This window comes from Bos taurus, chromosome 9, assembly GCF_002263795.3.
Source record: "Bos taurus isolate L1 Dominette 01449 registration number 42190680 breed Hereford chromosome 9, ARS-UCD2.0, whole genome shotgun sequence".
NCBI lineage: Eukaryota > Metazoa > Chordata > Mammalia > Artiodactyla > Bovidae > Bos > Bos taurus.
Genome location: NC_037336.1, coordinates 29786162 through 30074519, shown reverse-complemented (window position 1 = coordinate 30074519; position 288358 = coordinate 29786162). Strand labels below are relative to the sequence as shown.

At 37.3% G+C, this 288358-nt stretch overlaps 1 protein-coding gene, 2 non-coding genes and 1 pseudogene across 4 annotated transcripts; 1 reads left to right on the top strand and 3 right to left on the bottom strand.

The window, feature by feature from the left end:
* Positions 1-51023: 51023 nt before the first annotated feature.
* TBC1D32 (TBC1 domain family member 32) lies at positions 51024-258515 on the bottom strand. Of its 2 annotated transcripts, XM_024996951.2 has the most exons (35): positions 258360-258515; positions 258030-258187; positions 247786-247947; positions 243489-243666; positions 232776-232844; positions 230108-230233; positions 225657-225735; positions 225426-225529; positions 225269-225330; positions 224355-224499; positions 218427-218486; positions 210002-210092; positions 206264-206404; positions 205666-205758; positions 204574-204716; positions 198786-198913; positions 194640-194841; positions 191648-191730; positions 185933-185965; positions 181346-181484; positions 178613-178700; positions 176320-176438; positions 170997-171113; positions 163297-163385; positions 132280-132402; positions 130411-130519; positions 129453-129549; positions 112082-112207; positions 98442-98525; positions 87199-87268; positions 85396-85511; positions 84095-84249; positions 73885-74025; positions 62390-62578; positions 51024-53065 (listed from the first exon to the last, which is right to left on the bottom strand). In XM_024996951.2, exons 2-35 carry the CDS (start codon positions 258182-258184, stop codon positions 52946-52948), a joined length of 3936 nt encoding a protein of 1311 aa, XP_024852719.1. In that variant the 5' UTR covers positions 258185-258187; positions 258360-258515; the 3' UTR covers positions 51024-52945. The 2 variants fall into 2 exon arrangements, with proteins under 2 accessions (XP_024852719.1, XP_024852720.1); XM_024996952.2 differs by lacking the exon at positions 185933-185965.
* LOC100295149 (nucleophosmin) lies at positions 228472-229793 on the bottom strand (annotated as a pseudogene).
* On the bottom strand, positions 238144-238225 carry MIR12063 (microRNA mir-12063). The gene has a single exon (NR_162439.1). It is a non-coding gene; the product is annotated as a microRNA mir-12063 (primary transcript).
* A 7850-nt stretch (positions 258516-266365) lies between the features above and the next one.
* LOC112448188 (U6 spliceosomal RNA) lies at positions 266366-266472 on the top strand. The gene has a single exon (XR_003036575.1). It is a non-coding gene; the product is annotated as a U6 spliceosomal RNA (small nuclear RNA).
* Positions 266473-288358: the final 21886 nt, after the last annotated feature.

Below are 288358 nucleotides of genomic sequence, written 5' to 3'. Positions count from 1 at the left end.
AATACATTTACAGAACTTGTAGTGACCAGATATAAATTATTGTACAAAGCATTATGGTACATTAAGTGTTTGAAGAAGCACAGGATAGAAGATTCAATTGTTAAGGTAATTCATTAAGGTAGATTTCTCAGAGGAGCTATGTGTTGAAGCTGAGGAAAATGACTTCTCTCTCTCATGTACTTAACTTGGAAAAGATGATCATTCATTTTCCCACATCCTCAAAGAGAGCCAAAGAAAACAAGTCAGCAAGCTGCTTTAGTAATCAATCCTGTGTGCTTAATGATCCTTCAGCTATTTAAATTCAGTCATCCATGAATTCATGAAAAAAAATGTCTGGTTAAATTCAAATTCATAGACTTTACCATCACTTTGTACATGATCCACATCATGACTAATTAAGTAAAACTGTCTCTGCTTTTATCAAATGCTGGAATGGATAAATTTGAAGATGCTGAATGTTCTTTTCATAAACGACTTATTAATATGCTCAAAGTCACTCTATGGATTCCATTGCCCCCCTCCTCCAGACCCCACAGCCACTGCGTTATTACCATCCAGCGTTGGTGTCACACAGGGTTAGTTCAATGCCTTCCATGACCTTTTATTAGCAATGCAACCTTCTGCTTAATACTTGAGTCTTTGTTTGTTCATATATATGGTAAAGATAGTGATATACACATAAAATAATTAGAAGAGATTGTTGTAAGAATCAGTGAGATAATTTGTGTGAAAGATCTTGACCTAAAGAGAGTATTCCAAGAAGAGGCCCCCTTCTGCTTCTTCCATTTTCATCACAAACCAGGACTATCTTTTTTTGCCTGTTTTATGCTTCATTTATAGTGAATAAGGCATTAGTTTTGAAAAAAATTCGTCATCAAGTTTTCCGTTTGTTGGTATTATGAATGTGCAGCAATACACTCTGCACCTCTAACATACTGTGTTTGGCATTCCCAAGAAGACTTAAATACATATATCTTCTGCTGAAGTCACTGTGTGCTATCACTGTAAGAGTTATGATAGAAATAATTATAAAGATATTGCCCATCTATCACCTTGATGGCTCTGCATACTTTCCTGTTGCTTATTCTCTCCTTTCCATTCTATTTAAAGAAATATTATATGGTTCTTTTTACTATAAGAAGGTAGTGAAAATTAGAAATCCAAGTAGGAAAATATGCAAGGGAAATTATGTGAATGAGAATTCAAAGGACATTAAAATTTGAAAAAAAAATGTTGGAGTCCCTAGATGGGAAAGCATCTGCCTGCAACCCAGGAGACCCAGGTTCAATCCCTGAGTTGGGAAGATCACCTGGAGAAGGAAATGGCAACCCACTCCAGTATTCTTGCCTGGGAAGTTCCATGGACGGAGGAGCCTGGTGGCCTACAGTCCATGGGGTCGCAAAAAGTCAGACACGACTGAGCAACTTCACATAGTAAAGTTAATGTCTCTAACATGCAGTAAGAATAAGATCTTATGGAGAAGGCTTAAAATCTTGGTAGCCACTGAGACTTTAAGGTAGGCCAAGGTTAATTTAATGATAATGTATAGTGCTTCTTGGGAAAAAAAAAAAATGTACTTTTCTCCTTGTCCACTAAAAATGACTATATAGGATACACTGAAGAAATGGAGATGTCTATTTTTCTAGAAGATAAAGAAATGGATTTGAAGGAGATCAATAATGCTTGAAGAGCAGAGGAAATATGTAAAATTATAAAATCAAGTCCATTTGGGGTTCATCCTAAAGGTGAATAAATAGCAAATATTAGGAAAAATCTTTGTTAGCTATATTTCATGTCTCCTTATAAACTGGTAGTGCTGCTGCTGCTGCTAAGTCGCTTCAGTCGTGTCCGACTCTGTGCAACCCCATGGACTGCAGCCTACCAGGCTTCTCCGTCCATGGGATTCTCCAGGCAAGAACACGAGTGGATTGCCATTTCCTTCTCCAATGCATGAAAGTGGAAAGTGAAAGTGAAGTCGCTCAGTCGTGTCTGACTCTTAGCAACCCCATGGACTGCAGCCCACCAGGCTCCTCCATCCATGGGATTTTCCGGGCAACAGTACTAAAGTGGGGTGCCATTGCCTTCTCCCATAAATTGGTGAGGGAGCTACAATAAATAAGCATAGCTCTATATGAAAAACATCTTTAAAAACAATAATGAAAGTCTTATTTTCAGACAGCAGCAGTGTTAAAGAATGTGCTAGAATCTTTTTCTGACCCATTTTGTGTCATAGTTTTCATTTACTGCCTCTAAATGGTATGTCTGCTTCAGCAATTTCTAAATTTTTAAAGTTAAGATTGCTTTGCATTTAAGATGCTTTGGCAAGGACTCTAATGAGAATTTTAAATCTGAGCAAAATCTCTTGAAGTTCTAAATGAGACCATCAAAGAGAACATTCACCAGATGGAACCAGTGACTGATCTAAAGCCTGGAGTCTTACTTTTAATCTCTTGTTTCCCAGCAAAGAGAAATTTTACAGAATCTTCTCTCTTCTTAAAGACTTAAACTAAAATACATAGTTAAAATAGAGGCAGTATACTTTAGGTATATTTACAGAATAGAAAGTAAAAAAATCTGGCACCACATCCCAATCAAGAGACAGGATGTTCTCAAGAGAATGTGGATACTTCCAGTTGGGGTCCCTGATCTGTTCCTACTCCTGGGTTCATTTGTCATCGCTGGATAGAGGGCAGTCTCCAGAGCTCCCATGCTCTGAGGTGATGGCCTGTGTCTGAACTTAAAATTGCTCACCAAGATCTAGAATTACCTTGATTCCTTGTGACAGCACTAGATGGCATTTCTTAGCTCCTTCCCACCCAGGCAGGGTTTATCTTCACTCTCTCCTTTCCCCATGTACTTGGAGAAGGCAATGGCACCCCACTCCAGTACTCTTGCCTGGAAAATCCTATGGATGGAGGAGCCTGGTAGGCTGCAGTCCATGGGGTTGCTAAGAGTCAGGCACGACTGAGGGACTTCACTTTCACTTTTCACTTTCATGCATTGGAGAAGGAAATGGCAACCCACTCCAGTATTCTTGCCTGGAGAATCCCAGGGACAGAGAAGCCTAGTGGGCTGCCGTCTATTGGATCGCACAGAGTTGGACACAACTGAAGCAACTTAGCAGCAGCAGCAGAGAGGATGTTGAGAATTAAAAAATGCACAAAATAGTCCAATGACGAGGAAATTGTGAAATACAGACAGTAGCTGTCTGAGATAATTTCACAAGTAAAATTGGTTCATAGGTTTTTAGCAGTCCTAGCGAGAACAATGATACCTCCATCATTAATATCTGTGATGGTTAATTTTATGTTATCTTTGCTATGCCATAGTACTCAGATATTTGGTCAAATACATATCAGCACATTTCTGTGAAGGCATATTTTTAGATGAGATTAACATTTAAATCAGTAGAATGAGCAAAGTAAATTACCATCCATAATGTGGAAAGTCAAATCAGTTGAAGGCCTTAAGAAAAAGAACAGCCTACCCTGAAGAAAAGGGAGTTCTGCTATCAGACTGCCTTTCAGTTCAGTTTGCATCAACTTTTCCCTGGGTCTCTAGCCTGCTGGCCAACCTTACAAATTTTGAACTTTCCAGCACCTACAATCACAGAAACCAGTTCCTTAAAACTCTTCTTTCTGCCTTCCTCATCCCTATGTGTGTGTTAATTAGCCAATGTCAATCAAATGGCATCTTTCATTTTGGAATTAATATACTTGTCACAGAAATATGTTTAGACATTCTTCATGAGTCTTGCTAGTGCTTTTTGTACCACAAGAGTATCTCATCTTTTCAATTACAAGTTAAAAAAAGAAGTTAAAATTTTAAAAAGCCTGCCCCTAACAGGTGCAAATGGGGAAATACATACACACACACAAACTTGATAGTAATCACTCTATTTGAAAGTTGCTTATTAGACATCTGTTCATTTTGATCACTGTTAGGCATAAGGAATATAAAACGCAAAGGAAACACAGTTCCTGCCTATGGAAAGTCATGTTTTCCAAAAATAGCAGTACCAGCACCTTCTAACTTTCATTCTCTTTTTACTGTGATTTTGATATTTCTCCCATTGGGAGGCAGAGTCTGTGTCTCCTTCCCCTGAACCTGTGTCAGCTTTTGCTTCAACAAATATAATATGTCAGAAGTGATATAAGTTTCAAGGTAGGGCCGTAACAATGCCATCATGTTCTTCTGCCTTGCTCTCAAGACCTGTGCTCTGGGGAAAGCCAGATGCCATGTTAGTAGTCCAACAACTCTCACATTTCTTTGCTGAGGCCAAAATAGTTCTTATAGAGAGACCACAGAGAAACATCCTAAGAAAATATGAGGAGATAGAGAAACTCAAACAGTTCCCATCTGCTGCAGCCCCCCTGTGTTTCAGCTCCACCCACTGACTGACTAATCTCCATGACAGATTATTATGAACTGAATTGTGTAACCCTTACCCAACCTTCATATGTTGATGCCCTAAACCCCAAAGTGACTTTTAAGGAGAAAGGGCCCTTAAGAAGGTAATTAAGGCCAAATGAAGTCACAAGGGTGGAGCTATAATCCAACAGAACCAGTGCCCTTAGAAGAGGAGGAAAAGGCACCAGAGATCTCTCTCTCCATGTGTATACAGACCATGTGAGGACACAGTGAGAAGCCAATCTTATGTAAGCCAGGAAAAGAGGCCTGACAAGAAACCAACTCTGCAAGCACCCTGATCTTAAACTTGTTATAGCAGCCTGAGCAGAGTCCATCAGAAACTTTGGGCCAGAACCATACAGTCAAGCCCTCCCCAAATTCCTGACCCACAAAAACCATGCAAGGCAATAAAATGACGATCCTTATTTTAAGTCACTAAGCTTTGGTATGATTTGTTATGCAGTTACAGATAATTGGGACGCTGTCCTTGAGGCACTCAGGGAGATAAAACATAACTAATTATACATCAAAATGTAATACCGGTTATATATGAAATTCTAAGAGCTAGGAAGTAAGCAAAGGGAGAGCAGAAGATATTTTTGAGCTGGAAGTTTTTAAATAGTACATCATTAATCAGAGGTACACTTAGGATGATAAAAGCTTAAACAAGTTTGAACTAGAAGATAGTAGGTTTTGCTGAAGGAGATATCACTCAGATATACTATGAACTGAATTATGTCCTCCAAATTTCATATGTTGAAGCTTTAACCCCCATGACATGTATTACAGATAGGGATTGTTAAGGAGGTGATTAAGGTTAAGTGAGACCATGAGCACGGAGTCCTGATCCAGTAGAACTAGTACCCTTATAAGAAGAGGAAGCCACCTAAGCTCTCCAAGCCAAGAAAAGGGAGCTCATGAGAACCTGATCATTCTGGCACCCTGATCTTAGGCTTCCAGCTTCCAGAACCATGAGAAAACAAATTTCTTTGGTTTAAGCCAACCAGTCTATGGAATTTTGTTATGGCAACTTAGCTTACTAGTACAGGTACTTTATATTTTTTCAGGACTTAATTAGATTAGGCATCAAGCCCTTTGTATATGTGGAGAAAAATAAAAGCATGTGTATCATTTATCTGATCCACACATTAGTCTATGAACAACTTCAAAGTAGGAGTTGTGTTCCCTGAAGTATCGCCAGCACCCAGATCATGATGATGGCCTGTATCTGAGCCGCACCAATTGCTAAAGGAAAGGAGATAAAGGGGACAAAGGAGGATTTAGAAAGCTGAAGGTTTTTTTTATTTGAAAGCCATAGAACTGCAGTACAAAGAGTTACTTGTCAAACATGACACAAATCTCTAAAATATTGGCTTCTGTAGCCTGGCACATCTGAAGTAGTTTTCAACTTTGTTTTAGTTGGATCCTTTATGATGTCCAGGAAGAATTAGCACACACAGTACCTGAAATTGTCATTTCCACATGAGCTACAATAGGAAAGACAAATGTGGCTGTTCCTCCAGCAAAGCCAAGTTTGGCAATCTACGTATACTTCCCTTCAATCTAAATAATTACACCTTTTAATCACATTGACAATAATATGGTATTATCACTCAAAAAGAACTTAACAGACCATGGAATTATAATAACATAAACCCTCCTTCTATCAAATGTGAAGCAAGGACATGGTAGATTGGAAGCATGAGGGGGTATCATTAACTTATAAGTAGTAACTTACAACTATGATTTTTATTCAAAAGACTTCTAACCCACTAGAAAAATGTTAATATTTTCACATACTCTAAAGGAGGGAAACAAGTTCCTCACTCAGAATTTTCTGAGAAGCCAAGTAAGTGTTATAGTGTCAATATCCTATGTTATACATATGTCATGAACTGTCAGGAAGTATGTATAGTGTGCAGGATGCTGGACCCTGAGTGGCAATGACTGCCAGTAAAAGCCCCCTGGTTGTGGGAATGACCACAGCACGGCTCTCAACTGGGTTGCCTAGGTTTCAGTTTGAAGCTATTTGCTCTGCTACAGTGAGGTGCTGCTGCTGCTAAGTCACTTCAGTTGTGTCCGGCAATGTGTGACCCCAGAGACGGCAGCCCACCGGGCTCCCTTGTCCCTGGGATTCTCCAGGCAAGAACACTGGAGTGGGTTGCCATTTCCTTCTCCAATGCATGAAAGTGAAAAGTGAAAGTGAAGTCGCTCAGTTGTGTCCGACTCCTAGCGACCCCACGGACTGCAGCCCACCAGGCTCCTCTGTCCACCGGGTTTGCCAGGCAAGAGTACTGGAGTCCCTTAATTATTCTAACACTGAGCTAAAGTCGGCTGTACACATAAAAACTAGATGACAGGTAGATGGAGAGAATGAACGGGAAAACAAAATGAAAGCAATGTTTTGTTCTGCTTTGAAGCAGGATTTAGGATATGATATTGGTGAGATTCCTAAAAACCATATAAATTTCTTCCTCATTCCTTTCCAGGTTCTGAATAAAGTCCTACATTTAAGAGACAAAAACTTAAATTCAAAGGCAATCTTTGACTTCCATGATATCAACCTGTGATTTTCTAAACACAGAAAAATCTTAACTTAGCCTTTCATTACAAAAAGCAATAGATGCTAGATTATAAAACTAATGCCCCAACTGATATAGATCCAAACACACATACACACACACACACCATACACCCCACATTCATATACAATATAGTGCTGTGATTCAATAATTACACCAACTTCACCACACTACCGAATGTAGCTTTAAGTAGCTCAAAACTGAATTCTAAAATGTAGTATATTCCTGGAGAGTAATAACTCCCAAAGAAAAACAAGAGCTCATACCTAAAGCAACAAGCTCCTCAGGAACTGCTAAGTCTGGCCTTGGACCGTATCTTCTATCAGATTCAGTCAAGATGAATTCATCTCATAAGGTCCACACAGCTCATCAAGAAATGGCTAGAAAAAGGTGAAACTGTTTTCATCTTCCCATCACCAGAAAGTTCTGTAACATAATAAGCTCTGTATTCTTTACTCAAGTGTTTTGACTTGGTCACAGACTAATACACAATTTTGACGAAGTGTAAAATTAATTTGGAATGGAATAATTGATCCAATTCTTTTTATTCTAAGAAAAATTAAAAGAAAAAATGACTACTTTTACTTTATTAAGCAGGTGCGTGCTGATTTGCTTCAGTCCTGTCCATCTCGTACTTTGGCAGGTGGGCTCTATACCACTAGTGCCACCTGGAAGCCCCTTATTAAGCAGGCACTTTGAGCTAATGAGTCTTCCCAGGTGGCGGGAGTGATAAAGAATTCACCTCACGATGCAGGAGACACAAGAGTAGGGAACCCTGGTTCGACCCCTGGGTGGGGAAGATCACCTGGAGAAAAATTAAAACCCACTCCAGTATTTCTGCCTGGGAAATTTCATGGACAGAGAAGCCTGGTGGGCTATAGTCCATGTGGTTGAAAGAGAGTCCAACATGCTAACGAGCATGCTTAACTACTAAGGCCCAAGGGAAAAAACAGATACGCCTAATGTGTAAACACAAAAAGTTACACATTGCCCCTTAGAACTAAATGCAAGAAACAGCATCAGGACAGTAGGTGAACCGTGAACTTCCTGATGTTCAAGCTGGTTTTAGAAAAGGCAGAGGAACCAGAGATCAAATTGTCAACATCCACTGGATCATGGAAAAAGCAAGAGAGTTCCAGAAAAACATCTATTTCTGCTTTATTGACTATGCCAAAGCCTTTGACTGTGTGGATCACAATAAACTGTGGGAAATTCTGAAAGAGATGGGAATACCAGACCACCTGACCTGCCTCTTGAGAAATCTGTATGCAGGTCAGGAAGCAACACTTAGAACTGGACATGGAACAACAGACTGGTTCCAAATAGGAAAAGGAGTACGTCAAGGCTATATGTTGTCACCCTGCTTATTTAACTTCTATGCAGAGTACATCATGAGAAACGCTGGGCTGGAAGAGGCACAAGCCGGAATCAAGATTGCAGGGAGAAATATCAATAACCTCAGATATGCAGATGACACCACCCTTAGGGCAGAAAGTGAAGAGGAACTAAAAAGCCTCTTGATGAAAGTGAAAGAGGAGAGTGAAAAAGTTGGCTTAAAGCTCAACATTCAGAAAACGAAGATCATGGCATCCGGTCCCATCACTTCATGGGAAATAGATGGGGAAACAGTGGAAACAGTGGCAGACTTTATTTTGGGGGGCTCCAAAATCACTGCAGATGGTGACTGCAACCATGAAATTAAAAGACGCTTACTCCTTAGAAGGAAAGTTATGACCAACCTAGATAGTATATTCAAAAGCAGAGACATTACTTTGCCAACAAAGGTCTATCTAGTCAAGGCTATGGTTTTTCCAGTGGTCATGTATGGATGTGAGAGTTGGACTGTGAAGAAAGCTGAGTGCCAAAGAATTGATGCTTTTGAACTGTGGTGTTGGAGAAGACTCTTGAGAGTCCCTTGGACTGCAAGGAGATCCAACCAGTCCATTCTGAAGGAGATCAGCCCTGGGATCTCTTTGAAAGGAATGATGCTAAAGCTGAAACTCCAGTACTTTGGCTACCTCATGCGAAGAGTTGACTCATTGGAAAAGACTCTGATGCTGGGAGGGATTGTGGGCAGGAGGAGAAGGGGACGACAGAGGATGAGATGGCTGGATGGCATCACTGACTCAATGGACGTGAGTCTGAGTGAACTCCAGGAGTTGGTGATGGGCTGGGAGGCCTGGCGTGCTGCAGTTCATGGGGTCACAAAGAGTCGGACACGACTGAGCGACTGAACTGAACTGAGGGCTTCCCTGGTGGCTCAGTGGTAAAGAATCTATCTCACAATCCAGGAGATTCAGGTTTGAGCCCTGATCTGAAAAGATCCCACATGTCTCAGAGTAAGTAAGCCTATGCACCATGACATTGAGTCTGTGCTCTAGAGCCACAACTACTGAAGCCTTCAAACCCTAGAGACTGTGCTCTACAAGAAGAAGCCCACCGCAACCAGATGCCTGAGCTCCACAGCTAGCAAGTAGCCCCTGCTCACCACTACAGAAAAGCTCACACAGCAACAAAGACCCAGCACAGTCAGAAATAAATAAACTTTTAAAAGCTCAGGAAATGAAATGCTAAAAAAAAGAGCGTTAATTTACTTTTACCTCAGGCTAACAGGGCTGTGTCCGGTGCTTCTTGGTCTGCACTTGGCCACCCACAGTGAGTCTTCTAATTAAACCAATGCAGAACAAGCAAATACATTGCCTCCTATCTGTGTAAAACTCTTCAGGATACATTTCCCTTGGTCAGAAGGTGGAAATTCTTGGCAGAAGTGATTTTCTCTGCCTCTTCACAAGAAGAACACTTGGCTGGATGCAACTCCATGAAGTGTAACTCTGTGCACCTCTCAAGTTCTGTTGCAGGAAGGGGGACCCTTTCCAGGGCCTGACAGTAGGCTCTTGTCTATCACTCAGCAATGAACTGCCCAGGGAGACACATGTGCTAATAAAGTAAGAGAATGTTATGGAGAAGGGGCACCCAGGCAGAGAGTAGCAAGGTAAGGCAACCCAGGAGAAGTGCTCTGCAACGGGGCTCACAGTCCCAGCTTTAATGGTGATGGGAGCAGTTTCCGGGTTGTTTCTGGCCAATCGGGGACCTTCCTGGCGGTTCATGCAATGCTCAATCAAGATGGATTCCAGCAAACTCTTTCTAGCTGGTGGTGACTTATGAGTTCCGTGTTTCCCACTAAGACCTCCAGTCATAAAATACCTCAGGCAAATGGTTACTATTGTGCCTGGCCAGGGTGGGCAGTTTCAGTGAGTGTGTTTCCCCTAACAACCAGGAAAGTTCGGGAAAGGTCAAAAGGAGATGCCACATGTCCTACCACCTCCCAGAATTCTTCTCGTTGAAATCAATCTTGGTTGAGCGATGCACGAGCCAGCAGGAAGGACCCTGAGCAAGAATGATTGGCCAGAGACAACCCAGAAACTAATTCCATCACTGTAAAACCAGGGGCTTTGAACCCCGTGGCTGAGAAGTCCTCCTAAATTCCACTAATCTGCTCATCTCTGTCTGGACACCCCTTCCCCAAAAAATCTCTTACTTTGTCAGAACACGTGTCTCCTTGGACAAGTCATTTCCAAGTGTTAGACAAGAGCCCACTCTTGGGCCCTGGAGAGGGTCCCGCTTCCTGCAACAGTTCCACCAGGGCTGCAGTCACTGCATTTGTCCCAAGAGCACCAGCCTGTAGCTTTTCAGTTGTCTTTTGACAAGTCCATTTGCATACCCGTTTATACTCTGAGCTTTGTATTCAGAATGATAACCTGCACCCGCATGCAACAAGACAAAGCCCCCTGGCTTCTCTTTATGGGACTCCTTTGCTTCCAACTCGTCAGCTATTATTTTAACAGCCAAAACCTGAGAATATCTGGAAGGCAGCCCTTCTCCAGAACCCATCTCCTTCTTCATGGTCAATCTACCATCTTCTATTTGGAAAAGAGTATATTCTCATCCAAAAGTAACCTGTGGCGGATTCATTTTGATATTTGGCAAAACTAATACAATTACGTCAAGTTTAAAAATAAAATAAAATTAAAAAAAAAGAAAAAAAGGAAAAAAAAAAAAAAAGTAACTGCAGGAAAGGAACTTCCCCACGTCAGCCCCAAGCCCTCACAGCACCGGAAGCAGAAAACCTGAAATCTTTCAATGATAGAAAACCTAATACCATCTGGTGGAATCTCTAAGATAACTGAGAGAAAGTAACCTTCCAGAGATAAAAAGTGGAACAGATCACTTAATGGAGTGGGACCTGCCAAAATGGAGAAAACCTCTATGAATCACTGGGTTTACCAGTGTTGGCAGTATGCAGAAGGCTGATTTGATTTTTTTGCCTGTACTTTAGGCCACACATTCTTAAAACTTTATTCCTACTTATTATTCCCTAATAATTATTCAGTGCTGGTAGAATAATTTGTTGTGACCAAACTAGGGTACATGGCCTCCTGCTAGTCTATGTCTTGCTTTCCAGTCTCCAACAGCTCTTTCTCGGCTGACTCCAGTGTTACTCCATAGGCCTCCTTGCACTCACTGGTCAAATCCTAACTGTTAATATGCATCTAGATTGGAACACTTTTAAATACAAAGAGTGTAAATAAATGCAAGTCATTTTACAAGAATTTAAAATGTTTTAAAGGCTGAATGCATGCGAAATAATCATCAGGAAGGAAAAGACCATTAATTGCATACTTAAGAATTCAAGAGGGAGTGTAAGCAGAAAGTGAAAGATATGCAGAAAGGGAAATTCAAGTCCAAGATCTCTTAGTACAGCATTTCTCTTTGTCTTTGTGATTGTGAGCACTCATTTATAATAAGTGGAATTTTTAGTGAACTTATTCTAGACTCAATTTTCACCTAGCCTTTTTACTGTAATCAAATATGAATATAGGAAGATAGATCAGGCCAACGCTTAATGCCTGTGAGTTCTGCTTTTTGATTCCATAACTCTAGGGCAGACTTGGATTTACCTGTTTGATAATGTATGGGGGAAATTTTTTGAACTGGAACTTCAATTTCTGTTAGACTGAATATTAATTTATAATGCTTTGCTGCCTAATCCTAGGTGTAAATTGACCAGTTATACTCCAGTTTCCCTCAAGGGAGCTACTTTTTATTGAGATGGGACTAGATGTCCAAATTTACTTTTTATTTAGATGCATATATCCTACTGGATCTCTTATTGGGTAGGTTTCTGCAGCAGTGGAACCTATTGGGATGTGGATTACGTACAAAAGATACATATTTCTGAAAATGACCCAACAGTAAATGTGTGATAAGAGTTGAGCACTGCACTGCAAAATAAGCTAGCATATTATTATTCATTTTATTATGCCTTTATTATGCATTTATTTTTATTTTATTATTCCTTAACTATAAGCCACACAAACAACTCTATGGTACAGACAAACCCTGAGAGAAAATAGGATTGAATCATGGATGACAAGCATTACTTTCTAGCTAGAAGGCAAAACCTCTGTGTTTCAGTAAAAATAGGTGACATCTATCTTATATACAGCAACTTGCAGAACCATTCTGATTACAGCCCATCTTCAAAAACAGCTTCAGATAAAACTGGACCACCTTGGCCATAAATATTGACTGGTCTGAATTAAAGATATGCAATTGGTTCAAGAGGGAAAAAACTTTTCTTGCACAATTTTAATAGATTTATGTAATAGATATAACTTTATTTTCTTAAATTTCCACAAACTACACACTGAAATCAATATATTACTTAGCAAGTGAAATGTTGCATCATATAATTCATATGTAACATTTAAGATTTTCTAATGTTTACAAAGTACAGAATAATCCATAGTATAATATCATAGATGGAATTATGATCATTTCAAAGTTTGTCTCTGACAGAAATATTTTAACATGCCACTTAGCACTGCTTCAGGTTTATAATTATTTTCATCCTTGAGAATTTTGCAAATAAGTTGGCATGAATTTTTATTTACATCCTTAATGTAAGTAGATTTTAACTTCTGGAAAACAAAAGAGTTTCTGGGCTCTGACAACTTCTCATGGATTTAATCTCTGTAGCACTGATATATGCTAATTTGACAGTGACTTCTTTGCAAGTTTGTAGCCCCAGACTTCCTGTTAACCCTGCTTCAACTAGAATTCTTACTGCACTTGGTTTCTGGGCATGGGGCTCACTCATTCCACGTCCTCACTCCTTATCCGCTGTTCCTTGACAATCTCTGAATAATGAGTGAGTCTTTACTGGGTGATTGCTTTGTGAAGAGAAATGAATAATTTACCTGATAATCATGGTCATCTATCAGACTATGCATTTTTTTCTAATAAGTGATTTTGCTATGTTTGCTTAAAACTTAACGCTGAATTTTTCATGAATTGGATGAGTGCTTTCCAGCATCTGTTTATAATGTCAACCAACATTTTTTATGAGATGAAACCTTGGGAGATGAGAACAGGAAAACTGGGTGTTTAAAAAGATATATTACCTTTCAGAATGGGGGCTCTTTGTACCTGAATTATAAGGTCTCCAAAGGATTCAGAGTGATTTTGCAGTTTTCAGATCTTTTGTTCATGATGTTCAGCATACTGTGCATCATTTACACACTTCTTGAAAGATCAGCTTGTACTTAATGCTTTGGAAAGGGGGAATCATGGGAACTAGGTACTTATATTCAAGTATTCTTGTTGAGTAACATCTGAAGGTCTGAACACTAAAATCTTCTATTTAAAAACCTAGCTTAAAGCTTAACAAAGAAGCTAATGTATCAGTTTGAGAGTATTAAAGGCATAAAAGCATATTTTATTTGCTGTGATTACTCCTTAGGAAATGAAAAATTAAATAGAATACACAGTAAAGAAACTTTAATTATCTTATAAAATAAGATACAATTTATACATCTCTAAGGAAGAATTAATATTGTACAAAAAATCTGCATAGTAATTTGTAGTTTCAAAAGTACTTTTAAAGTGTTTATCATGTTTAATATATTTTAAAAAATTAGAAATTCAGAATTTTACCTTATTAAAAAACATATTCAACTTAAATATTATTAATTTTAGAAGATGAGTAGGAACAAAATGTATTTAATTCTTTAATTAATATGTACATGTGAATTATATTTGGTAAATGTGTTTGTTTTTGTTGTATAATAATCATTTTAGCTTCTTTTATTTAAAGAAAAGTAGGACACTAAAGTAATTGTATCATAATTGAGTTACTGACTAAAATATCAATATAAGGGAAGAGATAACATCTTTATTTAAATTTGTATCACCAATGCTTAGGAAAGTGTTTGGCATATATTAGGCATGTAACTAACTATTTCATGAATGTTTGACAATAGCAAATCAATAGAAACATACAATTTTTTCCACTACCAATGGAACATTGCTATTGATATTTTAAGATACTTTATGATTGTAGTAAGGCTAGTCCAAAATGGACAGGATTTATGGAAAATGTACGTCAAACTGTGTAAATAATAATGATCAAACTTAAAATATACTCTTGCTTTTAGAAAAATTTTTAGAATTTAACTTAGAAAATGATAATATTTGAAGTTTGTATAATTTTATAATTAAGTGAAGAATTTCACATTAGTTTATTTGCTCATCCCTCCTGAGATTTGGATGTTAATACCTTATTTATTTTATTTAATTGAAGGATAAGATACAAGAAAATGCATAAAGAACTCTCATCATAAGTATATAGCATGATATTTTTAAGGTATTTATAGATCTGATTATGGAGAAGGCAATGGCACCCCACTCCAGTACTCCTGCCTGGAAAATCCCATGGACGGAGGAGCCTGGAAGGCTGCAGTCCATGGAGGCGCTGAGGGTTGGACAAGACTGAGCGACTTCACTTTCGCTTTTCACTTTCATGCATTGGAGAAGGAAATGGCAACCCACTCCAGTGTTCTTGCCTGGAGAATCCCAGGGACGGGGGAGCCTGGTGGGCTGCGGTCTGTGGGGTCACACAGAGTCAGACACGACTGAAGTGACTTAGCAGCAGCAGCAGATCTGATTAACTAAGCTTCCCAGGTGGCTGGCTCAGTAGTAAAAGAATGCCTGCCAATGCAGGAGCCACAGAAGACATGAGTTCAATCCCTGGGTCAGGAAGATCCTCTGGAGGAAGAAATGACAACCCACTCCAGTATTCTGGCTGGGATAATTCCATGGACAGAGGAGCCTGGCAGGCTCCAGGTTGAAAAGAGTTGGACATGGCTGAGTGACTGAGCAAGAGCAAAAACAAGAGAACTGATTAACTATACCAACATCAAGATAGAAAACATTTTCAGAATCCTATATGCTTTTCACTGTTCTTCATCTATTGTCATTGACTAGTTTTGCCTGTTGTTTTGCTTCATACAGATAACCACAGAATAAATATGTCTCTGTGCTTAACTATTTTCTGTCAACATAACATCTATTGTAGCATGTAGCAGAATTCATTCATTTTTATTGCTGTATAGCATTTTTTGCATGAGTATACAATATTCATTTAACTACTCTCCTATTGAGGTTGTTGTCATTATTAATAAAACTAAATATTATATATATATTTTTTTGCTGACATATGCACTCATACATCTTTTGTATGTAACTAGGAGTGGAATTGCTTGCCCTCAGATTACATGCATGTGCAGAAGATGCTAACAGTTTTCCAAAGGTTTTATACAATTTTATATTCCTACCAGTAATCTATGTTCCATTTGCTCCACATGCTTGCCAATACTTCACACTGCCAGCCATTTTTAATTATCAGGTGGACATGTAGTAAAATTTCATTGTAGATTATGCCTGTTTTAAAAATGAGGATACTAAATTCAGAGCAATTACATGGCTTATCCATAACTGCACATATAATAGAAGCTATGATCTTAATATTCGTTTCCTGGTTCTATAGTCATTGCTTTTTTCTGTTACACAGTTCTAGTGTTTTTACTTCTGTCTTCCCTTTCTGTCTTTTCTTGTCACTGTAATTTTCATTATGAAAAATTTCAAACATGCAAAAAACTAGAGAGGAGTATAAAAAACAGCCATATGCCATTGTTAGATAGAACAATTGTTTACCCTCTGCCATATTTAATTCATGTATTTTTTTGCTAAAAACTTAAAAGTAAATTGTATACATCATAACATTTTCAGCCCTATATATTTCATTATGAATTTTTACAATATAAGGATATCCTCTTACATGAAGTAAAAAAGTTTCATCTCAAGCAAAATAATTAACAGTAAGTTCCTAATAATAACGAACACCTACTCCTTAATCAAATTTATCCAATTATAATAAGTACTTTCAGCAGCTGTTTTGTTCAAAGTAAGATTCAATCAAGACCACATATTTACTTGCTAAAACTCTGTGATACTTTTAAGAATTCAAAGGTAAGTTTCATACTTTGAAAATAAAATTTTATTATTATTATTAGACAAAGTATATTAAGCCATATAAGGGTTTTTATCTTCATAAACCCCTTTTTATTCTAAGTATTATATGGAACATAGCATAAACATTCTCTTATTTAACATTTATTAAAACTCTGATATATGGAGACACTGAATACAGTGAAAGACAATGTATATTACTTGAGATACCAAATACTTTATCTTAAAAAAATACCCCAAAGATGTTCAAGTAAAAATATGAAAAATGTAAGTGATAACTGAGCAAAAGAATTAGTAAATTAAAGAACTAATTTGGTCTTGCTCTTTAAAATGATTACTATTAATAATTACTATCAGTCTTTTTCTCACATATAATTTCCATTCTCAGTAGGAATTGATTAACCTTTTTTTGCTACTGTTGTTCCTAATGGGTAGAACACCAGATGAAAGGACTCTACATTCATTCTGAATATAAAATCAAACAAAGAATATACACCATTCTCAGTGCAAAATTGCATCAGATTTTTCTTGTTGCTTCAATTAAAATCTGAGTGTGTTTAAATACTCATGACATATCTAGAGCAAATATGTGCAACAGAAGTACTGTATTTTGAGGTATCTATTCCTTATAAGTGACACCCCACTCCAGTACTCCTGCCTGGAAAATCCCATGGATGGAGGAGCCTGGTGGGCTGCAGTCCATGGGGTTGCTAAGAGTCGGACACAACTGAGCGACTTCACTTTCACTTTTCACTTTCATGCATTGGAGAAGAAAATGGCAACCCACTCCAGTGTTCTTGCCTGGAGAATCCCAGGGCCGGGGGAGCCTGGTGGGCTGCCATCTATGGGGTCGCACAGAGTAGGACACGACTGATGCGACTTAGCAGCAGCAGCATTCCCTGTAAGATCTCAAGCCAATTAGTGTGCCAGAAAGACCAGCCCCCATGCTCATAAAATAACATGCGGCTGACCAACTGTTTTGATGTGGCTACTATTTTTTTTATCCCTACTACTTTTGAAACTACTGTCTACCACATCAGTTCAGTTCAGTTACTCAGTCATGTCTGGCTCTTTGAGACCCCCTAGACTGCAGCATGCCAGGCTTCCATGTCCATCACCAACTCCTGGAGCTTGTTCAAACCCATGTCCTTCAAGTCGGTGATGCCATCCAACCATCTCTACCATATGTGGTAGTAATATGTCTACCACATATTACTACTCAGTTACTTTTGGATTATTTAGATTTGCATCACCCCGATCTTAAAAAGGAAGACAAAAAAATCAAGGATTACTAGCTGCTGGATAGAGTTCCTTTAAACAGAAGAGAAAGATAAAAATGATTTCTTCTTAAGAAGGAATTCTTCATGCCCCCTTTGACATCAGTTACACATCTACCAGCCATCTCAAAGTATTGCCGATCCCAGTCTCCTCAACATTTGCCCTTTACTAGAGGTTGTACTACAGCCAACTTGCCAACCTGAGGAAGTGAGTGCCCAGCTACCGACAAGGAAGAGAGTGGACCTCAACTTTCAAACAGCTGGTTCAGTATCTGATAGGCATATAGTCCATCCCGGTCAGACTCAAGATAGAAATTATTCCAAGAGCTGAAGAGAGGTCCAGAAAGCACATGTTTTGTTTATAAGAGTCACTGACTCTCCCCAGGTGTTCAACATGTTGAGAATTGTGGTTGACTGCTCAGTCCCTGGTTGGTTGGCTGTTTGGCTGGTTTTGAGAAGGGAGGTTGTCAGAATATGACCTTCAGGGGAAATGAAGTCTCTACAAAACCAAATGTTTGTTACTAAAACTTCTGCACCATGACTAACATTCAAACTGCATTTTAAAAAGAAATCATTCAAAACACACTGCTTCAGAATCAATAGCTTCTTTGAAGCCACAGTAAGTAGCATGAACTAAATGCCCATTTTTGGTTGGCTGGAAAGCAAATTACTTCCAACTTGCTCAAACAGAATTTCAAAAAACATGAAGAGTCCACAGAAATCAGCATTGGACAGTTGTTAATATTTAGTCTTGCATTAACAAGGAACACACCCATCGTCCCACAGTCTTCTACCTGCCCTTTCTGCTTAGTTCCATAGTGTTGGACATATACCAGCAATAGCAACTGTTGCCTAGATGATAACCCAATTCTTCCTCACCACGAACTGCCAGGTGCAAGTGAGGAGGGGATAGCATCTCGACGTACAGTTTTTTACTGCTTTGTGGTCTGCACACATGCCTCTGCTGTGAGGGTCTCTAGGACGATGCCCAGTACATGGGCAGTCGCGGCTGCACACGTCCTGTCATAACTGGTAGTCCCACATTTCCTGTGCCCGGGACTGTGGCCCTCAGAGGACTGTACACTGGAGGGCTCCCATGGGGACACCACCCAGCTTGGCTTTCAGGAGTCTGTTCCAGTCTTGCTGTCGTTTCCATTTCTGCTGAAACTTACACGAGTGAGGGAGGCAGAGAAAGCCCTCGTGGAACACCCACTGCCTCTTCCTCTGCTCTACGATTCATGCCTGCACTCTTCTGCCTTCCAGCCCGCTTCTTCCAGAATTGAGGTTTGGGAGAAAAAGATAGCAAACTCTCCCCAAACCTTATGAATAGGTGAATCTGACATATGATCCGTTTATATAGAGGATCTAATATTTTCATTTCTCCATAGCAATAATATTTTAACTTATGAATTAATATTATGCTCCCTTTAAATTATGGAATGTGTGCCAAACATGATGCAGGGCTTTTAGTTCTTGCCAAAATTTAGAAAAGGAGCACCAGGTGCTGGAGCCTTCTGTAAAGTCAAATACAGAGAAACCATAAAGGGAAAAAGTGTTAGTCGCTCAGTCATGTCCTACTCTTTTCGACACCATGGACTCCAGACTCCAGCCCACCACACTCCTCTGTCCATGGGAATTTTCCAGGGAAGAATACTGGAGGGGTTGCCATTCCCTTGTCCAGGGGATCTTCCCCACCCGGGGATGGAACCTGGGCCTCCTGCATCACAGGCAGATTCTTCACTGTCTGAGCCACCAGGGAAACCCAAAGGGAAAAAAAGGTATGTAGAAATGAGGACAGGGAATCCATGAAAAATCTTTAGAGAGATCGAAGGTGGATTTAACTACCAAGTGTCAAAATAACCTCAGGTTGAGTTTGGTTTGTGACATGACAAAATAAATTAATGTATTTTAAGCTTTATTTGGACCATTCCCTGCTATTAGTTTGGAATCATGCCTACATTTTCACTACAGAAATAAGAGAAATTGATCATATTGATGAAGTTGTCCATCAGAATAATATGAAGGGGAGCTGTCCATTAAAATTACTATTAGAATTGACAATCTGGATACTCTCTTCTTTCCCTCCCTCTGTAAAGTACTAGACTCTCAGATTACAAACTGCAGGGTCTACCTCCTTCCAAAATCATTTATTTAAAACAAAAAAGCATTCATCTAGGAGAGACTTTTTGAAAAGTTAAATGGCAAACATTACCCATTGTCTAGGGGAACCTGGGCTTCCCACATGGTGCAGTGGTAAAAGAATCTGCCTGCCAATGCAGGAGCCGTGGGTTCAATCCTTGGGTCAGGAATATCTCATGGAGTAGAAAATAGCAACCCACTCTAGTACCTGGAAAATCCCATGGATGGAGGAGCCCAGCAGGCTATAGTCTATGAGGTCACAAAGCATTGGACACAACTGAGCATGCATACACACACACACATACACACAGGGGAGCCAAGTGTGCTTCTGTCTTAAGGCTTGTGGCCTCCTTTATTCTCCAGTTTAACTGAAGGGGAAGCACATTAGGGTCTACATTAGGAAGCACATTTGTGCTTCCCTAACACATTTCACCATATACAGACATGCAGTGTCTCCAGGTGGTACAAACACACAGGCCCCAAACTGTAGGGAACACAATCATCCCAAATATTACAACCTGAAAAACATATACTATCTGAAATAGAACTAATAGAACACATGGACTAAGTGTCTTAAGTTAACTTCTTCAGAAGCAGAACATGACATAAAAAATCTTGTGCAAATGACTCTCAGGAAAAAAAAAAAAGACTGATGAAAGTGTTAGGAACATAATAAGAATGTAGTAATATGTGAGTGCTCAGTCATGTCTGACTCATTGCAACCCCATGGACTGTAGCCTGCCAGGCTCCTCTGTCCGAGATTTCCCAGGCAAGAATACTGGAGTGGGTTGCCATTTTCTATGCCAGGGGATCATCCCCACCCAGGGATCCAGCCCGAGTCTCTTGCGTGTCCTGCACTGGCAGGCAGATTCTTTACCACTGGGTCACCTGGGAAGCCAATAAGCCAATCAGGCAAAGCAGGACAGAGAAGCCTGGTGTGCTGCAGTCCACGGGGTAACACAGAGTCAGACATGACTGAGCAACTGAACAACATCAGGCAAAACACTCTAAACTGTAGGTTCAGTCTGATCCTTTGAAAGTCACCACTCTTCAGAGTCCTCCTGGCTCAAGGCAAGATAGGACCTTTAATAGTCACATGGTTTATGGGGAAGAAAGGAGAGGCAAAAAGCAATTGCACCTTTTCTGGATCTCCATAGGCAATGGACTCTGGTATCTAATGACAGTTCTCTGAAAAAGAACTGTGGGTGCTGCCTGTTAGAAAAGAAGACTGGCCAAATACTAGAGGATCTAAGTGGAGCTCTAACATCATCTACTTAATCCTCCTCTTGTCTTGAATACCATTCATGCTATGTTTACTCCATCCTGTTATGAACTGAATTATTTAATTTTTACCTTATATTGAAGTATACTTGATTAATAATGTTTTGTTAGTTTCATGAGTATAGCAAAGGGATTCAGTTATACATATATATGTATCTATTCTTTTTCAAATCCTTTTCTCATTTAGATTGTTATAGAATATTGAGCAGAGTTCCCTGTTTTATACAGTAGGTCCTTGATGGTTATCTATTTTAAATATCATAGTATGTATATGTCAATCCCAAACTCCCAAGCTATTCCTTCCCTCCAACCTTTTCCCTTGGTAACCATAAGTTTGTTTCCTAAGTCTGCGAGTTTCTGTTTTGTAAATAAGTTACTTGTATCATTTTTAAAGATTTTGAATGTAAGCAATATCATATGATATTTGTCTTTCTCTGTCTGACTTACTTCACTTAGTTTGATAATCTCCAGCTCCCTCATTGTTGCTACAAATGGCATTGTTCCATTCTTTTTCATGGCCGTGTAATAGTCTATTGTGTATATGTACCACATCTTCTTTATCCATTCATCTGTCAATAGACATTTACTGCTATACTTTAGCCATTGTAAAGAGCACTTGCAATAATCATTGGGGTGCATGTTTTCTTTCGAACCATGATTTTCTCTGGATATATACCCAGGAGTGGGATTGCTGGATGATACAGTAACTCTGTTTTTAGTGTTTTAAGGAACCTCCATACTGTTCTCTGTAGTGGCTGTACCAATTTACATTCCCATCAACAGTGTAAGAGGGTTCTGTTATCTGCACACCACTCCAGCTTTTATTTTTTGTAGATATTTTGATGATGGCCATTCTGACTGGTGTGAGGTGATATCTCATTGTAGTTGTGATGTGCATTTCTCTAATAATTAGCTATGTTGAGCATCTTTTCATGTGCCTCTTGGCCATCTGTTCATCTTCTTTGGAGAAATATCTATTTGGGTCTTCTGCCCATTTTTTGATTGGTTTTTTTTTTTTTTGGGGGGGGGGGGGTTGCATGAACTGTCCAGGATTCAACCACACAGTAATTCAAGTTGGGTGAGATAAAGAATTATTCATTATAATAGGGGATTGAGATAACAAAGGATTGGCTAGTGAAAGCAAAGAGAATGCTAAATAATATAGGAATGCCCCAAATAAGGAATAATTACTACTATCAAGGCTGAGATAGAATCCCAAAGAAAATCCAACTTAATATAAATTCATGAGCATTTGGAAGAAGATAAGGAAGAATAGACATATTTAGAAAATGTTAAACTGCTTTTTTTGTTAAAAGAAATATAAATATTAATTTTCAAATAGGCAAGAAAGTAGAAAAAACAAAGGAAGAAAGGGATAAATTAAAATAAAAATATAAGATTACAAATAAGGAAATACATAATCATTGTCAACTTACATTGATTTAGTTAAAAACACGTGCTCTCAGATTGTAACTTTTAAAAATATGGCTACATGCTCTTTATAAAAGATATATCTAAAACATAGATTATGCAAAGGTTGAAAGTTAAACAATGGAAAATTATGTAACAGGAACAAATGAACAAATTATATTGCCCAACTAACATGAGAGAAGGCAATTTTGGATCAAATAAGTTGAATCTCGAAATAATACTAAAATATTTAATTCACCAAGAAGATATAAACTATTCTAAATATGCAGGCATAAAGTGAAATACCCTCAAAATATGGAAAGCAAAACTTGAATTCTAGGAAGAAATTAACAAATCCACCATCATGGCAAGTAGATGATTTCAGCATAGCCCTAAATCACTGCTGTGTCATAGAAGATATATAAGGAAATTAAAAATTCATTTATAAACTGCTAACAAGCATAATTTTATATACACACATTCAACAAGTACAAATCACATTCTTTAATGACAACAATTAAAGTAGAAGTTGATAATAAGATTAATTTTTTAAAATCTTATGCATATTTAAAATTATAAAGACTTTAAAACTCTAATCAAGCTATTATAATTTTTAAATCCATAGAAGTGAATGATAATGAAATACTAACATACCAAATCTTTAAAGGTGCAGCAATTGCAGACCTACAGGGGGAAATTTTAACCTTAAATGTATATTATACACAAGAAATATTGAAAATTAACAAATTAAGTGTTTCACATATAACTTAAAAATAGAATAAGTCTGGATAAAAAGAGAAGGAAATAATGCAGTTTAGAGCAGAATTTTTAAAAAAATTAAACACAAAACACATTGCAGATAATCAACAAAGTCAAAAGTTGGGTCTTTGAAAAGAATAATATACTAGACAAACATCTAGTTAAAAACATGAAAAAAAAAAGAAGAGACAAGGCACAGATAAAAAGAATTTTAATGCAAATGGGAACATAACTATAGAAACAAAAGAGTCTTTTCTTAATAAGAAAAAGCTCCTGACTGTGTCAATATAGTTAGTGCTTAACAAAATGGATATATCTGTTTAAAATGTAACTTAATAACTTACAAAAGAAATAATAGAAAGCAATCATTACAAATTCTCCCAAAAAAAAAAAAAAAACCACCTAACAATTTCAGAGGCAGATTTCACCAAATTTTCAGGGAAAGAGCATTTCAATTTTGTGCACTTCCAAAATACAGTGTTAATTGTTTAATACAAGCAATCGCTGGTCATAACAAACACCCTCTTCCAACAACACAAGAGAAGACTCAACACATGGACATCACCAGATGGTCAACACCAAAATCAGATTGATTATATTCTTTGCAGCCAAAGATGGAGAAGCTCTATACAGTCAGCAAAAACAAGACTGGGAGCTGACTGTGGCTCAGATCATGAACTCCATATTGCCAAATTCAGACTTAAATTGAAGAAAGTGGGGAAAACCACTAGACCATTCAGGTATGACCTAAATCAAATCCCTTATTGTCGGGAGCCGCGTTAGGCATTACTGACAAAATGGAGGCATGGCCCCAACTCCTTCTCTTTGTCCTGCAGGCACGGACCCAGGATGAAGGAGTTAGGCCTTGTGATTCTGACTTGTGTTTTCCTTTCCTCAGCTGAGTTGACTGAAAAGAATATTAAGGTGCTTATTGTTTTTGAAAGGAGCACGAGAAGGCACAAAGCCTTCTGCAGTTGTGCTCAGAGAATAATTCATAAAGTTAATCATTGACATTTGTTCAAGGATATTTGCAAAGAGTGTTCCAGGATGAGCACGTAGGCCACAGCTTGAGGCCATGGGAAAGATTGTTATCTGAAACTTATTTGTGAGGGAAATGTTTATGGCAAAGGAGTTTGCTGAATTTAGGGCTTAGGAATAATTAAAATTAGTTAGAAGCTAAAGATTTAAGGAATGTTGTAATGTTAGCATATTTTACTATAGCTTATAGAGATTAGGAATTTTAGAGATATTAATGGCTAGAACCCTTTTTAAGAGATAGTGAGATCAGGATACTAGGGGCAAACAGGATTTAGAAAGATAAATAAACTGAGGTTTGTGGTATGCAGCCCAGATATAAGCACGAGTTACAGTGTAATCACGAGTTAAAGTAAACACAATTCTGAGAGAACCGTTGAAGCAGAAACTCTGCTTGAAGGACAACAATGATTTATGGAGACAATAAATCTGGGTGAGGGGAAGTTAAAAATGTCAAACCTCTGACCCAATGCTTTTTTTTTTTCCTTTTTTTCTTTCCAGTTAATTTTTTTTAATTTTTTTAATTTTATTTTATTTTTAAACTTTACATAATTGTATTAGTTTTGCCAAATATCAAAATGAATCCACCACAGGTATACATGTGCTCCCCATCCTGAACCCTCCTCCCTCCTCCCTCCCCATACCATCCCTCTGGGTCGTCCCAGTGCACTAGCCCCAAGCATCCAGTATCGTGCATTGAACCTGGACTGGCATCTCATTTCATACATGATATTTTACATGTTTCAATGCCATCCTCCCAAATCTTCCCACCCTCTCCCTCTCCCACAGAGTCCATAAGACTGTTCCATACATCAGTGTCTCTTTTGCTGTCTCAAACACAGGGTTATTGTTATCATCTTTATAAATTCCATATATATGCATTAGTATACTGTATTGGTGCTTTTCCTTCTGGCTTACTTCACTCTGTATAATAGGCTCCAGTTTCATCCACCTCATTAGAACTGATTCAAATGAATTCTTTTTAATGGATGAGTAATACTCCATTGTGTATATGTACCAAAGCTTTCTTATCCATTCATCTGCTGATGGACATCTAGGTTGCTTCCATGTCCTGGCTATTATAAACAGTGCTGCAATGAACATTGGGGTACACATGTCTCTTTCCCTTCTGGTTTCCTCAGTGTGTATGCCCAACAGTGGGATTGCTGGATCATAAGGCAGTTCTATTTCCAGTTTTTTAAGGAATCTCCACACTGTTCTCCATAGTGGCTGTACTAGTTTGCATTCCCACCAACAGTGTAAGAGGGTTCCCTTTTCTCCACACCCTCTCCAACATTTATTATTTGTAGACTTTTGGATCGCAGCCATTCTGACCGGTGTGAAATGGTACCTCATAGTGGTCTTGATTTGCATTTCTCTGATAATGAGTGATGTTGAGCATCTTTTCATGTGTTTGTTAGCCATCTGTATGTCTTCTTTGGAGAAATGTCTATTTAGTTCTTTGGCCCATTTTTTGATTGGGTCATTTATTTTTCTGGAGTTGAGCTGTAGGAGTTGCTTGTATATTTTTGAGATTAGTTGTTTGTCAGTTGCTTCATTTGCTATTATTTTCTCCCATCCTGAAGGCTGTCTTTTCACCTTGCTGATAGTTTCCTTTGATGTGCAGAAGCTTTTAAGGTTAATTAGGTCCCATTTGTTTATTTTTGCTTTTATTTCCGATATTCTGGGAGGTGGGTCATAGAGGATCCTGCTGTGATGTATGTCAGAGAGTGTTTTGCCTATGTTCTCCTCTAGGAGTTTTATAGTTTCTGGTCTTATGTTTAGATCTTTAATCCATTTTGAGTTTATTTTTGTGTATGGTGTTAGAAAGTGTTCTAGTTTCATTCTTTTACCCAATGCTTTTGTCAAAGTATAAAAGAAAACCTAAAGCTTGAAATAAACATGCAGTCCAAGAAAACTAAATGAGAGGCTGCATCGTCACTCGCCGACACTGCCCATCCCTTCAGGCTGATTCCCTGGCTGCTGGAGCTGGACTCTGGCACCTTATGATTATACAGTGGAAGTGAGAAATAGATTTAAGGGACTAGATCTGATAGATAGAGTGCCTGATGAACTATGGATGGAGGTTTGCGACAGTGTACAGGAGACAGGATCAAGACCATTCCCATGGAAAAGAAATGCAAAAAGGAAAATGGCTGTCTGGGGAGGCCTTACAAATAGCTGTGAAAAGAAGCAAAAAAGCAAAGGAGAAAAGGAAAGATAAAAGCATCTGAATGCAGAGTTCCAAAGAATAGCAAGAAGAGATAAGAAAGCCTTCCTCAGAGGTCAGTGCAAAGAAATAGAGGAAAACAATAGAATGGGAAAGACTAGAGATCTCTTCAAGAAAATTAGAGATAACAAGGGAACATTTCATGCAAAGATGGGCTCGATAAAGGATAGAAATGGTATGGACCTAACAGATATTAGGAAGAGGTGGCAAGAATACCCAGAAGAACTATACAAAAAAAGGTCTTCATGATCCAGATAATCACGATGGTGTGATCACTGACCTAGAGCCAGACATCCTGGAATGTGAAGTCAAGTGGGCCTTAGAAAGCATCACTACGAACAAAGCTAGTGGAGGTGATGGAATTCCAGTTGAGCTCTTTCAAATCCTAAAAGATGATGCTGTGAAAGTGGTGTACTCAGTATGCCAGCAAATTTGGAAAACTCAGCAGTGGCCACAGGACTGGAAAAGATCAGTTTTCATTCCAATCCCAAAGAAAGGCAATGCCAAAGAATGCTCAAACTACTGCACAATTGCACTCATCTCACATGCTAGTAAAGTAATGTTCAAAATTCTCCAAGCCAGGCTTCAAGAATATGTGAGCCGTGAAGTCCCAGATGTTCAAGCTGGTTTTAGAAAAGGCAGAATAACCAGAGATCAAATTGCCAACATCCACTGGATCATGGAAAACGCAAGAGAGTTCCAGAAAAACATCTATTTCTACTTTATTGACTATGCCAAAGCCTTTGACTGTGTGGATAACAATAAACTGTGGAAAATTCTGAAAGAGATGGGAATACCAGACCACCTGACCTGCCTTTTGAGAAATTTGTATGCAGGTCAGGAAGCAACACTTAGAACTGGACATGGAACAACAGACTTGTTCCAAACAGGAAAAGGAGTATGTCAAGGCTGTATATAGTCACCCTGCTTATTTAACTTCTATGCAGAGTACATCATGAGAAATGCTGGGCTGGAAGAAGCACAAGCTGGAATCAAGATTGCCGGGAGAAATATCAATAACCTCAAATATGCAGATATCACCACCCTTACTGCAGAAAGTGAAGAGGAACTAAGGAGCCTCTTGATGAAAGTGAAAGAGGAGACTGAAAAAGTTGGCTTAAAGCTCAAGATTCAGAAAACGAAGATCATGGCATCTGGTCCCATCTGGTCCCATGGGATATAGATGGGGAAACAGTGGAAACAGTGTCAGACTTTAAAACTTTAAAAAATAAAACTTTAAAAAGAGTTTAGTTAGCATGATAATATTAAATACCTAGAAATAAATAGACCAAAAGTTATGTGAAACCTTGATACAGATTTTTATAAAAAGCTATTGAGATTAAAAGAAGAAAAAAAAATAAAATAAAGAAATGAAGGGATTAGAAGATTCAATATTATTCTCCCTAAACTGATCTATCCATTCTGTTCAATGCCAAACACAACCTTATCAAGATTTCCATGTTGGAACTGGGATAAAACTGATAAGCTGATCCTGACATTTGTTTGTAATACAGAGAACTAAAAATATCCAAGAAACTCTTGAAGTAGAAAGTCAGATAAAATTACTTGCTCTACTCCGTATCAAGTTTATATTAAAATATAATAACTAAGGCACTGTGATATTGCTGCAAAAATGGGCAAATACACAATAAAAAGCAAAAAGGGAGCCCAGGAACAGAACTTAAACATACAGAGCCCTTGATAATTTACAAAAATGTCACTTTAAAGCAAAATAATTTCTATAAATCAATAATAAGATAGGCAACCCAATTATAAACAACAACAACAGAAAAGGCAACAGGCTTTGACACACAATTTTCAGACAGCCAGTGAATATATGAAAAGTTTCTAACCTGAATAGTAAACATAGAAATACAAACTAAAACCATAATATACAATTCCAGTTTGAAAGAAAAGAACCATACTCCATTCTGTATTGTTCAATGAATACAACCATAAAATGTTGAAAGACTGTGTGAAACAGCAAGACACATAAAATTAAATATCAGAGGAAGATTGCAGAAGACCAAATTAAAAGTGCTACTAAATTGTCAGTGACTTTGACATTTTCTTTCAGTATTCTCTGAAAGTAAAGGTGAAAGTCGTTCAGTCCTGTCCATGCGACCCCATGGACTAAAGTCCATGGAATTCTCCAGGCCAGAATACTGGAGTGGGTAACCATTCCCTTCTCCAGGGGATCTTTCCAACCCAGGGATCGAACCCGGTCTCCCACACTGCAGGTAGATTCTTTACCAGCTGAGCCTCTCTGACTTGAACTCAAATCGCCAACCACCCCCAAAATGGGCACCTGCCACAGAATCCATCTGGTTCTGGCTCAAGGAGCTGGAAAGGAAACACCTAATGCTCAGAGAGAGAGCACAGCATTCTATTTTCTTTCTGTTTTATCTCAACTATTGTCTGGTATTCCAGCCCCCAAGCACTTCCCTGGTGATGCTGTTGGTAGCAATGACTGGTAAAGAGAATCCACAGAAAACAAAATTTGGTAATAGGTAGCTTCCTGTCCAGTTGCTAAAACTGGGGTTCCAAGAAGATGGAGCCAACCTACATTTTTTTTTCTCCCTCTCTCTGCCCTCCCTCCCATCTATCACTTGACTCTAGGTGTGAATACAGTTGTGAAGTTATACAGTGTAGTAGAGGGGGATTGTTAGTTAAACCCCAGACTTCTAATCAGAAGATCAAAAACAGTATTCGACTACCATAGCGAAAGTAGTAGCAATAGAGTAAAATGTGTGGTAACATTGCAGGAAGGATGGGAGGAGCTGGGAATACATGCTCACAAAATTCTTATATGTGAAAGCAGTATATTATTGGGAAGTAGGTGGTGATTAAAGATAAAAGGTACCTATAACTGTCATGTAAGTTATAATAGATATATAGTATATATACTATGCATACTGTATAAATATTGTATATATACTATATACGTACATATTATATACAGTTATGACAGCTTTATCTGTTATCACTAAAGTATTTTATCTTTTATCACTACCTACATTCCAATAATATACTGCTTCACTATAGTATAAGAATTTTATGACCTTCTAATTCCTAATTCTTCCTATCCTTGCAATGTTGCCACACATTTTACTATATTGCTACTCACTTTGCTATTGGTAGTCAAATACTGTTTTTGACCTTCTGGTTAGAAGTGTGGGGTTTAACTAACAATCCCCCTCTACTGTGTAATTTCACAGCTGTGATATATATCTAATAATATGACAATATTTATATATGTATCTATAACTATGTATGTGTGTGTGTGTGCTGTGGCCTCAGTCTTGTCCAACTCTTTGAGACGCTATGGACTGTAGCCCACCAGGCTCCCCTGTCCATGGGATTTTCCAGGCAAGAATACTGGAGTGGGTTGCCATGCCCTTCTGCAGGGCATCTTTCCAGCCCAGGGGTCCAACCTGCATCTCCTGCATTGCAGGTGGAGTCTTTACTGCTGAGCCACCGGGGAAGATCCAATGCTATGTATGTAACTAATAATGTGATGATAATGGAGATAAAATGAAACATGAAAAATATTCAATTAACCATAAATAGGCAGAAAAAGAGGTAAGTTAAAGAATAGAAGAAATAGAAAAAATAGCAAGATAGTAGGTTTCTATCTAATTATATCAATCATTACATTACATGTAAAAGATCTGGGGCTTCCCAGGTGGTGTTAGTGATAAAGAATCCACCTGCCAATGCAGGGGATATAATGAGTCATGGGTTCAATCCCTGGGCTGAGAAGATCCCCTGAAGTAGGACATGGAAACCCACTCCAGTATTCTTGCCTGGAGAATACCATGGACAGAGCAGCCTGGAAGGCTACAGTCCATGGGATTGCAAAGAGTCAGACACAACTGAAGTGACTTAGCACACACGTACATAAAATATCTGACCAGCAACTGAAAGACTGGATCAAATGCAAGACTCATCTGCATGCTGTCTAAAAAAAACTCACATTAAATACAAAGATACAGGTTTTAAGTAAAAACAGAGAATAAGATAATACCTTACAAAACTAATTAAAAGGGAACTGGTATTTCTTGATTAATAAAAGGCAAGGTAGACTGAGAACAAAGAATTATTATCAAGAATAAAGTGGGTTATTTCATAATGGGGCTAGTTCATCAAAAAATCCTAAATCCAAAAAATCTTAAAAATCCTAAATGTGTATGCATTTAACAACAGAGCTTCAAAACACATGAAGCAGAAACTGATAGAATTAAAAGTAGAAATAGGCAATGTGCAAGTATAGTCATAGATTTTCTCATTCTAGCTCAGTAATTCATAAAACAGGTAGACAGAAAATCAGTTAGAATATAAAGTCCTAAATAAGACTATGAACCAACTTGACCTAATTAATATTTATAGCATACTTCATCAATAACATCAGAGTACACAGTCTTAAAAACTGTCATGAACCAATCACCAAATAGTCCATACACTAGGCCTTTAAAAAGGCTTAACAGATTTTAAATGATTAATATAAAACATGTTCTCTGATCATAATGGAATTAAGTTAGAAACTAATAACTGTAAAATATCTGGAAAATCCTCAAATATTTGGAAATTAAATCAGATCAGATCAGTCGCTCAGTCGTGTCCAACTCTTTGCGACCCCATGAATCGCAGCACGCCAGTAGCAGAGTTCTAATTACCTCAGGGGTCAGAGAGGAAGATATGGAAATTAGAGAATACTAATTCTGTATCTTGAGCTGAGTTGTGGTTACGTAAGGTTTCACTTTGTGAAAACTCATAAGGTGTACATTTGGTTTTGTGCACTTTTCTGTATATATGTTATATTCTCAACAAAATGAAACAAAAATGGACGAATTCCTAGAAAAATATAATTTAGCAAAACAAAATCAAGAAGAAATAAACAGGGAAGTAAGGCAAGACTGCAAGGAGTAGTGGGCAGCCTAGTTGGGTAAATACCAAAACCCCACACAATCCAAGTAAGTAAGATAGCCCACAAAAAACCCATCAGTTCAGTTCAGTCTCTCAGTCATGTCCGACTCTTTGTGACCACATGAATCACAGCATGCCAGGCCTCCCAGTCCATCACCAACTCCCAGAGTTCACCAAAACTCATGTGCATCGAGTCGATAATGCCATCCAGCCATCTCATCCTCTGTCGTCCCCTTCTCTTCCTGCCCCCAATCCCTCCCAGCATCAGGGGCTTTTCCAATGAGTCAACTCTTCGCATGAGGTGGCCAAAGTATTGGAGTTTCAGCCTCAGCATAAGTCCTCCCAATGAACACCCAGGACTGGTCTGCTTTAGGATGGACTGGTTGGATCTCCTTGCAGTCCAAGGGACTCTCAAGAGTCTTCTCCAACACCACAGTTCAAAAGCATCAACTCTTCGGTGCTCAGCTTTCTTCACAGTCCAACTCTCACATCCATACATGACCACAAAACCATACAAAACCATAGCCTTGACTAGACAGACCTTTGTTGGCAAAGTAATGTCTCTGCTTTTCAATATGCCAGCTAGGTTGGTCATAACTTTCCTTCCAAGGAGTAAGCGTCTTTTAATTTCATGGCTGCGGTCACCATCTGCAGTGACTTTGGAGCCCCAAAAAATAAAGTCTTATACTGTTTCCCCATCTATTTCCCATGAAGTGATGGGACCAGATGCCATGATCTTCGTTTTCTGAATCTTGACTATAAGCCAACTTTTTCACTCTCCTCTTTCACTTTCATCAAGAGGCTTTTTAGTTCCTCTTCACTTTCTGCCATAAGGGTGGTGTCATCTGCATGTTTGAGGCGATTGATATTTCTCCCGGAAATCTTGAGTCCAACTTGTGCTTCTTCCATCCCAGCGTTTCTCATGATGTACTCTGCATATAAGTTAAATAAGCAGGGTGACAATATACAGCCTTGACGTACTCCTTTTCCTGTTTGGAACCAGTCTGTTGTTTCATGTCCACTTCTAACTGTTGCTTCCTGACCTGCATACAGATTTCTCAAGAGGCAGGTCAGGTGGTCTGGTATTCTCATCCCTTTCAGAATTTTCCACAGTTTATTGTGATCCACACAGTCAAAGGCTTTGGCATAGTCAATAAAGCAAAATAGATGTTTCTCTGGAACTCTCTTGCTTTTTCCATGATCCAGTGGATGTTGGCAATTTGATCTCTGGTTATTCTGCCTTTTCTAAAACCAGCTTGAACATCTGAAAGTTCACGGTTCATGTATTGCTGAAGTCTGGCTTGGAGAATTTTGAGCATTACTTTACTAGCGTGTGCTGCTGCTGCTGCTGCTGCTAAGTTGCTTCAGTCGTGTCGGACTCTGTGCGACCCCATGGACTGCAGCCTACCAGGCTCCTCCGTCCATGGGATTTGCCAGGCAAGAGTACTGGAGTGGGTTGCCATTGCTTTCTAAGACTAGCGTGTGAGATGAGTGCAATTATAAAACCCATAGAGAAAAGCTAAAATAAACAAAATGACTTTTTTTCATCAAATACAGTAGGTGCATCAGAATACAAGCAGGTGCAGCCAAATGGCTGCAGGAAGAAGACAAGTGTGGTATTAGTGAAATCCCCCCCCCAAAAAAACAAAGGTAAGGCAAAAAGACTTCTAAGAATCCCAGAAATGGAATTGTCAGCATGTATTCACTTCTAAAGCAGAGTTCCTACTCCTCATAGAATGCTCAGCTGATATGAGCAGACAGATCTACAGCAGAGCTCGTAAGTGAGAAGGGAACACCAAATTAAATTCAGGTGGTGGTGGGTTGATGTAGGTAGTAGGCATTTTTGAAGTTAGCCAGGTGAAGCTCTCTTCCAGGACAGAGCCTGACAAAGAGGAGAGTTTACTTGGAGAATTAAATCGAGAAAGAGAAGGATGAAATGGTTAAGAAAAGGGATGTTACAGATAAAATTGGGGAAGGAAAGGAGGAGACACATCTCAACAAGGTCAGACTTTTGAACAGCTCAGAATAACTACAGGGGAGAAAGGGGGAGTCGTGAAGCTAGGTATGTCTCCTTGCCCACACTTCCCTGCTGAGTTCAGGGAAATCATCTTGCTTTATACTTGAGCAACAGAAAAAGATGTCTAATCCTGAACAGAGTTATGTAACAAAGTTATGGAAAAGCCTCCTTTTTAAGAAGACTAGAAAATTATTGAACCAAGTCCTTTATTAAGTGGTAACAATTGATTGTGTTATAAGATCATATGGTAGATGAGAGAAAGATGATGTTTTCTGTGGGGCTTATTTGCATTAGTTGTTCTCAAGTTTTGGCAAAAAAAAAAAAAAAGCTATATTAATATAACTACCACAACATACATAAAACTTCGAGAGGTGGAATTTTTTGCTTGGTGGTTTCTCATAGTTAAAATGCATCACTGGGTCAGTAAAATATCTTCAAACTTCAAGAAACTTTCCATGATATTCGAGAAGATAGAAGATGTGTGCACAGTGATGGATGACAACATGAACGTAGATCTATTAAATTCAGGAGCTAGCATCATTAATGCCAGTAATTATTTCAAGCAGTGACTGCCCAGAGGAAAAGTGGTCTGAGCCACCACAGAAAACAACTTAGCAATAGCTTTGGGGCATTATACAGATTTACAAGTCTATACACACTCATTACTTGGGCTTTTCTTTTCTTTGTTCAAACACCTATGGTGAGTATAGTGAGACTGGACTAAACGGCTAAAAGAAATAGGCACGCACTTGTAGTGGCACTTACAGATAGAGTACAGGTTTTGATTAAATGTGAAGCCTTTGCCTCTTTTTCCAGCTGGGCCCTAACTGAACTTCCATTTTTCTAGGCTCAGCTTCTGAAATTTTCAGCTTACTTTTTTCTTTCCTCTTACATTTTATTGATTGGTACATCTTTAATGAAAAAAAAATGTATTTTGTTTTGTTAATTGCATAAATATGCGTCCATTTGGCATGATTGCAGCCCTTATGTAACTGCCAAAGACAAGCTTGTCAAAACTGATGTTTGAGATAATTGTATAAACTCAGATATCAAGTATATATTTAAAATATTTAATATATTAATAAGTCATAGCATCAACAGCAACATTTTTAACTGAGGAAGACAGGTGCCATTTTTACAAATAAATCCAGTGATAAAAATTCTGAAATAATGCCTCACTGTTAAGGTTTGAGTAAGGTACTAAATTACTCTTTGCAACTTTGTTTTTTTACTGTTTAACTTTTTCCAATTCCAATTTTCCATTGATTCATTAAAATAAAAACTTCTCAGTTCAAATAAAAAAGAAAAGCAACAAAACAAAAGAAACAGAAAAGCAAACTCTTTTGGCTTGGACTGCTGATGTAGCCTATTTAATCTCTTCACCTCCACTTCTGCCTCTGCTCTACACTTGACCACCATTTATTCTGTTACCAAAATATCTTCCTGTCACATTTATCATCCTTCCTTCCAAAGTCCTATCAAAATATTATAGCAAATGGGTGGAAAAAATTAGCCTGTAACAGCTTTGTGCATTGGATTTGGGAATATCAGAAAACCAAAGGATCAAGATGATTTCTGCAAGATGGAAAGAAGGGACTATTGAGAGATAAGCCAGGGTTGGAAGTAAATCTTGAATAGATACAGAGAAAGGGGCCCATCAAAAATAGCTATTCCTGGTATAGTTATCATGTATGGAGGGCAGCTTAGGCAATGGGGGCAGAAGTCAAAGTTGGGTACTTTCTGAGAACATGGAACATTATACTCAGGAAGAGCTAGGGCTCAGACTGGAGTTCCAGGGGTTAATACATAGTCAATCTACCTGCTTAGTTCATACTTGCACAAAGTAAAATCTACCAGTGGACAATATTAACACATATTTGTTAGACAGATTAATAAACAAATGTGGAATGATTACTTCTGTTATAATCAGAAGTAACCATAAGGAAAATCATTGACTGAACTGCATTCCTGAAAGCCCTAAGTTCCAGACCCACAGTTATAGAAATTTCAACTCCACTCATTCCTCAGATGAGACTGGAAAAATCAGGAGAAAATCCTCATCAACAACCCTTTTCAAAAGTTCACACTTTCTCAGCCCCCAATATCAATTCATGATTGCTCCTGAGCTTCTTTCTACTCTCCAGCCTCAACCATTATTGCAATAGTAGGTTTTATCTCCTCTCCAGTTGTTCGTAATTGTGCAGTGTTGTAAGTGCCTACCATCCTTCTCCAGATCATTCCATGGGAGCTTTAGCTCCTTCCACTGCAACAGAGAAATTTCTCTGTGACATTCATTTCAGTCACCTTAGACCATTGGATTTCTAAATGATGAAACTCTTGTTCCACCCTAAATAGCTATATTCTTTTAGGAAGTTATGTCACCTGCCTCAAGAACTAGGCTTGAACTCTGTTCTGGTCTTGGCCAAATTTTTTTTACTCAAGACACTTCATCCTGATATTCGCAAACATGATCATCTATCTCTTTGAACTGCCTAGTGCATCTCATGCGCAGAGAATTCTAGTGGCCTACTAAGATGATTCAGATTTCCTGAAATGAATGGACCCTCTAAAGTGAATAGTCATCATTGTCTACTTAAGGTGTTTGGATGTTTTCTATTTGAGTAGCACACTAACTATTGAATATATTATTTGTTAATGATGAAGTATTTTAGTGTCTGATAGAAGAAATTTTCACATATAGAGGTATAGGGAAATTATTCTGGCTTATATATGATTTAACTTGAACTTTATTTTTATTGGAAGACTCTGTTTGTGACCTATTAAACATGCATGGTACATCTGCTTTAACCATTAAATAAAACAATATATTTAAAAATCAAAATGGATTAACTGTGGTTCAGACATTCAAAATGGATGTGAGTGGCCATTGTGGATATGGTTTTAGACACATTCCTGCATCACTGAGATTTTAATTTTCTGAACCCTATCAGACTCAAGGACATTACCAGCCATTCTTAAAATAGTATCTGCTAGTAGCTGCCAGCTCCAGTACTCTTGCCTGGATAATCCCATGGATGGAGGAGCCTGGTAGGCTTCAGTCCATGGGGTCGCTAAGAGTCAGACACGACTGAGCGTCTTCATTTTCACTTTTCACTTTCATGCATTGGAGAAAGAAATGGCAACCCACTCCCGTGTTCTTGCCTGGAGAATCCCAGGGATGGAGGGAGCCTGGTGGGCTGCCGTCTATGAGGTTGCACAGAGTCGAACATGACTGAAGCAACTTAGCAGCAGCAGCAGTAGCTGCCAGATGCAATCTTATGATCTCAAGGTCTCCCCTTGTAACTACACAACTATTTCAGACCCCAACCAATCCTTGCTTAATGTGCACCCTTAGTTCTTGCCAGATCAAATCTTACTGACAATTTATGTAATATTGTGGGTCTTGCCTTTATAAGGTTCCCATTTTGTAGTCTGTTGTTGTTGTTTAGTCACTAAGTCATGTCTGACTTTTTGTGACCCCATGGACTGCAGCATGCCAGGCTTTCCTGTTCTTCACCATCTTCTGGAGTTGCTCAAACTCATGTCCATTGAGTCAATGATTCCATCCAATCATTGCATCCTCTGTTGCACCCTTCTCCTCTTGCTCTCAATCTTTCCTAGCATCAAGGTTAATGAGTTGGCTCTTCTCATCAGGTGGCCAAAGTACTGAGGCTCAGCTTCAGCATTAGTCCTTCTAGTGAATATTCGGGGTTGATTTCCTTTAGGATTGACTGGTTCGATTTACTTCTGTCCAAGGGACTCTCAAGAGTCTTCTCCAGCACAATTCAAAAGCATCAGTTCTTCGGTTCTCAGCCTACATTATGGTCCAACTATCACGTTGGTACATGACTACCAGAAAAACCACAGCTTTCATGAGATGGACCTTTGTTGGCAGAGTGATGTCTCTACTTCTTTATATACTGCATAGGTTGTCTTTGCTTTTCTTCCAAGGAGCAAGTGTCTTTTAATTTCATGGCTGCAGTCACCATCTGTAGTGATTTTGGAGGACCCCAAAATAAAATTTGTCACTGGTACTACTTTTTCCCTATCTATTTTCCATGAAGTGATGGGACAGGATGTCATGATCTTAGTTTTTTAAATGTTGAGTTGTAAGCTTTTTCACTCTCCTGTTTCACCCTCATCAAGAGGCTCCTTAGTTCCTCTTTGCTTTCTGCCATAAGGGTGCTATCATCTGCATATCTGAGATTGTTGATATTTCTCACAGCGATCTATGCCAGCTTGAGCTCCATCCAGCCTGGCATTTTGCATGATGTACTCGGCATAGTACATCACTGAGGATGGTGACTGCAGCTGTAAAATCAGAAGATGATTGCTTCTTGGCAGGAAAGCTATGACAAACCTAGACAGTTTGTTGAAAAGCAGAGACATTACTCTGTTGACAAAGCTCCACATATTCAAGGCTATGGTCTTCCCAGTGGTCACGTATGGTTGTGAGAGCTGGACTATAAAGAAGGCAGAGGCCAAATAGTTGATGCCTTTGAACTGTGGTACTGGAGAAGACTCCTGAAAGTCCCTTGGACAGCCAGATCAAAACCAGTAAATCTTAAGAAAAATAAACCCTGAATACTCATTGAAAGGACTGATGCTGAAGTTCAAGTATTTTGGTCATATGATGTGAACAGCTGACTTATAGATTGCTGGGATAGATTGAGGGCAGAAAGAGGAGAGAATGTCAGAGAATGAGATGGCTTGATGGCATCAACAATTCAATGGATCTGAACTTGGGCAAACTTCAGGAGATGGTGAGTGACAGGGTGGCCTAGAGTGCTGCAGTTCATGGGGTAGCAAACAGTTGGACATGACTGAGTGACTGAACAACAACACTCTTCATAGAAGTTAAATAAGCAGGGTGACAACATAAAGCCTTGATGTACTCCTTTCCCAATTTGGAACCAGTCAGTTGTTCCACATCTAGTTCTAACTTTTGCTTCTTGACCTGCATACAGGTTTCTCGGGAGGCAGGTAAGATGGTCTGGTATCCCCATGTCTTTAAGAATTTTCCACAGTTTGTTGTGATCCACACAAAGGCTTTAGCCAAGTCAGTGAAACAGAAGTAGATGTTTTTCTAGAATTCTCTTGCTCTATAATCCAGTGGATGTTGGCAATTTGATCTCTGGTTCCTCTGCCTTTACTAAATCCAACTTGTACATCTGGAAGTTCTTGGTTCATGTACTGATGAAGCCTAGCTTGAAGGATTTTGAGCATTACCTTGCTGACATATGAAGAGTGCCATTGAACTTTGAACATTCTTTGGCATTGCCCTTAGGGATTGGAATGAAAACTTGACATTTTCTAGTCCTGTGACCACTGCTGGGTTTTCCAAATTTGCGGGCATATTGAGTGCAGCACTTTCACAGCATCATCTTATAGGTTTTGAAAGAGCTCAGCTGGAATTCCATCACCTCCACTAGCTTTGTTTGTAGTAATACTTCCTAAAGCCCCTTGACATCACACTGTAGGATGTCTGGCTCTAGGTGAGTGACCACACCATTGTGGTTATCTGGGGCATTAAGACTCTTTTTGTATAGTTCTTCTGTATATTCTTGCCACCTCTTCTTACCTCTTCAGCTTCTGTCAGGTCCTTGCTATTACTGTCCTTTATTGTGCCCATCTTTGTATGAAATATTTCTTTGGTATCTCCAATTTTCTTAAAGAGATCTCGTTTTGCCATTCTACTATTTTCCTCTATTTCTCTGCATTGTTCACATAAGAAGACTTTCATCTCTCTCCTCGCTAGTCTCTGAAACTCTGCATTCAATTGTGTATTTCTTTCCCTTTCTCCTGTGCCTTTCACGTCTCTTTTTTCAGCTCTTTGTAAGATCTCTCAGACAACCGCTTTGCCCTGTTTCATCTCTCTGTCTTTGGGATGGTTTTGGTCACTGTTGCCTGTACAATGTTATGAACCTCTGTCCGTCATTCTTCAGGCACTCTATCTACAAGATTTTGTAGTCTGGTGGAACACAATTCAAGTGCTTCTTGAATCTCTCTTCCAGGCTACAGTCCTCAGTGGTTCAAATTCTATTCTTTTCTATTCCTTTTCTATTTTTTTCTATTCCTATTACAGATTGGTTTGCTGATTATTTTAACATATCAATTATTTTTTACTCTTGAAAAGCAATTATATATTATGAATTTATTCACTTGAAGGTATCAGTTCACTTGGTTTTTGGTTTTTTTTTTTCAGTTCACTTGGTTTACCTAGTCATACCATGTTATTTTGACCTCAGATCCCTCATTGCCTTTTCCTCACTTATCTAAGTTTTTTTTCACCATGTCCCAAAGGTTAAGATTGGTCTAGCCATACTGATTGTGGCTAATTCTCAGTGGTTTAACACTGGGCAGTCAAAACAGGAACTTTTACAACTTAAAAAGTTGAAAGAATACCTGTGTGAGAAATTTGAGCCAAAAAAATTAACTTGATGCTGTGTATTTTGTTTCTTGATCTTTTGTTCCACCACGACAGACTTTTTCTTCATCTCTTTTATCCCCCTTCCATTCCTATGAGAACCCTTGCACCCTCCACCACATTGATGCTAACAACCTAATTTGTATTTTTCTGTATTTTTGTGTTCATATAACAATTCACACACACACACGTGTACACATACATACTTTGTTTAACAATGGAATAGGTTCATAGACTTATTTTGTGTGTTTTTTTTTTTTTTTTTTTTGCATTCAAGAATACTTCTTGAGAATCTTTCGGGTTAGCTGATGGATCTCTAAGTCACTCATTTCAGTGGTACAGTGTGTGGATGCACTTTTTAGTTAGTCCTTCTGTTGATGGACATCCACTGTTTCCAGTTTTTCATCATTAGAAACAATGCTGCCATAAATACCCTTGTACTAATGTCTTTCATATGGGTACCTTTATTCCTGTGAGAATCAGCTCCTAGGAGAGGAATTGCTGGGTCTGTAGGTATATGTATTTCTAATTTTACTAGGTGTGGCTGAATTCCTTTCCAGGACTTTTCTTCTCTGCCAACTATACACAAAAAGTATTTCTCTAGAGGTTTTCCTTCTTACCAACTACAAAATTTTAAAGGTCTATCTCACTAAACTTCAAATGCTCAATATTTTAAAGGATGAATTGTTACCAACAATATTGCTTTTCATTAAACATGGCTCAATATAAATTTTATGAACCCAAGCACTATAGTTTCTCTTAATTTTCCAACCTTATCTGCACTAGCAATTTAACCATCAGATTTAGAAAACAAAGGAGACTAAACAGATGTTTTTTCCTACTATTTTCCTGGGTACTCAATATCCTTAAAATGCAATTTACTGCCAAATTTACTTTAATGCTTTAAAATCTTGCCTTGCAGGATTCAAATAAAGAATTCGCTCCCCTTCCCACCTCTGTGCTTAACACGGTTTTCCTGTTGGCTAGGGATTTTGTTTAAACTGAAATTAAGGAGGATGGGAATAAGATGAGGCCACATAATAACATCTCAGTCATACTGAATTCTCAATAAGGGATTCTAATAAGCAGAAGTTTTTCTGCTGTTGTTTCTACTGTTTTAAGACAATCTTTCTTGCTTAATACCTGGGTATCATTTCTGAGGTGTCAGATGCCCATCAAGTACTGGTTAATTATAGACCAGATTCAAAAAGTATTCACTTATTTCACTGATACATCTATAAAAGAGTAGCTCAGGATTATAATATTCTCACAACTAATCTTAAAATAATGTTTTATTTAAACTAAAAATATGTATATTCATAAAATAGGTCAAGTTTCCATGACTGACTGCACAACAAAGGTATCATCTCTGTCACTATTCTACATTATTTATAACTCCTGAGTATTTTTTTAAATGAGAAATAACAAGGACATTTGCATTTTAGTACTTGGTATGTCCATAACCCTCATTGTTTTGTAATCTCATTTAACAAGTTTACTTTGAAAATGCCAGAGGAATCTGGGAATGATCACTTGAAACTTTTGGTCGGCAATCTGTGCCTCACTATGAATTAAGCTGCAGTAAAATGGCACATAGTATTATAGGAAAAGTCAGACTAGGATGACCCCAAGAAGTCATGTACCCTTGACTACACCAGAAGAAATGAGGTCTACAAACATTCAGGTGCTGAGAGGACCTGGTTAGTTGTTTATGGTACCAAGGCCAGAGTACATGGTTATTGACATTCTATCCTAGTGTTCTTCACTGCACAATGTAACATGATTATACGTGAAGAAATTAAAGTTAGGTAAAGTTCTAGACTGTGAAATACAGAACAGAGGTGACTCAGGAGGAGAACTGATAGGATTAAATTAGTTGGTTCCCTTAGGAAAACTGATGGCAAATAAAGAGGTGGAAGGGTGATGGAGAAGAGATATTGATATCAGGTTTCCTAAGTGACAACTTTGTCCAGGGCCTATGCTGTAGACATACAGCATTTTAAATCAGTAGTAAACCTATTGTTTGGAGAAGGCAATGGCACCCCACTCCAGTACTCTTGCCTGCAAAATCCCATGGACGGAGAAGCCTGGAAGGCTGCAGTCCATGGGGTTGCTGAGGGTCGGACACGACCTCACTTTCATTTTTCACTTTCATGCATTGGAGAAGGAAATGGCAACCCACTCCAGTGTTCTTGCCTGGAGAATCCCAGGAACGGGGGAGCCTGGTGGACTGCCATCTATGGGATCGCACAGAGTCGGACACGACTGAAGTGACTTAGCAGCAAACCTATTGTCAAGACCCTCTCACAAAGTAAAAGTAGTATGGATAGTTGCTTTCAAGGTTACATCCTTTCATCTACTCTCCAGGGCTGTTTTACAATAGTCAAGAGGATTCTCTATAGGCTTTATTTTAGTTTTTGCTCTCATTAAAGACTCATAAACGTAATTACTTAATATTCTTTAAGAAACACAGCTTGAAATAATTACTTCTTAGAAAAATTTAGCAGTGCTCATTCGGACTCTCTTGAACAGATTCTTGTTCTAGAACTGCTAAAGGTTTTATTTATCCTTTTGTTCTGAATGTAAACCTCTTAACCTTCACATGGCTTGTAGAATTGCATTTCAAAAACCACTTAAGGAGAAATTTTTTAAAAACCTACATGAGGTCACTTTGAAGGATGTTCCTTATTAGCATAACTGTGTGTGTGTGTGTGCTCAGCTGCTTTGCAATCCCATGGACTGTAGCCCACCATGCTCCTCTCTCCATGGAACTCTCCAGGCAAGAATACTGGAGAGAGTTATCATTTGCTCCTTCAGGGGAATCTTCCTGACCCAGGGATTGAATTCCCCTCTCTTACCTCTCCTGTGTTGGCAGGCAGATTCTTAACTATTGGGCCAGGTGGGAAGCCCTATTAGCATAAATCACGGCTTAAAATTTCTAGAGATGTGAACTATTGGTAACTACTTTAAGGTATATGCTATATGGTAAAAGAAAAAAGAAAAAAATGGTCTTAAATAAATGGTTTTAAGCATAGCATTTCATTCATAATGGATCAATAAAATTTGTTGAATAAACAAAATACAGTATGTTACTCTACTGCTGAAAAACTTTCAGTGTTATAAAATACAGGAGAAAGTCTGAATTATTTGGCCAATCGAGCTTATCTTCCAGTACTTTTTCCCTTAAGCAAAACCTTCATTCTAACCAGAGCTCTCTACTGGAGTTCCACTGCTCCTGCAGTCTCACTCTGTCCAGGCTGTTCCCTCTGCAGCTCCATCCCCTGTGCTCCCGGGTGCTGTGCTTTACTCCAGTCCCTTCAGATGAAAATCCTGCCCCTCCCACAATCAGCTGAAGGTATTTACTCCTCCCTCTGAATTTTCCTATCACCAATTGCTCCGGATATTGCTCAAGATTTTAAAAATAGGAACGTGTACATTTGTCTTTTCTGTTGTATGAGTTTTATCCCTCTCAGTCATATAAGCATCTTGAAGGTAGAGATTAATTGTCTTATATTTGATGTTGTAGACTTTCAAGTACTCATCAGTTTGAAATGTATTTCGTTATCAATCCTATAATATGGAAGTCTGAGTTTAAATATTCATCACTGCTTATATTAATAAACATAAACAAGAATTTTCAAATGATGACACAATATGACCACAATTTTGTCCATACGTAAAAATTGTATTTCACTTCATGACAAATATTGGAGATATATATATACACACACACATATGAATATAATGTTAAAAGAGATTATATTTGGGTGGTAGAGTTGTAAAGATGAAATATGAGTACAGGTACATTGAAAACAATCAATTACTATACAAAACTAGTTTTGACACTTCTTGCATTTATTCTGTCTTTTCAGTGATGTTATTAGATGTATTTTGCTTATTCTTCTAGATCTGTCACTTCTATTTCCTGTTTTCTCTCTCTCTCTCTCTTTTTTTTTTTTTTTTTTTTTGCATTTAACTCTTTGGGTAAAATCAGGCTTTCTGAAATCCCAGTGAGCCTAAGGATGTGATGATGTTCAAGTATGCCTGAGACCTGTTTCAGCTTTTTTCCCTAGGATGGACATGGAGTTTGGGTCAAGAACCAGCAAAACCAAATGCTGTAAATATTTCTTTAACCAGAAGAACATGAATAGTTCGAGCAAGCTCTTCCTGAATAATGATATGAGCTCCAAGAATAAAATAATGGTAATAAAAGAAATTGAGTTTTTTGGAATCTTAGAACACATTTTGCTGATTCGATGGCAGATAAGCTTCCCTTGTTATTGACTTAGGGGCCAAGAAAGGAGAAATAGGTAATAAACGCTTTAAAAAATATCAAGAGAGTAATATTCAAAATACCTAACTCTGGTCAAATTTGAGTTCAAGGATGAGATTGATACCCTAAATGTCTGTATCTTTAGATGTCCCAGCCTTCATCTATAGAAACAAGACTTCCTTGATAGTACACTTACCTGCTAGTCAGATGGTAACTATTATATCTAGAAAATTGTTTGCTAATTGCTAAAATATCAATGAAGGGTATGATGGAACATTCTTAATTGTATTTGTGCTAGACAATACATTCAGATTTTCAATATGAAATCTTATAAAAACTATGAAACTAAGATTTTGCCTATCTAGGGACATCAAAAATTATTCTGAAAGAGGAGCAGAAATGGGGAAACTCAAAGAAGCTGACAGGATATATAACGCTAGATATATATATATATATATATATATATATATATATATATGATTTCAGTCACTTAACACAAGGTTCATTTCTTCCTCAGGTCACTGTCCAATGTGGGCTGATAGGGAGGATTTTGCTCTTCAAAAATTTAAGCATTTAGGCTTCAGGGGCACCAGAAAAGAGAAAAGAAAGCACACCTGCTCCTTAGGCTTTGGTCTGCTCACTTAACACTAGTTAGCTGACTCATTATTGCCAAATTTAGACTTAAATGGAAGAAAGTAGGGAAAACCACTAGACCATTCAGGTAAGATCCAAATCAAACTCCTTATGATTATACAGTGGAAGTGAGAAATAGATTTAAGGGACTAGATCTGATAGAGTGCCTGATGAACTATGGACAGAGGTTTGTGACATTGTACAGGAGATGGATCAAGACCATCCCCATGGAAAAGAAATGCAACAAAGCAAAATGGCTGTCTGAGGAGGCCTTACAAATAGCTGTGAAAAGAAGAGAAGCGAAAAGCAAAGGAGAAAAGGAAAGATATGAACATCTGAATGTAGAGTTCCAAACAATAGCAAGAAGAGATAAGAAAGCCTTCCTCAGCGATCAGTGCAAAGAAATAGAGGAAAACAACAGAATGGGAAAGACTAGAGATCTCTTCAAGAAAATTAGAGATACCAAGGGAACATTTCATGCAAAGATGGGCTTGATAAAGGACAGAAATGGTATGGACCTAACGGAATCAGAAGACATTAAGAAGAGGTGGCAAGAATACACAGAAGAATTGTACAAAAAGATCTTCACGTCCCAGATAATCACGATGGTGTGATCACTGACCTAGAGCCAGACATCCTGGAATGTGAAGTCAAGTGGGCCTTAGAAAGCATCACTGTGAACAAAGCTAGTGGAGGTGATGGAATTCCAGTTGAGCTATTTCAAATCCTGAAAGATGATGCTGTCCAAGTGCTGCACTCAATATGCCAGCAAATTTGGAAAACTCAGCAGTGGCCACAGGACTGGAAAAGGGAAGTTTTCATTCCAATCCCAAAGAATGGCAATGCCAAAGAATGCTCAAACTACCACACAATTGCACTCATCTCACACGCTAGTAAAGTAATGCTCAAAATTCTCCAAACCAGACTTCAGCAATACGTGAACTGTCAACTTCCAGATGTGCAAGCTGGTTTTAGAAAAGGCAGAGGAATGAGAGATCAAATTGCCAACATCCGCTGGATCATGGAAAAAGTAAGAAAGTTCCAGAAAAACATGTATTTCTGCTTTATTGACTATGCCAAAGCCTTTGACTGTATGGATCACAATCAACTGTGGAAAATTCTGAAAGAAATGGGAATACCAGACCACCTGACTGTCCTCTTGAGAAACCTATATGCAGGTCAGGAAGCAACAGTTAGAAGTGGACATGGAACAACAGACTGGTTCCAAATAGGAAAAGGAGTACGTCAAGGCTGTATATTGTCACCCTGCTTATTTAACTTCTATGCAGAGTACATCATGAGAAGCGCTGGGCTGGAAGAAGCACAAGCTGGAATCAAGATTGCCGGGAGAAATATCAATAACTTCAGATATGCAGATGACACCACCCTTATGGCAGAAAGTGAAGAGGAACTAAAAAGCCTCTTGATGAAAGTGAAAGAGGAGAGTGAAAAAGTTGGCTTAAAGCTCAACATTCAGAAAACGAAGATCATGGCATCTGGTCCCATCACTTCAAGGAAGATAGATGTGGAAACAGTGGAAACAGTGTGAGAGTTTATTTTGGGGGGCTCCAAAATCACTGCAGGTAGTAACTGCAGCCATGAAATTAAAAGATGCTTACTCCTTGGAAGAAAAGTTATGACCGACCTAGATAGCATATTGAAAAGCAGAGACATTACTTTGCCAACAAAGGTCCATCTAGTCAAGGCTGTGGTTTTTCCAGTGGTCATGTATGGATGTGAGAGTTGGACTGTGAAGAAAGCTGAGTGCCCAAGAATTGATGCTTTTGAACTGTGGTGTTGGAGAAGACTCTTGCGAGACCCTTGGACTGCAAGGAGATCCAACCAGTCCATTCTGAAGGAGATCAGCCCTGGGATTTCTTTGGAAGGAATGATGCTGAAGCTGAAGATCCAGTACTTTGGCCACCTCATGCGAAGAGTTGACTCATTGGAAAAGACTCTGATGCTGGGAGGGATTGCGGGCAGGAGAAGGGGACGACAGAGGATGAGATGGCTGAATGGCATCACTGACTGGATGGCTGTGAGTCTGAGTGAACTCCGGGAGTTGGTGATGGACACGGAGGCCTGGTGTGCTGCGATTCATAGGGTTTCAAAGAGTTGGACAATACTGAGCGACTGAACTGAACTGAATATACTTAACCCAGGAAGAAGTAACTGATTGGTGAACTAGTTTCTGCTATATCCATCATCCATTCTAATGAATACTTTTCAAATCTAAGTAATTTGATAGTAAAATACTAATTTGAAAACTTTTCTTTGAAAAACGTAAGAAAAACATAGTTATGGATATCATTTTGGTTTGGAGCATTTAGGTTTCCATTTTTTTATGATTTCCAGTGAAACTGCAGTTAATTACATTTGATGTTGTAAGAGGAATGACTATATTTTAGAAATGCCTAAGAAAGACCAACTTTAACATTTTTAAGAAAAGGCTAAATATTAAATGTGCTATTCAACAGAGAATAGCTGACGCGTATTATGGTAGCAGATAAATGCTTAAATCCAGGATTAGATGATCAAACAGCCAACATTTTAATAACTGTCTCCCCCAGTGTGTCTCAAAAGCCCTCTATTAGCAAACATGACAGTCCAATTATTTCTATGGTGCTTAGTGTTTCATGGTGGCCCATTGCCAGTGGTAGAATATGGGGTGGGAAATGTTCCAGTGATGGTAACTGATTTTAAAAGCTAAAATATTGCTAGCACTGAAAATGCATGGTTTATGTGAGGCTAACTGCCCTGACCCTGATTTAAACTCATCAGATAAGTAAATATATCAACACCTACTTTAATAACTTTCTCTTAATATTCTGCTGGAAAAAAATGTAGGTAGGTTAATTTTTCTACAAAGAACATGTGAATAAAAGTTTATGTCACAAAAAAGGAAACATTTATCTATCATTGGAGACTCTAAAACAATTCAGAAAATATATCAATAATTCCATATACATTGATCTGGTCTGCACTAATAATCTACAGTATAAAAAGTTACCTTTAAAAATAGGAAAGGAACATGGGAAAATTGAATAAACTACAATAAATGTCTTGCCTTGGACTGCACAGAACTATTTTTTTTTCTGCCATTTTTAAACTAGTAAGGAGAACATAAATAAGAAAATATAAAAGTACTCCATGGAAAGTCTGAATGAGGGAAAACGTTAGAACTGTACCTAACAGTGCCTGATCAACAGGAGGAAGTTAATAAAGGTACACTGAATGACTGTGGAATATTCTGAAAGAGATGGGAATACCAGACCACCTAACCTGCCTCTTGAGAAATCTGTATGCAGGTCAGAAAGCAACAGTTAGAACTGGACATGGAACAACAGACTGGTTCCAAATAGGAAAAGGAGTATGTGAAGGCTGTATATTGTCACCCTGCTTATTTAACTTCTATGCAGAGTACATCATGAGAAACGCTGGACTGGAAGAAACACAAGCTGGAATCAAGATTGCTGGGAGAAATATCACCTCAGATATGTAGATGACACCACCCTTATGGCAGAAAGTGAAGAGGAAATAAAAAGCCTCTTGATGAAAGTGAAAGTGGAGAGTGAAAAGTTGGCTTAAAGCTCAACATTCAGAAAACGAAGACCATGGCATCTGGTCCCATCACTTCATGGGAAACAGATGGGGAAAGAGTGGAAACAGTGTCAGACTTTATTTTTTTTAGGGCTCCAAAATCACTGCAGATAGTGACTGCAGCCATGAAATTAAAAGACGTTTACTCCTTGTAAGGAAAGTTATCACCAACCTAGATAACATATTCAAAAGCAGAGATATTACTTTGCCTACACAGGTTCGTCTAGTCAAGGCTATGGTTTTTCCTCTGGTCATGTATGGATGTGAGAGTTGGACTGTGAAGAAGGCTGAGCACGGAAAAATTTATTCTTTTGAACTGTGGTATTGGAGAAGACTCTTATGAGTCCCTTGGACTGCAAGGAGATCCAACCAGTCCATTCTGAAGGAGATCAGCCCTGCGATTTCTTTGGAAGGAATGATGCTAAAGCTGAAGATCCAGTACTTTGGCCACCTCATGGAAGAGTTGACTCATTGGAAAAGACTCTGATGCTGGGAGGGATTGTGGGCAGGAAGAGAAGGGGAGGACAGAGGATGAGATGGCTGGATAGCCTTGAGTCTGAGTGAACTCCGGGAATTGGTGATGGACAGGGAGGCCTGGCGTGCTGCGATTCATGGGATTGCAAAGAGTCGGACACGACTGAACGACTGAACTGAACTGAATGACTAAATGAATGATTAAACAATAGAGCTGAAAGAGGATTGAACTCTGAAGGACAAGGCTCAGACTATGCTATCACTAGCTAGCCACATAGTAGCAAGTAATCAGTTCAGTTCAGTCGTTCAGTCATGTCCAACTCTTTGTGACCCCATGGACTGCAGCACGCCAGGCTTCCCTGTCCATTACCAACTCTGAGAGCGTGCTCAAACTCATATCGAATTGAATCAGTGATACCATCCAACATCTCATCCTGTCATCCCCGTCTCCTCCTGCCTTAATTTTTCCCCAGTATCAGGGTCTTTTCCAGTGAGTCAGTTCTTCACATTAGCTGGCCAAAGTTTCAGCTTCAGCATCAGTCCTTCCAATGAATATTTAGGACTGATTTCCTTTAGGATTGACTGGTTGGACCTCCTTGCAGTCCAAGGGACTCTCAAGAGTCCTCTCCAATACCACAGTTCAAAAGCATCAATTCTTCTGCACTCAGCTTTCTTTACAGTCCAACTCGCATAACCCTACATGACTACTGGAAAAAGCATAGCTTTGGCCATATGGACCATGTTGGCAGAGTAATGTCTCTCCTTTTTAATATGCTGTCTAGGTTGGTCATAGCTTTTCTTCCAAGGAGCAAGCGTCTTTTAATTTCATGGCTTCAGTCAACACCCACAGTGATTTTGGAGCCCAAGAAAATACAGTCTCTTACTGTTTCCATTGTTTCCCCATCTATTTGCCATGAAGTCATGGGACTGGATGCCATGATCTTAGTTTTCTGAATGTTGAGTTTTAAGCCAACTTTTTCACTCTTCTCTTTCACTTTCATCAAGAGGCTCTTTAGTTTTTCTTTGCTTTCTGCCATAAGGGTGGTGTCATCTGCATATCTGAGGTTGTTGTTATTTCTCCTGGCAATCTTGATTCCAGCTTGTGTTTCATCCAGCCCAGCATTTCACATGATGCATTTTGCATATAACTTAAATAAGCAGGGTGACAATATACAGCCTTGACATACTCTTTTCCTGATTTGGAACCAGTCTGTTGTTGCATGTCCAGTTCTAACTGTCATTTCTTGGCCTGCATACAGATTTCTCAAGAGGCAGGTAAGGTTGAGAGGTATTCCCATCTCTTGAAGAATTTTCCAGTTTGTTGTGATACACACAGTCAAAGGCTTTGGAGTAGTCAATAAAGCAGAAGTAGGTATTTTTCTGGAACTCTCTTGCTTTTTCAAAGATCCAACAGATGTTGGCAATTTGATCTCTGGTTCCTCTGCCTTTTCTAAGTCCAGCTTGATCATCTGGAATTTTGAGCATTACTTTTCCAGTTTTTGAGATGAATGCAGTTGTGTGGTAGTTTGAGCATTCTTTGGCATTGCCCTTCTTTGGGACTGACAAAGATAGGCAGTCCCTTGGCCACTGCTGAGTTTTCCAAATTTGCTGGTATATTGAGTGCAGCACTTTCACAGCATTGTCTTTCAGGATTTGAAATAGCTCAACTGAAATTCCATCACCTCCACTAGCTTTGTTCGTAGTGATGCTTCCTAAGGCCCACTTGATTTCACATTCCAGTATGTCTGGCTCTAGGTGAGTGATCACACCATCATGGTTATCTGGGTCATGAAGATATTTTTTGGATAGTTCTTCTGTGGATTCTTTCCACTTCTTAATATCTTCTGCTTCTGTTATGTCCATACCATTTCTGTCCTTTACTGTGCCCATCTTTGTGTGAAATATTCCCTTGGTATCTGTAACTTTCTGGAAAAGATCTCTAGTCTTTCCCATTCTATTCTTTTCCCCTATTTCTTTGCACTAAGGAAGGCTTTCTTATCTCTCCTTGCTAGTCTTTGGAACAGATATTTGAAGATGGATATAAGAACATTTGAATTTTTCACAAATTTGTTTACATTGTAACAAAATATAATTATAATAAATCCTGTAAAATATATAAGGTCCTCCTTCACAAATAAGTTCTAGGAACTTACTTTAATTAAAAATAAAATTGAGAGGCAATACAGGGCTATATTTATTTCTACTTTAAAGAGTAATTTTAAAGTAAAATAGGTACAAAGATAATTCACAATGGTAGTTACAAAAAACACTGTTATTTTATATGTTATGTCACCAACCTGCTGAGTCATTGTTCATAAGATATTTATCAGATAAAAACAAAAGCCTTCTGGCTCTAGCTGAAGTCGCCTGTGCAAAATATAATTATAATCTAGATCTTAAGTTTCTGATCAAAATCACCAATGAATATTATAAAATTAAGTTATAGTTCCTTCTCCATTTGTATTTCCAATTACCATGTTAGAGTTTTTAAAAAGAAATAAAGCTGCAAGTTTCTCAAGACCAGTAACAGTATCTCAGGAACAGAATGGGAAGAAACATAAACATAATCATGTATTACAGGTTCTGTGGAACAGCTTTTCAAAATTAAGTTTAAAAGTAGACAAAACTTGGTGTTTTGAGTAACCTGGGGCTTTCTTCCTTAATTCATTTCGGCCAGAGCTAAAGTGAGCAATATGTCAAATTAACTTGCTCAGTTTTCTTTTTTCAACTTTTTCAATGCCCTTTAGGAACATCATTACTGAGAAGCTATTGTTGGCATTTACTGCACAAAACCTGATTCTAGAAGGTTGATACTGCAATAGCTTAAATATCACAAAACTGGGGAAAATTGTATGGTACCAGTTATTTCACTATACTAAAATGAAAAATAGTCTGGAGATAAACCATTTTTGGTTGAAAAGAAAAAAGGCTTTAGAATGGTTTTAATGGTTGATTTACATTTAAATATAAGCAAGGAATACAAAATGACCTTTACTTATAATTTTAAAAACCTGTTGAAATTGCCAACTGAAAAATTAGTATTTTTGTGTCTTATCTTTCACCTATTAGATGTGATGGTTATAAGAAAAGAGACCCTAGCATATTGTATTAATCTCAATGGAGCAAAGCCTTCTATTTAAATAAAACAAAACACTATGTTGGTCATTTAAAATAATTTACAAATATATTCTCTTTAATGTTCTTAAGTTCATTACAAATCAAATCAAATCTATCACTAAGGAAACCACATAAAAAATGAGTGTTAAATGCATATCAGTATGAAATAATCAATCTATCTTTTAAATGAACCATGTTGAGACTACATTTCACGTGAAAAATTATAAATTGATACAGGTGTCAAAAGCAATTCCTAGAAAAACAATTATGCCTGACGAAAATAATTTTCCTACCACTTGCCATGATAAATATGATTTGTTCCTCTATATGTAAAATAAGCAGTTATGGTTTTGCCTATTTTCTTTTATATGTACAGACAAAAACGAAGAAAGCAACTGTCTTGTCTCCATGGACTCTCTTTGGATGGTAGCTATTTACAGTAATGCTGCTATTTCCAAGCTCATTGAAAAAAATATATTAATCATCCTGGGAAGAAGGAAATGTAGGTTAAGGTTAACTCTTAAACATAAAGAACTATAAGTAAGCTGGATTTGATTATAAAACAACCTTGTGTTAGTTGCTCAGTCATGTCCAACTCTTTGCAATCTGAAGGACTGTAGCCTGCCAGGCTCGTCTGCCCATGGAATTCTCCAGGCAAGAGTACTGTAATGGGTTGCCATTCCCGTCTCTAGGGGATCTTCCCAACCCAGGGACCAAACCTAGGTCTTCTGCATTGCAGCCAGATTTTTTACTGTTTGAGCCACCAGGGAAAGCCAAAACAACCTTACACAACAACAAACTTACAAAAATGAATTCACTTCAATTGAGCTAATACCTACTTGAATATATTATTATATTCAAAAACTCTCAGTACTGATCTATAATAGTGTGTTTTCACAAAGCATATGTTGTTCTGGACACAGAAAATAATCAAATCCTTGTTTCCTTTAAAAATAAACATAAAAATCAATTGTGTTTTCCATGATCTATGTGCTTTGCACTCTCATGTTCCGCATGTCTCTCAGCAACACTGGTCGGTAGTTTTGTTCCAAAACTTCCATGTATTCAAAGTAATCACTCACTCGAAACCCATGCAGTGCTTCTTCCTGTCAAAAGATATATAGAGATGTTCATTTGCTTGGGTAAAGACACACAGTTCTAAGTTAATGGGTTTAAAACAGTTGATATATCATTTTTCTCAGCTATAGATGGGGGTTTTATGTTGATAGTAAATGCTTTTTATTTAGTAAGCTATATATATATATATAAAATAGCAAAAAATCATGTCCCTGTGATAACTAGGTTGTCTGTTTTCACAACCAAAACTGCTTTATAGCTAACAACAACAACAACAAAAAACAAACACTTAGATAATGAAACCTTCCTAATGTTTTAGATATAATACTTCCAATTATAGAATGATTGCTTACATCTGTAATCAGTAAAGACTTTAAAGCTTATCAAAGAACACTTACAATATTACAAGGAATATCTATTCTACAGCTACATTCATAAAACTTCCAGCAGTCTGCAATTCATAATGTTGGTATTATGCATATCTATACTAATTTGTAATTTAATGGCTAGTGTCCCAAATGTGGCACTCAAGAATGAAAAATAACAAAGCATCCATTTAGAATCGTATACACTTTTAGGAAATTTTAGGACTATTTATTTTAGTATCTCCAAATACTAGCTGTGGAATGCCAACCTTTCAAAGTAACAACAACATTCTGCAAAAGAAACTTGATCCTTGATTCACTGTAACATGTTAGAAATTTTGGATGTTATAAAAAATTTTGACAATTCATGCCTTTCTGGAGATAACAGCTTAAAGGTAAAATCTACTAATAAATACAAAATTCAAAAAAATTCAAAAGAATCAAAGATAATATATTATCATATACCAAATACAGTGTTTAGAGACAAATCAGCTTGTAGATGAGAGACATAAATGTAGGGTACTAGGAAAACATCACAAATTCTCAGTAAGAATGGACGTTTTTTGGGACTTCCCTGGTGGTCCAGTTATTAAGACTCCATGCTTCCAATGCAAGGGTTAAGGGTTTGATCCCTGGTTGGGGAACTATGATCCCAAAAGCCACATGATATAGCCAAAAAAAGAATGCACGTTTTTAAAGGCCTCAGATGTCACTAGTGATGACTAGATTAGTAATAGTTCACAGATAACTTGGGAGAAGAGTATATTACTTGTCATATATCACCGAAAATCTGGGTAATCTGAGAGAAGAGTTCATTGGTACCTTAAAAACAAGTATTCTTAGTGATCTATAAAATTGATATCATAACTAAGAAAATTAAATGATGTTAAGTTAGATGAATAAGATTATACCTTTAAGACTAAGAGTTAATACCTCCAAACGTAAAAATTTGAACTACTCTTAATTTTAAAATATTTGTGACATTATCCATTTCTTCATTCATTAACCTCATTCATTCCCTTATGGTATGTAAGGTTCTTGGTTATACAATGAAGACCCAAAGATGAATGAGACAGGTCTCTGTTCTAAAACATTAACAGCTAAGGTATATATCATATCTCCAGTTTTATGTATAAGCAACTGAATCAAAAGGAAGATGTTCATCTTAAGAAGAGCAGAAATACTACATCTTTGTAAATTTCTCTATCAAACATAGTTCACTTTTTTCTTTGGCGTAAAAGTAGGACTGAAGTAAGACTACTCTTGCTATTCAAGAATTCACTTTAACTGTTGTAGTCATTGAACTATTTAAATTACGTGTGATTTAACATTAATCACCCCTTCACTAAAACTATACCTAAGTTGGAAAAGAATTACAGTAATGTGTTATTCTAACCAGAAGAAAAAAAAACTTAATGCCAGAAAAATTGTCTTTGTGCATATTCATGATTTTTAAAAGAATGCTTATTGTTCATTATATGTGAATTACAATAGGGAATGACTGCATTTGAAAAATAGCGCTAATAATTCTTCCTGGGCAAAAGTAAGCAAAACCTACTTTAACATCTTTTGATTATTGCTCCACTTTAGTTTAAAAATAAAAACTACCTGTGGAGAACCATAGCTATTACTTGGTTTAAAAATACCTTTTTCTTAAAACATGTTTTTTGAATTGTGGTTCCCATTTTAGACATTAATATTAAAATAAAGAGAAAATACTCTGATAACTATACTGAAGACACACCCATAAAAATGGCAAATAAGGTTATTAAGGCCTTATTTCATAAGAGAAATATAAAATATTCATTTTAAAAGAAATGTTTTTAAATTATATAGATTTAAAATTCACAGGCAATTTTAACTCTGAATAAAATTTCAGAACTTCTGAATTCCATTTTGTCTTCAAAGTGGAATATTTTCCATTTTATCCTACTGCTGCTGCTGCTGCTGCTAAGTTGCTTCAGTCACGTCTGACTCTGTGCAACGCCATAGACGGCAGCCCACCAGGCTCCCTCGTCCCTGGGATTCTCCAAGCAAGAACACTGGAGTGGGTTTCCATTTCCTTCTCCAATGCATGACATTAAAGTGAAAAGTGAAAGTGAAGTCGCTCAGTCGTATTCAACTCTTCACGACCCCATCGACTGCAGCCCACCAGGCTCCTCCATCCATGGGATTTTCCAGGCAAGAGTACTGGAGTGGGGTGTTATTGTCTTCTCCGATTTTATCCTAAATATTCTCTCATTGCCTTTTAGTGAATTACTTTTCTTTGTAATTATGACCACTTAGACTGCCAGCTAATCATTCAAGTTATAAAGGGGCCATTCCCTCAGAATACTGTTTTATTATCACTTTATTTATAGACCTAAGTATATTGGACTGTGGATAAAAATAAGAATTACCTTATTCTTTAAATAGGCAGACATATATAATTATATAAGGTAACATTATCACATTTTATACAGATAGTACTCTATTCAAGTTTTTTCTTTTTAATAAATTACTTCTGGAACAGTTTATATCTTGGTTGGGGAGTTTATTTTGAGCATATTACGTTCTCTTTTTCTATGCAGTGGATTTTCAACCAAAGTACCTTAAATGAATTGCTCTTTTCATTAATGTTGAGTTTCAAACATTGAATCATGAAAAAAGTAGTAAAAATTACCATCCTAAACCACAATGTTGTGTGTGTATTCAATGTTATACAATATGGCATATACACAGCTTCCCTCTCTCCTTTGTACACAGAATCTAGTTTCAAGTATGTATCCACTGGTTTCCTTTTACTAGTGAGAGCATTTAGTTAGAAAGTCCACTGAATTCAGGATTTTTTTTTTTTTTTTAAGTAAACAGACTAGTCAGGGATACACTAGAAAGGGCATAGGATTTGGATTCAGACCAAAATGGGTTCAAACTCACCTGTGTTAGTTACTAGACAAATTAACCTGGGAAAGTTTACAGATTCTCTAAGCCTCATTTTTTTGTGTGTAAATATAGACAATAACAACATAAACTGTGTTTTCTGAACTCTTTACCGTGAACTAGAAAGCCTTATGTGATTTGATTCCTGCCTCATCCCTGACCGTTCTTAGTCCCTCACCTTGTTTTGGCCACAGTGGTCATCTCAACACTTTATAAGTGGGCCAAGCCCATTCTTACCTCTGAGCCCTTACATTTGCCGTCTCATTTAGAAGGATTTTGCACAGAAGTCCTTGCATTGCTTTTCTTTTTCCTTTGCTTCATTCAGTCTCTGATTACCCACTCACAGCAGTCTTTACTAGACTCTATCTAAATAGCACTTATGAATCTGTCTGACTCCCTTACCATGTTTGATTTCTTTATATTTAAGATCTATCAGTACCTGAGATATTATATATTCATTCACATATTGTTTATCTATTAGTAGAACTAGATGGGGGAAAAATGGCAACAGTGGCAGATTTTATTTTCTTAGTCTCCAAAATTACTGCAGACAGTGACTGCAGCCATGATTAAAAGATGCTTGATCCTAGGAAGAAAAGCTATTACAAACCTGGACAGCATATTAAAAAGCAGAGGCATCACTTTGCCAACAAAGGTCCATATAGTCAAAGGTATAGTTTTTCCAGTAGTCCTGTATGGATGTGAGAGTTGGACCATAAAGAAGGCTGAGTGCCAAAGAACTGATGCTCCTGAACTGTAGTGTTGGAGAAGACTCGAGAGTTCCTTGGACAGCAAGGAGATCAAACCAGTCCATCCTAAAGGAAATCAACCCTGAATATTCATTGGAAGGACTGATGCTGAAGCTGAAGCTCCAATACTTTGAACACCTGATGTGAAGAGCTGACTCACTGGAAAAGACCCTGATGCTGGGAAAGATTGAAGGCAGGAAGGGAAGGGAATGACAGAGGATGAGATGGTTGGATGACATCAGTGACTCAATGGACAGGAGTTTGAGCAAACTTTGGGAGAGTGAAGGAGAGGGAAGCCTGATGTGCTGCAGTCCATGTGGTCACAAAGACTCAGACATGACTTCATGACTGAACAACAGTAATAAGTAAAACATTAAAGTCAATGTGGTAGGCCATTGCCTATCTTGTAACCACCACAATGCTTGGAACACAGAAGCTGGGCAAGGGTCATTGAGTGAATGAGCAATCCTTTTGCCCAGTGCCTGTCATTCAATAAGCATTCACAGTATCAATGGTGGTCATGATATTTTTGTTAAGCTACATTCTCTGAAATGATTGAGTTAGATTTTCTTGATCGCACTACAAATTTATAATGTTAAGCATGGATGGGCTCGCTAAAAGGAGGATGAACAGAGATGGAGAAACAAGTCACTACTAACTTTTTTTAAAGCACTTGCTATGTATCAGATAATGTTGTAGAAGTATTTCACAGATATCATCTCATTTCTTTCCTCCACAACTCTAAGTGATAGGTATTATTTCATGCTCAATTAACATATGAGAAAAATTAGGCATATGGAGGTAAGCAACATGCCCAAACTTACACAGAGTGGCAGAATTTAACTTGAGGTGGGCTCAAATGATGTAAGGTGAAGGCAAAAAACATAACCACAGTTGAATAACACACTGAACATGTTGCATCTGTTCCTTCAGATGGTGAATTATTTTTAACACTATAAACACTTCTGCCTTTTAAGAGCTTACTATACAATTAGTTTGTTTTTTTTTTTTCTTCAGTCTGATCTCTATTTCTTATGCCAACATGTTCGAGTAACCACAGCTGCAAGTAGAAACAACAAAAAAACCCACTTGACAATTTACTGATGGGATGAAATTAATCTGATTTTTACATAATTATAAATTGATTTCTCCATAATATGCAGGATTTACTTGAAGCATTTTAATTAAGTATTTTGAGTCTTCACAGCCTAATTTCACTGGAAGGCAATCTTTTCCCAGCCTGGCATTTCAGTGATGTTTTTCCCCAGGTTGAATTCATAAACTAAAACCAAGATCACTGCCAGCCTATTAACATGCAGAAAGCAATGAAATACAGCTAGTCTGCTAAAACAGTGGGTCTTCTTAAAATACCATCAAAGTAAATCAACCTAAACTTGCTTTTGTGTGTGTCTGTATGTGTGTGTGTGTGGCGGGGGCGGGGGGGGGGGGTGGCGGTAGGGGAATGCATGTGAGAGAGAGAAAAAAAGAGATTCATTAAAAAACAAACCAACCCAACTTTAGATTTTCAAGTCTGAGATATTGAAAAAATTAATTTTGTCAGATGATGTTTTCGTTTCTGAAAGTTTGATGCCTACAGATTTTCTGAACTATCATCTGTCACAGAAAAATTTTAGTTTCAAGACTAAGATTTTCAGCACATCTTTAGAAGTTGTCTTCTAGCTCAGCCGTAATTTATCCAATGCCATAGTGTGGGAATAATGCACTTAGCTGCTCTATTATCCAACCCACATATTTGTTGTGTTTAAAAAGATGCTGCAAAAAACTCAGACGATACCTTGCTGATAAACTTACACCCATGGCATTCATCTAATCTTTTAGTGGTTTAATCAAATGAGGAAATATAAACAAGTTATTCTGCTTGTTTTTTTTTTTAATTAGGTGAAACTTAGTTAAGAAATCCCAAGTCATCTTTTTTTAATATACGGATCATGAAGAATTATTCAGGGGGTTACCATAAATTCAAGCACTGAGTCTAGACTCAATTACTTAATTTCAAATCTTGAGCCCAAACCAAAGCGAATACAGAATGAGTTGGTATTTTCTCTATACTATATGCTTCAGAGAGATTTTTATTCCTAAAGCAATGCTTCTATCTTATCTCTTTCTGTAAATACATGAAATTAAACAGGGAAAAGAATTTTATATTTTCAATTTTCTGGAATCATCTCATTTTCTCAAGTTTCTCAGGATAACTGATAATACTGTAATTGAAAACATGTTTGTGGTTTTTCAATATTTTGCAAACTATTTCAACTGGGTCTAATTATTTGAACTCATTTAGCACAGTTGATGCTTGTTCTATCTATTTTTATATAATGATTAATACCCTTTTTAAAAATAGCTTTATTACAAAAGTAGGGGCTCATTCTTCAAAAATTTAAAAAAAAAAGAGCCCTCATAAATGCATACAATAAACAGTAAAAGTCCCCTGAACTACTCTACGTCCTGTTCCTATCAGAAACAGTCATTACTAAATATGTAGAGTCAGGGCATAACGTAACCTACGTAAGAATATCATTATGGCTGTGGTATGTAGTTATATGGAAAATTATTGACAAGTTTTTTCTCCCTTTGTACAAGTCTGAGATTTTGGATCAGAAAGTATAAAACCTAATTTCAAAGGTTTAATCCACATAACAACAGTTTAATGAGGACTTTAAAAATCCTATGTCTCTCTGACTTGGTGGATTTTCCTTTCCTGAGGAAAGGAAGAATAAAATCACTTCCTTAATTGAAATTTCATTATTGGTTAATATATGAATAAGTGAAAAATAGTGTACATATGTTTACATACTTTTCAAAGAAGACATTTTAACTGGGCTTAATGGAGTAGTTAAAGGGGTATGTAAATGCATACTTAATAGAGTATACTGGAATTTATCTCACAAGAAAAATAACTGCTCATCAAAAGAGATCAGTGACCCCAGATCTACTTGCTGGAAACAAAAAATAACATGAAGTCATGGTATTAGAAAGGCATTTTTCCTAATACCTCAGATGAATGCAAACAGCAGGAGTAAGAAGTAAGGTTAGCTCCAGGACAACTGCTAAAATTAATTCTTTGCCAACATGCCCTTACTTTGGATTTAAGCCAATTCAATTAAAATTTTAGTAATTTAAGTAGGACTTAGTAAAGATAATCTTTTATCTTTAAAAAACCCTCATTTTAAAATTCTTTAGTTTTAAACTGATAGCATTATGCCTAGAGCATAACAGAGTTTGGGAAATATTTAAAGAGGTCACCATTTGTAAACTCTATTATTTTTCCTGGCAGCAATCAGGAAGAGGTGAGATTGCAATAATCACCAGCATCTATCAGGTTAAACATGATGAAATATATGGACACCCCTCTGGTGGAAAGGAAGGTGTTAGTAATTTTTGTTATTCAATGTGAATACAATTAAGCCCATTAATCTCTCCCTTTATATTTATTTACATTCATTGTTTACTCTAGCAAGTGTTTATTGAGCACCTACCATGTACCAGGTGCTGTTCAAAGCACTGAAAAATACACTAGTAACTGAGATAGACAAAATCACAATCCTTGTGGAGCTTATACAGTATACTGGGGAAGACTGACAAAAGTATATCTAAGATAATTTCAGTCAGTGACACACACTATAAAAGAAACTAAAGTAGGATAAGAGAATAGATAATTATAGGTAAGAAGGCATTCAAATGTAAGTATTTGGGGAAATTTTAGGCCCTGAAATCCCTTTAACTGACCACTGCAACTAATGAAAATGCCCCTTACTGAAAAGGAACCCACATTTTGTCCTCAATATAATTCTCACTTACTTAACCATCCCTGTTCTCCAAATCACCTTTTACAGATAATTTTTTTCTTTTTCTACCTAAATTTTCCTTCTGCTTGTATGACCATTGTTGTGTTATACCTTATTTCATTACGAATGTTTCTAAGATCATAATTCTATGATACATGTAGGAAGTATGAGACCTTTTGGATTTAGTATTTATGAAATAAAAATGCTTGACAGTTTATCAATCTTAAATGATCAATGACATTTACTTACAAAAGACATCATCAAATGACAAGTGAATCAGAAAGAGAAAGATAAATACCATATTCTAACGTATATATATAGAATCTAGAAAAATGGTACTGAAGATTTATTTACAGGGCAACAATGGAGAAACAGGCAAAGAGAATAGACTTATGGATATGGGGAGAGGGGAGGAGAGGGTGAGATGTACGGAAAGAGTAACAAGGAAACTTGCACTACGATACGTAAAATAGATAGCCAATAGGAATTTGCTGTATGTCTCAGGAAACTGAAACAGGGCTCTGTGTCAGCCTGGAGGGGTGGGATGGGGGGAGATGGGAGTGAGGCTCAAAAGCGAGGGGATATATATATTTCTATGGCTGATTCATGTTGAGGTTTGACAGAAAACAACAAAAATCTGTAAAGCAATTATGCTTTAATAAAAAATAAATGAGAAACAAAAAAAGAAAAATAACTGAAAAATATCTAACAATAAATAATAAAAATAAAATTAATTCACATGGAAATTATTTGTCCACCTAGAAAAAAGCTACATATGACGAATGTTGGTTCTAGGGTAAGTGTGTCTATGCATGCGTATGTATCTGAGGGTAGCAGGGGGAGGGAAATATACTTAAATTCAAGGAAATATTTAAACTTAAAACAAATCTGCATTTTCAGCAAGAATCACATATAGGGAGGTATTTATATATCTTATATTTTCTAAAGTCCAGAGTTTCAAAAGTCACATTATTGTGAAAAAGAAAGCTATTTGATCTTGCTTTAAAATATTAACTTCTGTACTTCTATATAATAATGACTTTTAAAAACAGTGTTAAGATAGATTCTTTCATGGAAACCTTTCAAAAAATATTTCAAAATTTAGAAAAATAGAGTATGAAGGTATAATAAATTACATTTTTAAAAAAGTTTCAAAGCTGTGTATTAACACATAGTAACTTGAACTTTTATTAGCTAAATAAGATACAGGAGTATAAAAAAAAAAAAAAAAGTCCTTTAGGCACAGCATACTGGTTAAAAGCAAAATTTGTAGCCAGACAGCTTACCTTCATATCCCAGCCCCATCACAGTTTAGCAGCATTCACCAGCTGTAAAATCTTGGGCAATGTACTTAATACCTGTTTCCTCATCTCTAAAATAAAGATTATAATACCTACCTCTCAAGGTTGTTTTTAGGATTGCATGAGCATATAGAAAAATACCCGGCACTAGGTACCCCATCAAAGTTGACAACTTTCAACCAAAATTTTTCCTCTAGAAATAAAGTTACTCACTTTTAGGAAAACCTGCAGATCTTGAGTCTGAGTGTGCTGTAGAATGTCTTGTTGAAGATGTTTGAATATAGCTATACAGATATACACTTGATAATCTGGACCAAGGAAAACACAGGTAGCAATGTAATGGCAGATTTCTATCCAATCTAAATAATTCCAAAAACACTGAGTTATCCATTGCATACAAATCTAGGAAAAAAAAATAAAAGTTAGGTCATTAGAAAGCTGATATAGCCATTTTGACTTTTTAAAAGCAGTACTCAATATAATAACTCACATAAAACCATTCAATCAAAATAGACAGTCTGACTACAAGAAGCCTAATAAGGATATAAGGATGCCTCACCTACTTGCCTAATGTGTGAGAAAACTCTAATGGCCTCCCAAGGCCATTACTCAAGTCCCAACTCAGGACTTAGGGGTTAACTGATGGTGTTCATACTGTTCCTATGCTATTGCTAAATGCCTTCTTGATTCATATTGTCCTTCTCTTACCTATAACACTAGTCTGCTCTCTTCAGATAACAAATGCTGAGACTATTTTAATTCAGAAATGGGAGCATCTTCTATCCTACCTAGAATCACAGATGTATAATTATGCAGATGACAGATTGCTAAATGTTACATTAATGCAAATGGACTCTTGCTGAATAATAAAACAATTTAAATCAACCAGAATTATATAACATAGAAACTGAGAGCTAATGTACAGAACTCAAAAATGAGACTTTTTACAAAAATCATTTACTTTCTGAAAAACATTTTTCAGATTATAAAAGCAATACATGCCTACTAAAAAATAATAATACAGTGATTAACATTGGTAATGTTTTGGTACAGCAATGTTATGGGTGGAATTGTGCCTCTCCCCCCCAAAATAAGTCAAAGTCCTAACTCCCAGGACCTATGAATGTGACATTATTTGAAAACAGTGTCTTTACAGAGGTAATCAAGTGAAAATGAGGTTAGGCTGAGCCTTATTCCAACATGACTTATATCAAATAAACTGAAAATGTGAACACACAGTGGGAAGGCCCTGAAAAGACACACGTGGAGACTGTCTCGTGAAGACAGAAGATTGGAGTGATGTATCTATAAGCTGAGACATACCAATGGCTACCAGAAGAGAGGAAAGAGGCAACAAACAGTTCTTTCTCAGTGCTGTCTAAGTGAACACAGCCCTGCCAACACTTTTATCCTCTCAAACTGTGAGATGATAAATTGCTGTTGTTTTAAGCTACTGAGTTCGTGGTACTTTGATATGACATTCCTAGGAAACTGAGACAATTACTTTCAAATATTTTAATTTTCATTTATGACTTAAAAATTACCACTGAGGAGAATTTTCTTTTATTTAACCTCTCTTCACTATAGTTTTGATTTTTAGGGGTGAGGAAGAAGGAATGGGAACAGATATAAAGATAAAGCATATCTCAATCTGTCATACAAAGATAAAGACACACACAAATTTTTCTTTTTTGTTCTATTGTGTTGACCTTTAAAAAAATACATTCTCCAGTAGTTTCTAAACTTTGCTTTTATATCCTTGACTCAATTTGGGGGGAATGTTGATTCTGCTTTTAACTGCCTTTAACATGGGTATTAGTTTGATAAGATTGTCGTAACAAGGTAACACACTGGGTGACTTAACAGAAATTGATCTCATAATTCTGGAAAAGTCCAGGATCAAGGTACTGGCAGGGTTGGTTTCTTCTGAGGCCTCTCTTCTTGGCTTGTAAATGGCCATCTTCTCCCTACATTTTCACATTTCATTTCACAGAGGTCTTCCTTCTGTACATGTCTGGTATCCAAATTACTTCCTGTAAGGTAATGGTAATATTGGATTCAGACCCACCCTAATGACCTCTGTGCTGTGCTTAGTCACTCAGTAGTGTCTGACTCTGTAACCCCATGGATGTAGCCTGCCAGGATCCTCCGTCCATGGGGATTCTCCAGGCAAAAATACTGGAGTGGGTTGCCATGCCCTTGTTCAGGGGATCTTCCTAACCCAGGGACTGAACCAGGCCTCCCTCAATCTTTACTGTCTGAGCAACCAGGGAAGCCCATTTTAATGACCTCATAATTAAGTTTAATGACCTCATTGTAACTTAATAACCCCTTTAAAGCTTCCCAGGTGGCATTAGTGGTAAAGTTACACCTGCCAATGCAGGAGACATAAGAGACATGGGTTCAATCCCTGGGTTGGGAAGATCCACTGGAGAAGGGCATGGCAACCCACTCCAGTATTTTTGCCTGGAGAATCCCATGGATAGAAGTGCCTGGCAGTCTACAGCTCTTGGGATCACAAAGAGTTGGACACGACTGAAGTGACTTAGCACACACACACTGCTTTAAAGACTCTATATCCAAATATAGCCTCATTCTGAGATACTGAGGCTTAGAATTTCAACATATGATTTTTTTTTTTTTGCAGGGAGGATACTATGCTTTTTTCAGTAGTCATGTACAAGTGTGAGAGTTGGACCATAAGGAAAGCCAAGTACCTCAGAACTGATGCTTTTGAATTGTGGTTTGGAGAAGACACTTGCAAGTCCTTTGGACTACAAGGAGATCTAACCTGTCAGGAAATCAATCCTGAATATTCACTGGAAGGATTGATGCTGAAGCAGAAGCTCCAATACTTTGGCCACCTGATGCAAAAAGCTGATTCACTGGAAAAGACCCTGATGCTGAGAAAGTCTGAAGGCAAAAGGAGAAAGGGCAACAGAGGATGAGATGGTTATGGACAGACCGTGGGAGACAGTGGAGGACAGAGGAGCCTGGCATGCTGCAGTCCATGGGGTCATGAAGAGTCAGACATGGCTTAGTGACTGAACAACAAATCGGCCCATATCAGATGATATTACATTTTTGTTTTCCATACATCATTACTCAAGTCAACCATTAACATTTTAATTTTAGCTATTATAGGCATATCTTTTTTCCCCTCATCTTCTGGTCATATTTCTTATTATTGATAATGCCAACTATATATAACCAAGTATTTTTTTAACTGTAATTCTGTTCTCAGGATCAGATTTTTCTTTACAAATATGTTCCCTTCTGTTATGTTCCAAAATATTTTTATAGAGCCATAGGTTAACTCAATATTGAATTTGAATATACACATGAACATTCCGTATTTGTCAATGGAAAGGATATATTTAATTTATTTTGGTCCTAACTTTAAATTTCATTTGGCAGCAATAGGATTCTTCTAGATCTCGACCTGAAGGGCAGGTTGTCATGCAAAGTTAATTACCAAACTTCCACTGCCCAATCAAGTATCTACAGCTCTGCTGCATTGGGGAGGAAGCAATTCTTGTTCCTACTTGACTAGATGGGTTGAAGCAGTCAGTGGCTCTTAATTCCCTAATGCACTGCTGCCAGGGTTCTGACCATGCTTTGTCACAGCTATAAATACTAGTCAAGCAAGGGCCATGCTTCGTTAATGAAAATGAAAGATTCTAGATGAATGAATAAATAGAAACAATTGAAGAATGAAAATTAATGCAAATGATCTGGGCAGCCAGAGAAATCAGTTCCCATTCAGCTGTCAGCTTCATGGGTGACTAGCAAGTGGATAATGATGAAGGGATCACAGTTCCCATCTTCTTTTTAGTTGGTCTGACTATTCTACAGGTTGAAAGGTGTGAAACTGTTGACCACTGACTCATTTTGACCTTTAAACCTACCACTTTTATGATTCAAACAAAGACATCTGAAGTCAAAATATTTACTTATTCCTAAAGCTTTATCCGTACTGGTTAAAAGAAAGTTGTCCTCAGATCTGTAATTACTTATTTATTATACATGGTTTCTAAAGCAACTGCAATTTTCTGGGATTTACAGAACATTCAAGCACTATTTTCTATGTTTTGTTTTTTTCATTAAATGTAGAATGTGTGTGTGTGCTGAGTCACTTCAGTCACAGCCAACTCTTTGCAACCCTATGGACAATATAACACATCAGGGTCCTCTGTCCATGGGGTTTTTCAGGCAAGAATACTGAAGTGGGTTGCCATGCTCTCCTCAGGGGGATCTTCCTGACCCAGGGATTGAACAAGCAGCTCTTACATCTCCTGCACTGGTAGGCAGTTTCTTTACGTGTGCCATTTGGAAAGCCCCAGATGGAGAATAATACCAGCCTTTTCAACATGTGGGAAATTTCAGAGAGGAAAAATGAATCATTATAATTGAAAGCATTTTGAAAATATATCAAGTGCTATATAAATGTTATTCTATAACAGAGGTACAGATGTTTATCATTCATTTAACAAACACTTATGTACCTAATATACAACAAGCATTATTATAATTCTTAAGTGAACAAAATACATTCAGTCCCTGTCCTCACAGAACTTGCACTTAAAGAGGAGACATACACCTTTTAAATATATGAGCTTCTTCATTTGGCAGAAACTATACCAGCTACTGCTATTACATGAGCAAAATATCCCAGAATTATTCAATTGTGATAGAATTCAGAACACTATATCCCTGGAAGAATGCTAAACTATGAGTTATGTCTTTTAAACCTTAAGCAAATAGCTTCTCTATTTTTATAAGATGAAGTGATCTATATATTAGCTGATAGTCTAGGGCTCTAACAGGACAAAAGAAATAATATGTATCCAAACAGACATGATGAACTCTTTTCTTTAACATTTTTATTATGTAATTATTCCAAATACACATAATAGGAAGAAAGCATTATATATACCAGAGCCATCACAGTTTCAAAATTTGGATTGATTGACATGTCTCTGAAGTCCATTTTCCTCTACAGGTTTCCCTTCTTAAAGCTTTTAAGATAAAACACATCATAAATTGCTATATATTATATCTGTGCTTGCATTAAAACAAACTGAAAATCTGAGTTATCAATGGTATCAATTTTTTGTTTCATTTACTGAACAAGACAAAAATAAGAATCCATAATAATAATACCAGCACTACCATAAGCAACATGAATACTTAAAACAGTAATATTTCTGTTGTTTTCTTTGTCATTTAGACAACATATCACTTGGGATGTACAGTCAAATGCCTATGTTTTAAAGTGCCTTAAAAAAAATTAAGTGCCTTTCAGGGTGTGGAGAAAAAGAAACCCTCCAAAATGTTGGTGGGAATGTAAATTGGTGCAGACACTCTGGAGAACGGTATGGAAGTTCTGTAAAAACTAAAAACAGAGTTACCATATGATCCAGCAATCCTACTCTTGTGCATTTATGTGAGAAAACTCTAATTCAAAAAGACACATGCACCTCAATGGTCACTGCAGCAGTATTTACAATAGCCAAGACATGGAAGCATCCTAAGTGTCTATCTAGAGATGACTGGATAAAGAAGATGTGGTATATATATATATACACAATGGAATATCAGTAATAAAAAAAGAATGAAATAATGCTATTTGCAGCACATGGTTGGACCTAGAGATTATCATACTAAGGGAAGTCAGAGAAAGACAACCATCATATGATATCACTTATATGTGGAATCTAAAATAATGATATAAATGAAATTATTTACATAACAGAGAATCAGACATAGAAAACAAACTTTCTCTGGTTACCAGAGGACACAATAAGGGTGTGTGGGAGATAAATTAGGAGTGTGGGATTAGCATATAAACACCACTATATATAAAATAGATAAATAACAAGGACCTACTAGAGAGCACAGGGAACTATATTCAATACCTTGTAATAACCTATAATGGAAAAGATTCCGAAAATAACATATATATGTACATATATATGTATAACTGAATCACTTTGACATACATATGAAATTAATACATTGAAAATTTACTATACTTTAAAAACGGTTAAAAAGTCAAAGTGCTTCTTACAAGGTTATACTGTCAAGTAGGTACTGTTAGGTTCACTTAATTATATGTATTTATAGTATGATATGAACTATTTAAATGACTCCAAAGTAAGGTATATTTCCTGACTCTTGAGCTCATTCCTTACTTATCCCTATAAGCAATCACTTAACAAAATATGATACATTCTTTCATTTTTTAATACAAACACATTTGAACTTGTATTTATATTCCCACGCTTTCCCATATAAATAGTAAAATACTAAACATTTTTTTGTTTTTGTTCTCCACCTTTATCTCTCTTAACAAAAGATCCTGACTATCACTCCATGGCAATATACAGAGGTATCTCTTATTCAGTTTTATAACTGCATAGTACTACCCTGTGGAGAAGGCAATGGCACCCCACTCCAATACTCTTGCCTGGAAAATCCCATGGACGGAGGAGCCTGGAAGGCTGCAGTCCATGGGATGGCTGAGGGTCGGACACGACTGAGCGACTTCACTTTCACTTTTCACTTGCATGTCTTGGAGAAGGAAATGGCAACCCACTCCAGGGTTCTTGCCTGGAGAATCCCAGGGACGGGGGAGCCTGGTGGGCTGCTGTCTATGGGGTCGCACAGAGTCGGACACGACTGAAGCGACTTAGCAGCAGCAGCAGCAGGAGCAGTACTACCCTGTAGATAAACCATAACTAACTCAACAAGTCCCTATTTATAGACACGTGTATTATTCCTAGTCTTTTGATAGTTACTGTTGTTGTTTAGCTGTTAAGTCATGGCCAACTCTTTTGCAACTCCATACACTGTAGCCCGCCAAGCTCCTCTGTCCATGGGATTTCCCAGGTAAGAACACTGGAGTGGATTGCCATTTCTTCCTCCAGGGAATCCTCCTGATCCAGGTACTGAACACGTGTCTCCTGCATTGACAGGCGGATTCTTTACCACTGAGCCACCAGGGAAGCCCCAGTCTTTATACTATATGGTCTTATATGCTATAAAACATATCTATACACAGGCATTTTCAAAATTTTTGTCAGTGTATTTCTGGGATAGATTTCTATAAATGAGATGGCTGGATGAAAGGGTAAATGCATGTGTGCTTTTGCTAGAAACTGCAAAATTCCCTCACATAAATCTCAAAAATATACTATTAATAAAATTGCTATTAGCAATTAATGGAATAGATGACAAAGAAAGTAAAATAAACTAATTATGTTTTTATGGTAAACCAATATTCCTTACATTTAATTATATTTGAAACATTTAAATGACTTTTTGAGCCACTAACACATTCACTTTAGGATAAAAAGGGAGGAAAATCCCTTACACAATATGTATCAAAATGTACCATAACCTTCCTAGAAAAGTTTGCTCCTTATACTTAAGCTTATGCCAAACACCACAGGCTTCCCTGATAGCTCAGTTGGTAAAGAACCCACCTGCAATGCAGGAGACCCCAGTTTGATTCCTGGGTTGGGAAGATCCGCTGGAGAAGGGATAGGCTACCCACTTCAGCATTCTTGGGCTTCCCTTGTGGCTCAGCTGGTAAAGAATCCACCTGAGGGAGACTTGGGTTTGATCCCTGGGTTGAGAAGATCCCCTGGAGAAGGGAAAGGCTACCCACTCCAGTATTCTGGCCTAGAGAATTCCATGGACTGTATAGTCCATGGGGTTGCAAAGAGCTGGAAACAACTGAGTGACTTTCACTTTCATGACAAAGGACATTTTATGATGAAATACTGATAAAAACATCATTATTATATCTAAGGTAAATTATTCTCAGTTGTATCTAGATATAAAACAATCTTCAAAAAATGTACTTAATTCTTTAGTAAAAACATTAGTTAGAACAATTACTTAAGAATACCTGATTAAGTCAAAAGAGGTATGCCCTAAATGATTAAGTTTTATGATACAAAGACCCTATTTTTAAAAATTCTTCTGACATTATTTTATTTATTCATCATAGAAAGAATGTTAGTAAAGTAAGATGTGGTTTCAAGTGAAGTCCTTGCTATCAGGGTTATATCAATAAGTCAATTCACTCATTTCACTGATCCTGAATGTCCCTGAATTTCTCCATCTGTCAAATGAAGTTAAAATTTTAAATGAAATAAGATCTGAAAACACACTTTTATACTGTGAAGCACTGATATAAATAAAAAAGTATATTTATTGCACTTCTAGACAAGACACTGTGTCAAGATACTTAAAAGACTTGAAGATATATCAGGCATACATATCTTTAACAAACTTCAACTAGTAAGAAAGAGGTAAACACACCAATAATGATTCCACAAAGCAAAGAGTACTGTGTTACTAGAAGAGTAACACAGAAACTGCATACAATTCAAAGCAGAATCATCTACTTGTAAGTGATCCTAAAAGTTTCCATTTGGACAGATATCAAAGATAAGTATGACAAGTAAAGATGGGGCACAAGGAGGGAGAAGGTACCATTTCAAATAGCAACATCAACAACATAAAGAAAGGGAAAGCTTGGGGACATGCACATACAAGGGGCATTCCCAGTCTTGAAACCTTGCTTTACATTTGTATACTGTGCATTTTCAAAATGCACTGTCACAAAATATGAAACAATAAAATAGTTTTCTTTAATCCTGCTTTCATGGAGGGGGGAAAAGCAGCAATGAGAAAAATCAAGAGATTTTTCTTGAGTGTATTTGGAGGATTATACATGTTAGCTCACTTGCTGACACAATATAGTACAATAATCAATGATATGCAAAATGATGACCCCAAGGAATTACAAAAGTGAAGTCATTAAAGATATGGGGTACTTCTTAGGATAGGAAAATTACTAAAATACAATAAAGTTTTTTCTTTTAAAGAATAAAATTCTACATTTTCATTAGAATATGTGATTTTCTGTTTATTTTAAAAGTATATTTTCATTTTGATTTTCCTTCCCATCTCAAATGCTAATCAACAAATATGTATTTCTAGCTAATTGAGCTTGTATTCTAGTTGAGCTTATTATTTTTAGTCTAGAGATCTGTATATTTTATTTAGCAATCTGCTCACAAATTCTTTCATTAATCAACCAATCCCTTAATGTCTATAAGTATGCAACTTTAAAAAGCATGGCTCCTAATTAGATCAGAACGAGTAAACTTTGAAATACAAAATTTGTATATAAATAATTACTTAACTACATACACCAAGTTATTTAAATGTTGTTTTCATATTTCATAATTAGCAATAAAATGGTTAATAATAACAAAGCAATGATACATACTTCTTAAGACACAAAATGATTAGCTCACATAAGGAGCCATAGACAGGCATTTTTACATTAGATAATTTAAGAAATATAATAACATTACTACTCAGAAATAATGCAGTAGTTTTTTATTAGGTAAATCTACATATATGTAGCTTCAAATTGATAATAACATATCAAATTGTTAAAGAGAAGCCAAAACGATAAAGAGGTACACCAAATTGATATCGTAGGGCCTTGGGTACTGAAAGTTTTCCCCACAGTTTTTGGTCATCCATTCTTAAATGTTTGGTGTAGATGGTAAAGAATCTGTCTGCAATGCAGGAGACCCAGGTTCAATCCCTGGGTTGGGAAGATCCCCTGTAGAGGGGAAAGGCAACCCACTCCAGTATTCTCATCTGGAAAATCCCATGGACAGAGGAGCCTGGCAGGCTACAGTCCATGGGGTCCAAAGAGTCAGACACAACTGACTGACTGAGTACAGCACATAATCTAGAATGACAAAAGGAACTCTCCTTGGCTTGAATTATTTTATATATATATATATATATATATATATATATATATATATATATGAATAGAAAGGATTGTTGAACTTATTGTAACTAATTCCAAGCAGAATTAAACATTTTGTGATTCAAAATTCTCAGAAGAGTTTAGGTAAAAACATAGTAAGAGTCAGAATTGGCTAAGAAAGAATTGGCGTTTCCACTACATGCAATTCCTTTGTTATATTTGAACTTCTTATTAAATTTCAGGAAATTTAAAATTCAACAGGCAGAGTAACCTGATACAAGTAAATGTAATAAGTGATATAAGGTCTCTTCAAAGTAAGTATAAAAGCATATATCATAATGTGAAGAATAATGTGATGTGAACATAATTTTTTTCAAAGTATCTATATTTTAACAGAATAAAAATCTAAATTTCAAATTCAAATGTCCACTTTGACCTGAGAAAAATCTCCTTAAAGTGCACATAAGAGGAACCAATAGGTATAAATAGTAAATTGACTTTTTTAGGAGAGCATTAGGAAGTAAATAATAGGTTTATTTACTCTTACCCCATGTTAAGATGCAATAATAAAGTTCAATAAGCAAAACAGAATAATAAATACAAATATAATAATAAATAAGTAGATAGGTCAAATTATAAAATAAGTAAAAAATTATTACTCAAGAACTGAAGGGATTTGGATAGTGGAGGTTACTTTTAAAGGATATTTACAAGTCAATAAGAAGTCCACTAAGACAGATGGGCAATGAATAAAAAGATACAACTAGTTAACAAAACTGTGGAATTATAATCAACCTTATTAATGTTCAAAAAAGCCTCAAACCCTGCAAATTTTAAAAATTTAGCAATTAGTTTTGAAAAACCCAAGTACCCAGTCCTGGAGAACAGACACTCTTCATTTCTATTAGAAGAATACAAAATCAAAGCAACTTGGTATGCATCAAGAACCTTAAAAGTGTTCGTATCTTTTGATAAGTATCTACCTTCTGGGACTCTGACCTAGAGATTCAATTCTAAAAACAGAAGAAAGATTTAAGTTTTAAAATATTAAATTTTAGCCTGATAACATAGTAAAGAAGCAATCCACACTCTACCACTGAAAGACTGACTAAGCACAGGAGGCAGACATCTTTGGCTACTGCAAATAACCACACGCCCAATACCAGGCCCTCAAGACATCATTAAACCTTCCCAGACTCCAAAAGAGAGCTTACTGTTAGATAAGATACAATATCTCACATACCAGATACTCAGTGGTGATAAGAATTCTTGCCCTCAGTTAGTCTACCTAATCCTTGCAGAAGCCTTATGAAGGAGATACTATCACTTGCAGAATGAGATACTATCATCCTATTTGCAGTAGGAGATACTATCCTTGCAGAAGCCTTATGAAGGAGATACTCCATTAAAAAGTCTACATGTCATAGATTTCCAGAATGTCTATGTCTTGAGTAGCTGAAACAGAACTCAAAATCTGTGAATGCCAGAGATCTAATGTAATGGTAATGTGCAAGACCTAGGGGAAGCCAGCTTAAAGATTTAAACACATATAGAACCTGATAGGCTGCAGTCTGTGGGGTCGCTAAGAGTCAGACACGACTAAGTGACTTCCCTTTCACTTTTCACTTTCATGCATTGGAGAAGTAAATGGCAACCCTCTCCAGTGTTCTTGCCTGGAGAATCCCAGGGACGGGGGAGCCTGGTGGGCTTCCGTCTATGGGGTCATACAGAGTTGGACACAACTGAAGTGACTTAGCAGCAGCAGCAGCAGCAGACATATAACTATTTACAAAATGATTGATTAATTTTAATGTGTTTCCTGTATTTGATGAGAATATAATTTTCTTTGCAAAGACACTGAGCTCTGGGAGTTGAAGAAATACTATTTTCCATGAATTACCTGTGATGGTGCAAAACCAGACATGTGAAAAGCTGAAAATACAAGTGGCACCTCCGCTTTCAGTAGCATTTCAATATAGTGAGTGCTGCAAAAATACACTGGATGAATGCCAGATTCTATAGTGTCAATAGGTAGGTACCTCTGCATGAAAGAGAAAAATCGAGAATTAATGAATTTAAAAACAAACTTATCTAAATCCTATGCTTTAAATTAGTACTTCAAAATTAACATGGTGGCATAACAACCTACTGCAAATTTTATGTAAATTAAAATGTTAGAACGTTAAACACCAAAGAAAGATTAAACCTCAATAAAGGCAGTATGATACTTTCCTTCTGAGATAATGAATACAATTAACACTTTGTAATTTTGACAAATTCAATCTCTATGGAATAATGGAGATGGGTATTACATGAAAGAATAAATATATAAATAAGTACATTAGTAATAAGTGCTTTACATTTTAATTCTAAGCATATTTCAATATTTTTATATTATCCTTGACTTTAGTTAATGACTCTAAAATATCAAAAGAGTTTATACAGTTTGTCAGCTCTTAAGATATTTGCCTAATCGGCTTTTTCTAAGCTAATGTTAAATAACCCAAATCTAAACCTGAGTTACTAATAATTGAACTGAGAAATCCATAAGAAATTCATCTCTAAAATTGTGGTGCATCCTCATTAATGAATTCAGGCTATCTATCTATCTATCTATAATTTATTTCATATATTTTGTATTTATTTATATTTCTATGTATATATATCATATATGTATAGATACATATATACATATACTTACAAATGCATTTTTCAGCAATTTCTTCATAAAGTAGGTTATTTCAATTTAGTTCTTGAGTACAATTTATCATCATGAATGCTGTATGCTTTAATGTTACTGTAAACTCAACATCTAGTAAACTCAACATCTAACCACAATACATTTTTTAAACAAAGAACAAACTTGAAGATGTAATTTTGAGTTAAGAAAAATTATTAGACTAGCAATTATATCCTACAGACTGATAAAAAATTGGATACTCAAATTGGATCTGCTATCATAATAAAACATGAAAACTATTGATAGATCACTGATTTCAGAAATTTTCATATATAACTCAAATTTAAATTTACCTTTTTATCTTTATTGGGCAGCTCAAACTTTTTTAATAAAGGAAAGTTAATACTTGAAAATCAAAACAAATCAAACACACATATAACAATTACATGAGTTAAAATGAGAATTTTTTCAAATTTCATTGCTAAACTGTTTTTAAGAATTTATGTTTGAGTTACATAAGAAATTCAGTGATTTACCAGTAGTTTTCATGTTTTATCATTCATTATGATAAATAATGATTTACCATTTCATATTGGAGAAATATGTATTTGTGGAAACATAGAGCTATAAATTTATGTTTTATAATAGGTTCTTAGGGATTTATCTCACAGCACACACAAAAATTAATATTACATATTAATGACTGAAGATATATGCATTATATTAAATGAACATCTTGTAGTCAACTTCAGATGGATGTTCAGACAAAGAAAATTAGTTTTTTATTAAATAGCTAAGAATAAATATATGAACTGAATGAGAATTAGCATCCTTTGATTTATCTTCATTTGTTGAGTACACAATGTGTTTTCACTGATTACTAGTTGCAGAGTAGAATTAATGAGTCTAATAAATACACATAAGAGCAAAAAAATCAACTCATACATATACAATACTTTAATTTTCAATGCAAATTAGATAACAATTTTCTGAATATACATATAATAAGAGTGTAAAAATAATATATTTTAGAAATATTCTTACACTGGTCTCTAAGTTGCTTAATACAAAATATTTAGGTTTGTATAGACATGGGGACAATAGATTAATTAATTATCTCAAAGAAAAAAAACATTATTATGTAATGGATTCCCAAAGATAAGGCAAGAATTCTTCTACTCTTATGAATTATACTCTGTTGGAAGAAATTATGCCACAAATTTTGGTAACCAACAAAACTCCTAGCACCAAGACTTACACAGAATAGCTACTCAACAAACTGACTGAAAGACAATAAGATACTAATGATTATACCCTGTAATTACAGTAAACTCTCTTATAACAACAGAAGTTTTGTTAACTGGTCTATTATCATTTCATAATTCTCAGTTCAGTTTAGTTCAGTTCAGTCGCTCAGTCGTGTCCGACTCTTTGCCACCCCATGAATCGCAGCACATCAGGCCTCCCTGTCCATCACCATCTCCCGGAGTTCACTCAGACTCATGTCCATCGAGTTGGTGATGCCATCCAGCCATCTCATCCTCTATCGTCCCCTTCTCCTTCTGCCCCCAATTCCTCCCAGCATCAAAGGCTTTTCCAATGAGTCGACTCTTCGCATGAGGTGGCCAAAGTACTGCAGTTTCAGCTTTAGCATCATTCCTTCCAATGAACACCCAGGGCTGATTTCCTTTAGAATGGACTGGTTGGATCTCCTTGTAGTCTAAGGAACTCTCAACAGTCTTCTCCAACACCACAGTTCAAAAGCATCAGTTCTTCGGTGCTCAGCTTTCGTCACAGTCCAACTCTTGCATACATACATGACCACTGGAAAAATCATAGCCTTGACTAGATGGACCTTTGTTGGCAAAGTAATGTCTCTGCTTTTCAATATGCTATCTAGGTTGGTCATAACTTTCCTTCCAAGGAGTAAGCGTCTTTTAATTTCATGGCTGCAGTCACCATCTGCAGTGATTTTGGAGCCCAAAAAGATAAAGTCCGCCACTGTTTTCACTGTTTCCCCATCTATTTCCCATGAAGTGATGGGACCAGATGCCATGATCTTATTTTTCTGAATGTTGAGCTTTAAGCCAACTTTTTCACTCTCCTCTTTCACTTTCATCAAGAGGCTTTTTAGTTCCTCTTCACTTTCTGTCATAAGGGTAGTGTCATCTGCATATCTGAGGTGATTGATATTTCTCCCGGCAACTTGATTCCAGCTTGTGCTTCTTCCAGCCCAGCATTTCTCATGATGTACTCTGCACAGAAGTTAAATAAGCAGGGTGACAATATACAGCAGACAATATACAGACAATATACAGGGTGACAATGTACAGTATGATGTACTCCTTTTCCTATTTGGAACCAGTCTGTTTTTCCATGTCCAGTTCTAACTGTTGCTTCCTGACCTGCGTACAGGTTTCTCAAGAGGCAGGTCAGGTGGTCTGGTATTCCTATCTCTTGCAGAATTTTCCACAGTTTACTGTGATCCACATAGTCAAAACCTTTGGCATAGTCAATAAAGCAGAAATAGGTGTTTTTCTGGAACTCTCTTGCTTTTTCGATAATTCAGCCGATGTTGGCAATTTGATCTCTGGTTCCTCTGACTTTTCTAAAACCAGCTTGAACATCTGGAAGTTCACGGTTCACATATTGCTGAAGCCTGGCTTGGAGAATTTTGAGCATTATTTTACTAGCGTGTGAGATAAGTGTAACTGTATGGTAGTTTGAGCATTCTTTGGCATTGCCTTTCTTTGAAATTGCAATGAAAACTGACTTTTTCCAGTCCTGTGGCCACTGCTGCGTTTTCCAAATTTGCTGGCATATTGAGTGCAGCACTTTCACAGCATCATCTTTCAGGATTTGGAATAGCTCAAGTGGAAATCCATCACCTCCACTAGCTTAGTTTGTAGTGATGCTTTCTAAGGCCCACTTGACTTCACATTCCAGGATGTCTGGCTCTAGGTCAGTGATCACACCATCGTGATTATCTGGGTCGTGAAGATCTTTTTGTATAGTTCTGTGTATCCTTGCCACCTCTTCTTAATATCTTCTGCTTCTGTTAGGTCCATATCATTTCTGTCCTTTATCGAGCCTATCTTTGCATGAAATGTTCCCTTGGTATCTCTAATTTTCTGGAAGAGATCTTGAGTCTTTCCCATTCTGTTGTTTTCCTCTATTTCTTTGCATTGATTGCTGAGGAAGGCTTTCTTATCTCTTCTTGCTATTCTTTGGAACTCTGCATTCAGATGCTTATATCTTTCCTTTTCTCCTTTGCTTTTCGCTTCTCTTCTTTTCACAGTTATTTGTAAGGCCTCCCCAGACAGCCATATTGCTTTTTTGCATTTCTTTTCCATGGGGATGGTCTTGATCCCTGTCTCCTGTATAAAACTCTAATTTACAGCTAATGATATTCATAAACCAGATGAATGACCGCTCTGAGCGACATGAATATAACAGAGAATCTTATGAATCATCAAATTATAAATTATATTTGTTATACTTCTAGTGTTCTGATATATTTTGGTTAGTCACAACTCTTGGAAAGGATGGTAACTCAATAAAAGGTAACTCTAAAGAAAATTCGGAACATAGAATTAAGCAGAACACATACAGGATCACATCATTTAACAGATCACCTAAGTAACATATAAACTAGCCTGATATCATGGAAAAAGTTATCAGTAAAACTTTTGGTTTGGGGTATACTAAAACTGGCATGATACGAATCCATATGTTCATGTTATGCCGTTTCTTAGAGTATTTGGCTTTAATGATTAAAAATGAAAGATATGTGCTTAAAGAAAAACACAGTATGCAGTCTTAGTTTTTTTTCTTTCACTACAGGCGGTTTTGATGACTCATTTTATTCCTAACACTAAGGAAAACTTATGGATATTAAATAGAAAGACGCTAGTAGAAAGAAACTTTCCAAACCCATCCAAACTGATCCAATTCAATCCAGTCCAATCCTGTCCTCCACGCTAGGGATCTGTAGGCAGAGAACAGGCTGTATTTTATTGGCATTGCTGCAGTTACTCTGTGAAGCATGTGCATCATGCACACCATGCAGAGGCCTGAAGAGAAAACTCGGAGATACCTTTTTGATTCAATTAATTCTAAAAAACAGTATTTCTCCTCTCAGAAAAAAAAGAACCACACATAGGAAAAAGGAATCTTCTAAGATTCGAAGTCACATATATGAAGGGGAAAGGACTTTACCGCTTATCCTCTTCCCAGTAAGTGATTGGTTACATGACTTACTACTGTTAATCCCTTGCAGATAGGTTACAAAGTGTGCCATGACATGCTGATAATTATAACATTTAAATCTAAATGAACATTTCAATGCTATTAGAATTTTTAACTTTAAACCTCCTGTGTTGGATTATTATTAATTTATTTTATGAAAAGGATGATACAGATATTCACACATTTAACTATATAAAATAATTAAATGAATATAAAGTGACTATCCTATTCCATGACACTTCCTTGTAGAACTACACTAGTTAATCAGAATGCAACTTTATCCTGATTTATCATCAAGGAAGTTTTGTTTCTAAGTGAATTAAAATACTTCAGTTTTTATTTCAATTTAATTTGTTATCCTTTCTCATCTTTCAACTAACAGAGACGGCATACATGATTGTTATTTTTACTATAACTATTATTTGAGATTAGGTATTCCTCCATGGAAATAACTGATTTCTTGATCTGTCTTAATCTATATTTATTAACAGCTTTGATGTTAACAATTAGTCAAACTGATTCTTGATGAAATTCCATAAAGAATGATTATTTAATCACTCATGAAGAATTTTCTTAAAGACAAAATTGGAAGATAATTTAACTATATCAGTACATTAAAGGGTTCTTCTTGTCTAAATGGCTTAAGGACACATTTTTTTCAAATGATTTTTATCTCACAGTAATAGAGTTTATAAATTTTTGAAAACTTTAATATTTCATTATTTCCTATATTGTTTCTCCTAAGCCAAATTTTAAAATCTTTTTGATGCAATTTGTTTATAAGACTTTTAAGAATGTAGGGGAGCTCTCTTAAATACATTTTCTAAGGTAATGAAAGCCTACTGTCTTTTACATTTGTTGCTATTGTTCAGTCACTCAGTCCTGCCTTATTCTTTGCAACCCCATGGACTGCAAAGAGTTGGACACAACTCTTTGTGACCTACTGCACATGCACACACATGGACTGCAGCACACCAGGCTTTCCTGTCCATCACCAACTCCCAGAGCATGCTCAAATTCATGTCCATTGAGTCAGTGATGCCATCCATCCAACCATCTCATCCTCTCCTGTCCCCTTCTCCTCTTGCCCTCAGTCTTTCCCAGTATGAGGGCCTTTTCCAATCAGTCAGCTCATCAGGTGGCCAAAGTATTGAAGCTTCAGCATCAGTCCTTCCAATGAATATTCAGGGTTGATTTCCTTCAGGACTGATTTGATCTTCTTTCAGTCCAAGGGACTCTCAAAAGTCCTCTAGCACCAGTTCAAAAACATCAATTTTCAGCACTCAGCCTTCTTTATGGGTCAACCCTCACATTCGTACAAGACTACTGGAAAAACCAGTTTTGACTAGGCAGACCTTTGTTGGCAAAATGATGTCTCTGCTTTATAATATGCTGTATAGGTTGATTATAGCTTTTTTTCCAAGGAGCAAGAGTCTTTTAATTTCATGGCTGCAGTCACCATCTGCAGTGATTTTCGAGCACAAGGAAATAAAGTCTGTCACTATTTCCACATTTTACCCATATATTTGCTATGAAGTGATGGGACTGGATGCCATGATCTTAGTTTTTTGAATGCTGAGTTTTAAGCCAGCTTTTTCACTCTCCTCTTTCACTTTCATCTAGAGGCTCTTTAGTTCCTCTTTGCTTTCTGCAATTAGTGTGGTATACCTGAGGTTATTGATATTTCTCCCAGCAATCTTGATTCCAGCTTGTGCTTCATTCAGCCCGGAATTTCGCATGATGTACTCTGCATATAGGTTAAATAAGCAGGGTGACAATATACAGCCTTGACATATCCCTTTTCCAATTTTGAACCAGTTCATTATTCCATTGCTTTTTGACTTGCATACAGGTTTCTCAAGACAGGTAAAGTGGTCTGGTATTCCCATCTCTTTAAGAATTTTCCACAGTTTGTTGTGATTCACAAAGTCAAAGGCTTTAGCGTCATCAATGAAGCAGAGGAGATGTTTTTCTGGAATTCCCTTATTTTTTCTATAATCCAACGGATGTTGACAATTTGATCTCTGGTTCCTCTGCCTTTTCTAAATCCAGCTTTACATCTGCAATTTATCAGTTCACATATTGATGAAGCCTAGCTTGAAGGATTTTGAGCATTACCCTGCTAGCATGTGAAATGAGCATAACTGTACGGCCGTTTGAACATTCTTTGGCATTGCCCTCCTTTGGGATTGGAATGAAAACTGACCTTTTCCAGTCCTGTGGCCATTGCTGATTTTTTTAAATTTGCCGGCATATTGAATGCAGCGCTTTAACAGCATCATCTTTTAGGGTTTAAAATAGCTCAGATGGAATTCCATCACCTCTACTAGCTTTGTATGCAGTAATGCTTCTAAAGGCTCACTTGACTTCACACTCCAAATGTCTGGCTCTAGGTGAGTGATCACACCATGTTTATCCAGGTCAATAAGATCTTTTTTGTACAGTTCTTCTGTGTATTCTTGCCACCTCTTAATATCTTCTGCTTCTGTTAGGTCCACACCATTTGTGCCATTTACTGGGCTCATCTTGGCATGAAATGTTCCCTTGGTATCTCTCATTTTCTTAACGAGATCTCTAGTCTTTCCCATTCTATTGTTTTCCTCTATTTCTTTGCACTGATCGCTGAGGAAGGCTTTCTTCTCTCTCCTTGCTATTCTTTGGAGCTCTGCATTCAGATGGGTATATCTTTCCTTTTCTCCTTCGCCTTTTACTTCTTTTCTTAGTGATTTTTAAGGCTTCTTCAGACAACCATTTTGCCTTATTGCATTTCTTTTTCTTGGGGATGGTTTGGCCACCATTTCCTGTACAATATTATGAATCTCTGTCCATAGTTCTTCAGGCACTCTATTATATATAATCCCTTGAATCTATTTGTCACTTCAACTGTATAATCATAAGGGACTTGAATGACCTAGTAGTTTTCCCTACTTTCTTCAATTAAAGTATGAATTTTACACATATCTATCTAAATATTAATTCATACATTCAGCATATTTACTGAATAATTATGGTGGGGCATGTCAGTGGATAAAACCTTGCCCCAGAGAGATTACATTTAAGTGTGTAAGTAATAAATAAATACATAAATTAAGGAGCATATTTGGAATCAATATAGACCATGGAACAAAAGGAAAAGAAAAAATAGAACATGGGAATGGGGTTCAGGGCAAACAGGCTGAAGCTTTTTGAGGTTAATTACATTAACATGGTATTGTGCTAAAGATGGTGGAAAAGTCTGTGCTATTAATGGCTAAAGCTAGTGTCTTTAACATGTCTTTTGGCAAATGCAGATTTGCATATTTTGTCAACCTGCATAGAAAGTGTCAGTGTAATGCTTAGAACCAATGGAACAAATATAGTAGAAAAGGGCCACTTTTAAAGTAATATATTAAGTCTTCTACCGTAGGCACTAACAAGTAAAGTGACACAGCAAAAAAAAAAAAAATCCAAAAGATTAAATGAAAAGTTTAAATAAAAAAACATTTAAACTATGGAGTGGTGATTATACAGACATTAGTAACTGCACTTAGCTAAGAGTTCTAGACAGAATCCTGGAAGAGCAATGTTAGCAGAATGTTATTTGCTTTACAAAGACAGGAAAACAAACTACTGGTAATAAAATATTCAACTTGGTATATCTATAGTTGAAAAGAAAAAAATGATACTAAAGAAGGCATTACATGAGTCTTCACTGACGATATAGCTGCACTAACAGAAAAGTATAAAGCTTTACATTGAGTTCATTCTAAAACCCCTGAGTAATGTCACTCCATTCCATTATCAAATGATGCTATCAAAATGGTTAATCTAATAAACTCAAAGCAATTAGAGTACTGCCTGATTTCAGTTTTAGGGGAAGAAATGCTATTAGACAACATCACTCGTGTTAAAAGTAAAATAATATGTCAGAAAAAAGGTTTAAAGAGTCAAAGCAGAAATGCAACTTTATAAAATTATAGTTAACAGCAGTTCACTGGTGATGTCTGGCAGGGTCACAATCTGAACCCTAAAGTAGAATACTTAAAACTAGTGGCATGTCAGTATCTTTTCAAAAGACTTGACATGAAAGTGTGTGATGGACTTAAAAATTTTTCTCTCATTTACAAATGTAAGGTAAAAACTCTTTTGATAAGCATTCTTATCAAATTCTTATCAAAGCAGATATTCTAAATCTTCATGTACAATTTAAAGAATTGTCCAAATTCTGGTTAACAGAAGGAAAATTGTTCCACTGATTGAAGAAAAGCTAGTACATACTCTTTTGTCTTTGGTTCCTCCTTTTATGTGAGCAAATTTCTAGACACAGTTAAGTACAAGCAGGAGAATGTCTTATTCAGGAATTGCATATAGCTATTTCAGACATAAATTATAAAATTTTAACATTTAATGTATTCCTTGGTGCTTTGTGTTTATTTTCTTTATCACAAATACTTATTTTAAGAACATGTAATAAATGCTTTCATTTAACTTGACATAGATACTCTCTAGTCCCCTTAACTCTCTAGTACCCTTATTCTTGGGTACTGTGTGACTCCGCTGTCCAAGTTCAGTCTGTCATGAAAAGCACTAGCATGGCTTATAATGGACACTTTCCCCAAGTTGGAGGTCTTAAATGCAGTAAGTAAGTAAAACAAAATGCAGAATCATGAATAAATTAGGGATATACTTACCTCTAAACTAAACTTGGATCCCAGAGAACTAGTAAAATCTTTAAATAAAAAAATACACTATAATATCTTAATCAAAACTCATCATAGATTGCCAAAATGTATATAAAATTAGTATGCTTTTCCTCTATACAATATGGATACAATTTCAACTAACATATTATTTTCTTATACTATAATTTAACCAGAGATTATAACAAAGCAACAATAAAAATAGTCATTCAAAGGTTTTCTATTTATATATGGAATTTTCCAATTAAATGACAAGTTTAAAATTTAATAATGCACCTATTATTATTAATCCTTCATTCAGTTATCATTAGGTAACACAGCAAGTATTTGAGAAAATACCAAATGTGTATCTTCAAAATGAATCACTCAAAACTGCATTCAGACAGAAAATGAATAGAGTATATAACACACTCTACAAATAAAATAATAAGATCCTATTGAATCTAAAGAGGATTTTCCTTAAAATTTAAAACATTCCTATAAAACAGACTGAAAGGTCTTACAGAAATATGTAGTCTTGGCAACCAAAGGAAAGCTGAAGTCAGAAGCCTGGAGAATTGCTGAAGAAATTGGAATGTTTTGTCTTTGTCACCCAACATTATTATGAACAAAGAAGATACAAACCAGTCATGGCTAGTGTAATTCCTCTGCAAGCAGACTGAAAAGCACAGTTAAGGAACTTCTATAATATTTTATCTTACATGGTGAAATACTAGAACTCCATAAATACTCATTTCCAGAATCTCTATCAAGAAAGATATTAACGATAGTTAGCCCTCATTTTGTCTTCAACCAGCTTATAAGCTATTGATGTAAACGCCTGTGTGCATGCTCAGTTGTGTTTGACTCTTTGCCAGTCCGATGGACTGTAGAATGCCAGGCTCCTCTTTTGCCATTTCCTTTTCCAGTAGATCTTCCCAACCCAGGGATCAAACCTGCATTTCTTGTGCCTCCTATATTGGTAGGCAGATTCTAAAATTAAACTTTATTAATAAAAAAACTACTTGCACAGTAACTATTTTAATATACTATTTGTTGACATGTCCAGGGGAGGCCAAAATCACCAGCAACAAGAGGAAGAAACTATACGCTTTGTGGAAACACACTGTTCAAGTCATTAACACAACAGTACCACCCTTTCTCTAGATTAGGTTATCTGTCAAATTATTAGCATAATCAAGTATTTAAAAAGCCCACATATTTTTAGAATTCAGTAATGCAAATGACTTGTATAAACTTTTTTCTTGAAGTCAAACTCTATTTCTGAAAGATAACCAATACAAATAAAATAAATGGATATTTTATTCTCATTCTGTGTCTGTGTGAAGTTGCTCAGTCGTGTCCGATTCTTTGCGACCCTGTGGACTGTAGCCCGCCAGGCTCCTCTGTCCATGGGATTCTCCAGGCAAGAATACTGGAGTGGGTTGCCATTTCCTTCTCCAGGGGATCTTCCCAACCCAGGGATCGAACCAGGGTCCCCTGCATTGCAGGCAGACGCTTTATCCTCTGAGTCAATTATTTTGATTTACTAAACCTATTTTAAAGTTTCTCTATATATACCCGAAAATATGTTCTAATAACTAATTACTCAAGATTTAACTAATACGGTTGAATTTAATAATTACTACTCAATCTAATAAAGTACCTATTTAAAATAATAGAATCAAATACTATAAAGATATAGCAAATCACTAATATAGGTTTAAGTATTATTTTCCTACAAAAGTTTTAAAGTATTCCGTCCAAGAATTCTGAAAAGCATATGAAGAGAGTTAAAGTACTGTCAGTCATTTACAAAGGATATGAAGAGAAGATTTTATAGAAGCTTGCTGCTGTTTCAGGAATCTCTCACAATGCTTTAAAACCAAGGTAAGATCATTTTCTGCACCATCTTTTAACAGGTTGAGGAACTTGCCATACCTAAATTAAATGTCCAGAAAACATACAAAATGAAAAATGTCAAGCCTTGCACAGTAAATTCATTTTTTAAAATTCATCAAACTGTAGTTCTCTTGAGATCTCATAGTTTTAAGTTTTCAAATTTCTACCTTTGGCATAACTATTATACAGAGCACTCATGAAAGAATAACACCCATATACGTACCTGATAATCATGATATATCAGAATTTGCAGTATTCATCTGGTAAATACAATAACTTTAAAGGAAAAGGAAGTAGTAATGAAAGAATAAAACACAGATACTATAGATGAGTAGTAGAATATAAGCACTTTTCCTTGAATTTAATCTACAACATGGAATGCTGACAGGCTAGCTTGACAGAATGCTAAGTCTAGAAGCAATTTGAGGGTTCATTTAGTCCAGTGATTCTACATGAGCATGGCACTGTTTTGGAAGTTTATGGGAGTGTTTTCATTTGCCACAGTGACTGGAGGACCACTGATACTTGATGAGTGAGCATCAGGAGGTTAGACATGGGACAGTCAGCCCTGCACAGTAACAACTTATAAATGCCCTACCTATTATTTGTATAGATGAAAATTTTATCTATAATTATCTGAAATTAATTGAGCTTCATATAAAATCATAATATATTAGTCTTATTTATTATACACTGAACTAAACCAAGTGTAAGTTAGGGAAAGATAGTTCCTATGCTTTGCCTGAAGCCTTCCTAAGACTGTTCATCATTTTGCAAAGTCACTTTGCTAGTGGCAACCCTCTTGTAATATTTGAAACACCAAAATAAAATCCATCTCCATTTGTAGCTGCCCCACAGCTACAATGATTCATAGGTGCCAGCTACGTCTCATACTGTAGCTGTATACAAACAACTTATTATAAGTCACTTTCCATTTATGTCTTAACAATAAGACATCAAGCTGAATTAAAAAAAATATGTGACTAGCTTGCTCATATTATCTATGGATTCCATTTTAGAATGGAAATAGGTCATTACAGTATAAAAGGCAGGTATAGGGTCACAAAACATAATCAGTGGGTTATATACCCTATGTGATATAGGTGGATGTGCTAGAATCACTATCATAGATTTTATTATAATGCTATGGATTTACAGTCTTTTTAAAAAACTTTCACATGCATCTTCTTTATACTTAATTCTGAAGATGATCCAACAGAACAGATAGAATGGGCCTGTCAAGATCCCCATTTAATAATGAAGGGCTCATACCTTAACACCCAGTCTGTTTAGCTTGTCCATTTCTTTTGAAAATTATAATTTGAGTATGAAAAATTCAAACTACTATAATTTATTTATTCTGCTTTCACTTATGCATCTATCATTAAGATACTTTTATACTCATTAACTATAGTTATAGCCTGAAAATAAAAATTAATCATATTTTAGCAAATGGTATGACTGTGCTACCAATGTGCTGATACTTAAAATGTTTTTTTGGAAAAAAATCTGATCATCATAGAGACTTAAATATGCTGTAATTAGCCTCTGAAATAATAACAAAGTGCCAATATTCTCAAAACAAAGTTATCATTTTCTGAATGATAAACTCTGTATTTAAACTACACAAAATAGTTGATTGTTAACTTAAATAATATTAAGCACATATTAGCTAGACAAAAACAAATTCTAGAAATGCACAGGAAGATATTTCCCTATAATATACCTGACAGTCATTTTAATGCCAAGCTGTTGCACAGATGAAAGATTTTCATTCTTCACATTTGCATCAGTAGCTAAAAACAATAGAATACTGGGTTGTAAAAACGTATAAAAGTCTGCATAATAATCACATTTTAATTGAAAATTGATGAAAGCAATATTTTTACATATTTTAATGTGAATCTTCAAAACACACTGATAAATCCTGTTCTTGTAAGAGCTGTCAGTTACATTTTTCAAAAAAATTAACAGGAAACCTTTTATGAAACAGTTTTTTTCTCCTACAAAAAAGCATTTAAAAATATATTAAATACAAAACAAATAATCATAATTTTCAAGCAATCTACTTTTACTTGGTTCTCCAAATACAAAAGTCATAACACAAAAATGGTCTAGAATATTGTATTTTCATCAAGCAATGCATATATAAGATTCTGAATTACAAACATAGGTAAGTATGGCTGTTTACATCTGAAATATTTAAATGGTCAGTGTCAGAAAGGAATAATTGGTATTATTCTACTTAAAATGTACAGCAGTTTACAAAGGTGGACTGAACAAGTTTATTCCTGCATGTAGATATCGTGATAGAGTACAAATTGTGGTCATCTTCCAAAAGTGAAAAAGGGGGTGTACAGTAGAGAGGACTGACCACAGGACAGGCTGAAGGTTTGGACTGGTCTTTGACAACACTGGATGACTGAAGAGTCAATAGCATCACTAGACAGCAAGGAGGGTCTAGCTGAAACTTTCAGTTTTGGGCTGACAAAACTGTAGTGTGTACACACATGGGTGTGCGCACATGCACACGCACACACACACACACACACACATATAAATAAGGGAACTGCCAAGAATCACCAATTTACCTAGTGACAGATCTAGGTTTTCTGAATTCTGTATTGGCAGTTTTTTTTTTTCCTATTACACACTGGTATATCTCATATTAACAATACACCTATTTCACTCATGAATTCATTCCTTACGTTTAATAAATCTCTTCTTATAAAGTAGGTGTGGAGCACCATGCTAGAATCTATAAGGGATAAAAGATAAATCATACATCATGACCTAACAGAACTTTCCATGTAGTGTCAGAGATAAAATTTGTATATAGAAAATTCAGATAAAGATGTTTTAAAGTGCAAAGTGGAGCAAAAATGATACAGGTGAAGAATTATGTGAATTCATAAGAGGAAGAGATTAGGTAGAAGTGGCATTCAAACTGAATTTTCAAATATGGGTAGACAAGAGGTAGAGAGATAGGTACGAATAAATTAAATATCACTGTTATTGAATATCTACTCTTTAAAGCAATAATAATTCATCTTTCTGCACTCCTGGTAAGGGTAACCTACTTCTAGTTTGCCAAGGACTTGCATGGATTTAGTACTTAAAGTCTCAAGCCCTTAGGAACTTCCCACTGCTGCTGCTAAGTCGCTTTAGTCGTGTCCGACTCTGTGCGAGCCCATAGATGGCAGCCCACCAGGCTCTCCCATCCCTGGGATTCTCCAGGCCAGAACACTGGATTGGGTTGCCATTTCCTTCTCCAATGCATGAAAGGGAAAAGTGAAAGTGAAGTCCCTCAGTCGTGTCCGACTCTTCGCGACCCCATGGACTGCAGCCTACCAGGCACCTCTGTCCATGGGATTTTCCAGGCAAGAGTACTGGAGTGGGGTGCCATTGCCTTCTCCAAGGAACCTCTCACACTCCTGGGCAAACCAGACTGGTTGGTCAACTACCTAGTCTAGAGGGGTAATTTCTTAAACAAAAATAAATAACAATTTTAAAAAATAAGTGTCTGTTAATTTCTTGATAAGCTACATCTGACTTACACTTATTTTGATCAGAATACAGTCTTAGCAATATTGCTAAATTTCATAATGATAGCAATTAAGCTACAGTTTATATAGCTAAGAATCCCTTGCTACTTATAACCGTTATGGTGCTGGAAGATGAACCTCTGCATCTAGGGAAGAAGGATACCACTTCTGCACTTCTTCTAGCAAGAGGCTGAGCAAGGAAGACTACTCAATGTTTTCTACAGGTTTTTGAAACAAGAGTGAAGATCGTATTCACCGACAATGCTCTGCATTAATTACAGGGCTATGCCCCAAGCCAGGCTTCAGCAATATGTGAACCGTGAACTTACAGATGTTCAAGTTGGTTTTAGAAAAAGCAGAGGAACCAGAGATCAAATTGCCAACATCTGCTGAATCATCGAAAAAGCAAGAGTTTCAGAAAAATGTCTATTTCTGCTTTATTGACTATGCGAAAGTCTTTGACTGTGTGGATCACAATAAACTGTGGAAAATTCTGCAAGAGATGAGAATACCAGACCACCTGATCTGCCTCTTGAGAAACCTACATGCAGGTCAGGAAGCAACAGTTAGAACTGGACATGGAACAACAGACTGGTTCCAAATAGGAAAGGGAGTACGTTAAGGCTGTATATTGTCACCCTGCTTATTTAACTTATATGCAGAGTACATCATGAGAAATGCTGGGCTGCAGGAAGCACAAGCTGGAATCAAGATTGCCAGAAGAAATATCAATCACCTCAGATATGCAGATGACACCACCCTTATGGCAGAAAGTGAAGAGGAACTAAAAAGCTTCTTGATGAAAGTGAAAGAGGAGAGTGAAAAAGTTGGCTTAAAGCTCAACATTCAGAAAAATAAGATCATGGCATCTGGTCCCATCACTTCATGGCAAATAGATGGGGAAACAGTGGAAACAGTGTCAGACTTTATTTTTTGGGCTCCAAAATCACTGCAGATGGTGATTGCAGCCATGAAATTAAAAGATGCTTACTCCTTGGAAGGAAAGTTATGACCAACCTAGATAGCATATTCAGAAAAGCAGAGACATTACTTTGCCAACAAAGGTCCATCTAGTCAAGGCTATGGTTTTACCAACGGTCATGTATGGATGTAAGAGTTGGACTGTGAAGAAAGCTGAGCGTGAAGAATTGATGCTTTTGAACTGTGGCGTTGGAGAAGACTCTTGAGAGTCCCTTGGACAAAAATAACAATTTTTAAAAATAAGTGCCAATTTCTTGATAAGCTACATCTGACTTATACTTATTTTGATCACAATACAGTCTTAGCAATATTGCTAAATTTCATAATGATAGCAATTAAGCTACAGTTTATATAGCTAAGAATCCCTTGCTACTTATAACCATCATGGTGCTGGTAGATGGACCTCTACAGCTTACTTCTATGCACTGAGTTGAAATACACACTTAAAGAAGTAAAACAGAACTTTAGAGATAGTTTCAATTGGACAGTCATAGGTTGCTACACAAATTTTATTTTAAGGAAGGTACTGGTTAAATCTCCAAAAAGATTTTTAAAGGAGAATATATGAGTTATTAAGTATACCAAAACAAAAATCACATATCCACTCAAAAAATTACTAGGATGATAAAGATTTAGGTGACTTCAGAGTGAATAAAATTCCACTGAATGTTTCCTTTAGTAGGATGTCAGTCAGAAAATGGTTTATGGGTATATATCTAAAAAGAAGCTTCAATTTTAATTTGTATTTGACATACAGTATGACAACCTGACAAGCAGAAATGGATCTTGGGCCACAAAAGTTGAGTGAAATAATCTTTTGTTACACTTAACTTGGACTAAATACGATTTATGAAGCAGGAATTAAAATCTTCAGAAATAAAATGGAGCAAAATGATTAACTGAAATTCAATGATAAAATACATGTATTCAGGGGACCCTGAAACACTGCTGGCAACCAGTGCTTTACTGAAATGTGGATAAAAGTGTGCGATACATAGCAATAAGTGATATGCTGCTTAATAAACACCAAGAGGATGAATGAGGAGTTGAATGAATAAACAAACATCCAATGTACAACAAAAACTGTGCTTTACATATCAAACAAGACGCAAGGTGGAGATGCAAATAGAATTTAACATATTTTTTTCTGTATATTGAAATCAAGAAACAAAAGGATAATATAACTCCCATTCCCAGAGTCACTGCGAAGCATAACAAAGTTATTGAATAAAGGTCAATCAACCAATGACACCTATAGCATCAGATTTGCCCTACTTACTCATCAATGCCTAATTCATTCTCAGCATTAACTATTTACAATAACCAATCATTTTAATTATAAATATAATAATCTCAGAACAAAATGAGTTGAAAAAATTAACTTAATGTTGACTGAAATTACTCACTGTGGTAATACGTACTGTTCTACTTTTAATATAGAAAGCTAGCACAGAGCAGGAGTAGAAGAAATTAAATCTATTTTACTGGCACTTGGCTAATAGTGAGAAACTAAACAAATTTTCTGGAGAAGGAAATGGCAACCCACTGCAATATTCTTGCCTAGAGAATCCCGTGGACATAGGAGCCTGATGGGCTGCTGTCCATAGGGTCGCACAGAGTTGGATACAAGAGAAGCAACTTAACATGCATGCATGCGCTGGAGAAGGAAATGGCAACCCACTCCAGTATTCTTGCCTGGAGAATCCCAAGGACAGAGGAGCCTGGTGGGCTCCCGTCTATGGGGTCACACAGAGTTGGACATGACTGAAGCGACTTAGCAGCAACAGCAGCAAATGAATTTTCAGCAGAGTAAAGCATATCTCCACTGGATGACAAATACAGTATTAGAAGAGCTGTTACAGTGTGACTGTTTACTGACTCTCCTGAAAGTCCTGTTATATCAGTAGCAGAGCCAGAAAACTTTTACTTCTAAAGAAACCAACCAGTCCATTTCCTCCTGCCTTCTTCCTTACCCAAAATAAGCCTGAAGGTTCTGTACCTTCTTTTTAAATATGGGGTTGCTATCTATCCATTTTATTCAGTTTTTACTGCCATAAAATTTAATTCCTTATGACCAGTAAGCTAGTGTAAGTATCTAAGTCTCCTAACTTATGTGTGATCACTTCAGTCATGTCCGACTCTTGCAACCCCATGGACTGTAGATGACCAGGCCCTGTCCATGGTGATTCTCCAGGCGAGATACTGGAGTGGATTGCCATGCCCTTGTCCAGGGGATCTTCCCCATCCAGGGACTGAACCCGTGTCTCCTGTGGCTCCTGCACTGCAGGCGGATTCTTTACTACTGAGCTACCAGGAAAGCCCGACTTATATAGTCAGCATTATTTGGAAAAAAGTATTATTTTTTTCCATGCCATTGATTACACAATTGCCCTTGCCTGCAAGATTCTTCCCCTTTCCTATTTCTTTCAGCTGTCATAGCCCAGGAGGCAGTTCTATCATTGTTTTTTCCTTTAATCTTCCACTATGATATTAGTCAACACTGATCACTCTCCACTGAATACCTATGGCATTACCACACAATCCCTCATTTGAAAATATCTCAATTCAAAAAGCTAACTTAACCGTTCTAGCACATTGCCTGAAACAAAGTAGCCAGCTGAGAAATGTCAGTTTTCCATTTCTTTACTTTCTATTTACCATGTGCTGCAAATTAATTTAATTCATCATTTTAGATACATGCTCTATTTCCCCCCTCCTTGTGGACAGGGTCATTCATATTATATACCTCCTTGCGACTATCTAGCATACTCACAAATATCCTCCATAAAAGTAAGACAGAAAAGAGCATATTTGCTGAATATCAAAAGAAAGTATAATGGACATTTAACTGTATATAATAAATGTAAAAATATTTTAATAATGGAAAGGTGAAACAATGCAAAGTTCCCTGATATTTTTCCAAAATTTTGTTTAACATAAAGAGAAAAAGGATAAAATTGAAATATTTACCACCCTGAAAGGATTACTTAATTTATCATTTTAAAGAAGCAATTATAGAGGAAAAATCTCCAACACGTTCTAGAAAATGAGCTGACAAACAGTTAACGTCTGTTAGGACTCGGAGAGGCACCTGCGTGGAGTAACAAACTGCGAGTGTGCAGAACTTTATCTGTTTGTTCTCTCCTCTTTCTTTAAGGGGATAAACAGCCAAACTAATCTGGTTTTTCCAGATTTGCAAATTTTATAATGGATTGAAATCCTGAGGGAGCTAACAACAGATGGATGACTGTGTTATTCTAATTTCAGCTACCTTAGGGTTTAGCAAGCTGTCATTTTTAAAAAGCCAATCAATTTCTCATTTCAAGAAACATGAAAAAACACTAAATAGATCTATCCAGCGTCTGCTTTGAAACATCTTTTATATCAAAACATGGTTTTTGTTTACTTAAAGTAAATAGAATAAAATTTTGTAATTGCAAACCATTGTTTCACTAGCCAAAAAATTAATGATAAAGGACGAGGATATCTAAAGCCATGAGAAGAAAACAATACTAGCAACAAACTTAGCCCATATCATAATAATAAACAGTAATCAATCAACAGGAAGCCACTTTATTTTCATTCATTCTCTAAAACACTATTGGATAGTTGTTTACCTGGAGCCTTTTAAGAATTTAAATTCACATTCAGGGTTTATCTGCCTAGATGATAGGCTTCCCCAGTAGCTCAGTGGTAAAGAATCTGCCTGCAATGCAGGAGACACAGGTTCCATCCCTGGGTCAGGAAGATCCCCTGGAGCAGGAAATGGCAACTCACTCCAGTATTCTTGCCTGGGAAATCTCATGGACAGAGGAGCCTGGTGGGCTACAGTCCATGGGGTCACAGAGAGTTGGACATAACTTAGTGACTAAACAACAACGGCCTAGATAATACATTCAGTAAAGCCAACATCTGAGATCTCCTCATCATAATTCAGAAATGTAACACAGGGTAGTAAATGCACACACACTGAGCAATCAGCCTTGTTGAATATTTAGATAACACACACGACATAATGTTAATTTTAGATTATCTACAGAACATATAACCCAACAGAACAATGTACCAAAGAGAGCTGTAGAATTTGAAGATTATATTACTGAAGATAGCCCCTCTGGCATTCAAATTTCCATGATTACCACTTCTTACTTATTTCCTCTCTTACAAACTTGATCATTAATCTCTGTATGTTTTTTCACATACTTTTTCAGGTTTGTTCATAAAGTTATAATTTCTTCACAGATACTTTTCTTCAAAATTTTCTTCATTAGCCCTAATTTCTTCCCTCTGAATCTCAGTTTCCCGATTTTTAAATGTGATGATTATACACCTGCTCTCAGAGAGTACAGCTGACCCTTGAACAATGCAAGGGTTAGGGAGCCAACCCCATGCAGCAGGTAAAAAATTCAAGTATAACTTTACAACTGGCCTTCCATATCCTCAGCTCTACATCCATGGATTCAGCAAACCATGGATTTGGTGGTACTGTAGTAGGTATTTATTGGGGAAAAAAAATCTGCATGCTGAACCTCCACAGTTCAAAATCATGTTGTTCAAGGGTAGTTACAGGGTTGAACAATATAATGCACATCAGATGCCTCAGTGCATTATTCTACTCACAAGCAGAACTCAAGTTATCAATTCTCTTCATCTACCTTAATTTCTGTTTTATTCTACCTTGTGTTTTCCTCTCATTTCTTTGCTTTCATTTTCTTATGATCACTTTTATCCCTTTCCCAAATCTGCATTAGATGTCACTATGATTTAATTACATATATGTGTACTTGTAAATCCCAACAGATTTAGAATTGTTATACAGATGTACTGTGTGAACATTGATGTTATTTAATGGTATGAATAATTAATCTAACAAAATATCTCAAAAGCTATATTAAAGAGAAAGAGGCATTTGAGACTAATGAAATAATTTAAATTAGCCATATGTGTTCAGTTGTTTAGTCGTGTCCGACTTTTTGCTACTCCATGGACTGTAGCCCACCAGGCTCCTCTGTCCATGGGATTCTCCAGGCGAGAATACTGGAGTGGGTTGCCATTCCCTTCTCCAGGGGATCTCTCCAACTCAGGGAGCAAATCCGGGTCTCCTGCATTGCAGGTGGCTTCTTTACCAACTGAGCCACCAGGGAAGCACAATGTGATAAATATCAAATTGGTAGTTTAAGATGAATGCAATAGGAGCACAGAGGAGGGACTTATGATTGAGAGTAAGAGGGAAGGTGACATTCTAGCTGTGACTTTACAGTAGTTGGCCATTACCACATGGATGTCATGAGGAAGAAAGAAGTTTATCCAGAATGAACACTAGGAGCACAACAGGTTCAATGATACGAATGCACAGGGTGTGTTTGGGCAGTGATGAATAACACAATTAAAAAAAAATAAGTAACCCAGACTGAGAATATATCTTTAAAATTTTCTTTCTTTCTATGGAGATTTGAAACATTATGTCTAACTTGAATAAATGCATATTTGAAGGATGGTTTCTTCAGCAAACAGAAAAGTCATGTTACTCTTATGAGGAAGAGGCGCAATATCCCCTGATGATCTATTACTGTGAATCTAGGCTATCTCTCTGCTTTCTTCACAGTGTCTTCACTTACTGGATATTCACCTTTGGGAAATTTCAGTTCTTCTCTCTACCTCATCCTTTACATAGTTACTAAATTAATCATTCTAAACTACAGATGAATCAAGTAAAGCTTCTGGTCTGAAATCTTAAACGTTTTCATTTTTAATAAGCAACAGAGTAAATCAAATGCATTGACACAGTATATAAAGCTCTTATCCTTCATTCCATTCTTTCCTTTATTTGTCAAACAATTACTGACACTGTTACTCTAGGTGCAGAGGACAAGACCAGTAAGACACAGAAACTACCCTACAGGAGTGTGCTGCCACATGAAGGATTAGACATTAAGTCAGAATATGAGAAAAACAGGACAAAGAGATGTGTATTAGCTTTATACAGTAAGCTGAAGATTTAGTAATTGGTATTTTCAACCCATACCTTCCCCTTAAATTCCAGATTCAAACAGCCAACATGTACAGAGTATGTCTACTTAAATGTGTAACAAGTATTCAAAATATAACATAAAAGCAAACTCCTAATCTCCTCTCTGAACCTTATTCTTCACGCATTCTTCTCTATCTGTGTTTGATAATCCACCCTTCCAGTGGCTCAGATCAATAACTTAGGTCTTTGACTCCCCTCTTTCTCACTCCATCTTCAGTCTGTTAGCCTATTCTGTTGGTCCTATTTTTAAAATATACCTAGAATATGTGTGTGTGTGTGTGTGTGTATGTGTTAGTCACTCAGTCGTGTCTGACTTTTTGCGACCCCATGGACTGTAGCCCACTAGGCTCCTCTGTCCACGGGATTCTCCAGGCAAGAATACTGGAGTGGGTTGCCATTTCCTTCTCCAAGGGATCTTCCTGATTCAGGGATTGAACCTGGGTCTCCTGCATTGCAGGTGTGTGCTTTACTGTCTGAGCTAGAATCCAAGTACTTTTGACCAGCTCCACTGACATCCTCATCCAAGCCATTGCCAATTTTCATCATTATCTTTTCAATAGCCTCCTAACTCATCTTCCTTGTTCTTCAGTCTTTTCCCAATACAGCAGCCACAGTAATATTTTAAAAATGTAAATCTGAGGATGTCACTCCTATGTTCAAGATTCTGCAATAACTTTAAAATCCCTCTATCAGGGATTTCCCCAGAAGTCCAGTGGTCAGGACTGTGCTTTCATTGCTGAAGGCACAGATTCAGTGCCTGGTCAGGACTAAGATCCCACAAGGTATGCAGTGTGCCCCCATCTGCCCCCCATCCACATATCATCCTCTCTAACTTCAACACCAAAAATTCTCCCCCTTACTCTTTTTGAGCTATACCAGTCTCCTTCCTAGTCAGTTGCTGGAATTTTCTTCCCCTGAAAACATTCATATATCTTGCTGCCAACTTCTGCTGGTCCAAACACTATTTAACATTGAACCTCCCTTCCCTGCTGTGTATTTCTCACTTACCACCATACCACTTGACATACTGGATGTTTTACTTATCTACTGTCTATCTTCCAACAGAAAGGTAAACTCTATCAAGGGAAGACTTTTTTCTCTCTTTTGTTCACTGATGTGCCCAAGTGCTTTGAGCAATTTTATTATATTGTAGAGGAAAATATCAATTTGCTGAATAAATGAATGTGTATCTGGAGAAGAGAAGGTGAGGCTGGCAATGCTGCTAATAGTTTAGTGTTTCTGAAAAACAAATGAGGCATGGAGAAAAGGGGATGATGCTAGAGAAGAAAGAAGAGTAACCTAAGGCCTTGGGCGTCATGATAAGAATCTTAAACTGTACGCAGTAGTCAATGGTAAACTTCTAAAAGGTAGAGGAATGAACAGGTCAGATTTACACTTCATACGTCACTCTGAAAGCAACATAAAGAATACTTCTGGAAAAAAAATGAGACTCCAATTAGAAAAATGAGGTAAAGACAATAACCTAGACAATAACCTGTTGCAATAACCTAGGCAAAAAGTAACGGTGGCTTAAACTAACATAAAGAGGAGGAGGGACGGAAGTAAGGGCTTAAGTTTGAAATATATTAGGAACACAGAATATGGTTTGCTGACTAGGCGGGAACCTGGTTTAGATGGACAGATGATTGCACTGCCCACCAAAATAGTATAGATGGAGGAAGTCTCTCAATGAGGTATGATAAAGTAACGCTCTTGTTGGACATTTTGAGCCTGAGGGTTCTTTAGCACATTCAGGTGATGTTTACCTATCAAGCATCTGGAAATATGAGAATGAAGCTTATAGATATTTGAGTAGAAGAGATAAACTTAGAAGTCATCAATGTATGCAAAATAAAACAGTACAAACAGATGAGATCACTACGAGATAGTGGATAAAACTGAAGAATGGAAGATACCACCATAAGGAAAAATAAATTTCAATGGGTAGGCAGAAAAAAAAAAAAAGAGTTAACAACAACAACAACAAAAAAGCTAGAAAGTAACAAGGAAACCCAGACATTTGCACAGAAGAGACCAGAAGATATCTGGAATGTATATAACACAAAGTGAGAGATTTTAAGGATGGAAAACCTTGTGTATATTTGCATCTAATTACACTTTTCTATGAGCTGACTCATTGGAAAAGACTCTGATGCTGGGAGGGATTGGGGGCAGGAGGAGAAGGGGACGACAGAGGATGAGATGGCTGGATGGCATCACCGACTCGATGGATGTGAGTTTGAGTGAACTCCGGGAGTTGGTGATGGACAGGGAGGCCTGGCATGCTGCGATTCATGGGGTCACAAAGAGTTGGACAGGACTGAGCGACTGAACTGAACTGAACTGAACTGATGAAACATTATCTATTTGCATACCAAGCACTTTCCAAAATTCAAAATGTTTAAATTGTACCTGTATATTCCACTGAAGGGAAGTAGCATTCAGATGGGCTTTCAGAAAGATGAAGTACAAATTTTTCAAGTAATTCTACTAAAGCTGTAATAAACAAGAGAATAATTAGGATATTAAAGGTCAAGAATCATACATGATACTGTATCTCTAAATCACAGACCAGTAGGTAAAAGTCATTAGAACTTCTTCATAGTTATGCTCTTGAGGGGGGCCAATTCAAAACATATCGTTTTAATATTCACAACAATCTTTCCAATGTAAATTAAATTTTAAATAGCTTCACTGCAAACCTATTCAATGTGAAACTGGAAAAGAACCATCTGTTATCCTTAGATCCTCTAAGGATTACTTCAGAATTTTCTAAATGATTTCAATTCAGAAAAAAAATTATCACAAATTAGGCTATAATATCTTACCATCATTATTCACACATGCAGAAAAAACATCACATGAACTTCAAGACCAGAATCAATGCATAGCTCACATCCCTTTCAAAAGCACATTTTATATGTTTTATATACTTGACAACAGATGTTATCTGTTCAGGGTAAACAGATCAAAGGTAAGACAGGCAGGGGTTGGAAAGAGGGAGGGATGAATAGGCAGAGCAGAGAATTTCTAGGGCAGTGAAACTCTTTTGTAAGGCACTACATTGGTGGATACATGTCATCATTATGACATTTGTCAAAATTCATAGAATGTGAAACATCAAGAGTGAACCCTAATGTAAACTATGGACTCTTGATGATAATGACATGTCAATGTAGTCTCATCAGTTGTAACAAGCATACCACTCTGGTATGAGATGTTGTTAGTTGGGGAGGTTTCAAGGAGAGAATATGTGAGAACTTTCTGTATTTCCTGCTTGATTTTGCTGTGAATCTAAAACTGCTCTAAAAGTTTATTAATTCAAAGAAAAGTTGAAAAAAAGATGCCTGTCAATGTAACAGTACAGAAATATTTGCATATATTACCACCAAAGTGGATACAACCAAGTGAATTATAATCACTATGCAATTTAGAATTATTTTTGCTGGAAATAAATGTATCTGAAGAGTAACTGATATGCTTGTAATTAAGGCAAGTAAGTTTTAGTCACTTTTGAAATTTGTGCCCTGGTTATTATATTCAGGATATTGACTGTGACACATATTAACTGAATGCACCCTTTTTCACATCCAAGAGCACTGAGGAAAAGTTAGTCTTCAACATGCCAGAAATGTAAAGTCAAAGAGGGATAACATATGCTTTCCAACAACTACAGGTCTAACAAGCTACATCTCATGATACAGCTTAAGCAACATCTCTAGATAAAAACAAATTTTTTTTATTTGTGGAACTCTATTCATATTGATTTCAAGTTGAAATATTTAAATATTTAAACATAAGAAATGCAATAGTTAAGGATCAGAAAGAACACTGCTGCTGCTGCTAAGTCGCTTCAGTCGTGTCCAACTCTGTGCGACCCCATAGACGGCAGCCCACTAGGCTCCGCCGTCCCTGGGATTCTCTAGGCAAGAACACTGGAGTGGGTTGCCATTTCCTTCTCCAATGCATGAAAGTGAAAAGTGATTGTAGATTATTTATAGATTGGTTCTATCTTCACACACATAAGCACAAATACTCCCACTTTTGGAGAAATCTTTCAAGTGGTTTCTTTTCTATGAATCTCTAAGTAAATAATAGCCCTTCAGTGAAACCTTTCAACTTCTATGTTTGTTCACAAGTTACAAAATGCTGTCTCTTGAGATTATAATTTTTCAGAAATCAGGTGAAGAAAAGAAGTGTGTGACTGCTAGCATGAGGAAAGCAATGAACAGGATCAGGTTCAGCCATTAGACAGACAGTTAGAAACATGTCAGAAGACAAAACACACATCTGTGAAGGTGCTAAAACACTAAAATATTCGAAACTTGAGTCACCAGACTAACTTCAGACTTTACAACGCATACTACTTTCCAGCAAGTAGTGATCCTGAAATATGAAATTATGCTATTAGATCATAATATATTAGAGGCTTATAAAGTAATTTATGCATCCTATATAAAGGTGACATCACTGAATCAACCAGAGAAAGTTCATGATTTCTATGGATTCCAATATATTTGCTTTGCCCAGCAACCCAAACAGCACTATGTACTTCCAAATATTTTGAGAGATAAACTACAGTCATGGAACAATGTTAAAAACTAATTCACATGTGGTAGTTGAACCCACAGTTACAATTTATTGGTACCATCTCTCTAACAACAATGACAACAAAACTGCATAATTACTAACATGGCTATCTCAGTACAACTCACTGTCAGTTCACTAAAAATTCCATTATCTGCGACTCCAGGAAATTAATTCACATAAAACATTTCTTAACTTTAAGAGTAAATTAACTCCAGGATATTGCTATCTAGAAAGTAAACTGTTGAATATTGTTTTAGGTGGATTTTTATTTTGAATGGCAGACTTAGAATCTCTATAAAGGATTTTAAATTAGAAACCGTCTCCTTTTAATTATACTCAGTCCCTAGGGTTGGACTATGACATCAGTAGACTATAAAACCAAAGTTTATGATATTTATATGATAAAAGAGGACCTGGGTTTTACTGCTGAGGAAAAACCAAAGGCAGATTGTTCAGGGATAAGTGTTTTTTCCCTTGGCATTGCCATCACAACAGCAGCCGGTTCCAAAAAATTCAGTGTTTGTAAATATGCATGGTTTCTCCAGGATTCACTCTTTAATTCTTTAACCTTTTATCACTGCTGGCACATCCTCAGATCACAAGGAACTCACACTATGTGCTCAGTTTTTTCCTGATCGTTATCCTGCATACAAGCACCAGATGTTTGCTCCTTGAACACTTGCTTATTCAGAATATACCACACCTTTCACGTGTGGAACAGACACATGAATGGAGGGAAAGTAGAGTTTGTGGCCTCCTTACCACTGGCTGATGGTGAAAGTCCTGACTCCCTACTTAGGCCTCCCTGACACCACCCTATCAGGGAGAGGCAGGGTGTCTCACTGTCAGGTGAGAACAGAAGTCCAGGCTGCAGCCCAAGTCTTGTTTGCAAGACTTCTACAGTTTGGCTGGATTAAAGTGCTCACTTTCTACAAGTTTTGTCTTGGTAGACTGCCATTATCCTGGTCCTTTGGTTAGAGGGAGCAGGCTCTTATTGCCCAGCCCTCATTTTTTCCCTTGCATCCATTGATATTCTTCATCACTCAGCCTAGGATATATGAGGCAAAAACAAAACCCAAGAAATGTCATCTTTGTTCCTTGGATCCCAAGGTTCCTAGTCAGTTTGTCTTTTCAATCAAGGGTCACATATAAAACATAAGATCATGTCTACAAATCTCAGATGTACATAGTAGGAGAGAAAAGGGAAAGATCATCTACTCCATCTCTCAACAGTAGATATCATCTCTTTTCTTTTTCATTATGAATATTTAGACCCCGTACAGACTAGATATAAGTTCTGCCATATAAATTAGATGACCACACACAATTTTTTAAAAATCCTCAGCTTATTTCAAATCATTCTTTATTCTTATGTTATTCACCATTAATACTGAATCTTAGAGAATTATCTGATGTATCAAGTACAGCTGGTTTATAGCCATAAATAGATATAAGACAGGTCAATTTGAAGTCCATGTAAGTAAGTAAGTAAGTAAGTGAAGTCACTCAGTCGTGTTTAATTCTTTGCAACCCCATGTACTGTAGCCTACCAGGCTCCTCCATCCGTGGAATTTTCCAGGCAAGAGTACTAGAGTGGGTTGCCATTTCCTTCTCCAGGGGATCTTCCTAACCCAGGGATTGAACCCAGGTCTCCCACATTGCAAGCAGACATTTTACCATCTGAGCCACAAGGGAGCCCTAAAATCCATAGGTACATAGCAATTATGAGTATTCTTTGAGTATACCAGTACAGCTGAAGTTCAGGATTCAGAAGGTGATAGATTAGAAATTGTGCTCAATTCCTCTTCCCTTTGATTAATTATGCCAAGAAGAGGGTCTAAGAAAAAAAGGAGCGTTGGTAACAGAATCACATGATGGGTAGATACCACTAGAAGCATACCACTAAGGATAGCCCAATAACGATATATGATGGTACTCACAGTGTAAAGTGAGTGGAAAAAAAAAGAATTGATGCTTTTGTCCCTTTAGGGGCCATTAGTGATCCTCCTTTCAGGTCTCATATAACCTCTTATGTTTTCTTTGGTGCCTTAATATCTCTCTTTCTACTTAGAGCAGTCTTTACTTAACCTGTGTGTTTCTCATTTTTTTAAGCTGATTTACTAGCACTTTGATATTATCAGATAACCTAAATTATTAAAGATTTGTGTCTCCTTAATGTATATTTGAAATCATAACTGGCTGGGATAAAGGAAAGTGTTATAGGAATCAGATCCAGAGATAGATGAGCAAACTTTAAGATTACTTTGTGTAAGTACATTTATTAACATGGAAAATTCTATACAATATGGTATTCAGTGAACTGACAAAATAATATAGCGTGCTAGGTATTAACTCTTTGGGCTAAGAATAATTTAGTGATAATTTTATTCTGCAGAGATTATAAGGCAAATTTCAGTCTCTTCATTTTGTTTATAATTTCTAATCTTTCTAGAATGATCATATATTTCAGACAATAATTTAGTTGCCAAAAGGTTAATACTAGAATCAAAGTAGTAACAGAAGAAATGAATGAGAAAGAACAGATTTTAAAAATTTAAGAATAAACTCTATAAGACATGGTAAACAAATATATGAAAGTCAGAAGATGAAAGAAAGAGATAAGTCAAGAAGAACTAGGTTGTTACCTTCAGTTATTGTACTACATACAGGCTAGTGACTACACACAGAAAAAATGCAAGAAGAAGAACATATTTTAACACTTCCCATGGCATCTCATACAGATAAAATCTAAGTGGCAGGACAAAATGAGAATACTAGATTAAATGCTCAGAGGAAAATTTTTTAAAAGTATATCATTTCAGTTCAGATCAGTTGCTTAGTTGTGTACGACTCTTTGTGACCCCATGAATCGCAGCATGCCAGGCCTCCCTGTCCATCACCAACTCCCGGAGTTCACTCAGACTCATGTCCTTCGAGTTGGTGATGCCATCCAGCCGTCTCATCCTCTGTAGTCCCCTTCTCCTCCTGCCCTCAAACCCTCCAAGAATCAAAGTCTTTTCCAATGAGTCAACTCTTCGCATGAGGTGGCCAAAGTATTGGAGTTTCAGCTTTAGCAACGTTCCTTCCAAAGAACACCCAGGGCTGACCTACTTTAGAATGCACTGGTTGGATCTCCTTGCAGTCCAAGGGATTCTCAAGAGTCTTCCCCAACACCACAGTTCAAAAGCATCAATTCTTTGGTGCTCAGATTTTTTCACAGTCCAACTCTCACATCCATACATGACTACTGGAAAAACCATAGCCTTGACTAGACGAACCTTTGTTGGCAAAGTAATGTCTCTGCTTTTGAATATGCCATCTAGGTTGGTCATAACTTTCCTTCCAAGAAGTAAGTGTCTTTTAATTTCATGGCTGCAATCACCATCTGCAGTGATTTTGGAGCCCCCAAAAATAAAGTCTGACACTGTTTCCACTGTTTCCCCATCTATTTTCCATGAACTGATAGGACCAGATGCTATGATCTTAGTTTTCTGAACGTTGAGCTTTAAGCCAACTTTTTCACTCTCCTCTTTCACTTTCATCAAGAGGCTTTTTAGTTCCTCTTCACTTTCTGCAATCAGGGTGGTGTCATCTGCATATCTGAGGTGATTGATATTTCTCCCGGCAATCTTGATTCCAGCTTGTGCTTCTTCCAGCCCAGTGTTTCTCATGATGTATTATGCATAGAAGTTAAATAAGCAGGGTGACAATATACAGCCTTGACGTACTCCTTTTCCTATTTGGACCAGTCTGTTGTTAGATGTCCAGTTCTAACTGTTGCTTCCTGACCTGCATGCAGGTTTCCAAAAAGGCAGGTCAGGCGGTCTGGTATTCCTATCTCTTGCAGAATTTTCCACAGTTGATTGTGATCCACACAGTCAAAGGCTTTGGCATAGTCAATAAAGCAGAAATAGATGTTTTTCTGGAACTCTCTTGCTTTTTCCATGATCCAGCGGATGTTGGCAATTTGATCTCTGGTTCCTCTGCCTTTTCTAAAACCAGCTTGAATATCTGGAAGTTCACGGTTCACGTATTGCTGAAGCCTGGCTTGGAGAATTTTGAGCATTACTTTACTAGCACATGCTGCTGCTAAGTCGCTTCAGTCGTGTCCGACTCTGTGTGACCCCACTGACGGCAGCCCACCAGGCTCCGCCATCCCTGGGATTCTCTAGGCAAGAACATTGGAATGGGTTGCCATTTCCTTCTCCAATGCATGAAAGTGAAAAGTGAAAGTGAAGTTGCTCAGTAAGTGTCTGACTCTTCATGACCCTGTGGACTGCAGCCTATCAGGCTCCGCCATCCATGGGATTTTCCAGGCAAGAGTACTGGAGTGGGTTGCCATTGCCTTCTCTGTACTAGCGTGTGAGATGAGGGCAATTTTGCATAGTTTGAGCTTTCTTTGGCATTGCCTTTCTTTGGGATTGAAATGAAAACTGACCTTTTCCAGTCCTGTGGCCACTGCTGAGTTTTCCAAATTTGCTGGCATATTGAGTGCAGCACTTTCACAGCATCATCTTTCAGGATTTGAAAGAGCTCAACTGGAATTCCATCACCTCCACTAGCTTTGTTCATAGTGATGCTTTCTAAGGCCCACTTGACTTCACATTCCAGGATGTCTGGCTTTAGGTGAGTGATCACACCATCGTGATTATCTTGGTTGTACAAGATCTTCTTTGTACAGTTCTTCTGTGTATTGTCACCTCTTCTTAATATCTTCTATTCTGTTAGGTCCATACCATTTCTGTCCTTTATCGAGCCCATCTTTGCATGAAATGTTCCCTTGGTATCTCTAATTTTCTTGAAGTGATCTCTAGTCTTTCCCGTTCTGTTGTTTTCCTCTATGTCTTTGCATTGATCGCTGAGGAAGGCTTTCTTATCTCTCTGTGCTATTCTTTGGAACTCTGCATTCAGATGCTTATATCTTTCTTTTTCTCCTTTGCTTTTCTCTTCTCTTCTTTTCACAGCTATTTGTAAGGCCAATGTAGCCAGAAGTAAATTTGAAACAACAAAAATACATTCTGCCCCTTTTTTAAGAGGACTCTTGTTTCGTGTCACCTTATTATCATAAGTGATTATGTGGCAGATCTAAGGCACAGTTCAGTTCAGTTCAGTCGCTCAGTCATGTCTGACTCTTTGCGACCCCATGGACTGCGGCATGCCAGGCCTCCCTGTCTATCACCAATTCCCACAGTTTACTCAAATTCATGTCCATTGAGTGATGCCATCCAACCATCTCATCCTCTTCTCTTTCGTCCCTTTCTCCTCCCGCCTTCAATCTTTCCCAGCATCAGGGTCTTTTCCAATGAGTCAGTTCTTTGCATCAGGTGGCCAAAGTATTGGAGTTTCAGCTTCAGCATCAGTCCTTCCAATGAATATTCGGGACTGATTTCCTTTAGGATGGACTGGTTGGATCTCCTTACAGTCCAAGGGACTCTCAAGAGTCTTCTCCAACACCATGGTTCAAAAGGGTCAATTCTTCAGCACTCAGCTTTCTTTATAGTCCAACTCTCACATCCATACATGACTACTGGAAAAACCATAGCTTTGCTTAGATGGATCTTTGTTGGCAAAGTAATGTCTCTGCTTTTTAATATACTGTCTAGGTTGGTCACAGCTTTTCTTCCAAGGAGCAAACGTCTTTTAATTTCATGGCTGCAGTCACCATCTGCAGTGATTTTGGAGCCCCCAGAAATAAAGTTGGTCACTGTTTCCATTGTTTCCCCATCTATTTGCCATGAAGTGATGGGACCAGATGCCATGACCTTAGTTTTCTGAATGTTGAGTTTTAAGCCAGATTTTTCACTCTTCTCTTTCACTTTCATCAAGAGGCTCTTTTGTTCTTCTTCACTTTCTGCCATAAGGATGGTGTCATCTGCATATCTGAGGTGACTGATATTTCTCCTGGCAATCTTGATTCCAGCTTGTACTTCTTCCAGCCCATCGTTTCTTATGATGTACTCTGCATGTAAGTTAAACAAGCAGAGTGACAATATACAGCCTTGACGTACTCCTTTCCTGTTTTGGAACCAGTCTATTGTTCCATGTCCAGTTCTAACTGTTGCTTTCTGACCTGCATACCGATTTCTCAGCTTCCCTCTCAGTCAGTCTCTCCCATCAGGAAGCTTCCATAGCCTCTTATCCTTCTCCATCTGAGGGCTAACAAACTGAAAACCACAATCACAGAAAAGTAACCAATCTAATGATATGGACCACGGCTCTGTCTAACTCAATCAAACTATGAGACATGCCATATAGGGCCATCCAAGATGGGCAGGTCATGGTGGAGCGTTTTGACAAAACATACCCCATTGGAGAAGGGAATGGCAAACCACTTCAGTATTCTTGCCTTGAGAAGCCCATGAACAGCATGAAAAGGCAAAAAGATAGGACACTGAAAGTGTCCCCAGGTCCGTAGATGCCCAATATGCTACTGGAGATCAGTGGAGAACTAACTCCAGAAAGAATGAAGAGACAGAGTCAGAGCAACAACAACACCCAGCTGTGGATGACTGGTGATAGAAGTAAAGTCTGATGCTGTAAAGAGCAATATTGCACAGGAACCTGGAATGTTAAGGCATTCCAGGTTAACAAGTTAACATTAACATGTTAGTGTTAATCTAAGGCACATTTTTGCTCAAATTCTGCCCCCAGTGCTATTCTCCCCACTAAAAGGAACCAGAATTCCTTGAACTATATTTAGGAGCCAGAAACATGAGTCCAGAGGACCTCATTGCTGTTATACCAGGATTCTTTCAGAGAAAAACAGAAACAAATAAAACAAAATTTAAAGGACAAAGAAGGCATCTAAAACAAAAACTCTTAAAAGTCCAAGTAGTAATAATTTAGGCATTTGAAGTATAGAGTTAGAAAAAATATAGTATAGTTACAAAGCATATCAGTTTCCAATATTGTCTATAAGACATGTTATATATGTTACTTAGTGGCCAACTCAAATTAAATGAATTCTACACTGTATGCGTGTGCGTGCTTCAGTCATCTTTGACTCTGTGCAACCCAATGGACTGCAGCTGGCCAGGCTCCTCTGTCCTGGGATTCTCTGGGCAAGAATACTGGAGTGGGTTGCCATGCTCTTCTCCAGGCAATCTCCCCAGCCTAGGGATTGAACTCATGACTCTTAGGTTTCTTACAATGGCAGGCAGGTTCTTTACCACTAGCGCCATCTGGGAATCCATATTATCAACACTGGAGAACAAAAACAGGAAGAATATACCTGGAACATACTTAACTGTATAATTATTAGGTCTCAAAAGACTAGTGGGAAATAAGGATTAGAAGATAAGGTGAAAAACAGAAACTTATTTTTATAGGGAAATTACTCTAGGAAGATATAAGAGTAGAAAAAAATTAAACAAGCAATTGATGATGGAATCTAATGTTTAGAGTGAACAGACAACAAGCAGCTGGTGTAGTATACTCAGCAGAACCTAGAAGTCAATCAGACCTACAGGAACCTTCCTGACAAGAAGAAGAAGAAAAAAGAACTGTGGAATGATTTATATTTTAAGAAAGAAAAAGAGGCAGTCCATGAATACATTTGAAATTCAGCCTAATGGAATAGAGTGTCTACCTATGTTCTCTCCTGAAGTTGAATGAAATAAACACATGAAAATGAATGAAATTTAAAGAAGTTCAGGGAACATGTTGTAATTAGTTCTATGTTAGGAAAAAGGTCTCTGATATAGCTAGGGGTGGGGTAGAAGGTACACACAGAACAAAAATAAGGTTATGAAAAAGAAAAAATGTGACTTATGTTTTAAAAAATTAACTTCAGCCTATGGGTCTTAGGTTTTATAATGTATTGCTTCTCCCAATGACTCATTACAAGTGCAGGAATATCATGCAATTGCACATCCACATGGTCTCATTTATTCTTATAAGCTGAAAACCTGGAAAGAAAACTCTGGAAACAGCAGGAGCCCAAGCTGGAGAAAGCTGGAATATCTCTCTTCTGATAGCTGTCTAGATGGCCTGGGTTTAAATCAGTTTGGAAAGACTACTGATAGTTTGCTCTCTCCTTCCTTATTTTTACCAACAAAAGGAGAGTAGCTGCCCATAGCAGGGAGCAGGACAGGGAGTCAACAAGTAGGTTCTCACTAAGTTCTTGTTAACTGAATTTCTTTTGTCTATCTCCTTTTGGATTCGGAGTATAGAATTTAAGACATTCATTCACTCATTATCATAATTATGAAAAATATTAATGGAGGTACATGGTATTCATTGAGTACTGCAAGGTTTTATATAGAGATTTTGGGGAGAAACTGCAGCATAAGTAATGATAATTCAAAAATCTTTGGTTCTTGATAACTGTAGATTGCTTATATTTAAAACCCAAATTGAATCACATTATAGAGTCAGTCTGTACACGTGCATGAACACAGACAAATAAATAAGCATGCTTGCCTTACAAAAGCATGTATTTATTTAGTGTTTCTCCCTTGAGCTTACCCTCCCAACTAGTCCAAGTTTTAGCTTATAAAAAGAAAACTATGCTATGAGATTGGAGATATTAAAAATATTTTTCATCTTCCATCTCATTAGTATTATGCTCACCTGGGTTTATTTAATAAACGTTTGCCTCCCATGTGCAAAACATTAGGTGTTAAAGAGAACGTGCAGTGGACTACTGTACACTGATACTGAGCGTGGTTTCAGTGTCAGATTGTTGGGTTAACTTCTTCATCTAAGATGTGGACTGAGCTCATTACCTAAAATTTCCAGGCCTTTGTTTCCTTATCCATAAAATGCAGACTATCTTATAAAGTTGCTGTGAAGCGTAACTGAATTTTATGTAACGAACTAGACCTTGCTGGGCAGAGAGGTTAAGATCTATTTTTAAAAGTAGCTCAAAATCTAATGATGGACACAGTATCAGAGTAATGTATAATTAAGACCAAGACTTGTGGGAGGTGTCCCAAGATTCCAAACAGAACACAGTTTTAATGATAATGTTCTGCTCCTTTATCCTGTTTCTTCAGAGTTGTGAATAGAACTGAAGAGGTGATTTCTCTTTTGTCTTGTCACTATCCCTGTAAGAAAGGAATTTAGAAAACTATACCTTTCAGTTCAGTTCAGTTCAGTCGCTCAGTCATACCTGACTCTGTAACCCCATGGAGCGCAGCATGCCATGCCTCCCTGTCCATCACCAACTCCCGGAGTCCACCCAAACCCATGTCCATCGAATCGGTGATGCCATCCAGCCATCTCATCCTCTGTCGTCCCCTTCTCCTCCTGCCCCCAATCCCTCCAAGCATCAGAGTCTTTTCCAGTGAGTCAACCCTTCGCATGAGGTGGCCAAAGTACTGGAGTTTCAGCTTCAGCATCATTCCTTCCAATGAACACCCAGGACTGATCTCCTTTAGGATGGACTGGTTGGAACCCCTTGCAGTCCAAGGGACTCTCAAGAGTCTTCTCTAACACCACAGTTCAAAAGCATCAATTTTTGGCGGTCAGCTTTCTTTATAGTCCAACTCTCAAATTCATACATGACTACTGGAAAAACCATAGCCTTGACTAGATGGACCTTTGTTGGCAAAGTGATATCTCTGCTTTTTAATATGCTGTCTAGGTTGGTCTAGGTTTCCTTCCAAGGAGCAAGCATCTTTTAACTTCATGGCTGTAGTCACCATCTGCAGTGATTTGGGAGCCCCCAAAAATAAAGTCGGTCACCGTTTCCACTGTTTCCCCATCTATTTGCCATGAAGTGATGGGACCAGATGCCATGACCTTGGTTTTCTGAATGTTGAGCTTTAAGCCAACTTTTTCACTCTCCACTTTCACTTTCATCAAGAGGCTCTTTCACTTTCTGCCATAAGGATGGTGTCATCTGCATCTCCTGGCAATCTTGATTATAGCTTGTGCTTCTTCCAACCCAGCATTTCTCATGATGTACTCTGCATATAAGTTAAATAAGCAGGGTGACAATACACAGCCTTGACGTACTCCTTTTCCTATTTGGAACCAGTCTGTTGTTCCATGTCCAGTTCTAACTGTTGCTTCCTAACCTGCGTATAGGTTTCTCAAGAGGCAGGTCAGGTGGTGTGGTATTCCCATCTCTTTCAGAATTTTCCACAGTTTATTGTGATCCACACAGTCAAAGGCTTTGGCACAGTCAATAAAGCAGAAATAGATGTTTTTCTGGAACTCTTGCTTTTTCGATGATCCAGCGGATGTTGGCAATTTGATCTCTGGTTCCTCTGCCTTTTCTAAAACCAGCTTGAACATCTGGAAGTTCACGGTTCACGTATTGCTGAAGCCTGGCTTGGAGAATTTTGAGCATTACTTTACTAGCGTGTGAGACGAGTGCAATTATTCTCCAGAATTTTACTGTAAAATGAGCAGTTCAACTGTTTTAGACCCTCCCAAAGACCTTAAAAATGGCTATTAGATATATATATATATATATATATATATATATGTTTATCTCTGGTTGCATAACAGAAAATACTTAAAATAGGTTTTGCAAATGCCAAAAGGTACAGAACAAAATGAGAAAACAGTAGCTTTAGTTACTGTGTTTAAATAATATACCAAGCTGCTGTTTTCTCATTTTGTTCTGTACCTTTTGGCATTTGCAAAACCTATTTTAAGTATTTTCTGTTATGCAACCAGAGATAAACATATATATATATATACACACACACATTTCTAATAGCAATTTTTAAGGTATTTGGGAGGGTCTAAAACAGTTGAACTGCTCATTTTACACTACAATTTTGGAGAATAATGTTTGATTTTCTTGCCCTAAAAATATAATTTCTCCAACAAAATATAAACTTATTTTTATTTCCCATTTTTAATTTTATAGCATCTAATACAAACATAAGAACCATAAAGCATGACTGATAAATAGGACAATTATTTTTAAATTACAGCTTTCAAGAAATCTAGCTTATATTGACATTAAAACTTATTTGTTGCAGTATCTTTATTCAAGATAATGTTAATTAAAACAAGGTGAGTTTACAAAACCAAGCACACATATAAAATCTGAGTATAAAACAAGTTGCTTACTCATCTAGAAAACATACCTATCCCCTCACCCCATGCCCCTCAACCCTACACCATCCACCAAATCTCCTTAGGAGTCACTAAATTTATTTGGATAGATGTGGCAGAGTTTCAAAATATGTCAAAACATTCAATAAAGTTCCAAAACAGTATAGTATAGTCAGGTGAAAGCTGCTGAAATCAAGCAAACTATTATCTAGGCAAGGTAGATTTAGCTTAACAAGACCTCTGAGATAGTATTTTTAAAAAAATCACATAGTTTCTCAAATTTTAATTTCTGTTCTCTAGGATCACAGATTTCCCAGAAGCCAATGGACTTCTGGAACTAATGTTATGTATTCTAGATATGCCAGTATTAGTCTTCAGGAAACCACAGTTTCTGTTAATAAACTTTTCAAGCCAAAAAAAGCCCACAAAAATTAAAAAATACTCACCACCTCCACTGATTATATCGGGTTTGGCCTTCATTATTTTGCAGAATTGTCTTCGGCAGTTTTCTATCCATGCAGTTTGTTTATCAGACATTTTGAAGCGCAATAAAAGTTTGCCAAGATCATTGTCTAATAAGAAAGATGTTATATTATTTTAACAAAACATGTTAGATACACTTAAAAACAAGTATTAATGCTAATAATGTAAACAGTTATAAGTTCCAGAAAAAGTATTTTATATGGGTTTCAAAAGGAAACAGACATTTTTCTGTAATTATATCTTACACCATCAAACTACTATCACCATGTTTATCAAAAACTCATAAAATGGACTGATTTATAACTATTACTCTTTCTTACACAAATATTATTCATTACTGAGTATTTGATTTAATACACAGTGCAAAGCTTGAAAGATTTCACTACAGAGACTGATATAAACATTATACTAATTCTTCATGTACATTCAGGTGCAGTTTTATTCATTTCTTTAAAGCAAAAAGAAAGCATAAATGTAGACAATCTTTACTCAGTTATTTATTTCCTCTTTTTGGTAAAAGAAAAAAAACTATGCTGAAAATGAATCATGCTGAAAAAGCATGCATGCACGTGCTTAGTTCAACTCTTTGCAACCCTTTGGACTGCGGCCCACCAGGCTCCTCTGTCCATGGGATTCTCCACGCAAGAATACTGGGACAAGTTGCCACTGCCTCCTCCAGGGTTTTCCTGACCCAGGCATGGAACTAATGTCTCCTATGTCTCTTGCACTGGCAGGTGGATTCTTTTACCACTGAGTTACCTGGTAAGTCTCGGTAAAAGAGCACCTATTGCTAAAATATAACTTTTCTTCTTTCTTAGCAATTTTATGAATATGGCAATATTAATTTTCTTTTCCTTTTATTCTCATGAGATTTTTCCATCTTCCATTTTAATTGTATTCCCATCAGATTTTTCATTAGAAAACATCTATAAATATATTGAAGATTTAGGTGTCATTTAAAAAGGATATATAAGTATGTATACATATAAGCATATATACTATTTACTCACACATATATGTAAAAATTCAAAGGGGAGGAAAAAAATAATTTCTTTGTAGAAGAGCAGAGGGTTGGGGGATAGACAGTCACATGAACTCATACACTTTACCACTTTCCTTGAAGGAGATTTTGAGGAAAGAGGAACAAGAACATTTTCCACATATAAAGTCAAAGTCCTGATTGCTTCTGCCCAAAGACATGGTTTGGAACACTACAAAATATAGCCACCTAAGGGGCTAATGGAAAATCCCATGGACGGAGGAGCCTGGTGGGCTGCAGTCCATGGGATCGCTAGAGTTGGACACGACTGAGTGACTTCACTTTCACTTTTCACTTTCATGCACTGGAGAAGGAAATGGCAACCCACTCCAGTGTTCTTGCCTGGAGAATCCCAGGGATGGCAGAGCCTGGTGGGCTGCCATCTCTGGGGTCGCACAGAGTCGGACACGACTGAAGCAACTTAGCAGCAGCAGCAAAGGGCTAATGAATTCCACCAAGAAAATATCAGTATTCAACTTAATATTAAAGAGGATTTCAACCAACTCCTGGTCCTTTGAAATGAATACAATTATAATAAAGAAAGTAAGTCCTTATTCTTAAGAATTTTTAAAAAATTAAACTTTTTACCATACTAAGCTATTTTATTTTTCCATCTAATTTTTGTAAAAACACATTCAATAAACATGCATGGAATTCCTATATGGCTATAACAATCTAGACAGACAAGGTCACTGGCCCTCATAAAACTTACATGTGTGTGTATTTGTGCATAAACAGACAGGAGTATAACTGAGTATAATCAATATATATTAATACATATCATTCCAATGATCTAAGCTGGTTTTATTTAGCCCTAAAAAAGCAGCTACATATCCTCACTCAATCCTCATGGTTATCATATACAAAATTATATGATTGATTGTACAAATCATAATTCACGTAAGTATTTTCACATTTGACACTTAGGTCACCAGAAAAGCCTTCTCATATCAAAACTACAGAAATATTCTTTTGTACAAACATTATGAATATACAAGGGGCTTCCCAGGGGGCACTGGTGGTAAAGAATCCACCTGCAAATGCAGGAGACATAACAGATGTGGGTTCAATCCCTCGGTTGAGAAGACCTCCTGGAGAAGGAAATGGCAACCCACTCCAGTGTTCTTTCATGGAGAATCCCATGGACAGAGGAGCTTGGTGGGCTATAGCACATGGGGTTGCAAAGAGTTGGACATGAATGAAGTGATTTAGCATGCATGCACATGAGTATACAAATGTATCAAATATATGCACACTCATAAATATACATATAAACCAGAAAGAACTGTTCTGTTGGAAGAATGTATAATTCTGATACTTAGTAGTAATCTAACATATTCTCTTTAAATATCAAGAACAAAATGATCCTATAATATTCCATAAGTGGCCTCAATCAGAGGCGATATCTAGAGAAAAATGAAACTGATTTAGTCAAAGGAGAAAATTATTATTTTTAATAAAAACTCAAAACCTTTAAACAAGAAATATCATAGCTGATAATTTTGTTGGAAATTATTTTAACAGCAGAGTATTAATGTTAAATGCATCTTGATATGTTAGGTAAAAGACAACTGAACAGCATTAAATGGAATTTTTATACTTTCCATTTAGAATATCTACATTATTTATTCCCCAAGAACAAACTATCCAGAATCTACTAAGATTCACTAATTATTTGTACCTCTTAATCCCCTTTACCTATCTAGCCCCACTCCATAAGTATAAAGTAAGATACAAGGATATAATTATAGCACACAGAATGCAGTCTTGATCTTATAAAAAAAACTTTATATGTCTCCAGGGATCTTCCCTACCCAGGGATCGAACCTGGGTTTCAAGCACTGTAGACAGACGCTTTACCATCTGAGCCACCAAGGAGGTCCTATATGGAGTATCAGTTCAGTTCAGTTAGTTCAGTCGCTCAATCGTGTCCAACTCTTTGCGAACCCATGAATTGCAGGACGCCAGGCCTCCCTGTCCATCACCAGCTCCCGGAGTTCACTCGAACTCATGTCCATCGAGTCGGTGACGCCATCCAGCCATCTCATCCTCTGTCGTCCCCTTCTCCTCCTGCTCCCAATCCCTCCCAGCATCAGAGTCTTTTCCAATGAGTCAACTCTTTACATGAGGTGGCCAAAGTATTGGAATTTCAGCTTTAGCATCAGTCCTTCCAATGAACACCCAAGATCATCTCCTTTAGAATGGACTGGTTGGATGTCCTTGCAGTCCAAGGGACTCGCAAGAGTCTTCTCCAACATCACAATTGAAAAGCATCAATTCTTCGGCACTTAGCTGTCTTCACAGTCCAACTCTCACATCCATACATGACCAATAGAAAAACAACAGCCTTGACTAGACAAACCTTTGTTGGCAAAGTAATGTCTCTGCTTTTTAATATGCTACCTAGGTTGGTCATAACTTTCCTTCCAAGGAGTAAGCGTCTTTTAATTTCATGGCTGCAATCACCATCTACAGTGATTTTGGAACAAAGTCTGACACTGTTTCCACTGTTTCCCCATCTATTTCCCATGAAGTGATGGGACCAGATGCCATGACCTTAGTTTTCAAAATGTTGAGCTTTAGGCGAACTTTTTCACTCTCCTCTTTCACTTTCATCAAGAGGCTTTTTAGTTCCTCTTCACTTTCTGCCATAAGGGTGGTGTCATCTGCATGTCTGAGGTTATTGATATTTCTCCCAGCAATCTTGATTCCAGCTTGTGCTTCTTCCAGCCCAGCATTTTTCATGATGTACTCTGCATATAAGTTAAATAAGGAGGGTGACAATATACAGCCTTGAAGAACTCCTTTTCCTATTTGGAACCAGTCTGTTCCATGTCCAGTTCTGACCGTTGCTTCCTGACCTGCATACAAATTTCTCAAGAGGCAGATCAGGTGGTCTGGTATTCCCATCTCTTTCAGAATTTTACACACTTTATTGTGACCCACACAGTCAAAGGCTTTGGCATAGTCAATAAAGCAGAAATAGATGTTTTTTTGGAACTCTCTTGCTTTTTCCATGATCCAGCAGATGTTGGCAATTTGATCTCTAGTTCCTCTGCCTTTTCTAAAACCAGCTTGCACATCTGGAAGTTCACGGTTCATGTACTGCTGAAGACTGGCTTGGAGAATTTTGAGCATTATTTTACTAGCGTGTGAGATGAGTGCAATTGTGTTGTAGTTTGAGCATTCTTTGGTATTGCCTTTCTTTGGGATTGAAATGAAAACTGACCTTTTCCAGTCCTGTGGCCACTGCTGAGTTTTCCAAATTTTCTGGCATATTGAGTGCAGCACTTTCACAGCATCATCTTTCAGGATTTGAAATAGCTCAACTAGAATTCCATCACCTCCACTAGCTTTGTTTGTAGTGATGCTTTCTAAGGCCCACTTGACTTCACATTCCAGGATGTCTGGCTCTAGGTCAGTGATCACACCATCGTGATTATCTGGGTTGTGAAGATCTTTTTTGTACAGTTCTGTGTATTCTTGCCTCCTCTTCTTAATATCTTCTGCTTCTGTTAGGTCCATACCATTTCTGTCCTTTATCGAGCCCATCTTTGCATGAAATGTTCCCTTGGTATCTCTAATTTTCTTGGAGAGATCTCTAGTCTTTCCTGTTCTGTTGTTTTCCTCTATTTCTTTGCATTGATTGCTGAGGAAGGCTTTCTTATCTCTCTTTGCTATTCTTTGGAACTCTGCATTCAGATGCTTATATCTTTTTCTCCTTTGCTTTTCGTTTCTCTTCTTTTCACGGGTATTTGTAAGGCCTCCTCATACAGCCATTTTGCTTTTTTGCATTTCTTTTTCTTGGAGATGGTCTTGATTCCTGTCTCCTGTACAGTGTCATAAATCTCCATCCATAGTTCATCAGGCACTCTATTAGATCTAGTCCCTTAAATCTACTTCTCACTTCCACTGTATAAATATAAGGGATTTGATTTAGGTCAGACCTGAATGGTCTAGTGGTTTTCCCTACTTTCTTCAATTTAAGTCTAAATTTGGCAATAAGGAGTTCATGATCTGAGCCACAGTCAGCTCCCGGTCTTGTTTTTGCTGACTGTATAGAGCTTCTCCATCGTTGGCTGCTAAGAATATAATCAATCTGATTTCAGTGTTGACCATCTGGTGATGTCCATGTGTAGAGTCTTCTCTTGTGTTGTTGGAAGAGGGTGTTTGCTATGACCAGTGCGTTCTCTTGGCAAAACTCTATTAGCCTTTGCCCTGCTTCATTCTGTATTCCAAGGCCAAATTTGCCTGTTACTCCAGGTGTTTCTTGACTTCCTACTTTTGCATTCCAGTTCCCTATAATGAAAAGGACATCTTTTTTGGGTGTTAGTTCTAAAAGGTCTTGTAGGTCTTCATAGAACCATTCAACTTCAGCTTCCTCAGCATTACTGGTTAGGGCATAGGCTTGGATCACCGTGATATTGAATGGTTTGCCTTGGAAACGAACAGAGATCATTCTGTTGTTTTTGAGATTGCATCCAAGTACTGCATTTCGGACTCTTTTGTTGACCATGATGGCTACTCCAGTTCTTCTAAGGGATTCCTGCCAGCAGTAGTAGATATAACGGTCATCTGAGTTAGATTCACCCATTCCAGTCCATTTTAGTTCGCTGATTCCTAGGAATGTCGATGTTCACTCTTGCCATCTCCTGTTTGACCACTTCCAATTTGCCTTGATTCATGGACCTGACATTCCAGGTTCCTATGCAATAGTGCTCTTTACAGCATTGGACTTTGCTTCTATCACCAGTCACATTCACAACTGGGTATTGTTTTTGTTTTGGCTCCATCCCTTCATTCTTTCTGGAGTTATTTCTCTACTGATCTCCAGTAGCATATTGGGCACCTACCGACCTGGGGAGTTCATCTTTCAGTATCCTATCATTTTGCCTTTTCAGACTGTTCATGGGTTTCTCAAGGCAAGAATACTGAAGTGGTTTGTCATTCCCTTCTCCAGTGGACCACATTCTGTCAGATCTCTCCACCATGATCCTCCCATCTTAGGTGGCCCCACACGGCATGGGTAACATTGAGTTAGACAAGGCTGTGGTCTGTGTGATCAGACTGGATATTTTTCTGTGATTATGTTTTCAGTGCGTCTGCCCTCTTATGCCCTCTCGCAACACCTACCGTCTTACTTGGGTTATCTATAAAAATACTGAAGCACTATGTTGTAAACCTGAAACTAATATAACATGTAAGAGTCAGTTATACTTCTATAAAAAATCACTAGTGGTACATGACTGAAAAGACAAAAGCAGTTTTTCATCTTTGTTTCTTTCTGTGTCAGTTCTTTCTATCCATGAAAGACCCTGTCTTTCATAACCACCACCATCCCTCAAGGCGTAAATGTCCATAAAGCTCTTTTGTAAATTACTTGCTATTTAAAAATCCTGTTGTCTTTTCTTCTTCCCTCCTGCTCACACCCTCTTCTTGCTCTCCTGTCACTTTCCTTTCACATTTGCTATTCTATTTTGCTCTCGCATCTCCATCCAAGGAAAAGAGCACAGCCACTAGACTGTAAACAGTCCTGAAGCAGTAAATGTGTTATGCATCTGCACCTACCAACTGGGAGAAAGGCTGAAAGTCCCAATTTAGTACCTGGAAATTTGATTTGAGGCAATTAACAAATGCTGAGCTGGAGATAGACTGCCTAGAAGACTCCTAGAGAGATAACTTTGTATCCTCATAACTTCTAGTTATGGTTTCCCCCGGCTCTCAGTGGGAATGTGAGCTCTTCAATGTGAATATATCACAGCTAATAATATTTAGTGATTTGATATGTTTACTGAAAATTTGTATCTGTAATGTTAACAAGCTTGAGGAAAACAATTCCTTTATTTCCTCCCTCCAAATCTGGAACCAAATGAAAAGCAGACAGCAGGAGATAAATGGAGTTCAAAGTATCAGTGCTAGTACCATAACAGCTAAATTAAGCACCTTAACTTGGATCTCCTACCACATGGACTTAACAAATCTCTCCCCTGCACTGAAAAAATATATTCAATCACAGACAGTAATGAGACAACCAAAGGTCTCTCCTGATTGCTCTTGTTAGGAAAGCTGAGTATAACGCTAACTGAAAAAAAAAAAAACTGGTTTAAATAAAAATTAATAAAAAGATAGGCTAACTTGGAAATACAGCCTTTAAGTAGTCTAATTCAAGATTTTTCATTCCTTCTGCAAAATTCACCTATCAAACATTTTTCCTTCCTACCTTAGTGCTTAATTAGTGAGGAAGTCCAAAGAGAGGCCAGTAACTTTACTCTAGCAAAAGCCCTAATGAGGCAAGGAGAAATGGAATTACAGGAATGGTATCATAGGAACACAACAATTCTAAATCAGTGATTTTGGGAGTAGAACAAACCTGAACGATACATAAAATTTTAATGTTTACCAAAATTTCTTTGTTTATAGTCACATAAAAAATTTAAAAACCATAGTTTTGTTTCTGGTCATGATGGAGAAACTGGAAATATACTTGCCTTCCTGCCATAAATAACTCAAGAAATGGTTAAAATACATCAAAACACTGTTTTCAGACACTGGTCAACAATAGGCAGTATAGGACTATTATGTCTGAGAAAAGGGAAACTAACAAGGTACCTTTACAACTGGGCCCTGGTTTTTTCTAGAATTACTTTCAACATCATATGCAGGAAGTGGGGCATTGAGTTAAAGAGACAGAAGTCACACTGCAGAGAGACTGAGGAGACTAAAATTTGTGGAAGAGGAAGAAGAAAGAAAGAACTCCAGAAATCTGTGTAAGTTTTTGTCAAGGTAGTTGCAAAGAATTGGCTGTGCAGATGAAGAGAAGCTCCACAAGACTGGGCAGAGAACATGAACAATTCTCAGAGTATACATATGGTGAGGAGATGTCCAAGTTACAGAAAGATTATGAAGAGTCCTCCTCAACTACAGAGTTCTACAGACCAAAAGAGCCAAACTTTTGTAAAAGAGTTAAATTAGCCTTAAAGTAAAGACACGGGGCTGCCCAGGTGGTGCACTGGTAAAGACTGTTTGCCAATGCAGGAGACGTGGGTTTGATCCTTGGGTTGGGAATATCCCCCAGAGTAGGAAATGGCAACCCATTCCAGTATTCTTGCCTGGAGAATTCCATGAGCAGAGAAGCCTGGTGGACAACAGTCCATGGGGTCATACATAGTCAGATACAACTGAGCGACTAAGCACACACATACACACAAAGACAACTTTACACTCACCCTAACAAAAAAAATGAAAGCCCTGAATGATCAAACTGATTTCACAAATAACTTGACTGCATGGCCCAAAATGTCCACTAATCTTTAAAGAAAACAAAATCTAGCACTTAACTATGTAAAATTAGTAATGCTGAATATTCAATTAAAAATTACTAACCTGTAGTTGAATCAATAAATATAAAGACACAGAAAGGACCTTGGTGATACAATTACCAGGTAAAAATTTTAATGCAGTTGTTTTTAAGAATTCTAAGAAAATATAAACAAAAAGTGATATTAATTCAAACTGTAGTTAATCTATACTGGAATCCTCCTGAGTAAAATGGTACACACAAATGGTACATGTAACAAACTAGATGAATCTTCAACTCATTATGCTTAAAGAAATCAAGCACAAATAAAGTATCTTACGTGAGTCTATCTGTATGAAGTGCTAGAATGCAAAAGCAAATCTACAGCTATAGTTCTCAAATGGGCTAAGTTTTGCTCCCTGTCTTTCAGTAATGTCTACAGACATTCCTGGCTGGGAGGGGTGGGTGCAAATAGAGACTTCTATGCGTATCTAGTGAGCAGAGACCATGAAAGCTGCTAAAAAAAATTGTTCAGTGCACAGGACAGTTCTCTCTGGCAATAAGCACTTTTTACCCAACCCACTTACTACCACTGAGGAAAATAGGAAACATCAAGTTTCATGTTTACAAAATTCAATTACAACTGATAATAGTTCATATCTAAACCCTGAAATTCTTTGCTACGGTAAGTACTATAATCTTTTCATACTTGATGATATTGTATAATTGGTTTCTCAAAAGATTACTATATAGAAGGAAAGATTATACTTATCATCACAGATAATGTAAAAAGAAAGAACCTCCATTTCAAGGACAAGAAAAATGTAACCTCAATATAAATGCAAAGAAAATCTATGCAAAAAACTTTTAATACTTCTTTATGAATGCCCATTTCATACAGAGTATCACAAACAGCTGCTATAAAAGAAACAAAATAAATGGAAGATTTAATAAATTAACTTGCAACAGATTCCTAGGCTTAATTTGGAAAGTCACCCATCTATTAGACTGAAGCTTATCTGTGAAATATTTGCTTCCAATTTGTGTTTTTGCTTATCTTTTCTTCTTCCATGTAGATTAATATAGCTATGCCACTTTATTCTTAATATTTACAATATTTAAGGAAAGACTCCGGAGTAGTCTCCAAGTAACTGAAAAGATGCTTAAATTCTCTATATTAGTTCTCCCTACATTTCTAAACGTGAGAGTATCTAAATTCTTACACTATTTGGTTTGAACTGTGAGTTCTTAAACATATGACATCTATATTTTATACAGATTATACTTCACTTTAGAATTATCATATCACTTTTCATTTTAATATGTGATAATTAACCATGTACTATAGGAGGTATCAGTGAAGCATTTTTTAAAAAAGAGCAATTAGTTCTCCCTTATCACTTGCACCTAAACTAGCAGGTGATTTATTTCTGCTAGTTGCTACTGATGTTTGTTTCAAACATCAAGAAGTACATGAAGAGTTTTACAATTCAAAAGAAAACACTTACTCTGATTTTTAAACTAAGTATCTCAACAACTACAGCTCAAGATTTATGACATTGGAAAGGATCCATAATCATATTTTCCTATTCTCTCAGTTAACAGGATGATGCCAAACAAAAGCCATTTACCTTTTATCTGCAGAAAATAAATTTTAATTCCAAGGGTAGAAACAATACAGAAAGAAAAAAAAAATGAGAAAGTGCCTAACTTGACATAAAAGCCTAGATAAATATTTGATAAAAAGGAGAATTCATCACCAAAAAATATTTATAGTCTAACTATATGTGTAAGACATAATACAAAGACTTTCAAAATCAGAACAAACAATACCTGTCATCATGCTGCATTATATTTTATGTAGTACATATTATTTTTCAAAGCACTTTGTTTTTCTCATGGGATTCTATTTTTGGTTGATTGGAGGAAGAGCAGTAATCCTAAATCTTACATAACTTATCAGACTAGAAATAAAAGCAATCCAACCTACTCATTTGTTAATTTGGCAATTTTCATTCTTTTATTAAAATGTAGTTGCTATTATAAGTCATCCTATTCTTCTTTTTCTCTTAAGCTCATTTTTACTTCAGAACATTCATAAGTTTACTTGCATCAGGAGTTACTAATATGCTTGAGGCTTTCAATGACTAGCTATTTGAATTTCTAAGATCAAATAAAAGCAATCACTCCCAACAGCCTGGCCATCAATGACCTTGTGAATCGATGCTATGCTTCTGCTGGCCCTGTTAGGGATATGAGAAACATAAAGCCCATGACAAAACAACATATTTTCTACTTTGAAGATATCCGCCCCAACAAAGTAAATGTATTTCTGAGTGATTTCTTGATAAAGATGGAAATTCTACAGTAATAAGGTAGATAGGATATAGGCATGAATTAGATTGCTGTTTTTTATAATTCAGCCTGAATAAACTTTATAAAATAAAAAATAAAGTGAATGGAAGATGCTAGAAAGGGAAGTAAAAGAGCTTGTTTCTCATTTTATTAAGTTATGTCTTTCCAATGACCAGAGTGTGCTACCCAACTCAAGGCATTTTTATTTCTCAGTATGGAAGTACTGAATTTCCCTTCCTCCTAAAAGAAAGAAGTCCCCATCCTGAACACACCAAAATAGAACACTGAAGAGCACACTCTCTGATTAGTGATGTAATTAATAACTCCTGGGAAACCTAATTTTAGCTTCAGTTCAGTTCAGTCACTCAGTCATGTCCGACTCTTTGTGATCCCATGAATCGCAGCATGCCAGGCCTCCCTGTCCACCAACTCCCAGAGTTCACCCAAATTCATGTGCATCGAGTCGGTGATGCCATCCAGCCATCTCATCCTCTGTCGTCCCCTTCTCTTCCTGCCCCCAACCCCTCCAAGCATCAGGGTCTTTTCCAATGAGTCAACTCTTCACATCAGGTAGCCAAAGTATTAGAGTTTCAGCTTCAGCATCAGTCCTTCCAATGAATACCCAGGACTGATCTCCTTTAGGATGGACTGGTTGGATCTCCTTGCAGTCCAAGGGACTTGCAAGAGTCTTCTCCAGCACCACAGTTCAAAAGCATCAATTTTTCGGCACTCAGCCTTCTTCACAGTCCAACTCTCACATCCATACATGACCACAGGAAAAACCATAGCCTTGTCTAGACAGACCTTTGTTGACAAAGTAATGTCTCTGCTTTTGAATATGCTACCTAGGTTGGTCATAACTTTCCTCCGAAGGAGTAAGCGTCTTTTAATTTCATGGTTGCAATCACCATCTGCAGTGATTTTGGAGCCCAAAAAATAAAGTCTGACACTTCCCACTGTTTCCCCATCTATTTCCCATGAAGTGATGGGGCCAGATGCCATGATCTTCGTTTTCTGAATGTTGAGCTTTAAGCCAACTTTTTCACTCTCCTCTTTCACTTTCATCAAGAGGCTTTTTAGTTCCTCTTCACTTTCTGCCATAAGGGTGGTGTCATCTGCATATCTGAGGTGATTGACATTTCTCCCGGCAATCTTGATTCCAGCTTGTGCTTTTTCCATCCCAGCATTTCTCATGATGTACTCTGCATAGAAGTTAAATAAGCAGGGTGACAATATACAGCCTTGACGTACTCCTTTTCCTATTTGGACCAGTCTGTTGTTCCATGTCCAGTTCTAACTGTTGCCTCCTGACCTACATATAGGTGTCTCAAGAGGCAGGTCAGGTGGTCTGGTATTCCCATCTCTTTCAGAATTTTCCACAGTTTATTGTGATCCACACAGGCAAAGGCTTTGGCTTAGTTAGTAAAGCAGAAATAGATGTTTTTCTGGAACTCTTGCTTTTTTGATGATCCAGCAGATGTTGGCAATTTGATCTCTGGTTCCTCTGCCTTTTCTAAAACCAGCTTGAACATCTGGAAGTTCACAGTTCACGTATTGCTGAAGCCTGACTTGGAGAAATTTGAGCATTACTTTACTAGCGCGCGAGATGAGTGCAATTGTGCAGTAGTTTGAGCATTCTTTAGCATTGCCTTTCTGTGGGATTGGAATTTTCCTTAGGTGTCTTTTCCTTAGGTGTCTCAGTCTTTCTGTTTCATATAGGAAAGGAATCATGAGTTAATCTCTAGGAGTTCACTGACATGCTAACTGGCATTTGGTTTTAACCACTGCTCAATTCTTTCTCCAACTTCCCTTCCCTCTTTCTTATCTTCTACACAGGAACGATAAGTTACTATACTAACACATTTCTTCCTACTTTTCTCAACTCTCAGATAACAGAGAGATGATATTTTGGAAGAAAAATTTCCATTTAAGTTGATTTATGATTACCACATATGTGACATATGTACATAAATAATACTTATCAGTTTTTTAAAGGCTTTTACATTTTAATATGGTGACCCTAAAAATGTGTATAAAGAAAAATAACTGAACCAAATGGTGCCTCAAGATTCTTATTTACAGATGAAAATAAATCATCTAATAACTAACACTGATGCCAAGCAACTAACAAGAGGCAATTTAACAGATGAGGAAATGCTAACTGTAGCAAGGAGGATAAATCTAAAAGTTGGGAGACAAATTAGGTGAATGTCAGCATGTGCACACAGCTAAAGTGATTTTTTTCCACAACAATGATATGATATCTCAAAGTACTGCAGTGCAAATGACTAAAACAACACCTATCAGAATCAGTGAATCATTACCTCCAAATTGAAAAAGCAAAATGGCAAGTATATGAACTCTTGCCTTTAAAACAGCTCTTTGTATCTTAAAGTATTACTAGCTTAAACAGCTTAAATGCATAATTACTAGCTTAAATGCATAATTTATGTTCAACTTATTGAATAGTGTTTGACGAGGAACATTACTTTCAACTTAGTTCTAATCTGCTAGAAATATGTCTGGCTCCATTATTCTCACAGAGGTTACCGGGACATTATCAGTATACTCCCTTAGGTACTTTCGAAATTTGGACATGCTTCTGATATCCTCTCCCATTTTCTGCTGTTCTTCTGTAAGTATAAGGTCAGTGAAACATCTGCAATATCAGAATGACATAAGTATGATTCATATTTGACTCAAAATGTATCTATGTAAAATCCCTTCCTGTGGTATCTCTTGGGCTATCCACTGACTGGCTAGATCATTCTGTCCTGCTTAACAGAATCACAGTAATGTCAGGACCACCATTAGTAGGAAGTATTAAGTATTGCTGTAAAATTGAGAATAATGTCTTATTCAAACACTTGGGTTCTAAGCACTAACAGAAAGGTAACTAGAAGTTGCTGCCCAGTACGGTGGGAAAATATGAAATTAAATAAAGAGACTTGAAATTGTATTAAACTAAAATAGGACATGTGACAGGAATTGGGCCTTGTAGATTATAGGGAAGTCATTAGAGGGTTTTAGTTAGAGGAGTAAAAATAATCCAACCACATTTCAACAGCATTACTCTTGCTTCTGTGTTAACAAACTGAACAGGTTACTAAAACAGTACAGTGAGAGATGAGAGTGAGTAGTGGATGAATGAAAAGTGGTTTTGTTTGAGATATGGAGAATCAAGAGCATTTGCGACAGAAATGGCTCAGCCAGTAAAGAGTCAGCCTGCAATGTGGGAGACCTGAGTTTGATCCCTGGGTCAGGAAGATCCCCTGCAGAAGGAAATGGCAACCCATTCCAGTATTCTTGGAAATATCCCATGGATATTTTGGAAATTCCCATGGATGGAGGATTTTGGATATTCCCATGGATGGAAATATCCCATGGATATTCTGGAAAATCCCATGGATGGAGGATCCTGGAGGGCTACAGTCCATGAGGTTGCAAAGAGTCAGACATGACAGCGATTTCACTCACTCACAAATGTGGGTTATGAAGAGAAAAAGAGTCAAAAAAAGTTTTCACCTTTATTGCCTAAAGAAATGGAAGCACAAAGTTGTCATTTCTAAAATGAGGAAATGTACCAAAGGAATAGATTTTGAAAGAGTATCAGAAGTTTATCTCAGAGTTGTTAAATTTGATATATTTGATATATTTACTAACCACCCTAGCAAAGAACAGATATGAGTACAGAGTCAACTAGAGACACAGGTTAAAGATATAAATCTGTGTATATTGGACAGTATTTTAGTCATAAGACTAAATGAAATCCCCAAAAGAATATGCACACACACACACAAAAAGACAACTGAGAACTGAGGGGCACTCCAAAGTTTAGAGTTTGGAGAGACCTGAAAGATCTGACAAAGATGAAGTATTTGCTAGAAATTCAAGGGGGTGGGGGGAATAATCAGATAATGTACTTTCTGAAAGCCAAATAAGAAAATGTTTCAAAAAGCAGAGGCATCAAACATGTTAAGTGATAATGCTAAATGTAACAGGATGAGTACTGAGATCTGACCCACTGATTTAACCCTGGTAGAATGGCAGGGGTGAAAGCCTGATTAGCTTTCAAGTGGATGGATTCAAGAGAACACGGAAAGAGAATAACTACAATACTAAAATTAGACAATTCCTTGAAGGAATTTTGCAGTGGGAGGACAGAAATGGAATTGTAGAGAGGGAAAGTAAGTTCAAAAGAAGATATTTTAAATATAGAAAAATTAATAGCATGCTGGTTGGCTTATGGAAAAGCTACAGTGGAAAGCTCTACCAAGCTCCCATCCCCTAACCCCATAATCCCATGAAGAAACAATAAGGAAAACGGAAGAACTGTTAGAAGCAATATCTTTGCTGATAAAGAGGATGGAATGTATTGCACAACTGAAGAACCTGGCCTTTTTAAGCAATATTTGCAGTTTCATTCATAGTAATGCAAAACCTAAATTGGTACAGATGTAGCTGAGTCAGCCAATATGTATCAAGAGTATATGGAAGCTGATAGCTTCTATTTCCTCAGTTTGGGGGGAAAAAAAGGAAAACAGTTATCTGACAGAAAGATTGGGAAGAGGTGAGGAAGGGTCGATGAATGAGAAGATTTGAAACTAAGTCATCTAGGAGACTAGGAGAGTGCCCTGAACTGGGGACACACCGTGTGGCTGCCTGGAAGCACTGTGGGCTCACTAGAGGTTAATAACCGTTCTGCAAGTGATCTTCTGGGCTAGAGAGAGAAGCTATTATTACTCCCCTTTCTAAATCACTTATAAGAGTAGAACAGGGAATAAAGTTATAGTCCTCTGAGCTTCTCAGGGAACTATCAATTTAATCTTATTTTCTGATTTGTCTGCCTTGGTCAGTTTCAAATAAAGCATATTTTTTATCAAACTACTTTGAAGAAACAAATTACCTAATATGGCAGTCACAAAATAAGATGGATAATGAGTCAATTTGCTGTTCAAAAGAAAAGATATATTTGTTTCCAAGTGAAACTTAGCAAAGATACCAATGTTATTTCCAGACAAGGAAAAGGGTTGAAGGGTTGGAGCAGGGAGAACAGACCATGTGTTAACACCTCATCTTATCTCCAGGGCTTAGTGAAGTAACTGATAATCAGCACTCACAAACCATGTTGAATAAAGGAATGAGTAGATGAGTAAATAATGAAACCTAAAGAAAGAATGTCAGAATATTTAAGACTGGCTAAAAGACTGAAAGTAGCATAGAAAAACATAAGAGTAAAAGATTGGGTTCACTGAGAGATGCAAGTCAGTGTGAAGAGTCCAAAACGATATTCTTTCAAGGGTCTTTTCTTAAAAAATACTTAACCTTAACCCCACATCTGTGAATTAGGTCAAACAGAAAAACACAGAGGCAAAATTGTAAAAGACAATATTAAAAGCTTTTAAAATTCCCTCGAGTTCTCTTTCCCTATCCTCTAGAGAGAGAAAAAAAAAAAAAATAGAATGTTTGCCTCTGTGCAACTGTGAGACACATAGTCTATATATTAAACACTGGAAAGAAATTAAAATGTTTAACAGTTGATGGCCTCTATTAATTGATTTAAGGTAAGTAAACATAGGGAAAGGTAAATGGCTTTATGAAAGAAGAAAAATGTCTTACTTGTCAATAATAACTGTGGAACCTAACCCAGTGAAATCAATTATATACGTTATTTTTTTTCCAATGCAAGTGTGACGGTAATGCAAAGATCATGTTAATATCAAAAGTTAACTTTTCAAATTAATGGTTTAATATCTTCATATTTCATCTTAGAATTCTCAAGTCTAAAAACTGCTTGATTTTTTTATTGCTCTTATGATAAGGTCTAAACACCTGAACTTGAGGTATCTAGGCCTTATGATTAAACTTGGCTTACCTAAGTCTTATCTCTGGTCACGCTTGTCCTCACATATCATATTTCACACATCCTTGAACTACTTATACTTCTTAATTCAATTTTCTCCTTTTAGTCTCACTGTTGGTCCCTGTCAAAAATGCTCTTTTAATACCCAGAAAACACCTACCTCATGTCTTACATTAAACTTAATGTTCTTTGGAAGAGCATCTGCTTTATGAACTATCCTAGCAGGCTACACATTTTCTACTTAGTTCCTATCACACTGTAATACTATACAATTGTCTAATTACTTGACTGTTCTCTAAAAGGTCATGAATAGCTGACATTTAAAATTTTTTTATTTACTATATTTATATAACATTTCTATTTCAATTCTTGAGCATACAGGAGTTACATGTGGCACAAGTATAAAAAAAAATTAATCTGTTGAATAAAGTTCTGAGGAGGGCATGGCAACCCACTCTAGTACTCTTGCTTGGAGAATGCGCAGAAACAGAGAAGCCTGGTGGGCTACTTCTACATATCTAGAATTAATTCATTGAAAATCACTAATTCCCCTTTTAAAAAAAGCAAAAAAAGGTTCTGATAAGAATTATTCAGCATCATATAAATATTAGTTTAGTAAAGAATATGTGAAATAAGGAAAACTTACAAAGGAATAGACATAAATCTATCCACATGTACAAACTGAAAGAAAAATAGTATTAATGTCTTCAAATTACTTTGTCTTTTTTTCAAAGTATAAAAAAAGCACTAAAACATGGCACTTGAAAATAAATACTTTACCTTGTTTTAGATCAGTACTTCTTGTAACAGAGTCTGACAAATAGCAGTTTGGTAAAGGGTATGATGAAAACATTGGCCAAGGATATGGTTCATCACCCTAAAAAAGAAGCAAGACAGATGACTTTAGGAAGTAGTTTAATATCAAATTTTAAGACTTTTTGAAGTGACATTTAAATTAGCTTTTGTTTCATAAATTCTAGAGTTGTAATATAACCAAAAGCTATCTTATAATTCAACATTCTAATGGATACTAACTAAAATAAAATATAGAAACATTAAATACTGAAGACCAATTTGATAATTCTATAAACAGATTGCTCACAAAGCTATTTCTCTTGCGCTGTAATCATTTCGACCTCACCATTCTTGGTGTGAAGAGTCAAAACAAGTGCCCTTAGTACAATAACAAAAAACCCTTCCAGAGAAAACCAAACTGTATGGATACTGATGAAAAAAGAGGTACTCAATATTGTCAATGCAATTCAACAAAATTAGCCATGTGGCTCAAACAGTAAAGCGTCTGTCTACAATGGGGGAGACCCAGGTTTGATCCCTGGGTCAGGAGGATCCCCTGGAGAATGAAATGGCAACCCACTCCAGTACTATTGCCTGGAAAATCCCATGGACAGCGGAGCCTGGTAGGCTATAGTCCATGGGGTCGCAAAGAGTTGGACACAACTGAGAGACTTCACTTCACTTCACTTTAATAAAAATTAAGTATCATGAAGGAGAAAGTTTTTAAAAGTGAAAAAAATTCAAAGACACACAAGGAAAATGACAAGTTTTTAATAAAATAATATCCTACTCTGCAACAGAAACTACCACTTGTGACATCTTGTCATGAAAAATACTATTTTCATTAGGAACTGTTTACTTGTATCCTAACTGTCATTTGAGTTGGCTACCTTGCTTCAAAATGCATTCGAAAAACATTCTCCCCTCCCTTTACTCCACTTACCTTCTCCAGTAACCTTGGAGGCAAAATTCGTTCCATTGGCCCACCAATAAGATTTATTCTAACAAGAACATGATTTCTCTCTACTGATAAGCTATCAATTATAAACTCCCTGAAAAATAAACATACCAATTGTTACTGCCTTAATTAAATATGATTTAATTTTAAGATCATGTCAGTGCAATGCATAAGGAAAAAAGCAATATAGTTTCTATAGAAAAGGGAGAGATACATTCACTTTATCCTAGAGCTTTCCGACCTAAGGAGCAAAGAATTGGAGATATAATTGATATAATGAAATGAATGATATGAAGAATATTTTCTTAACAAATGCTATATGTCAAAAAGAAATGACATGAAGACAGGCAGTACTTCCACAACAACTTTACCACATTTTTAGTCAATGTTCCCTTCAGTTCTAGTTGTTGTTACTCAGTTGCTAAGTCGTGTTTGACTTTTTGTGTCTCCATGGACTGTAGCACCCCAGGCTCCTCTGTCCTCCACTAAGTTCCAGAGTTTACTTAAATTCATGTCCATCAAGTCAGTGATGATATCTAACCATCTCATTCTCTGCTGTTCCCTTCTCGTTTTGCCTTCCATCTTTCCCAGCATCAGGGTCCTTTCCAGTGAATCAGCTCTTTGCATCAGGTGGCCAAAGTATTGGAGCTTCAACTTCAGCATCAGTCTTTTCAATGAATTTTCAGGTTGATTTCCTTTAGGATTGACTGGTTTGATCTCCCTGCAGTCCGAGGGACTCTCAAGAGTCTTCTCTAGCACCACGGTTCAAAAGCATCAATTCTTTGGCATTCAAACTTCTTTATGGTCCAACTCTCACATCTGTACATGACTGCAGAAAAAACTATAGCTTTGACTGTACAGACCTTTGCTGGCAAAGTGATGTCTTTGCTTTCTAATACACCACCTAGGATTGTCACAGCTTTCCTTCCAAGGAGCAAGCATCTTTGAATTTCATGGCTGCGGTCATTATTCACAGTGATTTTGGAGTCCAAGAAAATAAAACCCATCATTGTTTTCACTTTTCCCCCTTCTTTTTGCGATGAAGTGATGGGACAGTATGCCATGATCTTAGTTTTTTGAATGCTGAGTTTCACACCAGCTTTTTCATTCTCCTCTTTCACCATCATCAAGAGGCTCTTTAGTTTCTTTTTGCTTTCTGCTGTAAGTTCTAGGACAAGTATCCTATTTCAAATTCTAAACTTTGCATCCTCCACACTTCCTGCAGCTGTTAATACTATCCTCTATATCAAAACTAGAGCATTCAGCAATATAGCCTGATCTATACTACTTTTCCAAGGCCTAGCTAGGGTGGAGGAACACTTTTTTTAAAGATTACGGACACAAAAATAATGCCAGCTATTGAATGTGTATCCAGCATATGTCAACCAATTCAAGGTAATGTCAAGTATGACATTTTAGTAGAAAAAAGTTTTCAAGATATTACCATAACATCGTTTCATAATAATCAGAATTTATGACTGTGAACTAACATAATTAAGAAAATGAAGTAAAAATTGCCTCTACAAGAGACACAAAAATCAGACATTTTGTTTAATGGGTCATCTTTCTCATGTAGTCTGAATTTAAAGGTGACACAACTTAATAAAGTCAGTACTTAACTAAAACATAAAAAACTAAACAGAAACTTAGAAAGCAGTACTCTGCAAGCCATTTCCAAAAACGTCATTCACAATCTTTTTAACTGATATTTATGCTTTAATTGCTTTTTACTCTTATTTAAATCTACTGAATTAAAATAATGGAAAACATGAAATAAACTGTACCGAAATTACTGTCTTAACAGAATATTTGTAAAGAAAACTATTATTCTGTCTTAGTATTTTTTTTTTTTACCTGTGACTTTCAGAGGTTTCTAAGGTATTTTCTTCTTGAGCATTTAGTAACAATTCAGATACTTGATACTGAGCCTCCAACAGAAGAAGAGTGTCTAGATCACAGCATACCACACTTAACAACCTATATAAAAAGGAACAATAAAAATAGATATTCTAAAATACATCCTAAAAGTTTAGAGAGTCTCTTGGTGTCTCAAACACCTATACATGGAACCACAAGTTTTGTAAGTAAAATTATGCAGTTATTTCACATATATTTTAAATAACTGACTTCAAAAGATTTTCTTATTGAAATACTATTTAAAGACCATGGGTAATTTCTAATCTATGTTAAAAATTGATTTAAATCTAGGAACCTTCTCAACTAATAATTTAAAAATTAAGGGGTCTGCCCTGGTGGCTCAGCAGTAAAGAATCCACCCTGCCAATGCAAAAGACATGAATCAATCCCTCACCTGGGAAGATTCCACATGCCGTGGAGCAACTAAGCCCATACACCACAACTACTGAGCCTGTGGGCTACAACAACTGAAGCCACTCACTCTTGTTCTATAAGAGAAGCCACCACAAGAAGCCCATGCACAGCAACTAGAGAGCAGCCCTCGTTTGCTGCAACTAGAGAAAAGCCCAAGCAGCAACGAGGACCCAGCACAGCCATAAATAAATAAATACAACTATTAAAAAAGACAGTGCTCTTTAAAAAATAGGGAACATTAGCAAATCTATAAAAACTACAGATTGCCATCACTTTACACCAAATTAAATATAGAAGGAATGACAGAATTTTTTCGCTATCAATCCAGGAAATGTTCACCAGGTGAAATGTCAATGGCTAACTTTATAACGGTCAGAAAGAGCTGAAAACACCTAAACATACTGATCTATCTTAACATCACTAAACATAGAAATCACGTGGCTCCTACTGTGATGCAAGAGGATGTACAGTGTACCATCTATGAAATATTCTTGCCAAGAAAACTGAACCTGAAACTAACCAATCCAAGATATCTCATTATCAATGTATAGGAAATATAAGGCTCAGAGAAATATGTAAAAAGACATCCAAGGGAGAAAGAGTCAACCCCAAAGCTAGAATTTGGAGACTTCTGCACATTATGTATTTCTTCAGGAAAAAAAGAAAAGAAAAAGAAGGTTCACTTTAAAAAGAGGGGGTAAAGGAAGTTATAAATTAAAAAGAAAAACAAATGTGAAGATTCTGTCTTGACATGATTCAACCAAAAACTGTAAAAGCGTATTTTTGAGTAATACAGAAATTATCTCCAAGGTATGTTAAGTAAAAAAGCAGAGGAACAAAATGTGTACAGTGATAGCATTTGAACAAAAACTGAGAAACATTTAAATATACATGTAAATACATATTTGTTTTTAGATAGAATTTCTCTCCAAGAACAGAATGAAACTGGCAAGAACTGTTAGATGGGGTGGGGGTGTAATCTGACAGACTAAGGGAATATATTTCTCACAGTACATCTTTTATAGTTTTTCAATTTTGGTGCAATCACATGCTTTACCTATTCGATAGCATCTTCAGAAAAATATCTGATGGACGCATTTAAGAGCAATTCAATATCACTCCCCAGAACCTATTGAAAATGACCAAATGCATACAAAACTAAGAGAAAATCTACTATCATCAATTTAGATAATGTTTCATATTTAGTTTATAAAAGTAAAAATATTTGTGCTAGATAAACAAAAAAAACTACTTAGACTTCTGGTTTAAAATGGTAGTATAAATTGGTATTTCCCTTCTCTAAGTCTAAAAATAACCCCAAGAATTGAGAAGGAAAGAAAAGATTATAAAAATATTTAGCTACAAAATGAGCTGAAGGACAGTCAAGAGCAGTCAAACTTGGGCAAAGATGACTATGGGAGGAAAGAAACTAAGAAAGGACATCATGGCTGCCAATGAAAAATAAAAAGATTAATTTCCCCCCCAAATTCATAAAAAAAATTTTTAAAAATGAGTATACTCAGATGAAAAACCTAATCCTCTGTTTGCAACAATGGAAACAGAATACATGAGACAGAAGCAGGAAAATCCCTGGTCCTATTGTGGTTCCTAACGGAAACAGAATACATGAGACAGAAGCAGGAAAATCCCTGGTCCTATTATGGTTCCTATAATAAAACAAACAGGTAGAAGGTGGAGTCACAGACAAATCAATTACTAGTTACTGGTTATAGGTTATAGAGACAATTATTAATAGTTAAAACTGACTACCCTCCATATTGAGATTGGCAGGGACAACACAAAAACATACACAAATCCCAAAACTTAGGCCCACAGAAAGAGTTCAACTAATTGGGAATATGACCATACCAATAATAGCTGATGAAAAAACTCACATCCCTCCAAAAAGAAATATCACAGGATGCATCCAAAGGTGCTCCAAGAAAAAGGATGAAATAAGAGGATGAGCAGATGGCAAACACACACACACACATACACACGGAGAGCTGTCATTATAACTTGAAAACTACGACCAAACAATTGTCTGTAATTTTTAAGTTAAATAAAATGTATTAGAGCAACAGGCTGTATAACTTACAGAATATTATACATCAATTATCTCTTTATTTAAAACGTTTAATGTAAAGCAATAGTGTCCAACAAGTTCTTTGCACAAAGTAGAGCTGTATAAGCACAGGGAAGAAGCAGCAAAACAACCAGAAAAAATAAAACATGAACTGGCAGAGCTAAGGAAAGAAGCAGAAGAAATGAAAGTGTCGTAGGAATTAAAGCACAACTACAAATAGCAAAAAAGGACAGATGCTGCTAAAAGCAGAATAAATGTTATAGGGAACAGAAAAGTATGAAAAATATAATGAAAACAAAGAGTTCAAATTATCGTTTGAAGATTTCTCTTCAACCTAACAGGACACAGAAATAACCTAACAGGACACACCTTTAGAGATACTAGTAAAATTCTTTCCAAGAAAAAATCACCACAAATCTAAGTATATAAAGTGACAGCATGTCCATAAGTCAACTGAAATCAGAAGAGTCAACACTGAGACAGAGCTTAGTAAAGCTACTACACTTAGAGAAAGAAAGACCACTGGGGTATCCAGGAAGAGTCACTAAGAGAGGTGGGGCTGGGGGCAGGGAATCAAGCTGCTCTCAGACATATCCATAGCAACATTCAATACCAGCAGGACAATGAAACCACACTGGGAGGAAGTCTAAAATCAGATATTAACACACATTACAAAACTGTGATAATTTTTAACCTGTAGTAATGACATGAATGGGAGAAGGCAATGGCAACCCCACTCCAGTACTCTTGCCTGGAAAATCCCATGGACGGAGGAGCCTGGTGGGCTGCAGTCCATGGGGTCACTAAGAGTCGGACATGCCTGAGTGACTTCACTTTCACTTTTCACTTTCATGCATTGGAGAAGGAAATGGCAACCCACTCCAGTGTTCTTGCCTGGAGAATCCCAGGGACGGGGGAGCCTGGTGGGCTGCCGTCTATGGGGCTGCACAGTTGGACACAACTGAAGCGACTTAGCAGCAGCAGCAGCAATGACATGAATAAACAAAAGAAAATACAAACAGATGCAAATATATCAAGGAATTTTAAATATGTCAGGAGCAGATAGAATTTCCTGATAGACTGAATATTTGGAGCAAAAATAAGAAAAACACTAAGGATAACTCTAGATGTTTTGTTAGAAAAATAAGAATCAAGTTGTGGGAAACTAAGTAATAAGGCTTTAAGCTATAAAGATTTAGGGTGCATCTAGTAATCTTTCTACTTTCTTCAGGCTATTAAATCAGTGAACGGGTAGTGAAAATAACCTCAGCATCCTCTAGTTTATGATTTGAAAGGAGGAGTCCATAGAATCTAGATGAACAATGAGAAGATCCAAGGTGAGTTAGAGCATCTGTGAAAGCACATGCATGCCTGGACTGAATTCTCATTAGAGAATGAGTAAATAGAAACTTTCAGAGAAGGAAATGGCAACCCACTCCAGTGTTCTTGCCAGGAGAATCCCAGGGATGGGGGAGCCTGGTGGGCTGCCGTCTATGGGGTTGCACAGAGTCGGACACGACTGAAGCGACTTAGCAGCAGCAGCAGCAACAGCAAATAGAAACTTTAACAAATGAGGGAAGACTTTTAAAATCTTACTTTTAAAATCAAATACTAGGAATAATGGAGAGTTTCACAAATTTGATCCAGCAGTAAATTAAAAGAACAGCATACTATGATCAAATACAGTTCATTCCAGGAAGAAAAGGCTAGCTTAATGTTAAAATATCTCCTGAGGTAATTCATGGCATCCATATGTAATAGAAAATAATCATATAATCATCTGACCAGATGCCTAAAAGCGCCTTGATTTAAGATTCAACATTTCACAGTCTACTCCATATTTTCCAAAAAATGTTGAGTAAATTTAAAAAAAGGTTATTTCTTTAAGGAGACAAATTCATTTCAATGCAAGAGTATTGAAAGTATACAAAAGTATAAAGGGGAAAAGCATTCCCACTGAGGTAATGAGAAAAGCAAAATTGTCCATTATTTAGCATTGTTTTACAAGTTTAAGCCAATGCAAAAAAGATGAGAAAAAGAATGTTACCTGAAAAGAAATAATGCTGTTCATTATCAGAAGATGATAAAACCGTTGATTTGGAAACTACTCATCCCCATGACACAAAATTCAATTTACTTAATTTTAAGAAATACTGGCTGAATACCTACTAAGTGCCTACTACTGCTTTAAGTGCTGAAGATACCGCACTGAACACAAATCGACAAAAATCCCAGTCCTTACAGAATGCCAAAGTACTAGAAGAGGGGAGAAAGAAACAAAACACAAACTTAAAACACAGCACTGATACAACTAAAGCAGGGAAATGAGTAAGGAGTTGTAACAAGAGAGCAATGGGGATGGATCACTGTACCCAATTTAAAATAAGGCAGTTAGGAAAGACCTCATCAAGAAGGTGACACTGGGTAAAGGCCTAAAAGAAATAAAGAAACAACCCATGGGACTATCTGAGGAAAAAATGCGCTAAGACAGCAGACAGCTTGAGCTAGTGACTAAAGCTGAGAGCACACGTGCCTGTTTGAAGAACAGGAAAGGAGTCAATGTGGTGCTAGAGGTAAAGAATCTACCGCCAAAGCAGGAGATGCAAGAGACACGAGTTCAACCCCTAGGTTGGGAAGATCCCCTGGAATAGGAAGTGGCTCCCCACTCCAGGGGTTCTTTCCTGGAAAATTTCATGGGCAGAGGAGCCTGGCCGGCTATAGTCGGAAATGACTAAGCAACTGAGCACAAGGAAGCCAATGTAGCTGAAGTGGAATAAGCAAAGGAGAAGTATTTGGAGATGAGGTTAGAGTAAAATTAGGGGTCAAGATCATACAGGACTCTAAGGTCACTGTAGGAAGTCTGCACCTTACTATCAGTCAGTCAGTTCAGTTCAGTCATTCAGTCGTGTCCGACTCTTTGCGACTCCATGAATCGCAGCACGCCAGGCCTCCCTGTCCATCATCAACTCCCGGAATTCACCCAGACTCATGTCCATTGAGTCAGTGATGCCATCCAGCCATCTCATCTTCTGTCGTCCCCTTCTCCTCCTGCCCCCAATCCCTCCCAGCATCAGAGTCTTTTCCAACGAGTCAACTCTTCACATGAGGTGGCCAAAGTACTGGAGTTTCAGTTTTAGCATCATTCCTTCCAAAGAAATCCCAGAGCTGATCTCCTTCAGAATGGACTGGTTGGATCTCCTTGCAGTCCAAGGGACTTCTCAAGAGTCTTCTCCAACACCACAGTTCAAAAGCATAAATTCTTCATTGCTCAGCCTTCTTCACAGTCCAACTCTCACATCCATACATGACCACAGGAAAAACCATAGCCTTGACTAGACGAACCTTTGTTAGCAAAGTAACGTCTCTGCTTTTGAATATGCTATCTAGGTTGGTCATAATTTTCCTTCCAAGGAGTAAGCGTCTTTTAATTTCATGGCTGCAATCACCATCTGCAGTGATTTTGAAGCCCCAAAAAATAGTCTGACACTATTTCCACTGTTTCCCCATCTATTTCCCATGAAGTGATGGGACCGGATGCCCTGAGCTTCGTTTTCTGAATGTTGAGCTTTAAGCCACTCATCCTGATAATATGAGGAACTTGGTAAGTATAGAATTGAGATTACTTGATTTGCATTTTACTGGGATCACTCTGACTGCTGCGTACAGAACAGGCCAAAATTAGGCAGGGACAGAAGCAGAGGTACCAGTGTAGAAAAAGATATAGTGATAATTTAGATAAGGCAGTAGCTTAAAACGGTATTGTCAGTAGAGGATCTATTTATTAGAAAAAATGGCTCTGTGGCAGGTAGACACTTAGGGTGGTCCTCATGATCCCACCCTCCTGGTACTTATGTCTTTGTGTGATTCTCTTCTCTAGAATGTACGCAGGATCTGTGTCTTGCTTCTAGTCAGAGTAGTTAAAGGTGATTGGACAGATGGAATTACCTGAATGTGATTACATAAGACTATGCCATTCTTGGTGGAGTGTCTCTTTCTTCTGTTGGCTTTGAAGAAGCAAGCAGCTATGTTGGGGAAAACCAAGTGACAAGGAAGAACTGATGGCACACTTACACTGGCAAGGGCTTCTGGGCTCTAAGCAGCAAGAAAACAAGACCCTCTGTGCTAAAATCATGAGGATTTTACATTCTGTCAACAATCCATGAGTTTAGAAACAGATCGTTCCTACTTGAGCTTCAAATGAGATCATAGCCCCATCTGACACCTTGATTGCAGCCTTGTGAGACTATGCAAAAGGGTGTACCTTGACAGAAACTGAGATAAATGTGTGTTATTTTAAGATACAAGGCTTCTGGTTAGAGTTCAACAAAATGCCTCCACTAACAAACTAAAAGTATTTAAAACAGAATAATTAAATGAATTGATAATTTGTACATCTATACAATCTCAGACATTTAACAGATGCTTGGGCTTCCCTGGTCATTCAGCTGGTAAAGAATTCTGCCTGCTATGAGGGAGATGTGGGTTTGATCCCTGGGTTGGGAAGATCTCCTGGAGAAGGGAAAGGTTACCCACTCCAGTATTCTGGCCTGGAGAATTCCATGGACAGTATAGTCCATGGGGTTTCAAAGAATCAGATACTACTGAGCGACTTTCACTACCAGTTCTAGATTTATGTGACATATTTAGTCTCACAGTAATTCCGAGGAAGGTATAGTTAATGTCTCCATTTCACATATGAGGAAATGGAAGCATCGAGAGTTATGAATTTGTCTAAAATCATTCTGGCAATGTTGTTCCAGAGTTCATGCTCTTAAAGGACTGGGAGATACTGCCATGCACTGTAGTATATATTAAGGAACATAAGGCTACAGATATTAACAAAATACATATAAGACCTATGGAACAAAACCCAATGTTCTAATGAGAGTAATTAAAGAATACTTAAATAGAGATATATGCCATGTTTACAGATTGGAAACTCATTATAAAGATGCCAGTTCACTCATTATTGATCTAAAGATTCAATCCAATGATAATTAAAATCCCAATGGGTTGATTTGTGTGACAAGGTGATATTAAACTTTACATGGAAAGAAAAGTACTAAAAGTAGCCAAGATGCTTGAAAAACAACGAAGTAGAAGGAATCACCCTATAATTACTGTAACATATGATAAAGCTATAGTAATTAAAACAATGCAATATTTGCACAAAGATGAACAAAAATCTAACTGAATAGAACAGAAGTTCAGAAACCTCTTTGAATATTTAGGTATCTTTTCTGTAACACAAAAAATTTATGTATATGTATGTACACAGAGATATGTTGCTCTATGTTCCACGTGGAGCAAGTTGTTTATGACAGCTAAAACTGAAGAACTGTAAATACCCCAAAGTCTGGTAGTAGCATAATATATAAACAAAACACAGTCTATGCCTGCTAATGGCATATTATATGGCAATGAGCATTGACCTTAGAAACATAATGCTACATTTAAGAGGTCAGATGTGACAGGATATAGTCTATGCTAAAACTAAAATAAAGAACAAAAAGCAAAAAAATTAAAATGTGTTTTTTGGAAATACAAAAATAAGTAGTAAAAAATAGAAATAAATCAAAGTAGTAAATAGCATAAGTCAGAATAGTGTTTACCCATTAGCAAGAAGGGAGGCAGTCATGACCAACAAATGTGTAGTACTAGTAAGTTTTCTGTTTACTTGACTGGGATTTTATATAGACATTTAATTTACAACACCTTGTTAAGCTCATGTTTTATGTAGTATTTGCATTTTTAATATTTCATTTAAAACTTATGTTATGCTAGGGTGGGTAATGTGAAAAAGTATAGCATTTTATTCATATGAAGTATAAATATATATGCAATATGAGCAAATTAAAAACATCAGTGAAAGAATGCATACTTTAATAATCATGTATAAAGCCCTGACAATAAATGCCATTTACTACTCAATCATGTAATCATCTAATAAACAGATCTTAATGGGTTCATTAATTACATCAGCATATCTGTATAAGCTAGCAGCTACAGTAAATATGGAAGAGTCACTTGAGTAAGGACATCTTTTTAGCCTAACCATGACATTAAAGCTAGGTTTACGAAGTGAATTGGAGTGGGCAAATTTCATATCCATTAATTTTTAAAAAGTGATCAGAAAAACATGTCTCAAAACTTACATTTTATTAGGCTTGCAAATAACAAATCATTAAGCTCAATTTTTGTTGACTCCGACCCATATTTCCCAAAGTTAAGAAAAAAAATTCTGCTTATTTCATGTATAAAGTTGGTTATATCAAGAAGTAGTTCAAAGATAATCAACAATTATCCAAGATGAATCCAAATTCAAGAGTAAACTAGATAAATGTTTTAATGGCATATTTTCAGTTTTTTATAAACAGATTAAGTAGCAATAACAAAGTTAATATAAAGATATCAACAGTTTCACAGAAGAAATTTCAGAAGTGTCCGTGTATATGTATGTGTCTCTCTCAGAACACAGTTAGAAGTAGACTGATTCTACCTACTCCAGACACAAACTCCCTTAGGTTGTTATTTAGGCATTATAGGTTACTTTTATCAAAATAAGAGAAGTTTCTGTACACCAAAAGACAGACAGTAATCACAGACCTTAGCTGTTCCCTCATTCTCTATTTCCTACAATTCTAAACAATGTGCAAATATTACCCACATTATTATAGTCTTACGGTTCCCAGGAACCCAAACAGTCTAGTATCCCAGGGATATGGTGTTGCTGGTTGAAGGCAGTGAGACATAAGAGTTTGTTTGCCTATAGCGAAGCTTTTGGAGGTGTAACACAATTATTTAAAGTGGGGAAGGATTCAACCCTTCAGTAATTCCATGAAAGCATTTGTACAGCTGTGGGGATAATCAAATCTATTGCCTTATTTGAGTCAGGTTTATTGATGATATCTAATAACATCTTTCTCATCTTACCTCAGGCACTGAAGACTAAGCCCCTATCTCTATCAGACATTTTATACAGCATTGCTCAGTGTGCATGTTTCCTGCCTTCGGGTATCTGTTCATTATATGTAACAAAAGACATAATCAAGATGAAGCCTCTTTACACCAGTGTATTATCAAAATCTTTCACTGGTAAGTAAAAGTCACTTGGTTGTGTCCGACTCTTTGTGATCCCATGGACTATACAGCCCATGGAATTCTCCAGGCTAGAATACTGGAGTGGTAGCCTTTCCCTTTTCCAGGGGATCTTCCCAACCCAGGTCTCCCGCATCGCAGGCAGATTCTTTACCAGCTGAGCCACAAGGGAAGCCCTCTCAGTGGTAAGATACTGCTAATTTGGCTAATGTGAAAAGCAAGAGCAGCTTGCTTTCATTCAACATGGACAGTAACACATCCTTTCTTTTATCAAAATTTAGTCCTATCATCCCTCAAATTATCATGAAAAACTACTCTACTGATGATACGTTGTGAAAAGGACATAGCTTGTCTTCTACATGTTTTAGAGTAGGTGTGCCAGAGAGAGATATCCAAAAAACTCATGGCCATCTCAGTGAAGTTTCTGAGTTCTAGTGGCCTAAAATGTCAAGATATCACATGCAAGATACATGATGTATTATTAAATCTTACACTATTTACCACCAAAGAAGTGACATAATGCATGACTCTGTGAATTTTAGCAACAACCCCGACAATATTTGGGTATGCTTCTCTGATTCATATCAAGTAATCCCTAACTCTCAATTTTAGGTGACCTAAAGGCTAGAATAAGGTCTAAAACTTGAGGTAGACATTCTGTCACTTGAGCTTTAATCCAGCAGATTCAAGGTTGTCAAATCATATTGTCAGGAGATATCAATATATCCTTGACTCTGTATCAATAAGCATAACTAGCATAATCTAGTTATAACCAAAGATAACTAGGCCAGATTGTTTTCACTAACAATGTGATCAAGCTGTGAGGTGAACCAGCTCACGCTAGTCATGCTGTGAGCCTCTGTGAGGTTCCCCGTGAGGGCTGACTCAAGGAGAGCCCATTTGCCCTAAATGAGTTGGGATAATGAGAGTAATGCAGCTGAGCCATAAGCCCTGCTCTGAACAAGGAAGATACACTGTTTTGCCTCAGATGCAAAGACAGCCTCCCAACCTAGTGTGGAAATGGATCTTACACCACTGAAAAGTTGGATTTTCACATACTACACATTACATAATTTTTCTTTCCCAAAAGTCTCCCTCCCCTTAAAAATTTCAGTGGCTTAAAAATTGCAAAGTTACGATGTAAAGGTCTATAATTCCTTATCCATAAACCTCAGGACCAAGAATTTAAATTTTTATGCACTTAGCAACAAAACAGTATACATGGAGTCTGGAGCAATACCTCATATCAAGCATATTAATATTTTTTGGCAAAATATATTGATATTCAAATTAGGCAGGCTAAATAAAGACTACAAAGAATCTCATCACTTGAGGTTAAGATTAGATGCACATAGCAAATGAATTCTTAGAATTTTAGAATTTCAAATCAGAAACTGTGGCACTTGAGCCTGGATAATGCCAAGTTAATACCCATTATAATATTTGTAAGTTTAAAAGAATGTGTGTCTATAGGCCTGGCGTGCTGCGATTCATGGGGTCGCAAAGGGTTGGACACGACTGAGCGACTGATCTGATCTGATAGACAAATTTATTTTTAAAATCCAACCAAACATTCTGAGTTTCAATTCATTTCTGGAAGTAAAAATCAATGTTTACTTAATACGAATGTTTATTTGAACTGTTTCAAGGAATAAAATTGGAGAAGGCGATGGCAGCCCACTCCAGTACTCTTGCCTGGAAAATCCCATGAACAGAGGAGCCTGGTGGGCTGCAGTCCATGGGATCCCGAAGAGTCGGACACGACTGAGCGACTTCACTTTCACTTTTCCCTTTCATGCACTGGAGAAGGAAATGGCAACCTACTCCAGTGTTCTTGCCTGGAGAATCCCAGGGACGGGGGAGCCTGGTGGGTTGCCATCTCTGGGGTCGCACAGAGTCGGACATGACTGAAGTGACTTAGCAGCAGCAGCAAGGAATAAAATGGCCTCAAATTTGGGCCTAAACTTTTCACTAGGTTTGGGATGTATTTTGAACATAGTTTATTCCCCCATGAATTTGCTAATGACCCAAATCAAATCTCAACACCAGAATAATTCCCTGTTCTTAATTATCACATTCTTTGTACCTCACTTTTTAATCATCACCATCATATCATTAATGTGAGCAAATGGGCACTTGTCCAGGCTACCAGAATGGTTCTGGGCAGTATACTCTTAGCTATCATCTCTACTTGAATGAAGTCCAAAAATGTTCAATGCTTTCCTCATGCTAGCAGTCACACGCCTCTTCTCTTCACCCTGACATTTTTTCCCTAGTATTTCTTTCTTGAATACACTGAAACAACAGATTTCTAATAACATTTTAACTATTTTCAAAAATGCATCACCATAAATTACATGTTATACTTTTATCAACTTTAATCAAATGCATGGTGTATATTTTACTTAACCAAACAATACAAAAATCCAATACAGAAGATTTCCTTCTGATTAGTACACACAAATTAGCTAGTAAAAATGCAATACCCAGTTCCATGCCATTTGATCAAACCCAACAATGAGACATGAATTACAAGCACACTAACCACACCTACAAATCTGGAGCTTAAAGATTCTGATACAACTATAACCGTTTATGAAGAATAAAAAAGGGGGCAAGGTCAGTTTGCCCATAAAACTAGTGAGCAGCAAAAAGAGTGAGCAGGGGCTGTGGAAAGTCTCCTCATTTGAGCTACGTACCAAATTCACATCATAGTTTCAGAAAGTGCTCTGGGATCTCCTGAAGCTGGCAACTGTTCGGATTTCCCTAAGTGCACACAGAGTACAGCTTTTGAATATAACAAGTTTGCTGAACTTGTGTGGTGTGCTGTGTTGTGCTTAGTTGCTCAGTCATGTCTGACTCTTTGAGACCCTATGCACTATAGACCAGCAGGCTTCTTTGTCTATGGGGATTCTCCAGGCAAGAATACTGGAGTGGGTTGCCATGTCCTCCAGCAGGGGATCTTCCCAACCCAGGGGTCACACTGCAGGCAGATTCTTAACCATCTGAGTCACCAGGGAAGCCCAAGAAAAATGGAATGAGTAGCCTATCCCTTCTCCTAGGGAACTTCCTGACCCAAGAATTGAACTAGGGTCTACTGCAATGCAGGCAGATTCTTTACCAGCTGAGTCACCAGGGAAGCCCAAACTTGTGTGTGCATATCCAAATGGTCAATAAAATCTGGACGTGTGGTCAAGAGATAGCACAGAGGACAGATAGAAAGATACAAAGTTAGCTAGTAAAGAAGTGAACATTGAAACCACTGTAGAAAATAAAAAAAATAATAATAATTTTAAAAAATGGGTAAAGGACTAAAGACATACTCTAGAATTCAGTTAGAAAGGTAGGTAGTAAAAGAGGAAAAGTCACCAAAATGACTCATAAAAAGAACTCCAGAAATAGAGACAAACGTCATACGATTCGCCCAAACAGACCATATATAGCAGTGCAGCACTTAGTAGGAATTCAGCAACTATTTTCTCAATGTATTAACCAAATGAAAGGAAAGTGTCAAAACTTGGTAGAATATAATATGGTACAGAGAGGTCAAGTAAAATGAGTCATAGGAAGAGGGCGTAAAGAAATACATAAGGTAGGAAATATGCCTAAAATTGAACTCAGTTTAGTTCAGTCACTTAGTGGTGTCCAACTCTTTGTGAACCCATGAACCATAGCACGCCAGGCCTCCGTGTCCATCACCAACTCCCGGAGTTTACCCAAACTCATGTCCATTGAGTCAGTGATGCCATCCAACCATCTCATCCTCTGTTGTTCCCTTCTCCTCCTGCCCTCCATCTTTCCCAGCGTCAGGGTCTTTTCAAATGAGTCAGCTCTTTGCATCAGGTGGCCAAAGTATTGGAGTTTGAGCTTCAACATCAGTCCTTTCAGTGAACACCCAGGACTGATCTCCTTTAGGATGGACTGGTTGGATCTCCTTGCAGTCCAAGGGACTTTCAAGAGTCTTCTCCAACATTACAGTTCAAAAGCATCAATTCTTTGGTGCTCAGCTTTCTTTATAGTCCAACTCTCACATCCATACATGAATACTGGAAAAACCATAGCCTTGACTAGATGGACCTTTGTTGACAAAGTAATGTCTCTGCTTTTTAATATGCTATCTAGGTTGGTCATAACTTTCCTTCCAAGGAGTAAGCGTCTTTTAATTTCATGGCTGCAATCACCATCTGCAGTGATTTTGGAACCCAGAAAAATAAAGTCTGACACTGTTTCCCAACCTATTTGCCATGAAGTGATGACACCAGATGCCATGATCTTCGTTTTCTGAATGTTTAGCTTTAAGCCAACTTTTTCACTCTCCTCTTTCACTTTCATCAACAGGCTCTTTAGTTCCTGTTCACTTTCTGCCATAAGGGTGGTGTCATCTGCATATCTGAGGTGATTGATATTTCTCCTGGCAATCTCGATTCCAGCTTGTGTTTCTCATGATGTACTCTGCATATAAGTTAAATAAGCAGAGTGAAAACACATGGCCTTGACGTACTCCTTTTCCTATTTGGACCAGTCTGTTGTTCCATGTCCAGTTCTAACTGTTGCTTCCTGACCTGTATACAGGTTTCTCAAGAGGCAGGTCAGGTGGTCTGGTATTCCCATCTCTTTCAGAATGATCCACAGTTTATTGATCCACACAGTCAAAAGCTTTTGCATAGACAATAAACTTAAACTAAGCAAGCCCATTTCTAAAGAATAGTTTTAAGAAATAAATATGGAACAAGATATTGATAATGATGCAAAATAAAAAAAAAATTAAATAAGCTACATTTATAAAGAGAAAGCTGGGATATGCACTGGAATATTATTCATCCTTTTAAAATTATGGTATAGATGAATATTTATAGATATGAGAGAATAATTTAAAATAAGTTTAAAAGGCAGATTAAAAACAATAAGCCCATTGTTCAAAAAGAATTTTCAGTCAAAGGAGCTGTAGGCATGAAGAGACTAGTGCTGGTTATCTTCAACAGGTACGAGTTTTCCCTTAAGAGGATAATGAATACTGTTTTCATTATATTCTAATTATTCTATATAAACAAAAACTCTTTGATAGATAATTCTAAATTGGTTATTTTAATCAGTTTGACATCACTTGATTGTCTTCTTTCTGTTCAGTTCAGTCTCTCAGTCATGTCCGACTCTGACTCCATGGACAGCAGCACGCCAGGCTTCCCTATCTGTCACCAACTCCCAGAGCTTACTCAAATGTGTGTCCATTGAGTTGGTGATGCCATCCAACAATCTCATCCTCTGTCATCCCCTTCTCCTCCTGCCTTCAATCTTTCCCAGCGTCAGGGTCTTTTCAAATGATTCAGTTCTTCCCATCGGCTGATCAAAGTATTGGAGCTTCATCTTCAGCATCAGCCTTGCCAATGAATATTCAGGATTAATTTCCCTTAGGATTGACTGTTTGTGCTGCGACGACCAGGGCACAAAGCGCAGGTGGCTGTGACAACTGGCTCTTGGCTGCAACGACCGGTGCACTAAGCGCGGCCGAGAGGAGCTACCCCACGTCTGAAGTCAGGGGCAGAAGCCAGGAGGACCCCATGCCCCAGGGGCGGCGGCCAAGAGGAGTTACCCCACGTCCGAGGTCAGGGGCAGTGGCTGAGAGTGCCAGGCTGCGATGGCACAGGAACGGCTGAGAGGAGCTACCCCACGTCCGAGGTCGGGGCGGGGCGGCTGAGAGGAGCTACCCCGCATCCAAGGTCAGGGGAGAGGGATGGGGAACGAGAGGAGTTACCCCGCGTCCAAGATGAGGGGCGGCCAGAAGGAGCGCCCCCACGCCTGAGGCCAGGGGCTGCGACCAGGAGGTGCAACCCCACGCCCGAGGCCAGGGGCGGCAGCTGGGAGGCGCTACCCCACGCCCCAACACCTGAGGCCAGGGGCGGCGGCTGGGAGGACCAACCCCACACCTGAGGCCAGGGGCAGCAGCTGGGAGGCGCTACCCCACGCCCCAACACCTGAGGCCAGGGGCAGCGGCCGGGAGGAGCTACCCTATGCCCCCATGCCAGAGGCCAGGGGCTGCGGCTTGGAGGACCAACCCCACGCCTGAGGCCAGGGGCAGCAGCTGGGAGGCGGTACCCCACGCCCCAACACCTGAGGCCAGGGGCGGCGGCTGGGAGGACCAACCCCACGTCCAAGGAGCAGTGGCTGCGCGGGAGGAGGAGGGCCTAGAGGAGCTATCCCACACTGAAGGTCAGGAAGGGCGGTGGTGAGGAGATACCCCTTGTCCAAGGTAAGGAGCAGCGGCTGCGCTTTGCTGGAGTAGCCATGAAGAGATACCCCATGCCCAAGGTAAGAGAAACCCAAGTAAGACGGTAGGTGTTGCAAGAGGGCATCAGAGGGCAGACACACTGAAACCATACTCACAGAAAACTAGTCAATCTAATCACTCTAGGACCACAGCCTTGTCTAACTCAATGAAACTAAGCCATGCCCGTGGGGCAACCCAAGATGAGCAGGTCATGGTGGAGAGATCTGACAGAATGTGGTCCACTGGAGAAGGGAATGGCAAACCACTTGAGTATTCTTGCCTTGAGAACCCCATGAACAGTATGAAAAGGCAAAATGATAGGATACTGAAAGAGGAACTCCCCAGGTCAGTAGGTGCCCAATATGCTACTGGAGATCAGTGGAGAAATAACTCCAGAAAGAATGAAGGGATGGAGCCGAAGCAAAAACAATACCCAGCTGTGGATGTGACTGGTGATAGAAGCAAGGTCCGATGCTGTAAAGAGCAATACTGCATAGGAACCTGGAATGTCAGGTCCATGAATCAAGGCAAATTGGAAGTGGTCAACAAGAGATGGCAAGAGTGAATGTCGACATTCTAGGAATCAGTGAACTAAAATGGACTGGAATGGGTGAATTTAACTCAGATGACCATTATATCTACTACTGCGGGCAGGAATCCCTCAGAAGAAATGGAATAGCCATCATGGTCAACAAAAGAGTCCGAAATGCAGTACTTGGATGCAATCTCAAAAACGACAGAATGATCTCTGTTCATTTCCAAGGCAAATCATTCAATATCATATTAATCCAAGACTATGCCCCAACCAGTAACGGTGAAGAAGCTGAAGTTGAATGGTTCTATGAAGACCTACAAGACCTTTTAGAACTAACACCCAAAAAAGATGTCCTTTTCATTATAGGGGACTGGAATGCAAAAGTAGGAAGTCAAGAAACACCTGGAGTAACAGGCAAATTTGGCCTTGGAATACGGAATGAAGCAGGGCAAAGACTAATAGAGTTTTGCCAAGAAAATGCACTGATCATAATAAACACCCTCTTCCAACAACACAAGAGAAGACTCTACACGTGGACATCACCAGATGGTCAACACCGAAATCAGATTGATTATATTCTTTGCAGCCAAAGATGGAGAAGCTCTATACAGTCAGCAAAAACAAGACCAGGAGCCGACTGTGGCTCAGACCATGAACTCCTTATTGCCAAATTCAGACTTAAATTGAAGAAAGTAGGGAAAACCACTAGACCATACAGGTATGGCCTAAACAAATCCCTTATGATTATACAGTGGAAGTGAGAAATATATTTAAGGGCCTAGATCTGATAGATAGAGTGCCTGATGAACTATGGAATGAGGTTCATGACATTGTACAGGAGACAGGGATCAACACCATCCCCATGGAAAAGAAATGCAAAAAAAAGCAAAATGGCTGTCTGGGAAGGCCTTACAAATAGCTGTGAAAAGAAGAGAAGTGAAAAGCATAGGAGCAAAGGAAAGATATAAGCATCTGAATGCAGAGTTCCAAAGAATAGCAAGAAGAGATAAGAAAGATTTCCTCACGGGTCAATGCAAAAAAACAGAGGAAAACAACAAAATGGGAAAGACTAGAGATCTCTTCAAGAAAATTAGAGATACGAAGGGAACATTTCATGCAAAGATGGGCTTGATAAAGGACAGAAATGGTATGGACCTAACAGAAGCAGAAGATATTAAGAAGAGGTGGCAAGAATACACAGAAGAACTGTACAAAAAAGATCTTCACGACCCAGATAATCACGATGGTGTGATCACTCACCTAGAGCCAGACATCCTGGAATGTGAAGTCAAGTGGGTCTTACAAAGTATCACTACAAACAAAGCTAGTTGAGGTGATGGAATTCCAGTTGAGCTCTTTCAAATCCTGAAAGATGATGCTGTGAAAGTGCTGCGCTCAATATGCCAACAAATTTGGAAAACTCAGCAGTGGCCACAAGACTGCAAAAGGTCAATTTTCATTCAAATCCCAAAGAAAAGCAATGCCAAAGAATGCTCAAACTACCACACAATTGCAGTCATCTCACACACTAGTAAAGTAATGCTCAAAATTCTCCAGGCCAGGCTTCAGCAATATGTGAACCGTGAACTTTCTGATGTTCAAGCTGGTTTTAGAAAAAGCAGAGGAACCAGAGAGCAAATTGCCAACATCCGCTGGATAATGGAAAAAGCAAGAGAGTTCCAGAAAAACATCTATTTCTGCTTTATTGACTAGGCCAAAGCCTTTGACTGTGTGGATCACAATAAAGTATGGAAAATTCTGGAAGGGATGGGAACACCAGACCACCTGGCCTGCCTCTTGAGAAATTTGTATGCAGGTCAGGAAGCAACAGTTAGAACTGGACATGGAACAACAGACTGGTTCCAAATAGGAAAAGGAGTACGTCAAGGCTGTATATTGTCACCCTGCTTATTTAACTTCTATGCAGAGTACATCATGAGAAACGCTGGGCTGGAAGAAGCACAAGCTGGAATCAAGATTGCCAGGAGAAATATCAATAACCTCAGACATGCAGATGACACCACCCTTATGGCAGAAAGTGAAGAGGAACTAAAAAGCCTCTTGATGAAAGTGAAAGTGGAGAGTGAAAAAGTTGGCTTAAAGCTCAACCTACAGAAAACAAAGATCACGGCATCCGGTCCCATCACTTCATGGGAAATAGATGGGGAAACAGTGGAAACAGTGGCAGACTTTATTTTTGGGGGCTCCAAAATCACTGCAGATGGTGACTGCAGCTATGAAATTAAAAGACGCTTACTCCTTGGAAGGAAGGTTATAACCAACCTAGATAGCATATTGAAAAGCAGAGACATTACTTTGCCAACAAAGGTTCGTCTAGTCAAGGCTATGGTTTTTCCTGTGGTCATGTACGGATGTGAGAGTTGGACTGTGAAGAAGGCTGAGCGCCGAAGAATTGATGCCTTTGAACTGTGGTGCTGGAAAAGACTCTTGCAAGTCCCTTGGACTGCAAGGAGATCCACCCAGTCCATTCTGAAGGAGATCAGCCCTGGGATTTCTTTAGAAGGAATGATGCTAAAGCTCAAACTCCAGTACTTTGGCCACCTCATGCGAAGAGTTGACTCACTGGAAAAGACTCTGATGCTGGGAGGGATTAGGGGAAGGAGGAGAAGGGGATGACTGAGAATGAGATGGCTGGATGGCATCACGACTCGATGGACGTGAGTCTGGGTGAACTCCGGGAGTTGGTGATGGACAGGGAGGCCTGGCGTGCTGCAATTCATGGGGTCGCAAAGAGTCAGACACGACTGAGCAACTGAACTGAACTGAACTCTTTATTGTCCAAGGGACTATCAAGACTCTTCTGCAACACCAGAGTTAAAGGCATCAATTCTTCAGCACTCAGCCTTCTTTATGGTCCAACTCTCACATCCATACATGACTACTGGAAGAACCATCGCTTTGACTATATGGATCATCCTTGGTAAAGTAATCTCTCCGTTTTTTAAAATGCTGTCAAGGGTGGTCATAGCTTTTCTTCCAAGGAGCAATCACCTTTTAATTTCATGGCTGCATTCACAATCTGCAGTGATTTTGGAGCCCAAGAAAATAAAGTCTCTCATTGTTTTCATTGTTTCCCCATCTATTTGCCATGAAGTGATGGGACCAGATGTCAGGATCTTCAATTTTTAAATGCTAACTTTTAAGTCAGCTTTTTCACACTCCTCTTTCACTTTCATCAAGAGGCTCTTTAGTTCCTCTTTGCTTTCTGTCATAAAGGTGGTGTCATCTACATATCTGAGGCTATTGATATTTGTCCCAGCAATCTTGATGCCAGCTTGTGCTTCATCCAGTCTGGCATTTTGCATGATGTACTCTGCATAGAAGTTACATAAGCAGGCTGAGAATATACAGCCTTGATGTACTCCTTTCCCAATTTGGAACCAGTCTGTTGTTCCATGTCCGGTTCTAATTATTGCTTCTTGACTTTCATAAAGACATCTCAGGAGGTACGTAAGGAGGTCTGGTATTCCCATCTCTTTCAGTTTGTTGTGATCCACACAGCTTTAGCATAGTCAATGAAGCAGAAGTACATGTTTTTCTGGAATTCTGTTGCTTTTTCTATGATTCAATGGATGTTGGCAATTTGCTCTCTGGTTCCTCTGCCTTTTATAAATCCAGCTTGACATTCTGCAAGTTCTCAGTTCATGTACTGTTGAAGCCTTGCTTAGAGAATTTTGAGCATTACTTGCTAGCACGTGAGATGAGTGCACATGAGTTTGAACATTCTCTGGCATTACCTTTCCTTGGGATTAGAATGAAAACTGACATTTTCCAGTTGTGGCCACTGCTGAGTTTTCCAAATTTGCTGGCATATTGAGCACAGCATTTCACAGCATCACCTTTTAGGATTTGAAATAGCTCAGCTGGAATTCCATCACCTTGACTAGCTTTGTTCATAGCAATGCTTCCCTAAGGCCCACTTGACTTCACACTCCAGGATATCTGGCTCTAGGTGAGTCATCACACCATCACAGTTACCTAGAGTCATGAGGACCTACTTCTGTGTACTCTTGTCACCTCTTCTAAATATTGTCTGCTTCTGTTAGGTCCATACTGTTTCTGTCCTTTATTGTGCCCATCTTTACATGAAATCTTCCCTTGGTTATCTCTAATTTTCTTGAAGAGACCGCTAGTCTTTCCCATTCTATTGTTTTCCTCTATTTCTTTGCACTGATCACTTAGGAAGGCTTTCTTATCTCTCTCCTTGCTATTCTTTGGAATTCTCCATTCATATGGATACATCTTTCCTTTTCTCCTTTGTCTTTCACTTCTCTTCTTTTCTTAGCTAGTTGCAAGGGCTCCTCAGACAATCATTCTGTCTTTTTGCATTTCTTTTTCTTGTGGGTGGTTTTGAGCACCGCCTCCTGTACAATGTTTAGAACCTCTGTCCACAGTTCTTCAGGTACTCGGTCTATCAGATCTAATCTTTTGACTCTCCTTGTCACTTCTACTGTATAATCATAAGGGATTTGATTTAGGTCAGAACTGAATGGTCTAGTGGTTTTCCCTACTTTCTTCAATTTAAGTCTAAATTTGGCAATAAAGAGTTCATGATCTGAAGCACAGTCAGCTCGTGGTCTTGTTTTTGCTGACTGTATAGAGCTTCTCCATCTTTGGCTGCAAAGAATATAATCATTCTTATTTCGGTATTGACCATCTGGTGATGTCATGTGTAGTCATCTCTTGTACGGCTGAAGTTAGTGTTTGCTATGACCAGTGTGTTCTCTTGGCAAAACTCTGTTAGCCTTTGACCTGCTTCAATTTGTACTCCAAGGCCAAACTTGACTGTTACTACAAGGATCTCTTGACTTCCTACTTTTGCATTCCAGTCCCCTTTGATGAAAAGGACATCTTTTTTGGGTGTTAGTTCTAGCAGGTCTTGTAGGTCTTCACAGAACCATTCAACTTCAGTTTCTTCGGCATTAGTGGCTGGGGCATAGACTTGGATTACTGTGATATTGAATGGTTTGCCTAGGAAACGAACAGAGATCATTCTGTCATTTTTGAGATGGCACCCAATTACTGCATTCTGGACTCTTTTGTTGACTATGAGAGCTACTTCATTTCTTCTTAGGGATTCTTGCCCACAGTAATAGATACAGGGGTCATCTGAATTAAATTTGCCCATTCCGATCCATTTTAGTTCACTGATTCTTAAAATATCTATGTTCACTCTTGCAATCTTCTGTTTGACCTGAGCTGTTTAAAGATTACCTTCTTTAAATTAACTTAATAGAATAAAATCATGTTTTTTATATATGCATGTGTGTATATCCAGAACCCAAAATGTGGACAGTTTTGTGGTTATATTCTAATTTTTGATGTTAAAGAAAGATTACAAAAGATTTTTAAAATTATTTATTACCAGTGTTAATAAGATTTAAGTTTACCTGGCATCTGGGTCACTGGAAATAAATAGTTTGATGTTTTGTTGTGATGGAATATTAACACTTTTCTATATTCAAGATAACCAGACTGTTTCTAAACTGAAAAACAAATATGTATTTTTTTATTTTTCCTCTTCAAGTCATCTTCCAGGTCAAACTTTCTATAAAGAAGTTAGTTATGCAAAAAAATATTCATTATAATGTGTATAAAATTTACTATTCATTGATATAAAATAAAATAGAAAATGATTAATTTTAAAGGCTGTTCTTTAAATTTGGATTCCTGAGTTTTATTTTGAGGAAAATTAACAAATAGGCCACATTAGAGTTTCAAATGAAGACATATTATAATAGATTTTAGGAGAACTATATTAACATTTTTAACCATATTAAATTTTAATGTGTATAATTAAGAATGACTACCTAAGATTTAAGATGTTAAAAATAAGCAATTCTAAAATCAATAACTAAAACATAATTTACAGTTTGAGATAAAGACTATTTATATTAATAATGATGTAACTTTTTTCTCTATAAAATACAGTTTTCATATTGAAATAAAATAGTCTAGGGAAGAGTATAATGTTCTTCTAGCCTAAAGATCAGAGAAGGCAATGGCACCCCACTCCAGTACTCTTGCCTAGAGAATCCCATGGATGGAGGAGCCTGGTAGGCTGCAGTCCATGGGGTTGCTAAGGGTTAGACATGACTGAGAGACTTCCCTTTCACATTTCACTTTCATGCATTGGAGAAGGCAATGGCAACCCACTCCAGTATTCTTGCCTGGAGAATCCCAGGGACGGGGGAGGCTGGTGGGCTGCCATCTATGGAGTCGCACAGAGTCGGACACGACTGAAGCGACTTAGCAGCAGCAGCAGCAGCCTAAAGATGGTTGCTGCTTAGTCACTCAGTCATGTCTGACTCTTTGCAACCCCATGGACCGTAGCCTACCAGGCTCCTCTGTCCATGGGATTCTCCAGGCAAGAATACTGGAGTGGGTTGCCATTCTGTTCTCCAAAAAGATGGTTAATAAAATCTTAAAACTGCTAAACCTTGAACAACATCAAGTTGCTCATGGGATCTGACAACAAAAAGAAAAGACAAAAACAAAAATAAGTAAGTGGGACCAGATGACACTAAGAAAATCAATAGAATGAAAAGACAACCTAAATAATGAGAGAGAAAAAGCTGCACACCATATAGCTGATAAGGGGCTAATAATCCAAAATGTATAAAGAACTCATCCAACTCAAAAACAAAAACAAAATATATATATGTATATATATAATTTAAAAATGGGAAGAGGGTCTAAATATACATTTTTCCAAAGACAACAAATGGCCAACAGGTACATGAAAAGATGCTCAGATTCCCTAATCACCAGGGTAATGCAAATCAAAACTACCTCACACTTGTTAGAATGGCTATTATCCAAATACCAAGAAATAATGTTAGGATATGGAGAAAAGGGAACTCTTGTGCACTGTTGGTGGAAACACAAGTTGGTACAGCCACCACAGAATACAGTACAGAGGTTTCTCAAAAAATTAAAAATATAAGTACCATATGATACAGCAATTTTGCTTCCGTATATTTTACCCAAAGAAAATGAAAACACTAATTCAAAAAGATATATATACCCCCAAGTTCATAGCAGCATTGTTTATAAAAGGAAAGAAATGAAACAAACTAAATTTCAATTGATGTATAAATGGATAAAGAAAAAAAATATATATATATAATGAGATTATTCAGCCATACAAAACAAAATCTTTCCATTCGCAACATGAATTGGCCTTGAGAGCATTACAGTAAGTGAAATAAGTCTGAAAGACAAATACTGTATGATCACTTACATGTGGAATAAAAAAAAAAAAACAGTTCATGCATAGAGAACAGACTGACTGCCAAAGGATAGTGGAAGGGCAAGATGGGTCAAGAGAACGTGTACTACATTTGGAAGTTGTTAAGACAGTAAATCTTCAATGTTCTCATTACAAGAAAAAAACGATTCCTATTAACTATGCATGCATGCTGATGATCTTAAGTAGACTTCTGTGTTGAAGTCTACTTCACACATTTATACACAATATATACAAGTATATTTCACAATATATACAACTATCACCTGAACTATATTATGTCAATTACATCTCAAATTACAGACAATTACACCTCAAATTATAGAGGATAAAAACCTCACTGTGCCTTAATTAGTGTCCTTAAAAGACATGTTTAAGAAAATAATTTGCACATAGCATATAATAAATGCACAGCTTCTTTGAAAAAGTTTCCAGGCAACTGTCTTAATCAACAGAGTTAGCAAATGAATATTAACCCAATAACCAAAAAGTACTAGGCAATGAGGTGGCATGAAAGTAAAAGAAAATGATACTCCCTCAGGAAGATTTAAGTCTTAGTCAGAGAGAAAAATAAAATTAAGTCCTTGTGAATGACCAAAAAGGCAATGGACATCCAGGAAAATTAAAAGATCAGAGTATGCTATAATAGGGCTTACTTTGGGGCTCAGCTGGTAAGGAATCTGCCTGCAATGTGGGAGAACTGGGTTTGATCCCTGGGTTGGGAAGATCCCCTGGAGAAGGAAAAGGCTACCCACTCCAGTATCCTGGCCTGGAGAATTCCACGGACTGTATAGTCCATGGGGTCACAAAGAGTCGGACATGACTGAACGATTTTCACTATATGCTATAATAAGTCAAGGAGAAAGTAATTCATAAAGAAAGCTTTGCCTTGAAAGAGGATGATCCAAATTTTAACAAAGATGGCAAAAGTGAAGATAACATTCAAGACAAACAGGTATAGAGGCAATAATAAACACTGTGCTTGATGGAACAAAGTCTAACCTACATTAGTTCAGGGTGAGGAAGGTAGAAAATATTAATAATATACATAGGAGGTGAAGATATCATGGAGCTCCTTGAAAGCCACATAGAGTCTGGAACTGTCAAATTATTTAAAATGGGATGATGGAGAGCTTTATAAAGATGCTATTCTTTTCTGCATTAATTACCTCACATTTTTCATTATCAACATCCAATTTCTCACTAGATAGCAAGGTTAAAGAGAATGAGCATCACATCATATTTACACATTATTACATCTCCTACATGTAGTGGAGCTACGTGTTCAAAGAGTTCAAAAGTGCTGGTTGTTAGGTCATTTCAAACAGGGCTAATGGGACCAAATCTAGGAACCCTTAATGCTTTGACCAAAGACTGAATTCTTCATTGGATATTACAGTCACTCGAGGGTGCTATGCTTTCCTCTTGGAGATACAAGCCACTCACAGAGGATGAGATGGTTGGATGGCATCACCGACTCAATGGACATGAGTGTGAGCAAACTCTGGGATATGGTGAAGGACAGGGAAGCCTGGTGTTCTGCAGTCCATGCGGTCACAAAGAGTCAGACACAACTGAGCAACTGAACAACAACAACATACGCACAGCTGGCGATTTGGGAAAGTAAATATAAATGTGAATGTCTTCCAAGTTAAAAAAAAAAAAAACTGGCTAAGTAAATAGAGAAAACTAAAATTTTTTAAATTTTACTCTAGTCAAATATAAAAAGTATTGCTCATCTTAGGTCACTACAAGAAACCCAGATTAGCTTCATTTCCTTCCTGGGTAGAGAGGAAAATAGAGTCTCTGACTCATGAAGGTAGGTCAGGAAATGGCAGGAGCACATCCTTCTAACATAGGAAGCTGGGAGGCCAAATCAATGAGAACATTAATGTCCTCAGCTTTTTTATAGCAGAGAGTCAATCAATACTTTATAAAAGTGAGACATAATGCTCAGACCACTTGAAGTATTTTATATAATCTTTTTTCTTAACCTTAGAGGAAATGCTGGGGATATAATTACCTCTCAAGTGAAAAGACAGCTATTTGAAATTCAGCAATTCTTTCTGTCTCACTAGGGTTTCTTTTTCTTTTCTATGAAATTCATTTTGAATTTTAAATGGAAACAATGATTCCATTTTTATAAACTATTTCCACATATCTATTCTTCTGTCTGTATATGCATAGAAAGACATCTAGAATGATTTTCCTCAATGTTGATAATGTCACTTTCAGAGTTATTAGAAATTTCATTTATTATATTTAATTACCTGCATTGGTTAATTTCTTTATAATAAAAACAAATTATTTTTTGAAATGCAAAGAAAATTAAGATGACTCAATGAGTCGTCTGGTAGTTCAGAATAATGATTTACACTGGGGATAAAAACTGGGACATCCACTGGCATACAGATGTACTAAAAGGCAAAAGCAAAAGTGAATGAACTACAGGTAGAGCATAAAGGAAAAAGTGGATTCAGAACCAAGCCCTGAGTATTCCATCAATCAGAGGTTGCCTAGAAAATGAAAAAGAGCAGAAACTGCAGCCATAGGAGTATGTGCTATCACAGAAGGTAAAAGAATTCTCATATAGAAAGAAATCTCCCATTATGTCAATGTCTTGCTTACAGCAAGATGAGAATATAGAATCCACTAGATTCATCAGCATAGAAGCTGCAAGTGACCTTGAGATGAATAGGATGTGCAACTCTGACAGAGCTGTACAAGTCAATATCAAATCTTAAGTGGGCTGAGGAGTAAAGAGAGGTGAGCAAGCAGGGACAGTTTGTGCAGATATGTTTTGCTGCAAGAGGAAAAGAAATAGGAAGTGACTGCAGAGAGACATGATATCAAGAGAAGTTTCTTGTGCATATGTTTTGCTGCATTTCAATATAAATTGGGACATGTAAAGGCAAGTCTGCACACTGTTGATGTGGAAACAAAGAGGTTTAGGAGAGCTAATCAAAGAAGCAACCTTCTTGAGTATTAGCCGTTTACAATATAAGACCCTGGCAAATAAAAATTCAGAAACTTAAATAGGATGTGATGCTGCTGAAAGTGTAAATCCACATTTCCCTAAGCCCCAAATTAGCCTTATCTAAGTGCTGTGGAAAACCTAAAGATATTGTATAAAACTTAACATTATGCTAGTCTAGATTTTTGAAGCAAGGGGAAAAAAAATAAAGTGAATGGAAGAAAGCAATGCTAAATGAAGAAATCAAACACATTAACAAGATGAGCCACTGAAGAGAATGGTACAATTAGAAACAAACCAAAAAATTGTGGGACTGAGAAAAAATGATACAGGCAAAAATCCCAAATACTAAGAAATGGGATTTAAAGGCAAAGCCAAAGAATGCTCAAACTACCACACAATTGCACTCACCTCACACGCTAGTAAAGTAATGCTCAAAATTCTCCAAGCCAGGCTTCAGCAATATGTGAACCGTGAACTTCCTGATGTTCAAGCTGGTTTTAGAAAAGGCAGAGGAACCAGAGATCAAATTGCCAACATCCCCTGGATCATGGAAAAAGCAAGAGAGTTCCAGAAAAACATCTATTTTGCTTTATTGACTATGCCAAAGCCTTTGACTGTGTGGATCACAATCAACTGTGGAAAATTCTGAAAGAGATGGGAATACCAGACCACCTGACCTGTCTCTTGAGAAATTTGTATGCAGGTCAGGAAGCAACAGTTAGAACTGGAAATGGAACAACAGACTGGTTCCAAATAGGAAAAGGAGTACGTCAAGGCTGTATATTGTCACCCTGCTTATTTAACTTATATGCAGAGTACATCATGAGAAACGCTGGGCTGCAGGAAGCACAAGCTGGAATCAAGATTGCCAGGAGAAATATCAATCACCTCAGATATGCAGATGACACCACCCTTATGGCAGAAAGTGAAGAGGAACTAAAAAGCCTCTTGATGAAAGTGAAAGTGGAGAGTGAAAAAGTTGACTTAAAGCTCAACATTCAGAAAACGCAGATCACGGCATCCGGTCCCATCACTTCATGGGAAATAGATGGGAAACAGTGGAAACAGTGGCAGACTTTATTTTTGGGGGCTCCAAAATCACTGCAGATGGTGATTGCAGCCATGAAATTAAAAGACGCTTACTCCTTGGAAGGAAAGTTATGACCAACCTAGATAGCATATTGAAAAGCAGAGACATTACTTTGCCAACAAAGGTTCGTCTAGTCAAGGCTATGGTTTTTCCTGTGGTCATGTATGGATGTGAGAGTTGGACTGTAAAGAAGGCTGAGTGCCAAAGAATTGATGCCTTTGAACTGTGGTGTTGGAGAAGACTCTTGAGAGTCCCTTGGACTGCAAGGAGATCCAACCAGTCTATTCTGAAGGAGATCAGCCCTGGGATTTCTTTGGAAGGAATATGCTAAAGCTGAAACTCCAGTACTTTGGCCACCTCATGCGAAGAGTTGACTCATTGGAAAAGCCCCTGATGCTGGGAGGGATTGGGAGCAGGAGGAGAAGGGGACGACAGAGAATGAGATGGCTGGATGGCATCACTGACTCAATGGATGTGAGTCTGGGTGAACTCCGGGAGTTGGTGATGGACAGGGAGGCCTGGTGTGCTGCGATTCATGGGGTTGCAAAGAGTCGGACACGACTGAGCGACTGAACTGAACTGAACTGAAGCTATGATTTAAATTATCACCATTGGACCTCAGTGACCAATGCTAGATGGAATCAGTAGAAAAATGAAAATAAACTAACTTGAGATGCATAACTTAAAAACATAACTGAGTATTATAAGGATGGACTTTAAAATACAATAAAACAAACTTCCTGTCAAGGAAAAATCTGTTAAAAGGAACATAAAATTAAAATACGAATTTTTCTTCAAAAAGTTGTTTGAATGCTGACATTATAAATAGCCTATTACCTGGCAGCATCTAGAAGACTACAGAGATACTCAAAAAATGAAGTTAAAATTTATTTCCTAAGTAAAAATCAAAAATAGTATAGAGCAAGTAGACAGATATAAAGAAACACTTCAAGTACTGCTTCTCTGTATCTATTACTAACATTTTTATAGTGCTTTCTATGTGTCAAGCACTGCTATACCCTTCTAATTTTTCATATGTAAGTCTCAGGGTAACTCTATGAGGAGATATACAATTATCCTCCATTTTATAGATGAGTAACTGACATCTCACTTTCAGTTCTGTTTAGTCACTCAGTCATGTCTGACTCTTTGTGACTCCATGGACTGCAGCACATGAGGCCTCCCTGCCCATCACCAACTCCCGGAGTTTACTCAAACTCATGTCCATCAAGTCGGTGATGCCATCCAACTATCTCATTCTCTGTCATCCCCTTTTCCTCCTGCCTTCAATCCTTCCCAGCATCAGGGTCTTTTCAAATGAGTCAGCTCTTCACATCAGGTGGCCAAAGTATTGGAGTTTCAGCTTCAACATCAGCTTTCCAATGAATATTCAGGACTGATTTCCTTTAGAATGGACTGGCTGGATCTTTTTTGCAGTCCAAGAGATCTCACTTTATACAACTAGTAAACAGCAGGCAGTCTGACTCCATGTTGCTAACCACTATATTGATGGTTATTACATGTATCAAGAATAGAATGGTAAATCTTTTTCATGTAGGAGAGAATGACTCCATTTAAACATTATAAGAAGGCACACACACGCACATCAGTATACTTTATCCTCAGGAGTATTTTACTTCTTGGATTGCTTTTTACGTGACTTAAAATCCTACTGTTAAAAATTTAGCCAGAATACCAGAGGAAAATATTACTTTATAAAAGAAAGAAAACATATAGAAAAAAAATTCATTCAATGCATTAATAAGAAGAGGCCAAAATCTACGGTCCACAATTAGAAAACTCAGAAAAATACTTGCTATTCAAAAGGAGGATTCCCCAGAAATCCTCATCACTGTTTGCTATGTGATTATCTGATGCTATTCACAGAAAGTTAAAATTGAATGTGAAAACACATTTTGAGATAAAAAGCACACTACCCAAAAAAGTATAATAGCTATATCTTTTTTTTCTATCTTCTTTGAACTAGAAAGTCCAAAAATGAAGCTCATCTATTAATGAGTGTAATTTTAAAAAAGGTTTAAGACTTATATACTACCATTAGAGAATTCTAATTTTAGAAAAGTAATTGCTTTACTTCTTAGGTAGAACATTCTCACTGACCTCCTCCATCATACTTGAAAAAGTTACTTTGCTAGTTGAAAGGAAACCATGAACCTATGAAAGTGAACATTTCTTCAATTCAGCTGCTTTTAAATGTTAAGGAGTATAAATTCAGAAAATATTTAAACCTTGGGTTAAAGAGTATGATAAATATTGAGGAGCAAAATCTGGGCAAGATAGCATCCATTTCTAGGCCTTTTTTTTAAAAAAGACCACATTTTGGCAGGAATTCTACCCAATACTGAGGGAGGAAAGCAACAGGCTGAGCTGACTCCATCTTGAAAAAGAAGGAAACTCCATCATGCACGTTCAGTGAGCTCTGGACCATGTGCCTGGGAGCCATGGGGATAACAGCTACAGCCAAACTGGCCTCCCGGACTGATAAACACCAGATTCCATATTAAGAATTCCCGTCACCAAAAAGAATGTAATAATCCTCTATGTAGTCAATGACCTTTGTAATCTTGGTGGCACCCATTGGTGTAGGCTACAGTGTATAACCAGCTGACCCTTCTGATTATGAATCATGGCTGTAACCTGATTGATCTCCCTTTAACATTTTCCAGGCTAGGTTTAAGGAATTTGGGGATGTGGGCTTGAGCAGTACACTTAAGATACATAAGGTTTTCACAAAACTCGGTTGGTTTCCTTAGCTAGGAGGAGACCCTGCCTTGGGCACGTGTAATAAACTGCACTTCACTATCTGCATTGTCCTTCTGAGTCAGTTTGTTTCCCGGAACGTGTGGCTACAATGATACCAATGCAGGGAAGCCCCAGTTGACTCCTGAGAAAACTGAATAGTAAACAAAAATGCCTCTAATAAATCAAGCAAAAGTGATAATACAGAACTTAAATGCAGCAAAGACTACAATGTAAAAATCTAACGACTACAATTTACTCTGTAATGTTACAGAAGACAAATTACCTTTAAACATGCTTTAAAAATAATATTACATAATAAAATAATTTTAAATATTATATCATAAATATTATAAAATTTAAAAATATTATAAAATTATTTTAAATATTATAAATATAGAACATATGCTCAACTATTTCTACAACATAGAAAACACCAAGTGAAATTCAGCATCTTACCTTAGACCAAAGATGTGTGATTGTTCGTAGTTGAATAAAGAACGAATCTTGGCTTCAGAATTCAAAATTATAAGTCTGTCAATAATATCCTATAAAACAGTCTTAGAGTTAGACTGTACTTGGCTGAAACCATTTAAAGAAAATCAAATTGACAAATATTTAGATTTGTGCTTTACATGTGAGTGTACGGAGCTTTACATTTGAATGTAGAGAGCCATTTAAAAAAGGGATTTTTTTTTTAAATTAATAGCTGAGTCTCACCCCTAGAGATTCTAAATTAATTAGTCTGGGTGTGATATGGACATTAAGACTTGTAAACATTCCTGAAATGAATCAAATGTTTAGCCAAAAAGGAGAATCATTAATTTATAACCCACTTTGGTACTGTGTGAGCAGCTTACTGTAACCAGTTCAATACTGTTTAAACTTTTAAAAATGTAAACTACTTTCAAAAACAAATTTGAATTCTACAAATGTCAAGCATAAACAGTGGATTTAGTTTTATCTGGAACTATTTGAGATTTTGTTAATAGATATCTTCTCCTCATGTAAATCAGTGGTTTCCAACCCCGAACACAACCCTATGGAACTTAAAAAAGTAAACAGCTGCCCAGGCTCTACCCCAGAGCAATTACCTCACTATTCCTGAGGGTAGAATTCTGGCATTAACATCCTTGTAAAAGCTTCCCAAAGTTGTTGCAATGGGTAACCAGGTTTAAAAATCACTGATGCAGAGAGAACTTGATGCCTAGGTGTCATCAGCTGTCCCAAGCAATGACAATAAAAGCCCAACACAAAATTCTGAGCATTCTCTAAAAGGCTTTCTTTCTATAATGCCTGACTTTTGTGCATATCTTTGTTTAGGCCTAAGATATTTATTCATAGACAAATACCTTTCTCTCTCATTGTTCATTTTCCTGACCAACAAACTTGCTACATTCCATGAGTTTAAATTCAAGATACTTCTGTAACCAATATGGCAAAAAGAGGAAGATTATACTAGGGAATAAAGTCACAGAATATTTACTGAGGTCAATATAGATAATAGTACGAACATATCAAATAACTTAAGAGGCCACAAAATAAGTCTGTAAGAAGGAGGAAATAATGGACTTAAAAATCACATCTGAAAAATAATAAGACACAGTAAATACAGGATTTTTAATAAACTTACAAACTGAAATGTTTACATGGAACACTTAGGAAGGCATTTACCATTCCACAGATATCTTGAAAAATGTGTAAATAATGTAAGCACAAGAATTTACAATCAGCAAATATTAAATAAACTGCCTAACAATGAAGAATGAAAGAATTGCTAACTTTAAGAATCTGTCACTGTTGTCTGCTTCTTAGCAAGCGTTGACTTAAAAATAGTCACAACCTTAAAGTTGAGAGTTATGTTTTATTCAATGCAAATTTTTAGGACTTAAGCTCAAGAGGCAACATCTCAGGAAACCCTGAGAAAACTGCTCTAGGGGGGTGGGTCGGGGTGTGAGTCAGGTTATACAGAAGTTTGCAACAAAAGGCAGGTAAGGTTATATAGAAGTTTGCAACAAAAGGCAGGTAGTCTGAACATCTTTGTGAATTAAAGAAAACCAGATATCCCAAATTAAGGAATTTAGCACTTTTCTATGTTTGGAAAGATACAAGAGTCTGGACTCACAGAAATCATTCCTTTTATTAGCATCTCACCTATCCTAGGGCCAGTATCCTAAGTTCACATCCTGAATTCTTTAGTGCTCACCACAGGGAGTGGCTGGAGCCTAATGGCTGCCTGGTCTCACTAAGGTATTTTTCTCCTTCCTGAGTACCCTCAGGGTTCAGGAATTCACCTTTGGAGGCCCAGAATCACTGATGCCTGTGACATCCTTGTTTACTGATACAGCAGGAAATACTCCATTTCTCACTAGACATTCCTTGTTTCAAAACACTTCTTGACACTTCATGGTTCAAAAGTTTTAGCTCTGAATCTAAGTACTAGATACTGTAAGAATACAGGATATAGAATGTATTTCCAATAAGCTAACTGCAGCAATCTATCAATGATAATGCATTTTTCAGAGAACAAATGTTACAATAAATGAATTCTTCTTCAAAGAGGATTATATTGATGGATCACCACTTAGGGAAGAAAAGGAAACTCCTGAGAAGTCTGCCTTATGGAGAAATTCAGTTTCTAAGCAAAATGGGTATCAAGAAGGCAATGTTTCCTAAAATAAGCAGTAGCTTTCCAGTAACAAATCAGTGCAAGTAAGGTTTGGGACTTGCAAAAAGGAGTCAGGAACTCTGTACTTTTTTTTTTTTTTTTTTTAAAGCATATTGTCTAGCTTGAGAATACATTAAATGACCAAGTAAGCCAGAATGAAACCAAGACTGGAAAAACAAAGAAGAATATTCATTTTCTATAAATCAATATATGTTTGAGTGCCTATTGTGTTTACAATTGTCCCAAAGCTTGTGTTTGTGCTATTTGATGCCTTTTACTTAAGATAGGGCCAAGTGAAGGGTAAAGAACAGATCAACCATAATGCCAATATTCCCATACTTGCATTATTAGGAGTATCTTGCAACTAGTTAGCCCATGAACATCTATAAGCAGAATTCAGTCTATTAAAAGTCCTTCCTTGTACTTTTTCAAAGAAGGGAATGTCTTAGTCCATTCTGGACACTATAATAAAATTCCATAGACTGGGTGGTTTATAAACAACAGAAGTTTATTTCTCACATTTCTGGAGGCTGAGAAGTACAAGATCAAGTTGCCAGATTTTGTGTCTGATGAGGATCTATTTTCTAGCTCACAGACAGTTATTTTTTGCTGTGTCTTCAGATGGCAGAAGGGGCAACGGTTTTTTTTTTTTTTTAGGCACTATTCACCCCTCAAAGGGCTTCCCCTGTGGCTCAGCTGGTAAGGAATCTGCCTGCAATGTGGGAGACCTAGGTTGAATCCCTGGGTTGGGAAGATCCCCTGGAAAAGGGAATGGCTACCCACTCCAGTAATCTGGCCTGGAGAATTCCATGGACTGTATAATCCATGGGGTCACAAAGAGGTGGACATGACTGAGAGACTTTTACTTCACTTCACTTCACCCCTTAAAAACCCCACCTCCAAATATCATCATACTGGGAATGAAGTTTCAATAAATTAATTTGGGGGTATACAAACATTCAATCTATAGACAAGAGGTAGATGAAAATGCCATTCTGCCAGAGTGGTGAGTTGAATGGTAACTATCCCTGAAAAAGCATGTCTATGTTCTAATCCCAAAAATCTATGACTGTTACCCTATTGAGAAAAAGGGTCTTTGCAAAGGTAACTAAGAATCCAGATAAGATCATCTTGGATTAAGCAAGTAGGCCCTAAATCTAATGACGGTGTTCTTGTAAGAAAAAGACAAAGGGATATTTAAAATAGAAGAGGAGAAAGCCTAAACCAGAAAATGTATACAATGAGCCTGGAATATCCTATCAAATAAATCAATAAATAAAACTACCAAATAACAAAAGGAGTCAGTAGACAATGAAAGAATATTTTGACCATCAAAAGCAATAATGACTGCACTGAGTTGAAATATATGTGTAAAATCCAGAAGTTCATTATGATAATAACCATCATAAAACTTCCCTTTTACAGATTACTAGAACATAAATTTATTACTCTGCAAATTAAAATATCAAGCATTTATTTTGCTATTTCTGAAAGAACTGTATTTCAGGATTCCCTTTATTAAATAATTTCAGTTAAATACAAAAAAGAACGACAGACTAGAATCACCATTTCACATCTCTTAATGAAACAATTAGTACAACTCATAGCAAAAGTAGCCTAGTTTCTCCAATAAGTTAACTGCATGGAAACAAAAAGGGGAAAATGTTTTAGAAAATGACTGAAAAGGATATAATGACTGAATGCAACATGTGGACCTTGTTTGGATCATGACTTGAGAAACTGAAAAAAAACAAAGACATCTTTGACACAGCAGAGGAAACTTCTATACAGACTACACTAGATATTAGATAATGCGAAGGAGCATGGACTGTGTATAGAGACAAAGGGAATAAGGAAATAAACAGAAAGACTGCATCTGGCTTTCACTTTTAAAGGATTATTGTGAGGATAACTTATGAGCTAAGACTGGAAGAAAAAACAGTTAACATATCACTGGAGTAATCTAGACAAGAAACAAAGGTCTAAACTAAGGTAGTCTTAATATAAATAAAGTAAATAAGATCAAGTCATGAAGGAGAGAAAAATTTATAAATAGTAAAAACTACCATAAAGAGGAGTCAAAAATGACTTTCCAGTTTGTAGCTCATTCAACTATGTGAATGATAGTGCCATATGTTGAGATAGAAAAATAAGAAATGGAATTGACTTAAGACAGAGAAAAACATAATATTCAGTTGTGGACATGGTTAAATCTAAGATTTCTATGAGTTTTCCTAATGTCCATTATCTGGTAGATTATGGGTATAGTCCTGGCAGTCTAAGTGATACAGTTCAGAGAGTTGTGAATGTACAACCAAAGCCACAGAATTGGATGAAATGAACCTAAAGGTGTGGAACTGTGGTGTTGGAGAAGACTCTTAAGAGTCCCTTGGACTGTAAAGAGATCAAACCAGTCAATACTAAAGGAAATCAGTCCTGAATATTCAATAGAAGGACCGATGCTGAAGCTGAAACTCCCAATATTTTGGCCACCTGATGTGAAGAGGTGACTCACTGGCAAAGACCCTGATGCTGCGAAGAATTGAAGTCAGGAGAAGGGGATAACAGAGGATGAGATAGTTAGATGGCATGATGGACAAGACTTTGAACAAGCTTGACGAGTTGGTGATGGACAGGGAAGCCTGATGTGCTGCAGTACATGGGGTCACAAAGAGTCAGACACAACTGAGTGACTGAACTGATTGAACCTAAAGGACATAAGACAGCAGAAGAGAAGTCCACAAAAGAGACCACAGAAGCTGTAAGAGAACTAGAACTAGTGCCATAGCCACAGAAGACAATGACAATGAGGAGGAATGAATCAACTCCATTAAATGCCACAATGTGGTAAATTAAGTTAAATACAGGGGAAGGTTATTTAACTTATATGCAGAGTACATCATGAGAAATGCTGGGCTGGAAGAAGCACAAGCTGGAATCAAGATTGCCAGGAGAAATATCAATAACCTCAGATATACAGATGACACCACCCTTATGGCAGAAAGTGAAGAGGAACTCAAAAGCCTCTTGATGAAAGTGAAAGAGGAGAGTGAAAAAGTTGGCTTAAAGCTCAACATTCAGAAAACTAAGATCATGGCATCCGGTCCCACCACTTCATGGGAAATAGATGGAGAAACAGTGGAAACAGTATCAGACTTTATTTTTTGGGCTCCAAAATCACTGCAGATGGTGACTGCAGCCATGAAACTAAAAGACGCTTACTCCTTGGAAGGAAAGTTATGACCAACCTAGATAGCATATTCAAAAGCAGAGACATTACTTTGCCAACAAAGGTCCGTCTAGTCAAGGCTATGGTTTTTCCAGTGGTCATGTATGGAGTGAGAGTTGGACTGTGAAGAAAGCTGAGTGCCAAAGAATTGGTGCTTTTGAACTGTGGTGTTGGAGAAGACTCTTGAGAGTCCCTTGGACTGCAAGGAGATCCAACCAGTCCATTCTGAAGAAGATCAGCCCTGGGTATTCTTTGGAAGGACTGATGCTAAAGCTGAAACTCCAGTACTTTGGCCACCTCATGCGAAGAGTTGACTCATTGGAAAAGACCCTGATGCTGGGAGGGATTGGGGGCAAGAGGAGAAGGGGACGACAGAGGATGAGATGGCTGGATGGCATCACCGACTCGATGGACGTGAGTTTGAGTGAACTCTGGGAGTTGGTGATGGACAGGGAGGCCTGGCGTGCTGCAATTCATGGGATTGCAAAGAGTCGGACACAACTGAGCGCCTGAACTGAACTGAACTGAGGGGAAGGTTCCATTAGATTAGGGAATTACGTATTTATCAGTGACTTTTGGCAGAACAAGACTCCAGATTACAGTGACTTCTAGAGTTGATACAAGAGAAAGAAGTTGAGAATTGAAATATAGGCAATTTTTTCAAGATACTTTCTGACAAAGAAAACTATAGGGTGATAGCTAAAAGACAACATAGATTGGGAATTTTTTTTTTAATAAGTGTTTATACTTGTTTAAATGATGATTGGAAGCAGTGATTCATTTACAGGGTTAAAATGTAGTGTCATTAAGAAGATGGACTATCAAAACTATATGCAGTTAATCATTTTAAAATTATATTAAGGACAAATCCTTTACTTAAGTGGACAGGTATTTTTGACTAGGCACTGTAGCATATCCACAAAAACTTGAGAACAAACACTCAAGCCATTGCTCTAGATTAAATAACAGCACATTTGTATTAATATAATACTTGTGTTCCATAACAGATTTCAATAAAGGCAATAATATTAGAAATACTTTCAAAAACCATTCACTGGATCCAGTTATTACTAGATGTAAATATGACCAAGATATTCTACTCGCTTTCAGGTCCTCACAGTGTAGCAGGGAAGACAGGTAGATAAATGGTTAATTATAAAACTACTTAAGAAGTGCCAAGATACAAGTAAGTATAAGCTAAAATTGGGACACCTCAAGAATATAAAAGTTCAAAGAGAAAAATATTTTATTTGTATTTCATTCATATAAATTATCAAAAAATTTCCAAAGTAGAGCAAATTCTTGAAAATAAAATGTTTAGGGTAAACAAGAATTAAAAGAATTCAAAAGGTCAAAATGATATAAGAAAAACAACACACTGGACAAAGTGACCAAAAGATAAATTCAATGATTGGGATTTCAGAATTAAATGATTCCTTAGTAATGCATATATACACATATTTAATTTGTATTTAAATACAAATGGGGGTTTAATTCATAAATTTAACAAAAGATGAGTAACTAAATACACTTGAATGATTAAAATAAGTTACCCATTTTGAAATATGAATATAAAATAAGTTTCAAATTAAATAAATATGAATATACTGCCCTCATAGGGCAGTAATACACAGATCATTTAAAACATAAGCAGAAAACATATTGGACTCCTTAGATACAATTTATCCCTAATTATCTTAGTCAATGAAGGAGAAATAATCATGTGACTAATAACATGAGTCATCTAAAAATAATTAATACACTAACTTTTATATATGCTGGATCTCTTCCTTATTTGGGAAACCTTTTAGTTCAATCGCTCAGTCATGTCCAACTCTTTGAGACCCCATGGACTGCAGCACGCCAGGCTTCCCTGCCCATCACCAACTCCTGGAGCTTACTCAAACTCACGTTAACGTTGTTATTTCAATAGGTGCTGCCATTTTTAGACATCCAGGATCAAAGATTCCATTTACAGATAATTTGGAAGCGAATATTCTACACTGGAGAAGGAAATGGCAACTCGCTCCAGTACTCTTGCCTGGAAAATTCCATGGACTGAGGAGCCTGGTAGGCTACAGTCTATGGGGTTGCAAAGAGTTGGACACAACTGAGAGACTTCACTTTCACTTATAGGTAAATAAATCAAATAGGTTTTCAAATGTGATTTATTGTACCATTTTTTTCTGTTACATTGCATTTTTACTACACATCTTAAAAAGAAGCACTATAAAAGTGAAAGATTAAAAGAAAATAACTTACAATAACACTTGTTGGGACTTCACGAAGAGAATATTCTGCTTTATTAGGAAGGCTTTGATTGCCAACCAGCTCAAAAACAGCAGGATAAGATAACAGGTTCACCAGTGCTAGAAAAGACTAGGTGGGAAGAAAAAAAACTGTTCAAATGGTTCATTTTTTTTCTCAATCACATCCACTGAAGAGTCATTAATGCAAATGGGAGTTTTTAAAATAAGTCTAATCAACCCATAAAACTGAAATATATGCTTCTATGATAAGTACAAAATAGTTAACATCAACAATAATCTATGTACTGACAATGAATAAAAACTATAAGAAAATGTACCTGAGAGTTGGAAAATGTTTTAAAATATCATGTATCTCTGACAGTTTGGTTCTGAAAATAATGAAATGATACATTTTTCTCATTCTTTGCATTTTTATATCTGATGTGTAAGAAAATATAATACTTCAGGGCTCTGGAGCAAGATAAAGAATTCTATATATTACAGCACTCAGGTCACAAGGCTATCTTCAGCCTTTACCTGATGATACATTCACTGGAAATTCAAGTAATCTATTAATAATTACAGTTAATTAGAAAAAGCTGTGGCTTTTCCTATCAAAATCAGCTCATTTTCTCATGCAATTTTACCAAGTTAATCTCTCCATGAAAACTTTAAGCTCCTGTTCTTCTCTCATTGACAAGAATCCGAATATTTTTCTCAGGCACAGTTGATTCCTTGGATGCCCTGTGCAAAAGTATGCGGTGGTTGTCCAGTACTAAACATTAGATCTAAAGTCCTTAGCATGACTTTCAAGGCACTTTATTGACACTTTTCTTCTCTTCAGTTGCAAAAGCCTCAGTTGCCATTAAGTTTCCTCAGCCTGAAGTCATCACTGCAGTCAATCAATCTGCCTGCAGTCTCCTTCAAGTGACTGCCACATATACAAACTTTTCTTTTCCTACTAAGGAGCTCCCTTTAGTCCTCCCATTGACCTATTATGTTACTTTATAAGCTTTCAAAAGTTTGCCACATTTTTATAGAAGGCTTTCTTATTAAGTCCATTCACATCTAGAAGCCCTATATTCTGTTAATACTTGTATATTTAGTTTTTATTGTATTAATTGCATTTATTTGTAACTATTAAGTTTTCCTCTTGGCAGTTCACTAGTTGACTAGTCTCAGAAATTTTGAAGATCATACACATAAAGAATTTTCACTAAAATATAAAATGATTATACTACCAAATGCAATCTACAGATTCAATGAGATCCCTATCAAATTACCAATCCAATGGCATTTTTCACAAAAATAGGACAAAAAATTTCACAGTTCATATGGAAACACAAAAGACCCCAAGCCAAGGTAATCCTGAAAAGTAGAATGGAGCTGGAGGAATCAACCTTCCTGACTTCAGACTATACTACAAAGCTACAGTCATCAAGACAGTATGGTCTGGCACAAAAACAGAAATACAGACCAATGCAACAAGACAGAACCCCCAGAGATAAATCCACACACCTAAGGTTACCTTATTTTTGACAAAGGAGGCAAGAATATACAATGGGGCAAAGATAGCCTCTTCAATAAGTGTTGCTGGGAAAACTGGACAGCTATGTATAAAAGAATGAAATTAGAACACTTCCTAACACCATACACAAATATAAATTCAAAATGGATTAAAGACCTAAATGTAAGATCACAAACTATAAAACTCTTAGAGGAAAACATCGGCAGAACACTCTGAGACATAAATCACACCAAGATCCTCTATGATCTACTTCCTAGAGTAATAGAAATAAAAGCAAAAATAAACAGTGGGACCTAGCTAAACTTAAAAGCTTTTGCACAGCAAAGGAAACTATAAGCAAGGTGAAAAGACAACCCTCGGAATGGGGGAAAATAATGGCAAATGACACAATAGACAAAGGATTAATTTCCAAAATATAGAAACCACTCATACAAGTCATTATCAGAAAAACACCCAATCAAAAAGCGGGAAAAAGACCTAAATAGACATTTCTCCAAAGAAAATACACAGATGGATAACAAACACATGAAAAGATGCTCAACATTGCTCATTATTAGAGCAATGCAAATCAAACTAAGAGGAGATATCATCTGATACTGGTCAGAATGGCCATCGTCAAAAAGTTTACAAACAATAAATGCTGGAGAGGGTGTGGAGAAAAGGGAACAGTCTTGCACTGTTGGTGGGAATGTAAATTGATACAGTCACTAAGGAACTCAGTATGGAGATTCCTTAAAAAAACTAAGAATAAAGCTATTACAGGACCCAGCAATCCCACTACTAAGCATATACTCTGAGGAAACCAAAATTGAAAAAGACACATGTATCCCAAGGTTCACTGTGGCACTATTTACAATAGTTAGTACATGGGAGCAACCTAGATGTCCATTGACAAATCAGTGAGTGAAGAAGCTGTGATACATATATACAATGGAATGTTACTCAGCCATAAAAAGGAATCTATCTGGGTCAGTTCAAATGAGGTGGATGAACCTAGAGCCTCTTAAACAGAGTGAAGTACGTCAGAAAGAGAAAACAAATATCATATACTAATATATATACAGAATATAGAAATATGGTACTGATGCAATTGTTTGTAGGGCAGCAATGGAGTCCCAGACATAGAACACAGACTTATGGGTACAGGGGTGGGGGGCAGTGAGTAAGGAGAGGGCGGGATCTATGGAGAGAGTTAACATGGAAACTTACATTAATATATGTAAAATAGACAGCCAATGGGAATTTGCTGTATGACTCAGGGAACTCAAACTAGGGCTCTGTAACAACCTAAAGGGGTGGGATGGGGAGTGAAGTGGGGGGAAGTTTCAAAGGGAAGGGGCATATGTATACCTATGGCTGATTCATTTTGATGTTTGGCAGAAACCAGCACAATTCTGTAAAATAATTATCCTTCAATTTAAAAATCAATAAATTTTAAAAAAGGAAAGGAAAAAAAGAATTTTCACAAAAATCAGAACACTGAGATAATGGAAAGAATATTTTAATTCAATTTCTCATTTAATAGATGAGAAAACTTGAGGACCAGAGAAGTGAAGTGTCTTGGTCAAAGACATATAATCAAAAAATTGATAGCAGAACGAATAGCATTTTCTTATTTACAGGCTAAGATTACTCACTACAAAATAAGTCATCTTCAGACACTATTTAACAGTATTACCCTAGCTCCATGGTCCTGGCTGTTCAATAAAATTTTCTGTGATAAATAAAATATTTCTGAACATAAAATATTTTAAATAAATAAAATATTTATTTATTTATTTATTAAATATTTAAATAAAATTAACTATTTTATTTAAATATTTAAAATAAATATTTCTGAACATAAAATGGAAATTTTATGTTCTAAACTGTACAGTATGATAGTCACTAGCTACATGTGACTACAGATAAGCACTTAAGATATGATTAACGTAATTGAGACTGAATTTTTACTTTTAGTTTTAATTTAAATTTACATAACTATGTAGGGCTATTGTCTGCTGCTATGTCACGTCAGTTGTGTCTGACTCTGTGCAACCCCATAGACCGCAGCCCACCAGGCTCCGCCATCCCTGGGATTCTCCAGGCAAGAACACTGGAGTGGGTTGCCATTTCCTTCTCCAATGCGTGAAAAGTGAAAGTGAAGTCGCTCAGTCGTGTCCGACTCTTAGCGACCCCATGGACTGCAGCCTACCAGGCTCCTCCGTCCATGGGATTTTCCAGGCAAGAGTACTGGAGTGGGTCACCAGTGCCTTCTCCAAGGGCTATTGTCTAGCATACAGCAAAAGCAAAGCTATAGAGAGAAGGAAGGAGAAACTGGACTAAAACTTTTAAATGAACCTCTTTGTATATGGAAGCCACATCATTGTTTCCTAAAATTTAAATAACAATAAAATTAAATCCCCCCCAAAAATAGAATCCACATAGACATGAAATCATATGGTATTTGTCTTTCTCCATCTGACTTTTCTCACTTAGTATAATACTTTCTGGGTCCATTCATGTCACAAATGGCAAGATTTCATTTTATTCTATAGCTGAGTAATATTTCATTCTATACCTACACCACATTTTCTTTATCCATTCATACATCAGTGAATGTTGAGTTTCATAAATGAATGTTGAATTTTGTCAAAAGCTCTTTCTGTACCTACTGAGATGATATGAGTTTTATCCTTCAATTATTAATGTAGTCTATCACACCAACTAATTTGCAGATACTGAACCATCATTTTAACCTTGGGATAAATCCACATGATCATGGTGTATGACCCTTTTAATATATGGTTGAATTTGATTTGCCAGCATTTTATTGAGGATTTTTGCAACTACCTTCAGTGATACTGGCCTATATATTTTTTTCATAGTCTTGTTTCTGAATCAGGGTGATGTAGGCCTCACAGACTGAATTCTGAAATATTCCTTCATCTCAAACATGGAATAGTTTGAGAAGGAGAAGGATTAATTGTTTAAATGTCTGATATAATTCACCTGTGAAGCCATCTGATCCTGGCCTTTTGTCTGTTGGGAGTCTTTTAAAAATTACTGATTCAATTTCATTACTGGTCATCTGACTGTTTATATTTTGTATTCCTGATTCAATCTTGAAAGATGGGTAAAATCCAAGAAGTATACAATTTATTCTAGGTTATCCGTTTAATTGGCATATAACTGTCCATAGTAATATCATGATTTCTGTGATACTGGTTATAAGTTCTTTTTCATTTCCAACCTATTTGGGTCCTCTCTTTTTTTGAGAAGTCTAGCTAAAGGTTTATTAATTTTGCTTATCTTTTCAAAAAATCAGCTGTTAGTTTTACTGATCTTTTCTATTGGTTTTTTAGTCTGTATTTCTGTTTCAATTTTTATTATTTCTTTTCTTCTGTTACATCTGGGTTTGCTTGTTGTTTTTCTACTTTCACTTTTACTCTCTATTTCTATTTTGATTTTTATTATTTCTTTCCTTCTATTAAATTTGCATTTGTTTGTTCTTTTTCTAGTTCCTTTAAGTCCATGTTTATTATTTTGTCTGATGTCTATATATTTATTAACTGAGAAAAATTACAGTATAAAATATAGTAGGAATTCATAAAAAAAGAATGTTCTTGCAAGACAATTCCCAAGGAACACTGGTATTTCTGTCTTTTATAAGTTTATTTTAGAAACACAAAGTTAGAAATGAAAGAAAGGAGGGTTAGGACAAACTTAGGAAAGGCTGCTGGTTGTAACTGAATATAGATTAAAGTCTGGATGAAGCAATTTGAGAGATACTTAAAATCTATACATTATTAGATAAATCATTTCTTACCTTTTGACAGCTTTGGTCAATAGGGTCCACTGGAGTAGATCTGGGATGGGTTACTCTAACATCATCTCTTCCACATTCCAGATTGGCCCATAATTCAGTTATAAGTGCATTAATAAACCCTAAGAAGAATTTTACATCATATTTATAGTATATTACTTCTTTGAATTGTGGTGGAAAGACATACTTATCCTTCTGACGAGACCGTTCCACAATGACAAAAGACATACTTGAATCCTGTATAAGAAATAATCTCTAACCTTGGTAGAAATTAGTGCTGATATTGTTAATATATGCTTATGATAAAACTATGTAATGACTAAATTATGTAATGACTAAACTCTCATTATTATGAAACCATGTAATGACTAAACTCTCAAAACCATTCCCCTAGGGGACTGAATTTTGAGTCCCAGTTTTTAATCCTTTAGTCAATAATCTCTGTCATCATGTTTTCCTGAAAAAAAGCAAAAAAGTTTACACGTTACTCTGCAAATGAGTTAACAGTGAAATGCAGCCTGGAAGGAGGTATCAGGAGACACCATAAGCAACCAAAGAGTGTACTTGTGTTCTCTTTCTCTAATGGAACTATCCTTTTGTATTTCCATATGCTTAGAACAGTTCTCTATTTCATACAACTTTTGGTTCTATACCGTCTTCAAATTTTCCAGAGTCAGATACTATATATCTAAATGAAAGTGACTATTGAGTTTGATTATCAAATTCCTTTATGAGGAATCAAAGCATATGGAAAGTGTAAAACAAAACACCTAATCATAAAATCAGTAATTTAGGAGAAGGCAATGGCACCCCACTCCAGTACTTTTGCCTAGAAAATCCCATGGACGGAGGAGCCTGGTAGGCTGCAGTCCATGGGATTGCTAGAGTCGGACACGACTGAGCGACTTCACTTTCACTTTTCACTTTCATGCATTGGAGAAGGAAATGGCAACCCACTCCAGTGTTCTTGCCTAGAGAATCCCAGGGACAGGGAAACCTGGTGGGCTGCTGTCTATGGGGTCGCACAGAGTTGGACACGACTGAAGCGACTTAGCAGCAGCAGCAGCAACAACACATTAGAGCAGAATGGGTTTCTAGTGTAACAAAATATATAGGCCCTGAAATCAAGACCATCAGGGTTCAAATTACTAATCTGCCAGCTTATTAAGTTATATATCTTTGAATCTTTTGAATTCTAACAGCATCAGTTCTCAATGTGAAAACTGAAAAAGTGCTACATTCGAAGGTTGCCGTAAAGTATAAATGAAACAATATACAGAGAGTTAATGCAGTACCTAAGACATCACAGGGACTCAGGCAGTGTCAGTCTTCCTTCCTTTGTCCTATGAAAAATTGCATTTAATCCTTTCAAGGAAAGCTGGATACTATAAGGTTTAAAGCTTAATAACTCGACCAACAGGGAAATCTGGGATTGAATCTAGTCTTCAAATGTTTCCATTAACATGCCCCTGAGTACTATAAATAAATTGGATTTTATTCTAAGTAAAGCAGTAAGTGGTTCGCTTAGGACAGCTTCTGCCAAGAAATATGTTTCATAATATAAGCAGTCCAAAGTTCAGCCAAAAAATACTTAAGATTTAGATATATCATAGAAAAATATTTTCATTTGAGGATAGACTCAATAGTGACCACTGAGGTTATGATTCTTCACTTCTAAGGTTTAAATATAATCACAGCATCTCTATCAGAGATTACATTTGGTCTCTGGTGCAGGGTTCAGTTAACTTTACAATACATTAAATCTTCAACGTTTGAACATCTTAAAAATCCAATCTGTAGTAGATAATACATGCTGACTATAAACTCCAGAAATAGTGGTGAAAATTAAGTGGGTGAGAATCTTTCAAGAAAGGAAGAGAAAAGGGAATAAGAAAATGATATGTATATGCAACAACTATTATGACTATAAATCTTGATTCATATATAAATCACTGAAACTGAGCATTAAGCCTATCAGATGGAACTATATCAAGAAAAGATGACACACTTTTGATTTATAAAGTGAAGGGTTCTTAAAGCCATTAGGTATATCTTAGTCTAGGTTCATTATGTACCACTGTTCTGAGGAAAGAAAAAATTGTATATATTTTACAGAAAAAAATTCCCAGTGGGATTTCATGGAAGAGAAAAGAAGGAAATACCATTAACACTCTTTTACCTACGGCCTAACTTGTGAAGAAGAACTTCAGAGTGAAATAGTTGACACTTGTTCATGGCAGCTGAATTTTGTCTGGACTGGCTCATTTTATTTAAATTACACTTTTAAAGAACTTACCTGAATTTCGTAGGGCTATCGCACCTGCTGCTGTTGATGCCACTTGTGTAACCAAAACTCCATAACCAAACTTTTTATGCCTGCTGATCTAATGTAAACAAGAAAACATGAGAAGCAGGAAAACATAGCATGTTAATATTTTATTTACATTTTATATGCAGACTTACTGATTTCTTTATTAAAATGCTAGACAGTCTTTCAAGTAAAGATAACAAGAGCAGAAAAAAAAAAAACTATAACGATTAGTGACTTAATACTAACAAATATTTTTGACAATCTTATTTCAGAACTAGGCTCTGGTACCAGCCCTAAAACTAAGAAGCTTCATGACCTTAAACAAGTCACTATGTCTCTAAGTCTCTTTATATATAAAATAAGGGACATTGGACTAAATGAAAAGAGATTCCTTCTAACTCTTATTTGTGTTATCTTACTATTTTATTCTTTAATTGGTTCTTAAATAATAAATTATCATTGATTAATCTGTATTGACTGCCAGTTTTTACACTGGGCTTTCAAATAAACAGCTTTAAAAAGAACAATGGTATTGTCTTAAAAATCATCCTTTTAGAGGCAATATGATTTTTTTCCCCCAAAGGAGGAAGTTATACACACATGCACGTACACATAATCCTCATTTAATATACACTGTAGAAAACCGGAAATAATTGCTACTTCACAGAGAATATTATACATATATTCATGGTAAAGTTCAGAAGTATCTCTTAGCAAAAATCACAATAAGGAAATAACAAAGGCACTATAAAATGTTCCTCCTTCCTCAGACTTCATAGGTTAGCCTGATCTTAGCCAAAGTGTTTGACTTCTAAATAGAGCTAACCATTTAGAATTTGTATTTTTCAACATTTTATTGAAAGGATAAGCATATGTTTTCATCAAATACTTAAAATATAAACTATACATTCTGTTTTAAGGGCAAAAAAGGGGGAGGGACTAAAAGACTGTGGGAAAAACATTAGGCTTATTTCTTCAATTTTTTGCTGCTCACATCTCTATAAATTTGCCTTCCAAATCTCATTCTCCATGTTCCTTACTTTAGTATCCATTAATTCGGCAATTAGATAACATAGAAGTACAACAAAGTAAGTGTTTATCTTTTCCCACATGGCTTTTTCCATGACAGGAAGAAAAACACCTTACTCATCAATCATCCCAAATGACCCTATGATTCAGAAACTGGTAGCCATAGGGGTCTCCCAATCAAGACTAAATACTAAAAAAGAAGAGGCAAAGAAAACCTTCAGAGAAGTTACAGGGGCTTCATTAAACAAGACTTAGATTTCATGGACACTGTTAAAATCTAAGACTAGAATCTCAGTTCTAGAATTACTGCCATCAATAACTACATGTGTGAACACAGGCAGGTCATTTATACCAGCTTGAATCTCAACATTATCTTCAGCAAAATTAAAGAAACTCTAGCTGCTTTCTTACAAGATAACTCAGAGTCTAAATTTTCAAAAAACGTCTTGAATGGTATAAATTGATATTAAAGTATTATACTAAATTATATGGTCGTAATTTACTGAGGTCCAGGGAACGTCTTCTATTACAACTAACAGCACAATACAAAGGAAGGTCAGATTGCTTTAAATTTTATGAATATAAAAAAAATGACATCTAATCCTAGGTATATTATTACAATAGTAAAAAGTTGTGTCTGAATGGTCTCAAGCATCTGAATGAGAAAGAAAAATGTCTTTGAATTGCTCGAATATTTTCAGAAATGGAATAAAAATGAAAACCCAAATGGTTAACTAGTATACAAGGAGAAATTAAAACTTACCAACAGATCAAAACACAATTTATATAAACATTAAAAGCCTGAAAACTTCTACATTTGCTATATTATGAATGTCTGTGTTCTGCCAAAATTCCTATGTTGAACTCCTAAGCCCCAGAGGTGATGGTAGGAAGTGGGGCCTTTGGGAGGCTATTTGTGAAGGTAGAGAGTGATCATGAAAGGGATTAGTGCTCTTCTATAAAAATAAATACATAAAAGATCCCCAAGAGGCCCTAGCCCTTTCTTCTAGGCTACAATAAGAACATCAAGAAACAGCAACTTCCAGAGATAAAAGGAAACACTTTTAAAAGCATACCTATGCTGATTCACTTCCCTGTACAGTGGAAATCGACCCAACATTGTAAAGCAACTATACCCCAATTAAAAAAAAAAAAAACACAACAAAGCAAACAAAAACAACAGCAACAACAACAAAAAGTATACCTATGATCCTAAGAAGCTCTGAAGTCTAGGGATATTCACTGTACTAGCAAAAAAATGAACATACTTCAGTGATCTCTGTGAGAAAGGCCTAGATTTTAAATTTAAACAGTAGCAATAATAAAAGCCCTCTACAAATATATATATTTCTTTCAAAATGTGAACCCTAAACTCTCATTGACACATTTAGACCCAAAAATGGAATTCCATTGAGTTTTAATATATCCAGATGTCTGATATATTTATAAAACATCTGGATGAATGAGTTTTTCAATTTCATTCAGTTGTGTCATCCTGTAAAATAGTCACAGATACCAATATCAACTCTAATGTCTTCTTGAAAAAATATCAAGTTAAATATTACAATGCTATATGAGTTTTTAATTGAAGTTTAATAATCTCTTCACAAAAAGAAACCAGAATGATGTTCTTAATGGCTTTTACAGAAACAAAAGTTCCTTTTGCCTGTGGCAGATGGTAATTCGCACCTGTAATTTCTTTGCATATTGGTTGAACATGAATGTCACACATTCGTTGATGGCACCTGTTCTTTGAAGAAGCAGTAGTCCTTTGGGAGTGGCAGCAAAATTTAGTAAATCATCTAACAAATTCTCTTCCCAAGCCATACTGAAAGAGGTAAAAAGAAAGGTATAAATGTCTTTATTTTTCTCAAAACTGGAAAAAAAAAAACACATCTCAGCTTAATTCTACCAGCAATTAAACTTACAGAGAACACAGTGGCTGCAAAGTATTTAACTGTTTAAAAATAAGATAAACAGCATGGCTTCCTAAACAGTGCGCTGTTATTCTTTTTTCTACTATCTAATAATTTTCCTTCACTAAATGAATCAAATATTAACTGCACATATCAGCATTTTCATTATACCAAAATTCTCTCAACCAGGTCTTAATCTCATTCCACGTCTCCTATTAAAATTCTGTTGTGCCTAAATTCCCCAAGCCCCAGCTCTCCATTATTTCTATACATCCTTTTCATTAAGGAGTATTTGTCTTTTGACTTTCTAAAGCATACCAGGTACTCTATTTTCACTGGTTATTAGTTTTACTTTTGGAGAATGACATTTTTTCCCTCAGAATACTTCTAAAAGGCCAGTAGCATTCTCCAGAGAAAAACAAAAAAGAAAAGGAAAACAACTCAAAACTTTGAGAAGTCATACAGTAAACAGGAGACTCAGAGCTAGAAATCTGAAAACACAGGAAGGGATATCAGCATTTCATCTGAAGTATCAAAGTAAGAGAAAATTTTCTACCCATCCTATTCCTACTTGCTTGTAAAAACAAAAAAGTTGGATTTTAAAATAGGTCAAAATCAAATGTCTATATGTACAATGAAACAGAGTGTGGAAATGTGTGCCCTTTTGTTGCCCAAGAAAGTTTCAGAAGTATGTTTTGAAACTGGTAAGAGATTTGAAATCTAGAACTTTTCTGATTAAATAAGAAACAATCAGTACATGTTGACTGATATCCATCAGTGGTGATCACAAAGCAATGGTCAAAGATACAACCATGTTCAAACACAAAATGAATATCTCTTGGATAAAGAAGGACAAAGAAGTAGGACTAGTTTTGAGGTAAATACAGGCAATGGAAACTAAATTTGGCCCAAATAGGATATAAAAGACTCAGGGTTACATATGAGATGTATGACCAATGGAAGGCTCACTGCTTAAGATTCATGATGGAGTAATACTACTAAAAATTGCATATGATTAGCTAAAGGCAATGGCACCCCACTGCAGTACTCTTGCCTGGAAAATCCCATGGACGGAGGAGCCTGGTAGGCTGCAGTCCACGGGGTCGCTAAGAGTTGGACACAACTGAGTGACTTCACTTTCATTTTTCACTTTCATGCATTGGAGAAGGAAATGGCAACCCACTCCAGTGTTCTTGCCTGGAGAATCCCAGGGACGGGGGAGCCTGATGGGCTGACGTCTATGGGGTCGCACAGAGTCGGAAACGACTGAAGCGATTTAGCAGTAGCTAAAATTAAAATATAAAATTTATATACTTAAAATATATAAACAAAATACTTAAATATAACTGACAAAAATTGGGACTTTTGACAAGCCATAACCCTAGGGAGACAGGAGGATACAGAAAAAGCCTCATTTCTAGAAATGTACAGATAATCAATTCACTGTCTAACTTTTAACGGTATATGCAATACCCTCCAGAGAAGGAAATGGCAACCCACTCCAGTGTTCTTGCCTGGAGAATCCCAGGGACGGGGAGCCTGATGGGGTGCCGTCTCTGGGTTCGCACAGAGTCAGACATGACTGAAGCAACTTAGCAGCAGTAGCACCAGCAGCAATACCCTCATCATCACTGACAGGAGTCTCAAGATGCCAATACAGTATTTAAAACATGGGGGAAAAGGAAAAAAACCAGAAAACTGCTTGACAGAGAAGAATGAATATAGAAAAGAAACTAGGAAAAATAGGGGAGGAAAGAAAGTAGAGAAGGAAAAAAACTCATTTTAAAATGAACTTGTAATTAAACGTCAAAAGACATCTAAAGCTAAGTGCCAGCAGAATCAACATTCATTAAATTAATCCATTCCAGCTGAAATAATTCAAAAATAATGACTACCTTTATGATTCTCAAAATTTTTTACTCTTCCATTAGAACTGAAACAGAAAAGCAGAAATGAAATAAAAATAAGTGAATATTAAAAAAAATAACTATAAGAAATCTTGTGAATATTTTTTAAAAACCACTTAAAAAGCAAATGGAAAAAATATCAGCCACAAAGAATTACTGAACTGAAAGGTAGCTAGATAAGAAATAAATGTTTGAGGAAACAGATGAGACAGAACATGCTGCTGCTGCTGCTGCTAAGCTGCTTCAGTCCTGTCTGACTCTGTGGGACCCCACAGACGGCAGCCCACCACGCTCCCCTGTCCCTGGGATTCTCCAGGCAAGAACACTGGAGTGGGTTGCCATTTCCTTCTCCAATGCAGGAAAGTGAAAAGTGAAAGTGAAGTCGCTCAGCCATGTCCGACTCTTAGCAACCCCATGGACTGCAGCCTACCAGGCTCCTCCATCCATGGGATTTTCCAGGCAAGAGTATTGGAGTGGGGTGCCATTGCCTTCTCCGACAGAACATACTAAAAGCTTTCAAATACATCTAATCAAGAGTCCAAGAGAACAGAAGAAATATTTGAAAAATACTAAGAATGTTCTAGATCAAAAAAAAGGTATCAGTCCAGTTTATTGATTAAAAAAAAAAAATTCAAAGTACTAAGCAAGAGTTAACTATATCCCAATAAATTGGGATATATATATATAGTTAACTATATCTCAATAAACTATAAAATTAAAAAAAAAATGTTTTAAAGTACCAAGCAGGATAAACTTAAATCACACAGAAGTAGCAAATATCCAAAGAAAGAAATTAAAAGCTATGAGAGAAAAGATATGACCTATAAAAGTGGTTATACTAACAGATTTATTAGTTACTACTTACTCCAGAAGACAGTGGAGTAAAACCTCAAATAGTACTAAGAAAGAATGGTCTATCAAAACTTTTATACCCAGACAAACTACCATTTAGAGGAGAGAAAATATGAGACCTCAAAAGCTCTGAACAGGAGGTGGGGGTGGTTTGTGTGGCCTGGAAGGAGAATAACTATTTTCAGACACAGAAAGATTAGTTTGCTTTCCTCAAAGCCTTAAGAACAATTGAACAGTTTACTTCTATTACCTTAAGACCTATAATTAGAAACTTAAAAACATCTTTCAGTAAGGGAAAAAAAGGAGCCTATCAGAAAGAATGGCCTACAAGCTTCAACAAATGGTGTAAAATAATAAATACAAATTTAATTTCTGTGTGAAGACATAAACCAGGTGATTAAAAATATTAAACCAAAATTCTAGATAACTATAAGAAGACAGAACTATAGCATATTTAGAGGAGCAGTAACTGGTCAAAGTACGTTAAACTCCATACTGCTTTTCAAAACATGATATAAATACCCAATTACTTTATACTTTCTTAGAAAAATATATGGTTAAATATATATTGAGAATTTAGGAACAACCACTTAAACGTAACAGTGATTTATAAAGTCAAAAGCAAGGGGAAAATAGGATAAAATGTACTGATCTAAGATAAGGAGTAAAGGAGAAAAGTAAAACAGAATAGAAATAGAAAACACAAAAAGAAAAATAAGACCCAAACATCAGCATTGCAAAAATGTAAAAAACTTAAAACTCATCTAATAAAAAACAGAAATTGTCAGATTGGATAAAAAATTCAAAATTTACTACTCTGAGTGACAGAAAATAAGAGATGAAAAAAAAAATACTTTAATAGTCTGACCCAATCTCCATCTAAGCTCCTTTTCATCCATTCCCATACAGCAAGAAATGGCCATAGGGCACATCCAGCAAGATGTTCACAAAAATGTTAATAAGAAGAGATTTCTTTCCTAGATAAAAGATAAAGAATGAAAAGAAGCCATTTGTCTCTACAATCTTTTTCCTCTTTGAAGGCTGTGAGCTCTAGAGGTTAGCCATTGTGCAACCTTGAGTGCAAAAAGAAAACATTAGTGATGTTTTCTCCTAAGAAAAGAAGACTGGATCTCAAACTGCATCACTAAGTCAATGCCTGATAATATTTCATGAGACTTTTTGCTTTATGAAAAAAAGAAAGCCTTACTGAGCTATCTGCAAATAGATATATCCTTAACTAATGTACTCTGCAAATACTAACGAAAGCAAAGTATATATACAATAGTAGTATTATATAATATAAAACTTAATGGAAAGAAGAAATGAGATACTACAGTAAAAGTTCCCAAGAAACAGTGAATTTTTATGTTCCTAACAGCATAAAATGCAAGTATGTAAAACAAAACCCCAGAAGTACAGAGAAAAATGGACATGTCAACTTTCAAAGTGAATGATTATACATAAGCAGACAAAATATTGGTGGTGATATTAAGAAATTTGGACTATCTCTATCTACTTCCAATGAAGAACATAAAATAGTATTTTCAAATAAAGACAGATTTTTAACTGATCCTGTACTACAACACAAAATCTCAACCCACCTGGAAGTATACATATCATACAATCCATGTTTTCTGAAAAGAACAGAAATGAATTACAAGTCAACAGTATAATACAGTAGGTAAAGAAAAAACTATATTTTGAAAGCTAAATATATTCCAAATATTTCATGGATTTAAAGGGAAAAAATCAAGATAATATTTTTAAGAGCTTAATAATGAAAGTGTTACATATTAAAATGCATTAAAGTTAGAATGTCTGATGTAGATTTCTTCTACTGATATCCATTCTCAATTGTCTTTTCACTTGCTCTCCTATCCTACTAAAGTGAGAGGAGTGAAGATAGAGAAGGAAAGAGAACATCAGCAAAATCAAAGCCTGGTCTTTGCATAAACCTGTTCTAATGCAAATAAAAAGCCATGGCTGCAAAAAATACTAAGAATAAAAAAATGAGAAATAATTACAGCCAAAGAATTTTTTAATATCACAAAAATACTTTGAACAAATTAACACCAATATGTAAATATTCAGATTAAAAAATATAGTTAAAAATTACTCATGCAGAAATAAAAAATATAGAATGAACCATTTAGCCATTAAAGAAATTGTGTTTTTAAAAAGTCTACTCTGACTCTCCAAAACGTAAAACACAGGCAAAAACTTGCAGGTTGTATCACACAATCCTAAGAAAGAGTTAATATGTTTTAATTTACTGTTTCTAATAACTTAGCATTTAGCTCTTCCTTCAAATTATGATGAAAAGACTCAATATTTCAAAACAGAAGGAAAATCTAAGCTATAGAATTTGCCTCTTGTCTTTAGAGAACCCTTCCCGGAGGACAACAGGTAACAATCTCATTGCCTTGCTTACTCCATTGCTTTAGCCTATGCGAACTCCAGTTTTTGAGTGGTCAGATATTAATAGAGGGTTAGACACTCTCATGGCACTTAAGTTTTAGGTGTTTATTCATAGGCTGTTTTTGCAGTCCAAAGATAACTGTTACTTCCCTGTAGAGATTTACCAAAGGCCCCGTGTTAACTGGTTGGGGCAGGGTGAGCATCTTTGGTTTTTCTCTGACTATGTTCTTGTCTACAGTCACCCTACAGATGGCCCCTAAGTAGTCTGTGAAAGTGAAAAGTGAAAGTGTTACTCCCTCAGCCTGTCCAATATTTCAAGACCCCAAAGACTGTAGCCTGCCAAGCTTCTCTGTTCATGAGATTTTCCAGGCAAGAATACTGGAGTGGGTTGCCATTCCCTTCTCCAGGGGATCTTCCCAATCCAGGGATCGAAGCTGTGACTCTGCGCTGCAGGCAGATTCTTTACCATCTGAGCCACTAGGTAAGTCCCATATAGTCTGAAGTCACTGCAATCACTGATATCAAACTAGCCTTGAGAAATCTTATTTGGGGCTGCATTTCAACGTCCAGATTTAGAGACATCACCTATGATGACTACACAGTAGCTTCTACCTTCCCTATAGTACTGTAAGCACCAATAAATGAAACGATGGAGAGGAAATCTCCAACATACACTGTGAGGAAATAAGGTCAAACTACCGCACATTAGTCTGTCACAGGCTCAAAAATATAGATTTTAGCAGCTCTTCATTTTACCTTTTTCAGTAAGACTGAGTAAATGTTATGGTCCATGTCATTATTTAGAAACTAGTGCCTGGTGGCAGAAGAAGAGTTATTCATTCCTTTACCCATTCAACCAAGCTATCAAGCACCTGCTACATGTCAGAGAAAGGCTAGACTAGTTAACCGACCAAAATGGTTCTACACGCAAGTGTTACCAAACTACAAAGGAAAAATAATGCCCACACATACCAATGTTTCAAATAATACAAAAGATACTCAACTCCATGAGGTATTTTGATGACAAAAATGAAAACAGTTCTATTATATCAAAAACCATTAAACCTTTGTTTCTAAGAGTAATATCAGATGTTGAAGGAAACTCCTTTTCCTCTAGCATCAAGTTAACACGTGGAGCACATTCCCCAGTTTAATACTGCTTGCCGCACTTCACCTAATCACTCACTCTTCCCCTTGAAGAAGGGACTCAGGAAACTTGGAGGAGGACTAAGAATGCTAAGCTAGGCGATGCCTCTCCCCAAATCCAGCACTTCTTTGCAACCCAGGTACCTGTAGGAAGCACACAGTCTGCTCTGTTCTACTATGCAGTTATGGTTGATCTTTGTAAGCTCTGCTTCTGAGGGTGAGGAAAGTCTGACAGTTGATTGGGACAGAAACGTTCAGTTCAGTCACTCAGTCGTGTCCAACTCTTTGTGACCCCATGGACTGCAGCACTCCAGGCCTCCCTGTCCATCACTAACTCCCAGAGTTTACTCAAACTCATGTCCATTGAGTCGGTGATGCCATCCAACCATCTCATCCTCCGTCATCACCTTCTCCTCCCACCTTCAATCTTTCCCAGCATCAGGGTCTTTTCCAATGAGTCCATTCTCCACATCAGGTGGCTAAAGTTTAAGAGTTTTAGCTTCAGCATCAGTCCTTCCGATGAATATTCAGGATTGATTTCCTTCAGGTTTGGCTGGTTAGATCTCCTTGCAGTCCAAGGGACTCTCAGTCTTCTCCAACACCACATTTCAAAAGCACCGATTCTTTGGCACTCAGCTTCCTTTATAGTCAAACTCTTATATCCATACATGACTACTGGAAAAACCATAGCTTTGACTAGATGGACCTCTGTTGGCAAAGTAATGTCTCTGCTTTTTAAGATGCTGTCTAGGTTGGTCATGGCTCTTCTCCCATGGAGCAAGTGTCTTTTAATTTCATGGCTGCAGTCACCATCTGCAGTGATTTTGGAGCCCAAGAAAATAAAGTCTGTCACTGTTTCCATTGTTTCTCCATCTATATGTCATGAAGTGATGGGACTGGATGCCATGATCTTCAATTTTTCGAATGCTGAGTTTTAAATCAGCTTTTTCACTCTCCTCTTTCACTTTCATCAAGAGACTTTTCAGTTCCTCTTCACTTTCTGCCATAAGGGTGGTGTCATCTGCATATCTGAGGTTATTGATATTTCTCCTGGCAATCTTCATTCCAGCTTGTGATTCAACCAGCTTGGAAGTTCACATGATATACTCTGCATATAAGGTAAATAAGCACGGTGACAATATACAGCCTTGATGTACTCCTTTCCCAACTTGGAAACAACTTGTTGTTCCATGTCCTGTTCTAACTGTTGCTTCTTGACCTGCATACAGGTTTCTTAGGAGGCATGTAAGGTGGTCTAGTATTCCTACCTCTTGAAGAAGTTTTCAGTTTGCTGTGATCCACACAGTCAAAGTCTTTGGAGTAGTCAATAAAGCAGATGTTTTTCTGGAACTTTCTTGCTTTTTTTCAATGTTCCAACAGATGTTGGCAATTTGATCTCTCCTCTGCCTTTTCTAAATCCAGCTTGAACACATGGAAGTTCTCTGTTCATGTACTGTTGTAGCCAGGCTTGGAGAATTTTGAGCATTTGCTGTTGTGTGAGATAAGTGCAATTGTGCAGTATTTTGAACATTCTTTGGCGTTGCCCGTCTTTGGGATTGGAATGAAAACTGACCTTTTCCAGTCCTGTGGCCACTGCTGAGTTTTCCAAATTTGCTGGCATATTGAGTGCAGCACTTTCACAGCATCATCTTTTAGGATTTGAAATAGCTCATCTGGAATTCCATTACCTCCACTAGCTTTGCTTAGAGTGATGCTTCCTAAGACCCACTTGATTTCGCATTCCAGTATGTCTGGCTCTAGGTGAGTGATCACACCACTGTGGTTATCTGGGTCAGGAAGACCTTTTTTGTATAGTTCTTCTGTGTATTCTTGCCACCTTTCCTTAATATCTTCTGGTAAATGCATGGATTATGGTGGCTCAGACTGTAAAGAATCTGTTTGCCATGCAGGAGACCTGGTTTGTTCCCAGGGTCAGGAAGATCCCCTGGAGTAAGGAATGGCTACCCACTCCAGGATCCTTGCCTGGAAAATTCTATGCACAGAGAAGCATGGTGGGCTACAGTCTATGGACCACAAAGAGTCAGACATGACTGAGAGACTCACAACACTTTCATGCTCCCTTTTACTTACAGCCCACTGACCACACTGTGTCTTCCACCAGAAATAATGTTCTACCCTTTCTAGACAATTAATATCCATGTATTCACTTTAACTTACTTTAATTATAACTTCTTCTGGAAATATTTCCCCAAGTTAGCCTGTACGAACCCTCTATGATTTGTATCATAAATTTAGCATACTATATTGCCATATTGTATTTATTTATTTGTATTTTATACTATATAGTAAGTTCTCTAAGGTATGTAGGCATCCATAGAACTCGGCAAAGCACTCAGTCCAATAAATACCTAAATACATGAGTAGAAAATGAATGCATGAATGAAGACAATAAATCATAAATCAAAGAAAACAGACATAAAAATTACCAGAAAAATTAATTGCAGCGACATTTTTACTCACCCCTTCATGCAAGAAAAAATAGTTGATTTAGGTTTCACAACTATATAAAAAAAAATTATAGCTGACATTTAGAAAATTAACTATTTGTTAAGCATTATACCATTAAAGCAATGAAAAAGATTTTGTTTGTTTGACTGGCTTTTTTTTAGTTAAACAATACCTATCTAAAGACAATTTTTTTTTTCAATTTCTCTAGACTACCACTTAAAACTCTAATTATCTTTTCAGATTATGCCAATACTCAATTAGAAAGAGACTCCATGAATATATGATCTTAATTTAAAAAAAAATATATGTATATATAGTTCCCATTAATCTGACTCCATATCCTATTGATAACTGTGGAAAAACATATGAAAACATCTAAATTAAAAAATTAGTATAGAGACTTCCCTGGTGGTCCTGTGGTTGAGAATCCACCTGCCAATGCAAGGGTTCTATCCCTGCTCTGGCAAGATCCCACATGCAGCGGGGCAACTAAGGACGTGGGCCACAGTTACTGAGCCCCTGTGCCCTAGAGCCAGTGCTCCACAACAAGAGAAGTCACCAGAAAGGGAAGCCTGTGCACTGCAACTAGAGAGCAGCTCCTGATCACGGCAACCAGCCTTTGTGCACGGCAACAAAAACCCAGCACAACCAAAAATAAACAAATAAAAATTAAAAAAAAATAAGTATGCTAAGCTAAGTCGCTTCAGTCGTGTCAGACTCTGTGTGACCCCACAGACGGCAGCCCACCAGGCTCCGCCGTCCCTGGGATTCTCCAGGCAAGAACACTGGAGTGGGTTGCCATTTCCTCCTCCAATGCATGAAAGTGTAAAGTGAAAGTGAAGTCGCTCAGTCGTGTCCGACTCTTAGCAACCCCATGGACTGCAGCCTACCAGGCTCCTCTGTCCATAAATAATGATTTAAAGAATTCTCCAATACCAAAATCTAATTAAACGGTACTCCCACACATGTTGAAGTTATAGTAAACAGACTTCATTGGCCATTTGAAAAGTTCTACTGAATTTCCAATTTTAGTATTTGGTAATTTTCCAAGTTTTCTGAAAGTATTACGTCACATTTCCTAACTCCAAATGTAAATACAGGCTGAAATATAATAAATACTGCTATTTTTTTCCTCTTATAAAAAATACAAGTATATATGATCTCTAAAGTTTCCCCTAGATGAACTTTTCTTTCTTTTTTGCCACAGTATCTATACATTTCTCATTTTAAAACTATTTCAGCAAATGTGAAAAAAGAGATGAGCTTAAGTCAATCATACTTACATGTTCTGGGATTCCTGGCTAACCAAAGAAACAGAATCAGAACCCTCTACTGGAGTAGGAATTCTTTCTGATAGCAGACTTGTCTAAAATATAAGAAATATACATTTTTCTTACTTATAGCATTACTCATAAGCTGTCATGCTACATCTTTATATTTGACTCTTACTGTAATTAAAGATTAAATTACTTGCAAATTTTAAATTATGTGATTCTTAAATATCATGCAAAGTAATTCATAAATAAGGCACATAGATAATGTAGGAAGAAGATACTGATATATACTACATTTGAATACTGCTCCATTATGATCGCCAGTGTCCATACAAAAACCCAGCTATCTGTAAAAATTGCTCAGAAATAACTTTCAAAGAGTAAATCTATATAGAGACAGTCTATTTTAAGTCCCTTTTACCTGAAGTAATGAAAGCAAGGCCAAGGCTAACAGAGTTTTACCAAGACAATGCACTGGTCATAGCAAACGATGCTTCCAACCACACAAGAGAGGACTCTACACATGAACATCATCAGAGTCAATACGAAATTAGATTGATTGATTATATTCTTTGCAGCTGAAGACAGAAAAGCTCTAAACAGTCAGCAAAAACAAGACTGGGAGCTTACTGTGGCTTAGACCATGAACTCCTTATTGCCAAACCCAGACTTATGTTGAAGAAAGAAGGGAAAACCATAGACCATTCAGGTATGACCTAAATCAAATCCCTTATGATTATACAGTAGAATTGACTTAAGGGATTAGATCTGACAGACTGCCTAAAGAACTATGGAATAAGGTTCATTAACACTTTACAGGAAGCAGTGATCAAAACCATATCCAAGAAAAAGAAGTGCAAAAAAAAAAAAAAAGGCAAATGGTTGTCTGAGGAGGCCTTACAAACAACTGAGAAAAGAAGAGGAGTGAAAGGCAAAGGAGAAAAGGAAAGATTTATCCATCTGAATGCAGAGTTACAAAGAAGAGCAAGGAGAAATAAGAAAGCCTTCCCAAGTGGTCAATGCAAAGAAAGAGGGAAAAATAGAATGGGAAAGACTAGAGATCTCTTCAAGAAAATTAGAGATACCAAGGGAACATTTCATGCAAAGATAGGCACAATAAAGGTCAGAAATGGTATGGACATGACAGAAGCAGAAGATATTAAGAGGTGGCAAGAATACACAGAAGAACGATAAAAAAAAGATCTTTATGACCCACATAACCACAATGGTGTGAGTACTCATTTACAGCCAGACATCCTGGTGTCCAAAGTCAAGTGGGCCTTAGGAAGCATCACTACAAACAAAGCTACTGGAGGTAATGGAATTTCAGCTGAGCTATTTCAAATCTTAAAAGATGATGCTGTGAGGTGCTGCACTCAATATGCCAGCAAATTTGGAAAACTCAGCAGTGCCCACAGGACTGGAAAAGGTCAGTTTTCATTTCAATCCCAAAGAAAGGCAATGCCAAAGAATGCTCAAACTACCACACAGTGCACTCATCTCAACTCTAGCAAGTAATGCTCAAAATTCTCCAAGCGAGGCTTCAACAATACGTGAACCATGAACTTCCAGATGTTCAAGCTGGATTTAGAAAAGGCAGAGGAACCAGAGATCAAATTGTCAATGTCTGTTGGATCAAAGAAAAAGCATGAGAGTTCCAGAATAACATCTACTTCTGCTTCATTGACTATACTAAAGCCTTTGACTGTGTGAATCAGGACAAACTGTGGAAAATTCCTCGAGAGATGGGAATACCCAACCACCTTATCTGCCTCCTGCGAAACCTGTATGCAGGTCAAGAAGCAACAGTTAGAACTGGACATGGAACAATGGACTGTTTGCAAATTCAGAAAGGTTAAGGCTGTATCCTGTCACCCTGTTTATTTAACTTATATGCAAAATACATCATGAGAAATGCCGGGCTGGATGAAGCACAAGCTGGAATAAAAATTGCTGGGAGAAATACCAATAATGTCAAATATGCAGATAACACCACTCTTATGGAAGAAAGTGAAGAGGAACTAAAAAGCCTCTTGATGAAAGTGAAAGAGGGGGTGAAAACAGCTGGCTTAAAGCTCAACATTCAAAAAATGAAGATAACGGCATCCGATCCCATCACTTCATAACAAATAGATGGGAAACAACGGAAACAGTGACAGACTTTTATTTTGGGGGCGGGGCCTCCAAAATTAGGTGTAGATGGTGACTGCAGCTATGAAATAAAAGATGCTTATTCCTTGGAAGAAAAGCTATGACAAACCCAGACAGCATATTAAAAAGCAGAGACATTACTTTACCAACAAAGGCCCGACTAGTCAAAGCTATGGTTTTTCCAGTAGGCAAGAACGGATGTGAGACTGGACCATAAAGAAAGTTGAGCGCCAAAGAATCGATGCTTTTGAGCTATGGTGTTGGAGAAGACTCTTGAAAGTCCTTTGGACAGCAAAGAGATCAAACCAGCCAATCTGAAAGGAAATCAATCCTGAATATTCATTGGAAGGACAGATGCTGAAGCTGAAGCTCCAATACTTTGGCCACTTGATACTTCTAATGAGAAGAGATGAATCATTAGAAAAGACACTGATGCTGGGAAAGATTGAAGGCGGGAGGAGAAGGGGATGACAGAGGATGAGATGGTTGGATGACATCACCGACTCAATGGACATGACTTGAACAAACTCCAGAGATGGTGAAGGTCAGGGAAGCCTGGCATGCTATAGTCTATGAGGTCTCAAAGAGTCGGACACAACTGAGCAACTGAACAACAACAACAATAACCAGAAGAAAAGACTGTAGCACCCAGTTAAGTTGTAGAGCTCTATCCTACAGGGATAGGATGTACTGAAGTCATCTTTTGACAAGTTAGAAATCATTATGTGCTTTGGAGTACTGTGATGCTAAAGAAGTCCAGTAAAATATTTTAACTGTAGTATAATATTATAACACTAAACATATCTGAAATAAAGATTTTCAGGGAAGAAAAAAGATTGAAAATACTTACCTTCTTCCAAGCCTTTGCTATAGATTCATGCAAACTATAAGGAATTAACACCTGCAAGCCTTCACATGTACCATATATTTGACGACACACAGAACTAAAAGCTCCTTTAACCACAGGAAACATTTCTGATCCAGAAAAAATAGAAATATCTTCATCAAGAAGTTTTTTCGAAAACTGGGCAATTAGATGAGCACCTGTAGGACTAAAAGATGATACCAAAACAATGTACTTTAAGTGACCTAATTTGATTGAATTGCTTTCTCTGCACAGGTATGTCACTAACTTGACTGTTTGGTAGTAAAGCTCACTTATTTCCATTTGTTTTACTTCTTCTTAAATTCTACTTTTTAACTTTAACATTTAGTATATAAAACATATTCATGATTCTAAAGTCAAATCTAAGTACAATCAAGGAATAATCCCAGATATCTTTTATCTATGCCTCTTAACCCAAATATTTTTTTTCCTTTCCTCTAAACTATTGCTTTTCTCTCCTTTAAAGCTATTACTACTCTTGTATCATTTCCTTTTGAAAATAAGGTGGGATGATTTGGGAGAATGGCAATGAAACATGTATAATATCATATATGAAACGAATCACGAGTCCAAGTTCGATGCATGATACTGGATGCTTGGGGCTGGTGCACTGGGATGACCCAGAGGGATGGTACGGGGAGGGAGGAGGGAGGGGGGTTAGGGATGGGGAACACGTGTACACCTGTGGCAGATTCATGTTGATGTATGGCAAAACTAATATAATAATGTAAAGTAATTAACCTCCAATTAAAATAGATTTATATTAAAAAATAAAATAAATAAAAAATAAAACAAGTATAATTTTATTTATTCATATTCCCTTCTACTATACAAAGGGTAACATTCTATAAACTTTCTTCTGTTTTGTTTTTTCACTTTATATATCCTGATGACAACTCTATAGCCGTACATAAAAAAAAATTTCTCATCCCCTTTTCACTACTGCTAAGCACTCCTTTGTATAAATATAATTCAATCTATTAGTCTCTTGTGATTGAACACCTGGGATGTTTCTAATCTTTCCCTAATAAAGTTAGAAACTCTAAACCACTGCACAATGAGGATTCAGAAGAAATTCTAACATTTTATGTCTTTTCTGTTCAATTTCAATGTGAGGGAGACACCTAAAAAGAGAAACCTAGAAATCATAATGATAATAATGGGAGAAAATTAACTACATACAATTAAATGATGTCTATATAAAAGAAAAAAAATAGGGAAGTGATGAACAATAAAAAGAACTTCTTTACTCATGGCAAGAAGTTAGTCTTCCTAATTTTAAAAGAATTATTATATATGGATAATGGATAAGAATATTTCCATATTATATATGGATAATTACTATATGTGGATATATGGATAAGAAAAAGGCTTATTATATATGGATATATGGATATGAAAAAGGCTTTCCAGATATATGGCTGGAAAAAGGCTTCCAGGTTAAATATGTCAGATTGAACACATTACATTCACATCTACTCCCTTCTGAAATATTAAAATGCAATGGTAAACAAAATTTTCAGAATGCTCTTGTAGCCATCAAGGACAAGGAGCAAAAAAAAAAAGGGTATGATAAGTAACAAGTTTAGGAATGTGGGAAAAAATGAGTAATTTAGGATCCAGAAAAATTGAATAATCAAAAATAAAACAATTAGAAACAAGAATTACACTTTTATTAATACTGAATCAAAGTTATAGAAATCCAAGCCTCACTGTTTCCATCCATGTAACAGAGATAACCATAGAGGCCTCTTCCTTAGTCACTGTGAGGATTAAATGGTTACCACCCCCCACCAACCTCACCCAAAGACTTTGATCCTATGAGCAAGACAATATGTTCCCAGATGTAAACATATTAAAACACATGATAGAAAAAAATAACAACAGATGGCAGGAAAAGTTTGGCACACACACAAAAAAGGAAGAACAAAGCCAAAATAGAAAACAGTAACAAAGATAGTAAACATGAATCCAATCATATCATACTCTAAATGACAAGGATCAATTAAAAGAAAGACTATCAGAGTAGATAAAAAAAAACAAGATCCAGTTATGTGCTATCTATAGAAGCCTATTAAATATAATGATAAAGACAGATTAAAAGTAAACAGATAAAGACATCATGCTGATGATCAAGAGAAAGCTATACTAGCTATATTAATTTCAGACATCACAGCAAGGAAAATTACCCAAAAGGCATATTATGTAATAAAGGGGGTCAATTTTGCAAAGAGATGTAACAATCCTTAATGTGTCCCTGACAGTGTCAAAATGCATGAAGGAAAAATTGACAGAACTGCAAGAAGAAAAAGATGAATTCACTGATGCACCCTGAAATTTCAGCACTTCTCTGTCAGTAATTGATAGATCCAGCATGAGGACATAGCTGAACTGAACACCACAAACTACCAACAGCATACAATTGGTACCTACAGAATACTTCCAGTAGCAGAATATACACTTTTCTCAAGCTCATATAAAACATTCACTGAGCGATCACATTCTGGGCCATAAAACACATTTTAACAAATTAAAAATATCAATCATACAAAATATGCTATCAGAACCATAAATAACTCATAGGTCAAAGAAGTCTCCAGAGAAGTCTAAAACTATCTTGAACTAATGAAAATGAAAACACAACTCATTTGTTGGATGCAGCAAAAGCAGTGCTTAGAGGGGGAAGTTTACAGCACTGAATGCATACAATAGAAAGATGATCTAAAATTCAATAATCTAAATTTTCACCATAGAAAATGAAATTAAATCCAAAACAAAGCAGAAAATAAAGATTAGAACAGAAATCAATGAAATTAAAACAGGAAATGAGTGGGGGGTGGAAAGCTAGTCTTTTAAAAGATCAGTAAAAGTGAAAAGACTTAATGAGGTTAGAGAGGAAAAAAGACACAAATTAATAATATGAGAGGCTATCTCTACTAATTCCATTGATTTTAAACAGGTAATAAAGGAATACTGTAAAATATATATATATATCAATAAAAAGTCTATGCCCACACATTAGAAAACTTATATAAGTGGACCAGTTCCTTGAAAGACACAACCTGCCAAAACACAAACAATCTGAATAAACCTACCTATTAAAGAAATAGAATAAATAATAAACTTCCTAAATAGAAAACACTTTGCCCAAATAGGTACACTGGTGAACTCTATCAAACATTCAACAAATTATGCCAAATCTCTTTCAAAATCTAGAAGTAGACTATTTCCTAAATTATGAGATCAGTGTTACAGTAAGACCAGACAAGAATCACGAAAACCACAGACTAGTCTCTCTCATAAACACAGACAAAAATCCTTAAATATTAGTAAATCAAATCTAACAATGTATAAAAAGAAATATTCTAGGTATGCAAGGTGGTTCAATATTAAAAAAAATCAATTAATGTAATCTACAACAGCAATAGAATAAAAGGACACTCATTGTGGTGTTATTTGTGGAGGCAAAATCATAGACACAACCTAATATCCAATAATGTAGAGAAATCTGAATAAATTATGGTAAAGTCATACAAAAATGTATCATAGAGCTATTAAAAAATGTTTCGTTCTATATTCACCTAGGAAGAGGTTACGGTTACACACAAAAAACCAAGTAATGTATATACCATTTTTGAAAAGAAATAATTCTATGACTATGAACATATATATTTGATGCATCATTACAGGTGCAGAGAAAGTCTACAAGCATAAACATAATGTTATCACTGGCTGACCCAGGTGATAGAACTGAATAAGGGTTAGAGAAGGAAGATGGGGAAGTAGTTAGCTTTCCTTTCTACGGTTTAACTTAAAGTCAGTCATTTGTGGCTTTAGAAGTTCCAAGAGTACAGTCCAAGGGAGTAAAAAAGATCCTATGTATTACAGACATCATGACCTACTCTGCCTGTAGAATTCATAATCCTGGTTATTCCTTCAAATTTCTGATGATCTAATATGTTAGTAGTTGATCAAGAAACCTAACTAGATAACTATCTAGAATAATTATCCCAATTTTCATTAATATATGACAAGATTTTTGCAAACTTTAAATCAGATTTGTGAAAACACACTAAAAAATTCCACAAATTATTCAAAACAGAAACATACCTTTTTTCTTCAGAAGAGTTCATATTTTCTCCATAAAGTAGTAGGGTAAGTCCTTCTTCCACAGATGCAATTCTTGCCAAAATATGAGCTATATGAATTAAAGCTGTTTCAGAGCAATTTGGAGCAGCCTGTATGTTAAAGATATCATATAATTTTATGACATGCTAACATATCACAGACTAACATTCAAGGATGGTACTGTAATCTAATAAAGTTATATTATCACAACAAAAAAAGAAAGTTAATGATTGTTAGGCTGTGAAATATGTCTGAATTAAATGCATCATTAGATTATATTCTCGTACTAGCACAGTTGATAAGGCAAAAACATACATACTTTTTACCCAAAGCTATTACTGTTTATTAAGACAGCTGAAACAATTGTTGCTATTATAATTTTATATGCATATAATTCTAGATGACAAATGCAGTAGCTCTTCTTCTTTGCCCTTTACTTTTCACTCACTGGGCTATATCTGATCTAATTTCATTGTACATGCTATCTAACATACTTTCTAAGGGACATCATCTTTTCCTATAACTGACTGGGTCATGAGTTATAGGTGTGACTGCTGCTGCTACTGCTGCTAAGTCACTTCAGTCGTGTCTGACTCTGTGCGACCCCATAGACGGCAGCCCACCAGGCTCCCCCGTCCCGGGGATTCTCCAGGCAAGAACACTGGAGTGGGTTGCCATTTCCTTCTCCAATGTGTGAAAGTGAAAAGTGAAAGTGAAGTCGCTCAGTCGTGCCCAACTCTTAGCGACCCCATGGACTGCAGCCTACCAGGCTCCTCAGTCCATGGGATTCTCCAGGCAAGAGTACTGGAGTGGGTTGCCATTGTCTTCTCCATAGGTGTGACTAAGGACTATCAATTCATGAGTTGGCCAATAGCTAATGATGTCAACTAATGAGAAAACCTAAGTGGAACTGATCATATTTCCCCATTTTTTATTGTTAAAAGTAGTAAAACTAGTTTTACCAGTATATAGAAAATTAGTACATAGGAAATACTAAAAACTAGAGAGTTGTGTCAATGCTAGAGACTATCTACAAGTCTAAGTCTACTAAAGTTTCCATTCTTTCTGGGACCTACTTATGCACCTGTACCTACATGGATGCAATGCACCTATTCTCCTCGATAATTTTGAATATATCTATACAGTGACTGCAGCCATGAAATTAAAAGACGCTTGCTCCTTCAAAGGAAAGCTATGACAAACCTAGACAGCGTATTAATAAGCAGAGCTATCACTTAGCCAACAAAGGTCCATATAGTCAAAGGTATGATTTTCCAGTAGTCATGTACAGATGAGAGAGTTGGATCACAGGCTGAGTGCCACAGAATTGCTGCTTTTGAACTGTAGTCCTAGAGAAGACTCTTGAGAGTCCCTTGGACAGCAAAGGAGATCAAACCAGTCAATCCTAAAGGAAATCAACCCTGAATATTCATTTGAAGGACTGATCTGAAGCTGAAGCTCCAATAATTTGGCCACCTGATTGTGAAGAGCCTACTCACTAGAAAAGACACTGATGTTGGGAAAAAAACTGAAGGCAAAAGGAGAAAGGGGTGACAGAGGATGAGATGGTTGGATGGCATCACTGACTCAGTGGACATGAATTTGAGCAAACTCTGGGACAGAGAAGAGGACAGAGGAGCCTGGCATGCTGTAGCCACGGGGTTGCAAAGAGTCGGACATGACTTAGTGACTGAACAAAAAACACATTGCAACCAATACATTCTAATAAATTCAGTGGGTTAGTTTAACTAATGAGGGGTCAGGTATATTCACCTGAAGAATTCTTAACTAGATGATCTAATGTTTGTTACTTTCACACTAAATCTTTCTTAAAAGAAATTCTCTACTTTCCTTCATTCATACACACATTTTTTAAACTTTCTTTTTCCTCATTTTCAATAGTTTATTTGTTTGATATTCTGTCTTTCCTATTAGAGTGGGTTCCTTAAAAAACAATGACTACGTGTTAGTCACTTCTATATTTCAACTACCCAGCATAAAGCCAGTGATGCAGCATTGACTCAGTGGGTAGTGTTCAATGCCTTAAGTGAAATAATGAATGTCTATTATGTGCCAGACAGTTTTTTTTTTTAATTCTCAAGAATCACTGCAACTTAGGTACAATTACAGAAGTACATAATGTGAGAATATAGACAAACACCTAAATCTGTCAGGGAGAATTGAGAGAAAATTTCAAGATACAATAAACTACAGTCTGAAGAACAAACAGACCAAGTTAGAGACTTTCCATGGCAAGGAATAAGTGTTTGAACATAGGGAAACACTATAACCTGACTTAGAAAATGCAAATGATCTCTTATACTGGAATATACAGGAAAGAAACAGGTACAATATAAGAAAACAGAAAACTCGATATAAATGTCTAGTTGAAAAGTCTGGTTTATCCAGCAAGCAACAAGTAGCCTTAGTGGCAAAATAGGAATAGGCTGGAAAAAGGAAAAACTGAACAAGAAAAAATGTGTATATTCCAAGCAAGAAATTATCAGGGCTTAAACAAAAATAATACCTACACTTGTGGCTCAGCAGTAAAGAATCCACCTGCAATACAGATTCTGGAGATGCACATTTGATCTCTGGGTTGGGAAAATCCCACGGAGGAGGAAATGGCAACCCACTCCTGTAATCTCGCTGGGAAAATCCTATGGACAGAGGAGTCTAGCCAGTGGGCAACAGTCCCTGGGGTCACAAAAGAGTCAGAACTGACTGAGCATGCATGCACACACACAAACAAAAGCAAAAACAGTGGGGATTAAGAGAAATACCTGGATTTTAGACATATGCAGGGGGGAAAAAATCTCTAGGTCTTAAATATAAATTGAATGTAGAGAATGAAGGAGTTCCCATTTACAGAAAAGGGCAGAAAAAAAAATACTGTTTTGCATACACACCGAGGAAACCAGAATTGAAAGAGACACGTGTACCCCAATGTTCATCGCAGCACTGTTTATAATAGCCAGGACATGGAAGCAACCTAGATGTCCATCAGCAGATGAATGGATAAGACAGCTGTGGTACATATACACAATGGAGTATTACTCAGCCATTAAAAAGAATACATTTGAATCAGTTCTAATGAGGTGGATGAAACTGGAGCCTATTATACAGAGTGAAGTAAGCCAGAAAGAAAAACACCAATACAGTATACTAACACATATATATGGAATTTAAAAGATGGTAACGATAACCCTGTATGTGAGACAGCAAAAGAGACACAGATGTATAGAACAGTCTTTTGGACTCTGTGGGAGAGGGAGAGGATGGGTTGATTTGGGAGAATGGCATTGAAACATGTATAATATCATATAAGAAATGAATCACCAGTTCAGGTTCAATGCAGGATACAGGACGCTTGGGGCTGGTGCACTGGGATGACACAGAGGGATGGTATGGGGAGGGAGGTGGGAGAGGGGTTCAGGATGGGGAACATGTGTATACCCGTGGTGGATTCATGTTGATGTATGGCAAAACCAATACAATATTGTAAAGTAATTAACCTCCAATTAAAATAAATAAATTAAATTTTTTAAAAAAGAAAATGCTGAGTTTGGCTCATGGAATAAATAACAAAAAAAGGTGTTCAGTAGGCACCTGAAGTTAGTAGGCAGCTAAAGAAGTCTGGAGCTGAAGTGATCTAATCATCCAGGAAAAGCATACTAAGAGAAAGAAAAGTGAACCAGGTCCTGAATCACTGAAGACAGCAGGGACTTGGAAGGGAAACCACAGAGGTAACAAAGAATATTTAGAAAGGGACAGAAAAAAGAGAAAGATTGTAGGAAAGCTAAGGAAACATAATTTCAGAAGTGATCTACTGTGTTAACGATCAAATCTGAAAAGCTACGTTTTAAAATTACAGGCAACTGCAATCAAAGCTCCATCAGTGACATGATGAAGGCAAGATTATAATACAATGAGGTGAGAAACAATGGGAAGAGAAGGAGCCAAGACAAGAATGGTAACCTGCCATAATTAAAAGCTTATTGTTAAAAAGATCAGATATAAGGTGGTAGTTAAAATTGTGCACTGGGTAATCAAGAGTTTCCCCCATCCCAACACATTTACAGGTAAAAGAAAGATGCCAAAATAAAACAGAAAGTTAAAGATAGATAGATGAAAGTTAAGAATCAATATGGGAAATAGATGGGGAAACAGTAGAAACACTGTCAGACTTTATTTTGGGGGGCTCCAAAATCACTGCAGATGGTGACTGCAGCCATGAAATTAAAAGCTTACTCCTTGGAAGGAAAGTTATGATCAACCTAGATAGCATATTGAAAAGCAGAGACATTACTTTGCCAACAAAGATCTGTCTACTCAAGGCTATGGTTTTTCCAGTAGTCATGTATGGATGTGAAAGTTGGACTGTGAAGAAAGCTGAGCACCAAAGAATTGATGCTTTTGAACTGTGGTGTTGGAGACTTTTGACAGTCCCTTGGACAGCAAGGAGGTCCAACCAGTCCATCCTAAAGGAGATCAAGTCCCGGGTGTTCATTGGAAGGACTGATGCTAAAGCTGAAACTCCAATACTTTGGCCACCTCATGCAAAGATCTGACTCACTGGAAAAGACCCTGATGCTGGGAGGGATTGGGGGCAGGAGGAGGAGGGGACGACAGAGGATGAGATGGCTGGATGGCATCACCGACTCCATGCATGTGAGTTTGAGTAAACTCTGGGAGTCGGTGATGGACAGGGAGGCCTGGCATGCTGCAATTCGTGGGGTCGCAAAGAGTCGGACATGACTGAGCGACTGAACTGAACTGAACTGAAGAAGCAATAGCTATGGTTCAAAATCCAGGAGTACATTTCTTAGCTCTGGTATGTGGTTTACATTTTGAAATTTATGTTATGGTTATGTTTAGATTTCAAAATTTATGTTATGGCATTCTGTAATATTAAATTGTATATTATGATCTATTTATTTCTTCTCTGGTCATCCTGTTTTCCTGAGGCTGACGAAGATCAAAATATTTTCATTATGACCACTTACTTTCCCAGAATTCCACACTGTATACCACAGTCACATAAATGTTTAATGCTTTCTGAATGAGCAATAAATGATGAATATGTGAGTGGGTGAACAGTTGCCCATCCCACTGAGAGGTGGGCAAAGAGAGAAGAAATCAATGAAAACACTACAAAACACAGACACGGAAAATCAAAAACCTTTAGTCTATTGCTAAGGCTTTTAGTCATTTCCCAGAAATTTAGTCACAGGAGTGGAGAGATACATAACACAGACTGCACTAGTGGTAATGGTATCAACTCTTCCACCTACTAAATGTCTGACATTAAGCAGTTTCTTTCAGCCTCGGGTGTGATGGATACAGTATATAATGTAAGGTAATATACTGCACAAACTGCAGAGATATACATATGTTCAGAACTGGGATGCTTATAAGTTTATCTAAAACAATACTTGTTCTTCATATTTAAAAAAAGCTGACTCCAGGAAAATATTTCCAAAGGCTACACAGTTGTCATTAAAACAAACAACAAAGTACTCATATGACTTAAAAGATTTATAAAACAAATATCTTAATAGATAACTTCAGTTCTTGCCTGACCAGAAAAAAAGATTAAGATGTTATATGGACTTTTCCCTGACACTGTCATAACTAAAATCAACTAACTGTATGAAGTAAGATTTAAAATACATTTATATGGAAAATGGTATAATACTTCAAATGATCAAATTTAGAAGTCCCATTGAATATTCATTAATACCCAAGTAAGAGACTCTTTATTACCAACCTTAGTTCCTTTCATTAAGTTACGAATAGGCTGAAGAAGAGCCTCAATCACAGTGTTGTTATATAAGCATTCAATTGCACATTCTTTCTGATCACAGAGTATACACAGAACTTCAGTTGCCATACTTGCAGGAGAATAATCCTCTGATAAAGAAGAAGTATTTTTTGAAAATTTAATAAGACATTACTTACATCTTTTGTTTCTGTGCTAGCTATTGCTTGTTTCAAAAAGCTCATCAAGGTTAATTAAAGAGTTTAAAAATCATACAATTCAATGCTCAGAGGATGATTTATTACCAAATTATGACCTGAAACTTGAGAATATTTGCTTAATGTATCTTCAAGTTAATGAAAGCAAATGACATTATAAACACCAAAAGACATCATTAGATCATTTGCTGTTTGACATTAAAGCTCTGCTTGATAGTGAGGATGTGGTTTGAAGCAAATTCACAACTTCTCCCCTCCTGGCAAACACCTTTCTGATTGCATTCACTTTTCTCCTTTTTCTTAAAAAAAGAAGAAAGTATATTCAGGTGTCAAGCCTGGGAGTAAACTAGAATCATTAAAAAATATAAAACACAGCCAAAAAGAAAGCAGAGGAGAAACTGTAATGGAAACTAGCATATTTCTTGTGTTAGCATAAAACCAATGAAATAAACGAACATTTTTAAGACTTTTAAAAATATATATATATTCAGCAAGACACAGATATAAATAAATATAATATAGAGAACAGTCCCAAAATTAATGTGGTATTTTTAGTTTCATAAATTAACATTTGCAGACATTTGCCTCCTAATATACTAAACAAAACAGTGTTTTACATGAAGAAATTAGGGAACCAAAAGTTAGTAATGTAAGGTTTTCCTGGTAATATACAACATAAAAACACTAAAGTTCTTAATTTATACTCTAATATTCCATACTCCATAAATTCACTAAGCAAATACTTGACAGGACCAATGTAATTTATTATGAATAATGCTTTCTTAATGAAATCTCTTTACCAAATGAGGTCTGTGAAAACATCCAGAAAATAGAATATTTTTCCATGGTTTCTATTTCTCTATTTATAATAGAAGCAGATTACCTAAATGACCAGGTGATGTCATCTTTGGACAAGTTGGTGAATGATAGATAAGTTGGGTAAACAGAACCAGAAGATCTGTAAGGGATACCGAATCTTCAAAAAGGAAGAAAAAGAACATCATTTTCTAGCATATGTTTACAAGTTAGAAAATTTTAAACTAATCATCCATCCTCCTAATCTGAGTTTTCATAGAGACTATGGTACAATTAGGAAAAAAGGGTCTATAATACAAGATTATATCCAGAAGAATAAACTAGACATAGTTGCCTAAAGATCACAGCTAATTTTTAGCCGAATCAGAACAAGGACTGCTAGTTCTGAATCCAGACTTGAATCATCCAATATATCTAGGATTTTAAAAGGCAGAGAAAAAAAAATAAGGAAACATTAAAGACAGGGGAAATAGAATTATACAAGTAGGAAGAAGTACATACTGGGAGAAAAAAAAAAATAACAACACTTTACATAAGCCTGTCAGCAGACTGAAAGGTATCTTGCTCAGTATCCTAGGAGAGACCAAGCCAAATCTCTAAACTAAAAAATCATAGCACAAATTTTATCATACCTGAATATATTCATATCTCCTAATTGCACTTACCTTTTCTAGTCTTTAACTTTACAGGAAATAGCTTTCGGCCTTGTGTATAGATCAGTAATCTTCCCAAAAGGCTCAGTGAGTGAATGAAATAAATGTATTGTAATTCTTGTCCTGAGTAGTAGAAAGTTTTCTGCTTAATCCCTTAAAAGAAAAACAATTACATTTGTTTTAATGCTATTATATTTCATAGTACCTGTTTTTATTTCTCTCTGAACATTAAACAAGGTTGCAGTCTATAATGGAGACACTTGGTATAAATTTCTTTAAAAATCCCTTACTGTTTCCCAAGATACTTTAATACACTTAAATCTGAAGAAAAGCATTCATTATAAAATTTATCAAACCTCAGAAAAGTATAATAGGCATACAGTGACCATTCTAAAACAAATACCATAAGATTGTTAGTTATCTGTCATTATAAAGAGACTGAATTAAGGAAGGAAGGAACTCAATATAAAACATTATTACTGCATAATTCTACCAATTAAAGGCCAGTAGCACAATCATATTTGTAACCATGTTTGCAGATGAAATTAGAATTGCTAAAATAAAGGCACCTTCTAACATATATCATTTATTCACTCATTCATCCATACATTCGAGATCTACTGAGTACCTGTTTTATATAACACCTTGAACTATTTGCTGGTGTCAAAAACCAAGAAGAGTGAAACCAGGCTTCCAGTGGCAAACAGCCTGATTGAACAGAGCACGGGGAGGATAAGTAGGAGAAACAAATGGCTAGCGGATAGCAGCAACATATCAGGACTTAGCTGCGAAAGAGTATGGGCTTTATTATAGAGGCAACTGTGATGATACTAAAGGGTTTCAAGCAGAAAAGTAATCAAATATGCTTGTGCAAAACTGACTGATGGCAACATGGAAAGGTGAATGGAAGAAGGTCAAGGCTTAAAGTAACACTCATTAGGAAAATCACGAACAAAAGCATCCATTAGAAAAAAGAATGGAGAAGATGAGACAAAAAATAAATGTTGAAGGAAATAAAATCAATGTGCCTTAGCTAGAATTACATGCATACCATGAAAAGATTTTAAAAAATTCTCAAGTTTCTGAGTACATAGTAAATTCTTCTTCTATTTAATTCTGAAGAAAAAATGTTTAGAAAGATAATAATGATTTCAGTCCTTGATATTTTAATATTGACGTTCCCAAGGATCTTCCAAATAGAATACTAAGTATGAGTGCATTGGTCTGGGACTCAGGAAAGGAATACAGACTTAAACATTTAAGGGTGATCATTTATATATAAAAATATGTAATACTTGAAACCATGAGAGTGAACAGGCTCCCTCAAGAGACAACAGATAGACTAAGCTGAAAAAAAAAAAAGCAAAGAGCAAAACTTTTTTAAGTACAGACATAAAAAGAACCTTTCAAGTGACTAAGAAAAACATGTTAGATGAGAATGAAGAAATCTAAGAAAGAATGGTATCAGGAAGATGAAGGAAAGAGTCAAGAGAGGCAAATGCTGTGAAATGAGGGCAAGAAAGAAGAGAAAGTTAATGGGAAGACCAAGGAGCAGCAGAAATAAAAGTATCATTTCCATGGTTGAGAAGTGAATAGGAGATAAAGAGATGGGGCCTGGGTATATATTCAATAGTTAGAAGGCCTTTACTCTTAAGGAAAGCAAAGAGAAGTAAGGTACATATGAAATTGCTCAGTTTTTTATATGAAAAATATGAGCAGGTTTAGAGAATGCAAGGAAAGGTACCAACAGAAAGGAAGACAACAAATGAAGCAATGGTTCTTAAAAAAAAAAAAAAAAAACACCAGATAGGAACAGAATCAAGAGCAGACAAGTAGTTCAATCTAGAACAGAAGGATTACCTCTTCATTCTAACTGGGAGAAAAGGAACATTGATAAGGGCACATAAATATGCATCTGCATGCATAAATGCAGAGGTGACCTAGAGTAGAAGAACTGTAGGCAGGAAACTCTGAAAGAGAAGAAGGCAAAAATTTTGAAAGAAATGTTGAAAGACTGCAATGAAGCACCCTGAAGTCTTCACTAGACAGGGAAAAAACCAAGGTAGTGAAGGGCTGGGAGATGGGTAGGGAAAAAAAGCTAGATACAACATTTTAATATTAATTAGAAAAATTTATGAATTTACAGATTATATACACACACACACACACAGGCTTCACTGGCAGCTCAGACATTAAAGAATATGCCTGCACCCTCCACCCTTCTCCCTCCCCATACCATCCCTCTGGGTCGTCCCAGTGCACAAGCCCCAAGCATCCAGTATTGTGCATCAAACCTGGACTGGCAACTCGTTTCATACATGATATTATACATGTTTCAATGCCATTATCCCAAATCTTCCCACCCTCTCCCTCTCCAACAGAGTCCATAAGACTGATCTATACATCAGTGTCTCTTTTGCTGTCTCATACCAGGAGACCTGGGTTTGATCCCTGGGTTGGTAATACCTCCTGGAGAAGGGAATGGCTACCCACTCCAGTATTCTTGCCTGGAGAATTCCATGGACAGAGGAGCCTGGTGCAATGGCACCCCACTCCAGTACTCTTGCCTGGAAAATCCCATGGACGGAGGAGCCTGGTAGGCTGCAGTCCATGGGGTCGCTAGGAGTTGCACACGACTGAGCAGCTTCACTTTCACTTTTCACTTTCATGCATTGGAGGAGGAAATGGCAACCCACTCCAGTGTTCTTGCCTGGAGAATCCCAGGGGGGGAGCCTGGTGGGCTGCCATCTCTGGGGTCGCACAGAGTCGGACACGACTAAAGTGACTTAGCAGCAGCAGGAGCCTGGTGGGCTACAGTCCATGCGGTCGCAAAGAGTCAGACATGACCTAGTGACTAACACTTTTACTCTCATATGCATATAAACTTATTTATCTTTGTCTTCTCTCAAAGTTCTGGCTTCTTTCTGTACTTTCTCCTTTACTACAAAACACTTATATTTTGAAACCTGTTAATAATTGGTCTTTGGTCATTTTTCTTGAGTAAAGAATTTATTCAGGGATAAATAAAATTATAAGATATCTTCATATTCTCAAAGAACTTAATATTTCCCTAAAGAAGTGACGTAGAATGATAAGATATCAAATTCACATACAAAGCTGTATGAAGTCAGCAAGAATAATAAAAATTCACCTAAGGCAAAGGTGCCTTCTTGAAAAACTCAAAGTTTACTCTTTCACAATAAGATTTGTATCAGTGTAGGGATTATGGATAGTGGCAGCAGGAGTAGGAATAACCAAAGTGTAGGCACTGGTATGCCTTCTAAGAGAAGTTTCACTTCTATCAATAACTAGATATGAGATTAGATAGATATATAAGGGCCAGACTATGAAACATTTAGAATATTTTAGTTCAGACTGAGGATAAGCAGAGAAGAATCATAAAATGGGGCAAAGTGTTCAATAATAAAACAGTATTCCATAGAAATTTTCCTCCCACTAAAATGCACCTGATACACTTTCATTCTTTCTTCCTCTAGTGTACTACTGCAGTGTAACTCACGAAGACATACACCGTGTTATGAGCTGAAAAACTGCAGACTGTATGAATCGCTATAACTTCAAATGTAGATCTGCTACAAAAGGTCATATTATGCTGTATCTTAAATCTGTGGAAAGTATCTTGTATTAGCAAAAGCAATCTAATTTATTATGATATTAAAAAATAAATTACAAAGCTATTTATTAATAAAATTTACCATTTTTTTAAATGTAACAAAATATAATACTTACCACAAGACTTTGAATGTCCCAAAACTTCATCACCTTTCATGGTTTCACACAACTCAAAGTACTGAACACACTGCTGAACTGCTGTAGTTATCTAATAAAATAACAGCTTATTAATCCTAAAATTTTAAGCACACAAGTCCATGTATTAAAGAAGTTAGTCAAGGCTGTAAAATATGTTGGGAAAATATCTAAGAAAAATATTCAGAAAATTTAGAATAGCACCTTTCCACTGAAGCTCAGTCTCTGCAGTTACATTTTAACTACGGCTTCATTCCAGGAAACATGGAAAATATTTGTAGACCAGTAAATATACTATTGTTATAATGTTAGTATTAAGACAAAAATACAAATGTATTTTAGATTTTATAGTGAAAGATGAAAAAATTCTGGTCATGACTTTAAAAATTCTCTTGTCAATATCCCCAATTTCCTTGCCTTAAGAGTCTTTTCTTCCTACTTAGCCAGTAAAACGTGACCTATATCTAGCTTTCATTTCCATCTTAGATACCAGAATTGCTAAAAGCTGATAAAGAAAATTCTCAATACAAAGAACAGTCATAAAAAAAATGATCTCCAATTTCTGTACCCAGCGATTCTCTGATAGTCTTGATTCTACCTCCTTTTCCCACTCTCCTCAAGCAAAGATTTCAAATCTTTTTCCTTTCCTCTATACCTACATACTTCCTGTAGATACCGTCTCATTCTGCTCTCAAACAGAGGTCACCAGTGAGTTAAGGAGCAATAATTGCTAGATGTAGTAATAAAGAGGGTTTTGTTGATCTTCAAAAGATCAATTTCAAGGGAGCTTGGGGAATAGAACTAACTATAAGGAAAGGGAATAGGAACTGAAAAATTAAAGGCAGATAGTATAATTTTCATTTTCAAGAAGGTTGGCCATGAAAGAAAAAAAGGGTCAAACATAGGGGTGAGGTCTTAGGTCAAGAATGAATTCTTCAGGTTGAAAGGATATGGTCTTGCTTAAGTAGAAAGGAAGTTAAGAGTATATAGAAGAGAAAGGATAATTGATAGAATAGTGTCTAAGAGCAGGAGCAGCTAGGACCTAAGGGAAAGGAAAGGTTAAGCTTCAGATGGGAAAATGAAGGCAGCTGTGTGGACAGAGATGAGTTCATAATGATGGAATCAAGGAATTGATAGATTTCCTAGTCTCATTCATTCTTATGGCCTTATTTCATGTAGAAGAATTAGCATGGCAGAATTACCATCATTAAGAATGGCCCGCCTACAAGACTGGACCTTGACCATCATCTGGAAACTTGGATTTCAGGACTTTTCCTACCATTCTAAAAACGGTACCTCAACAAACAACGTGGTTTTTATGCTGAACGTCTGTGTTCCTTCTGGGTGTGTGGAATCCCTGGTATGTAGTAGGCAGAAGGTGCGAACACGATTAATCCCTGACTTGAAAATGGGCACTAAATCTCTAATAAATTTCTCTGGTAGACAACATGTCACATGAGCTGTCATAATTTGACACTGGAGAAATTAAGATGAGTCCTGTGTGACTCTGCTGGGAAAAAAGACTCTTAGAAGTTCATGCCTGGTATCTTCTCCAGTGTGCCTTATCCTTAAACCAGTTCTGTTTTGCATCTTTTTTTTTGGTAAGAAACCATAGCTGGGAGTACAACTACATGCTGAGTGCTAGAATTTCTCCCAGCAAATCATCAAATCTAGGGATAGGCTTTGGGAACCCCCTTCCATATCTATGTCTAAATCAACCTTTAGGATCTAGATTAATCAAATGAAATCTTCCCACCAGGAAATCTGGATCTCAAACTTGAAACGACCAAATCTACCAAATCTAAAGTCATAATCTTTTCCAAAATCCTGTTTTCTTCCTATTGTGTTACTTGTATCAGTGAATGACAAATATTCAAATGAGTAAGTCCTGACCCAAAATATGAGTCACTAAGTCATGTCTGACTCTTTGTGACCCCCATAGACTGTAGCTCACCAGGCTCCTCTATCCAGAGAATTCTCCAGGCAAGAATACTGGAGAGGGTAGCCATTTCCTTCTCCAGGGGAACTTCTTGACCCATGGATCGAACCTGAGTCTCCTGCTTGCAGGTGGATTCTTTACCACTGAGCCACCAGGGAAACTCAAGTCCTTACCAAACCCCATTCAAAAAGTCAAGTCCTCTAAAACTTATATTCAAAATATAGTACTCCTAAGTCCATCCATTTATCCCAATTCACTGTCATAGCCTTAATTCATGTTTCTACCATCTTTTCCCTCTTAGGAGAGATGTATTGAAGTAAAAACTATCTCCACCTACATCTTCAGCCCATTTTCCAAATTTTCCAAAGCCCTAATATAATGTTACTTCAGTACATGAAAATCTATCAGTGTATTACTAAATCTCCAGAATAAAGGTCAATCACCTAAATTTGGCAATAAGAACTTTCTAATGACCTAACATTAGTTTTATTCCTATTACCCTCCAGATGACCCTCTCCCAAGACACACACACATACACAGAGAAATACATCTACCTGTGTAAAAAGTCAGTCACCAAAAGCCAATTCAACAGTTATCTGACTAGTCAAATAACCAATTCATTAAAAGCAAATCCACCAAAAATCTCATCTATCAGTACACATCAATTAATTCTGAAACACATTCAAAGCTGAAATGTACAACAAAATCATTTTTATCTGCAAAAAGGAAAAGGCTGAAGATTCCCTTCAAGTAGGTCTTATTTATTCTTCATGAAATTATGAGACCTTATCCTGCCTCATACATGATGAAACAAGCTAAGGTCAACTGACACAGACCCAATCTAAAGTACCTAAAATTTTTTCAAAAAACATCATCCACTTAATACTAGTTTTAAGGGAACTGGTTTTCGGGAAATTTCTCTAATACTAACTCACACATCTCTTAGCAATCTATGTTCAGCCATATTAAGTACGCGCAGTTTCCAAGTGTACTATGTATTTTCCAATCCCTAAAACCTTTAAAACATGCTATTCCATGGCCCTGAAATATTTTCCCACCACTACACTAACCATCTTCCCTCCTTTCCGGAATAACACCTATTCATTAATTTTAAAAATTCCCCACAATCCTTGGAAATGAGTGATTGTTCTATGGATAAAAGCCAGAACAACCATACTTTTATATAACCATGGTTAACAGGTATCTAGAACAAATTTAAAATCTTGTAAATCATTGTATGTCAACAGATCTCAATGAACTTAACTTCTGAAAACCAACCAATCAGTAGCCCCTTTCTTCTAAAAGTCAGCCAACAACAGACACGCTCTGGGAAATTTACTGTTGGCTTGAACTCAGTTATCACCTCTAAAAGCCCATCAGACCAGTTCCAAGTTTTCCCCCAAATCCTGTATTAACATCTGCCTTGCCTAATTAAGTAAGCAACAAATACAGTTTGATGCATTGTTTCAGATACTGAACAGTGCTCTTAAACTTCAACATTTCTGGAGCTTCCATGGAGATTACCTTGAGGACTCTCAATTGGCATCATTTCCATGGGGTCGTCAAAGAAAAGCGTCTACTGGGGCCATAAATCCCAAGCTTTGATAATCCTTCAGATTTGCCACCACTCGGGTCTGTGTCAACGATGATCTAAGATTCATCTTGCTTTATTGAGTTCTCATTGCTAGATTTTATTATCCTTGGATTTATTATGAAACAGCTCTTTGTACAAAGAAGCCTTTTGTTTTGGAGGAGCACCACTGGGTCATTAGTTCTATTATTGTTCTATTATTAACATGCCTATTCTTTTGTGCTCATTTTGCTTTTGTTGTTATTTGCACAGACTCTGAACTCCTGTTTTGTTTTGGGTTAGCTTGCATCTACTGAATATATAAAAGAATGCTCAGAAGAAGGCATAGTCCAAGAAGTCTCTAATCCAGTCAATTCAATCCAAACCAGCCCTGAGATGAGTGGCTACCAGCAATAAACTCATTTAAAGGAAACTGGTCATATTGCCTTGGGACGTCTACAAAAATTTCATGGCTACACTCCCTGACTTGTCAATTCTTGAAAAAAAGGGAATCAATGATTATTCTGTCACCAATCACACAGCCCCTCCCTCACTTCTGCATAGTCAGAACCTGAAACACCATTCATAAGCACACACTTTTGCCCAAAAGTATAGTGATTTGTTTCATGTTTATCAGGAATTTGTCTAGGATGCAGCCTCCACTTGATAGAAATACTTCTGAGAGGAAATTATATTAAAATCCTAATTCTTCAAAAACTGCCATTACGGGGAAATTTTGATATGACAAACATAGTTAAAACAGGCTCTAAAGAATTAGAAGACAAATGAACAAACAGCTTCTCTGTGAACTCAAAGCACTATCTCCAAATAATCTCTCTCAGATACTCTTTAGCTCACTTCCACTCAAATCTTCAAAAACTCATTCTTCCTTGCACTCATTTCTACTCATCTTTATTTTCACTACCCACTTAAACTTACTTCTGTTCCTTCTACCTCTTTCCCTCACTTCTTACATGTTTTATCTTTGGTTTGAGAAGAGTAACAATCACTGAAAAAGGCACATCTCAGAAGACGAACAACTGCAAGACATAATATGCCCTTTAAATTGCAGGAGCAGAAACCAAATATATAGTAGGTAAATTTAAATACTAAAGAGTCAAGTTGAGGGTTTAAAAAATGAGTATTCTAAACTTTCAGTTCAGTTCAGTCGCTCGGTCATGTCCCACTCTTTGCAATCCCATGGATTGCAGCACACCAGGTCTCCCTGTCCGTCACCAACTCCCAGAGTTCACTCAAACTCATGTCCATTGAGTCGGTGATGCCATCCAGCCATCTCATCCTCTGTTGTCCCTTTCTCCTCCTGCCTTCAATGTTTCCAACATCAGTGTCTTTTCTAATGAATCAGTTCTTCACATCAAGTGGCCAAAGTACTGGAGTTTCAGCCGCAGCATCAGTTCTTCCAATGAACATTCAGGACTGATTTCCTTTAGGATGGACTGCTTGGATCTCCTTGCAGTGCAAGGGACTCTCAAGAGTCTTCTCTAACACCACAGTTCAAAAGCATCAATTCTTCGGCGCTCAGCCTTCTTCACGGTCCAACTCTCACAACCATACATGACCAATGGAAAAACCATAGCCTTGATTAGATGGACCTTTGTTGGCAAAGTAATGTCTCTGCTTTTTAATATGCTGTCTAGGTTGGTCATAACTTTTCTTCCAAGGAGCAAGCGTCTTTTAATTTCATGGCTGCAGTCACCATCTACAGTGATCTTGGAGCCCCAAAAAATAAAGTCTGCTACTGTTACCACTGTTTTTCCCCATCTATTTCCCATGAAGTGATGGGACCAGATGCCATGATCTTAGTTTTCTGAATGTTGAGCTTTAAGCCAACTTTTTCACTTTCCTGTTTCACTTTCATCAAGAGGCCCTTTAGTTCTTCTTCACTTTTTGCCATAAGGGTGGTGTCATCTCATATCTGAGGTTATTGATCTTTCTCCCAGCAGTCTTCATTCCAGCTTATGCTTCACCCACCTCAGCGTGTCTCATGATATATTCTGCATAAGTTAAATGAGCAGGGTGACAATATACAGCCTTGACATACTCCTTTCCCGATTTGGAACCAGTCCATTGTTCCATGTCGAGTTCTAACTGTTGCTTCCTGACCTGCAAACAGGTTTCTCAAGAGGCAGGTCAGGCGGTCTGGTATTCCCCTCTCTTTCAGAATTTTCCAGAGTTTATTGTGATCCACACAGTCAAAGGCTTTGGCGTAGTTGATAAAGCAGAAATTCTAAACCTTACGAAAGATATATTTGCTGTAAAATTCAGGATTTTATTTCATACTTATTCTCCTGCAGTAGGAAATATGTACTAGCCAGTTCACTTAACTATTAATCCCTAAGATTGGGGCAGGGTGGGTGGGGGCACAGAGGAGGAGTGGAGTGGTGGTGGTATGAAAACAGGAAGGCAGAAAAAACCAGACAAAATTTTGAATAACCTAGCTGTCAATATTTTTTTTAGCAACCTGAAGACGGCAAGGAAAATAGGAAATGTACTACATAAGGCCATCTCAGAAGCCATTCTCTTAAGGGTAAACTGGACAAAAGATTCCAATTGTTAAAAGATTAAATATCTGTGCTGATAGCCAAAATGCTTTTCAGCTAGTTCATAAAAACAAAGTTCTTAACTTCCTCAGATATGGCATGAATGATTTGTCGCCCAGTGCTACCTATTGAATCTTCCCCTATGGCTCAGCCATAGAGAATCCACCTGCAATGCAGGAGACACAGGCGATGCATGTTCAACCCCTGGTGGGGAAGATCCCCTGGAGGAGGGCACAGCAACCTACTCCAGTATTCTTGCCAGGAGAATCCCATGGACAGAGGAGACTGGCGGGCTACAGTCCATAGTGTCGCAAAGAGTCAGAAACTACAGAAGTGACTGAGCATGCAGGCACATTATCTATTGAAAATGTCACACATTTCACAAACAAACTGCACAGAGTAGCTACTAACACATATTAGTTTAAAATTTAATTAAAATATCAAAAATTTAGTCTCTTAGTTTCCCTAATCACATTAAGTTTTCAGTGGATATATATAGCTAATAGCTGCCTCCCTGGACAATGCCACTGTTTCACTGTTGTACAAAATATCATCAGACAGCACCTATAAGAAGCTAGAGGCCATGCTTTAGCAGATACTCATATCACGCTGCTATGCCTGAAGTCCTTTCACAAGGATCTCTTATAAAACAAAAGACAAATCCATGAGTGATTCAAATTTCCCACTACTACTGCTGTTTAGTCTCTTAAGCTGTGTCCAGCTCTTTGCATCCCCATGGACTGTAGTCCACCAGGATCCTCTGTCCATGGTATTCCCCAGGCAAGAATGCTGGGGCGAGTTGCCATTTCCTTCTCCAGGGGATCTTCCCAACCCAGGGATCTAGCTTGTGTCTCCTTCATTGGCAGGTGGATTCTTTACCACTGAGACACCTGGGAAACGTGTGTGTGTGTGTGTGTGTGTGTGTGTGTACACACATGTACATACACCCATAAATACAACCATAAAAAAAAAATCTTTTAGTATTTTGGTAAATTTAGGAAAACTTTAAGAGAAAATTAGATTTAGGATGAAATCTCATGCAAGATGCAAGTTTGGCTCATTATGTATGTGAGATAAAATATCTGAACATGTTGGTAGAATATTGAAGCTGGTAATATTTGTGGGCTAAGAACTGACTATAGTACAATTCACTTTTCAAATAAGGAACATATTTTAAGAGTTAACCTAAAAGAAACATTTGAAATACTTCCACCAAGGCCTTTCTGACAGCAAGAGTGAGATATCTGTATGTCAAATCATGCAAGGAAAAAATTCATTCCTGTTTTTTCTTCTTTCTCTATTCTAGCAAGATCACTTTATGCTCACGTGGCAGCAACAAATTTCCATTAAAAATGGGAATGAGAGAGAAATACAGAAAGACTTTCAGTTTCTCTAAGGATTTTTAAATACCTATTACCTCTGCAAATAAATTCCCATTCTAATAGTCAATATCTCCATCTTCTCCTTTCTGAATCCCAATTCTTTTAATTCTCAAACAGAAAACAATTATTGTTCTCCTTTCTTCAATTTATGTCCTATTACAGTATTCTTAAAATTCACAATCCTAGGAATCTTTCTCTTCACTTCTCTTCTCAAGATTTTACTTAAGTCCATAAACCATATTTATTATCTGAAAGTCATATAATCTTAATTTCATAATTTTCATATTTGTCAATTATTTGCTAGACTTGCTGAATTCATTCCTTTCAGTGCTCTAACACGTTGTTCTACCAATAGCAATAAAAGCTGAGAATTTTACTAATATATTTTACAGTATTAGTTTGAATTTACCCACTCCAGAGTTCTTGCCTGGAGAATCCCAGGGACGGGGGAGCCCGGTGGGCTGCCGTCTCTGGGGTCGCATAGAGTCGGACACGACTGAAGCGACTTAGCAGCAGCAGCAGTTTGTATTTAGTACAACTTGAATCAATATGTGTGAATACAAAAGCACTTACCATTCTGAGTTTTTTAATGCAACTTTCAGTCAAAAGCACGGGTAAATTTCGTAGAATGAAATTGGGGGGGGAACGCTACAAACACCTGCTCTGAATTAAACCATATGATAATACTTAATGGCTTATCCCAAAGTAGCTTGTTAGCAGCTCAATTTATTAATACTACGAAGTTATATACTTCCTAACTCTTATCTTGACTGCATTTTAAGTCTCTACTTTTATCCTTTTATGTTTCACAGAATGGTAGTTTAAAAGTCACATAAAATGGGGATTACTTCATTATCCAACATTAATTATCACTCAACTTTGCACATTCAAGTTATTACATCATATATCTTCTTGTGATATTATTTCTCAAGATAAGAACAAAACATAGACTTACCAGAGATTTATATTTCTTTTCGAGAAGTCTTAGTACTGCAGTTCTGCTATAATATGCATGCTAAAATCAGGAGGAAAATGACATTTAATATTCACGCTATACCATTCAAAATCTATATTTCCTGCACCATTTCTTTCTAATAACATAAATTACAGAATAACTTAGTTTAAATTATTGTAATCAAAGCAAAACAGGTTTTTCTAAGTACAATGATTTATAAGCATAGCAATCACAAGAATGCAAATCATATTAAAAACTGGAGCATTTACTAATAGACCAGTATCCCTGATCTATCCAGGCACAGATTCTATTCTTCAGTTGTGTCCAGTTACCATACTAAGTTATTTTAAAACCAAAAAATATGCCCGACTACCAGTTTATGACAGAGCCTAAAGGGAAGATTAAGAAATGAGGGGAGAATTCGCAACTCTCACAACAAGGAGGGAGCTGTAATGTTTACATACACAGAAGTATGCCTAGGTTGAAATGCTCTCAAGGGACAGTATCTTAATCATTCCCTGCCAACCATATTTTAAAACCAATTCAAAGTGCCAAAAAAAACTCTCCTTAGAACTAAACAAAAATGAGATTAAAATATGTTTTTTATGCACTGTACAAAAGGGAAATTTTACATAAATACTACTTAGGTTCAATATCATTAGCCTTTAATGTAGTTTTTCATTTTACTTTAAAAAATAATATTCTGTAAAAGCTATCAGAACTTCTGGGGAATAGAATTTAATCAAATGAGGTTTGCATTAATTGAGAGCTAATCAAAACCCTTGGTTTTTTGGGGGCTTCCCTTGTGGCTCAGTTGGTAAAGAATCCACTTGCAATGAAGGAGACCTGGATTCAGCCCCTGGATTGGGAAGATTCCCTGGAGAAGGGAAAGGCTACCCACTCCAGTATTCCTGCCTGGAGAATTCCATGGACTGTATAGATCATGGGGTCGCAAAGAGTTGTACGCGACTGAGTGACTTTCACTCTCACTTTCTGTGTTTTAACCCTTGTAGCTTAAAATGTTTAAAAAAAATCATTAATCCATTTTTCAGGTTTAGTAAGAGAAATATGCTGCCTTACCATTAAACTATTGACCATGTTCTGAAAAGAAAGGCTCATAGTACATCCCTTAGACCATAGTTCACATACCACAACCCTCAGGTCAAAGTTAGCTGCCTCCTGATATTTGGTGAACAATGTTTTATCTATAGACGCTTCTGGGCTATGGCAGAGAACTGATTAGTTGCATCAGAGACAGGCCAGTCTACAAAGCCAGAAATATTTACTGCCTGGCTCTTAACATAAAGTATGACAACTTCTGCCTTAGAGGAGTGAAGAATGTGATAAATTTTAGTAATACTAGAACTATTTCTAATGGGAGCTATTTAATAATTTTCTGTTGGTTGGTTTTCCTGTGATGTGTCTCATTCTCTTTAGAATTAAGTGCTGACAATAAAAATGTTAAGTGAAAAAAGTTAATTATAAGCACTTAGAATATGATGTGTTAAAATTAATCTGTTTAGGTCTTTTTTAAAGCATACAACTACATAAAATATAATCTCAATAGTTGTTAGGCCCATGTATAGAATTAGAGATATTTAATTTTATTTGTGTTTTTACATATTTTGCATATGTTCTATAATAGTGGTATAATTTGATAATCAAAAAAAGAAAAAGGTCAAATATCATATTGAGGAACAAAGTTTCAGTTTCGGTTCAGTTCAGTTCAGTTGCTCGGTCATGTCCAACTCTTTGCAACCCTATGGACTGCAGCAGGCCAGGCTTCCCTATCCATCACCAACTCCTGGAGCCTACTCAAACTCCTGTCCATCGAGTCAGTGATACCACCCAACAATCTCATCCTTTGTCGTCCCCTTCTCCTCCTGCTTTCAATCTTTTCCAGCATCAGGGTCTTTTTCTAATGAGTCAATTCTTCACATCAGGTGGCCAAAATATTGGAGCTTCAGCTTCAGCATCAGTCCTTCCAATGAATATTCAGGACTGATTTCCTTTAGGATGGACTGCTTGGATCTCCCTGCTATTTGAGGGACTCTCAAAAGTCTTCTTCAACACCACAGCTCAAAAGCATCAATTCTATGGCGCTCAACTTTCTTTAACTCCACCTCTCACATTCATACATGACTACTGGAAAAACCACAGCTTTCACTAGAAGGACCTTTGTTAGCAAAGTAATATCTCTGCTTTTTAATATGCTATCTAGGTTGGTCATAACTTTTCTTCCAAGGAGCAAGCACCTTTTAATTTCATGCTGCAGTCACAATCTGCAGTGATTTTTGGAGGCCAAAACAATACTGTCACTGTTTTCATTGTCTCCCCATCTTTTTGCCATGAGGAACAAAGAGTTAAGACTAAATTAAGTTGAGCAAGAATTTACCAAACATATACTATATAGAGGTCAGGTAAATGTTAAGCACCAAACAGATGCTTTGGTTAACCGGGCATTATCATACAGTTGATATGATAATGCAAACCATTCAATTTCACAGTAATCCAAGTCTATGCCCCGAACAGTAATGCTGAAGAAGCTTAAATTGAAGGGTTCTATGAAGACCTACAAAACCTTCTAGAACTAACATCCAAAAATGAGGTTCTTTTCATTATAGGGGACTGGAATGCAAAAGTAGTAAGCTAAGAGATACCTAGAGTAACAGGCAAATTTGGCCTTGGAGTACAGAATGAAGCAGGGCAAAGGCTAATAGAGTTTTGCCAAGAGAACACACTGGTCATAGCAAACGCCATCTTCCAACAACACAGGAGAAGACTCTACACATGGACAACATCAGATGGCCAACACTGAAATCAGAATGATTATATTCTTTGCAGCTAAAGATGGAGAAGCTCTATACAGTCAGCAAAAATAAGACCAGGAGCTGACTGTGGCTCAGATCATGAACTCCTTATTGCCAAATTCAGACTTAAACTGAAGAAAGTAGGGAAAGCCACTGACCATTCAGGTAGGACATAAATCAAATTTCTTAAGATTATATACTGGAAGTGACAAAGACATTCAAGGAATTAGATATGATAGAGTGGCTGAAGAACTATGGATGGAGGTTCGTGACACTGTACAGGAGATACTGATCAAGACCATCCCCAAAAAAAAGAAATGAAAAAAGGAAAAATGGTTGTCTGAGGAGGCCTTGCAAGTAACTGAGAAAAGAAAAGAGGTGAAAGGGAAAGGAGAAAAGGAAAGATAGGTCCATTTGAATGCAGAGTTCCAAAGAATAGTAAAGAGAGATAAGAAAGCCTTCTTCAGTGATCAGTGCAAAGAAATAGAGGAAAAGAATAGAATGGGAAAGACTAGAGAACTCTTCAAGAAAATTAGAGATACCAAGGGAACATTTCATGCAAAGATGGGCACAATTAAGGACAGAAATGCTATGGACCTAACAGAAGCAAAAGATATTAAGAAGAGGTGGCAAGAATACACAGAAAAGATCTTCATGACCCAGATAATCACAATGGTGTGATCACTCATCTGGAGCCAGACCTCCTGGAATGTGAAGTCAAGTGGGCCTTAGAAAGCATCACTACAAAGCTAGTGTAAGTTGTGGAATTCCAGTTGAGCTCTTTCAAATCCTAAAAGATGATGCTGTTAAAGTGCTGCACTCAGTATGCCAGCAAATATGGAAAACTCAACAGTGGCCACAGGACTGGAAAAGGTCAGTTCTCATTCCAATTCCAAGGAAAGGTAATGCCAAAGAATGTTCAAACTACCACACAACTGCACTCATGTCACAGGCTAGCAAAGTAATACTCAAAATTCTCCAAGCCAGGTTTCAACAGTACATGAATCATGAACTTCAGATGTTCAAGTTGGATTTAGAAAAGGCAGAGGAAGCAGAGATCAAATTGCCAACATCCACTGGATCATCAAAAAAGCAAGAGAGTTCCAGAAAAACATCTACTTCTGCTTTATTGATTACGCCAAAGTCTTTGACTTTGTGGATCACAACAAGCTGTGGAAAATTCTTAAAAAGATGTGAATACCAGACCACCTGACCTGCTTCCTGAGAAATCTGTATGCAGGTCAAGCAACAGTTAGAACTGGACATGGAACAACAGACTGGTTCCAAATCCGGAAAGGAGTACATCAAGGCTGTGTATTGTCACTCTGCTTATTTAACTTATATACAGAGTACATCATGAGAAATGGCAGGCTGGAAGAAGCACAAGCTGGAATGAAGATTGCCGGGAGAAATATCAATAACCTGGTATGCAAATGACACCACCCTTATGGCAGAAAGTGAAGAAGAACTAAAGAGCCTCTTGCTGAAAGTGAAAGAGGAGAGTGAAAAAGTTGGTTTAAAACTCAGCATTCAGAAAACTAAGATCATGGCATTTGGTTCCATCACTTCATGGCAAACAGATGGGGAGACAATGGAAACAGCAACAGACTTTATGTGGGGCGCCTCCAAAATCACTGCAGATGGTGACTGCAGCCAGGAAAGTAAAAGACACTTGCTCCTTGGAAGAAAAGTTATGACCAACCTAGACAGTATATTAAAAAGCAGAGACACTAGTTTGCTGACAAAGATCTGTCTAGTCAAAGCTATGGTTTTTATAGTAGTCATGTATGGATGTGAGAGTTGGACTATAAAGAAAGCTGAGTGCTGAAGAATTGATGCTTTTGAACTGTGGTGTTGGAGAAGACACTTGAGAGTCCCTTGGACTGCAAGGAGATCCAACCAGTCAATCTTAAAGGAAATCAGTCCTGAATATTCATTGGAAGGACTGATGCTGAAACTGAAATTCCAATTCTTTGGCCACCTGATGCCAAGCACTGATGCATTTTAAAAGACCCTGATTCTGGAAAACATTAAAGGCGGGAAGAGAAGGGGCTGACAGAGGATGAGATGGTTGGATGGCATCACCAACTCAATGGACATGAGTTTGAGTAAACTCTGGGAGTTGGTGATGGACAGGGAAGCCTCGCGTGCTGCCATCCATGGGGTCGCAAAGAGTCGGAGATGACTGAGCAACTGAACTGAACTGATACAGCTGAGATAAAAATTTAAAAAAAATAAAGCATCAGCTAGATAACATCCAAACCATGCTAAGTAATAATGAAGCATGCTGCTGCTTTGCATGGTTTGCATGGCAAGATATGGCCCATTCCCATCCTTTCCTCTGCAACAAATACATGTTGAGAGGGACAAAGACATAAGAACACAATCCAATATAACTCTGACTACTGTCAGACGCAGACTACTCTTACTCAACAGCAGAAGAGGGAGCTAACAGTGTTTAACAATCTTTTAATATTAGTATAGTTCAAAGGCAGTGGTCAGTTCCACAGGAAGTCACCAGCATTCAGGCATTAAACACATTTTCTAAACTGCAGATTCAGGAAGTGGCAAATGAAGAGATGTTTCCAGACATCTATAAGCCAGAGAAAAGTGAAACTGAACCCTTATAGTTTACCACATCTTCTTTAAAAATTCATAGCTTTACAACTAAGATATGAGACTTCTCTGGCAGTCCAACAGTTAACTCTGCACTTCCAATGCAGGGGGCACAGGTTTCATCCCTGGACAGGGGACTAAGATCTCATACATGGAGTGGCAAGGCCAAAAGCTTTTAAAAATTAAAAAATAAAATAAAATAAGACATGATTTGGAATAGGTCATTCAGTTTAGTAGATTCAAATGAATTACCATTAAAATCCTATTCTGAATCTGTCACCTACTAGGTAAAGAATACTGAGCAAGTTACTTCTCTATGCCTCAGGTGCTGCATCTGTAAAATAGGATAATAATACTGCCTATATCATAAACTGTTATAAGAATTGAGTTAACACATGTAAACGTGATTAGAATTCTTGATGCTGTAAACAAACGGCAGCTATTTTTTTAAAACAATATAGCAATGCAAAGAAAGGTAGAAAAACATTCCGTATTTCCTTACCATCCACTTTTTGAACCACACAGCTTTGGTATCCACCAATGCAAGAAAATATATCGGATCCAAAATTTTTTGTGAGACAAGATGGCTTTGATCATGTTTAACTGATAACAAAGACAAGGTACTCTCCACAATTTCTTCCATATACCTGATAGTTTGGGAAATAAGTGATTTTTAGAAAAAAAATGTTATATATATAACAGTGACATTTTTTATTTATGGAATGACAAAGTAATGGGTACTATTTAGAAACATCATTTTTAATATTTCAGTAAATGGCAGAGATGAGATTCACCCCCAATTTCCTCTGCTCTAAAAACTTATGTTCTACTTCAACACTGGCTGTTCAAATTTAACTTTCCTTTTTAGACCACAGTTACCCTTACAACCTCATTAAAAATCTTAGAATTAAAAAGGGAAAAGTTTAAAGAACATTGAAGGAACTTCACCCAAGTATCAAAGACTCAAAGAGCAGTAATGAAAGAACCTGAGGCTACAGCACCCTCTTTTTACCTTGCTGTGATAATTTTGCTGCTGTTTAGTCACTAAGTTGTGCCTGACTCTTTTTGCAACCCCATGGACTGTAGCCTACCAGGTGCCTCTCTTCATGGGATTAACCAGGCAAGAATACCGAAGTGGGTTACATGTACTTCTCCAGGGGATCTTTCAGACCCAGGCATCAAACCCACAATCTCCTGCATTGGCAGGTAGATTTTTCACAGCTGAGCCACTTGAGAAACACATTGTGATAATTAAACTGTATTATATATACTGGTTTAGAGCCATTCACATAGCTAAGTACAAAACATGAAAAGCTAAAAACAAACCGCATAAAATCAGTTGACTATCTACTTTTTGAAATTTATGTGGCCAGTAAGATTCCTAATCTCATTACTGGTATAAATTAGGGGGCTTACTTTTCTGGGTGTCGAATCCAAAAAGATGGAGCCTCTTTCTGATATTCGTTTAGAAGACGAATCTATAAAACAGTATATAACCATTCTCAAAAGTTTAGAATTCTTAAATACAGAATTACATCAAGAGAAATAAAAGCATATTACAGAAAGTAAATACCTTTTTAAGTAAATGGGTCACATTAGGATTACTTATGTCTATGCCAGTTGAAAGAGTAGGAATATTATTTTCTCTAGAAAGAAAGTATAACTCCAAATATTTAGCTAAAAGGAAAAGTAAAAATAAGGTTATTATGCCATTCAGTTATAGTGCTTTCTAAAAAGTTATTTCCTGTCCATTTTTCTTAAGCACAAATTTTCAAAAGTTTTGAAAATGATATAATGAACATACCTAAGCTTGTATAAATTTCCTTGGTCATATGTAATGGTGAAAGTGTAAACGTCTGTGCATAGAATTTTAAAATCCGGTCCTATGGAAATGAAACAAAATTTGTATCCAAGATTCTTTCATCATCTATTTTTGTAAGAATCATTTTTTCACATAGCGAAAACCTTAATAAACACACGACCATTCAAAAACTTCAATAGAAATGTAACTAAAATGGCACATTCTTGTGTTGGTTGGCAAAAAGTAAAGTCAACCAAAACTAAGAGTCAATCTAATGCAGCAGAACATTGTAAAATTTGGTGATAGTGGGGATACAGACATGAGGAGGCAGAGTGAGGTTCACTAAAGGAAGGAAATAATATAATTTGTTATAATCTGACACAATGTAAAGGTGTCAGACAAGGAAACAGTAGGAGTACTACATGTAAAAAACAATCCACTCCTTTCCAAATCCAGTATCTGTTTTTGTTTTAATCGCTTACAGGAAAGTTTAGACTTTTAGGACTTCAATAATTTTACCTACTCCCAAGAAAAATATTATATTATAAAATTTTACATTATTAAAACATAAAGTAGGAACTATCACAATGTAAAAAAATTAAATGAGATCATAGAAGTAGTCAGTACGTGACACTAACAGGTACTTAGAAATGACAGCTTATCATTTTAATTATACCAACTTTGATGGGATTAATCTTAATAGTGAAATTCAATTTTTCATTAAAAAAATAATATTCCCTCAAATGTTCTACTTTGAGGAAAAAACTAATAACCTTGCCTATATCAAATATGGGAGATTCCCCGGTGGCTCAGATGGCAAAGCATCTGCCTACAATGCAGGAGACCTGGGTCAGGACGATCCCCTGGAGAAGGAAATGGCAACCCACTCCAGTACTCATGCCTGGAAAATTCCATGGATGGAGAAGCCTGGTGGGCTACAGTCCACCGGGTTGCAGAGAGTCGGACACGACTGAGCAACTTCACTTTCACTTTTCATATCAAATATTAGATTAATACATTTAAGAAAATGGTTACCCAAGAAGAAGTCAGATGGTAAAGAATCTGCCCACAATGCGGGAGACCTGGGTTCAATCCCTGGGTTGGGAAGACACCCTGGAGAAGGGAATGGCAACTCACTCCAATATTCTTGCCTGGAGAATTCCATGGGCAGAGGAGCCTGGTGGGATATAGTCCATGGAGTTGCAAAGAGTCGCATACAGTTGAATGACTAACACACACACACACACAAATGACTAAAAATATACTGAAAAAACCCAAGAGATTCTTACCGAACATAGGGTATTAATTAATTTGGGAAGCATGTTTTCATAGTTGCAGCAATTGGTAAGCATTAATATTTGTCACACTTTCAAACACTATATACTTCACTCAGTTACATGTAAGTATCCTTCAGAGTAGAAAATGAAGAAACAGAATTGAACTCAAGAATTTGGATAAAGCATAAGTTTTAGACAAAAAGAATATCATGCCTTGTTTCCTACTCAAATGATTGGTTCTGTTGTCATCGCTCCTCAGGTGACTGCTTCTTCCAATGCTATTGCCTTAAGTACTAACACAAACTCTTGCTGCATATAATGGCCAAACCAAAGCACTTAAATTGACCCAGCATGATCTTTACAATGTTTATAAAAGGAATAAAGAAAACCTATTAGAGCACTATTCTATCTTTAGGAGGGAAACTTAAACAATTGTATTTCCAGTTAGAATGCGTTGAAGTGAAAAGGTAACAGTGAAATATCTTTCCCCCTTAAATCCTTCAGAATTTTTGAGAAGTCTGCATCACCCTCTGGTGTTAGTATTGTTGAACTGCATCCAGGACTGAGTAAACACCATTTTCCCTCTTACAAAAATATGAACAAATCATTTGTTTCCAAATCCCTTCTGTTTACCAGTACAATTATACTTTCAATGATGAAAGGGTATTTTTAAGTAGTAAAAAGGTATTGAGATTTATTTTTATGAACTGTTTACTGTCTCATCTTCTAGAATGTAAGTTCTACGCAGGCAAAGGCTTCTGTCTTGCTCAGTGTGTTCCCAGCATCTGATCTAGAATGATGTGTATTGCAGGTAAATTTATCTTTTACTTATACCTTAAAAAATTATATATAAAGAAAAACCTTATATATTTTAAGGACACTTTTTTCCTTCATTGATATATCATTTATGAAGAAAAAGGCATTTAAAAAACTTTTTTGTAGTTAAATGTGATGCTGGAATACAGACTAGTTTTTTTAATCCCATATAATTACTGCACTTTTTAACATAACCTTGCTTTTCATCACATGGTGTTTCTGAGAAGTCATATGTGAATCATTTTTTACATAACTACCTCTACTACTAAGCAACCTTAGTTTTTGCAATTGTCTATATTTGCTGTATAATTCATCTCTATTATCTTCTAATGTCTTAGCTTTACAGTTTTCTAACTTCTCTTTCTAGGCAGTTGGTGTTAGTGGTTTAGTTGCTAAGTCATGTCCGACTCTTGCGATCATGAACTGTAGCCTGCCAGGCTCCTCTGTCCATGGGATTCTCCAGGCAAGAATACTAGAGTGGGCTGTTATTTCCATTTCCAGGGGATCTTTGAGACCCAGGAACCGAACCTGGGTCGCTTGCATTGCAGGCAGATTCTTTACCAACTGAGTTAGGAGGGAAACCCTTCTAAGCACTTAAGTAGTCTCTAACACTTAAATACACAAGGAAAATGCTTATTTAAATCTTTCAGAGTAAATTTTAATCATTCCAAGTTCAAGTTTTCACATATGAATTCTTTCAAAAACACACTCTTTCTTTTAAAATATTTTTCTTTTTTTTTTTTTTTTTACTTTATTAAAATACTGAGTTTATTTCACATGTATATTTTTGTCTCCCCACCATTTCCATCTGTCTGACCACCACTACTACTATTCCTATCATAACATTCCATACATACTTAAAACCAAGCAAAGGGTGGAGTTCCATCTTTAAAAACTAAACAGGCATTTTGGACAACACATTCTTGGCAATGGAACGTGGACAACATTTATCAGACACGGTAGGGAAAGTTCTCACTCTGCATTATAAAAAGGACAGCCAGATATCAACTGTTACAGAAATGAAATAAGACGGAAAATTTTTAACAAACTGTTTAAACTATTTTCTTAAAGAGACTTCCTCCACTGCCAGAGATCTTGAATAGCTTCCTGGTCAGTCATCCGGAAACAATTCTTCACATAATTGATAAACTTGGCTTCCACTTTGGGAAGGGAACCACCTTTTTCTATACTTGCTTGCATTTTTGCTTTAATGTCTTCTACAGAGCTAGGTCCTTTAGGTGTTTTCGGTGTTTTTTCCTGTTTTTTGAAGGATTCTTGACCTTTTGATCTTGGTGTTGACGGTTTTGAGTCTTTTCCATTTTGGTTCGATTTTTGTGCATTTTTGGCTGGAGTATCTCGTACAGATTTCTTTACTGGAGCTTTTTCTTCAACTTCCTCATCAAAATCGTCATCATCATCATCTTCATCATCATCATCATCGTCATCGTCATCATCATCTTCATCTTCATCAGCAGCAAGCTTCACTTTTTTCTGGGGAACCTTGCTACCACTTCCAGGGGCAGAACGCTTTCCAGATATACTCAGGAGTTTCACCTCCTCCTCCTCCTCCTCTTCTGACTCTGCATCTTCCTCCACGGCTACTAAGTGCTGTCCACTGATATGCACAGGCCCTGAACCACACTTCAACCGTAAGACCACAGGTGGTGTAATTTCAAAGCCCCCAAGAGAAACCGTTGGCTGTACAGACATTTTCAAAGTTGCCAGTGTTACTTTAATTGGACTGCCTTCATAATTCATCGCCTCTGCTTCAACAACATGTAACTCATCCTTTGCTCCAGCCCCTAAACTGACCGTTCTTAAAGATAACTGGTGCTCATTTTCATCATTATCCACCTTGAAGTGATAATCTCTGTCAGCCTTTAGTTCACAACCGAAAAGATAGTTCTGGGGCCTCAAGGGGCTCATGTCCATGTCCATTGAATCCTCCATGGGTTGGCTGCACGCACTTATGTGGGAGAGAAGCCAGACGGAATTAAACGACTACTATTGGAACCAGCAGCCGCGCAGGACGGAATCACACCAGGGCTAAAATATTTTTCTTAATTGAAAAACAATGACACAGATACTTGGATGTCCCTTTAGAAGATAAAAACAAAACGCATATGCTAATAAAGTCTGTCTTGGCAATGAAGTGTGATTCTAACCAGACCCTGAATTTAATCATGATGTAGTAAGCTAATTCCCTAAAAAAAAAAAAAAAAAACTTGACAATTCAAAAGCTGGAGGTGAATTTCCATAAATATTTGAGCTACTATTAAAGAAAATTATATTCCATTTGCTTCTAGAATGGTAGGGGAAAAAAAACAGAAAATGTTTATACTTCTGTAAGCATTTCCTTACACTAAATACAGGATCAGGATCTGAAAGATACACTGTCAGCTTCTCACAGAGAGTGGTCCAATTTTCACAGTTCAGGACATCAGATGGAGGAGCTGAACACAATGTTTGCAAGGCTTCATATCTCACCTATAATTTTTAGAAGAATTTTTATTAATAATCAGCCACCAAAATAACAGCAATTCTCAAAATATTTAACAAACATTGAAAGGCTGAGTTTGGATAATTGCTTTAAAGAGCCAATTGAGACTCAGATGCCCTTTCATGAAACAATTCTTGATAACCGATTTTTTTAGACTACTTAGCAGAGAAACAAAATAGGTTATTTCATATAATGCAAAAACTAAAAAAACACTAAAAGTTCATTAGGATTTTTCCACAAGATGTTGCAGAAAAACAAATTTTTTGGCCCATCCAATGTACTGGGAGATTCTAGGTCACATGTCTGAGGGGAACAGGAGAAGGTATGGTGGTCAAATCTGAAAAGCCAGAATAAAGTGTCCCAGTGTCTCCTCCCATAGACTTTCCTCACTAGAACAATCCCCCACACATGGTCCTGAGGCAGGAGGCAGATGGGTCCCGCCAGGGTAAAGCAACTGGAGATTCATTCTCTATTGATGGAAACTCCAAGATAAGAATAGACGGCAATTAAGGGAGGAGGCTGGACCCTGCAGAAAACACATATTTCTCATTCCCGCAGTCAGACCTCCCCGACCACACATGTGCAGAAAAGGCTCCTTGGAAACCAAACTGGAGTCAAATCAAGGGATGTTCTACCCAGAAGCCTTTTCAGTAGGATCCATCTTGGCTAAGAGATGCACATGAATCCTGAGATATACCAAATATGGACTGCAAACCAGGCAAATCATAATGATTGGTCAAAGGAAACCTGAAAGAAATGCTCCATATAAGTGATTCAAATTGCCATGTGGGCACAACTCAGGGACTCTCCCTCTGAGTCTGCCAAAATGTCTATCCATATGTACTGTACTCTTTTTCCTAATAAATACTTCACTTGCTTCACTATTTTATGTCTTTGTGCAAATTCTTTTCTGCAAAGTGGAAGGGCCAGGGCCCTTGTCACTGACCACTGGTCTAGTGGCTAGGATCTGGTGCTCTCACCGCCATGACCCAGCCCAATCTCTGGTTGGGAACCAAGCCCTACTCTAAGCCATTGCAGGCCAAGGCCACCCAATTTCAGTCCTACAGTTTGATGACTCAAATTCTAAAACCCTGCGCATATGTTCCTGGTAAGGCATTCCCACTCCAAGACATACGAACAATTCTCACAAAACAATTGATTTTAACTTGCTTTTGCTTCTACATCATATTTTCTGACCTAGTAACCACTGCGGAGGGTGGGGGTCGTTCAGCAATGTGATGCAAAACTGAATTTCTGAATTTTCATATACATCTTTCTGAGAAGAAATCCAATCAGAATTCTCAAAATCCAAACAGAATTCACTTAGGACAGTATGGCCCAAGAGACAGCAGTGGCAAAAAGCTCTATTCCAATCAGAAGTGGAATAAAGCTTCTCTGCCTCTCACTCTCCAACTAGTGAGTTCCTCAAAATTTGGTTGTTTTTCGGCTGACTGAAGCCTAGTGAGAGGAAAAAAAAAAAAAAAAATGAGTCAAAAAGCTAAGACCTTAGGACACCAGGCACTCCAAATCAGGATGTTAAGTTTTAGGTGAAAAACACAATACACATGTGTTTTTAAATGTCTATATATTCATATGAAAGACTTCTAAATACAATTTTATTTGGGATAAGGTTAAGCAGGACTAGAGAAAAAATTTAAAAACATAGTAAATTTCTCCTTTTCAGTTAATTTTTAGGACAAAACTCCATTAACAATTTACTACTTGTTCAGAACAAAAGTTTCTGATCATGTACAGATTTCCAAACAATCCACTTAAAAACAATAATATTGTTATCATATAAAGTCAGGTCCGATTGCTGATCTGTTGAAACATTTACTAAAAATCTAGAAAATAAATCAAAATGTGAAATGCTGAGAGAAAAAAAAAAGATCAGTGAGAGTAAATCATAGCTATTCATTTGGTTTAAAATAAAAAGTTGAAGAAAAACAACGTATTTCAAAATTGAGACCAAATGGTAAGATGTACGAGATGTCAGGTACTTCAAAAACCCTATAATTTTCTATGTCAAGAGAAACAGACACTGTCAAATGAAAGAAAACTTCATAAAAATTAATTTATATAGTTATTACAATATAAAGAAATACATTCAGTAAAGCTGCTTTTAAAAAATCTTTTCAAGTAAACAAATATATGTGTCAAAGTTGCTCATACTTTCCAAAGTAGAAAGAGCATTAAATGAAGTTTTTTTCCTTCAAAGAAATCACTAAATTATCACATACAAAGCGACAGTGAAGGAACAGTTTGGGGGGAAACTGCTCATAACTTCATCTCCTTGAAAACTGAAACTAGAAATAAAAATTTCCTCTTATAAACTGTGACAATTTTCTAAAGAGAACATCTCTTATTCTGTGACTCTTCATTTCAAGACTAGAAGGTCTAGCAGGGATGTAACCCTAGAACTGTCATGATATTAAAGGATTATCTTGAAGAGAAATAATCCAGCTGCTATTGATTATAATATATAATAAGTATATCTGAGTGAACTTAACAGCTGTCCTTTAAACTTACCTCTTTAGGTTGCCCAGGATCCAACTGGTCTAAAATCAATTGTAATTTTCCTTGACAAAATTTGTAACTCTGTAACACAATTAACAGGACATTCATTCCTTCACTCATTTAGTAGACTTTTAGAGGTATTATTATAAATGATTTTAATATAATTCCAAGCACAAAATGCATTCTGAACAAGAGAAGGGAGTGAACTAGTTTGGTTTGGCAGCAAGCTTAGATTTTTTTTTGTATCCCAAGGCATTTAAGTGAGAACTTAATGTTGCACTAGGACAGTGTACCTTCCTATATGTGAAGGTTATCATTTGCTGAGCAATTGCAACATGCAGAACATTGTAACACTCAAAAGACATGTAAAAGTAAAAAGTATTTTACACCCAGGAATCTCAGATCTATGAAACAAAGATAAAACAACATAAATATGAAGGTACTAAAGGTACCCAAACCATAACTATAATGCTGATTGAACTTTTTTGTTCCTTTTCTTTTCTGTACTTCTCTGTAACCTTTCTTAATGCCTCCTCTTAAGTGAAGAATTTCTGAAGTAAAAACTTTCATCTAGAAAAAGTTTATAGTAGACCATAAGCTGTTTTGGAAAAGGAAAGAAACTTTCTCTTGCCAAAGCAATTTAAATAATACCTAAAATAACCACTTAAAAATAAAAGCTGCCATCATTATGGAGTAGCCTCATTAATATACTTACTAACCTATATAAGATATTGGGTTCCCAGGCGGTACAGTGGTAAAGAATCCACCTGCCAATGCAGGAGATGCAAGAGACTCAGGTTCGATCCCTGGGTTGGGAAGATTCCCTGAAGTAGGAAATGGCAACCCACTGTGGAATCCCACAGACAGAGGGGCCTGCTGGGCTACAATCCGTGGGGTTGCAACAAGTCGGACACAATTGAGCACACATGCATTACTATACAAGATTCCTTTGTCATCTTAAACACAGTATAAATTATTCCTAAAACATTACATAAGCAATGAAATAACTTATTACACTAGAGATCAGAGTAAGTCTAAAAGTGTGGAAAGCGGGAATACCTACCTTAAAGGTTTTCTGTATTTAACATTTCCTCTAGGGGTGTTGTGTATCAGTAGATGGGCAAATTTCCATTGCAACTAACTGCAATAACTGATTTAACTAGAGCATGCAGGTAATGTGTTCCATTGAATACAGATTTGCTAGAAGTATTTAGAACAGCTGAAAGAGTTATATTAAAAATTCCTGCTCCTCTCCCCCACCAGAAAAGAGTGATCCGGTGGCTAAGACTCCATGCTTCCAATGCAGGGACCAAGGATTTGATTCCTGGTCCAAAAACTAACATCCCACATACCATACAGCACAGTCAAGAAATAAATAAAAAGATAAATTCCTGAGGGAGCGGATCTGCTAACTTCATTGCTAAAGCAACACAAAATAGATCTGTTGGTGATATCAATATAGGTAGATAACTCCAAAAGGAAAAATATTTTTTAAACATATTTATGTGAATGAAATTGTAATCCAAGCAAACAATTTCTGAGCAAACTCTACAGGGAAAAGGGCAAGAAGTAGAATAGGTTGATAATCTAAGATGAATTTTGGTCCTACTGCATGATCATGCAGAAGGCAATGGCACCTCACTCCAGTACTCTTGCCTGGAAAATCCCATGGACAGAGGAGCCTGGTAGGCTGCAGTCCATGGGGTCGCTAAGAGTCAGACACGACTGAGCGACTTCACTTTCACTTTTCCCTTTCATGCGTTGGAGAAGGAAATGGCAACCCACTCCAGTGTTCTTGCCTGGAGAATCCCAGGGACGGGGGAGCCTTGTGGGCTGCTGTCTATGGGGTCGCATAGAGTTGGACATGACTGAAGCAACTTAGCAGCAGCAGCAGCAGCATGATCATGCAGATACTAATTAAAGGTCTTTAAATGCCACAGTAAGATTGGTATACATTTCTGTCAAACAAGGTATACCTAGAGATAGTGAACACAAGATGCATTCTGTAACTTTTGTTGTTTTACAGAGATGTACTCACTTTATTCAACACAAACTGAAGATTATTGACATTAGTCAATAACTGTACTAAGTTCAAAATTCATACCACCATTAAAATTAATTACCCTAGAAACCTCTTTTTAAATCTTTGGTTTGTAAACTATATAAACCATTGAAATACAACTAGTGAAAGAAAGACAACTGTTCTGTTGTTGAAATAAATGGCTATGGGAAATAAAATATATAAATATTAAACCTAGTTCATTGGAAGGACTGATGCTGAAGCTGAAACTCCAGTACTTTGGCCACCTCCTGCGAAGAGTTGACTCATTGGAAAAGACTCTGATGCTGGGAGGGATTAGGGGCAGGAGGAGAAGGGGACGACAGAGGATGAGATGGCTGGATGGCATCATGGACTCGATGGACATGAATTTAGGTAAATTCCAGGAGTTGGTGATGGACAGGGAGGCCTGGCGTGTGGCGATTCATGGGGTCACAAAGAGTCAGACACGACTGAGCGACTGAATTGAACTGAACTGAACTGAAACCTAGTTATTCCTCAGGCTTAAAATGTCTAACTGCACAATGACTTCTTCTGTATTCTCACAAAAGGAAAAGAAAAAAAAAAAGCACCAACCAGGGATGAGGACAATAACAGCAAACACTTACATAAGAGCTTAATATGAGGATCTTTAATGTGTGTAGAATGCTTTATGTACGTTAAACCTGCAAAGCAATCTTATAAGGTAAATGTTATTACTGTCTCTTCTATAACAGTTAAGAAAATTGAACACAGAAAGAGAGTAAGAAGCCAAAGCCCACAGTTCATAAATGGCAGAGCCAGAGTCTGACTTGTTTTCAAGATTCAGAAGGAATTAGCTTCATGTAAAATAGCTTTTCAAAACTGTAGTGCATCTAAAACTTCTTAAAACTATGCACTGTTCATTAAGTCTTAAATACAGAAAAAGTTATTAATTCAAAACAAAAACAAATTTTTAAAATATTTTCAAATGATAAAGTTCTTAATTTCCTAGATACTTATGTGAAAAGTGCTACCATTGAGAAATAAAAACAAAAACCTATTAATATTTAAAAGTATAAAGGAACACATATTCATGAAGGTATTAGCACTGTTAATTAAAGAAATTAGCTTTTCTGGTATCAAATTGTCTCAAGACATTACTATTAAACAAGCAAGCAAGGAAGCTCACACCTGCACCTAACCAATTCTCCTCCCAATCCACCTGTCTCAAGCTTAACTCTAGGCAGATGCACTATTGATACTAGTATGTTCTTTTTTTCTAGTCTCAGATGACTTTCTTTTTCTACATTTTTAGGATTTTAGGTTTTTATCTTTTTCTGTTTATAAGGCAAAAAATAATAATAAAAGTCTGATCAATGGTGGCTCAGAGGGTAAAGCATCTGCCTGTGATGCGGGAGACCCAGGTTCAATCCCTGGGTTGGGAAGATCCCCTGGAGAAGGAAATGGCAATCCACTCAAGTATTCTTGCCTAGAGAATCCCATGGACACAGGAGCCTGGTGGGCTATAGTTCACCGGGTCGCAAAGAATCGGAAACGACTGAGCGACTACACTACTACTAAAAGAGATGGAGGAACTTCTGAACAACAGTTTGGGCTGCGGTTATCCTATTGCTCTAGCCAATGCTACTGAACAAGAGAATCCTATGATTCTTCGGCAGTTCTATGACATCCTCAAAAGCAAAGTTCCTCACCAAAAAGAGCACTGTAAAACTCTAAAGATTTTCAGTTCAGTTCAGTTCAGTTGCTCAATCGTGTCCGACTCTTTGTGACCCCATGAATCGCAGCACGCCAGGCCTCCCTGTCCATCACCAACTCCCTGAGTTCACCCAGACTCACATCCATCGAGTCAGTGATGCCATCCAGCCATCTCATCCTCTGTCGTCCCCTTCTCCTCCTGCCCCCAATCCCTCCCAGCATCAGTCTTTTCCAATGAGTCAACTCTTCGCATGAGGTGGCCAAAGTACTAGAGTTTCAGCTTTAGCATCATTCCTTCCAAAGAAATCCCAGAGCTGATCTCCTTCAGAATGGACTGGTTGGATCTCCTTGCAGTCCAAGGGACTCTCAAGAGTCTTCTCCAACACCACAGTTCAAAAGCATCAATTCTTCGGCGCTCAGCTTTCTTCACAGTCCAACTCTCACATCCATACATGACCACAGGAAAAACCATAGCCTTGACTAGATGGACCTTTGTTGGCAAAGTAATGTCTCTGCTTTTGAATATGCTATCTAGGTTGCTCATAACTTTTCTTTCAAGGAGTAAACGTCTTTTAATTTCATGGCTGCAGTCACCATCTGCAGTGATTTTGGAGCCCAAAAATATAAAGTCTGACACTGTTTCCACTGTTTCCCCATCTATTTCCCATGAACTGATGGGACCAGATGCCATGAACTGATGGGACCAGATGCCATGATCTTAGTTTTCTGAATGTTGAACTTTAAGCAAACTTTTTCACTCTCCTCTTTCACTTTCATCAAGAGGCTTTTGAGTTCCTCTTCACTTTCTGCCATAAGGGTGGTGTCATCTGCATATCTGAGATTTTAACAGAGGCCAAAAATGGGGTTGAACTCAAGATACTCTAAGATTTGAGAAGTTAGGGAAAAACACAAATTAGAGTGATCCAGTGCATAGCACAAGGGCTTCCCCAGTAGCTCAGCCGTAAAGAACCTGCCTGCCAATGCAGGAGACATAAGAGATGCGGGTTCGATCCTTAGGTCAGGAAGATTCCCTGAAAGGATCCTGGAAATGGCAACCCACTCCCGTGTTTTTGCCTGGAAAATCCCATGGACAGAGGAGCCTGGCAGGCTACAGTCCACAGGGTTGCAAAGCATAGCACATACTCAGGGCAAAGGCATCACATCCAATAAAAGAAAAGAGCTACTTAAGAAAAGTCTTATTGAAAGATTCAAAACCTAGTAACAAGATGGAGTTGAAATTGTTTCCAGGAGGCAGTTCAAACACAAAGTCCAAGGAATAGCTTCTTTTCCAGGAAGTAAAAAGCAGAAACAACAAACCTGGCCTTTAGGTGAACAAGTAACAATGGGAAGATACTAGTTTCAGCATTGCTACTGTAACAAGTTACCATAAACTTCATGACATAAAAAAACATCAATTTATTTATTTTTTTAACTGTTAGTTGTTCCCAGTGACCCATTTTTCCCCTTCTATAGCCACAGATTTTTATTTATTTATATTTTGACTATGCTGGGTCTTCACTCCTACACGTGGGCTTACTCTAGTTTCGGTGGGGTGCAATGGCTTCTCTTGCTGCAGAGCACAGACCCTAGAGCTAGTGAGCTTCAGCAGCTGTAGCACAAGAGTTTAGCTGCCCTACTGTATGTAGAATCTTCCTGGACCAGTGACTGAACCCGTGTCCCCTGCCTTGGCAGGCGGATTCTTAACTACTGGACCACCAGGGAAGTTCTCAACACCAATTTACAGTTCTAGAGTCCAGAATACATCCACAGAGCTCTGTTCCTTCTGCCTTCTGGGGAGAATATATTTCCTTGCCTTTTCTAGCTTCTAGGGACTGCCTGCATCCTGGGATCATGGGCCACCTTCCCTCTTCAAAGCCAACAACCACTCGGACATCTACTTCAGCCTGCCCAGCACTTTCTCTGCCTCTGACCTTCCTGAGTCTCTCTCATATGGACGCCTGTGATTACATTTGGCTTACCTGAATAATCCAGAATAATCTCCCCATCTTAATTTAATCATATTTACAAGTCCCTTGGGCTATGTAAGGTAACAGGTTACAAATTCTGGGAATTAAGACATGGATGTTTTTGAAAGGGCTATTATTCTGCCTGCCATAGAGACCAAAGGATGGGCTTCAAGGAGAGGTAGCCATGAAAGCAAAGAAATGCCTTATATAGGTTCACATTACAAAAGAACAGCAGTGGACTGTTATACTAAACTCACCTTCTCCATACAAAGTGTACATTTATCTTTTCAGCATTATTTTGCAGACTCTTCCATGTTTAATCACAGTATCAATCCTTTGAGAATTCTCTGCTCACAACTATAGTAAAAACCAGCCAACTTTATTCTTTAATATGCTCAAACGTACACAAATAGTCTCCAAGGAAGTCATGTTCAAAGTTTTTTAATAATGGATCAATATACAATCAGGATTCAATATTTAAAATAACAAGGAAATAAAGCCTACTCTATTCATAAAATACAAATGTTCTACTAATATCAAAACAGCAGCATCAAAATTGTTGACTAAATATTATTCACAGAATAATTCAGTTTTTTTAAAGCCCAGTGCAAGTAACATCAATTTTGAAGGCATCAATAATAACATCAATATTTAATGGAATGAATGATTGATATATCTTCAGAGACTCTTTCACTTCTGAGCATATTAATTCAGCCTCTCTTTGGTCAGTTAAAGCAAAAGAATCTTTTTTTCACTAAACAAAAACATACCCAAACATCTCAGCCACACTAACAGACCTTTCAGGACAGTTCTGGCATTTATGTGATTTTTTTCCCCAAAGGTCCAAGGATCCAAAGGCCTTGGTGGTGGTGGGCCCAGTTCAAATTCAATTCAATTAGTCCCTTCTAAAACAAAGTCATATTCATAAGGCAGGCACTTTAACATGCAGATATACTCTGTGGACATTCCAAAGGAAGCCATATACTTAAAGCAAGACCCTTCTCAAGAATCAAAACAAAAAACAAAAATATCTTCTGAAAGTATGATTCCATTTCTACCAAAGCTTTGAATTTCTTCAAAAATCTATGATTCTATGATGGGAAATAACTTGGCATTTGAGATTAACACGCTTAACTGCCAGTTAATCAATCCTATTTAGATCTAAATATTTGTACTTCTTACAACAAAATAACATGCTCCATTTTTCTCTCTTCTGGTTTAATTTCAGTGTATATGTGCTCAGTCACGACTGACTCTGTGACCCCATAGACCATAGCCCACCAGGCTCCTCTATCCATGCAAGTTTCAAGGCAAGAATCCTGGAGTGGATTGCCATTTCCTCCCTCAAGAGATCTTCCCAACCCAGGGATCGAAACGGACTCATGCGTCTCCTGCATTGCAGGTGGATTCTTTACCACTGCCCAACCTGGAAAACAATTTCAGTGTAGACATATGGTTTATCTAATAACTAAGAATGCAAAGATCAATGTAAAGAAATAGAGGAAAACAATAGAATGGTAAATACTAGAGATCTCTTCAAGAAAATTAGAGAGTTCATCGCAGCACTGTTTATAATAGCCAGGACATGGAAGCAACCTAGATGTCCATCAGCAGATGAATGGATAAGAAAGCTGTGGTACATATACACAATAGAGTATTACTCAGCCATTAAAAAGAATACATAATTGAATCAAGTCTAATGAGGTAGATGAAACTGGAGCCTATTATACAGAGTGAAGTAAGCCAGAAAGAAAAACACCAATACAGTATACTAACACATATATATGGAATTTAGAAAGATGGTAACGATAACCCTGTACGCGAGACAGCAAGAGAGACACAGATGTATAGAACAGTCTTTTGGACTCTGTGCGAGAAGGAGAGGGTGGGATGATTTGGGAGAATGGCACTGAAACATGTATAATATCATATATGAAATGAGTCGCCAGTTCAGGTTCGATGCAGGATATAGGATCCTTCGGGCTGGTGCACTGGGATGACCCAAAGGGATGGTATGGGGAGGGAGGAGAGAGGGGGTTTTGGGATGGGGAGCACGTGTACACTCGTGGCGGATTCATGTTGATGTATGGCAAAACCAAAACAATATTGTAAAGTAATTAGCCTCCAATTAAAATAAACAAATTTATATTTAAAATATAATAATAATAATAAAAAAGAAAATTAGAGATACCAAAGGAACATTTCATGCAAAGATGGACACAATTAAGGACAGAAATGGTATGGACCTAACAGAAGCACAAGATATTAAGAAGAGGTGGCAAGAATACACAGAAGAACTGTACAAAAAAATCTTTATGACCAAGATAATCACGATGGTGTGATCACTCACCTAGAGCCAGACATCCTGGAATGAGAAGTCAAGTGGGCCTTAGGAAAAATCACTACCAACAAAGCTAGCAAAGGTGATGGAATTCCAGTTGAGCTATTTCAAATCCTAAAAGATTATGCTGTGAAAGTGCTGCACTCAATATGTCAGCAAATTTGGAAAACTCAGAAGTGGCCACAGGACTGGAAAAGGTCAGTTTTCACTGCAATCCCAAAAAAAGGCAATGCCAAAATGCTCAAACTACCACACAATTGCACTTATCTCACACTCTAGTAAAGTAATACATAAAACTCTCCAAGCCAGGCTTCAGCAGTATGTGAACTGGGAACTGCCAGATGTTCAAGCTGGTTTTAGAAAAGGCAGAGGAACCAGAGATCAAATAGCCAACATCCACTGGATCATGGAAAAAGCAAGAGAGTTCCAGAAAAACATCTATTTCTGCTTTATTGACTATGCCAAAGCCTTTGACTCTGTGGATCACCACAAACTGTGGAAAATTCTGCAAGAGATGGGAATACAAGACCACCTGACCTGCATCTTGAGAAACCTGTATGCAGTCAGGAAGCAACAGTTCGAAGGGGACATGGAACAACAGACTGGTCCCAAATAGGAAAAGGAGTACATCAAGGCTGTATATTGTCACCCTGTTTATATAACTTTCATGCAGAGTACATCATGAGAAACACTGGGCTGGAAGAAGCACAAGCTGGAATCAAGATTGCCGGGAGAAATATCAATAACCTCAGATATGCAGATGACACCACCCTTCTGGCAGAAAGTGAAGAAGAACTAAAGAGCCTCTTGATGAAAGTAAAAGAGGAGAGTGAAAAAGTTGGCTTAAAGCTCAACATTCAGAAAACTAAGATCATGGCATCCGGTCCCATCACTTCATGGCAAATAGATGGGCAAACAGTGGAAACAGAGGCTGACTATTTTTGGGGGGTCCAAAATCACTGCAGATGGTGGTTGCAGCCATGAAATTAAAAGATGCTTACTCCTTGGAAGGAATGTTATGACCAACCTAGACAGCATATTAAAAAGCAGAGACATTACTTTGTCAACAAAGGTCCGTCTAGCCAAGGCTATGGTTTTTCCAGTGGTCATGCATGGATGTGAGAGTTGGACTATAAAGAAAGCTGAGCACTGAAGAATTGATGCTTTTGAACTGTGGTGTTGGAGAAGACTCTTGCGAGTCCCTTGGACTGCAAGGAGATCCAACCAGTCCATCCTAAAGGAGATCAGTCGTGGGTGTTCATTGGAAGCACTGATGTTGAAGCTGAAACTCCAATACTTTTGCCCCCTGATGCAAAGAACTGACTCATTTGAAAAGACCCTGATGCTGGGAAAGATTGAGGGCAGGAGGAGAAGGGGATGACAGAGGGTGAGATGGTTGGATGGCATCACCTACTCAATGGACATGAGTTTGGGTGAACTCCAGGAGTTGGTGATGGACAGGAAGCCCTGGGTGTGCTGCGGTTCATGGGGTCACAGAGTTGGACAAGACTGAGCGACTGAACTGAACTGGATAACTAAGAAAGTATAATCTTATGAGTCCTCAGAGTTCTAAAGTTAGGTGTTTCTGTGCCTTTCCTTTCCAGAATGTCCTTGAAAAGTAGCATTTCAGTAAACCTATTGAATAAGCCATCTGATTACATTAAACTGAACTAAAATCTCTATAGCCTACTCTTCTTCCAAAGAGTACATCAACAAGGGATGATTTATAGCCACAACATGAAGAAAATTCACAACCTTTGTCACTTCCTCCATCACATCAGATAATTAACTGGACTTATAAAAATTAAAACTCAGCACAGTTATCTCCTGGTAAATAATGCAGTGATAACTTTTATATTCTGCCTTGACTAATTCCAAAGCCATTTTCCCTTCAAAAGTGTAGTCGATTAATATACATATATATTTCATGTCTCACCCAAACTTTCCATATTCCTTTTTGGTATGCATTTAGGATCTATGTTACAGTTATGTCCCTATGTTAGAACTAATTAGGTGAAAATGTTTCACTAAAAATATCAGGTGGGATTCATATGAAGGTCAAACAGACTCCAAATGGCCTGAAAGTTTCTGTATGGAAATTTATGGTGCATTCATGGGCTCTACTCCAACTAGTTTCCTTTGTTTTCTGTTAGGACTAATCTAGACACTGGACTCTTAGCTCTGTTGTAGCTAAATGACAAGGATTCCAATAAATGGGAAGGATAAAATATAAAGCTTCAAATCTTTGAACATTAAAAAAAAGCTTATCTTTTAAAACTAACAATTCATAGCAACTTTCATCTCCAGAAGATAAAGGAAATATTTTATCTCCATGTCTCATCTACAGTGTAGTTAATATTTGATTAATAAGGATTAACTGGGAATAAGATCTTTTGTTTAACTAAAGACTAAGCAGATTGCTTCATTTTTTCTTTATCCAAAATCTACCAGTTTATTTCCTAATCTCATTAACAATTGTTCAGATATAATTTGCTGTACATATAATTCTAGAAGATATTATTTCATGAACTAAATGTTTAATATCAGATTATGTTATTGCTTATTCTTCTGAATCTTAAAACTAGAAAGTAGACAAAAAAATCTGGCTAATAAAGACTGAATTGAAGCTAATGATTATTAAACACCATTTCAAGACATAAAGGCAGAATTAAACAACACACCTGATTGAAGGACGAATCACTATCAGAGCAATTGTCTGTGCAATAACTACTGCTTTTCTCCTTTTGGATTTTTTTCTGCCTCTCTTGACTTCGTATTTCATCTTCTTCAAACTTGTTAATCATAGATTCCACCACTATCTTCATGATGTTCTTCAGAGAATGAATCATCTCTTTATACCTTTAAATTCAAAGCAAGCTTTGTAAGAGAAAGACTATTAGCACAAATTAAAACATTCAACTAAATTAAACTTATTATTTTTTTCTGTAAAGTCCCTCTAAGAATATAATCCTAAAGACAAAAGTTAGTTTTTCTGAAACACCAAATGACACAACAGAATTCACACAACAGGAAAATAATTAATAGGAAATCTAAAATATGTTATTTCCCAAGTTTTTGCATCTGGTTACATGAACCAAGGCAGTAAAATTAACAGAACTCAAGGCAAGATGTTCCAAAGGCAGACTCCAGTAATTAGCAACAAAGTCAACTGCTAATATACAACTACCAAAACCCAGCCTATATTACAGGACACTTTCACTCCTTTTTAAAATTTCTCTTTCTCTATTCTCCCTTCCTCTATTTTTTCCTTCCCTTCTCACCTGCCTATAATTTGTATCTATAGGCATCCATCACTACAACTGAGAACCAAATAGGAATTAAAATATCAGTGGATCCTTTCAAATAGAGAAACCACTATCAGAGATGTTAGGAAAAGGATTCCTGAAATTAGTAAAATTTTGAAATGGATAATTTCTAAGGTCCATTTTAGCTCTCTGGGTCTATCTATCTATTTTTTAAAAACTTGTAATAAATTTATCCATTTATTAAGTGCAAACTCTCAAGCACCCATACTAACATTAAACTAAGATCCTCCAAAACCCTACAGGTAGAATTTTAGAGCTAGATGGAAATATAAAAATAATCTAGTCTACCCTTTATTTTACAAATGAGGAATATGAGATGTGTACTACTGAAATTTCTATACTTAAAAAGGCAAAAATTAAAAGCAACAAGGTATAAAGATTTAAATAAAGATAATGAATAAAATGGGCTTCCCTGGTGGCTCAGATGTTAAAGTAAATAAAATACTAAATTTGAAATCAGAAAACTTGGATTGGAGTCCTCACTACTTTACCTACAAGCTCTATCATTATAAATAAGTCTCTTTTTTCTTAACTATACATGAGAAAAAGAAAACAATCTAGGACTTCCCTAGTGGCAGAGTGGATAGGAATCCTCCTCCCAATGCAGGAGACACGGGTTCAATCACCGGTCCCGGAGGCTTCCAAATGCTGCGGAGCAACTAAGACCATGCACCACAACTTCGAGCCTGCAAGCTGCAACTACTGAACCCATGTACTACTGGAGGCTGCACGTTCTAAGGCCCCAAGCCACCAACTACTGAAGCCCAGGAGCCTAGAGCCTGTACTCCACAACAACAGAAGCAACCTCAATGGGAAGCCTGCACACTGCAACAAAGAGGAGCCCCCACTCACCGCAACTAAAGAAAGCCCAGGTGCAGCAACAAAGACTCGATGCAAGCAAAAAATAAAAATAAAAAATACAATCTAGGAGCACTCTTCTATTTACTAGATGGGATGCTGTCCAATTCATGAATCATTGAATAAAGGCACTTAGAGCTTTAAATTAAAAAAAAACAACACACAATCAAGCTGATCTAGTTCGCATGGTCATAGCAAGAAATAAATAAGAGTATATATCTGAAAGTTCCTTGTAAATATAAAGCATGATAAAACATATGTCCATTGCTTATCATTATAATAATGGAAATACATTAGAAAATAAACACAGAAACTTCCCTTTTTTATATCCTGGTTAGTGGATCATTTTAACTACATAAATCTAAGAAAGGATAGGTAAGGTACTCTCCCATAAAAGTAATAAAATCATGCGGGGGGATTTGGATAAAAATAGTAGACTGAGATTTTAAAGTTTAAAGAAATTTTAAAATATATTTTAAATTATATATTATATACATTATACAGCACCAAATACATTATTTCTATATATAACTTATACATTATATACTTAATCATGTTATTTAATAATGTATAATTTACATATTATATAACTATAAATAGAATATACATATAGCTATAAATGTGTATATTTTTACAGTCTCATAAATTATGAGAAAATACAAAAATACTGTAAGAAAATAAGAACAGATTAGGAACAATACAGAGGGAAAACACATACAGAAAAGAACTACTATAGAAGTGAGAAGCAGCCCAGGGAAAATTCAAGTTTAGAAGTTTATAAAGAGTAAGAAGGATAACACAACACCGTTAATCAACTATAATCCAATATAAAATTATTTTTTTAAAAAAAGGCAAGAAGAAATTGAATTCTAAGACACTCTTTAGACTAACTGGTGAAGTACATATAGGAACTGAGTTAGGAGGCCCCAGCTTCCTCTTTAACACATTCCAAGCACCAGGAAACAGGGAAGTATAACAATGTCCCGGTAGCAATCAATAGCTATCCACCACAGCTGCGCTCCCTTTCCACAGTAACTGGACTGTATAGCTGAGCGTAGGAGTGAACTACACTCCCCAGACTCCATTCCAGTTAGGTATAGCCATGTGACCAACATAAACTCCTGTCTCCTTAAAACTAACAATAGAGTGGGACTTTCCTGGTGGCACAGTTGATAAGGTCTGCTTGCTAATGCAGGGAACATGGGTTCAATCCCTGGTTCAGGAAGATGCCACACAGCAACTAAGCCTGTGTGCCACAATTACTAAGCCTGTGCTGTAGAGTCCACGAGCAGCAACGACTGAGCCCACGTGCTGCAACTACCGAAGTCTATTTGCAACAAGAGAAGCCACTGCAAGGAGAAGTCCATGCACCACAACAAAGAGCAGCCCTGGCTTCCTGCAACTAGAAAGCTTGAGTGCAGCAAAGATCCTATGTAGTCAAAAATAAATTAAAGTGTTTTTTTAAAAAGCCTACAACATACTGATTTAATAAAGGAAAATAAAGTAAATCTCAATAACTTACAGGGTAAGGGTAATTAAAACCCATAGAGTTTCATTTTAGACATATTTTCTCCAGAAAATATAAATTTCTTGAAAACACACAAACATGAATTCTTCTACAAGACATATCAGCAAACTAACCAAAGGAAGACAGAATAAAACAAAAAACAAAACTAGAGAATAAGACCCTCAATATCAACAGCTAAACAAACTGGAACTCAGTAGCAACTGTAGGTTTGAAAAAGCCTAGGACAGAATATGGACACCACTGAGAAGATTCCTTCATAGTCCAAGAAGTTAAAAAAGAAAATGCTCTAAGAGGTAGTGAAAAAACCAAATCAATTAACAATGAAAATAAACACTGTGAGTACTTCCACTTATATATACAAGATTATATTAACATGATAGATCTTACAAATGAATTGTTTCATGTGCAAATACCTCTATTTAAAAAATAGACATCAAAATGTTTAATTAAGAAAGCAATTTGAATTATTACAGTAAAAATGTTTTTAATAACTATACTATTACATTAGCCCTAAGTAGTTTCTGAAGAAACACACACACACACACACACAAAAAGAAAAATATTCTGTTCAACATAAAATCTTTCATCCATGGTTCACAAAGAACACATCCATTAAGACATTTAAAATCTTTGTGAGGTAATTATTATTATATTAATTTTACACATGAGTGAACTAAAATGCAAGAAAATTAAATGTCTTAACCAGAGATAAAAAGTAATCACTAAATACATTTTTAGTAATATTTAGATAGCCTAAATATCTCATGTAAAACTTTGCTTTTAGCATTAAAAAGTTTTCATTTTCTGACTAAGACCTTTAGTCCTCCTTTTAGAATATTTAATGATATTGCCAGAAATAGACTATTAGGAATTATAATGAAGAGGGTTTCCCTTACCTGTGGTTTCACTTTCCACAGTTTCAGTTATTAAATGGAACATGCCAGAAATAAACAGTGAGTTTCAAATTGTGTGCACTCTGAATAGGCGATGAAATCTCTCAGTCCTGCCCAGCATGTGAACCATCCCTTTATCCAGCCCTGCCTGGTAGCCACTTAGTAGCCATTTAGCCTATCAGATCGACTGGTCAAGTCATCCTTATTTTACTTAAAGCTGAGTGGAAGAGTGGCATGATCTGACTCATTGGTTTAAAGACTCATTCTGGCTCTTAAGAGAAAAAGAGACTGCAGGAGACATGGGTTAAGGGTACTTTCAAGGAACCCTATTGAAAGAAAAACTACTTTAAAATATTATTGGGGGCATACTCACTCTTTAGATTCCTGAGTTCTTTTAGTAACATGCTGTACAACTGTGTCATAGCCAAATTCCTCACCCTGATTCTGCTCAGATGTCCATTTTTCCATTTCTTCTTCAATCATAGACCCCAAAGTGTTGCATATATACTGTCTAAGGTACTTCACAAATTCATAGCTGAAACAAATATTTGAAAAATGCAGTAAATATCATGAATTCATCTATCAACTGTACCCAAAAAAACGTTAGCACAGAAAAGACCTGTAACATAATTAGATTTCTTACCTTACTCTAGGATTAAATGAGTTATTCATCCCAAATCATTCAGCTAATCTAAAATTTTGTTGTTTGTTTTTTTTTTTTTTTCCTGAGAAAATTGGCAAAATTCACATTTAAAAATGACAGTAGTGGATAGCAAACTTCGGGACCAACACAAACTTTAACGGGTTAGGACCTTTCTATACTTTGTTATGGTTTGCATGTGATGCTTAAGCATAGGGAAAGCAGTTGTTAAAGACTTTTATAATTGTTCAAGTTGATGAAGAAAACCACATTAGAACAACAGTAATTATAAAAGAATTAAATAGGAAAAGGTTAAGCTCCAATCATCAGAAGTTTTTTGTACATTTGGAAACTGTGTACATTTTGAACTGCCCTAAATTTCACCTAATCAGCTTTTGCCTGATTATGTTCACAAAAAGAAGTATCTCAGAAAATCCAACACATTGGACATTTTCCTTCATACTCTTAGGTTGATGCCAAAATTAAAACCCATTTGCTAACGCACAACAATACAGCAAACATGAGAGGGCAAGAGTTCCAAAAGTGGGTAATTCTTTATGAAACACATTTAGTAAAAGTAAAGAGCAATAGTTGTTAATTAATATTATGATTTTAAATGATTTAATAAGTTTTTTTGGTCTTTTAAATGACAAAGATAATTTAGGACAGGTCATCTTTGTAAATGCCACTATGTTCAAGACTTATAGCTTGTATATATACCTGTACTAAGAGCCTTGCATATAATATGTAGCACAGAAGCTCAAGGAGAGCCTGAATAATTTTCTTCAACATAAGTCCATCATACTATCCAGCATACAGTCTTCAGTTTAATATTTATAAAGGGATTGTATGTCCACTAAGGAACAGCCATCTTACCCAGGTAGCCAAGGGATCTCATTCTCAATTTTAACTGAGATTTCCTGCCCTGCCCATTTTCCCTCAGCTCTGAACACACTACTGCTTCCTGGAATCTCCAAGTCTGCCATAGACATTTCAGGCCCCAAAAGCCAAGTAGAGATATTTATTATGAAACATGTAGTATTACAGCAAAAGTACAAGCTCAGAGTCAAAACAGCCTGAATGCCAGCTCCAGCTAATAAACTCTAGCTGGAGTGGCCTGGAAGAAATCTGTTTTCCCATCTGAAATTTGGAAACAATGTCTACTTCATTCCTAGACAAGAAATAAAAAGGATATTCTTCACTCCCGTAGCTTCAATTTCAGATTCAACGCAAACAAGTGATTTCTTAAGCTCTTCCTTCAGCCAAAATGTCTCCCAGAATAAAGGCACACTTGTTACTATACAAGTACACCCCATTTTATTGCACCTTATTGCACCTCACAGATATTTGAGTTTTCAACAGACTGAAGTTCTGTGGCAACCCTGTGTCAGAGCAAGTCTATCAGCAGCAAGAGCATTTATTCACTTTGTGTGTCTGTCACATTTTGGTAACTCTCACAGTATTTCAAACTTTTTCATTATTATTATATTTGTTACGGCAATCTTTCAACAGTGACCTTTGATTTTACTACTACAACTTGCTAAAGGCTCAGATGACAGTACTTCTAGCAATAACATATTTTTAAATTAAGGTATGTATTTATATGCAGAGTACATCATGAGAAACGCTGGACTGGAAGAAACACAGCTGGAATCAAGATTGCAGGGAGAAATATCAATAACTTCAGATATGCAGATGACACCACCCTTATGACAGAAAGTGAAGAGGAACTAAAAATCCTCTTGATGAAAGTGAAAGTGGAGAGTGAAAAAGTTGGCCTAAAGCTCAACATTCAGAAAACGAAGATCACAGCATCCGGTCCCATCACTTCATGGGAAATAGATGGGGAAACAGTGGAAACAGTGTCAGACTTTATTTTTTGGGGCTCCAAAATCACTGCAGATGGTGACTGCAGCCATGAAATTAAAAGACACTTACTCCTTGGAAGGAAAGTTATGACCAACCTAGATAGCATATTCAAAAGCAGAGACATTACTTTGCCAACAAAGGTTCATCTAGTCAAGGCTATGGTTTTTCCTGTGGTCATGTATGGATATTAGAGTTGGACTGTGAAGAAAGCTGAGCGCCGAAGAATTGATGCTTTTGAACTGTGGTGTTGGAGAAGACTCTTGAGAGTCCCTTGGACTGCAAGGAGATCCAACCAGTCCATTCTGAAGGAGATCAGCCCTGGGATTTCTTTGGAAGGAATGATGCTAAAGCTGAAACTCCAGTACTTTGGCCACCTCATGCAAAGAGTTGACTCACTGGAAAAGACTCTGATGCTGGGAGGGATTGGGGGCAGGAGGAGAAGGGGACGACAGAGGATGAGATGGCTGGATGGCATCACTGACTCGATGGACGTGAGTCTGGGTGAACTCCGGGAGTTGGCAATGAACAGGGAGGTCTGGCGTGCTGTGATTCATGAGGTCGCAAAGAGTCGGACACGACTGATCGACTGATCTGATCTGATCTGATCTACTTTTTTTACACAACTTTACTGCACAGTTAATAGGCTACAGTGAGGTGTAAACATAACTTTTATGTGAAAAAAGGAAACACCCCAAAAAACCATATGACTCGCTTTACTATAATACTTGCTTCATTTCAGTGGTCTGGAACAAAACATACAGTATCTTTAAGGTAAACCAATATATTAACTGCCCATTGGACAAGGCTACTTTGTTTTATCACCATATGAATCAGCACTGCTGCTGCTGCTGCTGCTGCTGCCTAGTTGCTTTAGTCGTATCCAACTCTGTGCAACCCCATGGATGGCAGCCCACCAGGCTCCCCCGTCCCTGGGATTCTCCAGGCAATAACACTGGAGTGGGTTGCCATTTCCTTCTCCAATGCATGAAAGTGAAAGTGAAAGTGAAGTCGCTCAGTCGTGTCGGACTCCCAGCGACTCCATGGACTTCAGCCCACCAGGCTCCTCCATCCATGGGATTTTCCAGGCAAGAGTACTGGAGTTGGGTGCCATTGCCTTGTCCACCAATCAGCACAACCTATACCAAATCTTTCATCCTATCCACCGACTGCAAGCCATGTTCTCCTCTGACATATCTTTGTTAATGGTACCATTCTTCAATCGGATACCTGTGTATAGCCTCAAACAATCTTCTCCATTACATCTCAGATCTAACTAGTTAGCAAATGCTATAATTATGTAAATTCTTCCTCTATAACTTTCCTTTCCCACTGCCACCAGATTAATGTGCATATTTTTGTAACTGTAGCTAAACAAATACCCTCTAGCAATGGCCCTCTAGTAAGTCATCCTATAAATCAGTGGTTCTTAAAGTATAACATGAATAAGAATCACCTGAAGGGCTTATTAAACTACAAATTGTTGGGGCCCACTCTCAGAGCCTCAATTCAGGTCCAATGTGGGCACAGGATTTCACATTTCTAACGAGTTCCCAGGTGAGTCTGATGCAGATGCCAAAGCTGCTGGTCCTAGGACCGATATTTGAGAATCACTGATCTAGACAGATTCTGTGCTCAGGTGACTTTTAAACTAGCATAAATTTCTGGGAGCTTCTATCAGCAAATTCCTACAATGTTGTGTTGTTTCTGGTGTACCTGCTGCATGCTAAGTCGCTTAAATTATGTCCGACTCTTTGTGACCCCAGGGACTGTAGCCTGCTAGGTTCCTCTGTCCATGGGATTCTCCAGGCAAGAATACTGGAGTGGGTTGCCATGCCCTTCTCCAGGGGATCTTCCCCACCCAGGGATCGAACCCATGTCTCTTGTTTCTCCTGCAATGGTAGGCGGGTTCTTTACCACTAGTGCCACCTGGGAACTCACCCCTTTAGTACAGTGAAGCGAATTTCTGACATGTTCAAATTTCTATTTCAAAATATACACAATTGTATTACTATAAGGAAAAAAATACATAAAACATGTAGTACCAAGTTTGTTCCAGGAAATCATCCTCTTAGCTATTATAAACAAGAAATTTTTTGATCAGATTAGAAAAAGTATCAGTAATGATTTATTTTAAAAAGATAAGTTATGAATTATAATACTGATATGTGAAATTCTTAAAACAGGTTATATTCCAGAATTATAGGATTTATTATATGATAAACAACCTTACATATTAGTATATAAAAGATTATATGCTGAAAAAAAGAATGAATATTTTACACTACCTACAACCTTTTAGGCCAAAGAATAAGCCTCTGAATCATGATGTGAGTGCTCACTCAGTCGTGTCCAACTCTTTGCAACACCATGGACTGTAGCGCACCAGTCTCCTCTGTCAGTGGGATTTTTCAGGCAAGAATACTGGAGTGGGCTGCTATTTTCTCCTCCAGGGGATCTTCCCAACCCAGGCATCAAACTCCTGCATCTCCTTCATTAGCAAGCTGATTCTTTAACACTGGGCTACCTGGGCTTTGCCTGAATCATGATGAACGTTACTAAATGCATAATTAATTACTGAAGCACACATATAATTCTTAATGATTTCTCTATGCAGGGATAACACTCTACACAATGGATGTTTTCCTGAAGTAAGCACTTAAACACACTAGAGTTCACTAATTTAGAAAGTCATTGGTAGATTCTTCTGTAAAACCAAAAATAAAGTCAATTCAATAAATATTGTGTTCCTTCTCTATCACACTAAAAATATACCGGATTAGAGGACCACAAAGATGAACACCTACATTAGAGACTGCTACAATCATTAGGGTTGCCAAGTATTTTATAGAGAGCTAACTAATGAGCAATTCTCACTGAAATCCAAGTAAGTAAGCTCTAACTCAGGCTTCCCAGGTGGCACTAGGAGTAAATAATCCACTTGCCAATGCAGGAGACATAAGAGGTGTGGGTTCGATCTCTGGGTTGGGAAGATCCTCTGGAGGAGGGCATGGAAACCCACTCAAGTATTCTTGCATGGAGAATCCCATGGACATTGGAGCCTGATGGGCTTATAGCCCAGAGGGTCGCAAAGAGTTGGACACAGCCAAAGCAACTCAATATACATGCATGCTCTAACTCTGAGGTTCCCAACCCTGGCTGTATATTAGAATCACCTAGAGAGTTTTTAAAGAGATGGGAATACTAGGCCACATGACCTGCCTCCTGAGAAATCTGTATGCAGGTCAGGAAACAACAGTTAGAACTGGACATGGAACAACAGACTGGTTCCACATCAGTAAAGAGTACGTCAAGGCTGTATATTATCACCCTGCTTATTTAACATATATGCAGAGTACATCATGATAAATGCTGGGTTTCATAAAGCACAAGCTGGAATCAAGACTGCTGGGAGAAATATCAATAACCTCAGATATGTAGATGACACCACCCTTACGGCAGAAGGTGAAGAAGAACTAAAGAACCTCTTGATGAAAGTGAAAGAGGAGAGTGAAAAAGTTGGCTTAAAGCTCAACATTCAGAAAACTAAGATCATGGCATCCAGTCCCATCACTTCATGGGAAACAGATGGGGAAACAGTGGAAACAGTGTCAGACTTTATTTTTTTGGGCTCCAAAATCACTGCAGATGGTGACTGCAGCCATGAAATTAAAAGCACGTACTCCTTGGAAGGAAAGTTATGACCAACCTAGACAGCATATTCGGAGAAGGCAATGGCAACCCACTCCAGTATCCTTGCCTGGAGAATCCCAGAGATGGAGGAGCCTGGTGGGCTGCTGACTATGGAGTCGCACAGAGTCGGACACGACTGAAGTGACTTAGCAGCAGCAGCAGACAGTATATTAAAAAGCAGAGACATCACTTTGCCAACAAAGGTCCGTCTAGTCAAGGCTATGGTTTTTCCAGTGGTCATGTATGGATGTGAGAAGGACTATAAAGAAAGCTGAGCACCAAAGAATTGATGCTTTTGAACTGTGGTGTTGGAGAAGACTCTTGAGAGTCCCTTGGACAGCAAGGCGATCCAACCAGTCCATCCTAAAGGAGATCAGTCCTGGGTGTTCATTAGAGGGATTGATGTTGAAGCTGAAACTCCAATACTTTGGCCACCTGATGCAAAGAGCAGACTCATTTGAAAAGACCCTGATGCTGGGAAAGATTGAGGGCAGGAGGAGAAGGGGACGACAGAGGACGAGATGGTTGGATGGCATCACCAACTCAATGGACGTGGGTCTGGGTGAACTCCGGGAGTTGGTGATGGACAGGGAGGCCTGGCATGCTACGGTTCATGGAGTTGCAAAGAGTCGGACACGACTAAGCGACTGAACTGAACTGAACTCATCTGAAAAGACCCTGATGCTGGGAAAGACTGAAGTGGGGAAGAGAAGGGGATGACAGAGGGTGAGATGGTTGGATGGCATCACCGACTCAATGGACATGAGTTTGAGTGAACTCTGGGAGTTGATGATGGATAGGGAGGCCTGGCATGCTGCACTCCATGGGGTCACAAAGAGTCTGACATGACTGAGCAACTGAAATGAACTGAGAGAGCTTTTATCAAAAATACCTAGTCCAGGCCTCTGCCATTCCCCCTCTACCAAACTCCCCGGAAATTTTGATACATTTAAGGTTAAGGTTCATCATCAGTGCTTTTTTAAATGAACTCCAATCAATCCTACTATAGTCAAGACCGAAAACCAGGGAATTTTTTTTTTAATAGGAGGTCAATCTGAGTGTAAAAATTTATATAATACATACACGCATAATGAAAGCAATGCCTTCTTCCCTGCCATTCTCCTCTCCTGCAAGGCTCAAATCCTAGCTGCCAGTTTCAAAGAAAAGAAAGAAAGCCTGGGTCTTTTAGAGGACATGTACAGTTTAGGGTAAAAGAAAAGTTTTTTAAAGGCTATGGAAAGCATAGATTAGGGCAGCTGCATGTGGAACAAATCCTCAGTAAGGCTGTTCTGCCTATACAATGACTTCTCAAATGACTGCATTTTCCCCTTGTCACTTTATTATACTACCTGAAATTCCATCATCCATGGACTCAATTCTCTAAACAATCATCATCTTACAAAAATGCCAATAGCCTAGAGATACTGCTTTTCCCTGTTAATCATTTTTCTTGCTAATACATCAGGACAACATCAGGCAGATATAAGGAACTACTGTTCTGATAGTGGAGATGGGATGACATAATTCTGATATATAATATGAAACACTTTGGGTGGCAACATATACCTAAGTGACTCAAGGACATTTAAAGTTCGAGGAGAGTTTTTTAGTGAGTAGAAAGACAAATCAAGATATGAGTACCTGGACTGACAGGATCTCATCAAACTCTAAGATTGTAAGATGCTATGAAAACACCAAACACAAGCATCTCCTCTTTGCTTCTTCATAAGGACTTCCTTCCTCCTAAGACAAAGATCTTAGGCTAGTGCAGCTAACACATGAATTTTGTTATCTGTACTTTTAAGACTACAAATGACTCAAACTACTTTTAGAATTATAAATTGTACTTTTAAGACTACGAACTTATTATAATTTGATTGTGTCTGGGTTTTTCCAATCAAATAGTAAACCTTAATGATGCAAGTTCAGAGAAGGAAATGGCAACCCACTCCAGTGTTCTTGCCTGGAGAGTCCCAGGGACAGGGGAGCCTGCCGTCTACAGGGTCGCATAGAGTCAGACACGACTGAAGTGACTTAGCAGCAATGATGCAAGTTAATCAGCAGGCATTTAATCTATCTAATAAACTGCTGAAGATGATTTGACATTATTACAATAGTAACTGCACTGCTGACAAGAACCATAATGATTCAATTTTAACTTGAAAAGCATTTAAAAACTGACACAGCTAAAGCAATACTTACAGACAAATGTGTAGCCTTAAATACTTATATTAAAAAAAGAAGAAGAAGAAAAGCTGCAAATAAAAGAGATAAATAAGCATTCATCACAAATTTTAAAGTTTCCCAGGAAGGGAAAACAGAGCAGAAATTTTACGAACTATAAAATAAATACATAATAGAAAGGAAAATCAAAGCTAACAGCCAGTTCTTTGAAAAGACTGATAAAGTTGATAAACCTCTAGCAGAATAGATGAAGAACAAAGGAGGAAAGACACAAATTTTTAAAAAAGAATAAAAAATGGGACAACTATGTTTCAAAAAAGTAATAGGATATTAAGGGCTTCCCTGGTGGCTCAATGGTAAAGAATTCACCTGCAATGCAGGAGACATGGGTTCCATCCCTGGTTGGGAAGATCCCCTGGAAAAGGAAATGGCAATCCACTCCAGTATTCTTGCCTAGGAAATTCCACAGACAAAGGAGTCTGGTGGGCTACAGTACATGGGGTCGCAGAAGAGTCAGACATGACTTAGCAACTAAACAACAACATTAGAATAGTAACAAAAACTTTTATACAGATAAGTTTGAAAATATAGATTAAATAGACAAATTCCCAGAATATGATCCTAACAAAAACTCAATAATTTAAAAATATTTTAAAGAAGTATTTGCATGTGAACTAAAAAACAGAATTTAACCCCAAATTTAATGCTTGATGTGGCTCTGTTTGAGGCAAATTAGTATTACATGATTATAAAAGACATTAATGACATAAAAGACATTTCTCAAATCTGAATTTGAGAAAGTTGAAATTTTCTTATATTTGTCTGTTTAAGTAATGAATCAATAGCTAAACAATAAAAGCTGGTCTCTGGTATCTCCCGGAGAGGGCAATAGCAACCCACTCCAGTACTCTTGCCTGGAAAATCCCAGGGATGGCACAGCCTAGTGGGCTGCAGTCTATGGGGTCGCACAGAGTCGGACATGACTGAAGCAACTTAGTAGCAGCAGTAGCTGGTATCTCCAAAATAAAGAATATTATCATGCAATATCAACTATCAGTAGTGGATTTAATGAAAAAATAAAAAATCATGGAAATACAAAAGAAACCATATGTATAACCAGAAATACTAATTAAGAAAAAACTCCTCCCACACTTCTTAAAACTTTCCTGAGAATCGGGAGAAAACTGTAATGTTCTCCTCCAAAAAACTGCAAATAAACACAAACTTTTGCACAGAATATTAAAAGGGCTCAAGGATCCCCTGATGCCCACATAAAAGCAGGTAGGAATTCCAGATAAGAATTTCAGAGCACCCAAAAGTCAGTAAAGCTAACATAACAAGAAAAATGTTAAACGCCATCCTTTGAGAGCAAATTGAATTAAAAATATCACTACTAATAATAAATTGAGGCACCTGGAGGTAAATTTTCATTGGAGAGGCTTAAATGATACATATGAATCAAATCAAAAGAAAAAATACTTATCTCTAAAGAAATACACCTGTCAAGATTTATCTCAAATGACCTCTCTCTCATTAAACTTCCTACCTACTGCTTCCAACCTAGAGCACGCTGTACCTTATCTAAATCCCGCATATCCCTGACATGTATCACAGACTTCTGAGTAGGCGCCTTCTCCCTTGGTAGGCACTTTCAATATCCCATGAACTTCCCTGGTTGGGAAGATCCCGTGGAGAAGGAAATGGCAACCAACTCCAGTAGTCTTGCCTGGGAAACCATGGACAGGAGAGCCTTGTGGGCTACACTGTATGGGGTCACAAAGAGTAAACAAACAACAACAAAGCTATTCCACAAGAAATTAATCTCTCCTGTATTCCTGCAGTGCTCAGAAGTCAAAATTGGTGCAGCCACTGAAATATCAGATCAGCAATGAAACAAGGATCTTGTGAACTCAAAGCTTTAGAGGTATAGTGACAGAAATCACTTGTAATAGAACTATTCTTAAGCGAACAAGAATAATTTACAATAATTTACTATGTTGCCCAGGAGAAAAAAATATATAATTAGAATATGTCGGTCACGTCATTAAAAACACAGGGGAAGCAGAAAGTTTGTTAAATAAGAGATAAAAAATAAATTCGGTATCTAAATAAATAAAAGAAAACGTAAACCTCCAACTTGGATGCTGTTTTGACAACAATCATATAACCGTCTTTATCCAACTGCATTTTGGATCAGCTGATTTGTTTGCTTAAGACATCAAAAGGAATTTTACTTGTGAAAATTTTCATCCGTTTCCTCCAGATGTAAGAGGATCTCCTCGGCGCACTCCAGGGAGGGAGCACCCGTGATTTTCTCCTTCACGCTCTGGAACAACTGCCTCAACATCGCCTGCAGCATCGCTTCGTCCTCACCAGAGAAGTGAGCCATTCTCTGTCAAAATCAACGTCCACGCCCGTTACCGAGGGTCCCGGCGAACGCCGCGCCCCGCGCACGCGCGTTCCCACCCAGCAGCCGGCGTACAGCGCCGTTCCCCGGGAGACCGCGGCCGGCGCTCAGGGGCGGGCCCTCAGCTGCCGGAGCGTCGTTCAGGAAAGCAAATTACCTTGCGTTGGGGAAACAAGAATCCTTGACGTCCCACCTTTGGCACTCGTCGCTTTTTTTACCAACAGAATTCAAGCTGCCCCGATTAACGGCAAAAAAGAGATTCCAAAATCTCTGCGGGTGGACCTGACGGCGGCACGTCAGCGCTACGCGTGACGTCATCGCGTTGCCGTGACGAATCCCTACGGGAGTGAGTGAGGCTTGACAACCTGCCCCGGCACCTACAGGAAGTTTTAGGTGCGCTCCTTGAAAAGGTTGTAGGTGGGCGGGAAAAGAGAGTGCGAAGAGAAAGGGGTCAATAAAAGAAAGTAATTGAAGTGAAACTGAAAGCAGCTTGAAAAGTTTTAATCGAGTGAATGGTATTGAAGTGTTGCAATGCTTTCTCCTTCAAACAGCTAACATCCGTTGACTCCTTACCAATCATCTTGCTAGGAACTATGGAGAAGAGGACACTTCACAGTCTTAACAGATAAGGAGTCAGCGACTGCAACACAGTGTAATTAAGTGTTACGCTAGAGAAATGCACCAGGTAGGTGCCGGAAAAAAAACCCAAATCACCTATTAACCCAAAGAAGAGTTAAGGAAAGAACTAAAGAGAACATAAACTGGACGTGCAGAGGGTAGGGGCCTGAGGAAGTGTAGCCTATTCCAGTACTGGAATTTGTAGAATTAGAAAGAGGAGGTGAGAAGTCTATAGAAGTAAAAGGGCCACATAAGAAAGGGTCATATTTGGCACATTCAAGGGATTGGAGATCCAACGAGTCCATCCTAAAGGAAATCAGTCCTGAATAGACAAAGGAAGGACTGATGCTGACGCTGAAGCTCCAATAGTTGGGCCACCTGATGAGAAGAACTGACTCATTGGGAACGAGCCTGATCCTTGGAAAGATTGAAGGCGGGAGGGGAAGAGGACAACAGATGATAAGATGGTTGGGTGGCATCACCAACTCGATTGACATGAGTTTGAGTAGGCTCCGGGAGTTGGTGATGGACAGGGAGGTCTGGCATACTGCAGTCCATGGGGTCGCAAAGAGTCAGACTCGACTGAGTGACTGAACTGAACTGAACTGAATTGATTTTCTTCTAAGAGTCCGACATGACCTATTGTATAGCATATGGCACTGTGCTCAGTGTTATGTGCCAACCTGGATGGGAGAGGGGATTGGTCTGGGGGGAATGGATACATGTATATGTATGGCTGAGTCCTACGCTGTTCACCTGAAACTACCACAATATTGTTAATTGGCTATATCTTAATACAAAATAAAAAGTTTGCAAAACAAGTTTTTAAAAAGCTAAAGCAAGGTAGCCATTTTAAATTTACAAAATTAGCGGTATTAGAGCATATATACATTTAGGGTTGAACAGTATGAAGTGAAATAATTACTCCTTTATTGTGTTATTATGAGTATACATAGGCGAAATCTTGGAAATGAACCTGGAAATGTATATTGAGAACTTTTGACTCAGTAATTTTATTTCTAAGAATCTACTCCAAGGATCAGAGATATAGTTTATTATGAGAATGTTTACTAATAGGTTATTTGTAACTTTAAAAAAACTGGAAAACCTCCTAAGTATTTCAGAATATGTTGAAGGTTAAATAAATTATGGCATAGGCATATGCTGTTAGTATCAGTCATTCTAAAAAAACGTTTCCTATGAATGTTTAATAAGAAGGAATTATTCACATTTTAAGTGGAAAAGTTTGAACCTAAAATTGTATACATTCCTCTATTTACTGAGTGTCTGTAATGTGCAATGCATGATTATATACTAGGCAATACACATATCTTGGGCTTCCTGGTGGCTCAGTGGTAAAGAATCCTCCTGCCATTGCAAGAGACCCAGGAGACAGAGTTGCGATTCAACCCCTGCTTCAGGAAGATCCCCTGGAGGAGGACATGGCAACCACTCCAGTATTCTGGCCTAGAAAATTCCATGGATAGAGGAGACTGGTAGGCTATAGTCCAAAGGGTCGCAAAGAGTCAGACTTGAACACACACACACACACACACACCTTACAATCTCGGATGAAAACATCTTTGCCATAATTGTGATATTAGTATATATAATGCTATGCCTAACAAATTCTTAGTCCAAGGATAGAATAAATGCACTAAATTCTCCTCCACTGTGGAAGAAAGTCAATTCAGTTCAGTTCAGTTCAGTCACTTAGTCGTGTCTGACTCTGTGACCCCATGGACTACAGCATGCCAGACCTCCCTGTCCATCATAAACTCCCAGAGTTTACTGAAACTCATGTCCATTGAGTCGGTGATGCCATCCAGCCATCTCATTCTCTGTCATCCTCTTCTCCTCCCACCTTCAATCTTTCCCAGCATGAGGATCTTTTCAAATGAGTCAGCTCTTCACATCAGGTCGCCAAAGTACTGGAGTTTCAGTTTCAGCATCAGTCCTTCCAATGAACACTCAGGACTGATCTCCTTTAGGATGGATTGGTTGGATCTCCTTGCTGTCCAAGGGACTCTCAGGAATCTTCTCCAACACCACAGTTCAAAAGCATCAATTCTTTGGTGTTCAGCTTTCTTTATAGATTAAGTCTAAAGTCGGTAAATTGCTAAATAAAGGCATAGTTGAATTCTATTGAATTAATGAGAAAATTATCAAGACAAGTATTAATAAAAACAAACATTTGAGTATGGTTGCCTCTGAGAGGTTGGAACAGCAATGGAGTTGGGGCAGCAATGAGGCAGAGGCACTTGCTTTTTGTTATAAGTCCTGCTACACTGACTTTTATTAATGCATATTTTTACTTCCATTTTAAAAACAGAATGCCCTTTTAGAGTTGGTAGTACATGGAGATACGATAAATGGCACTATTCTTTCCCAACCAAGGTAAGAACTGATAGGCAAACATAAGACGCCAACAGCTGGAGATAAAATAACATTACAAGTTTAATTCAAAAATGTGACTGATGTATGTGGCACAACAGGCTTGCTGATGTTTCACCACTAAATTAGCATTTACCCACCCAGCCACATGTATAACTATAAAATAATAGGCCACCCCTACTGAGGCAGATGGAAAGCAGAAAACACTGCCTGTAACCTGCACATCAGTTCAGTTCAGTCGCTCAGTCATGTCCAACTCTTTGCGACCCTATAAATTGCAGCACGCCAGGCCTCCCTGTCCATCACCATCTCCTGGAGTTCACTCAAACTCATGTCCATCGAGTTGGTGATGCCATCCAGCCATCTCATCCTCTGTCGTCCCCTTCTCCTCCTGCCCACAATCCCTCCCAGCATCAGAGTCTTTGCCAATGGGTCAAATCTTCGCATGAGGTGGCCAAAGTACTGGAGTTTCAGCTTTAGCATCATTCTTTCCAAAGAACACTCAGGATTGATCTCCTTTAGAATGGACTGGTTGGATCTCCTTGCAGTCCATGGGACTCTCAAGAGTCTTCTCCAACACCACAGTTCAAAAGCATCAATTCTTTGGCACTTAGCTGTCTTCACAACCCAACTCTCACATCCATACATGACCACTGGAAAAACCATAACCTTGACTAGACAGACCTTTGTTGGCAAAGTAGTGTCTCTGCTTTTCTTTTTGTGTGTGTGTGTGTCTCTGCTTTTGAATATGCTATCTAGGTTGGTCATAACTTTCCTTCCAAGGAGTAAGCGTCTTTTAATTTCATGGCTGCAGTCACCATCTGCAGTGATTTTGGAGTCCAAAAAAAAAGTCTGACACTGTTTCCAGTTTCCCCATCTATTTCCCATGAAGTGATGGGACCAGATGCCATGATCTTCGTTTTCTGAATGTTCAGCTTTAAGCCAACTTTTTCACTCTCCTCTTTCATTTTCATCAAGAGGCTTTTTAGTTCCTCTTCACTTTCTGCCATAAGGGTGGTGTCATCTGCATATCTGAGGTTATTGATAATTCTCCCGACAATCTTGAGTCCAGCTTGTGCTTCTTCCAGCCCAGCGTTTCCCATGATGTACTCTGCATATAAGTTAAATAGCGGGCTGACCATATACAGCCTTGACGTACTCCTTTTCCTATTTGGAACCAGTCTGTTGTTCCATGTCCAGTTCTGTTGCTTCCTGACCTGCATATAGGTTTCTCAAGAGGCAGGTCAGGTGGTCTGGTATTCCCATCTCTTTCAGAATTGTCCACAGTTTATTGTGATCCACACAGTCAAAGGCTTTGGCATAGTCAATAAAGCAGAAATAGATGTTTTTCTGGAACTCTCTTGCTTTTTCCATGATCCAGTGGATATTGGCAATTTGATCTCTGCACATAACCTGAGACTAAGAAAAAAAAAAAGAAAGAAAGAATTCAGCAGACGTACTCTGTTTCTTTTCCCAGAGTCACTGATCATCTCTATAAAATTACTCACAGCCTATCTCTTACTCAAACACATTTATCTTCCATGTGCTAGGTACTTTGCTATATGCTATGCTTGCATCAGTGAATAAGATATGTAAGACAAGTCTGCTGTCCTCAATAGCTCACAGTCTGATAGACATGTTACATGTAAGGGAGACTTATTTACAAATAATTAGACAAGATGCTGTGTATCATCTTGAATGATTCCCTCCAGTTCTAAGCATCTGTGTTTGGAGAGTCTGTTCAGTTTATCAATTAGTTGTCCGTAGTAGTTTTATTGATTTTCCTTAACCTTGGCTTGCAATACTTGCATTACCTAAGTGAAGCTGTAATAGTTTAATTGAAAATCTTCAGTTGCCTGTGTTTATCCCCTTATTATTTTTGAAATTATTTTCTAGGCCAGTTTTCTTTCATATAGAGATTTAAAATAGCCTTTGTGTTCTATAATAGTTAACATTTGTAGTTGCATATCCTTTCATTAGGATAATGCATTTTAAAGATAGAAAGGAACTAAAATAATATTGAATTGCAATAAGTAATCAGTTTAATAGAATTTGGTAACTTGAGGTTTTCCATAAAATCTGAGTTATTGTTTTTCTATTAGGTTGGTGCAAAAGTAATTGCTCCAAATCATTCAAGCTAGGCTTCAGCATTCCATGTATCTCCAGATGTACAAGATAGATTTAGAAAAGGCACAGGAACCAGAGATCAAATTGCCAACATCTGTTAGATCATAGAGAAAGCAAGGGAATTCCAGAAAAACATCTGCTTCATTGTCTATGCTGAAGCCTTTGACTGTGTGGATCACAACAAACTGTGGAAAATTCTTCAAGACATGGGAACACCAGAATTCTTACCTGCCTCCTAAGAAACCTGTATACAGTTCAAGAAACAACAGTTAGAACTGGATATGAAACAGTGGACTGGTTCAAAATTGGGAAAGGAGTACAACATAGCTCTATATTGTCACCCTCCTTATTTAACTTCTATACAAAGTACACCATGCGAAATGCAAGGCTGGATGAAGCACAAGCTAAAATTAAGATTGCCAGGAGAAATATTAACAACCTCAGATATGCAGATGATACCACTCTAATGCCAGAAAGCAAAGAGTAACCAAAGAACCTCTTGATGAGGATGAAAGAGGAGAGTGAAAAAGCTGGCCTAAAACTCAGTATTCATAAAACTAAGATCATGGCATCTGGTCCCATCACTTCATGGCAAATAGAAGGGGAAAAAGTGGAAACAGTGGCAAATTTTATTTTCTTGGGCTCAAAAATCATTGTGGATGGTGACTGCAGTCATGAAATTAAAAGACACTTACTCCTTGGAAGAAAAGTTATGATCAACCTAGACAGCATATTAAAAAACAGAGACATCACTTTGCTGACAAAGATCCATCTAGTCAAAGCTAAGGTTTTTTTCAGTAGTCATTTAAAAATGTGAGGGTTGGCCCATAAATAAGGCTGAGTACTGAAGAATTTATGCTCTCAAACTGTGGTGCTGGAGAAGACTCTTGACAATCCCTTGGACAGAAAGGAAATCAAACCAGTCAACCCGAAAGGAAATCAACCCTTCCAAATTTGGAAGGACTTATGCTGAAGCTGAAGCTCCAATATTTTGGCTGCCTGATGTGAAGAACTGACTCATTTGAAAAGACCCTGATGCTGGAAAAAACTGAGGGCAGGAGGGGAAGGGGGCAACAGAGGATGAGATGGTTGGATGGCATCACTGACTCAATGGACATGAGTTTGAGCAAACTCTGGGAGATAGTGAAGGACAGGGAAATTGGTCATGCTGCAGTCTTTGGGGTCACAAGAGTCAGACATGACTTAGCATCTGAACAACTCTAGTATCCATAATTCTGCCTGGTATATAGCTTTCTAGAGTATTTGTTGAATGGATGGATGAATAAATGAACATAGAAGAGAAGTCAGGAAATGATCTGGATGATGGCAAAGACAAATGTCAGAATGGCAGACCTGATAGAGTGGAGTGAGACTCCAGCTATCCCCACACAAAAAGAGCTCTGGAGTCCAACTTTAGCAACACAGTGAAACAAAGAAGAAAACCTGAGAATCACTGCACATCAAGAGAAGGAAGACAGCTTCATTTTGTCTGCATCATCCATTACTCAGCACCAAGAGGGAACTTCCCAGATAAGAAGAGTTCTTCTTACCAGGAAAGGAAAAGTAAGCTTCCCCAGCCTTTAGGGCACCACATGAAATTCCCTTTTTGATTTTACCCCACCTAGATTCAGCAAAGCTGAGACATATATAGAGACTACAGAGATGGCTAGGGACATGGAAGAAAACCACAGGTTACCAATTGCAGTCATGCAGTGAGAGAGACTGTGGTATATAGTGACCCATGTTGCAGACAAATGAAGATTTTACTACTTAAAAAATAAAACAACAACAACAACAACAACAACAAAAAAACCAGACAGCACAGCTGTGGCAAACCTCCCAGCAGTGATGCTCTACTCAGGATGACAGACTGGATCCCTGCAGCTGACTCCTACCACTATATGCACACCTGGGGTTACCTCCCCCAGCTGTGCACTTGCACACTGCCAACCTGATATTTATCATTAACATCCACTGCAGTGCACATATCTGCAGACATGGGAGAGCATGCCAATAGCCAGGGCCCCACAGCTGCTTTGGGACCTGGATCAGGTTTTCTCTTCTGTCACTGGTCTGCAAAATTGTGCTCCAGGGCCTACTCTCACCACTACTATTCAACAAAGTACTGGAAATCCTAACCAGAGAAATCGGGCAAGAAAAAGAAATAAAAGGTGTCTTATTTGGAAATGAACAAAGTAAAATTGTCTTTGTTTGCAGGTAATATAATCTTAAATACAGAAAATCCTGAAGCCTCCACCAAAAGACTGTTGGAACTAATAAACAAATATTGTGAACTTGTAGGATACAAAATCAACATATAGAAATTATAATAGTTGTTTTTCTATACTCTAACTGCAATATTTCAAAAAAGTAAATTTTTAAAAAATTCTTATTCACAGTAGCATCAAAAAACAATAAAATACTTAGGAATAAATTTAACCAAGGAAGTAAAAGATCTATACACTAAAACAATAAGACTTCAAAGAAAGAAACTGAAAAACACAACCAAATGGAAAGATATCCCATGGTTTATGGGTCAAGAATTAATATTGTTAAATGTTTATACTCTCCAAAGTCATCTATAGATTCAATACAGTATCTATCAAAATTCTAATACATTTTCACAGAAATAGAAAAAGCAGTTCTAAAAATTATATGGAACCATAAAAGACCCCAAATAGCCAAAGCAGTCCTGAGAAAGAGGAACAAAGCTGGAGGTATCAGACTCCTGATTCAAAATCATACTATAAAACTATAGAAATCAAAACAATATGGTACTGACATAAAAATAAACAGTATAGACCAATGGAAGAGAATCTAAGAGCCCAGAAATAAGTCCTCACAATACAGTCAACTAATATTTAACAAGAGATCTCTTCAATAAATAGTGTTGGGAAATATATAAATACATGCAAAATGATAACACTGATGTCTATCTTACACCACTCACAAAAACTAACTGAAAAGTCCAGGACTTAAACATAAAAACTGAAACCACAAAACTCTTATAAAAAACACAGGTGTGTGCTCGCTTTGGCAGCACATATACTAAAATTGGAACGATACAGAGAAGATTAGCATGGCCCCCGTTCAAGGATGACATGCAAATTCGTGAAGCATTCCATATTTTTAGGAACATACCTCAACATAATAAAAGCTATATATGACAAACCCACAGCAAACATTATCCTCAATGGTGAAAAATTGAAAGCATTTCCTCTAAAGTCAGGAACAAGACAAGGGTGCCCACTTTCACCATTACTATTCAACATAGTTTTGGAAGTTTTGGCCACAGCAATCAGAGCAGAAAAAGAAATAAAAGGAATCCAAATTGGAAAAGAAGAAGTAAAACTCTCACTATTTGCAGATGACATGATCCTCTACATAGAAAACCCTAAAGACTCCACCAGAAAATCACTAGAACTAATCAATGACTATAGTAAAGTTGCAGGATATAAAATCAACACACAGAAATCCCTTGCATTCCTATACACTAATAATGAGAAAACAGAAAGAGAAATTAAGGAAACAATTCCATTCACCATTGCAACAGAAAGAATAAAATACTTAGGAATATATCTACCTAAAGAAACTAAAGACCTATATATAGAAAACTATAAAACACTGGTGAAAGAAATCAAAGAGGACACTAATAGATGGAGAAATATACCATGTTCATGGATTGGAGGAAACAATATAGTGAAAATAAGTATACTACCCAAAACAATTTATAGATTCAATGCAATCCCTATCAAGCTACCAACTGTATTCTTCACAGAGCTAGAACAAATAATTTCACAATTTTTATGGAAATACAAAAAAACTCGAATAGCCAAAGCGATCTTGAGAAAGAAGAATGGAACTGGAGGAATCAACCTACCTGACTTCAGGCTCTACTACAAAGCCACAGTCATCAAGACAGTATGGTACTGGCACAAAGACAGAAATATAGATCAATGGAACAAAATAGAAAGCCCAGAGATAAATCCACACACATATGGACACCTTATCTTTGACAAAGAAGGCAAGAATATACAATAGATTAAAGACAATCTCTTTAACAAGGGGTGCTGGGAAATCTGGTCAACCACTTGTAAAAGAATGAAACTAGAACACTTTCTAACACCATACACAAAAATAAACTCAAAATGGATTAAAGTTCTAAACATAAGACCAGAAACTATAAAACTCCTAGAGGAGAACATAGGCAAAACACTCTCTGACATACATCACAGCAGGATCCTCTATGACCCACCTCCCAGAATATTGGAAATAAAAGCAAAAATAAACAAATGGGACCTAATTAACCTTAAAAGCTTCTGCACATCAAAGGAAACTATTAGCAAGGTGAAAAGACAGCCTTCAGAATGGGAGAAAATAATAGCAAATGAAGCAACTGACAAACAACTAATCTCAAAAATATACAAGCAACTCCTACAGCTCAACTCCAGAAAAATAAATGACCCAATCAAAAAATGGGCCAAAGACCTAAATAGACATTTCTCCAAAGAAGACATACAGATGGCTAACAAACACATGAAAAGATGCTCAACATCACTCATTATCAGAGAAATGCAAATCGAAACCACAATGAGGTACCATTTCACACCAGTCAGAATGGCTGCGATCCAAAAGTCTACAAATAATAAATGCTGGAGAGGGTGTGGAGAAAAGGAAACCCTCTTACACTGTTGGTGGGAATGCAAACTAGTACAGCCACTATGGAGAACAGTGTGGAGATTCCTTAAAAAACTGGAAATAGAACTGCCTTATGATCCAGCAATCCCACTGCTGGGCATACACACTGAGGAAACCAGAAGGGAAAGAGACACGTGTACCCCAATGTTCATTGCAGCACTGTTTATAATAGCCAGGACATGGAAGCAACCTAGATGTCCATCAGCAGATGAATGGATAAGAAAAGCTGTGGTACATATACACAATGGAGTATTACTCAGCCCTTAAAAAGAATACATTTGAATCAGTTCTAATGAGGTGGATGAAACTGGAGCCTATTATACAGAGTGAAGTAAGCTAGAAGGAAAAACACCAATACAGTATACTAACACATATATATGGAATTTAGAAAGATGGTAACAATAACCCAGTGTACGAGACAGCAAAAGAGACAGTGATGTATAGAACAGTCTTATGGAGTCTGTGGGAGAGGGAGAGGGTGGGAAGATTCGGGAGAATGGCATTGAAACATGTAAAATATCATGTAAGAAACGAGTTGCCAGTCCAGGTTCGATGCACGATACTGGATGCTTGGGGCTGGTGCACTGGGATGACCCAGAGGGATGGTATGGGGAGGGAGGAGGGAGGAGGGTTCAGGATGGGGAACACATGTATACCTGTGGCGGATTCATTTTGATATTTGGCAAAACTAATACAATTATATAAATTTTAAAAATAAAATAAAATTTTAAAAAAATTAAAAAAAAATAGGTGAAAAGCTTCTTGACAAAACTTTGGCAAATTGTCTTTTGTGTATGACACCAAAAGCAAAAATAAATAAGTAGGAGCAAATAAAACTAAACAGCACAGAAAAAGAAACAAGAAAGTGAAAAGTTGGCCTACCAAATGGGAGTAAACATTTACAAATTATATCTCATAAAGGGCTAATATCCAAAATACATTAAAAAAAATTCATACAACTCAAAAGCAAACCATCCAGTTAAAAACGGAGCAGAGGAACTAATTAGACATTTTTCCAAAGAAGACATACAAGTGGCCAATAGATACATGAAAAGTTGATCATCACTAGTCACTATGTCCGAGAAGGCAATGGCACCCCACTCCAGTAATCTTGCCTGGAAAATCCCATGGACGGAGGAGCCTGGAAGACTGCAGTCTATGGGGTCGCTGAGGGTTGGACACGACTGAGCGACTTCATTTTCACTTTTCACTTTCATGCATTGGAGAAGGAAATGGCAACCCACTCCAGTGTTCTTGCCTGGAGAATCCCAGAGACGGGGGAGCCTGGTGGGCTGCCGTCTATGGGGTCGCACAGAGTCAGACAAGACTGAAGTGACTTAGTAGTAGTAGTAGTCACTATGTACATACAAGTCAGAACCACAGTGAGATATTATCTCACACCTCTTAAAATCGCAGTCATCAAAATGACAAGAGATAAAAAGCACTGGTAAATATGTGGAGAAAGGGAACCTTCGTGCACTGTTGATGGCCATGTATAAATTGGTTCATCCACTATAGAAAGCAGTATGGAAATTCCTCAAAAAATCAAAAATTGGACTTCCTTGGTAGTGCAGTGGGTAAGAATCCATCTGACAATGCAGGGTACATGGATTCAATACCTTGTCCAGGAAGATTCCATGTACGAAAGAGCAACTGAGCCCATGTGTCACAACTACTCAACTTGCATTCTAGAACTGAACTGAACGGAACCGGAGCCTCAACTACTTAGCCTGCATGCCACAACTACCCTGCCTAGAGCCTGCGTTTCACCAGAGAAGCCACCTCAATGGGAAGCTCACACACCACAATCAAGAGTGGCCCCCTACTCGCCACAGCTAGAGAAAGCTGGAGGCCTGAGCAAAGCAATGAAGACCCAGCATAGTCAAAAATAAATTAAAAAAAAAATTACCATTATGAAAGATCAACCTAACCCAGTCACCACATGTTAAAAATAGTCTCTTAAACAATGTAACCCATCAGTCCAGTTCAGTCTCTCAGTCGTGTCCAACTCTTTGCGACCCCATGAATCACAGCATGCCAGGCCTCCCTGTCCATCACCAACTCCCGGAGTTCACTCAGACTCACATCCATCAAGTCAGTGATGCCATCCAGCCATCTCATCCTCTGTCGTCCCCTTCTCCTCCTGCCCCCAATGCCTCCCAGCATCAGAGTCTTTTCCAATGAGTCAACTCTTCGCATGAGGTGGCCAAAGTGCTGGAGTTTCAGATTTAGCATCATTCTTTCCAAAGAAATCCCAGGGCTGATCTCCTTCACAATGGACTGGTTGGATCTCCTAGCAGTCCAAGGGACTCTCAAGTCTTCTCCAACACCACAGTTCAAAAGCATCAATTCTTCAGTGCTCAGCCTTCTTCACAGTCCAACTCTCACATCCATGCATGACCACTGGAAAAATCATAGCCTTGACTAGACAGACCTTTGTTGGCAAAGTAATGTCTCTGCTTTTCAATATGCTATCTAGATTGGTCATAACTTTTCTTCCAAGGAGTAAGCGTCTTTTAATTTCATGGCTGCAGTCACCATCTGCAGTGATTTTGGAGCCCAGAAAAATAAAGTCTGACACTGTTTCCACTGTTTCCCCATCTATTTCCCATGAAGTGATGGGACCAGATGCCATGATCTTAGTTTCCTGAATGTTGAGCTTTAAGCCGACTTTTTCACTCTCCTCTTTCACCTTCATCAAGAGGCTTTTTAGTTCCTCTTCACTTTCTGCCATAAGGGTGGTGTCATCTGCATATCTGAGGTGGTTGATATTTCTCCTGGAAATCTTGATTCCAGCTTGTGCTTCTTCCAGTCCAGCGTTTCTCATGATGTACTCTGCATATAAGTTAAATAAGCAAGGTGACAGTATACAGCCTTGACATACTCCTTTTTCTATTTGGAACCAGTCTGTTGTTCCATGTCCAGTTCTAACTGTTGCTTCCTGACCTGCATACAGATTTCTCAAGAGGCAGGTCAGGTGGTCTGGTATTCCCATCTCTTTCAGAATTTTCCACAGTTTATTGTGAGCCACACAGGCAAAGGCTTTGGCATAGTCAATAAAGCAGAAATAGATGTTTTTCTGGAACTCTCTTGCTTTTTCCATGATCCAGTGGATGTTGGCAATTTGATCTCTGGTTCCTCTGCCTTTTCTAAAACCAGCTTGAACAACTGGAAGTTCACAGTTCATGTATTGCTGAAGCCTGGCTTGGAGAATTTTGAGCATTACTTTACTGGCATGTGAGATGAGTGCAATTGTGCGGTAGTTTGAGCATTCTTTGGCATTGCCTTTCTTTGGGATTGCAATGGAAACTGACCTTTTTCAGTCCTGTGGCCACTGCTGAGTTTTCCAAATTTGCTGGCATATTGAGTGCAGTACTTTCATAGCATCATCTTTCAGGATTTGAAATAGCTCAACTGGAATTCCATCACCTCCACTAGCTTTGTTCATAGTGATGCTTTCTAAGGCCCACTTGACTTCACATTCCAGGATGTCTGGCTCTAGGTTGGTGATCACACCATCGTGAGTATCTGGGTCGTGAAGATCTTTTTTGTACAGTTCTTCTGTGTATTCTTGCCACCTCTTCTTAATATCTTCTGCTTCTGTTAGGTCCATACCATTTCTGTCCTTTATCGAGCCCATCTTTGCATGAAATGTTCCCTTGGTATCTCTAACTTTCTTGAAGAGACCTCTAGTCTTTCCCATTCTGTTGTTCTCCTCTATCTCTTTGCATTGATCGCTGAGGAAGGCTTTCTTATCTCTTCTTGCTATTCTTTGGAACTCTGCATTCAGATGCTTATATCTTTCCTTTTCTCCTTTGCTTTTTGCTTCTCTTCACAGCTATTTGTAAGCTACCCAGAGTTATTTAAAAAATCAAAAATTGCTCCAATTTTCTCATACACATATTTGTGTATGTGTAACATACAAATCAACCAAGATCAACCCAAGAAAGTATGTTGCTGCCAGTAATTTTTTGTCACTGTATGCTGCTGCTGCTGCTAAGTCACTTCAGTCTTGTCCAACTCTGTGTGACCCCATAGACGACAGCCCACCAGGCTTCCCCATCCCTGGGATTCTCCAGGCAAGAACACTGGAGTGGGTCGCCATTTCCTTCTCCAACGCATGAAAGTGAAAAGTGAAAGTGAAGTCGCTCAGTCGTGTCCGACTCTTAGCGACCCCATGGACTGCAGCCCACCAGGCTCCTCTGTCCATGGGATTTTCCAGGCAAGAGTACTGGAGTGGGGTGCCATTGCCTTCTCCGTGTCACTGTATACTATTTGTTTTTTTCTCTGTGCCACATTATTTTGTTCAAACTATTCTCACTGTGTGCGTTATTTCCATTATTTTTGCCATTACAAATAAAACTATCAAATCATATAGAATTGTATTTACATATTAATTTTGTAGCCAACAACCTTATTAAAATGTCTTTTTCGGTTAATTTGTCTTTAATTTTTTACTGTTCTATGTTTATTTATAAAATCCACAAATAATGACATCTTTGCTTTTTTTTACAGTCCACATATCCTTTATTTTTCTTTCTTACTATACTGGACCTGTAGTACATATTGAGTCTACCAATCAGACTGTGGTTCAAATTCTCAGTTACAGCTTTTTATTCTTCTCAGCACAGCATTTATGTTCAAGAAAGTTGATTTTCCTTGTTATGTTCTGGGGTGTGAAATAAGAGAGGGAAGGTTTAATCCTGGCTCACCATCCATTTGACATCCTAGTTTTAGGGGGGAGGCATGTTTTTCTATTAGACTCCTTATCTTGAACAAGTCTTGGGCTGTGGTTCCTGTTGTAATATCCTGTGAGGCCATGGAGAAACATGGTTAGAAACATAAGCCAGTTCTATTTCTCAATTTACCTTTCTGAGCTCTTGACTTAACTTAGATAATTGACCTGAAATTTTCTTACATTATTACCAGTTCACTGATACATTTAAGAAAGTTTTATAAATATATTTTATGAGAAATATTTAGTTATTTTTATTGGCAAGTCAGTCCAGGCATCCAGCCATATTTCCAGAAAAAAACCAGGTGAGTGGAAGAACTGTGAAAACAAACTAGGTTGCTGATTCTTCAGACAAGACGCAAGAACTAGTTTAAGCATACCCTTTAAAGTAAGGCCAGTTTTCTAAACAATTTTGAAATCCTTTCTCAAAATGTAATAACAATGCCAAAATTTTTTTCCTTTTCCAGTAAAAGCCCTATACTACATATCTGACAGTAGATAAAAATATCAGGAGAAATGTAGTCATTTCACCCTGATGTCATTTCTCTCAGTGAACACACTTTTACATTTTTATTCTGAAAAACTATCTCCATGCCAACACGTATTATGCCAGTCAGTTACACACCAACTTTTGAACTCTAAACACCCACACAAAGATCTTCATGACTGACTCTCACTTCTCAGAAATAAAACAGTAATGTTCCAGGATTCATGAGAGATCATAGTATTCTTTTATAGTCATTTGATGTATGGTTCCAAAATGCCAGACAGAAACCCATAATGCCTTCAGAATTTGTGCCAAGTACACATAGTGGAGATTACTCAGATAAAGTAGTGTTAATCTTAAAGACATTTACTATTTTCTTAGAATGACAAAAGGGCATTCATAAAATTTTATGTCTAACTCACTTTGTTTATTCTATGGGTGTGACCTTTAGTTGTTTGTTTTGCTATTTAATTCAATGTTTGCCCAACAAAATGACAGGGATTTTGAGTCCCATTTTACTGCATCCAGCATAACTCAAGTTACCAATCTTGACTCACATATTCAGAAGAGGAAAACAGTCACTAAAATAAGGAACCAAGAACTCCACTTTTGTATCCATAATGTCACTACCCCTACTAAACTTCTTTAACTCAATACTATTCATAGATTTGCTTATTCAAACAAATTATCTCCAAGAAGACATCTACGGTAAAATATTTACTTGTAAAAAGAAAATCATGTGTCCTGAAGATTTTAATTAATGGTAAAATATGAAATGTTGTCACTGAGTTTTGCTTCCTCAATTTTTTTTTTAATCCAAGAAATGATAGCAAGAAGGCTATGGGAGTGATATGAATAAAATTATTAACATAGCATTTTTGTATTTTACAGATAATAAAGACAGTGATAGAATCTAAAATCCCAATATCTTTAATATATGTAATAGATTTCACATTGGCTTCCTGTGTAGTTTCATCTGAAACATGTTTAGACCTAACTTCAACTGTCAAGACATAGAATAAAACAATCGTTATCAATACTCATCACCACTTCAATTGCTTGCAGTAGACATAAGGAAAAGAATAACACAGTACTGTAAGTACTTGCATTCAAGTACTAGCTACAAGCCATGGCATGTGGGTAGAAAAAAGTGCTTTTAAGACACATAAGGTGCAATATTATACAATTACTAAATGAAGAATTAAGAATCCTGGAGAGGCAGTTAAAAAAAAAATGAACTCACTGGGTTTAAGTATTAGAATAAAAGAAGAAAAATAAAGAAAAAAACATAAGGTAACAGAAAATGTATTCCCTCAAATTTAATCAGTAAATGCAGACTTACAGTGTTCTACCCAATGTCACATAACTAATTTATTCTATCAATGTCTCATTATTTTTCTTAGCCTGACAAGTTGGGAAAATATGTTACAATAGTTCATAAAATCTTTGCTAATGCCCCTACCTTGTCAAATAGTTAGTGATCTGGAACCAATGAGAAAAAAAAAAAAAAGGCAGATTTTATATGTTTTTCCTTTTGCTTGCTAATTAACCCATGCCTACCAACAATCCAGTCTGTACTTTCTGATATCAAGACAGAGCTGTCTCAAGGCAAATTTGTTAGGGCTTGAGATTTCTTTCTCAGTAATACTAGACTTGAAGAGTTAGAATACTGGTGAAGAAAATACCCTGCCATTAGCTTCTTCACATTTCAGAACACAGCAGACAGCTCAGGGGCACTGTGGGTAAACAACAATGACAACCGAAATTCTGCCCATTAATTCAGTATCTTACTGTTTGCTGTTTGGTTTTCTGCAGAAACAAAACTCATAATTAGGCTAGGCAGTTGAGGACCTGCAATTACCTCTCTCTACCTTATGTTGAACTCTTTGCTTCCCTTTGCTTTAAATATTACAGAAGAATAATTTCATATGGGTGTAAAAAGCACCCAATAAAAGAAAGGCATAAAAAAATCACTATTGATTTGTATACAGTGTACTGTCATTTCTGTGGTAATGACTAGTTTATGACACAACTTTATAATCTGCACATGTCTTCAGAAGTTACTAAACATAACTAACAGAAATAAAGAATAACCCTGTGGAATAAGTCTTCAAGCATTATCTGACAGCTTGGCTAAAGGTGACAGAATTTTCTCTAAATAGCTCAGATTTTACAACAGTACTTAAACGAGAACTCATCCTCTCACACAGCAATAGTTTTGTTTTGTCTTCTGGGCTAATTTTCCCACAAGCATAAAACACTACTTATATTCACTGTGAAAAACTGTTAATATGCAGTTGTGATGGAGACAAAAAATTATACATGGAAGAACTGAATGATTTATTTTTCTTTCCCAAAGGTCTATACCTTAGATATACCTTAAACTCTTGTCTAAGGCAAAAAGTCAAGACAAATAATTTGTTACCTAGCTGGTAAGGCTTTATATAAAAGAGTGATTTTAGAGCAAAGAGTCAGACACTAAACTGAGGCTCAGAAACTCTTGCTATTGGTTGTAATCATTTTTATTTTAGAAGTTAAGTGTATTTCAGAAAAATGCTTCCTTTTGGTAGAGAGTAACAACATAGCTCATAACTCTCTTGTAAATATTCAAAGGAATTCTCAGAGAAACCTATATTTTACTCAATAAGTTGCTTGTAAATATGAACCAAAAGAAGTGTCATTCTCATCCCTAGGATGAAATTCCTAGCTTTTTTACATGAAGAATATTTTCAACTATTGATTCATCTTCATTTAAACCTCAAACATTTTTCAAATGATCACACAGTCTGTAACATAATACCTCAAAACTTAGTCCTGCATTCTCAGTCACTCACTCATCAGTCATGCCCGACTCTTTGTGGCCCCATGGACTGTAGCCTGCCAGGATCCTCTGTCCATGGGACTTCCCAGACAAGAATACTGGAGCAGGTTGCCATTTCCTCCTCCAGGGGATCTTCCCACCCCAGGGATAGAACTGAAGTCTCTTGAGTCTCCTGCATTGGCAGGCAGATTCTTTGCCACTGTGCCACCGGGGAAACACCAAAACTTACTACTAATCTCAAAACTTATTTTGGGATGTGTTTAGGCAGTAGTATAAAGCAATCAAATGTTTTATCACTTAGTAATAACATTATATCAAATTATACACTCCTGATTCTACTTTCTCATGATGAAATGACATATCAGCAATAAGCTGAGTCAGAGAAACTGAAAAGTTAGATTTACTGAACTGGGTGCTAGTCAGTACTGTTATTCTGACCCTCCCTTTCTCATTCATGTTCCAAAAGAATGTTTCAAATTAGCAGAAATTCTTTCTTACTGAATTTAAAAGATCATCTGACTGATAAGGCATTAAGTTCTTTTGTTTAAACAAAATAAGGGAAAAAATGATCAGAGATTCAAAAAATGGCTTAACAATTCAAAAGGGTAGCTCAACTAAATATTCTGATAAAGCAGAATTTTAGCATTATTTTTATCAACTTTTGGAACTAAAGGACACTAGCCAAAACACATGCTTATACTTATGGAACTACTTTAAGATATAAAATAGCATTACTTTTTGACTAGGATCAGTTGTTCTTCATTTTATTTGTTAAAACAGGCCTAAGTGTTAGTAAGCCTGTCATATGTCTAAAGAAGTCATGATTTTGTAATTAGTTATTTTTTATATTTATTTTACCAGTTGAGTAGTAAACATAATTGAATAATAACTGAATGATAAATAATACATATTTATATAAGTATATGTTTATATTGGGCTTCTCAGGTGGCTCAGTTGGATAAAGAACCCACCTACGATGCAGGAGATACAGGAGATGTGGGTTCAATCCCTGGGTCAGAAAGATTCCCTGGAGGAAGACATGGCAAACCACTTCAGTATTCTTGCCTGGAGAATCCCATGGACAGAGGAGCCTGGCAGAGTACAATTCATAGGGTCACAAAGAGTGAGACATGACTGAAGTGACTGAGCACACACACACACACACACACACACGTCTATATTAATTATCATATATTCTGATTTCCCCCCTGTATTACAACTCAATTTGCTTCAGAAAAAAATAGTAAGATATTTTCATATCCTCTTCCTTTCCCTGCCCACTAAAAAGGTTTCTCTTTTGCCTCTTAATTTCCTGGAACTTCTGCAGTCAGAGTACCAGAAAAAAACTGAACAGAGTTCAAGCCAGTTGAGCCAGTTGAATTGCTTTAAATTGGAGATGACAAAGAGTTGCCAAAGAAAATTAGGGGAAAAAAAAAAGAAAAAACAAAGAAAAGGAGGGCAAGCAAGATAAAGATCAATCCAGGATGACTTTAGGGGATGTTTGAAGCACTGGGGATGAGAGTTTAGGGTGATTTGCTCTACTATGTGGGGCAGGACTCTAAGAAGATAGGTGAAAAAGAGGATTCAAAGAATTTTGTTGTATATTATGAATGAAACTTCTCTTTGGTGGCTTTTGGAGGAATACATTGGTAAATTGCTTTCTAAATTTTTAGCAAAGTTGTAGTATGTTTTCCATTTGTATATTTGTTTTCCAATTACATACCATATTCAGGTTGATTTCACAGTGAGAATGAGGTCCAGCTTTATCCAGATGATAATATAGATTAAGGATTATTGTTCCATGAGGTGATAGATATTTGATCTATAACTTCTAAGAAAATTAGTCTTATTTTTCAATTTCTTCCAAATTTTGTTGTAAGCTATAACATAACAATCCAGATGATTGAGAAACTGGTATATTTAGTAGCAAGTATTAGTTTACAAGTATTTAATGATTCACATAAATTAAAACAGATTGTTCCAGACACTATAAAATTCTTATTAGAGGGAAAACATAGGCAGAACACTCTTTGACATAAAATGCAGCAATATCTTTTTCGATGCACCTCCTAGAGTAAAGGAAACAAAAGCAAAAATAAACAAATGGGACCTAATTAAAGTTAAAAGCATCTGCACAGTTAGGAAACCCACAGAATGAGAGAAAATATTTGTAAATGATGCAACTGACAAAGAATTAATATATAAAGAGCTCATGCACCTCTATATTAAAAAAAAAAAAACTCAAACAATCCAATCAAAAAATGAGCATAAAATGTAAATAAACAGTTCTCCAAAGAAGACATTTAGATGGGGGGAAAAAGCACATGAAAAGATGCTCAACATCACTAATTATCAGAGAAATGCAAATCAAAACTACAGTGAGGTATCACTTCACAGTGGTCAGAATGGCCATCACCGAAAAAGTCTACAGACAATAAATGCTGGAGAAGATGTGGAGAAAAGGGAACCCTCCTACACTGTTGGTTGGAATGTAAATTGGTACAATCACTATGGAGAACAGTAAGGAGGTTCCCTAAAGAACTTAAAATAGAACTATCATATGATCCATCAATCCTACTCTTGAGAAAACTGTAATTCAAAAGGATATATACCCCCAAGGTTCATTGTAATACTATTTACAATAGCCAAGACATGTCCATCAAAAGAAGAATGGATAAAGACATCATTGTATATATATATATATACAATGGAATGTTACTTAGCCATAAAAAAGAATAAAATAATGCCATTTGCAGCAACATGGATGGACCTGGAGATTATTATACTAAGTGAAATAAGTCAGACAGAGAAAAACAAATACATGATATAACTCATATGTGAAATCTATTTTTTAAAATATACAAAAGAACTTATTTGCAAAACAGGACTAGAATTATAGATATTAAAAACAAACTTATGGTTACCAATAGGGAAACGTGGCAGGAGGGATAAATCAGGAACTTGGGATGAACACTCACACACTAAAATATATAAGATAGATGACAGATGAGGACCTACTGTATAGCACAGGGAACTCTACCCAATATTCTGTGATGACTTGTATGAGAAATGAATCTTAAAAAGAATAAATATATGTATATGCATAACTGAATCACTTTGCTGTATACCTGAAACTAACACAACATCGCAAATCAGCTGTATTCCAATATAATTAAAATTTCCTGGATTATCTTTTTTTTAAAGGTTCAGTGAAGCAAGGGGTTTATTTATTTGGTCTCCCTCAACATGTGGGATCTTAATTCCCTAACCAGGGATTGAACCCACACTTTGCATTGGAAGCTCAGAGTCTTAATCACTGGACCATCAGGGAAGTGCTAAAATATTTTTTTTTAAAAAAAGGTTGTGGCATTATAAGACCAAAATATTGCATAATTAACATTTATTGAATGCTTATTTTTTACCTGTTTTATTCTATGCAGTAATTAATTTGATATGCTCACCATGATGTAGAACTGTTTCCAAAGAGGAAACTGAGCAGCAATATAGTCAGGTTATGGAGAAGGCAATGGCACCCCACTCCAGTACTCTTGCCTGGAAAATCCCATGGATGGAGGAACCTGGTGGGCTACAGTCCATGGGGTCGCTAGGAGTCGGACACGACTGAGCGACTTCACTTTCACTTTTCACTTTCATGCATTGGAGAAGGAAATGGCAACCCACTCCAGTGTTCTTGCCGGGAGAATCCCAGAGACGGGGGAGCCTGGTGGGCTGCCGTCTCTGGGGTTGCAGAGAGTCAGACATGACTGAAGCAACTTAGCAGCAACAGCATAGTCAGGTTGCAGAGCCTGTCTTCCAGATTATACCATCTCTTTAATCAAGGCTTATATTTAATCTCTAAAGTATAAAACATTATATTACTGGTACTTACACAAATAGAAAAACATATAATAACATTTCATAATTAATAACAAAGCATATATATATAGGGAGATCTATTTTCACAGTATGGATTTCAAAACAATCTTATTCTCAATAATACAAATAGTATCTTTGTACTATATTCTGTTTATGTTCTACCTAATCCATCTATTCACCTTGCTTTCTGGATAGACCTGTCATTATTACAACTACTGAGTAATGCACACATCAATCTTCGTGCAATTTATTTGAGAAAAAAGTAGCAAAGTCATTTTTTTCCGTATTTTCTTTTAAGTAAGGAAAAGTACATGTGTCAGGTTGTCTCAGACATATAAAGGGAAAATTTGACTAAGGGCGTCTAAGAACACATAATTTCTACTCATGTATGTTACAAAAGAATGGAGGCTGTCTGCAGAGAGTGATGATAAATAGATTGATAGATAAATAACTATATATTGTAAATTATTTAATGTATATCATATATATACCTTGGGCTTCCCCAGTGGCTCAGCGGTAAAGAATCCACCTGCAATGCAGGAGATGTGCATTCGATCCTGGGTCAGGAAGATCTCCTAGAGAACGAAATGGCAACCCACTCCAGTGTTCTTGCCTGGAAAACGCCATGGACAGTGGAGCCTGGTGGGTTACGGGGGGCGCGGGTAGTAAAAGAGTCAGAAGCAACTTGGCGACAGAAGCAGCAGTAGCAGCAGCAGCATATACATTTGGCAACACTAATAGAGATAAATCATATTGTTGAATGAGATTGATAATAATGTTATATGCTATAATTTATTTCATTTATACAATATGTAACTGGCAAAACTAATAGATAAAAATCCTATTGTTGAATCTATTGTTGTTCTAGGGGCATAATAGGGGGCACAGACATATCAGTTAAAATTCAGGGTCACCTTAAAAAGTAATGTATATAACAGAAATGTGGAAATAGTCGGAGAAAGGCACTAAAACGGTCAATCTTTGAACAAATATATCTAATGATCACCATGGTAACAATCGTGACGGGGTAGCTATGGAAAAACATTTCCTTCACCATCTCAATAGATAATTTTCCTGAGGATGACCTATATTGAGGCTTTAACAGGATCACCTCTGTAGTTGAAAGAAAATTGCCACTTCCATAGGAAATTGCCTAGAAAACGACTTTCTCATAGAACCACCACCTGAGTCACTTCAAAATATAGTACATAAGGGACTGTTTTGAGAATGGTGAGAGCATTACTAGCATTCTAAGCGAGTGTTCCCAGAATCACTTAGACTAGGCTGAGTTCCAAACCATCCTTTTGTGTTGTTCCACAGGACTCTATAAATGAGGGATTTAAAACCCAGAAACTTCTCAAACTGAGGATGCGTCCATTCACAAGAATATTTAGTTGATTCTGAAAATATTTTATCATATATGTGTGTGTGTGTATGAGTGATCTTATTGGTGCAGAGAGGTGAATGCCTTATAGGAGGACCTCAAAAAAATCTCATTTGGGAAATTTGAAATATCCACTGCCACCTTGTAATGGTTTTTTCCTGCACGTGGGAAAAGGTGAAATTGATGGGCCATGATTTTTTCCTATTGTTCTTACTTAAAGAAGTATCAAGATACTTTCCTAAAAAATATGCTGCTACCTCTGTGGAAAATTCTCTGGGAAAGAGAATTTCTTGTGATGTGTAAATCCTTAGCTCATAGCAGCTTGGTTTAGGTATCAGTCTTGTTTTTTTGTGTTTCTGTGAAGGGATAAGGAGAAACTTGCCCTCAGTGCCCCAAATGAGGTGTGAGGCTTGTGAGTGGGTCTAATCATGGGCCCTCAATTTTTTCCCTAAGGTAAGTAATAAAAGGGGTTGGAACATCTTAATTCCTTCTGACATTAACCCAGTCCTGCTGGTAGAAAACTCTGCTGTACGTATTCAGCAAGTCGTTTGCCATTCACTACCACTTACTTCTGGGACTCCAAAACCATCTGGAAGATTAAAGAATCCCACTTCCAGCAGAGGGCAGGACAGTACAGGTGATATCTGGATATTGCTTGTCACTGTGGTTGAGATGGAATAAAGGGACAATGAAACTTTTGGCTGACATTTATGTCTTGAGGACTTACTATTTTTCTGTTTGTGATTAGCAGTTTCAACAAGCAGACTAACCCCAAATGGGAAGTATCTCTATTTTTGACAAGCCCTAGAACTATGTTCCCTTGCTATCTCCAGTTTTCTTGAAGAGATCTCTAGTCTTTTCCATTCTATTGGTTTCCTTTACTTTGCATTTTTCATTTAACAAGGCCTTCTTACCTCTCCTTGCTATTCGCTGGAACTCTGAATTCAGTCGGGTGTATCTGTCCCTTTCTCCCTTGTTTTTTGCTTCTCTTCTCTCCTCTGTTATATGTAAAGCCTCCTCAGACAACCACTTTGTCTGATGCTGGGAAAGACTGAAGGCAAAAGAAGAGGGTGGCAGAGGATAAGATGGTTAGATAGCATCACCGACTCAATGGACATGAATCTGAGAACTCCAAAAGACAGTAAAGGACAGGGAAGCCTGGTGTGCTGCCGTCCGTGGGGCTGCAAAGAGTCAGAAATGGCTTAGCGACTGAACAGCAACAAAGAACTGTACAGAAGCCACCCAATTTTTGACTGAATTTCTTCAAATATTGATCCCATGTACATGCAGATCTGAAATAAGGTGACAAACAAATATTAAAAATTTTTAGAAACAAATATAGTGGATGAGGGGAAAATGTGCTAACCTGATAACTTTGGAAGTGTGTGGAATTTTTAAGACTAAAGGCAAAAAAAAAAAACAACCCACAAAAACTGTGCATAAGTACTTTAAGTAAGTAAGTGTTAGTCACTCAGTCGTGCCCGACTCTTTGCGACCCCATGGACTGCAGCCCACCAGGCTCTTCTGTCCATGAGCTTTTCTAGGCAAGGATACTGGAGTGGGTTGCCATTTCCTTCTCCAGGGGATCTTCCCAACCCTGGGATCGAACCCAGGTCTCCTGCACTGCAGGCAAATTCTCTACCGACTGAGCTACAAGGGAAGCACTTTAGGTGGTAATATTTTTTTCTCCACAATGGTTTAGGGTGACAATTTTAATACTGCTATTCATGTATGTATGTTGGAATTGAAAATTTAAGTAAATAGATGGCAGGTGGTAGGAGCCAGGTATCTCACTGCAGGAGTGAGACTTTACGGATAAACAAGTAGAGGGGCCAGAATGAGCCATGTGGTAGTGGATTATAAAGCTGGAGATACCAGTATGAACTCATGTTTAGCTTAAGCTTAATATAGATACAGATGGTTACATACAGAAATATTTGTGCGCGTGTGTGTGTGTGCGTGTGTGCGTGTGTGCGTGTGCGTGTGTGTGTGCGTGTGTGTGTGCTCTGTTGCTCAGTCGTGTCCAACTCTTTGCGACTCCATGGACTGTAGCCCATCAGGTTCCTCTGTCCATGGGATTCTCCAGGAAAATATTTATAGATATGTGTCTGTTTACAGGTCAATATACACACAGATATTTCCTTGCTCTATCGGCTTAGAAGGCCTGGAGGCAATGACACCTCAAAAGTAAAGAGCACAACTAGTGCTCAGATCTGGTTTCTAAGACCATTCTCCAGTCAAAGTAACAACAGATTGTTGGAGAAATGGCTAATTCTAGGACTGGCTCAGGCAATATACAACATGGAGGGGATTTCTTGTAGTGTCAGAAAGTAAGGAAGTGCTCAAAATGAAACAAAAATCTGCAATAATGGGGGTATGTCAAAGGAACACAGAAGCCAACTATAAGAGATCCTAATGGTCAAAACTGACACAATTTGAACAAAAACATAAAATAACTGATTATAATCCAATGTAAAATAAATAAATGTTTGTGAGTCCATAATAATATAAATTAATGATTGAATAAATAAATAAGTGGTGGACAAAACACAAATCTCTCCGGCAGAATTCCAAATAATTCATATAGATCCTCTACTCTCAAGGAGGGAGAACATGACTGCCACTCAAGTGTGACTGTGCATAGTGACATGCTTCCAAAAATTATAGTGTGGAAAGAGAAAGAAAAGAGTGACTTTACTGTGTAGAAACCTGGCAGACACTGACTCAGCTGGGTAATCAAGTCAACATCCATAGTTTGTCATGTTGACGGTATGTACTCTTGATACGCTGTTATGAAAACAGCACTTTAACTCTGTGGTCTTCCTCTCAAAAACTACATATTTGTCTGTCTAATAGTGAGAAAAATATGAGAGAGGCCATAATTGAGGAACATTCTACAAAATACCTAAACAATACTCTTTAAAAAGTGCCATCATCAAAAGCAAGTCTGAGAAAATGCCACAGCCAAGAAGAGCTTAATTAAATCTGACAACTAAATATAATGTGGTATCCTGAGTGAGACTCTGGAACAATAGAGCGAAATTTGGTGAAAACAAAGAAAATTTGAATGAAGATTTTACATGTATGTATAGGCTTTTAGCTAGTAAAAATCTGCCTGCAATGCAGGAGACCTGGGTTAAAGCTCTGGGTTGGTAACATCCTCTGGAGGAGGGCATGGCAACCCACTCCAGTATTCTTGCCTGGAGAATCCCCATGGACAGAGGAGCCTAGCGGGCTACAGTCCTTGAGGTCACAAAGAGTCAGACAGGACTGAGTGACTAAGCATAGTACAGCATAGACTTTTTAAATAGTAATATGTCAATACTGTTTTATTAATTCTAATAAATGCACCATACTAATGGAAAGATGTTAATAATGGGGGAGGACTTCCCTGGTGGTCTGGTGGCTAAAAATCCACTTGCCAATACAAGGAGCACTAGTTTGATCCCTGGTCCAAAAATATCCCACATGCCACAGAGCAACTAAGCCCATAGCCACAACTACTGAGCCCAGAAACTCAACTACTGAGCCTATGCACCACAACTATTGAAGCCCATGACCCCCGCCCATGCTCTGCAATAAGAGAAGCCCCCACAGTGAGAAACTCATGCACTACAACTAGAGAAAGCCCAAATGCAGCAACGAAGACCTAGCAGAGCCAAAAATTAATAAATAAAATTTTAATTGCAAAAAAAGAAAAAGCTAATTATTTTAACCATTATTCTCGCTGTGTACTTTGAGGTGATTTGATTCCTATTCAGTGCAAGCTGTCAACAAAGCTGTAGGGTCTTGTTATTAATACTTTGTAGTTTATAACCTATTAGGTATATTCTTTATCATTCTCACAATGATCTGTGTGATAGATGATACAGACAAGGAACTGTGGTTCAAAGAATTAAAGTTATTTCTCTAAGATCGTGTAACTGTAACATAAGGAGCAGGAATTCAAAGCTGAGTCTTCCAACTGAAAATTCTTTTCCACTTGTATTTCTTTCCAAATTTATCTGATTTCCAACAGGACAGGGACTCCCTAACCTTAACTCTGACCTAGCAAATTATTCATACTTTTTCTTCATCACCAGAAAGTAGTTTGTCAAGAATCACTGTCAAAAATTCTTAATCTGGTGAACTATATTGTCCTCCTAAATTTCACTCCATACCAAATTATTCAGACAGAGCTCCCATGGCCTATAGGCCTGAGATTCTGAAATTTTCTGTAATGTCTGATAGACCTTTTTGATCCATCACATTGAGTTACATCAATCATATCATCTTGAAGAACACATTGTAAAGAAAATAATGCAGTGTGATTAATATGAACAGATGTGACGTGGCACAATTAAGTTTCAGTCTAAGGACCCAAGGAGAAAAACACCTGGTGCTCTGTAAGGTTCACTGAACGAAGACTCCCTGTTAACAGAGTAAAGACAGTTTATAGCCTTTGTTTTCCCAAGTTGGAGAGAGAAGAAACACAATATATGTAAATAATGTAATGTGTGTTTATCCACTCTGTGTAGGCAGAGAATTTCCTCTGCCTGAAATCTAGTATTTCCCATTTCATTCCCAAGCCAAGTTTAACTTACCAGTGCTAATCCACAGGGGAAAACATATTGTTTTTGGAAGTAATTTATTATTATTATTATTATACATATGGATGAGAGAATTTCAAAATAATTCAATATATTACTTTCAGAAAAATAATTTTAATAGATTTGAAATGTAAATGATATTTTATCACAAATATTCTTGCATCATTTTAGATGATGAATTCTTAAAAGTTGTTTACACTGTTACCAAAGGTTGTGATCATTCCTTTGAAGGTCATCTTTTTGTTTAGTTTTACTTTATAATCTTTTTTTTTAGCTATTTTGCAGTATGTGGGATCATACCACCCCAATCAGGGATTCAACCTGTGCCCTCTGCAGTGGAAACTTGGAGTCTTAACCACTGGACTGACAGGGCAGTCTTGAGTTTTACTTTATAATTTAAGTCTATGTAAAACAAAGATCAAAATAAACTGCGAAGTGTGTTCTTCAGAGTTTCTTTTTTCATTATGTATTGAGAGATGTAACATTTGTATATTTGTATACCTTGGTAGAATAATAATTTATAATTAACCCAATGCTTTTAAAGCATATCTTTACTATCTTTGTTACTGAACGTAAGTTAATGTATCTGATACATGTGCTTGTGTATGCTCAGTTGCTCAGTCATGTCTGACTCTTTGAAACTCTATGGACTAAAGCCCGCCAGGCTCCTCTGTCCATGGGATTTTCCAGACAAGAATTCTGGAGTTGACATTTCCTCTGCTAATGGATCTTCCTGCCCCAAGGATCAAACCTGCATCTCCTGCTTGGCAGGTGGATTGTTTACCACTGAGCCACCTGGGAATCCCGTCCAATACACAGTGAGGCCAAATAAATCAAAACATCAGAGTTTGGAGCAGAATAAGGTTTATCACGAGGACCAAGAAAGGAGAACAAGTGAGTCATGCTCAAAACCCCTGAATTTCCCGATGGTTTGAGGGGAGGTTTTTATAGGCAAGATGTGGGGTGAAGACTGCAGGGTACATGACTTTTTCTGCTTGGTGGTGAGGTAACAGGGCCCCTTTTTAATGTTTCTCTCCTTCTTATCTCCATTTCTTTTTCTATCTAGCTTTTCTCTCTTCCTCTCCCCGCTCCCCATGCTTTCTTTTACAAAGAGAAGCCATGAAACTGCTCAGGACCCTGTGGGGCTCCCAGGCACAAACATCTTTGTGTATCCCCCATTCCTTGTTTGTAGGAAATAGGCTTCATTTAGCCTGCTTGACCTTCCCTGAGTTCCAAAAGGCAGGTTGAAATGGTTTCTAATCAGGGAAGGGAGGGAATGCAGAAAGAAAGGAGGAGCCATCAAGAATAATAGTGCAAGCTTGGGGCAGGATCTTGCTTCCTCCTCAAGGAATATCAGTCAGTCACTTCAGTCACTCAGTTGTGTCTGACTCTTTATGGACTGCAGCACACAAGATTTCACTGTCCAACTCCCGGAGCTTGCTCAAACTCATGTCCATCGAGTCACTGATGCCATCCACCCATCTCATCCTCTGTCATTCGCTTCTCCTCCTGCCTTCAATCTTTCCCAGCATCAGGGTCTTTTCTAATGAGTCAGTTCTTCAAATCAGAAAGTATGGCCAAAGTATTGGAGCTTCAACTTCATATCAATCCTTCCAACAAATATTCAGGATTGATTTCCTTTAGGATTGACTGGTTTGATCTCCTTGCAGTCCAAGGGTCTCTTAAGAGTCTTCTCCAACACCACAGTTCAAAAGCATCAATTCTTCGGTGCTCAGCTTTCTTTATAGTCCAACTCTCACATCCATGCATGACTACTGGAAAAACCATAGCTTTGACTAGATGGACCTTTGTCGGCAAAGTAATGTCTCTGCTTTTTAGCAGGCTGTCTAGGTTGGTCATAGCTTTTCTTCCAAGGAGCAAGTGTCATTTTATTTCATGGCTGCAGTCAGCATCTGCAGTAATATTAGAGCCCAAGAAATACAGGAATATATGTAACAGGAAATATGTGTTACAATATCTTTGAGTTCTTCTGTAGGAACTAAGGCCCCCATCCAGGTGGAGAATGGTAGCTTCAGGCTGAGCACAGCATTCCTGGGACACGGGAGACATGAGTTCGATCCCCAGTCCAGGAAGATTCCACATGCCACAAAGCAATTAAGTTCATGTGCTACAACTATTGAGTCCAAGCTCTAGAGCCCATGAGCCGAAACTACTGAGCCTGTTTGCCTCAACTACTGAAGCCTGTGCACCTAGAGCCTGTGCTCTGCAACAAGAGAAGCCACCGCAATCGGCCCACATATCACAGTTCAAGAGCATCCCTCCCCTGACCACCCCTGCTGGAGAACGCAACGGAAGGCCCAGCACAACAACAACAACAAAACACTTCTTCTCCCCATGAACCACTGGGGAGTTTGGGGGTTTTGAGCATGAGCCACCTGTTCTCCCTGCTTTTCCCTGTAATAAACC

Excerpts from the sequence above, each read along its gene's own strand:
- TBC1D32 (XM_024996951.2), bottom strand. The coding sequence starts at position 258,184 with ATGGCTCACTTCTCTGGTGAGGACGAAGCGATGCTGCAGGCGATGTTG. Across the intron at positions 132,403-163,296 it reads TCACACATCTTTGGTCTAAG|GTTGTTAAGTGTGGTATGCT; the intron begins GTAAGATGCTGA and ends CTTTTTATATAG. Across the intron at positions 53,066-62,389 it reads ATCTGCAGGTTTTCCTAAAA|GAAGAAGCACTGCATGGGTT; the intron begins GTGAGTAACTTT and ends ATCTTTTGACAG.